We start from the raw sequence: 288,358 nt of genomic DNA on the forward strand, positions 1-288,358 counted from the left end.
ATGATTTTCATGAAGTTACGGTGAAATGACAGTATAATACAACGAGTGGATAAATTACTTCAGAAAATAATTTTTTCAAATTAAATTTATGGTTTTTATGAAGCTATGATGAAATGACAGTATAATAAAATATATTCTGACAGGATTTGGTCTCAGAGGATGGGTTCTGACTCAAATAAGTGGATAAATTACTTCAGAAATTTTTTTTTTTCAAATAAAATGTATGTTTTTATGAAATTACGATGAAATTACAGTATAATAAAATATATTCTGACAGGATTTGGTCTCAGATACCCCTTTTCCACTAGGCGCTAGTTCAGAGCTATTGCCGGTTCGCCTTTCCACAGGCTAGAGTCAGATCTTACGTCACTGTATACATCTAATGTTGCCCAGCAACGCTAGCGCGGAGGCGCCGCCAAACACAAACACACCAGGCTTGTTCGAGATGGTTCGGCCGGCGGATGACATCAACGTAATACTTCACAGATTTTTTTTGGGGAAATATATATATATATATAATTGTAGTTGTATATAATATTTACTCAATGCTAAAATAACTATAATATTATTTACATTTATTTTTACATACATTTAATTCTAAAATATATCATTTTATAATTTTTAATTTAATTGGAATTTAATAATATTAAAAGATTTGAAAACAGAGCTCTTCTTCTCAGACTTCTGTTAAATTTCTGATCATCATACAATCACACAATACTAGACAATTAAATGTCCTGGCCAATATTATTTAGCCTGACTACGTCAGACTTCCTACTTCCGCTAATTTCATTTCGCTCCTGTAGTCAGTCTGAGATAGCAGCCTATCTTTCAGTTTTCCACCGGCCTGAAAACAGCCGGGCCAATCGACGAACAGAGGGCGGGCTGAGAGCCGTGACGTAGACGCTAAGCGCCGAGTTTAAGATTAGGTCAGGGAAAAAAGGAGGCGTTGAAAGATCCTGAGATCAACATCAGAGTTCAGTTGAGTAAAGCAGAAATTAAGGGGCTAATTGGGACTGAAGTAAAAAAGAGGTGGCAGAGGATATGGGACAATGAATTAAGAGGAAGACATTTGTATAGTATACAAAGTAGTGTGGGGGTGGAAAGGACAAATGTTAATAACAGGAAAAAGGATGTAATTATGACAAGATTGCGTATTTGACATACAGCAATGAATCAAAGTTTACATAGAATAGGAAAACATGAAAGTGGTAATTGTGATAAATGTGGATATCCAGAAACAGTAAAACATATATTACTAGATTGTGTAGCATACAGTAGAGAAAGACTGGAATTAATTCAGTCTTTAAAGGATAGGGGTGTAAGAAATTATACACTTAAGGAATTATTAGAAGGAACAAATTATACAATACACGAAAAAGTTTTCAAATTTTTAAATGACACAGAACTGGTAAGAAAGATATAATTTTTTTTTTTTTTCTCTCTCCATCAAGTGTTTTCTATCAAGTAGTGCTCCATACTCCAATCCAGTAGGTGGCGGACAATGCACCTTAAAGTTGGTTTGCCAACCGCCATTTAAACAACAGAAGAAGAAGAAGAAGAAGAAGAAGGTCAGGTTAATCGCCATTAAACAGGAAGAAGAAGAAGAAGGTCAGGGAAATCGAAAACGACCGCGGATATGGAGACGCGAATGCATTTCGCTCTGTTGTGGAGAATATTACCGGCATTAGCAAACTGAAGCAATAACAAGAAGAGTGTGTATTAAACATTTTGAATGGAGGTGATGTTGTGGCCCTACTCCCTTTGGGAAAAGTTTAATTTATCAACTATTACCGATCGTCAGCGAGAAACTGGGGAGCCTTTTGACAGGTCAGTGTCTCCTTTCTTTTCCAGGTCTTAAATACCGTAAAACTTCAAATAATAGCCCGGGCTTTTATTTGCCCAAATCGTCGAACTGCACCGGCTTGTACTTGAGACAGGCGTCTGAGACAGGGCTTTATAGTTGAGATGTTCATTGAGATGTTGTTCCTAGAGTCTCTAATCTCTAAAAATCTCCAAATGCTCCACGTGAAACCGCGGTCTTCCGACCTTTTACTAGCGCGGCCGGGGGCTCTCTCTCTCTCTCTCTCTCTCTCTCTCTCTCTCTCTCTCTCTCTCTCTCTCTCTCTCTCTCTCTCTCTCTCTCTCTCTCTCTCTCTCTCTCTCTCTCTCTCTCTCTCTCTCTTCTCTCTCTCTCTCTCTCTCTCTCTCTCTCTCTCTCTCTCTCTCTCTCTCTCTCTCTCAATTCAATTCAATTCAATTTTCAATTCAATCATAGGTATCATTTACTCTGGGGACGCTGGGGACATGTCCCCACCACTTTTTGAAATGGCTGATTTTGTCCCCACCACTTTTTGAAAGCATTTGGTTAAAATGTTCTGAAAAATCAAGCGAACCAAGAAATGTTAAAGGTTTATTTGAACAAAATAAAACATGCAATGCAGTTTAGATACAGAAAGAAACAATGTACATTGTCCAAAAAAGTAACTTAAACAAAATAAACTATTATTGATTCTAAAATGACCCAAAAACATGCATGCGCCGATCAGTAAAGTTCACACGGCAGGATAATTAGGCCGATTTTAGCCCCGATTTACCCCTTCCGACAATCTTAAGGATGCTCCGATTATCGTAAAATAATCTGATCAGATATTCCTGCCGTGTGTGGTGTGTTAAGACTCCTCTCGTCTGCTCGGAAGGACGCCGGGACCGCTCAGATCTCTAATCGGGGATATCCAACATGTTGGATTTTTTTGGCTCCATTTCTCCTCGTGTGTGGTGTCCCCCGGGGACAAACGAGCACGCAGCCTGTGGAGGCTACTTGTCCGGTTGGGCAAGTAAAATTCTCTTTTACTTGTCCCTTCAAAAAATCCACTTGTCCCAGACAAGCGGACAAGCATTATGTCGAGCCCTGTAGTATGGTGCTTTGGCACTGTTCGGTTGAGCTGGTGTTGCAGGGACTGTTAAGGCCTGTTCACACCGGGACGAATTTCTCGCGCGATATTCGCCGACGTTTAACGCCTCGTGACTAAACAAAGGGCGCCAATGTGAGTGTGCACACCGACGCGAAAAACACCACGCGTAATGATGTTAACCACGGGTTGGTTTTTTTAGTTTGACGCACTGCGTCAAAAACTATCCGACCAATGAGATTGGCGCTTTTGCTCACGAGTCTGGAGCTTCTGAAGTTACAGTAAAACACAACTTGGGGGCGCTGAAACACAAAACGGTCTTGACGAGCACACATACGTAATGGCGAAGAAGAGAACGCCAAGTAGCATCTACACTGCCGGGAAGAAATAAGACGAGGAAGATGCAAGGCAAGATGAATGTAGAGCTGCTGGTCTCGTTGGTGTAGGAACATAAAGATCTATATGACAAACGCGACAGCGACTACAAAAATCTTGATAAAAGAGAATGTTATGGAGTGGTATTGCAGAGCAAATGGGCGCCATCTAATGTCAGGGAATGAATTTGCATGTTCACTCGGCTCATCGTCAGCGAAAATCGATTGGGTGTGAACACAAAAAAACACTTTGAAAAACGCTGACGAATAACGCGCGCCGATATTCGTCCCGGTGTGTACGAGCCTTTATGCTGAGTATTTTCGTGTTGTTGACTGGCCTACGCTATGCTCATTTTTGATGCGCCGTTATTCAATATTTTTTTATAAAAAAATTTCACCTGATCTTTTGTCCCCACCACTTTTCAACACAAACTGACGCCCCTGAATTCAATAGCTTTATTGGCATGGTGAAAGAAATCTTTACATTGCCAAAGCACTCATAACACTATACAATACAAACAAATAAATAAATAATTATAAATAAAAATTAAAATAAATTAATAATAATAATAATAATAATAATAAAATTCTTCAATCTTCTAGTATTTAACTCAGTGTCTCTAGGCGTACAGTTGGTAGCTCTGTCCTGCCGGAGGCTCTTTCTTCGTGACAGGACCTCACATATCTGGCAGCCAGGTTTGAGCTTGCTGGGCTTTCTCCTAGCAGGAGTGGGAGTTTGTCCATATTCGATTTTTGGGGGAAGTCCTTCTGGTAGGTTGTGAAAAGGGGATAGAAAGTGTCCCTAATGTTTTTATATTTGGGGCAGGATGTCAAGAAGTGTAGTTCTGTTTCCACCTGATTCTCTGTGCAGTGAGGGCACAGTCGCTCTTCCCTCGGCAGCCAGGTCTGCCTGTGTCGGCCTGTCTCGATGCTCAGACTGTGTTCACTGAGTCTGTACATGCTCAGGACTTTCCTCAGTTTAGGGTCGCTCACTGTACTCAGGTATCCTGCCAATTCATATGTTCTGTTTAGGGCCAAATAGCATTCCAATTTACTCTGTTTGGCTGTCGCGTCTGTCCAATGTTTGACGTATTTTTCTTTTTGTGTTTTAATAATTTGGTTTGGTCTGGCTATGTTTTTATTGTCAGTTTGTGACGTCAGCTCTGAGACCAATCGGCCGAGGGCGTTCTTCTCTGGCTTCAGCTCTTGGTAGGCCAGGGCTTTGTGATGGAGGGTCTGTTCATCACTATTTTTTAAGTGGGCATGGAATTTAATGGCTCTTTTTTGAATAGTTATTAAAAGGGGGTATAAACCTAATTCTGCTCTACAGGCATTATTTGGGGTTTTGCGCTGAACTCGTAGCAGGATTTTGCACAGCTCGGTCTGCAGAGTCTCCATTGGGTGTTTGTCCCATCTAGTGAATTCTTGGTCTGTGAGTGGACCCCAGACTTCACACCCGTACAGCGCGATGGGCTCTATTACTGTTTTTATTATTTTTAGCCAGATTCTTATTGGGATGTCAATTAGGATATTTCTCTTAATAGCATAAAAAGCTCTCCGTGCCTTGTCTCTCAAGTCGTTTACAGCTTTTTATAAATTTCCTGTGTTGCTGATATTTATGCCAAGGTAAGTGTAGTCCTGCGTGTGTTCGAGGAGCATGTTGTTCAATTTAAAACTATGATGTTGGTCTTGGCGGCTGGGTCTTTTTTGGAAAATCATTATTTTTGTCTTTTTGGGGTTAACTGACAGGGCCCATGACTGACAGAAGCTGTGCAGGAGGTCTAGATGCTGCTGTAGACCCTCTTTAGTGGGAGACAGCAGCACCAGATCATCAGCGAACAGAAGGCATCTGACTTCAATGTCCAGTAGAGTAAGGCCAGGTGCTGCAGACTGATCCAGAGCCCTCGCTAGCTCATTTATGTAGATGTTGAAGAGCGTGGGACTTAAGCTGCAGCCCTGTCTCACTCCACGACTCTGAGGGAGGAATTCTGTGTGCTTGTTACCAATTTTAACTGCAAATTTGTTGTTTGTGTACATAGATTTGATGATGTCATATGCTTTTCCTCCAATGCCGCACTGGATTAATTGAAGAAAAAGACCTTCATGCCAAATGGAGTCAAATGCTTTTTTGAAGTCAACAAAGCATGAGAAAATTTTACTTTTGTTTTGGTTGATTTGCTTATCGACTAAGGTATGGAGAGTGTATATGTGGTCTGATGTGCGATATTTTGGTTGGAAGCCAATTTGACACTTGTTTAGAACATTTCTGTCTCTGAGAAAATGGGCTAGTCTGCCGTTTAGGATGTTGCAGAAAAGTTTTCCTAGGTTGCTGTTTACACATATACCACGGTAGTTATTAGGGTCAAATCTGTCTCCGTTTTTATGGATTGGGGTAATAAGACCTTTGTTCCAAATGCTGGGGAATATACCTAAACTCAGGATGATATTGAAGAGCTTTAGAATGGCTAATTTGAATTTGTGGTCTGTGTATTTAATCATTTCATTTAGGATGCCATCGATACCACAGGCTTTTTGCAATTTCAGGGTTTGTATTTTGTCTAATAGTTCGGTTAGTGTAATTGGGGAGTCTAATGGGTTCTGGTAGTCTTTGATGGTTGATTCTAAAACCCTTAGTTTGTCATATAGGGCATTTTGTTCCTGATTTCTGTTTATATCACTAAAGAGGTTGGAGAAATGGTTTACCCAAACATCTCCATTCTGGATAGCTAGTTCTGGATGGTAGGGTTTGTTTAGTGTGTTCCAATGTTTCCAGAACTGGTCGGATTCTAAGGATTCTTCAATTTCCCTGAGTTGACTTTTTGTGTTTTGTTCTTTTTTCTTTCTTAAAGTATTCCTATATTGTTTCAGTGTTTCGTGATAGAGATGACGGATGTTCTCATTGTCAGCATCTCTGTGTTTCTGGTTGGATAGGATTCTTAATTCTTTCCTAAGTTTTTTGCAGTCATTGTCAAACCATTTCTCAGTGGCACTGGCATGTGGTCTTTTTGGGTTTCTTTTTGTGATTTTTAAGTTGGATAATGTTGCTGATACCTCAAATATTCTGTTCAGCTTGTCTACTGCTAGGTTTGTACCTTCACTATTGTGCGGGAAAGGAGTGGCAAGGAATTGATCTAATAGGGCTTGAATTTTCGGTTGACTAATTGTACTTAGATATGTATCTTTACTGGTTTGTTTCCATCTATACATGTTTCTAAGTGAGTGGAGCTGGGTTTGTTTAGATGCTTCTTGGTTGGGCATTGCTCTGTTTAAGTAGAGGGTTATTTTACTGTGGTCTGACAGGGGGTTTAGTGGGCTGACTGTGAACGCTCTGAGGGAGTTTGGGTTAAGGTCTGTCAGAAAATAGTCGACTGTACTGCTACCGAAAGATGAGCTGTAGGTGTATCTACCGTAGGAGTCTCCTCGAAGCCTGCCATTGACTAGGAACAGGCCTAGTGTGCGACACAGATGAAGAAGATGTGTTCCGCTTTTGTTTGTTGTTTTATCATAGTTGTGTCTCTGTGCTTGTATCGGTGTGGGGAGGACGTCTCCTCCAGGCAGGTGTTTGTCCCCCTGAGAGTTCAGTGTGTCCAGTTCTTCACCTGTTTTGGCATTCAGGTCTCCACAGAGCAGCACACTTCCCTGTGACTGGAAGTAATTAATGTCTACTTTAAGAATGGAGAAACTGTCTTCATTAAAATATGGAGACTCTGATGGAGGGATATAAGTGGCACACAGCAGGATGTTTTTCTCTGTTGCGGTGACTGTCTTATTAATTTCTAACCATGTGTAGAATTGTCCTGTTTTAGCTACTTTGATGGCATGGGCAAGATTTGATCTGTACCAGATAAGCATTCCTCCTGAGTCTCTTCCTTGTGTCACTCCAGGCAGTTTAATGGATGGGATGATGAGTTCTCTGTAGCCTTTGGGGCAGCCGGTGGGTCCATCTCCTCTGCTCCATGTCTCCTGCAGGATGATGATGTCTGAGTTTTTGATTTCTGAGTTGAAATCTGGGTTTCTGCTTTTGAGGCCAAAGGTGGATGATCGCAGGCCTTGAATGTTCCAACATGAAATGATAAAGGCTTTGTTATCCATGGGGAAATACTTTTGGTGATAAGTTTTGACCTATGACAGTAGGTGTGAGCAGATGAGGTTGAGCATCTGACGGATGTCTCTTAGCTCTGTTGATGTGGCCTGCACTGGTGCTGTTGTGGATGTTCTGCTCACTATCTGAGCGTAGCTGTGTCTGCCCGGGGCCTGCGGAGTATGAGGAGGGCAGGGGGTCGGCAGGAGGGGCTTTGGCCTGGCCTGATGCACTGAATGTGAGGGTGTGAGGGCTGGAAGAAGATGCAGTGTTGGTTGTGATGGTCTCAGCATGTGAGAGTGCTGTTGTCTTGATGGAAGTCTTCTGGATGTTCTCTCTGGGGGTACACTGTGCTTTCTTACAGGTCTGGGTGGATGCTGTTGGACTCTGTTGCTCCTGGGGGTGCTGTTGTGATACCGACTCAGGGCCACATCTTTTAGCGTCCTGGCGAAGACAGGAACAGCTGTCTTGTACAGATGGACATGGTCGTAGAGGCATGTGGGGTCCAGGGTGGGGTGGTGTGCCAGGTGCACATTGGGTTTAAGTGCACAGGAGCGGGAGAGGTGGGCATTCACCCGCTGGATGGTGTCAGGGTGGAAGTCTTTTCGGGGCAGCAGTGTGGAGATGGTAATTTTAGCATTTGGGAAGGTGGTTGAGGCCTTTTCAATCACTGTTTGTAGTGATATAGCCACCCTCTCCTGTTGGGCTCTCAGATCGTTTGTAGTGCTGCCGCGATTAGTCGACTTAGTCGACGTAATCGACCATGCAAATTAGTCGACGGCAATTTTTTTAGTCGACGTGTCGTTTTACTATTGACCGCTATTTATTTTTGGTCTCCCGTCACAAACGGCTCACTGTAATTCACCTCCACACACCAGTCTGTGCGCCGTGCGCGCCCTGCTGGTTTATCTGCTATCATTTTCCTTCACGTTCCCGCCCGCCTTCACTGCTTTGATATGAAAAATTGCGGAGGCAGGTGACGGAGCTTTCACAGTGGGCTCGTTTGCTGCAGTCCGAGCGCGAGCGCGATTGTTCCCGGCGCCCCCCGCAGCGTTGGTCTGGTTTCACACTCAATTCTATCGAACCCTGTTGAGTTTGCGTGCATCTTATGCCATCGCAAACGTGCACGGCGCATGATAGAAAACAGAACGCGGGTCAATATATTGTGTTTTTCAAACGGACTCTTTTGAGGAGACAGTGGATTTCCAAATGTGTTGCCCTGATTGCAGACTCAACTCTCGCGTATCCGAGGTAAATCATCAACACTATCATCCCTTACATGTGTTTTATTTAACTAAATGCATCATAATCAGCTAAAACGCATGGGCAGGTTACTTAACTTCCTGAACAAGCGCTCCCGAGTCCGTGTTGCTTTCACATTCACGCGAACCGCGGCACGGGCCAGCCATGCACGCAAGTGTAAACGCGAGCTACATAACTGCGTGCCTGCCTGCTTTCAGCGCGACTCATAGTGTATAGCGCTTTTCACAGAAAATGCATTGCATCTACTTTACTATTCAGAGTATGCTTTTCAGAAATGTACATAAACTAATCATTATTAGCTTACTGTACATTTTTTAGGGCAGAACAAAGAGCTAATTTAACTTAAGTAATACATACATGTTTGTTATTAGAGGATTAGATTAGGACTCTGACTAATATGGTATAGCCTAATGGAAATGCAGATACTTAATGCTTAGATTGTTAATACATAATGTTTTTGAACAGGTGACATTTTATGTTTTGGCCCTTCAGTTGAGTTCAAAATAAAATGGACACAACGAAATAAACACTTGATTTTTTTTTAATTAGTCGTTTAGATTAGTCGACTAATCGAAAAATTAGTCGAAAGATTAGTCGTTAGAAAATTAGTCGTTAGTGGCAGCACTAATTGCCGGTGTGGATTATTACATGGCTTGGGGATCCCAGTTTGTCAACACTTAGCCATTTGAGTGCGCTCTGAGTGTTCGGACACCAGAGTTTGGCCACTCTGTGTTTGGGAAAAAGCTTCTTTTCATCAATAAATTTCCCGTTTGAATCAATTAAAAGAGCGACTTCCGGTCGCATTGTTCCTTCTATCGGTGTGGACGGGTCGTCTGAGTGTGAGGCTGGTTGTGAGGTGAGGGAAGGGTCTGATGGGAGAGGAGGATTCTGGCTGTGCTGAAGCTCTGTTGTTTGGGAGCTGTGATCAGGGTGAAGAGTGTCCTGCTTCACCGGTTCCTCTGATGAGCTGAACTCGCTGTGCTGTGCTCCTCTGTCCTGCCTCAGTTCACTTATTTCCATCCTCATTGCTGTTAGTTGTGCCTTGTGTAACTCAGTCTGTTGTAAGAACTGTGTTTCCAGTGTCTCCAGCTGAGCCCTTAACCCCTCTCTCTCCTGCTGGAGTCCCTTCACCTCAGTCTGCAGTGTACACAGCTCTCTCCTGAGGCTGTCCCTATCTCTGTGCTTGGCTGTGGGGCTGTTGCTGGTCTGGTCTGTTGTCTGAACTGTTTGCAGGGAGAAGATCATCTCCTTGAGCTGGACCATTTCTCCCTCTAGCTCTGTGAATCTCTCCCTCATGTCAGTGCAATAGCAGTGTGGATGGGGGTCTTTGGTCTGTTCTGTGCTCGAAGGGTCTCTGTGTTCTGTCTGATCCTCGTCTGTGTGGAAGGTGTGGAAGACTGACTCCTCAGGAGGGATAAGTTGGTCGCTGGTAGAGGTCTCTTTCTGTGCTCTGTCTTTGATGCAGAGGAAGTCTTGTTCGAAGAGCCCATTGATGCTTTTTACCACCACTATACCCGTTGTTTTGTAGATATTTACGTTGGTGGTTGTTGTGTCTTCCTCATTTCTTATTTTTAGCTGGAAACCCCCGCAGATGCCTTTTCTTTCAGCTGAGGGGTAGTGTGCAATGATGGCCTTGTGCCATCCATAGGGCTTGTTGGTATGGAATATTAGGTTACTTATGCTGCCATCTTTATGTAGGTCTGCAAAAAGTGTTTCTGGGTTGTCTGTCAGTCTTTTGTTTTTGTAGACTTTCCGTGCCGATTCATTTGTGACATCTTTAGGATAGTGCAGTGGGATGGCATCCACATACGGGGGTTGTTTAGGCCTGACGCTGTGGCTGGAGTGTTCAGAACTCTTCTGGGGGCGGGGCCAGGATGATGCACTGGCCATAGTTGATTTAGAATGTAAACATCCAACTGAAAATAACTGCCAGTTTTATGTTTATTTTCTCCCAGTGATGATATAAAGGGATAAAATTAATAAAAAAAGCCAAAAAAGCAGGCAAAAAATATAACTTTCACTGATTTTGTGAGGAAAAATATATATATATATATATTTCTTTAAAGTTCAAGTTTCAGTTTTGTCCAAAATGTCTCTTTGTGCTGTGCTGAGCAAAAACTCAGAGAGATGTGAAATTGCACTCTCTGTTCAAGATGTCTTTACCTCTCTTCTTTCTTGAAAGTTTCCTTCTTAGATGTTATGTTGATTATGTTGCTTGATGTCATCCTTTTCATTATAAATATCCTCTTCTGTAGAGGGTAGAGGGTAATCCTGTGCTGATCTTCTCTTGAACTTTCCTCAGATTCAGGTGTAAAAAATAAAATAAAAAATAAAAATAAATAAAAACTGTCCCAATTCAACAAAAACTTCGTCTAGATGTTGTTTTATGTTAAATCTTATACTTTTCTCTTATTTTGTTGTAAAATAATTCCTATTTTTTATCATTTATCTGGAGCTCAACTCAAGTGTGACCATCTCTCATGGAATTCTCTCTCTCTCTCTCTCTCTCTCTCTCTCTGCTCGTTTGTGCCCTGTCAAGCGCAGCAGTCATTCTATTACATCACACACCGATCGAAAAAGTCGTTTACAGCCATGTTCACTCCGGTATTTCGCTCGCATCATCAAGTGTTTACAGTGGAAGTTCGATCATAGATTTGAGTTCGATGCATGATGTCTGTGGTTCGATGCGGCTGTGTCGGCGCATAACATACGTCATAAATAAACTTATCTGATTGGCTTACGTGTAACCAATGATTTTAAACTTCAGTACGCGCCCCCTTGCGGGAGAGAAAATACTTCTCTATTATGCTATCCCAGACTCTGTGTACGAAGCAAAGTGAAGTAGCAGAGTCTGGTATTACCAGGCTAAATATTATTTGGTTTATCCATTAATTACCTTAATCTTGTTCTTGCTGTACACATCAGGCCACAAGAAAGGAACTGAAATTTAATGGCCTGCCATTAAAACAGTTTTACCCACTCCACAGTTCACCAAAAGCACATAAATTATAACGCCAGACTGTCGATGTAAATGTCTGTTGAGAGAGTAATGTTAGAAATCAAACTACCCTTTCATCGCATTGCAATAGTTATACTTTGTTCCCTGTATTTATCAGCATAGTCTACAGCAGCGGCGGAGTGATATTAAGTTACTTAGGCAACCGAGGCTACTACTAGCTAACTTGACGTACTGTAACGTAGTGCGATTCTGTTGTGTTTACTTTCCGGCGCAGTACTATTCCCGGAGCAAAGTAAAATTCCGCCGCTGCTGAGAAACTAGTTCCTGTAAATGTAATGCGATCATTGAAATATATTTTGATATGTCAAACTACATTGAGTAGTTTGATTTCTAACATTATTCTCTCAACAGACATTTACATCGATAGTCTGGCGTTATAATTGATGTGCTTTTGGTGAACTGTGGAGTGGGTAAAACTGTTTTAATGGCAGGCTAACCGATACCATTGACTCGCGCTAGCCTAGTACCGGCGAACTATGCAACTGGAAGGACTGGGTGAAAATTTTCGAAAACTGACTCCACTGGTAAATAACACTAAGGCTCACTTGTAAATGAGGCCCGATGTCCAAAATTCCAAACCACCCCTTTAATGCTCATTGGTTTAAACAACCGTGATGTATTGTTCTTTTTTAAAATGTTTGATTTTAAAACTCTGATATCATGTTTAATGTGTATACGTTATGCAATCTCTATGGGTTATGCAATGTGATTTTTAAAAAAAAGTCTGTATTAAAGAAAATATGATTGATAAACATGTATTTGGAATGGAATTAAATAAGTGGGCCTACTTTGGGTGTCTTGTTCATATTTTCATATAAAAGCAACAGAACTGAAATTACATCGAGGCTGTGTTCGAAACCGCATACTTCCCTATTATTTAGTATGGGAAAAAGAGTAGGTGAGTGAAAAAGCCTATGAACAAATCCAAAAGAGTAGGCGAGAATTACCTGGGTGACGTACTAAATATCGCGAGATTCGGACTTAAGTGCGAATATGCCTACTTTCCTAGTAGGCGAAAACAGTACGTGAAGGAAGCAGTATAGGCCTATACATACATACATACACACACACACACACACACACACACACACACACACACACACACACATATAAATAAATTATAAATATGACAACAATCCAATAACCCACATAGAGATCACTGCCAGAGAGTTTGGGAATACTCACACATAATTTATCCACATAAAAACATGATATCAGAGTTTTAAATTCAAACATTTAAAAAAAATATATACATCCCGGTTGTTTAAACCAATCAGCATTATGCTGTGTCGTCAGCAAGTCGTTTCCCATCATGCTTTTGATCAGCGCAGTCAGTGGAGAGCAACTGCCCGACTGCAGAATCCGAAACGTCCGCCTTTTTTATTTATTTATTTTTATTGCTGAGAACGGCAACATACAAAAGAGAAAGTATAGATCACATAATATCAACCAAAACATCCTATAGTATCCAGCTGCAGACCCGCAGCACCACCAGTTTCAGAACACCAGCGCCAGAACCGGAAGTGGGGGCGGAGCTTACGTTCTAACACCAGTGCCAGAACCGGAAGTGAGGGGCGGAGCTTACGTTCTAAACCGAGTAGCGCCACCTAACGTTTTGCTTTTATTAGTCACGAAATGGCATGCTTTTATTACACACGAAACGTCATACTTTATATGTTATAATGATATATTAAGGTACAGTAGCCTACAATAAGCATTTAAAAACATTGATCTTGTGTAATATAATTAGTTATCCGTTTCATTGTATTATGAGTTACTTCCTGATCATGATGATGAAAAATAATGCTTGAAACTTATGGGCATTTTATATAAAATATACTTTATTTCACAAGAACATGTGCAGCATGCATTTTTCTTTATGTAAAATAAAACGTGTCAAAAATCTATAAAAGAGAGAGAAAATTCAGCATCGTTTTAAAAGAAACAATAAAAATGTATACAGGTGAAACTCGAAAAATTAGAATATAGTGCAAAAGTTATAATTTTGATGATTATGGCTTACAGCTTATGAAAACCCCAAATTCAAAATCTCAGAAAATTAGAACATTACATGCAATCAATAAAAAAAGGATTTTTAATATAGTGTCGGCCCTCTGAAAAGTATAATCATGCATAATTATGTATATTAGCCTATATATTCTGAACATGACTTTTTAATTTTACTAGTTTGGCTTGCTTAAATACACTGGCAGAGCAAAAAGGGCAGTGGTAGGAGCAGCTCGGGTAATGACGAGTCACCTCTCTGAATCGATATGTCTCAACAAGAGATGAAAAGCACCACACAATAATCTCAACGTAAAAAAAAAACCTCAACTATAAAGTAACATTAATTCACAAACAATGCATATAACAGAGGAACGTGGAACAAACACCTTCACAAGATAAACGTCTTCAATAACTCCGCCCCTCACTTCCGGTTCTGGCGCTGGGGTTCTGAAACTGGTGGTGCTGCGGGTCTGCAGCTGGATATACACTACCGGTCAAAAGTTTAGGGTCACTCATTCTTTCTTTCTTTTATTTTTTTTTCACATTTTAGAATAAAAATAAAGTCATCAAAACTATGGAATAACATAAATGGAACTATGGGAATTATGTTGTGACTAAACAAAATCCAAAATATATCGAAACTGTGTTATATTTTAGCATCTTCAAAGTAGTCACCCTTTGCCTGGAATTTGCAGACATGTACAGTTGACATTTTCTCAACTAACTTCTTGTGGTATCACCTTTGGATGCTTTTTAAACAGTATTAAAGGAGTTCCCATCTATGTTGGGCACTTATTGGCTGATTTTCTTTATTATTTGGTCTAAGTCATCAATTAAAAAAACTTTTTTTTTTTTTTAATTAAATTTGAGTTTTATAATGAAATAAATTAATATGTTGGCACAAATATACTTTTGTCTACAAAACTCATTTAAAACATTTAAGCATACTTCTTCCGATCAAAAGGTTTTTAAGATCATGAGAAACATTTCAGGCAAGTGACCCCAAACTTTTGACCGGTAGTGTATCTCAAAACAATAATAAAGGAGATAACAGCAAATAGGGGGGAAAAAATATATATATATATATGTAATGGGGTAGAAGATGGACTACAAACTAGATGGACTACAAATCCCATGATTTGAGATGCTATAAAGGGAAACCAAACTGTTTAGACTTCCTCTTTGTGGTACCATGTGGCAAGCAGGAAAAGCTGTTTTGTGTCTTTCAAGACTGTGTAATAGCAGATGAAAAACTAAGTTGATTAATGAGCAGCATAACTGAATTGGGAAGGTAAGGGTTGTGATTTATGATGACTAGAGTGAGTTTGTCTAGTTTTAACATGTTTGTATTTGTCTTCTGTTTTAGTATTCTGATGGAAATGGTGTTGATTGGTGCCTCAGAGAATTAAGCAGATATATTTGAGAATACAGGTACTGATCTTCATTGAATTATTGAATAAGGGGATTTGTTTTTAAGCTTCATTTTATAATGGTAATTTGTGTGTTATGTTTTAAGTTTTTTAATCTTTGTAAATATTTTATTGGGCAATCATCAATTTGTATTCTTTGTTTTATTTACAGATGATGCATGATTGCCGTTTACTTTAGTGAAAGCATGGTGGCTTAATGGGTGTCTGAAGAGATCATTTTAATGTTGAATTGAGTCTGGTGTATGGAAGTGGCAAAGTGATTAATTTAATTTATGAAATTGTTTTTGTTTTGTTTTGTTGTTTTGTTTGTTTTGGACCTACAACTGACGGTGGGGTTCCCATTTTCTTGTATATGGTTTACTCCGTTAAGGTTTGGGGAATAGAGTGTAGTGGTTTGATTTAATTTACAATTGTGGAAGTTGGAGTGAATTTGTGTTTGGTGAACTTGTGAGTGTGCACACAGTTTCAGAGCAATTTCCATTGGATAGGATTGGGAACCCTGTTGTCTGGAACGGTTACAATTTTGTTTGTTTTTCTCTTTGCCAGTTCTGATTACCCCCATGTGATCCTTGTGAATATTGTACAATAAACTTTGTTATCTTTGCAACGAAACACACTGTGGTTGTGGCCCTTTTGAGTTCTCCTCCTCTCTTGCGAGATGACGGGGTTGCATATATATAGTCCGGCCTATATATGTTAGCTCAATGTCAGACTTGAATCTTTGTATAAACTTCTTAACAGGATAGACCTGTGTATGAGCTTAAATGTGATTTCTTTCACTTTGTGAGAAATAATTTCTGCTGTAAAGACCAGATTTTGACCAGACCAGACACATCTGCGTTGCGATCGCGATAGTTTTTTGACATACGTCAGCATGACATCATAGTAAGGCGGACCACACTCGGACGGACACATTTCTTCCGGCATGCATCTCGCGCTGATCACCGGTGATCGGTTCTGCGGTGAGTCACATGTGTGGCTATCCTTAATCTAAACCATCGATGTCAATATTTTCCCAAATTGACGTCTGAACTGTTTTATTGCATTAGTTTGGATTGTTTCAACGCTCCGTGATCGTGTTGGATTCGCGCAGGGGAGAACCGCGCTGGATTCCACTGTCTGGTACTCTGCCTTCACGAGGAAGAAAACAAAGATTCGTTCATCGTTCATTCACTAACGTTAGCACTAGCGTCCCGAGATAACAACAGAACAGCAGTTGAGGAATAATAACCCAGCTGGCATTTTAACGTTGATTCACCGGTGAATCAATGTCAGGGACCAAGGTTGAATCAACATTGAATTATGTTTCGATTTTGCAAATCGAATCAACGTTGATTTTGCGACGTTGTTTCACCGTTGACATGATGATGTTGTTTCACCGTTGATGTCGCGACGTTGCTTGTTTCACGGTCTCTTCTTTCAATATGGGTGAATAAAGGTTGTATGTCGAAGTTGAACCAACGTTGAATTATACTTCGGTTTTGCAAATGGAATCAACGTTGCTATTGAGAATGAGAATGTGACGTCACGCGTCTCACTCCGCGTTGCATTGTGGGAAGGCGTCGCCATCTTGGGAGGATACGCTATCCGTTGTCATGGTTACTTCGACAGTGAGACCGAGAGAAAAAGCGACACAGAGAGAGAGCAGCTTGATATTTGTTTGCATTTTTGCGATAAGGCACAGTTTCTTAGGAATAAATGAAGAAGGGGGAAGCAGGGGCTCTATCGGGAGAGACTAAATAACAACACCAAGCAGCGTTATTTAGAGAAACTACTTGACATCAACAACATGATGTAGGTCTACGACCCGCTACCGAATGGACGAAAGACCCAAAGCACTAACTTACCAGCTTTCACATACCCTGACATAGTCAATTACCTGGTTTATGGTATCAGTGCCTTAACGTTACTGCATACACGATGCAAGAGTTCAGAAGCTTTAAGTCATTAGAAGCTTATGAACAATTCTGCTGCGGCTGGGTGCAAGACAAAAAAAAAAACTGTAACGTTAAACTGCGAGAGTTCAGTCATGTTTCAGGCCTCATTCATATGTGGAAATAAATCTGATATGAATCAGATAAGTTACGTGCATTTGCACCTGCCGTGCAACGTTAAGCGAACCGATCGGACATTCTGTCAATGCGAGTCGTACGTCATTAAAAAAGTGTCTTTTTAAAACATTTCGTGGTACAGATATATCTATAACAAATTAAACAATTCTAGTTGAATAACAGAGTATTAATTTCGTTCGTTTGTGTTAAATAAAAGGCGAACTGTGCTGAAATGTGTTGCTTTTGATCAAATCATGCTTTGCTCGCTGTTGCTGCTGTCAGTTTATTGACAAGTAGTTTCTCTAAATAAAGCTGGCTAGCATTGTTATTTAGTCTCTCCCGAAAATCCTCTTTCATTTCTCTTCCTTCTCCATATTATCTTCCAAAGAAACTGCGGCGTATCGCTAAAATGTAAACAAATACTAAGCTATTTCTGGAATGTTTAGTCGCGCCTCTGTGAAGTTCTGAAGGCGTTGCCCCTGGCAACCGATAGCGTCTCCTACCATCATGGCCGACTGACTCAGACCCCGCCCAATTCAACCCAAATCGGCACGTGACTCCTCACTCTCAATCGTGACGTTGTTTCACTGTCTTACCTTTCAACAAGGGAGAATACAATTGTGCATTCAATTACAACGTAGTTTGAATTTGGAACACGAGTCATGACAATGCTAACTGATTTAGTGATTAACTGTACATACTGTAGCCTACACTAAAAATGTTTTAATGTCAAATGACTGGCAGCAATGGCTTAATTACAAACACATTTAATAAAGAGTTAGCACATGCTCAAGATTGTAAAACAAGTTTTATTTTGGAAAACAAAACAAAAAAAAAGTCTAAAAATACTTTCTACATCTCAAACTTTAACTTGCAGTGTTTTCAACGTAATGTTAAAGTAAAGTACAAATCTGAATGGAATATTTAAAAGACAGTTTTTGTTCAATTACAGTAAAACTAAGATGAAATCCATTTAATATTTAAAATGTACAGTAACAGTAGAAAAAGCTTAGTATCTCAAAAAAATGCAACAGCCTTTATGTACTGCTCTACCAGAGTCCCAGCTCAAGGTCCGTGTCCGCTCTCTGTACGATCCTCTATAAATAAAAGCAAAAACAGCTAAAACAGATTTTCACTTTACTGTTCAATTACAGTCGAATTGAAAACAAAGTATACAACACTAGGCCTATCCATTCTAAAACACATATCTTATGTTTAGGGATGCACGATGATATCGGCACGACATCGGTATCGGCTGATATAAGCTTAAAATTATCATCATCGGTGTAGGAGCCAAATGTGTGTATCTTTTATTTTGGGCCACTAGATGGTGCTGTAGGCTCATGTATATATGTGAGGGGTCAACAGGTAGTAGGGAGGTGTTGACCCGGAAGGGCAAACAAGTTTTTGACCGCTACGGCGGAGTTTGATGAATGCTGTTGTCGTGTGAAGTTCTGGGAATCTTCGTGCTTGTGGACCTTGTGTGTTGTGCAGTTATGTGGAGGACAATAAAGATGGTAATATTGCAACGAAGACGATGCCTATGGAGTTACTTTGCACGTAACAACAAGTTCAATATTAGCTGCCTGGCGTGTCATAACAAGTAGCTACGGGACAACAACTCTAGCACAGTATTAGACTGGCTATTATACTGTCAAAAACTTGTTTGCCCTTCCGGGTCAACACCTCCCTACTACCTGTTGACCCCTCACATATATACATGAGCCTACAGTTTGGAGCCGTTTCATCTCCAAGCTGTGCGGCCTATGCCTTAAAGAGAACTGCCAAAGACAATCAGAATGAATTTCCAGCAGAGGTCACAGAAACTGTTAGACACAACTTTTATGTTGATGATTGCCTAAAGAGTTCAGCTACAGACAAGGAAGCAATCAAGATGATAAATGATCTCGTTGCGCTGTGTGAAAGGGGAGGCTTCACGTTGGAAAAATGGATAAGCAATAGTCGCGTTGTTCTGCAAGCCATCTCAGAAGAGCAAAGAGCTAAGGATTTAAAGACGTTAGATCTGGATATTGATAAGCTTCCAATGGAAAGAGCTCTGGGTCTCCAGTGGTGTGTGGAAAGTGATGCTTTCAAGTTTAAGATGGATCTGAAACATCAGGCCCTGACCAGGCGTGGAATGTTGTCCGTCAACAGTTCTGTTTTTGACCCGTTGGGGTTCCTGGCGCCAGTGACATTGCAGGCAAAAATGATGCAGCAGGAACTGTGTAAAAGAGGCTACAGCTGGGATGATGCATTACCTCAGGACGTTTTACACCAATGGAAAAGGTGGCTGGAGGGGCTGACTCTGCTGGCTGCATTTAGTGTGGACCGGTGCATAAAACCTGTCGGATTTGGAGCTATAAAGCATGCACAATTACACAATTTTTCAGACGCCAGTGAAGCAGGCTATGGCACTGCTACGTACATTCGTATGACAAATCATGAAAACATCATCCATGTTGCCTTTCTCCTTGGCAAGGCCAGAGTAACACCACTGAAGACCCTAACCATCCCACGGCTTGAGCTGTCTGCAGCCGTTCTAGCTGTAAAAATCGATGCTATGGTCAAGGCAGAGCTGAACATACGACTGGAAAATTCTGTGTTCTGGACTGATAGCACATCTGTGTTGAAGTATATTAATAATGAGGACAGCGCTTTCACACATTTGTGGCTAACAGAGTTGCAACCATCAGAGAATTGTCTGAGCCCGCTCAATGGAAACACATCAGCACAAAGGAAAACCCAGCTGATTATGTGTCTAGAGGACTGAAGGTATCAGACTTCCTGAAAACCAGTGCGTGGTTAGAAGGACCAGCATTTTTGCGGAAAGAAGAGGAAAAGTGGCCTGAAATTGTGTTGGAGGTGGCTTTGGATGTTGGAGACAAGGAGGTTAGGAAGGAGGCTGCAGTTTACGCAATCAGCATTGACACTCCTACTCCCTCAGACCAGCTTATTGCGCACTTTTCGGACTGGAGGAGACTTAAAAGGGCAGTGGCCTGGTACTTGAGGTTGAGGAGTGTGTTGAAAGAGAAGTGTAGGTGTAGAAAACAGTTGGACATTCCAGTGAGAAAAAAATACAGTGGTGCACAAAATGAACACAAGAGGGCGCCAGAGGACCACTAATGACCCAAAGAGCAGCAGTCTGTCCACGGCAGAGTTACAGAGTGCAGAGTTCTTCATCATTTTGTACTGCCAGCAACAAAGGTTCAAGTTTGAGATTGAAGCTCTCTCGCAGAACACCAGAGTGAGCCGTCAGAGTTCCATCTATGTGTTAGATCCTGTTTTGGAGGATGGGCTTTTGAGAGTTGGAGGCAGACTTCACAGAAGTGCAATGCCAGAGGAATCTAAGCATCCAATAATCCTGGCCAAGGAGCAACACATCTCTGAATTAATCATCAAATGCTTTCATCAAACTCTTGGACATTCTGGACGAGCTCACACTCTGTCGGCTGTAAGAAGAAAGTTTTGGATTACAAAGGGAAATTCTGCTGTGAGAAGGATTATTGGACAGTGCAGTATCTGCAGGCGATACAATGGGCGTCTCTTAATGCAAAAAATGGCTGACTTACCTGCTGCAAGGATTCTCCCAGACCTTCCCCCCTTTACCAACACAGGGGTTGATTACTTTGGACCAATTGAGATTAAAAGAGGAAGAACATATTGCAGAAGATATGGTGTTATATTTACCTGCCTGGCGAGTCGAGCCATTCATTTGGAGGTAGCAGCTACTCTTGACACTGATTCCTGCATAAATGCGTTAAGACGATTCATCAGCCGAAGAGGACAAGTGAAACATCTGTGGTCCGACAATGGAACAAACTTTGTTGGAGCTGAGAGAGAACTGAAAGAAGCTCTTGTCAAACTGGACCAGGACACAATAAATTCATTCTTGGCACAGGTAGAAATTAATTGGACTTTTAATACACCTACTGCCTCCCATTTTGGTGGTGTTTGGGAGAGAATGATCCGATTGGTGAGAAGGGTGCTGAACTCAGTACTGCGTCAACAAACCCTGGATGATGATGGGTTAAATACAGTGTTGTGTGAAGCTGAAGCCATTTTGAATGATCGTCCTATTACAAAACTCTCGGACGATCCAAATGACTTGGAGCCTTTAACACCAAACCATCTGCTCCTGCTTAGAGGAAAGCCATCATTTCCTCCTGGGATTTTCAAGCCAGAGGATCAGTATGGAAGGAGGCGATGGAAACAGATTCAATACCTGGCTGACCTTTTCTGGAAGAGATGGGTTCGAGAATATTTACCCTTGCTTCAAGAAAGACAGAAATGGAACGGGAAGATGAAAAATCTTGCTGTTGGAGATGTTGTGGCCATTATGGATCCATCTGCCCCTCGAGGATCTTGGCCTCTTGGAAAAGTTGTGGAAGTTTTTCCAGATAGTCACGGCCTTGTGAGATCTGTGAAGTTGAAAACTAAATCCAATATTATTGAGAGACCAATTTCTAAGCTTTGCATGGTATATGGAGTCTAATTACTGTGTATAAGCCACATGTGAGGAACTCATTTGATCTCCTTTATGGTTATTGTTTAAAAAAAAAAAAAAAAAAAAATTGTCATGTTTGTTTATCATGTCAATTAGGGGCCGGTGTGTAGGAGCCAAATGTGTGTATCTTTTATTTTGGGCCACTAGATGGTGCTGTAGGCTCATGTATATATGTGAGGGGTCAACAGGTAGTAGGGAGGTGTTGACCCGGAAGGGCAAACAAGTTTTTGACCGCTACGGCGGAGTTTGATGAATGCTGTTGTCGTGTGAAGTTCTGGGAATCTTCGTGCTTGTGGACCTTGTGTGTTGTGCAGTTATGTGGAGGACAATAAAGATGGTAATATTGCAACGAAGACGATGCCTATGGAGTTACTTTGCACGTAACAACAAGTTCAACATTAGCTGCCTGGCGTGTCATAACAAGTAGCTACGGGACAACAACTCTAGCACAGTATTAGACTGGCTATTATAATCGGCATCGGCCGATATTAATATTTCTGCCGATGAGCCTTGCCGATATGTGGCGGATTTACTATGCGCACGTGACGACCGTGAACGTAGTATGAGTGCCAGCAACTTAAACTTCCAGCTGTGTGGAAGAAAAGACGCGCGTCAGTATCGAGTCCTCTTTCGGGCTTGAACAAACCATAACACACACAAATTATGCCAAAATGTCCGTTTTGTCGAGTGTCTTACTAAGAGCAGTCTTAAATTATTTAAATAAAGTCTTAAATTAACGTATTGATTTGTGAGAAAATGGGACGCGTGTCAGATCGCGTATCTGTCAGCAGCGGCTGGTCTTAAAGTGTCATTAATGTTAATCAATAAAAGGTAAGAGAGTAAATTACTCACTCAGACTCGGAGCCAGGAGGATTATTATAGCCTACCGGTAGCCTAATAATCATGAGTGCACTCAGCTATCTTTAACACATCTCCGGCGAACGGCTTCTTCACGCAAAAGAAAAACTTTTCATGAAGCGCAGTGAAATTCAGCAACCTATATGGCGTTTCCTGATGAATCGTGTTTGTTCCTTAACTTCATTTTATACGTGCAACTCACGTAGCCTATAAGTACACTGACAACGCGCTGACAGACAGGACTGAACAGGTAGCCTAATATTTAAAGGGTCACTTCACCCATTTCAACATTAATCTTTATTGAAAGTGGGTTATATATGTAGTCGAAATGTAAAAGAATTTTTGAATTTGGTGCCCTCTTGACCGAGAAAAGACAGAAAATAACTTTAGGGCGCATTTGAATGTAAGACAACAACTCCCACAATGCACCACGTTGCACAGCTCCGCAAGCCACTCCCACTAATCCAGAACAGCGCAAACATCAGAGAAATGACTCTTCCGTCTACAAGGCTAGCTGCCAAATGAGTTTGAAATTCATTTCACATAAAATGTCTAGTTAGTTGGCTGTGGCGAGCAGGACGAGGGCGAGGGACGTGAGAGGACGGCGCGAGTGATAATGAATGATACCTGTGCAGCTTTCTCATATCTCTCACGGAGGAGCGGAAGCACAAAAGGAAACAGGCCTGATTTTATGTTTTGTTTCTGTTGTGTGTGGCCAGCTGGCTTATACTTTTGTTTTGTATCTGCTTATTTTACTATTAAAATGTTTAAATGTTCGCCGGTTCCCGCCTCCTTCTTCCCACAACAACGAACCCCGTTAAGTTACATTGGCAAACTCATTAGCGAATTACTCCTCGTTTGTATTTCTTTCTATATGGTGAATTATTGCATGATACCTGGATGTTCAGTCAGAATGCGGTGCGACACTAGGATGGTTCATATCACAACACAAACGTCCGTGTGCTCGTCTGATTCAGAGATTTCGTCCAGGAGAAATTGCGATCGTTGAAATTCTCTGCAGCAGACTATCTGTGTCCGTAGCGCACAGCGAGAGCACAGGCACCAGCAGTCCGCCCAGCTCGAGCCAGTCCGGGCTCCTCGTCCGCGACAGGCAGCCGCCTCCTGTTCCTCCTTCAGCCTCAGCTGCTCTTCACTATATTGCGGCTCGTAAAAATAGCCACGAACAGTGGATTCGAGCAGCAGAATTTCAAAATCCTCTACTTCCATATCATGTTTAGTTTCTTCCGTCATTGTCGTAACTTCCTATCTCCACAGCGCTTGTTATCTTAGCTTATAAACAAGATGGCTGATATTGATTTCAGTATCTGCAAGTGAAGTCCCACCCGCTGATCTGTGATAGCTCTGTTAGCGCATTAGGTACAACCCCCTATGGGCGGGTTTGAAAGGGTGGGAATTTGTGCTTGTAGTCTTTACAGAAATCCCCCCCTCTTACACTTCCTCCTACAATGACGTCAAATGACGATTTTTGCGTAATTGTAGGAGGAAGTGAAAAAGGTAAATAGTGGATTTCTCTCGTCTCAGGGAAAAATGAAAGAATGTTGCATGACCATTCAATAGTATGACTGGTTGTCTAACAATGGACCTCTTAATGCAAATGGGTGAAGTGACCCTTTAATATGAAACAAAGTCTCAACTTTCAAATTTGGTTAGTCAAAGAAAATTAAACAATAAATAGGCCTACCGTTTTGTGGCTCTTTAATGTGTCGTGAAAGATTGCCTCAGTTAAAGCCAAGTTCAAATCCACCGACGTTAATCCACTAACTCTCCTGACTGCTTTGTCGGACAAAAATGGTGGATTTTGATTTGTGAGATCGTATCACGGATCGTATCAAACTCCCTGCGAAGGATGAATTGGCACACTGCCGCACCAGCTTAAGCGATGTAAAAAAATAGTTTCGTTTTCAAATTAGCGCCAAATCAAGGCACAACAACAAAACAGCTGCTCCGCACGACCGCACCATTATGCATGCCCGTGCAAACGCGCGCATTTTTTACGTTTGCCTTTAAATGAGTGATTTAAAAGCCCCGCCGGTGATACTGGTATTACCGGAATACCGGTGCTGTCACACGTCGATTAACCAGTGGGAAAATAATATCCTCACCGTCACATCCCTACTCCTAAGGACTGAAGTTTGAAGTCTGAACTTAAAAATAAAATGTGGCAAAGGCATATCATTTATTCTCCTCATTTATTCTAAGTGAAATAATTTTACAATTTTTCAGTTGTGAAGGTCTGTCTACATTTGTAAAAATGATATTTGTGGTAGAATCAAATGTTGCTTGTCTTTTGTATTGCCTTATCTACAACATATGAGTGTAATAATGTAAAGGTAGTACAGGAGAGAGACTTTATTTGATTTCTCTTCAGTAAAATCAAAATGTGTGTGAATATATATATGTGAATATATATATATATATATATATATATATATATATATATATATATATATATATATATATATATATATATATATATATATATATATAATATATATAAGGGGGAAAATGTGTATATCGGTATCGGCCAAAATGAGTTTGAAAATATCGGTATATTGAATATCGGCCAAAATCCAATATCGTGCATCCCTACTTAATATGTTAATGCAAAAACTGCCTTGTGTTCAGTTTACATGTTTTCATACAATGTGTTGATTATTATATCTAAAAAATAAATAGCATCTGAATTTAGGTTAAAAGTCTAGGCTACAACCTTTTATGTTATAGTAATGTGCGGCTCCCTATATAGTTTACAGCATTAGCAGATTTTTTTTAATCCTTGTGAAACGTTTAATTGTAATTTAATTAATTTAAAGACAAAGACAATTTTTTCATTAAACCACTGTTTTAAACCTATATAGTTTACAGCATTAGCAGATTTTTTTTAATCCTTGTGAAACGTTTATTGTAATTTAATTAATTTAAAAACAAAGACCATTTTTTCATTAAACGGTTAACCACTGTTTAAAAATAAAAAAAAGCAATTTTAGCTTTCTAAACCGAACCGAGACGTCAAAACCGTGCCGAACCGTCAATATTGTGTATCGTTACACCTCTAATATATATTATTTTTTATTTGTCCAGTTAGTACTGTAGACAACCATTTAAACAAGTGCAGACACACATTTAAGATTATTCAATCTTTTTTTTTTTTTTTTTTTTGCAAGGTGTGAGACCCCAAACCCGGAAGTCCAGATATTAAAGGTGCTCTAAGCGATGTCACGCGTTTTTTAGGCCAAAACATGTTTTGTCACATACAGCAAACATCTCCTCACTATCCGCTGGCTGTCTGTCCCCTGAACACACTGTAAAGAAACGCGATCTCTGTAGACAGCCCAGGCTCCACAAACAGCAACAAAAACAAACTGCAGCGACCCGCTCCCCGAAACATAACAAACTGTTCCAGCCAATGACCGACAAGAAGGGTTTGGGGGGTTAGTGTGCGGATAGTCTCGCGTAGCCAGACCTTCAGACTGATGGCTGAAGGTCTGGAATTCATAGCAGCTTTCTTTGGCCAAGGCCCGCCCATAAGGCCGTTTGACCGACATGTCAAACAACCAATTACAGTTCGTTTCGTTCAGCGTCACGTTTCGGTGCGTGGAAATGTCCCCACAACAACAGACCAGCGTGCAACAAGTCAGTCAGCATAGAAAATCAAAGAAGGAGAAGAAAACTTCAAGAGTCTATGCCGTGAACCTCGCATACTTTTGAGAATCCTACGTTTAGCTGATCTTGATAAATGCTCATTGTCACTCATGTAAACACAACGTTAGTTTTTCTTCCGCAATCACACGTCTGCGCTTTGTTTCCCTGCGGACCGAAAATAAACGCGACACTCGCACCCCCCGGAAATCCGATAAAATTCAACCAATCAGATGACGACTTCGACATTGCTGAAGTGTTTCCAGTTAAGTGTACCATATGCATCAGACGTTTAGCCAACGTTCCGTGGGCGTGACGTCTGAGGCTGAGACTAGTGTGCGGATGAGGAGGAGGGAGGGTCTAGCTAGCCTCCATTTTGTTTGACAATAGTTCGAACGTCAACAAGAAGTGACATCACCCAGGATCGCTTAGAGCACCTTTAATATAGGTTGTGATTTATCTCTATTTGGTGAGCTCGGATTCAGTAGATTATTTTTCCTACTTTATTTATTTTTTGGTGTTAAATCCTTTTAATGGGTTACATCCACACTGGAGAAAAACCTTACAAGTGTTCACACTGTGACGAGTTTCAGTCAGTTAGAAAACATGAATGATCCACACTAAAGAAAAACAGTAACACTTTTATTTGTAATACTTTCCTTCACTGCTGTGTATAAAAACTAAAAAAGGCTCAGAAAAATGCAGATGATAAGAGACATTGGTGATTTATTAGAAGAGGAATGAAAAGACTCCTTATACAATTTTTTTTTCAAGCTGCCATGGCAGAACAATCGCTCTGGTATATAATATAGTGCTATACTCTGCTATAGTGCTTGTGTCACAGCACTTTGAAATCCAGATTTAACAATCTAAGCGTAGGCTAGTCGGGCTGAAACTAGCAAACAACACTGAGCACGCATGGATTTGTTTTGTGAAAAGTTGTAAGAGTTTTATGTTTACTGAAGTTGTCTATAATCTGCACCGCATTGACTCACTCTTCTGAAATAAGATTGGGAGTTTACAGTGCTTTTTATATTTACACAATCATAAAATATGCTTTAGTTACCCTACTTTGCATCATTAAAATTAAATTGAATACCCATTTCACATTTTATGTTACTTCTAAATATTTCATACAGAGTTTGTAAGAAATGAATTATCTAATTTCCTTATTGCTAATGTAGTTATTGGAAAATCTAATTAAATTTATGTTCAAATACATATCTTATCCCGCTGTTGGGGTAGGCTAGTTATTTATAAAAGAAGCAGAAAAAAACTACTGCAAAGATGGGTGTCATTTGTATTTTTGTAATTAATTTTTTATTACTGATGTTTTATTTGATTTGATCAGTTTTTTTTTAGTTCAGCATAGTTTATCTCTGCTGAACATTTAGTTAATCTCTGCTGTTGATCTGTAAAGCTTGTTTCAGGAGTGTCACTATTAACAGCTGCTAAAAAGCCTCTATTTTGAATGTCTATAGTTTAATGGTTTTCAGCTCATTCATTATGCTGATGTCTTCAATCACCTGTAAACTGACACTTAAAGCTCATTTCACTGTCAACAGACTGAGACAAACTGCATAATCACCACTTGTGAAATCTACAATTTATTTTGTTATAGTCTGTAATAAACCATGTTTTATGTAAAAACGACTACAAACTAAAAAAACAATTAATAAAAAATTATCTAAATATGTTATTTATTGTTTATTAATCTGTTAGTTTTAGTTTAGTTTATCCTACTGTATTTATATTCTTACATTTTCTTACATTTACATCAAAATTATTTTTGATTATTGATATTTGATTATTTTAATTCTGGTATTTATTCATGTTTTTCTACATGTCTTGTACAAATGTGCATTTTGATCGATGAACATAAATGCATACAGTGTGTAAAATTGTGAAAACAAATGTGATTATTTTTGATTTTGTCAGACCTGCTCCTCCTACCACACACTGATTCCCCTTCAGTGAAGCTCCTCCCACTGCAGTTCACCAATAAATGCTGAAGAAGAATTGAGGACAGTGAGAACATGAATGATCCAGAGTACTGCAGGATAAAAGATGAAGAAACTGAAGAACAAAGAGGTTGGTGTTTATTTTTGATTCTTTATTTATGATGCAGAACCAAAATGATTGTGAAAAAAGGCATGACCCTCCCCGATAATTTATTGATTACTTCTGTACTGGTTTGCGCTTGGCAAAGATGTTTAGATAGCCATTGTTTTTTTTACAACCATGACAAACGACTAAACTCCTGCTTTCTCATCTTACTAGGGCTGTAACGATAGACCAAAATTCGGTTCGTATCACGATTTTTGATAAAAAAAAAAAAATCATGTTTTCGGTGCTGATGCAGTGGTGACGCGTTCATGTAGCCTAACATGTAAGGGTGGCGATGCCAATAAAGTATCTTAAAGCTGCCACAAAGAACCGGCAAAAGTAATGATTATGAATATGTCAAATATAGCAAGGAGACATTTTAATTGTTTATTAATAGGGCTGTCACTTTTGTGAAAAAATCCTGTTCGATTTTTGAGACATAAGTGTTCATTGAATCGATTGTAAAATCGATTTCACATGTCTAAAGACGTTTCCATTTTCCAACCAAATATAGGCAAATCCACGAACAACTAACAGGCGGACGAACGTAAAGAGGGCGCTTGAGACGCACAAGTCAGCAATATTTCCGATGATTTATTGGCGTGAAGTTTCATGCACAATGACAAACAGGAGTGCAGCATTCAGGGATTGAAATTAACACCCTCCAACCCGCCAAATGCGGGTAAAAATGAACTTTGGTGGGTAACGCTGTCAAATCACGAGCCAATTTGGCGTGTTTCTATTTACTCGCATTGCTGGGGAAGTTCGTGTAGCCAAATCTGCGCGGATTTAGCGCAAATATTTTACTCGTGAGTCATCATGATATATTAAATACAGTATATTGCGCAGAATCTGCGCATTTCTGGCTTACTTGAACACCCGCGTCACTAAGCAACAAACAACGGTGCGCTTGTTCACTTGCATTGAAGTAATAGCGAATATTAAAAAGCATTTGGTTAACAGAAAAGACATTGTTATTTTCCAACATCCTACATGTTCTGTGTATTGTATTGATCTGTCCACCTAAAATAATCTTTTTGGTAAAAAAAAAAAAAAAAAAAGAGCTTTTAAATCGATTCCCTATTTTCATTTTCGAATCTTGTGTTGGTTGGTCCGATCGATTGTGCAATCGATTTTCGAACGTAAAGTGACAGCCCTATTTATTAATAAACAAGTCTTTGTCATTGTCGGCTGCAAATATAAAGGTGACGATGCTGACTCGCGATCTTCGCAGTAGTGAACGCGCCAGAGAGAAATGCACATTTCATACGGATTACATAAGCAGAGAGCAGTCTGTAGTCTGTTTTCTTTCGTTTTGAATTGTTCTGTTAAAAAGTTGAAATTTCAAGCTTTCTCACCTTAGGCTATACGCTGAGTTTCGGTTGATTTATTAGACGAGAGTCCAGTTCACGCGCCGGTGCCTCCGTGTCATAACGATCTATTTTCTACTATATTTACTTCTTATTTATTAAATCCAGGCAATTGGTTGATGAAACATTGATTAAAATTAAGATACAATTAATAAAAAACGAAATTCACTTTAAAGAAAGGCTTGTGCTTTCTGTTTGAGGTCTCTGTGAAAGTTTTAAAGTCGCTTTCAGAGCCGTCATGTCCGGACCGTAACGGAGAACTGTCACGTCCGTAACATTTTTCCCCCCCTCATAAATGCGAACACTAAAAATAAAATAAAAAGAATATTTTATGTTATGTAGAGGCCGACCCTTCTTCATCCGGTGGGTAGTATTACTTTTGTTTTGCGCAGCGTAGTTCATAGAATTACTAAAAAATATTTTGCCACCTAAAAGTTAAGGATTTTTTGTCACATCACATCACATGTGTATTTCCCTCATATTAAATATAAAACGTGTATAAATGTGTAGACTGATATTTTGACTGATATTTTTCTAATGTCTGGACTCCTTTATTAAGGGAGTATGAATATAAACAGATGTTTCAGTATTAAATGCATTTTCTGATAATTTATATTTCAAGTTTTGACTGCAAATGTCACGTCCATAACGTTGGAATTGCCCAATTTTAAAGAATTTATCCTCAACTAGTTTTTTTTAGTGTAGGTCCAGGCCTACGTATTTTATTATGTTAACTTCAAATAATACTAATAGTAATTTACAAATGTGGTAGCCCTACGTCTAACACATCACACTCCACTGTTATGGTGGCAATTTCAGTAGATTTACTCACTAACATTGTTGTGGAAACACAATAAGAATGGAAACTAAATATGGTAGTATCGTGCTGCAGTTCTGGCGCCTCAGTCCCAATACTGTAAAACTCGTGCTTTAAAGCTTTGCCGGGTAAACATTTCATTGGCGTTCTGTAATGCACTTTTTCTGAGCGCGTACTGAAGTGCGCGCCGCGCGCACTGTCAAACAGTGCCAAACTGGATTTTTGTTGGGTCAGACCCATCTGATAGCGATGGGGGGCCGAGACCGAGAGAGCTACATGGCAAAAATATGCATCAAACAAGCCACTTTGAAATTTAGCTGTTTTCATGAATACAAAAGTTGGGTGACCCTCCCCCTAGACTAAAAAAAGTTAACAAACGTTTTAAACTTCACATGAGAATTCACACCGGAGAGAAACCTTTCACATGTGATCAGTGTGGGAAGAGTTTCAGACAAGCAAGCGCTTTTAAAACACATCTGCGTTCTCATTCAGGAGAAAGACCATATAACTGTGATCAGTGTGGTAAAACCTTTCTTAGGACAGATGGCCTGAAGTGCCACCTGAGAGTTCATACAAAGGAGAAGCCTTACATGTGTTCTTTGTGTGGAAAGAGTTTTAGTCATCTGAGTCATTTAAATGTACACCAGAAAATACACATTGGTGTGAAGAATTATATGTGCTTTGATTGTGGAAAGACCTTTATTACAAATGTTGAACTGAAACTGCACCAGAAAATTCACACTAGAGAAAAACCTTATAAGTGTTCACACTGTGACAAGAGATTCACTCAGTTAACTTCTCTGAAACAACATGAGCGGATCCACACTGGAGAAAAACGACTCGGTTACTAACGTAACCTCGGTTCCCTGAGAGGAGGGAACGAGTATTGCGTAAGCTTACGCTATGGGAAAACTCCTTTTCTCGAGAAATATTGAAGTCTTTATGTAAAACACATTGCAGCTGCACAGCATACAGCAATGAGCGAGGCAGCTCGGTCATTGGCTGTGCTGCGGCAACTTGCACGAACCAATGACGGGGCGACTCTGAACCCGCTTCCAATGAGCGTGCTTCGCGCCCACGCGCGTCAGAGCCCGCCGAGATGGGCGTGGCCAAGGGCTATATATTGGGCGCCCCGTCGTCTGAGTTCTTTAGGTTCAATTCGACTGAAGCAAACTGACCAAGCACAAGCACGGCAGATTACGCAATACTCGTTCCCTCCTCTCAGGGAACCGAGGTTACGTTAGTAACCGAGTCGTTCCCTTTCGAGAGGTTCCTCCTATTGCGTAAGCTTACGCTATGGGAACGCCATGTAAAACGCCGTGCGTGCTGACTTCGCTTCTATTAAGCCGGAGGCCGGAGCCTGAGCCTTTGAGCAAAGTAATTATCCAACGAGCCAGCCGAAGGCGGGTTTTATAAAGGACAACGTGGAACGGCCCGAAGGGCGTCCAGAGACACACACAAGCACATTTTCATGTACTATCATGTATGAAAAATCCTCCACATCAGTTTCAAGATGTGATTCAATGAGGGAGGAGACAATGCTCAGCATGTACACACCCCAGCCTATGATGGTTAGACCGACAGTATGTTAGAATGCAATGAGGGGACCTGTAGGTTATAAAACCTGATAAATGTGGACGGTGAGGCCCAGCCTGCAGCCGCACAAATATCTTGAATGGGTATCCCACTCGACCACGCCCACGAGGAGGCCATGCCTCTCGTAGAGTGAGCTCTGATGCCCAAGGGGCACTGAAGGCCCTTGGCTTCATAAGCCAGCGCTATAGCATCAACTATCCAGCGCGATATTCTTTGCTTTGACACAGCCAGACCTTTAGTGCGGCCGCCAAAGCATACGAACAACTGCTCTGTCTGTCTGAACAGGGCAGAGCGTTCCAAATATACTCTGAGTGCCCTGACCGGGCAGAGTAAATTAGCGTCACTTTCGTCTGCTGGGGACGATAGCGCGGCCAAAGATATCACCTGTGCCCTGAAAGGAGTAGAGAGCACCTTAGGAATATACCCGTGTTTTGGCCTGAGGACAACCCTGCTGTCGTTAGGTCCAAACTCCAGGCAGTTAGCGCTTGAAGACAGCGCGTGCAGATCGCCCACTCTCTTGACCGAGGCGAGAGCCAGCAAGAGAGCAGTTTTGAGCGAGAGCTGTTTAAGGTGCACAGTTCGGAGGGGTTCGAACGGGGCACGCTTAAGTGCGTCCAGGACCGTGGCCAGGTCCCAAATCGGCACCGAGGGGGGGCGTGGGGGATTCATCCTCCTGGCGCCCCTCAGGAAACGAACAACTAGGTAGTTTTTCCCTAGTGTGCGTCCTTCGACCGGTTCATGTGATGCCGCTATGGCAGCCACATATACTTTGAGCGTGGAGGGGGTGCGGCCTGCCTCCAACAGCTCTTGTAAGAAAACGAGCACACTCGGTACTTCACATGTCTCAGGGTTCAGGTTCCTGGGTTTACACCAGTCACTGAACACCTTCCATTTCTGGGGATATAAGCGCCTCGTAGAGGGCGCTCGCGCCTCAGTGATGGTTCTCAACACTCCACTGGGGAGGTTCCCGGGAATCCGTTGAGGGGCCACGCATGGAGGGCCCACAGATCGGGGCGGGGATGGAGGATCATCCCGTTGGCCTGCCTGAGGAGATCTAGCCTCAGTGGAATCGGCCATGGGGCAGATTGCATCATCTGCATCAGTTCTGGAAACCACGTCTGGTTCTTCCAGAGTGGGGCTACCAGGAGCACTGCACATTTCTCCTCCCTGATCCGACTGATGACCTGAGGTAGCATCGCGACCGGAGGGAAGGCATACAGCGGGCGGCTCGGCCAGACTTGGGCGAGCGCGTCTGTGCTCTTTGAAAAGAAGAGAGGGCAGTGCGCATTTTCCTTGGAGGCAAAGAGGTCGACCTCTGCTCTGCCAAAGGTTTGCCATAACCACTGAATCGTCAGGGGGTGGAGAGACCATTCTCCTGGGAGAACTTTGTCTCTGGACAGCATGTCCGCTCCCTGGTTCAGAACGCCTGGCACATGCGCTGCTCTCAGTGAGCGCAGGTTGCGCTGGGACCATAGGAGGAGCTCCCTGGCCATCGAGTGCAGGGAGCTCGATCTGAGTCCACCCTGACGATTTATGTGCGAGACTACCGTCATGTTGTCCGTTCGGACTAGAACGTGCTCGTCCTTCAGGTACGGGAGCAGGGCTCTGAGAGCCAAAGCGACCGCTTTCAATTCCAGACAGTTTATATGTAGGCGCTTCTCCGGGTTTGACCACAAGCCGGAGACAGGCCTGCCCTCGTAAAGGGCCCCCCAGCCTATTTTGGAGGCATCTGTCGTGATCATTTTTCTCCTTGTGTTCACGCCCAAACCCACACCGGACTGATACCAGTCGACAGCTTTCCAGGGCGTCAGGGCTTTTATGCAGCCGTGATTTGCTCTGATTAAAAAGTGGCCTGAGCGCCACGCGTGAGTGGGGACACGGCTTTTGAGCCAGCGTTGGAGAGGACGCATGTGCAACAATCCTAGCTGGAGTACAGCTGATGCTGAGGCCATGAGACCGAGCATCCTCTGAAATCGCTTGACGGGGGCGCGCGCACCCGCTCTGAACGATGTTGCAAGGCGCCGGATAGTGAGCGCGCGCTCTGATGAGAGGCGCGCCGTCATCTGCATTGAGTCTAGCACTATTCCCAGAAAAGAAATATTCTGGCTGGGGGATAGCATGCTCTTTGCAAAATTGATTTTTAGACCCAGGCACTCTAGATGACTGATAATCCAAGACCTGTGTGTCACTAACTGGCTCTCTGATTGTGCTAGGATTAGCCAATCGTCGAGATAATTCAGTATTCGCACTCCCCGCTGTCTCAGGGGGGAAAGTGCTGCATCCATACATTTCGTAAATGTACGGGGTGCCAGTGACAGGCCGAATGGTAGTACTGTGTACTGGTATGACTGTCCCTCGAAAGCGAATCTCAGAAATGGCCTGTGATGAGGCGCTATTGGAATGTGAAAGTAAGCGTCTTTCAGATCCACTGACAGAAACCAATCCTCCGGGCGAACTTGCGCGAGGATATGCTTGGTTGTTAACATTCTGAACGAGCGAATCATTAAAGCTTTGTTCAGATGTCTGAGATCTAGGATGGGGCGGAGACCGCCATCCTTTTTCGGGACGAGAAAATAGCGGCTGTAAAAACCTGCCTCGCTCATAGAGGGGGGCACTGTTTCTATAGCGCCTTTCTCTATCAGTTTGAGCATCTCGGTGCGTAGAACATGTGAAACATCTTTTCTCACTTTCGTCTCTACCACTGCTGTGAAGCGGGGCGGTCTGCGAGCGAATTGGAGCGAGTAACCGTGTTTTATTATGTTCAAAACCCATTTCGGCATGTCGGGGATATTTTCCCAAGCTTTCGCTCGCACAGATATGGGCTGAATGCTGGCCGGGGGCGTGTCGCAGTGACGTATGGCTCCCGCCAGCGAATCGTTCTGTGTAAATACCGAGCTCACAGCTGTCAGCGGCGCGGGCGCGCGCTGAGCAGCTTTGTTGAATGCCGAGTGCAGGGGTGCGTGTGAGATTACAGGCACGCTCGCTGTAACACTCACAGAGTGAGATGGGGAAATGTTTAACACTGTGTGTATAGTGCTTATGGGTGGGGGTGCATAGACTGTGGTAGGCACGCGCGCCACTTTCATAAAACTTCCCGCTCGTGGCGGGAGGTTTTTGGCCATATAAACAGTGTTTGTGAGATGGGGTGCGTGCATAACAGCGGGCACACGCGCTACTCTTATACAACTTCCCGCTTTTACTGGGGAAGTGTTTATAACTGTGGGAACAGTGCTTGTGTGTAGTGGTGCATACGTAACAGTTGGCACACAATCTACATTTATGGGGCGTCCAGCCTGAGCTGGGAAAACATTTGGCACTGAGTTTACAGTTATGATACGTGGGAATGCGCACCTTGGTGTGGACACGTGACCCTTTAATGACACAGGCAGAAAATAGCTCTTTATCTGATTTCTGTGTGTCGCCGTAAAAACGGCGTTTGTTTGCAGGTGGGCGAGCTGTGTGGCTGGCACATTGGCTGCTGTATAGACATTTCCAGCCGCCTGTAAGGGGACTGGGTAATGCTTTAAACGTTTTGGAGAGAACGGTCCGGCTCTTGCGAGACACGCGCTCTCCCTTTTTCTCCCTGTAGCTAGGAGGACTTACGAGGCTCTGGGTTCAGCACAATCCTGGGCCGAGGTCCCCGTCGCTCGGGCGGCTGTTTCCTGTTGGCGGAGCGCGAGCGGCGTCGAAAATCCGTTTCAGGTTTGGGCTGAGAAACGGGGGGCGCCGTCTTAGCTCGCTGCTGCTGAGGCGGCCGTTGGCGGCTCTGCGATGAGCTAGATCGCTTGGGCAGGAAGTGACGCATAGCCTGTGAGTCCTTACGGGCTTCGGTGAAGCGCTCGGCGAACTCCTTCACCGCTGGTCCAAACAGGCCGCTTTGGGAGATAGGCGCGTCGAGAAATGACGCCTTATCTGCATCCTTCATTTCTGTTAGCGTCAGCCACAGATGGCGCTCAAGGACAGTCAGGTTAGCCATAGCACGGCCGATGGATTGGGCGGTGGCTTTTGTAGCTCGCAGCGCTATGTCAGTGGCGCTGCGTAGGTCCTTAAATGCCTCAGGATCGGGTCCAGACTCGTCCATACTGCGGAGAAGTTTGGCTTGAAATACCTGGAGGACAGCCATAGAGTGAAGCGCTGATGCAGCTTGGCCGGCGGCGGCGTATGCGCGACCGGCGAGAGCTGAAGTAGATCGGCAAGGCTTCGAGGGATGAGAAGCTTTAGCTTTCCATCCAGCGTTGGAGGGTGGACACAGATGATTGGCCACAGCTTCCTCGAGGGGCGGAGTCCCCTCATAACCTCTTTCTTTTGCGCCGTCCACAGAGGAGAGCGACAAAGAAAAAGAAGGCTTCAGGCGAGCGGAGTGCGGGGCTTTCCACGACTTCGTGAGTTCGTCGTGAACTTCCGTGAAGAAGGGGGAGGGTCTTTGTCGAGGGGCCTGTCGGCGCCCCTGCAGGAACCACTCGTCCAGTCGGCTGCGGGCGGGTTCTTCCGGGGAAGACCAATCGAGCCCGAGGTCTTCCACGGCCTTAGAGAGAATGCGGACGATCTCAGAGTCCATGCTGGAGCCCGCGCTCGTGCCCGCTAATGTCGATGGCGCGGGGTCGAAGGACGAGCCCGGCCAATCGTCGGATGCAGCATCACAGGAAAAACTGTCATCCTTATCATCGTCATCCCCTGACGCGCCAAACGAGACGAGCCCCATCGCTCCGCTGGAGGGGTGCTGGTCCGCCTGTGTGAACTGGACTGGCGGCGGGGAGTCTTCGGGTGGTGGTGAAGCACGCGGGGATTGGCCCGGCGTGACATCACTGCAAACCGCGTGCTCCGGCGGCCTCTGTGAGCGGCGTTTTTTCTTTCGCGGCTCGACTAGAGGAGATGGCAGCACGGAAGAGGTGGGCTCTTTCGCGGTGAAAACGGCGAAGCGAGCGCGCAGCTCGGTGAGGCCCAGGGCGTCACACTCGGGACATCCGCCTCGAGTAAGGGCAGCCTCTGCGTGGTCCGGTCCCAAGCAGCGGGCGCAGATGATGTGACGATCCCCGTCCTGAAGAGGGCCTCGACACGAGGCGCAGGAAGGCATTTGAAACAACGCCTTGAGAAATTTGACTCTTTTAGAAAAAGTGTCGCGGGGGCGAACACTGATAGCTTTGAAAAAGGATATAGATGGTGCGCGCCGGATGGCTTAGCAGAAGGGCGATCGAAGGCGGCTGAAGGCGCCGGCGTCCTCGAAGCAGTCCTGCTGTAGGCTTGTCGACGGCGGCGGCGAAAAGACTCCAACAAATCCGGAGGATCCAGCGAAGAGAAGGTTCTTTGCTGAAGGAGATTAAATCTGAAGAACTCAGACGACGGGGCGCCCATTATATAGCCCTTGGCCACGCCCATCTCGGCGGGCTCTGACGCGCGTGGGCGCGAAGCACGCTCATTGGAAGCGGGTTCAGAGTCGCCCCGTCATTGGTTCGTGCAAGTTGCCGCAGCACAGCCAATGACCGAGCTGCCTCGCTCATTGCTGTATGCTGTGCAGCTGCAATGCGTTTTACATAAAGACTTCAATATTTCTCGAGAAAAGGAGTTTTCCCATAGCGTAAGCTTACGCAATAGGAGGAACCTCTCGAAAGGGAACCTTATGAGTGTTCACACTGTAACGAGATTCACTCAGTTATCAACTCTGAAAACACATGATAGGATCCACACTGGAGAAAAACCTTATAAGTGTTCAAACTGTGAGAAGAGATTCAGTCAGTTATCATCTCTGAAATCACATGATAGGATCCACACTGGAGAAAAACCTTATAAGTGTTCAAACTGTGAGAAGAGATTCAGTCAGTTATCATCTCTGAAATCACATGAGCGGAATCACACCGGAGAGAAACCGTATCACTGCTCTCCATGTGGCAAGAGTTTCACTCATTCAGCTTCTCTACTCTATCATACAAAAAACAAATGTCTGAAATCATGATAAAATGTTTGAATTCATCTTCAGATCCAGCTTTTTCAAATGCAATGTTGCGTCCTCATCAAACGTGACTCAATAACATGTTGAGCAATAACATTACATATAAATCAGGACCAAATCAAACCAAAATACTACACTTTGGGCCTATTATTAGGCTAAAACCCACCGTATGTTAACATGTAGCATTTAAATGAATATTCACACATCATCATTCATCCTTATAACTCACCCTCATTATTCTTATGACTCCTAAAAGGTACTGTAGCAGGCACAATTTTAAAGGTCCAGTTTGTAACGTTTTTAGTTCATTATAAAAATCTGTGTTGCCCGTTCACAAACGTGTCCTTTTTCATGAATATTTACCACCACCATCAATTCCAAGTATTCCTGTAGGAAAAATTGTACATTTACACATGCATAAACGGTGGAAGATGCTCCATATTCAGGTGCCATCATGAAATACGTTAGCCAGTAAGGGACATACAGGATATACTGCCTACTGCTCCGCATTTCCCATCCAAACCGGTTATAAAACCAAAGAATCGAAATTAACAAAACAATCTGCAGGCAGAGTTGGCGCACAGCCCACGTCTGACTCAGAAAGAACCAACGAGCCGGTTTAACTGCAGTTAAAGCTTTCTGAAAACGTGTTATGTATTGTGGCATTAATGGCAGTAAATGAATAAAACATTTATAAACCAACATATCTTTGTTTCTGTTATTCATGAATGAAACCATTAACAAAGGTCTTGAGATGAACAGAAATAGGCATTTTACACAATATCATTGTCAATGTATTAGTAACATTTGTTTTCCAGTTGTGATTTTTCTTCCCATTTGGCTTAATTGATTTAGTGATTCACATTTTTTGATTGACATTGAAGACATTTTCATTAATGCAACGATGAGCCTAGGTATTTCAGGTATCTTAGAGAAAATTAACCTTACAGATAGTCAAAAGTCAGCTTTTCAGTAAAGTCTTAATGAAAAAGTCCAGAATGAGCAAACTGTAAAGATCGCAGTCATCTGACGAGTAAGACTTAGATATATGTACAAGACTATTATTAAATAACATTAAAACTTGAAAATGGCTATTTTTGTTTGGTTTTTATGCAATATCCCAAATTTTGATAAAAAAGTGGATGAAAAAAACAATCTAATGACAACATGAAGAACTGTACAGAACATACAGACCTGTAGAATATATATGGTAATTTTAAGTTTTCTTATGAGAGGTTCTCTCGTATTGCGTAAATTGCTTATGCTACGGGTAAAGTCATCTTTTCTCGAGATATGAAGCCAAAAAATTATCCTTAATTTTTGTATTTATTGTCAACGCAGTGCAGCACCAAGCAGACCTAGAGCGGCTGTCTAGCGCCCTCACGCGTCAGAGCCCGCCAGAATGGGCGTAGCTTAGCGTATATAAGGAAGGGCTCGAGGGCTGCTCCCCTGATTTTTCATCTCTTCAGCGAAACTCTATGCATCCTGAATCCTGAGAGAAGCCGCCGCCGTGGAAACAAGCGATTAGCAAGCAGAGGAAAGCACCTGAAGAAGCCGGTCGTCTTTGCCGCCTTCAGCTACGCTTCCCTGCCACGCTATCCGGCGACAAAGTATCCTTTTTCACTGCTCTAAGCTGTGTGTGTTTGCCGCCGCAACACTCTTCTCTAAAAGAGCGCAAGCGTTTTTATAAAAATGCTTCGCAGTTCCTGTGGCTTGTAAGACTGAAAATACTGGTCGAGGCCCGGTAAACACTTGTGTAGGTCCCAGGTGAGATTATTGGTGATGTTGATCCCAAGAAATTTAAAACTGCTCACCCTTTCCACAGCATTCCCCTGAATCATCAAAGGAGTCAGTTCCGCTCTCTTCTTCTTCCTGAAGTCCACCACCAGCTCTTTCGTTTTTTGCCACATTTAGTGACAATGTTGGATATTGGATCAGGTTTTCACGTAAAGTTAGTTTTTGCGAAGAAACAATGACTACATTTACACGCACCTTCATAATGCGAATATAAAGCAAAACTGTTATTAAACTTTACCTCATGCAAACACAATGCTTTGATCAAAGTGATACTATTAAGCTCATAATTGTAGTAACCATAACTGTGGCAATATATTTTTTGTGTGTGCTGATTTTAAATGCAATAAACAGGCATGTAAACACTTTAATAGCATATATTCCACTCAAGGGCCAGATTTACTAAACAGGACAAATTAGTGTGAGAGCCCATTTCCACATAAAAAGTGCCAATGGGAGTGAGCGCCAATTCTGAGCTTATGATCTACTGACGACACACAAATTAAAGAACACAGACGCAGCCGGATCATTTCCATTATGGCCAACACAATCTATTAAAAAGCAAGTACGAGGTGGTCAATATCACAACAAAATATTGGTAATAAAAAGCAGTATTACATTCCCATTCAGCATGTCTACCTTGGGTTGTTTCGCCAAGTGTATTGTGTAAATGCATATATCGGATATGGGATCCTTTTAAAAGATGTAAGGTCGTCAAAAAATCCGATTTAGTCAACAAATTGAAATTGGGCGTCAAGACCTAAATTATCATTCTGTGTGTGTATGGAGCTCCTAAATATTCTCATGACTTACTCCAGGAACCACTGCTATATGGAGTGATTTTAGTAAGTGATTAAAATAAAATAATTCTTTACCAAGAATGATGAATAATAAGAAGAATATTGTTCATACTTTGAATTGTGAATTGAAAGTCTTTCTTTGACTCTACTGTTTTGGGGAAAATACACTTCACTTTGAGGAAGCGTTGTGTGTGTTTCTTCTATCTCCCTCTTTTTCTGTCCTTAAATATGGGATCTGGACTGGCACCAGCAAGGTGGGAGATGAAACAACTATGGAGTGGTTGAAAGTCCCATATAAGAAGACTGATCGTTGAGTGTCATTCCTGGCTTTTACCTGTTTTCAGACTGTTTCCACTTCAAGCTTAATTTTTTGCATTTATTACTCGCATTTGCACTTCTAACTGACCGCTGCGACTGCAACACAACGGCATTTTAACTACTTTTGCTACAGATTTGTAAATATTAAACTTTTTGTAGTTGTAAAAATGTAATATTGCTACTGTATCTTTACATTTTGTAAAAAAAACTAAAATAAAACATTGTAAAATCACCTTTATTTATATAGCACTTTTTCAATAGAGATTGTTTCAAAGCAGCTTTACAGTGATAACAGGAAAATAATGCAACACAGTTTGTTTTGGCTGTACAGCAGCTCTAAGAAAATAGTGTTATTGTCCAGTTGAAGTAAGTTCGGTGTTGATTCATTACTATATAGGCTGGCCTATACTGACTTTTATACTCTCAAAGATTAGCTCTTTTAAACACTATAACGTTGAGGTGGAAGGATCCAAACTATCTGTTCTGCACATTTCACTGATTGACTGCTTCGCCAATCAGGCACAGTTCAATGGCGGTTTTTCAAAGAATCTACTCATCAAATATTAAAAAAAGATGCTGCAATCTCTACATTGTTGTGTAACAGTATTAGCTGTTACTGTGATATCATACTCACCACTAGGGGGGCTCATGAGCGTTAGAACCTCTGGTATTTAAAAGGATGGGAGTATAGAAGAAGTCAGTTGTTTGGAAGAGGGAAGCATGGTTTTATTCAAGCACCTCCTGCAACACTTATTGGAGTCCTGATTGAGAAACATTGTTTCCAGTTCAATCATGTAAGTTTTGTTCCTCCTAATGTTGTGTAATTGTTTTTCATTTTGATTTATATAATATACTGTGGAAATTGCAGTAACTAGCAAGAGACAACTTCTCACTTTGAGCACACAAATACGTGTGTCGTTTATTTCGTATGACAAAACTAACAGCCAACCAATGGCGCTGACAAGCGTCCTACGTCATCACCCATACAGAACATTTAAAGGGACCACGATCCCTGAACAGTTATGAGGAAAAAACGCTAAGAACAAAGTACTGCATTTATCACCAACAATGTATAGAACTACATTTAACCCAAAGGTGAATTATGTATGTCACAGTCACTACACACGTCCCCCCAGAATTCACTGTATCCGAAGAACCAAACTGTCAACGGGGAGGTGGGCGTATCAACCGACCACAACGGCTGCGCTGTACTGGAGGTTGAGGAAACCTCACTGCAGCCGGTGTCCCGTCAAGACCCGGGTGTGGGGCATGGAGTGTAGGAGGTTTAGGAGCAAGGGGTGGAGGCAGAGCAGGAGGCCGTCCGCGGCGTGGGGGCTGGGCCAGGTTGATGGGCCTGGCTACGTCCAAATGAGCCGGTTTGAGGCGGTCGATAGAAAGTCGCTCCGGTTTGCCGCCTCTGTCCACCACAAAATGTTTGTCCCCCGTCTCCAGGACCCGGAATGGGCCCTCATAGGGCGGACGTAGCGGTCCCCTGTGAGCATCGTGGCGAATGAAAACGTAGTCAGCCGTCTGAAGTCCAGAGGGGATGTGTGACTGAGGGAGGCCGTGACGTGAAGTAGGGACAGGTGCGAAAAGCCTTGCATTGTCCAGTAGAGTAGACCGCTGGAAAGTAGCAGACCAGGGAACCGTGGCACTAGGGACAAACTCCCCCGGTACCCGCAGTGGCTGTCCATAAACAAGCTCCGCGGATGAGGACTGAAGGTCCTCCTTTGGCGCAGTCCTGATGCCCAGCAACACCCATGGGAGCTTGTCGACCCAGTTGCTGTCTTTGAGGCTGGCACGCAGGGCAGCCTTCATTGACCTATGAAAACGTTCACAGAGTCCGTTAGCCTGCGGGTGATATGCGGTCGTGCGGTGGAGTTTCACTCCGAGGCTCTGTGCGACAGCGTCCCACAGCTCAGACGTGAACTGCGCGCCTCGGTCAGAGGAAATGTCCGAAGGAGTGCCGAAACGGGCAACCCAGGTGCTAATAAATGCCCGTGTCATCTCGACAGATGCCATTGACGTCAAAGGCACAACCTCGGGCCAGCGGGTGGTCCTGTCAACCATGGTGAACAGATATGTGAAACCGTGAGAGGAGGGCAGAGGACCGACCAGGTCCACGTTTACATGGTCAAAACGTCCGGAACCGGGAACAAACCTAACGGGGCTTTAGTGTGGCGGTGGACTTTGGCCCGTTGGCACTCAACACAGATGTTAGCCCAATCCCTAACGTCCTTCTTGAGGCCGTGCCAAACAAACTTAGCTGCAACCAGTCTCTGTGACGCTTTCGAACCTGGGTGGGAGAGACCATGGATGGCGTCAAAAACTTGTCGTCTCCATCCCGAGGGAACGACTGGCCGAGGACTACCTGTGGAGATGTCACACAGGAGCGTGGTGCCGGCATCGCCAAAAACTACATCCTCGATCTGCAGACCTGTAGTCGAGGTCCTCAGGAGTTGCACGTCCGGGTCTGTGGCCTGAGCGGCCGCCATGCGGTTGTAATCTAAGCCCAGGTGGACTGCCCCCACCACAGCCCGTGATAAGCAGTCAGCCACGTGGTTGGTCTTACCAGCAACGTGCTGCAAGTCCGTGGTGAACTCTGAAATGTAGGACAGATGACGTTGCTGGCGGGCGGACCACGGTTCAGCCACCTTGGCCATGGCAAAAGTCAACGGCTTGTGATCCACAAACGCAGTGAAGTGTCGGCCTTCCAGCAGGGAACGGAAATGTCGGATGGCGAGGTAGAGACCCAGCAGCTCCCGGTCGAAAGTGCTGTACTTCCGCTCACAGGGGCGCAGCTGACGGCTAAAGAAAGCCAGCGGCTGCCAGGCACCGCCTACCCACTGCTCGTAGACAGCACCGACAGCATAGTCTGAGGCATCCGAGGTGATGGCGATGGGGGCTGTTGGAGAAGGATGTGCCAACATGGTGGCGTTCGCTAGGGCTGCCTTAGTGGCGGCAAAAGCCCTGTCTCTACTCTCAGTCCAGTCCACAACGTGCTGTGGTTTACCTTTCAAGGCCTCGTGCAAAGGCCGCATGAGCAGAGCAGCTCGAGGAATGAAGCGGTGGTAAAAATTCACCATGCCGAGGAACTCCTGCAGGGATTTGACAGTGAGCGGGCGTGGGAACTGTGTGACTGCCTCCACCTTCGATGGGAGAGGGACCGCCCCGTCCTTAGTGACTCTGTGTCCAAGGAAGTCAATGGTGGAGAGGCCGAACTGGCACTTGGCGGGGTTGACAATCAATCCATGTTGGCTAAGCCGCTCAAAAAGGGTTTGGAGGTGCGCCAGGTGCTGAGACTTGGACGTGCTCGCTACTAGAATGTCATCCAAGTACACAAAAAGAAAAGGCAGGTCCCGCAAAACAGAGTCCATGAGGCGTTGAAAAGTTTGGGCGGCGTTTTTAAGGCCGAACGGCATACGCAGGAACTCAAACAGACCAAACGGCGTGATCACTGCCGTTTTGGGGATGTCCAGTGGATGTACCGGCACCTGATGATATCCACGAACGAGGTCGACCTTGGAAAAAATCACCTTGCCAGACAGGTGTGCTGAAAAATCCTGTATGTTCGGGACTGGGTATCGGTCAGGCGCCGTTGCCTCATTAAGCCGTCGGTAGTCGCCACACGGGCGCCAGCCGCCACCAGGTTTGGGGACGATGTGGAGGGGCGATGCCCATGGACTGTCGGATCGGCGAACTATTCCCAGGCGTTCCATGTTCGCAAACTCAGCCTTTGCAACGGCAAGCTTGGTTGGGTCGAGGCGCCGAGCGCGGGCGTAGACGGGTGGACCAGTGGTGGCGAGATGGTGCTCCACACCATGCTTCACGGCTGATGCAGAGAAAGTCGGCTGAGTGAGGGCTGGGAAACTGGCAAGCAGACGGTGGAAATCATCAGAAGCTGAAAGCATGCTAGACAGCCGTATGGAGTCAGTCCCGCTGAGCGTGCATGTATAAGAGCAAAACGTGACAGCGTCAATCAGACGGCGATTCTTTACATCCACCAACAGTCCATGTGCACACAAAAAATCAGCGCCGAGGAGGGGAACGGCAACCTTTGCGGTAACAAAGTTCCAGCCGAAGTGCTGTCCTCCTAAACACAGTTCGATGTACCTCGTTCCATATGTGCGGATGGGGCTACCATTTGCAGCTTCCATAGGAGGGCCGTGGCTGTCGGTCACCATGTCCAAACGGGATGCAGGCAGGACGCTCCTCTGTGCTCCTGTGTCGCACAGAAAACGCCGTCCAGAGATGCTGTCGTGGATGAAAAGCAGCATGCCTACACGGCCGACGCTCATGGCCACTACTGAGCGCCGGCCCCGGCGTTTCCCGACCCGCTGAAACTGCATGGTGAGCGACATTTGTTAGCCTTGGTTCCAAACTTAGCATGGTAGAAACATAAGCCTGGAAGTTGTTGGGGGCCAGAAGACAACTGCCGCCGAGAAGTGGTTGCCGCGACGAAGGTGGAGTCGTCACGTGTCACCGAAGCGATGTGCGCGGGAAAAAGCGCGTCCGCACAATGTCCGTGACTCGCCAGGAAAAAATTTTCAGCTTCCTCAGCCAGTCTCCGACAGTCAGTGATTGTGGTGTTGGCTAATGCAGCTCTCACTTGTGAAGGCAGCTGACGCAGGAAAAGCTGGATGAACAGAAAATCGGGTCTGTGCTCTCCCAAAAGATCCAGCATGCGGTCCATGAGCTCGGACGGTTTGCTGTCACCCAGTCCTTGAAGGGAGAAAAGCCTGCCGGCTCTCTCAGCGTCCGACAGTCTGAACGTTTTCAACAGGTGGGCTTTGAGTGCTGCATATTTCTCGTTTTCCGGAGGATTTGTTAGAAGGCTCACGACTCTGGATGCTGTTGAATTACCGAGAGCCGACACTACGTAGTAGTATTTTGTTGTATCCGTGGTGATCTCACGCAGCGCGAACTGCGCTTCAGTCTGTGCGAACCATGCAGATGCCGACGATTCCCAGAATTCGGGGAGTTTGAGGGTGACAGCGTTCGCGGTCATGGTCGTGTCGTGTCTCTGGATACGTCCAGCAGACTAATGTCGGGGTCACCAGTGTGGAAATTGCAGTAACTAGCAAGAGACAACTTCTCACTTTGAGCACACAAATACGTGTCGTTTATTTCGTATGACAAAACTAACAGCCAACCAATGGCGCTGACAAGCGTCCTACGTCATCACCCATACAGAACATTTAAAGGGACCACGATCCCTGAACAGTTATGAGGAAAAAACGCTAAGAACAAAGTACTGCATTTATCACCAACAATGTATAGAACTACATTTAACCCAAAGGTGAATTATGTATGTCACAGTCACTACAATACTATAGATATCTTTTTCTTTTTTTTTTGTAGATGGACTCTTTATACGTTATTTTGAGACGGTTGAGTCCATATGAATTGCTAAGGCTCAAATGAAATGGACATCAAGTGGTTTCTAAACCAATGGATTGATATCACTGCATTACCATGTGGATTATCAAATATCCTAAGTACAAGACTGTGACTTTGTGGGCTATCTAGTTTTTTTTATGGATTTCCTTGGACTACTGGAAGAGCACTTGAAGGTTGTTTTTTTTTTGCTTTGGACTGCATCCTGAAAATAGACTATTTCAATTTTCTTTGTAGTGATTCCATTAATTACTCAAAGAATCCTTCAATTACAAGATTTCATTTGTACTTTTCTTTTCTATTGATTAAGTCTTTCTTTATAGACCATGCGGGTGGATATTGTTTTCATTTGTTGAACTGGTTTCATTTCAATTTATTTTCATATAAATGCATTGTTTTGTTTATGTTTTTTTTGTTTCCTAAATTGATATAAATGTATAAAAAGTTCATTTCTGTCTTTATTGTTTGTGGCTTTACAACTGGGTAACATATTAAGATTTTGCAACAATACGTTCTTAGTTGGTGGGCCCCTCCTATTATTCAGATATATGGCTGCATGCCACTAAAGTGGACAGTGGTTATATAAATGGCGCCCGAACAGGGACCCACAGACTTCATAAAGGTTGTTGAAAATATACCAGTGTTTGTCACAATATAAATCCTTACACGTTAATAAATAAATAAATAAAATGGCTAGTCTAGAAGTGTTGGATGAGGATGAGTCCGTACCCAATACAGATTTCTCATCTGCACCATTTAGCACCCACAGAGAACCACTACGAGAGTTGATTAATACGTTCAGTGATCTGTACCTTGATTCAGAGGAGGAAGAAATTGTGGATGACGGCCAAAATGAAGTCCAATTTCTACCTCCACCACCACCTGAAATTTACGCGGAACCGACACACCATCCTTCCACGGCTGTTTCAGATATGTTAGAACAATTCACAGAACGTTTCACCAAACTCTAGGAGCGGATTACCGACATAAATCAACGTGTGCGTGAACAAGTTTCCTTCATTGATGTTGAATTGCAACGCAAAGCTACAGAAGATAAATTGTTATACCAAATAGACCGTGAGTGCAGCTGAGTGAAAAAACATCTAGAACTGAGCATTTAAGATCTTGGACAGTCAGTGCTAGACTGTTTGAAGAGAAGAGACCAACAATTGGAACAAAGATTACAAGCTTTCCAGCCTTTTATATCCACCCCAATTCAGCCTAAGAATACCAGTACTGTTCACAGATCACTGAGAGATCAAACCTACAGTCTTCAGTCAAATAATCAATCTGTCATGGACAGTTCAAACCAGTACAACCCACCAGTCAAACTTGAGTTCCCTAGTTTCAGCAATAGCCTGGATGAAGATCCTATCTTATTCATCGAACGATGTGAGGAGTATTTCGCTGTTCGACCTTTGAAGAATAGTGAAATTTTGGCTTCTTTAACTGCTGTACTTAAACATACTGCAAAAGATTGGTGGATGGCAGAGAAAGGGAATGTCCGTGACTGGAAACAGTTTAAAAAATTATTTCTGCAATCTTTTCTCAGTGAGGATTATGAAGAGTTGGCAGTAAGGAAGCTGATGGAGAGGAGACAAGGTGCAAGAGAAAGTTTCAGAGACTTTGCTTTTCACAATCGAGCTCTTTGCTTGAGATGGAAGAAGGACATGGTAGAAAGAGAGGTAGTGCAAGCTATTTTACGTAACTGTAACCCACGGCTTGCTAGTTTGCTACGTGGCAATATAAAAGATGTAGGAGAACTTGTAAAAGTAGGTACACAGATAGAACGAGATTTTTTTGAGTCTGGAGTCATATTGGAGAGTCCAGTGGAGAATACTGGAGTCAAGTTAATGGAGATGAGCAAAAGAAGAGAAATCCTCCAGATCACGATTCACAACGCAAATCAGCAGCAGCCAATACCAGAGTTGTCCAGACTTGCCAAAATTCTATGCAACACGACATCAGAAACCTTATCATTCCTATAACTCTACAAGACACGCATGTAACTGCTATGGTGGACACTGGCAGTACTTTGTCATTAATTCAAAAGTCATGCTGGAAACAGTTAAGCCGTCAAGAAATATACCTACCTGGTGGGGGACAAACTTTCCTTTTAGCCAACGGACAACGCCAAACCGCTGTTGGAAAGGTGGTGTGGAAGAGTGAAGTGCAGAATCGTCCAATAGAGCTTATCCTGTATATAATGAATGACACTGACTTAACAGTACCCATCATACTGGGCATGGATTTTCTGTTGAAATCAGGAATGGTCTTGGATTTCAATACTGCTCAGTATGGTTTTTTTCCAATAGAAGGCTCTGAACCACCAATTTTCTTTCCATTCCTTCATCAGGACATTCATTCTACCATTAACTTTTACCTTGCCATCCTTTACAGCCTTACAGTGATGAAGTACTCCATTCTATACATCAACTATCGGAGAAAGCAGACACTGACATGCAGACACAGCAAGAGCTGGAAAATCTCATGTTAAGCTGGCCCACTGTTTGCAACCAGGAGATTGGATATACCAATTTGATCAAGCACCGCATCATCACCACAGATGAAGTACCTGTTAGAAAGAGAGCATACAAGGTTTCCGTTGAAAAACAGAGTTTTATTGAAGATCAAGTCAAGGAGCTGCTTGATAAGAAAATCATTCGACCATCTTGCTCTCCATGGGCATCACCAGTGGTGGTGGTTCAGAAAAAAGATGGAGGATCAAGACTCTGCGTTGACTACCGTGGGTTGAATGCCAAAACTCATCTGGATGCATATCCAATGCCACAAATACAAGACATCTTCGAGTCATTACATGGGGCAACTGTATTCTCTACACTGGACTTAAAGAGTGGCTATTGGCAACTGGAAATGGAGTCTCATAGCATTCAAAAAACGGGTTTCATCACATCCTCAGGGTTATATGAATTTCTACGTCTTCCTTTTGGACTGAAAAATGCAGCAGCGTCTTTCCAGAGACTTATGGAACATGTATTGCGGGAGTTGAAAGGTAAATGTTGTATGGTTTACATTGATGATGTCGTGGTGTATTCCAAAAATAAGCAAGACCATCTCCAACATCTCCAACAAGTTTTCAATTGTTTCCACAAAGCAGGTCTCACACTCAACCTGAAAAAGTGCAATTTCATTCAAAAATCTCTCACTTTCTTAGGCCATGTTGTTTCAAGTGAGGGAATCAAAACCGATCCCACCAAGGTGTCAGCAGTTAGTTCATTTCCCATCCCACGGTCTCTCAAAGACGTTCAACGATTTTTGGGGATGGCCGGTTGGTACCATCGGTTTATTCCTAGTTTCTCAGAGAAGGCTGCTCCACTTCATGCTTTGAAACAGAAAAACTCCACCTGGACTTGGACAGATCAATGCCAACAGGCACTCGATCTCATCAAGCAAGACTTAATGCAAGCTCCCGTTTTAACCTCCCCTGACTTCACCCAACCATTTCGAGTTCAAACGGACGCCAGTGACGTTGGTTTGGGAGCCGTTCTTACACAAGAATGTGCAGGGAAAGAACATGTTATTGCATATGCATCCAGACTACTGAGGGGGGCAGAAAGGTCATACTCGGTATCTGAGAAAGAGTGTCTAGCAGTGGTGTGGGCAGTGGAGAAATGGAGGCCATATCTCGAAGGACGACTATTTGAAGTATTAACTGACCATGCTGCATTGACATGGGCATTTCAACATCCCAAACCATCATCACGCCTCATCAGATGGACCATAAGACTACAAGGATTTCATTTCACTGTTAAGTACAGAAAAGGTCAGTGTAATGTGGTACCTGATGCATTATCCAGAGCTCCAAGCCTCACCATTTCACCTGACATTATTGCTGTAGCTCAAGCATCTAATTTAATATCATCACCAGTCAGTATGCCAGTAGATTTATCTCAGATAGCTATAGCTCAAAACAATGATCCAGAAATCCAAGAATTGATTACCAAAGTACCATCTCAGATCCCACAAGACTCATCACGAGTTCATTATGTAACAGAAAATGGATTCTTGTTCCGTAGTGTTCCAGATGGACGGAAAGGTCAAAAACTTCAACTTGTCATTCCCTCCATTCATCATCAAACTTTTGTTCAGTATGCTCATGACAATCCTCTCAGTGGTCATCTAGGTAAACTCAAGACCTTGCTCAGACTACTGGAAACTGTATACTGGCCAACTATCAGAGCTGATGTTTGGAAACATTGTAAAGAATGCCAAGTCTGTCAAAAATACAAACCATCCATGTCAAAATTATCTGGTTACCTACAGTCTACACCCATTGTTGAACCTGGCTACATGATGGGCATCGATCTCATGGGGCCTTTTCCAAAAAGTTTCAAACAAAACGAGTATCTTCTTGTTATCGTGGATTATTGTTCTAAGTGGGTGGAGATGTTTCCCCTGAGGTCTGCTAAAACCCCTCAGATAGCCCGAGTTCTGGTAGAGGAGATATTTACCAGATGGGGAACACCAGCCTACCTGGTATCAGATCGTGGTGCCCAATTCACCTCTCAACTCCTTGGTCAGGTGTGCAAGCAGTGGGGAGTCATTCAAAAACTGACCACAGCCTACCATCCCCAAACAAATCTGACGGAGAGAGTCAATCGAAACTTGAAGACCATGATTGCCTCTTACGTCGGAGACCACCATAAGTTTTGGGATAGATGGATTGCCGAATTCAGGTTTGCTATTAACACAGCCTACCACGAAAGCGGTTTTACACCTGCTGAAGTAGCGCTTGGACGTAAATTAAAAGGTCCAATGGAGAGAGCTTTACCTAAACCGCCTGATCCTAATAACCCTGCATATCCCATCCTTGACAGACAACAAGAACTCCTTGCTATTGTGAAAGAGAATGTGAACCGAGCTCAAGCCAAGCAAAAGCGATACTATGATCAGCATCGTAAGTCAGTGCATTTCCAAGAGGGAGATGTGGTTTGGGTACGGACACATCCTTTATCTAGAGCCGATGAAGGATTCATGGCTAAGCTGTCGGCTAAGTGGAAAGGGCCTGCAAAAGTTAACAAAAAGTTAGGGCCAGTTAATTATTCTGTTTCTTTTATTTCTGATCCAGACAGTACTGAAACGTATCACGTGCAAAATCTTAAGATTTGTCATGGTTATGGCAAATCTCTTTCTGAGGAGAGGGGTATGTAACAGTATTAGCTGTTACTGTGATATCATACTCACCACTAGGGGGGCTCATGAGCGTTAGAACCTCTGGTATTTAAAAGGATGGGAGTATAGAAGAAGTCAGTTGTTTGGAAGAGGGAAGCATGGTTTTATTCAAGCACCTCCTGCAACACTTATTGGAGTCCTGATTGAGAAACATTGTTTCCAGTTCAATCATGTAAGTTTTGTTCCTACTAATGTTGTGTAATTGTTTTTTTGTTTTTTTTTGTAGATGGACTCTTTATACGTTATTTTGAGACGGTTGAGTCCATATGAATTGCTAAGGCTCAAATGAAATGGACATCAACTGGTTTCTAAACCAATGGATTGATATCACTGCATTACCATGTGGATTATCAAATATCCTAAGTACAAGACTGTGACTTTGTGGGCTATCTAGTTTTTTTTATGGATTTCCTTGGACTACTGGAAGAGCACTTGAAGGTTGTTTTTTTTTTTGCTTTGGACTGCATCCTGAAAATAGACTATTTCAATTTTCTTTGTAGTGATTCCATTAATTACTCAAAGAATCCTTCAATTACAAGATTTCATTTGTACTTTTCTTTTCTATTGATTAAGTCTTTCTTTATAGACCATGCGGGTGGATATTGTTTTCATTTGTTGAACTGGTTTCATTTCAATTTATTTTCATATAAATGCATTGTTTTGTTTATGTTTTTTTTTGTTTCCTAAATTGATATAAACTAGTGCAAAATGCCCGTGCAAAAGAATTTTTTTGTGTGTGTTTTTAGCAATTGTTGGTTTGGTGTGTTTGAGTGCTCATTGTAGGGGTGGGCGATATCTCGATATTTAAAATATATCGAGATATTTTTTAAACACGATATGGATTTTGACATATCGTATATTTCGATATATTGTTTATATTTAATCCTGATTTCGCCACTTTGCTTGTTTGCCTTCTCTGTGCTGTGCTCGCCCCCGCCTCCTTGCTTTTGTTCCCCCTCACCTCGCGTGTTGTCTCATTCAACAATTGTCTCTTCCTCAACCAGCCCGAAGGCTACAGAACTCCGAGTGTGTCTGCGCGCGAGCGACAGAGCACGAGAGAATTGGTAGCCTACATACTACAATATATAATTACTATATAAGAGGCATGGAAGTTCGATTAATGGACTCCAGTAATCAGAAGGCTACTACAAACGTCTTGTTTTAAACTATTACAGGGCTCGAATTTCGGCGCGGGTACTGCGCATAATTCTAATCATTCCCCCAGGTCTCCCATTTATAATGCTGGAAATTCCCGCAATCGTAATCCACACAGATTATAAAATCAAATCATTCTTTTAACAACTATCTGCCAGACGCAATTTCACAAACAGCGTGAGTGTTCAGCGGTGCCGCGTCTTCTTTCTCTTCTCTCATAATGTGTTGCGCAAGGCAAGCATCAAGAGCTGCGGCCATAACACACACTCGCGTTTAGGAGTCGGGACATGATGGATATTCACTCGCACAATCGGGCCAGCAGTGCATCGTGACTGAAGTTTACCATTTGCACGTCTTTTTAAGTCTTACCCGTTTAAACATTCAAGCAATTTTAAACTAATCCGTGCTCGCGCGCTCTCTGAGAGATTATTTTCTTTGCGCACATTCATAGAAAATCCGCCTTAAGAACAGCTGGCCAGTAACAAAAGTTATTTTTCGCGGATTATATTGCTTTAACACGCACAATTGTCAATTTCGGTCGTCGTGAGTATACTCTAAACATAGTCGGTTTTGTCTTTAATAAGCATAAAACGCATGCCAGTATAATGAATACAGGATCCGTGCACTAGCTCTTAAAGTGACGGCAGCCATATGTGTGTCATTCAATACAACAAAAGATAGCTTTAAGTTAAAGGAATCAGGATTTATAACCTATGTATTTAATTTATTCAGGACTAAAATACTACTGTGTTATTTTCCATTTGATTACTTTATTCAGTTTCTGTATATGAATCACGTGATTAATAATGATGACGAAATTCAGGCCCTGTGTTTCATTTTTCTCATTTGGTTACATTCTGTTATGGAAAATTAATTTTCTATTGATTGTAGGCCTATATTTTGAGTTGTATTCACATCCATTTTCCTGTAAAGATATCGAGATATATATCGAATATCGAGATTTAGCAAAATATATCGAGATATATTTTTTGCTCCATATCGCCCAGCCCTAGCTCATTGTTACAATTACACAGCAAAAGTTCAGTGACATTTTTATTTGTGCATGGTAGAAAGCATACTGATACTGACATAATGATGCATTGGAGGATATATTTAGAGTGGATACAGATACATGCCCGTGGAAGATAGCGATAATGTTAAGCATGACAGTAATATACACTCACCGGCCACTTTATTAGGTACACCTGTCCAACTGCTCGTTAACACTTAATTTCTAAGCAGCCAATCACATGGCGGCAACTCGGTGCATTTAGGCATGTAGACATGGTCAAGACAATCTCCTGCAGTTCAAACCGAGCATCAGTATGGGGAAGAAAGGTGATTTGAGTGACTTTGAACGTGGCATGATTGTTGGTGCCAGAAGGGCTGGTCTGAGTATTTCAGAAACTGCTAATCTACTGGGATTTTCACGCACAACCATCTCTAGGGTTTACAGAGAATGGTCCGAAAAAGAAAAAACATCAAGTGAGCGGCAGTTCTGTGGGCGGAAATGCCTTGTTGATGCCAGAGGTCAGAGGAGAATGGCCAGACTGGTTCGAGCTGATAGAAGGGCAACAGTGACTCAAATAACCACCCGTTACAACCAAGGTGGGCAGAAGAGCATCTCTGAACGCACAGTACGTCGAACTTTGAGGCAGATGGGCTACAACAGCAGAAGACCCCACCGGGTACCACTCATCTCCACTACAAATAGGAAAAAGAGGCTACAATTTGCAAGAGCTCACCAAAATTGGACAGTTGAAGACTGGAAAAATGTTGCCTGGTCTGATGAGTCTCGATTTCTGTTGAGACATTGAGATGGTAGAGTCAGAATTTGGCGTAAACAGAATGAGAACATGGATCCATCATGCCTTGTTACCACTGAGCAGGCTGGTGGTGGTGGTGTAATGGTGTGGGGGATGTTTTTTTGGCACACTTTAGGCCCCTTAGTGCCAATTGGGCATCGTTTAAATGCCACGGCCTACCTGAGCATTGTTTCTGACCATGTCCATCCCTTTATGGCCACCATGTACCCATCCTCTGATGGCTACTTCCACCATGTCACAAAGCTCTAATCATTTCAAATTGGTTTCTTGAACATGACAATGAGTTCACTGTACTAAAATGGCCTCCACAGTCACCAGATCTCAACCCAATAGAGCATCTTTGGGATGTGGTGGAACGGGAGATTCGCATCATGGATGTGCAGCCGACAAATCTGCGGCAACTGTGTGATGCCATCATGTCAATATGGACCAAACTCCCTGAGGAATGCTTCCAGCACCTTGTTGAATCTATGCCACGAAGAATTGAGGCAGTTCTGAAGGCAAAAGGGGGTCCAACCCGTTACTAGCATGGGGTACCTAATAAAGTGGCCGGTGAGTGTATTTACATGGCCGTGAAAGATAGCGATAATGTTAAGCGCACCATAATTAAATAATATATTAAGAAGTAAAAACAGCTACGCTGTTTACTTCTTAATATCTATTAGATAGATATTAAGAAGTAAACAGCGTAGCTTTAAATAAACATATTAAACTTTTACGCAGTTAATCTGTTTTGCAGTTCGTGCCTCTGTTGTTTTCGGTTGCAAATTGCTGTTCACAGGCTTGCAGTGCTTTTGGCCGCATTTGTGCGCAAAAACCGTGGCAAAAGTATAAGCGCGGAAAAATGAAAGTTTGAAGAATACAGATCCTATTTATTTTGCATTAGCATGAAGCTGCAGCTCAAAAATGCATGAATTACACTTACGAATAACAGTTAAATGCTGCAAATATTTATTTCTTACACTTGAAGGGCGATTTACACCTTTACAAATCTAATTTACGCTTGCAATCTTATGTACGCTTTCACAAATCTTAAGGCCATTGCACACAGAGTCCGACATTTTCGTATGCGTTTTTTCGTATTCGTGATTAGGTGGGTCTGAATTGTCAAAACACCATTCAAACTCCATTCAAACTGCTTGCTACGGATGCGAAAAACGCAGAAAATCGAACCCGATTCGATTTTTTTTATGACGGACGAAAGTTTCGGAGGCAGTGTGCAAGCGTGATTGACATAACGTGAGGTCGTATTTATTTTCAGTGTGGAATGGCCTTACCGTGTGCAATGGCCTTACCTGTGCATGCGATTCTTTATGTCATAATTTTACCTTCATAGATTTGCTGTCACACGATCGGTAAGAGGATTACTATACTCGTTAAAGCCTGTTATATACTGTTGAATAGGCAGGGCAACTATTTACCATAGCATATTAAACATCACATAGTTAACATAGCACATTAAACATCACATAGTTAACATATACATGCTATAGCACATTAAACATCACATAGTTAACATATACATGCTAACTTCAGCGTGCATGACACATAACGTTAATAGCATTTACTACAAATGATGGCCGTGAAAGAGACTGCGAACGCATTAAATATAATATTAAGAAGTAAACAGCGTAGCTGGCTTACAGATTCAGTTAACAATATAATATTAAGAAGTAAACAGCATAGCTGGCTTACAGATTCAGTTAACAAATGAATAAGCGCGACGATTCAGGGAGCAAATCTGCTTTCTTCGTCCCTCTGTCTCTGGTCCTGCGATGTGCTCACTCAGTATGCAGTGTGAGAGGGGGAGTGGCCAGCGGCTAGAGCGGCAAAAACCAATGTGTGCTTCTTTTAGCGATATATTTAGCGATATATTTTGCATTTCTAATCCAAACAACGTCAAACTCGGCACTGCACTTACTCGTGCCTGTAGCAAGACACCTGTCAAGTTTGAGATCAATCGGACTAATGGTTCGAGAGATATGCGATTAACAGACAGACAGACACACACACAGACAGACAGACATTCCTGTAATTTATAGATATAGATGTGTAAAAAGTTCATTTCTGTCTTTATTGTTTGTGGCTTTACAACTGGGTAACATATTAAGATTTTGCAACACTACGTTCTTAGTTGGTGGGCCCCTCCTATTATTCAGATATATATATGGCTGCATGCCACTAAAGTGGACAGTGGTTATAGTTGGGTCCGACCTCACATTTACAACCCGTAAATAAACTTCTAACACATTTTATGTTACACTATAGATCCAGCATAATCTGAAATTAATGTTTGTAAATGGATATGCAGACCTCCTGAGAATGGAGCTGTAAACATGATGTTGTTTTGGTACTTATACCGCAAATATATATTCTTAAGGACATCAAACCCTGAAATAAAACTCCAGAAAGGTGTACAATATGGGATCTTTAATATAAAAAGTCTAGATTTTGCGGGACTAGTTGATGTGACTTTTATTTTGACAACAGAAACTGGGTTTAAACGTCTGCACCATATCAACACGCAATAACGCGTCTTCTCGTTGTATCGTCTGTACACGTTAGGTGTAAAGAAATAGCTGTCTGTATGGCCTTCCATTCGTCTAAAGAAATATTGGTATTTTCCATATGTAAAATAAATGTCTTTTCAGCTCTCCATAACATGTACATTTCGTCTCGGAGTGATGACGTGTCCACCGGCGCGTTCTCACTCAGTCAAAGAAGTCTTCTGAGGTGAGTTACTCACAGCTTTGTATATATATATATATATAAAAACTCACAGCTTTGTATATTAACAAAAGCATGACAAAAAGTTTGTATAAGCGACGTTTTTGCTGTCCTTTCTGTCTTGTTTTCATTTGATTCTGCGCTATTTTTTGCATTTTTTCTGGCGTCTGCCTACTGGAATACACATTTAGCGTAGCTGGCAATTTGACGGTTTCTTTGTGCGATTTTTTTTGTGTTTTTGTTTGTTTGTGTGTATGAGTGTTTCGATGTTACTCTAAGTTGTACGTTTGATGCATTATTAATTATTTTCTCGTTTAGGTTGTGAGAAATAATACTATTATAGTGCAGTGTATCGTCTTTTTCAGAATACTGACTCATATAATCTGATTATTAATATAAATTGATTATCTCTTTATTTAATGTCAACAGCTTATGTTTTCTCATCATTTGTTAGATCTCTCGTAAATTGTATTTAATCATAAATAATAATCTGTTCCTTAAAGTAATAATTTCATTGTGTTAACAGACTGAAGTGAATTCTTTTGAGATCTTAAAGATAAACCTCTCTTAACTTCATTAATTTTGTTATAGTATGTGGGATGGAAAACATGTTTAAAACATTAAACAAATAAATAATAACCAGCTAACAAAATACGGGTAGTTGAAAAGTTGAGTCAAATATAAAACAATTTAATTTATTTACATTTTGATAGATTGTTAGTGGATAGTTAAACGTAACACATAAATGCTTAATGTGTAATTGTATAACTGATTTATTTTTTATTTTTGCAGATCTGATTATCCCATTATACAGCAACTAGCTTTCAGCGAAGTTCCTCCCACAGGAATTCACCAATAGGCCGTGGAATGCTGGAATATTTTCATCAACTTACAAGTGAAGAAATAGTTTAGAGAACATGAATGATCCAGAACCCTGCAGAATAAAACATGAAGATACTGAAAATCTAATAGGTTGGTGTTTATTCTTGATTCTTTATAAATGATGCTGAAGAACATTTAGGGTGACCAGATGAGATTGGCTGAAATTTGGGATGGAGGGGTTGCTTTGGTAGGCTAGGCCTACTATGATATAAGACTACATAGCCTATAATAAAAGATAATGAATTTTAAACCTGAACCAAAACATATTTTTATTCAAAGATCAACAGTCTAGTCATTCTGCCACAAAAAACAACAACATTAAAATCATGAACTCAAATGTCATTGTGAAAAAATAAATAAAAAAAATACAATGACTGTTGTAACAGTGCGTCAATCAGACCTCTCAGGCTATAGCCTAACGCTAATAAGCCTTATGCCAAAAGTATTATTACGACTAAATTGTCGGTCATTAAGAAAACTAAATAATTGTTATAACTCTTTACGACTGGCTGCCTGCACTTTCATTATCCTCGCGGCTGCTGCAACTTGCGCTCGCTTATCAATGCATATTAATTTGTGCCTACGGTATCTTTGTAGAACATCAAAAAAAGAAAAAAATATATAGATGTTATGTAAATGATAGCCTTTTAATGATTGCTTTGCTATCAACATGGATAGACATGTGCAAGGTTTTAATATAACATTAATATTCAAATAACACTGGAATTACTTGTCCGTTACTCGTACACTGTCCTTATAATGCAAGCAATCCCGCGAACTTTCCAGTCAGAACGGCTGATGCAACTCTATAGCACTACGCTTATACTCTACTCTATAGTCTACTAAATAAGCGCAGGCTCCGCAACTGCGCTGATTGCGCTCTATTCAGTGACGTACAGCGCTGATTCTGTGCCCGTTATTATGTTAAACATGAAGAATTCAGAACAATGTGCACCCTTGGTTATGGGAGTATAACCATGATGATTGTATCAAATTTATAAAAGTTGTTGTTAACTCTCTTCTGGTTTATCTCTACTGGTAAATCAACTATTACTGGCATAATTATACATTAGGTGACAAAACAGGACATACATAACTGAAATAGTGTTCACCTCTAATGGCATGTTATGTCACATGCTGAGATAGTCTCCAGGATTATTGTGACCCTAAAAAGGACAAGTGATTTGGGAATGGATAGATATCAGATTAAGAAAGAACTTAAATATATCAGATTTTGTTTTGTTGGTAAAGGTAGTTATTGGTTTCTTTCTGATAAAATATCAGGGTTAAATTCATGTTCTTTCCCTTCTCATTTCTCCAGTTCTTTATGATTTACTGAAAATTAAACCTTGTTTCCTTTTAGATCTGATGGATGACAAGGAGAGTGAAGAACTTAGAAAAGCAAAGGAGAAACATCATGTCAAAGCTGGTAAAAAATCAAGTCGCTCACAGACTGAAAGTAATTTATTGAGAAAATCTTTCACCTCGCCTCAGTGTGGGAAGAGTTTCACAGAAAATGTAATCCTGAAGAGACACATGATAATCCACACTGGAAAGAAGCCACACACATGTGATCAGTGTGGGAAGAGTTTCACGAAAAAAAGAGGCCTTAATGTACACATGAAAATCCACACTGGAGAGAATCTGCACACATGTGATCAGTGTGGGAAAAGTTTCTTAATAAAAAGAGGCCTTAATGTACACATGAAAATCCACACTGGAGAGAATCTGCACACATGTGATCAGTGTGGGAAAAGTTTCTTAATAAAAAGAGGCCTTAATGTACACATGAAAATCCACACTGGAGAGAATCTGCACACATGTGATCAGTGTGGGAAAAGTTTCTTAATAAAAAGAGGCCTTAATAAACACATGAAAATCCACACTGGAAAGAATCTGCACACATGTGATCAGTGTGGGAAAAGTTTCTTAATAAAAAGAGGCCTTAATGTACACATGAAAATCCACACTGGAGAGAATCTGCACACGTGTGATCAGTGCGGGACGAGTTTTATGTATCAAGAGAGCCTGAAGAGTCACATGAGAATCCACACTGGAGAGAAGCCGTACACGTGTGATCAGTGCGGGAAGAGATTTGCACATGTACGCAGTTTTAAATCACATCTGCTTTCTCATTCTGGAGAAAGACCATATAGCTGTGATCAATGTGGTAAATCATATTTTTCAGCATCATCCCTGAAGATCCACCTGAACGTGCATTCAAAGGAGAAGCCTTACATGTGTTCTTTGTGTGGAAAGAGTTTTAGTCTGCTGAGAGCTTTGAAATTACACCAGAAAAGACACAGTGGTGTGAGGAATCATGTGTGCTTTGATTGTGGAAAGACCTTTATTACAGATCATGAAGTGAAACAGCATCAGATGATCCACACTGGAGAAAAACCTTACAAGTGTTCACATTGTGACAAGAGATTCAGTCAGTCAAGCATCCTGAAAACACATCTGAGGGTCCACACCAGAGAGAAAGCTTACAAGTGTTCTCACTGCGACAAGAGATTCAAATGGTCAGAAACCATGAAAAAACATGAGAGGACCCACACTGGAGAAACACCTTATAAGTGTTCACACTGTGACAAGAGTTTCATACAGTCAGGAAACCTGAAATCACACATGAGGATCCACACTGAAGAAAAACCTTACAAGTGTTCACATTGTGACAAGAGATTCAAATGGTCAGAAGCCATGAAAAAAACATGAGATGATGCACACTGGAGAAAAAACATTCAAGTGTTCACACTGCGACAAGAGTTTCATTCAGTCAGGAAACCTGAAGGCACACGAGAGGAATCACACTGGAGAAAAACCTTACAAGTGTTCACTCTGTGGCAAGTGTTTCAATCAGTCAGCACATCTGAAATCACACGAGAGGATCCACACTGGAGAAAAACCTTACAAGTGTTCTCACTGTGACAAGAGTTTCAGTCAGTCAGCACATCTGAAAAAACATGAGAGGATCCACACTGGAGAAAAACTTTACAAGTGTTCACACTGTGAGAACAGTTTCAGTCAGTCAGTAAACCTGAAAAGACATGAGAGAGTGATCCACACTGGAGAGAAGCCGGACCACTGCCCTCCTCGAGGGAAGAGTTTCACTCATTTATCTTCTTTACAACAAGCGACAGGACAATGAAACATCATCTGAAGTTTTTATAGTAAACAGAGTTCATCTTCAAGACCAGCGGTTTCAAGTGTGATTTCAAATCAACTCAAAAGCTCTCTCGATTCAGTGGCTGCAGAAGATCTTCAGATCTTTACTCAACTCCACTTAATCTCAGAGGCAAATATTGTACTTTTTTGACTTTAAGTTTAACTGACTTTACATAAGGAAATTAGATTTTGATATTAGATATTGTATAAAAAAATTAATAGAAACACTAAAAATATATCTTATAGATCAAGGATAGGTAAAGAGTCATAGGTTGGTAAAAATATAAACAATTAAAATCATTACAAATTTAAAATCATTAGTCATTAACTCAGGGGCCGCTTACATGACACTGTTTTCTACTGAAAAAAGAAAAAAAACGTTCAATGTGTTCTTGCGATTCATTTACATGATAGCAGCTTTTTGGTGACCTGAGAACACAATCTGGTTTCAAAGTGCAATTATCATTTGTTCATCTGTATTATATCTGTTTTTTTATTTCTTGACCAGCAATTAAATTTTTGCTCTTAAAGTTGTTTGAGTGTTTTTGTATTTACTAATTCTGGAAACAGACACAGTCTCTATATGACGATTTCTATGTGAAAGAGTCTCTATATGTGATGGGTTTATCTGACTTCTGTGACGTGATACGTCTTTCTGCTAGATGAGCCCCAGTTAGTCAATTTTTAACACTCAGACTATGTGCCATATAACTAGAGAAGAGCGGCACCATCCCAGGAGGGATGTCTGTTTGCTCCAAAAAACTTTTCTAATTATCAATGAAGAGGCTGGTTTGTAAGAGACAAATCTTTATTCTTGTTCATTTTTGTGTTCAATTTATAGTTATATCTGTTTAATTGTTCATGTAAATAGGAACAGGTGCAAAAGTGCATTACAGAAAAGAAAAATAAATTATTAAATGAATAAATAAAAGAAAAAAAAGGAAAAGGGACCTAGGTTATACTTAGTCATTCTTCTATTGTCCCTATACACTTAAATAGGGTAGTTCTTTGAACTGTGGGGATTGAAAGGATGCTGTTTAAAGAAAGCCAATTTTTGTTTTGGTTTGCAAAAACCAAAGTAACAAGTTTTTATTTTTTTTATTTTTTTACAAGTAACAGATGAATTGTCGGCCTTTTGGGAGGTTGATATGGTATTTAATCATGGTTCAAATCAGTCTGCTGGTGTCACTATATATATGAACAAATGCCCAGGCAAAATCATTACTCACAAGGCTGATATAGTTTGCAGCAGTCCTATACTTAAAAAAAAAATATATATATATATATATGTGTATATATATATTTAGATGTATGCTCAAAGCTAACTACCCTACAGAATATATTTTATTCAAGGAGATTTTAGTCGGCCTTACAGCAGTTCGACTTAGCGTGCCATCCTCACTGTTAATTTTATTTGATCTGTCATTTTATAGATATTTGTCATTATGAACAACATTTGGCACAGTTTTCATAATCTTCTGTTGATTTCGCCTATCAGTGTTGATGTTACCAATATAGTGCCCTCACTCACTCAGTGTTTAGTCTTCTGAGCCAGTTCACAATGTTCACAGTTATACAATCATGAAGACAATTTGCTTAACCAACAGTGATTGTTGTATTGTTTTTATTTGTTATACGTTATTTGTGCATCTTTGTATATTTTGGTATATGAATCCTAGAAGTTTTGATAGTAAATACTTCATATTGAGCCTGGGTGTGAGGAGTAACATGGGACCTTTTACATCCCATAAATCGCTAAATTAAGTACCCATTAAATTGCTAAATTCTTGATACTGAATCTGCAATGAGCCACGTTGGACCTTTTAAATGGCATTTGATCATTTATGCATTTATTATCTTTGTTACAATATACGGTGACCGGGAGGGGACATGTTTGGTTCACATGTGTGACACTTATTTCAATTGTTACTCAGTTACTAAAGTAACTATTTATTTGGACTAGCATTGTTAGGTTCGGCCAAGGAGATGGAGTGTAAAAAAAAAAAAAAAGATTCACAGAAATGAGATGATTAAAGAAAATAAGCTGGCTTTACTGACAAAACACAATAAAATCAATCAAACAATCACCATGCAGTTGTCAAAACAGATAATTACCACTTCCTTTAAGATAAATGTCCACCAAAGTTGGTTATATTCTCAATTTTTTCAGTCCTGTTGTGTGTGGAATGTCTTTAAAGACTTATTTCCCTTTCGTTGAGGATAGCCTACACGTTTGTACAATTTATTCTTCAAATTAATTTTAAAATTGTAAAATGTTATTTTTCTAATACTTCTAAATATTGTTTAATTTCTTATTTGTGCTTTATGTGAAAAAAGAATGGTAGTGAATTAGTTATTTTCATTTGGCATATCGGCGTAATGACGTCATTTCACGCTTCACTTGGGCGCGCGCCTGTGATGTGCTTCATTATACAGCAACAGGAAGCGTGGCCAGCATTTACCCGCTATATCTCTATAAACGTCGCAGCTTTTAAAAAAACAATCATCATTCCTAATGCCGATACCTGACAGCCAATCCGAGTCAGAGTAGGGCAGAAAAGCATTTTACACAGCGAGTCTGACAACTGGAGGACTCACTGCCGCAGAAAGAACTGCACGTCGGAATTAAAGCAAGCCTGAGGTAAGTTATGCTGCGTTCCAGGCAGGTTTTTGAGCACGTAAATCACGACTCACGACTTTGTAGCATTTCAGGCCAGTCACGCCAAACTACCTGAGCGCAAGGAATTGTGGTAGCTAGATGTAAACAAACCAGCATGGCGGACCTTACGGGGCTTATGCGCATTTGTAATAATTTCTGTCGCCAAAGGTGCTTACTCCTTGTTTATTTGAGGGAAACGGAGGAGGAAAAACGGCGCATAAGCTGTTATACCTTTTACTTTACTTTATTTGTTGGAAATGTATTTGGTATTAATTTATCCTTGCACTCAATGGACTGAAAACTAGTTAACGTTATATTGTCCTAAAGTGTATTCTCACCGTGTACCGCCTACAGAAACACTGCATCCGTGGGGGCTGCCATTGTTGTTTTGGATGGTTTCGCGGGCTATGTGACGTCAGAGCTCGTAACTGGGAGTACATCGATTTTCTACATGTAGCTGCTGTTTTTTCTAATCATTTCTGCATTTCCTCAATGTTATAAAACGAGCGGTATATATATTCAGAGGTGGAAAGAGTAATAAAATATTCTACTCAAGTAAAAGTACTATTACTTCAATTAAATTTTACTTAAGTACAAGTAAAATTACCGGTCTAAAAATTTACTCAAGTAAAAGTAAAAAGTAGCTCATTTAAAAAATTTACTCAGAGTAAAAGTTGCTGAGTTACTTTTTTAACAGCGGGGGTGGGGGACTCTCCCATGTAGGGTTGTAATGGTATGAGATTTTCACAGTATGATAACGTCTCAGAAAATATCATGGTTTACAGTATTAATCAATTATTAAATAAATAAACGGTATTATTAAATTATGATTATTATTATCATCCTTTAAAATGACAGTTAAATTGGTTGAACAAATGCTTTTATTATAACAAACTTGAAACCCTTTGTTTGTTTTTATTAAAATTTCAATAAAACATGTCTCAATTAAATTCAATAATTGATAATGAATTAGATTAACAACTTATTTTTAACATTAATAATTGATTGAACTCTCAAAGTGGACCAAATTGATGAATTTAACATTAAAGTGGGACAGAGGTACACTAACCACAGTTTTACCAAACATCCTGTGAGAAACGCTGGTATTGCTATGCCAATCCAGCTTACAGTTTTTTTGGGGATCCCCCTCATCTGTTAACTCTGAGGGGATCCCCACAGATTGTATTACTAGATTGACAGAAAAGGAGATGCAAACATTTATTTATCAACACTATAATACTTGTTTCGATAGTGATTAGTTTTGTAACTAGTAACACATTTAATTTCTTTGGAAATCTGTCATTCAGACAATATCACCTATTCAGCTTTAGGGACAAAAGTGGGTACACTCCTTCATGCTTACACCACCACTTAAGTGGATCTTATTTGCCAACTTATTTGCCAATTTGCCAACTTCTTCCCGTGCCCTGTCTGCAGCAGTGGCACAGACTACTGTAGCCACTGGTGCATAGGCTGCCCCAAGCAGATCCAACAGCGCACAGGATTCTTTTGACCTCATTGGTTGGGCTGGGGATGGGTCACCTTCACCAAGGGATTTTTGCTTCTGTACAGGTGCACTGCCTCCATAACCACCACTATCAGATCCTTGCTGCTGATAGTTAGAAACAAGGAAAGTTGTTCAACCTGGTCACCACGTCAATTTTAAGTTTGCAACAGGGCAAGTTCAGTAGCATCTGTTTTTCTTTGTAAACTTTGTTAGCGTTCGTGTTCCTGTGAAAGAATGTCACTACACGCTTAACTCGACCTAGCAACTGAGAGATGGCCGGAAGTTTCAACGCTGCTTGCATGTGTTTTGACCTACTTTTTGTTTAATTATATCTCTAGATAATGAAGATATAGCCTATTAACAAAAATAAATCTTATATATAATATATTATATTTTAAAAACTGCCTATATAAAATATATATTTTTAAAAGGGCCTCATTGATTAATTTTGCCTGGGGCCCCCATCAGTGTTCGTCTCTGATTGGGGGCTGCTACTATTTGCTTGTGACTTGTGTCACCGGATTTACAAATGCACATCTTGCTTGTTGCACGCACACATAGTTATGTCGAAATAACGAGATATTATGTTGAAATAATATTATTAATAATAAATCTTTAAGAATATTTAATTGAATGCTGAATGTTGTGCTTGTTCAATTTAATAAAATTAAAACTGTAATTGTGATAATTAAAATAATTGAATATTAAATATTGAGTTGAGCTGAGGCATGGAAGCTCATCCTTGTGCTGGGTTGGATTAATGTGGTCTGTTCTTGTTCTTTACTGATTGGGTGATAACAGTTCAAATTGATTGGCTTTGGAAAAGACAGGGTGGAGGTCATTATCATTTAACACTACGCGTCTTGTGACACCGTGTCCTAACTACACGCGACGCGACACGCGATAAAAGGTATCTTTTCCATGTTAATCAGAGTTTTTGTCCTAACCAGACGCGACGGCGACACGCGAAGTTTCTAATTTAGAAACGGTTCCTATTTCTGCGATGTCGCGGCTGACAGATCCGCCCACACAGAGATCTCATTGGATGGAAGTTCTGCCTGTCATGAATATTTAATCATCAAACATGGACGACGAGGAACTGATTGTCGAAGTTCAAAGGTATTCAATTCTCTACGATAAATCCCACATACCTCAGAAACAAGCCCTCATTGTGCAGAAAGTGGTTCAGGTCATTGATTATGTCCTTACCCATTTCCAATGCGAGTGCGGGCCAGCAGTGCGCTTTCACAGAGAGACTCCGCCCACACGCTGTTCTGAATGGCTGTGATTTTTGATTGACGTGTGGCGTCTCACAATCGCGTCGCGTCTAGTGTGGACAGACACACTTGCTGTCGCTGGAATTTTATCGCGTCGCGTGTAGTTAGGACACGGTGTGACGCGTTATGATACGCGTCATTGGGGACACCTTGTCCCGTAAAAAGTGGCGTTACATGAGCATATAGAGCGTAATTTTTTTCGCCGCTTCCAGACCGACGAAAAATATGCCGTAGTTTACACAATCCCACGGCGCTTTTTGGTGGCGTAAAAAGCGGCGCCCTGGCCGTTCAAACTGCGCTTTTTACGCCGCTTTTTTAACAAAACGTGGTAGGAAAGTGGCGCATTGTGAGCCTTTTAGCGTTCCATACTCAACAACTTGAACACTCCTGATTTCACAGAGAGCAAGTCATGTAGTGTGAACCGCACAGTTCAGCCCGACGTTTTAAAATCATGTAGTGTGAACTAGGCTTTACTAGCAGAACACACTAGCCAGGTTTAAATCCCAGTTGTGCAGGTGGAGGCACGTTGTAACACTGTTAATGTGCCCCTATTAGAACTGTGCTATTCTATACTTTTATGAATTCTATTGAGGAAACATGAGAAAAGTTTAAAGACTGAGAGTCAATGTTCAGAAATTATGAATTATTATTATGTTTTGAACTGTATAGCTGTGTTTTCTGGTGTGTTTGTTCACAAAGTCAAACATTTGTTTATTTTTAATTATAAAAAAAAAAATCATTATTTTATATGAAAAAGTTCATAATTGTATTTTATTGAGAAAATATTTTAGTTTGTCTTGTATATGTTTTTATTAGATCAGATAACATTTTAAGTTGTCATATGGTCATGTTACATTTTGCCCCTCACGTGTTACAATGTACCTCAATTATGGGGCATGTTGTCACATTTCACTTCCATTCTTTCGGGGGGTATATCAAGAAAAAACTATACACTGTATTAATAAAACAAAACCACATAATTGTAGCCTACTAGATATGTGGGAAATTAATGTGGGGAAAAAGAAATTCTCTAAATCCTCAGTAGATTTATACAAACTAAGAAAGTCAAAGTGTTAAGGGCCTTACACACCGTGACGAATATCGGCGCAAGTTATTCGCCAGCGTTTTTCAACGCGTTTTTTGTTCACACCCATGCGATTTTTGCTGACGATGAGCAGAGTGAACATGCGAATTCATTCCCTGACATTAGATGGCGCTTAATGTAAAACAGAAATAGCCATATTTTGTAGTCACTGTCGCGTTTGTCATATAGTTCTTTATGTTCCAACACCAACGAGACCAGCAGCTCTACATTCATCTTGCCTTGCATCTTCCTCGTCTTATTTCTTCCCGGCAGTGTAGACTCTATCTTCTTCGCCGTTACGTATGTTGTGGACGAAGTACACATACCATGTAAAAGTAAAGATACTCAAGGTAAAATATTACTCAAGTAAAAGTAGAAATCCTACCTTTAAACATTCACTTGAGTAAAAGTACAAAAGTATTTGCCTTCAAATGTACTTGAGTATTCAAGTACTTTGATTTTTTTTATGGCTATAATGTCCTAATTTGTCACAAGACTCTTGCTTAACTCAGTCTAAGTGAAGACTAATGTCACTCTTGGCACACCAATCTATTAATGAAATGACATTAATTAGTCTGATATATATATATATATATATATATATATATATATATATATATATATATATATATATATATATATATATATATATATATATATATATATTGAATTGAATACATTTTTTTGTGTTTAATTTTGGAGGGAAGGGGACTGTTCCCATAAGGTATACAACATTTACTGTATATATTTTTCTCGAGCGCCTATGGTCATAATTATTAACATCTTCTTAATGTTATGATACATTCACATAAACCTGCACAACGCCTATATATATATATATATATATATATTTATACCACGGGCTGTTTAAATACTCGATTCTGATTGGCTGGAAGGTGTGCAGTAAAACCGTTTAATGCACAGGTAGTTCCAGTCAGTTTGATTACAGTTCGAAATTAATCCGCTACTATAAACATTGGTAACCATAGTAACACAGTTACGGCCGTTTCACACAGCAAGCATGAGCAGCACATCAGCGCAACTACATCGTCACTGCAGCTGCAGACGTATTCCTTATTCCGCCCCGCCCACTTTTAATACTTCGCACTTCCGCATTTTGTCATCCGACTTCCGCTAAACTGGCACGGCACATCCGGTAGCTATTTCAGTTGTTAGAAGATTGTTTTTTAGTTAGCCAAAACTTTAGCAAAATGTCAAATAACGTTAATACCATAAATGTTTTAAACTGGGAGCACGGAGAAAACTTCGTAGGACGATCAGTTGGTCTCACATTGTCTCACTCTCATCCATCGTCATTGTTAACGTGGCCAGAGGTAACAGTTAACATGTGGACATATTTAACTACTTCGTCCTGTAAGGAGTTGATGGAGCAGCAATGAAAAATTATGTGTAAATAAGAAGGAATGAGAATATTTAGTTAAGGATAGGAGATGAGGTAATTGGTTAAATATAAATGATTAAATAAGTTGTATAAAATCAGTTGTAAGAAGTGTTTGATGTTTTCAGGAAGCTAGAGACACCTTTTACTGACCTTCATGTAGATACATTTCACCATTTAAATGTCTTAAGTAATAAACCAAGATGGTCTTCATTTGCAAACGTGACGTGACTTATTCCTTCTAACTAGAAGACTTAATTCATTTAAGTTTTAAAGGGAATCTACAGAGCTCACATATGGTTTAATAATAAATGACTGACAGGTGAAATCTGGTCACATTGTAAAGGTTTATAAAAATAACTTCATAACAGGTAAAATCTGGTCACATTGTAAAGGTTTATAAAAATAACTTCATAACAGGTAAAATCTGGTCACATTGTAAAGGTTTATAAAAATAACTTCATAACAGTTAAAATCTGGTCATATTGTAAAGGTTTATAAAAATAACTTCATAACAGGTCAAATCTGGTCATATTGTAAAGGTTTACAGGAAGGACAAGTTTCACCTTCCTTTCATAGAGGAGATCGGTAATGGTGAAGCCTCTGTCTGCCATTACTTCATCGCCTGGACGAAGTTATTAAGTGCACGATATTGAAGAAAAAATTCGATAACTCATTAAACAATGCGATATGCGATACGATTGTGCTTAATTTATAAAATTAACTTAAATTAGATTTAAACTTAAATAACCTACATACGTGTTTCAAATTTTTTTGTGACAAGAAAACATCCCTTCAACTTGTTAAAGTGAACAGCAGTGTTTTACTGTAGCATAAGAAGTGTTATTTTAACATCAGTGTAAACCACGGGGTTAAGGGGTTCAGGTTATCCTACATTAGGTCTATTTAACAACAGAAACTGAATAATCAAATGTAAAAATAAAACACTGCTTAGTTTTCACTGTATGAATTAAATATATATATATATATATACACTGATTCTTATTAAAGCTAAAAAAGTTATGCATATTGCGATTATTTTGCTATATTGTGCAGCCCTACATGTTGTGTTTGGAAATTGCTCTCTGAAACACTTCTCCTCCATGATGTCAAGCCAACGCGAAATCACCTTGCTTACAATGGACTGAGAAACACCAAACCTTACAGCAAGATCACCCTGCAATAAATTAAGACGCAGCTTCATCAGAGTCATCAGGAGCTAATCTCAAGTGTGTAGCTGAAAGCTGTCGGTGTATGAACTGGTAAGGTGCTCGTGAAAGCTGTCGGTGTATGAACTGGTAAGGTGCTCGTGAAAGCTGTCGGTGTATGAACTGGTAAGGTGCTCGTGAAAGCTGTCGGTGTATGAACTGGTAAGGTGCTCGTGAAAGCTGTCGGTGTATGAACTGGTAAGGTGCTCGTGAAAGCTGTCGGTGTATGAACTGGTAAGGTGCTCGTGAAAGCTGTCGGTGTATGAACTGGTAAGGTGCTCGTGAAAGCTGTCGGTGTATGAACTGGTAAGGTGCTCGTGAAAGCTGTCGGTGTATGAACTGGTAAGGTGCTCGTGAAAGCTGTCGGTGTATGAACTGGTAAGGTGCTCGTGAAAGCTGTCGGTGTATGAACTGGTAAGGTGCTCGTGAAAGCTGTCGGTGTATGAACTGGTAAGGTGCTCGTGAAAGCTGTCGGTGTATGAACTGGTAAGGTGCTCGTGAAAGCTGTCGGTGTATGAACTGGTAAGGTGCTCGGCTACTGAATGGAATGCATCCAATGTCGACCCTGTGTAGAGCTGACAAAGGTGGTCGTTTCTCAGCAGAGTTATGTACTATAGCACTGGCTCAACGCATTGTGTTCCCATTTCAGATGTAGGTGGCTTCAGGTTGAGTTGAGATATTGTAGCGTAGTTGTGGTCAGATACAGATGGATCCTCCCATTGTGTTTCTGCATCACAGGTCTGGGGCATGTGGCTGAGATCCTCCTCACAGTCATTGATGATCTAAGGAAATAATATAACCATAAACATTTTTACATTAGTAGCCTAACAGTTACTTAAAATAGATCATGAGAATTAATTTATGATGGCATTCATACTTAGAACAGTGTGAAAAAGAGAGATGCATTAAAAACGAGACAGTATACACACAATCTCTACGTAGGTCAATATCAATATCTGAAAGAGAGATGTAGCTAGCTTGCCTCCTTACAGGAATAATGTGAGCTATTGTAAGACTGTAATGTACCACAATATATTGTACTATCGTGAATATTCATTCATTCATTCTTTATTTCAGACCCTTAGGTCCATATCACAAAGTAAACGAAATATAAGAAATATGACATAGGTGGCCAATGGTATCATGCAAGATTCGTTGTATTTTGTTAACGGCTCGTTACTTATCTTAAATGTATTCATAGAACGGACTTCACGAATCTAACGTTAGGCTAACAAGCAAGCACATTATGGCAAGCCGTTTTAACTTTTATTCATTTCCAGGATATGTATTGTTGATATCAAGAATGCAATTGTTGATATCAACAATTACATTTTTTGATATCAACAATTGAATTCTTGATATCAACAATTGAATTCTTTTTCGTAGAGTGAGACAAATGAAAACGTTCATTTATTTAAATAAAGATTGCCTTGTCACTGTCAGTGTTGCCTGTCATTCATAAATTATTTTAATAAATAAACGTTTTCATTAAAATTGAAACTTGTATCACATAAATGATCACATTTATTTAAATTCATTATTAAAAGAGAGTGACAGAGAACTGAAAGAGACGCACACAGGTAACTCGCGCACGCAACTTTTACGTGTAACTTTTACACGTCTGTTAAAAAATTACACTGTAAACATCAGTTACAGCTTTAACTTCTTTTTAACTTGGCAAATAACCATGGTATAAGCGGGATAATCCACGGCTAGCCATGCATTAAAGAATTTTAATGCACGTGTAGAGGCTCCGCTTCGCGTCGGGTGGTTCTTCGCCTCTACGCCGTGCATTAAAATCCTTTAATGCATGGCTAGCCGTGGATTATCCCTTACATATACACACACACACATATATTTACACACACACACATACATAGAATATATATATATATATATATATATATATATATATATTCTATGATATGGGAGCAGCCAATTTCCCTCCAAAATTAAACACAAAAACGTATTAATGCAGTGTTTCTGCTAGGCTACGCCCCAGAAAAAAATGATATGCAAGTCATTTTAGTGTCAACGTAAAAAGCAATGTACATTATGTGTCAATATTTACAGATAATTGCTGCCAGACGCTATTGGCAATAATAGCATGGCTGCTGCTCTCTGCCCCGCTAAAAAAACATTGGCAACGCGATTTGTTTGGAACTATTGAGAGCTACACGAATAACGTGACCGCACGGCGGCGAGATCACTGTCACAACCATCTATGTTCGCAACTCTCATATTTAACGGCTCTGGTTCACGCTTGGTAGATACCGCCAAGGCAAGTTCAAAACAAAGTGCGTGCGCTGTACTGTGATTGGTGGCTCATTTGACCAGTTACGTTTTTATCCACTCATAAATAAAAAGGAACGACTGATTTTGAAAATGTAGTAGAGTAAAAAGTAAGATATTTGACTTTGAAATGTAGTGTAGTTAAAGTAAAAGTCTCCCAAAATTGAAATACTTGAGTAAAGTACAGATACGCAAAAAAGCTACTTAAGTACAGTAACGAATTACATTTTCTTCGTTACTGTCCACCACTGGTGCTCGGCAATACCGTTTTGTGTTTAAGCACCCCCAAGTTGTGTTTTACTGTAACTTCAGAAGCTCCAGACACGTGAGCAAAAGCGCCAATCTCATTGGGCGGATAGCTTTTGACGTGACGCGTCAAACCAAAAAAAAAACGAATCCGAGGCGTTTTAAAAAAAATTACGTTTTTACGCGTGACGTTTTTCGCGTCGGTGTGCACACTCACATTGGCGCCCTTTGTTTAGTCATGAGGCGTTAAACGTCGGCGAATATCGCACGCGAAATTCGTCCCGGTGTGAACAGGCCTTTACGTTGTATCCCGCTCTCCCCTACTCAATCTTGCTAGAGTTTATTTATGTTTCTCAATCATGCTCTTCACGCACACAGTAACTGAAATTTAAAACTGTTATAAGAAAAGGCTAAATAAACTGTTGCATAGATATGATACACAAAGCATCAATATCTCTTCCTCTTGTTTTCTGAGCTTTTCAATGCGAAGTGCTGTGCGCTGTGAGCCAATGTTGCCTCAAGCGCATCATTCTGCGCGCGGGATGCGCATAGGCGCTTTGCCGCTCTGTATTCGCGCCTTAATAATTCAAATAATAATAATAATTCATTACATTTATATAGCGCTTTTCTCTGCACTCAAAGCGCTTTACATAGAAGGGGGAATCTCCTCTACCACCACCAGTGTGCAGCATCCACCTGGATGATGCGACGGCAGCCATATTGCGCCAGAACACCCACCACACACCAGCTTACTGGTGGAGAGGAGACAGAGTGATGAAGCCAATTGGTATATATATATATATGGGTATGATTAGGAGGCCATGATGGACAGAGGCCACTGGGCAAATTTGGCCAGGATGCCGGGGTTACACCCCTACTCTTTCGAAAGACATCCTGGGATTTTTTGTGACCACAGAGAGTCAGGACCTCGGTTTAACGTCTCATCCGAAGGACGGTGCTCTTTGACAGTATAGTGTCCCCATTACTATACTGGGGCGTTAGGACCCACACAGACCACAGGATGAGCACCCCCTGCTGGCCTCACTAACACCTCTTCCAGCAGCAACCTGGTTTTCTCAGAAGGTCTCCCATCCAGGTACTAACCAGGCTCAGCCCTGCTTAGCTTCAGTGGGCAACCAGTCTTGGGCTACAGGGTGATATGGCTGCTGGCTATCTCTTCCGCGCAATGGAATACTTTTGCGCAATGAAAATTAAGATTATTAATGGTCTTTCTTACTTTGTCCTATCTATCAAATGATGTTGCCTCATGAAAAAGCTGCTCTATACATTTAAAATGAATGTATTTTCATTTTATAGTATATGTAAATACATTTATTTGTTTTTCATCAATGTATTTTTATAATAATAGAAAAAGCAATGTTTAGCATTTTACCTTTCATTTGTTCCAAACTAATTTGTTTTCCACTATAATAACATTTGCTACTGAATTATCCACTAACCTTATTTATAAATGAATTTTAATAAAACGAGAGAACGTTCTGAACATTTTCATCTCATTTTAACAAAACCGTGATAATATTGATAATCGTGATAATTTTGGTCACTAAAATCGTGATATGTTTTCATCACATAAACATTATATCCCTAGTGTGAATCAATCCAGGGTGTTTTCCAGCCTATGGCGTGAGACACTGATAGTCTCCAGGATCACTGTGATTTGGAGAGGGATGTCAGATAAAAAAAAAAACCTTAAATAGACCATCTGAAAAAATAATGTAATGGCATTTATTGGCCGATCTCAAACATTAATGCATCGAAATAATAATTGTATAGCAGTTACATTCTTTCTGATATTACATCATGTTTCACCTTTGTGTCTTTCCCTTTACATTTCTCAATTTTTTTTTGTTTTACTGAAAATGAACCTTTCCTTACTTTCATTTTAGACCTGATGGAAGACCATGAGGAGAGGGAAGAACTGAGTGAAGCGGAGGAGAAACAACATCATGTCAAAACCGGTGAAAAATCTTTGAGTCACTCACAGACTGAAAGTAATTTATTGAAAAGAAGAGCCAAAAAAAAATCTGTCACCTGCCCTCAGTGTGGGAAGAGTTACGCAGTAAAAGGAACCCTTAGGGATCACATGAAAATCCACACTGGAAAGAAGCCGTACAAATGTGATCAGTGTGGAAAGAGTTTCACATTAAAAGGAACCCTTAGGGATCACATGAAAATCCACACTGGAGAGAAGCCGTACTCATGTGATCAGTGTGGAAAGAGTTTCACATTAAAAGGAACCCTTAGGGATCACATGAAAATCCACACTGGAGAGAAGCCGTACTCATGTGATCAGTGTGGAAAGAGTTTCACATTAAAAGGAACCCTTAGTGATCACATGAAAATCCACACTGGAGAGAAGCCGTACTCATGTGATCAGTGTGGGATGAGTTTCACATTTAAAGGATCCCTTAAGGAACACATGACAATCCACACTGGAGAGAAGCCGCACACGTGTGATCAATGTGGGAGGAGTTTCAGAAAAGCATGCACTTTGAAAATACACCTGCGTTGTCATTCTGGAGAAAGACCGTTTACCTGTGATCAGTGTGGTAAAAGATTTTTTAGGAGAGATGCGCTGAAGGACCACATGAAAGTTCACACACAGGAGAAGCCTTACACATGTCCTTTGTGTGGAAAGAGTTTTAGTCAGATGAGTTCTCTAAATGTACACCAGAAAAGACACAATGGTGTGAAGAATCACATGTGCTTTGATTGTGGGAAGACTTTTGTTAGAGATGCTGAACTGAAAAAGCACCAGAGAATTCACACTGGAGAAAAACCTTACAAGTGTTCATACTGTGACAAGAGATTCACATGTTCAGTATATCTGAAAACACATGAGAGGATCCACACTGGAGTGAAACCTTACAAGTGTTCATACTGTGACAAGAGATTCAAATGTTCAGGATCTCTGAAATCACATGAGAGGGTCCACACTGGAGAGAAACCGTATCACTGCCCTCCGTGTGGGAAGAGTTTCGCTCATTCATCTTCTCTTCTCAATCATACAAAAAAATGTTTGAAATCAAGAAATCATGTCTGAATTCATCTTCAGATCCATCACATTCAAAATGCGACATTGTGTCCTCACCAAACAATAAAACTAAGCAGTCAAATCTATCTCTTCTAAATAAATCTTCCCAAACCAGCCACAACAAGTGACAGGACAATGAAACATTCAAAGTTATTACAGTGAACAGAGTCCCTCTTTACCGAGATCAACATGAGTTTCTCCCAAATCAACAATATCTAAGAAGTTCTTGTATAAATGTTTACTTCATGATATAATACCAAATCATGCTTTATTATGATTATTGTATTTTGATCTATTTATATTTAAACATTTTATAAAAGTGAACGGGAGTGGATTCTTAAGGTGCGTTCCATTCGACAGGGTGTGTTCCCTACTCCCTGAACACGGTACATGAGTTGAAGTGGACTTCGCTGACAATAATCACTCATTTGGAATGCCCTGCAACGTCATCAAAAAAAGGCAACAACAGGGTCGCGCAGATTATGATATAACTTAATTCAATTTTGTAATTTACTTTCCTTTCTAATTTAAAATCATATAGGCCTATAGATACATTCATCACCCCAACCGTTCATAAATACTCTAGTTTGTATAATAATAACAATATTTAAGAATACTCAATGCATACGTAAAATCAGAGCCGTTAGAAATTTAAATTTAAAATCTCTTCCAACGGCTCTGCTCTATGGTTAGTTCCGACTGGTGACGCGGTGCACAATGACAGTTGGTTGATTTTCGCTCTCCACTTCCTGTGAAGTGATGTATCGATATTCCCTACGCCGTTTGCAGTGCCCTTTGAACTGAACATGTTCGTTCCCTTCGGATTGGAATCTCACTTAAGATGGCGAAATACCCTGTGAAGTCCACTTCGCAGTCCACTTACGGTCGAATGGAACGCACCTTTATGCTCCATCGCCTTCCCTTTGGCTTCTTATTATATCCTTTTACTCCATGTTTAATTAGCATTTATTAATCAGTATTATCTTTTATGCAGTGATTCAATAGACTGCAATGTTTGTAGAATGTGCTTCGCCGAGCTGTAAAAAACGCGAATTGCTTGTTAACTGCAGGCCGAGGGCCGGGAGAGAGCGGCGCGAGGCCGAGGGCGGTGAGAGAGCGGCGCGAGGCCGAGGGCGGTGAGAGAGCGGCGCGAGGCCGATGGCCGTGAGAGAGCGGCGCGAGGCCGATGGCCGTGAGAGAGCGGCGCGAGGCCGATGGCCGTGAGAGAGCGGCGCGAGGCCGATGGCCGTGAGAGAGCGGCGCGAGGCCGATGGCCGTGAGAGAGCGGCGCGAGGCCGATGGCCGTGAGAGAGCGGCGCGAGGCAGAGGGCCGTGAGAGAGCGGCGCGAGGCCGATGACGGGATTACTGATGATCGACACCAGTGAGGTGCACCAGTCTCGTATCTCTCACGGAGGAGTGGAAGCTTAAAAGGAGGAGCGACGCCAGTGAAGGATGAGAGAGGCCAGGACTGGATTTTATTTTATGTTTTGTTTTTGTCTTTACTTAAATTTTTGTATTTGTTTATTTTTTTTTTTATTAAAATTGTTGATTGTTCGCCGTTTCCCGCCTCCTTCTTGCCATAACATCTAAGCTTGTTAGAGAACCACATTTGAGATTAGATTTGGATCTTCATTTAAGACAGCTTTATTGGGTATACATATGATACACTGATGCAAGTCAGTAAAAAAATGTACATATTTAATTGTAGAAGTCTGAAAGCCATAAAAAGAATACATTTATTACAAGCTTAATATTTTGTTTACCTTCATTCACTTAAAAAGTATTATCATTGTTAGGCATTCACAGCAGTCATATATCATTAAAATTAATGTCTAATTGTTGAAACCTGGAAGCCACAGAGATCACACATCATTACTTTATACATTTTGTAATTAAAGACTATATATATAATTAAATGATTAATTTTCTCTTTATTCATTAAGTTGCATTATATCAGCATAGTGCATGGCAGTCACAGTCATTTAAGTTCTATTATAATTGGTCAAACTTGAAAGCCAACATCAATATTGTTTACTTTCTTTAGACATTATACAATATCACTCAATACACAATGCCTACTATTAAATACTATTACACATTTGCTGTTGCGGTAATGCCGTTGGAGTCCTACCTGTTGTGACATTCTCTACTCTGCCTTCTCTTAAAAATAGCATTTTATCAAGGTAAAATCTACATATAGTTCCCAACGAAAGTATTGCCTCTCCTTCATTGATATCCATTTTTTATATCTAAAGGCTAAAGGTTGCAGGCAGGCTTTGCCTTCAAATGGCTCTGGTATGGCTGTGTTCTCGTTGCATTTACAATTTTGACCAGCAGGTGTCGCTAGTGTACAGTGTTTCGGGCTCTTTCAATCAACTCCTTTTCTGGGTGTTTTTATTGTTCTGAATGATGGATTGGTTTTGCTATGACATTCACTGGTGTGTAACTCATTTGTCCTGTGGCTACAACAATGCATCTCTGTGAAATAGTGATTCTACTCTAAACTAGACCGAAAAAAAACACAAAAACATATATAGGCCTATGTAAATCATAATCCTGTGAGTTTCACAAATATTATTCAGTACAGTTCTCCAGCATGAAAAGCAGGGAATGCCAAGAATATACTGTATCGCTGAAGCCCAGACACTTCAAGTGGGAGGAGCCTGTGCCTCAAGTAGGCGGAGCCTTACGTTAGTGGGGTTAAAGGGTTAGTTCGCCCATTAAGACATGAAGTTGTATGCAATCCTTACCAGCACTATAGTGGATACACACTGACCCACTCTGTGGTCACCTCCCTGGTCTGAGTTCTGGCCGCTGGAAGTTTTTCAAGAAAGTACTCCCGGTTAGTTTCCGGGGCCACAAAACTGTGCGTTTTTACGTGAAAAAAATTATTTGCGTTTCAAAGCTTGATTAATTTACCACACAAAAAACACGCCGGGCAAAATTCATACCTCAGTTTTAATGGGCACTATTTTTGTTATGTCTAAGTCCTGGTAATCATGAAGACAAGTAACCCACAAGCAATGCCAAAGTGCCACACGGCTACATAATTAGACAGCAGGTGCAACAACTATACGATTCTTACTCTACACCTTTTATAGGTAACATCATGTGAACTACAGCGCCATCTCCTGACAAGTAGGCCTACATAAACACAACAATTTTCTTTCCATTTCTATCAATCCGCGCTGCTGTCAACGTCAACATTGCGCACGTTCCGATCAGCTGTTCCATAGTGTTTACACAATCGATTGACAACGACGTAAAAAGTAGAAAATGAACAATGGTGCAAACTTGTAAATTCCCAGGCTGTGACCACAAGAATGTGCCGGGATCACCGTTCAGATTCCATTGTTTTCCTGTTTCGGATATAGCTACGAGACAGCTTTGGCTGGTTGCCATCGGCTACTCTAAATGTTATTGATTGCAACACAAAACCTCAATTGTGTGTTTGTTAAATCAAATAGTTTTCTCAGCAAATTGTACCTATATCCCTATATACTGTTTTTATATTAGACATCTTTTCACGTGTTTTCCACTGGAGTCTAAACAGCTTGTTTACCGTACAGTTTAGACATGGGATCATAAAGTTAGTAAATGCTTACCCGTGGTACTGGTACAGCAAAACTATTTAAAATCTGTTTTTTTCTTTTTCCTCCTTGGTTGGGGATGTGATCGTTTTCGCTGAAGTGAGCACTGCACACACGGTAATCCTAGATATTTTAGCTCCCGCAGAGTAGCCGATGGCAACCAGCCAAAGCTGTCTTTTTTTTCTTTCTTTTTTTAAAAATTTTTTTTAGGGTTTGTTATGTTAAAAGCTATCAGGGACTAGATTGTTTTAGGTTTGAGAAAATAGTATAAGAAAAGTGATTTAATAATGAAAGCTTCTTAAAGTGAAATGAAATAGTTTATTCGGTTGCATTCCATTCAGTACAATATTCATGAAATAATGCTGAAATATGGTAAAATACACAAATGCTGACAGTTGTTTTTAAGGCAGCTGTAGCACAAGTCTGTTTCAGGTCTAGACAGGTTTTAAACATTCATAGGCAGATGTGGGATTATTAAGCTGTTATTGAATACTCTTTTTTTACAGGTCATCCTTTACAAAAAAATACTGCAGTTTTTTTAAAGTAATACTGCAGTTTTTGCTACATGTAGAAAAATGCAGTTTTTTGGACACGAAAAAACTGCAATATTGCAGTATAGCTGGAGTACAACTGCAGTTACGGCAATACAACTGAAGTAGCACTACATATCAGAAATACTGCAGTATTATTGAAGTAGTACTACAATAATACTGCAATATAACTGCGGTATTACTACACTGAATACTACAATAATACTGCAATATAACTGCAGTAGTACTGCACTGAATACTACAATAATACTGCAATATAACTGCAGTAGTACTGCACTGAATACTACAATAATACTGCAATATAACTGCAGTAGTACTGCACTGAATACTACAATAATACTGCAATATAACTGCAGTAGTACCGCACTGAATACTACAATAATACTGCAATATAACTGCGGTATTACTGCACTGAATACTACAATAATACTGCAATATAACTGCAGTAGTACCGCACTGAATACTACAATAATACTGCAATATAACTGCAGTAGTACTGCACTGAATACTACAATAATACTGCAATATAACTGCGGTAGTACTGCACTGAATACTACAATAATACTGCAATATAACTGCGGTATTACTGCACTGAATACTACAATAATACTGCAATATAACTGCGGTATTACTGCACTGAATACTACTATAATACTGCAATATAACTGCAGTAGTACTGCACTGAATACTACAATAATACTGCAATATAACTGCAGTAGTACTGCACTGAATACTACAATAATACTGCAATATAACTGCAGTAGTACTGCAATACATAATACAGCTAAAGTATAATTACAATACTACTACAATACTACTGAAATGCAATACTAATAAAATGCTGTACAATACCATTGAAATACAACCAGAATATCCTAAATAAGTTTTATTTTCACACATCTGCAATATAATGAATTAAGATACAAAACAGTGAATGTCTCAAACTGCAATGCAACAAATAATGTGATTTTACTTTTTTTTTTACTTCAAATAACAGGCTGAGAGTTAGACAATGTATTTAAAGTGTTTATTTACAAATCATGCATATATCTTCCTCCACATTATTCAGAGAAGTTGTGTTTTTTGAAGAGCTTATTCTCATTATTCCACTTTGTTCTTTTAACTGCCTTCATCTCAGATGTGGAAACACGATTGTGGATGTAGTCTGTAAAAAACAAACAAACAAAAAGAATCAGAGACACTCTTTTCAGTTAGGCCGGTGACACACTGGCTGCGTGGCGTAAGAGTCTCAGCTGCGTGGCGTGTCCGTTTTTATTTCAGCTCCCATGTTAACAGGTTAGAGCTTGCAGACTGCCTGCATGACACGCATGTCTCAGGCACGAGGAAAACGCGTGCATGCTAGAAATAGAACCGACGCCTATTTTTCACGGGACACGCAAGCGCATTGGAAGCTTTCCAGGCAAAATAGAATAGGAAAAGATGTTTATATGTTATTTTGTACACGAATACATATTAATAAATTACATTTTGATGGTTGAATATGGGATGATTATAGTATCAAAATGATTAACACGTGCAAGCACACTTATCAATGAACTTGATACATGTGGCAGAAATGTTTTATCCATGCCTTTCAACTTGTGTGTGCAAAATTCAAAATTGAATGAATGTGAAGCAATTTGTACAAATAGAGACATTTTTGTGAATACAAATGGTTTCCTTTGTATTAGTGTATCATAATTTGCGCATGCAACACAGAAGATGTGCATGTGTGGATCAGGTGACGCGCGTGCATTCATTGACGTCTTTTCTTTGTCGATCTCATTTGATTCATTTGGATTTTGAGACTTTCTTTTCGCGGTTTTTAAGCATTTCACAACCCACACACAAACAACTACAAATGAATAGGCCTGGTGCTAATTATTAATATGTGCACAACTACCCATCTATTTGACAAATTCACAAATGTGCGTCACTACATTTTAACTAATACAATACAACTTGTGTGTGCAAAATCCAAAATCACATGAATGTGCAGCATTTTGTACAAATAGAGACATAGTTGTTAATACAAAACCTCGATTTTGTATTAATGTAGGCCAGAATTTGTGCATGCAACAAGTAAGATGTGCAGTTGTGGATCAGGTGACACGCGTGCATTCATTGACTCGTTTCTGAGTCGATCCTATTTGATTCATTTAAATTTTGAGACTTTCATTTCGCGGGTTTCGCCTTCCACGATCCACACACAGCTGTCTGAGAAAACCTGCTACCACTAGATGGCAGTATTCTGCTAAAACAGACAACGGCCGCGTAATCAAGCGTTCTTCCGCATTTAAGACGCTTAATGAGAGTGATATTGAAGCACCAAATTTAGTACACAATAATATAGGCCTACCCTATTAATAAAGCATACTTTATAGAGGTAAACAGATAACATCAGATTATGAACAACACCCATAGAAAACCATTAGTTGCATGTAGCCTACAGTATATTGGCTACGAGTTTAAATATCACCGTCTTACTGCATTGACGTTAAGCTTTTTCTTTATAATATGCTCTATGGGAGGAAAACTATATAGCCTACAGACAAGAGACTACATGAACGCAACGCACGGCGTTTCAATTAATGGCATTTTCCTTCCTGTTAAAAAAAGGTGAAATTTCGCAGTTGCGTTCATATTATATGCTTATTTTTATCTGACTACACATTGTGTACATAGTATACAAGCTTTGGAATTTGAAAATGTCTGTTTTTAAACATTAAAGACGATTTTCGCAGTACATTTGTTTTCCCTTGACCCTTAAGCCACTGTTATAGGCTATAGTCTTACTATAGCACGATGAGTTTTAACAATATGCAACCATTGTATGTCGACATGAAATATTAATTGAAAATCAACTGGCGTAGCGGGCCTGTAGCTGCATATTTCTACATGAGAATGCTTCGACGCGCTAACCACAGCTCATGATGCACAAGAGAACGTCTGCCAATTCCACTAACTGCGTTAAAACCACTGGTCTATATAATGTCATTCTATATAGATCAGTGGTTAAAACGTATAATTTGTTTTAATGCAATTACTTTTAAAATTTAATAACAGACATTTTCAAATTCCAAAGCTCGTAGAAGGTTTCTGTAAGACTGACTTACAAGTAAAATTTGGACAATACTTCCCTTCATGTAGCCTGTAGCCTATTCTGCAGAAAAATACTGTAATTCACCAAAAGGGTTTTTTCATGTTCAAAATAGTTGTAGTAGTGACTAGGCTTGCTTACTACGGGTGTAATTGTCCCAATACCTCCCTTCATGTAGCCTATTTACAGTAAACTATTATTATTTTATATACAAATTACTGTAATTAACCAAACGGGTTTTTGGTGACTTGCAGGTGAATAATGTAAAATTTCACCTGACTTATCACTAGGAACGTACTACAACCTTTGGAACATGAATAGAAAAACAATTTACAGTAATGTAAAAAATTGTACTGTTCAATCGAGATATTGGCTGGACATACAGTAGGCAAGTCAGTCTGCCCACTAGACTTCCAATGTTATAATATAACATTTGAATGAATGACTGGACGTTTATATTTTTTTGACTGTGAGTGGAGTTTGTAGATGTTCCCTTTATAAAATGTGGCGAATATCAAACCTAAAACTTACTTCACTGCGCTCTCGGACCGGTTGCTCTCCCATTCACATGCGAAGTTAAACGCAACTGCAGAATTTCGTGTTAAGCTTTTTCTTTTTAGCAGGCTCGAAGGAAAATGCCATTAATTGAAACGCCGTGCGTTGCGTTCATGTAGTCTCTTGTCTGTAGGCTATATAGTTTTCCTCCCATAGAGCATATTATAAAGAAAAAGCTTAACGTCAATGCAGTAAGACGGTGATATTTAAACTCGTAGCCAATATACTGTAGGCTACATGCAACTAATGGTTTTCTATGGGTGTTGTTCATAATCTGATGTTATCTGTTTACCTCTATAAAGTATGCTTTATTAATAGGGTAGGCCTATATTATTGTGTACTAAATTTGGTGCTTCAATATCACTCTCATTAAGCGTCTTAAATGCGGAAGAACGCTTGATTACGCGGCCGTTGTCTGTTTTAGCAGAATACTGCCATCTAGTGGTAGCAGGTTTTCTCAGACAGCTGTGTGTGGATCGTGGAAGGCGAAACCCGCGAAATGAAAGTCTCAAAATTCAAATGAATCAAATAGGATCGACTCAGAAACGAGTCAATGAATGCACGCGTGTCACCTGATCCACAACTGCACATCTTACTTGTTGCATGCACAAATTCTGAGATGGTCCTCACTGCAGAACATGAAATCCACGGGGAGGAGTCGGATCCAGATCCAACTCCTCCCACCTTACATATACCTAAACCTACCCATCTCCGCCCCCTGATCCCTAAACACACCCCTAATCCCTAAACCCACCCCTAATCCTACCCATCTCCACCCCTCGGATCTTGATCCGACTCCTCCCTGTGGATCTTATGTACTGCATTGAGGTGCTACTGCAAATTCTGGCCTACATTAATACAAAATCGAGGTTTTGTATTAACAACTATGTCTCTATTTGTACAAAATGCTGCACATTCATGTGATTTTGGATTTTGCACACACAAGTTGTATTGTATTAGTTAAAATGTATAGTGACGGGTCCGTGTATGGTCCGTGTATCTTTTGGTCATTTGATTTCCTGTTTGGAATGGAATAACGAGAAATGAAATCCAGCTCGTTTATTCGTTTTTTTGTTTAGTTTAAAAAACGAAAAATTAGATTTTGGCTCGATTTTTCATTTTTCGTTTGTGGTTTACAAATCGGTTTATGGGTTCGATATTTCATTTGCACACGTGGGCGGCGCTGAAACGCCCCTTTCATCTGATTGATCAAACCGCTCCGCCTTCAGTACAAGCTTTTCTTTCTGTCGGGCAGAATAAGAGTATTAATAAATGCACTTTAATAAAACAATGTCTGAAACCACCACTCACTGTTAACTACGCACAATATTTGAAGCAGAAATGTTGCTGGTAATGGGGGCTCTGCGACCCCAGTAATGTGAGCCACAGTAGACCTATGACAGATTATTTTAGCATTTCCCATTGATAAATACAGTGCAAATAGTTCCGTCTCTTTGGATAAAAGGGAAGTGGAAATAAAAATCAATAATAGGCTGAACTGTAACATGATAATATGTTCATAACATTTACCACTCTCGTCTTTTATTTACATCAAAAGGTGTGTGTGTGACATGCACAGTATATGCCTAAATAATTTTGAAAATTGAATAGAAATAAAGTTTATATTTATAAATGTAAGCATAGGCTATAGCCTACTCGGTTCACATGAAAAGAAAGAGACAGAAAAGAGAGAAGCTAGAATCAGTGAACGTACAGAACGTAGGCTAGGCTACTTTCAAAATTAGCAGGGTTTGGGATTAATTAAAATCATGACAGTTGAAGAGCACGGCATACCTTTAAAATGTTATTAGTTTTATTATAAAACTAATACAATTTTATTACATACTGAATTGGTCGATGTTTCTCTGAGTTCTGTTTATTATGTTGGCTTGAGAAAGCATATATTTAAACGTTATTATTATTATTATGAGAAATTGACTCCGCCTAGAACTTTAATGCTTCACCAAACTCAGCTCAGACCTTCAGACTGGTCTGACTCGCTTATATCTTTTTCTAACTGGTCAGACTTACTTTCCCAAAAGAATCCATTGACTTGCGTTATCTGAGCAATGGGCGTAATACTTAATGCTGTCCACTAGAGGGGGCGACAGGATAATACGTCTTTCTACTCTTTTCCTGTTTGCATCAGTTTAAATGACAAATAAAAGCATGAATTTCATTCATAAATAGGCCATATCTGTGTATGAGAACAAGCTTTACATTTCAAGCTGTAAAACTAATTAAAACTTGAACCCTACTTCAAAGTTTGCCACTCTATAGTTTCTTTTAAGATATTGTTAGTTTTTGCATTTAATATTAGTCCATCTTTTATTTGTCATGAGCTCTATATTTTAAGATGTACTAGAAAAAATATGATTCAACAACAAAAACTCTGTTTTAACTCGGCAAATGTGTTTTCCTTTCAAGGCTATAGCCTACAAGTTAGCCTGCTTTTTGCCATGGCTTGCCATACTGCCCAGAATAAACTATATTTTCTCCACACGAGATGTTTAAAAACCCTGCATGTAGTTTTTGTGAAGACGAGCGCATATCTTACAATATCTTACAAAGGTTCTATCTATCTATCTATCTATCTATCTATCTATCTATCTATCTATCTATCTATCTATCTATCTATCTATCTATCTATCTATCTATCTATCTATCTATCTATCTATCTATCTATCTATCTATCTATCTGTCGGACTGACTATATGAAAAACTTGAATGCAAACATTTATGCACAAATATATCTTAAATAACAGTTTTAAAAAAGGTGGTCTGCTATATTTCACAAAGGAAGCCCATTTGTGTGTTATACGAGAAGGATAGCCTACTGTAAAATTAGCTGGTTTACGTAAAAATGCGGATTGATCATTGCACAGTTATTCCAGACGCCTCCCGGTGCTATTCGTATTGGAATTGTGTAATCACAGATTATGAACGGATGTTTTACACAACAACAAGGATATATTCCCATTGGGTTTTCATGTTTTATGGGAACTTTAGACATCATGATTTTTATACTGTACAAACTGTGTTATCCCCTAACTCTAATGTAACCGTTATGGGTAGGTCATCTACGGACAACTAATGTTACGGACATATTTTATCATGGTACAGTTCAGTTATTGATTTTTATTTCCACTTCCCTTTTATGGTAAATGGACTGCATTTATATAGCGCTTTCACAGACCCAATGGCCACCAAAGCGCTTTACAATTTGCCTCACATTCACCCATTCATACACCGACGGGCGACGGCAGCCATGCAAGGCGCCATCCAGCTCGTCGGGAGCAGCTGGGGTTAGGTGTCTTGCTCATGGACACCTCGACACTTGGTCAAGTGGAACCGAGGATTGAACCACCAACCTTCCGGTTTGTAGAAAACCAACATGAACCACCGAGCCACTGCCGCCCCTTTATCCAAAGAGACGGAACTATTTGCACTGTATTTATCAATGGGAAATGCTAAAATAATCTGTCATAGGTCTACTGTGGCTCACATTACTGGGGTCGCAGAGCCCCCATTACCAGCAACATTTCTGCTTCAAATATTGTGCGTAGTTAACAGTGAGTGGTGGTTTCAGACATTGTTTTATTAAAGTGCATTTATTAATACTCTTATTCTGCCCGACAGAAAGAAAAGCTTGTACTGAAGGCGGGGCGGTTTGACCAATCAGATGAAAGGGGCGTTTCAGCGCCGCCCACGTGTGCAAATGAAATATCGAACCCATAAACCGATTTGTAAACCACAAACGAAAAATGAAAAATCGAGCCAAAATCTAATTTTTCGTTTTTTAAACTAAACAAAAAAACGAATAAACGAGCTGGATTTCATTTCTCGTTATTCCATTCCAAACAGGAAATCAAATGACCAAAAGATACACGGACCGTGTACGTTTTGATAGTTTGTTTTTTTCGTTTGAACCGCGAGAAACCACCTTTTTTTCGTTTGTCGTTTTAAACCAAAAACAAAGAAACGGTAAAAAAAAAAGAGCCGTTCTCCCGTTTTTGGTTCTGAATACAAAAACGAAAAATGACAAAACAAAAATCAAATAACGGTCCGATTTTTTTTTTTTTTTTAAATTCCTTTTTCCATTTTTCCGTTTGAAGATCTACATTAAAACATACCGGTAGACAGGTTGGCCACGTGACCCGGAAGTAATAGTAAATATACCATATGAAAATAAAAGCCAAGCTTTTAGAACGGTCATAATATGCAGCACATAATGTTATACCAGAGTAACGTTAGAAGAAGAAAAATCAATTAATAAATGGGCTTTATAGTTTATTTAATTTAATATCGTGCCTATCCAGACATCACCAGTCAGTTGGTAATATAGGTTAACCTAAGAACTTATTGTGTGTGCAGAGTTGTTACTGTTAGCGCTATATTATGTAATTAGGTGTTCAAGCACAAAGTGCTGAAAACCTATTGTAATTGTAAGGATTTTTATTATTATTATTATTATTTTCCCCTAAAACGCATCGTGCAGCCCAAACTGTAAGAGCTGGAGCTCTGAAACTTTGCCAGATGGTAGTACAAAAATCGAGGAGAGGTTATCAAAGTATGAGCCCGATTGGCCCATAGGTGGCGCTACAGCAAGCAAAAGTACTAAAATGGCCATAACTCCTCAACCGTTTGTCCTAGAATCAAGGTTTTTACATCACCGTGATCCCTGGCTCAAGGCGAACAAGATGTATATCTCGGATTGTCGATTTGAGCCCAGGAAAAAATTTTATGGCCGATTTTGTCCAAAACCTACTTTTGCAAACTAGTCCCTGGTTTTTGGCTTGATCTGAACCAAACTGGTGCAGAAATGTTCTGTGGAGTCTGACTATCAATAATTATTGAGAAAAAGTTGAAAAATTGCATTTGGTTGGCCATAACAGAGTCATGTAGGAAATGGTTCATGGCAAAATGCAGTCAAAAGCCTATAAATCCTGAAGAAAAAGGCAAAACTTCACCAAAATTGATGAGCATATGTGTCATGACATGCTGAGGAAGCATGCAAAGTTTAATGGAGATTGGACCAAAGGTGGCGCTATAACCGCCAAAAAGGTTGCTTATTATTAGGTGTTCAAGCACAAAGTGCTGAAAACCTATTGTAATTGTAAGGATTTTTATTAGGTGTTCAAGCACGAAGTGCTGAAAACCTATTGTATTCGTTCCGATTTTTATTAGGTGTTCAAGCACGAAGTGCTGAAAACCTATTGTATTTGTACTGATTTTTATTAGGTGTTCAAGCACGAAGTGCTGAAAACCTATTGTATTTGTACTGATTTTTAGGTGTTCAAGCACGAAGTGCTGAAAACCTATTGTAATTGTCCTGATTTTTAGGTGTTCAAGCACGAAGTGCTGAAAACCTATTGTAATTGTAAGGATTTTTAGGTGTTCAAGCACGAAGTGCTGAAAACCTATTGTATTTGTACTGATTTTTATTATTAGGTGTTCAAGCACGAAGTGCTGAAAACCTATTGTAATTGTAAGGATTTTTATTAGGTGTTCAAGCACGAAGTGCTGAAAACCTATTGTATTTGTACTGATTTTTATTATTATTAGGTGTTCAAGCACGAAGTGCTGAAAACCTATTGTATTTGTAAGGATTTTTATTAGGTGTTCAAGCACGAAGTGCTGAAAACCTATTGTATTTGTACAGATTTTTATTATTAGGTGTTCAAGCACGAAGTGCTGAAAACCTATTGTAATTGTGCTGATTTTTAGGTGTTCAAGCACGAAGTGCTGAAAACCTATTGTATTCGTTCCGATTTTTATTATTATTATTATTATTATTCTCCTGTAAAACGCATCGTGCAGCCCAAACCGTAAGTGCTGGAGAGTTGAAACTTTGTCAGATGGTAGTACAAAAATCGAGGAGAGGTTATCAAAGTATGAGCCCGATTGGCCTATAGGTGGCGCTACAGCGATCAATTGCGCAAAACTGCTTATAACTCCTAAACCGTATGTCGTAGACTCAAGTGTCTTATATCATTGGAAAGCTGGAGGCCTGAAGTAAAAAATGTATATCTCCGATTTCATTTCCGGTATGCAAATTTTTCCGCCATTTTGAATTTTGTCAAAAACCTAATTTTGCGAACTAGTCCCTGGTTTTTCGCCCGATCAAAACCAAACAAATGCATACATGTTCTCTGGAGTCTGATTATCAATCGTTATTGAAAAAAAGTTGATTTTTCGATTTCCGGTCGCTAGGGGGAGTAAAATGATCGTTGTGGGAGGAGCCTATTTTACTAAAAGGGCTATAATTCGAAAAGTAAATGAGATATCTTCACCAAACTCAAGAGACATGTGTATGAGGACAGTTTGAGGTCACAGTAAAAATATCGCGACGATCGAACACTAGGTGGCGCTATAACATAAAAAAACCCATAAAAGGGCTATGACCACCTGACCGTTAGTCCGATTGACTTGAAAATTGGTATGCAGTGTCTTGGTCCAAGGCCCCATGTATGTGTATGAGGAAATTGGCGTAACTCAAAAAACATGGCCGCCATTGGCCAATGAATTTGAGCACCTATTAGACGAGGTTAACGAAGGCCGATCGGAACGAAACTCGATGGGCATGTTCAACTCATGGCCCAAGAGGTCTGTAAGAGTTTTGAAAGAAATCGGCCACTAGTTGGAGCTAACGAGTTTTACGGCTCTGTAATCACGTGGTGTTTTACACATCCCCACAATATGCATATCATTTGATAGATCTCCTCATGCTAAACAACTTTGCCTCTAGAACCATTGCTGTCAATTAAATCGTTCATTAAATATTCACGAATATGTTAAAAACCTACTTTTGCGAACTAGTCCCTGGTTTTTCGCCCGATTGGAACCAGACCAGTCTAGGTCAATTCTCTGGACTCTCTAGATCAATAATTATCGAAAAAAAGTTGAACTTTTGCATTTTTCGTATGGCTATAATAGGGTCATTTAGAAAAGGGGCGTGTCCAAATACACTCAAAAGCCTATAAATCATAAATAAAAACTCAGAACTTGACAAAAATTGAGGAGCATATGTGTCATACCATGGTGAAGAAGCATGCAAAGTTTCATGGAGATCGGACAATAGGTGGCGCTATAACTGTTGAAAAGCTTTAAAACCATGCATTTCCTATGGTAAATTGCCTGTATTGGCTGTAAATGGCCTTTTCCATCTATGATTGTAAAATTTTCATATCTTAATGTTTAAAACCAGTGCAGTACAATTATCTGGACTCTCTAGATCAATAATTATCAGAAAAGGTATAATTTTTTCATTTGAATGGCTATAATAGTGTAAATTGGATGGCTAAAAGATTTTGGATGGCTATAACAGCCAATAAGTGGTATTTTACTGCCCCCTGCTGTCATTTCATCATACTACTCCCTAATATTGTTATATATAATTGAAATGTAGACTTTATTAAATCATTATTTTCACATTTACAATCACATTTTGTCCAAATTCATCTATTGGAGTATTATGGACTGCATTTATTTATTTTATTTATTACTATTTACAATTGTGTCACAGGAAGGCTGAAAACGAAAGTATAACGTTGGGCCACGCCCCCCAAGTACAAATTCACTCATAACTCGAAAACAGAAAGTCTCTGCACGCTCAAATTTTGATAGTAAGGTTCTCTCGGGGTTCTTGATCCAAATCTATCGTCGTGGGGCTCGGGAACGCCCCCCGCGACGAATTCTTAGTTAATGTTAACTAATGTAGTTAACATTAACTAAGAATGAACAATACTCCTTCAGCATTTGTTAATCTTTGTTAATGTTAATTTCAACATTTACAAATACTTTATTAAAATCTTGTTAACATTAGTTAATGCACTGTGAACTAACATAAACTAACAATGAACAGCTGGATTTGTATTAACTAATGTTAACAAAGATGAACAAAAACAGTAACAAATGTATTGCTCATGGTTCATGTTAATTAATACATTAACTACTGTTTAATAAATGAACCTTATTGTAAAGTGTTACCGACATTTTTAATCTTTTTTATCTGCTTTCAGCATTGGCTAACAAACAAACGCTTAAAGCTATTTTTTTATTAGTTTTAATATAGTTTTATATTATTACATCACAAAGAAATATGTTAAATGCATGCTTATACACCATTAAAAGAGATTTTCACAATAACATATCCCGTGTGTGTGTGTGTAAGCATATGTCTACATATGAAGCACTTGTGTGACCAGCAGAGGGCAGTAGAAGACCACTTATTGGCTCACTTTCATTTTGACACACTTGATTAGGGATGGGAATTGATAAGAATTTAACGATTCCGATTCCATTATCGATATTGCTTATCGATTCGATTCCTTATCGATTCTCATTGGGTGAGGGAATAAGTACAAATTTGTTTGTTTGTATTAACTTATTGAACTTATAACTTATTTTGTTTGTTAATTATTATTAACTCGCTGACACAGCACAGAGTATTAGGGGTGTGAACCTACAATGGTCTCACGGTTCGGTTTGATTCCGATTATCATGTCATCGATTCAGTTCAATTTGCGCGTGTTCACCCGTTCGTGAAGTCGTAGTGACAGAAACAGTGACATTCCAGTTTAAGTTTCATGGGACTAAAGTCTGTTCATGATGTGTGGCCAAATGTTTCTGCATATTTAATGCCACCTTGAAGTGAAATTTAATACCAAACCTGTGATGGAAATACACATTATTTTACATACGTATATGTAATATTTAATGTTTAACCTAAGCAATTGAAGTAATTTAATATTAACTACTTGTTTATTGAACTAAAATCAATGTAATATTTGCAATCGTGAGAATATTCAGCAAAATAGCTCCTGTCACTTAACTATATCTTATAATAAAAAATAAAATAAAAAACTATATCATATGTTATAAATAAAAAAACTCAACATGTTTTATTTTTACCTCAGTATGTTTCTTCTTTGAGTTTTTTTATGTGCTGTTATGCACATTAGTTTTGATTTCTCACTTTAAAATCTCTCACACAGACAGGCAGCGTGAGTCTCAACAGCGCTGCAGAAATACATTACAGGGCTCGACAAAGGGCTGATCAAATTAAATCATTTACACTGAAAAATTACAATTGCATAAAATAATGTTATGAAATTGATTTAAATATACAAATAAGAAACGTTGGAAAGAATGATACTACTTTTAAACATAACACTAAACCGCCAGTAGGTGGCGGCAGGCGACCGTCTTAATGAGTGAGTCATTGAGTCATTGAGTCATTGATTCATTCATACAAACGATTCGTTTTAACGGTTGATTCATTCAAGAATGAGACAGATGTTAACGTATGGGTCATTGAATCTTTGACTCAACCGATTCGATCAAAATGCTGAATCATTCAGTAATGAAAACAGGTCGAGTGTTCCTGTGAGATGCGCCGTGGTTCTGCTGTGATTTTTGTTTGGAACTATTTTCGCTGCTGAAACAGAACAAAAACAGCCAATATTGCATCTAAAATGTAAGTGACTTAATTTTAACTGTTTATTGAACTGTTGTAGGAAATCAATGTCACATTTTCAATCGTGATGGTATTCAGGAAAAATAATTCAGTTTGCTTAAAATATGTTAAACATATAAAACTCCACATTTAGATTTATTATTGGCAGTATGTTGTTAAATGAGTGTGTGTGTTGCGCTCATTTGTGTAGATTTCTCCTCGAGAGGCTGCGCGAGCGTCAACAGCGCAACCTTACCGTCAGTAATACATTTATTATCCACAATCGATCGCAACTTACAATAAAAGTAATAAAATCAGAATCATTCTCTCGGTTTAGTCATTCCCTAGTTATTTTTGTTTTTGTTGATGTTCTCATCAGGCGGACAAGCGTTAATGTCGAGTCCTGCATTATCATTATCAATCACTGTTTATGTAATAAAATCAGAATCATTCTCACGATTCGATGCTTCACTGGTTATTAGACGGACATTGGGTCCGTCAGACTGGAGAAATTTTAGCGGTAATGTGACCAGAAATATTTAAGACCCATAGAATCTGAATTTAAGACATTTTAATACTTTTTAAGGCCTTTTATTAGGAAAACTTTATTTAAGACATTTTAAGACTTTTTAAGGACCCGCGGCCACCCTGGAAAAGCAACAATGGAATGCACTAATGGTAGTTGTGTGGGGAATAAGATACATTTATGCAGTTAGCCTTTTTTTGGCTTTTTGAAAAAACTGTGTCCCTCACTGACATTGTACAAGCTGTGCCACTGACAGACTGAGCTCATTACAGCCACTTTGTAACATGGTGCTTTTGAATTAAGTTTTTTTTAATGAATAATAAATCGATTACATAGTTAATGTAATCAATGCTTGATGGGTATTTAAACATGACAGCAAGTGTAGGACACGTGGTATGTACACATGGTGTTCATACCAGGGGATTTGATGAGGTAATTATATATGTCTGGATACTCGAGCCTGGGTCATGCTTTTGGGTTGTTCTCCCAGGACTCAGCAGGATGCCGATAGGGACAAGATTGTAAACCTACAAGCGACAGCTTTCTGTGGTACCTGGTCAATGCAGGCGCTAGGAGACTGTCTATATATTGATAAGACATTCTGTAAAGAAGATCTGTATTCATATAGCTGCTAGCGCCTTTCACAGACATGTAACGTTAGCTAGTCACAAAGCGCTTTACATGAGTGTTTTATTAACGTTACATTCAGTTCTCACCACCGACATACATTCGCATACACAAATATCATTCATCATTAATACAAAGTAGTCCGTTAGTATCCATAACTGACATAATCCACAGCAAAACTTCTGTGAATAGATACCTTTTTGATTTGCCTCGGGCTTTGCCTTCGGTTTGTTTTACCCTTCGCGGCTGGTTGCTATGCAGGTCACATGATTTGTGACGTAACGCCGACCAAGAAAATACTCTCATTGAGTATGTGCGCGAGTTTGAGTGTGTGTATGCTCGCGTCTCATATGAGTATGTGCGTGGAGAGTTTGTGTGTGCGCGCGCGTCTCATATGAGTATGTGCCTGGAGAGTTTCGCGCATCTCGTGTGTGTAGAGTTTGCATGTATGCGTGAGCGACTTCAGGTGTGTCGTTGTGCATTTCATATGTATTTGTTTGAGCATTCAGCAGTATACATGTATGTTTGACTACTTAGTATATGTGTATATGCAAGTGTTTCATACAGGGATGGAAATTAGCACCCGCCACCAGCCAAATGCGGGTGATTTTGTGTTGTGGCGGGTAAACTCGCTTCACCTACCGGCCACCGTGGCGGGTAAATAAAAATAGCATACTGTTTCACCCGGACGGCGGACACTTTTAGAGGAGGCACACCTTCAAACAAAATGTGGCGTTACATCCTCTTTTACTGTCTATGGTTACATCGCAGGTGTAGAGGTCTGCAGAGAAAACATCATGGTGCGTTCACACCAGACGAGAATAGAGCGTCTGGCGCGAGTGATTTCAATGCAAAGACACGTTATGCGCGTAAAAAATTCCTGCGGCGCGAATGAGGTTTAGAACGCGCCGTGGTAGATGCGAATACGCCTCATTCGCGCGGCAAGTTCGAGCGTCTGACGCGTTCCGCGCGCATGATTTTATTGAGTGCTTTTGTGCATTCACGCGTTTGACGCGAATTCGCGTCTGCCGCCCGAGTTGAAAAATCTGAACTTTAGCGTCAATTCGCGTCGCGTTAACCAATCAGGAGCCTAGATGCTGTCACGTAGTGAAGTATCTGGATGCTTCAATAAATTATTTTGTACTAAATGCCTGATGTGGTTCTAATGCACAACAAAGCAAATATTTTATCACATAAAACTTGATTTCAATATATGAGACATATTCATTTTGTATTGAATGCTATTTATTCCATTTCATATCTAGATTATATTAAATATTATTCTAATGTAAAGGCAAACAACATACTATAGCTCATAAATCCGTGTCTGGAGAGTGTTGTGTGAGAGAAAAAAAAATCACAGGACAGGTTAATTACTTTTGGAGGCTGGCTCAATTTATCATCAAAACAAAAATAAATGACAGATTAGGTGGATGAGGCCGAGGGTGAGAGAAAGAGAAAATGTCAGTATTTCATTGAGACTTGAGATTAAATGAACTGCTTAAGTATTCTTGTAGTATTAATTTTCACATGCAGTTACACATTGTCGGTTAAAAACAAGAAAGTGGCTGGTAAAAACATTGAGTGGCTGGTAGATTTTGAAATCCACCAGCCACAGTGGCCGGTGGACAAAAAAGTTAATTTCCATCCCTGGTTTCATATATGTGTGCGTGAATGAAGTTTGATTTAAGCCCTAGACGGCACCTCATATATTGTCGTCTTTTCGCGTGAAATATAACCAAACGAGCGCTTCTGCCTCGATGTTATGTTTGATGCGTTCTGAATCAAAATAACGCAGCGCGTGTGTGACGTCATGACACATTTGCAACGAGCGGAACCGATAAGCGGAATCGTTAAGCAAGCAGGCATACTAACGGTTCCAGGGAATTGGTTAACTGGGCACCGTTTCTGAAGAAGAAACATGGTAAATCATTGTAAACAATACTATTACATGGTGTATCATGGCAAATCATGCTATAATCCTGCGGTAAATCATTCTAGAATGTGGTATATCATGGTAAATCATCCTATAACATGGTAAATCATGCTAGAATCATATTAAATCATACTAGAATATGTTCAATTGTGGTAAATCATGCTAGAACAGGGTAAATAATGGTGAATCATACTAGAACTTGGTATATCATGGTAAACAATTTTAAATCATGTTAGATTCATGGTAAATCATACTGGAACATTGTAAATAATGAAAAATAACACTGAAATGTAATATATCATGGTAAATCATGCTAAAACATGGTATATTCCATCTATGATCTCAGTGGTTAGATGCTTGCTATATAAAACTTAATGTATTTTGATGCTTTTGTGCTTAACGGCCTTAAAGGCCTTAACTGCTTGAACACCGCTAAATGCTGCTTGCAGCTTTAATTATTATTATTATTATTATTCCGCCCTAAAACGCATCGTGCAGACCAAACCGTAAGAGCTAGAGACTTGATATTTGGGATTAAGGTAGCACAGAAATCGAGGAGAGGTTATCAAAATATGAGCCCGATTGGCCCATAGGTGGCGCTATAGCACAAAAAAACAAAAAAATGGCACTATTTTCCTTAAATCTCAATAACCCTGTGTCCCAGCATCAAGTGTCTCATATCATTGGAATCCTTGGCTCAAGCAGAACAAAAAAGGCCTCAAGGATTTTATTTCCGGTATGCAAATTTTTCCGCTATTTCCGGTTTTGTCTAAAACCTACTTTTGCGAACTAGTCCCTGGTTTTTTGCCCGATTGGAACCAAACCAGTGCAGAAAGATTCTCTGGACACTGAATATCAATAATTATCGAAAAAAAGTTGAAATTTCGATTCACGGTTGCTAGGGTGTGCCCAAACGTTCGAAGGAGGCGGAGCTTATTTTACTAAAATGGATATAACTCGTGAACAAAATGAAATATTTTCACCAAACTTGGTACAAATGTGTATGAGCTCAATTCGAGGTCACAGTAAAAAAAACGCGGTGATTGGCCTCATGGTGGCGCTATAACATTAAAAAAACATAAAAGGGGGTGTGGCCATCTGACCGTTAGTCCGATTGACTTGAAAATTGGTATGCAGTGTCTTGGTCCAAGGTGCCATGTATGTGTAAAAGGATATTGGCGTATCTCAAAAAACATGGCCGCCATTGGCCAATGAAGTTTGAGCACCTGTGAGACGAGGTTAACGGAGGCCGATCGGAACGAAACTCTATGGGCATGTTCGACTCATGGCCCAAGAGGTCTGTAAGAGTTTTGAAAGAAATCGGCCACTAGTTGGCGCTAACGAGTTTTACGGCTCTGTAATCACGTGGTGTTGCACACATCCCCACAATATGCATATCATTTGATAGATCTCCTCATGTTGAACAACTTTGCCTCTAGAACCATTGCTGTCAATCAAACCGTTCATTAAATATTCACAAATATGTTAAAAACCTACTTTTGCGAACTAGTCCCTGGTTTTTCGCCCGATCGGAACCAGACCAGTCTAGGACAATTCTATGGACTCTCTAGATCAATAATTATCGAAAAAAAGTTGAACTTTGCCCTTTGCTTCGCTATAACAGGGTCATTTATAAAAGGGGTGTGTCAAAACACACTCAAAAGCCTATAAATCATAAATAAAAACTCAGAACTTCACAAAAATGGATGAGCATATGTGTCATACCATGGTGAAGAAGCATGCGAAGTTTCATGGAGATCGGACAATAGGTGGCGCTATAACTGTTGAAAAGCTTTAAAACCATACATTTCCTATGGTAAATTGCCTGTATTGGCTGTAAATGGTCTTTTCCATCTATGATCGTATAATTTTTAAATCTTAATGTTTAAAACCAGTGCAGTACAATTATCTGGACTATCTAGATCAATAATTATCAGAAAAGGTATAATTACTTAATTTGGATGGCTATAATAGAGTGTAAATTGGATGGCTATAACAGCTATAACAGCTTGGATGGCTATAACAGCCAATAAGTGGTATTTTACTGCCCCCTGCTGTCATTTCATCATACTACTCTCTAATATTTTTATATATAATTGATATTTAGACTTTATTAAATCATTATTTTAACATTTACAATCACATTTTGTCAAAATTCATCTATTTCTCTGTACTCTCTAGAACAATAATTATAGGAAAATGTATAACTTCTTCATTTGGATGACTATAATAGGGTCACTTCAATATGTAGCCTTGACCGAAAGCCAATATCTTTTCAATAAATGCTCATAGCTTCTTAAAAAAAGGTCAAGAACAGCTATAACAGCTTGAAAAAAGGCTAACAGCCAATAAGTGGTATTTTACTGCCCCCTGCTGTTTAAAAAAAGTCATTTTGTCACACTACTCAACTATAATTAATATTTAGACTTTATGAATTCACTATTTTAACATTTACAATAACATTTAGTCAAAAATCGTCTATTGAAGTGACAATTGAGTCACATTGGCTCCTGAAGTTCCAAATGTCTCTATCTACATCAGAATGAGCGTGTGTAGATTAAATGATATGAAAAACGTGGCCTATTGTATAAGTAGGCTGTAATAGCACTGTTGTCCACTAGATGGAGCAGCAGCATTAGACATTTTTAATCTTTTTTTGCTATCAACGTGGTAAATCATGGTAAATAACGCCAGAAACATGGTAAATCATAGTAAAAAATGTAAATCATGCTAGAATCCTGGTAAATTATTCTAGAATGTGCTATATCATGGTAAATCATCATATAACATGGTATATCAAGGTAAACTATGGAAAATCATGTTAGATTCATGGTAAATCATACTGGAACATGGTAAATCATGAAAAATCACACTGAAATGTAGTATATCATGGTAAATCATGATTGCTACATAAAACAATGTCTTTTCATGCTTTTGTGCTTAACGGCCTGAAAGGCCTTAACTGCTTGAACACCGCTAAAATGCTGCTTGCAGCTTTAATTATTATTAGGTGTTCAAGCACGAAGTGCTGAAAACCTATTGTAATTGCTATTTGAAAAAAAAAAAAAACCCTAAAACGCATCGTGCAGCCCAAACCGTAAGGCCTAGAGACTTGAAACCTGGCCAGGTGCTAGGGCCTCAGTTTGGGGAGAACCTATCAGAGTATGACCCTGATTGGCCCATAGGTGGCGCTACAGCAACCAAAAGTACTAAATTGCCCATAACTCATCGACCGTTTGACCTAGAATCTAGATTTGTACACCACTGTGTTCCTTGGCTCAAGACGGACAAGATGTATATCTCGGATTCTCGATTTGAGCAAAAAAAAAATTGTTATGGCCAATTTTGTCCAAAACCTACTTTTGCGAACTAGTCCCTGGTTTTTTCCCTGATCGGAACCAGACCAGTCTAGGACAATTCTATGGACTCTCTAGATCAATAATTATCAAAAAAAAGTTGAACTTTGCCCTTTGGTTCACTGTAACAGGGTCGTTTAGAAAAGGGGGCGTGTCAAAATACACTCAAAAGCCTATAAATCATAAATAAAAACTCAGAACTTCACAAAAATTGATGAGCACATGTGTCATAACATGGTGAAGAAGCATGCAGAGTTTCATGGAGATCGGACCATAGGTGGCGCTATAACTGTCAAAAAGGTCCCCTATTATTAGGTGTTCAAGCACGAAGTGCTGAAAACCTATTGTAATTGCTATTTGAAAAAAAAAAAAAACCTAAAACGCATCGTGCAGCCCAAACCGTAAGGCCTAGAGACTTGAAACCTGGCCAGGTGCTAGGGCCTCAGTTTGGGGAGAACCTATCAGAGTATGACCCTGATTGGCCCATAGGTGGCGCTACAGCAACCAAAAGTACTAAATTGCCCATAACTCATCGACCGTTTGACCTAGAATCTAGATTTGTACACCACTGTGTTCCTTGGCTCAAGACGGACAAGATGTATATCTCGGATTCTCGATTTGAGCAAAAAAAAAATTGTTATGGCCAATTTTGTCCAAAACCTACTTTTGCGAACTAGTCCCTGGTTTTTTCCCTGATCGGAACCAGACCAGTCTAGGACAATTCTATGGACTCTCTAGATCAATAATTATCAAAAAAAAGTTGAACTTTGCCCTTTGGTTCACTGTAACAGGGTCGTTTAGAAAAGGGGGCGTGTCAAAATACACTCAAAAGCCTATAAATCATAAATAAAAACTCAGAACTTGACAAAAATTGATGAGCATATGTGTCATACCATGGTGAAGAAGCATGCGAAGTTTCATGGAGATCGGACAATAGGTGGCGCTATAACTGTTGAAAAGCTTTAAAACCATACATTTCCTATGGTAAATTGCCTGTATTGGCTGTAAATGGTCTTTTCCATCTATGATCGTATAATTTTTAAATCTTAATGTTTAAAACCAGTGCAGTACAATTATCTGGACTATCTAGATCAATAATTATCAGAAAAGGTATAATTACTTAATTTGGATGGCTATAATAGAGTGTAAATTGGATGGCTATAACAGCTATAACAGCTTGGATGGCTATAACAGCCAATAAGTGGTATTTTACTGCCCCTTGCTGTCATTTCATCATACTACTCTCTAATATTTTTATATATAATTGATATTTAGACTTTATTAAATCATTATTTTAACATTTACAATCACATTTTGTCAAAATTCATCTATTGCTCTGTACTCTCTAGAACAATAATTATAGGAAAATGTATAACTTCTTCATTTGGATGACTATAATAGGGTCACTTCAATATGTAGCCTTGACCGAAAGCCAATATCTTTTCAATAAATGCTCATAGCTTCTTAAAAAAAGGTCAAGAACAGCTATAACAGCTTGAAAAAAGGCTAACAGCCAATAAGTGGTATTTTACTGCCCCCTGCTGTTTAAAAAAAGTCATTTTGTCACACTACTCAACTATAATTAATATTTAGACTTTATAAATTCACTATTTTAACATTTACAATAACATTTAGTCAAAAATCGTCTATTGAAGTGACAATTGAGTCACATTGGCTCCTGAAGTTCCAAATGTCTCTATCTACATCAGAATGAGCGTGTGTAGATTAAATGATATGAAAAACATGGCCTATTGTATAAGTAGGCTGTAATAGCACTGTTGTCCACTAGATGGAGCAGCAGCATTAGACATTTTTAATCTTTTTTTGCTATCAACGTGGTAAATCATGGTAAATAACGCCAGAAACATGGTAAATCATAGTAAAAAATGTAAATCATGCTAGAATCCTGGTAAATTATTCTAGAATGTGCTATATCATGGTAAATCATCATATAACATGGTATATCAAGGTAAACTATGGAAAATCATGTTAGATTCATGGTAAATCATACTGGAACATGGTAAATCATGAAAAATCACACTGAAATGTAGTATATCATGGTAAATCATGATTGCTACATAAAACAATGTCTTTTCATGCTTTTGTGCTTAACGGCCTGAAAGGCCTTAACTGCTTGAACACCGCTAAAATGCTGCTTGCAGCTTTAATTAGGTGTTCAAGCACGAAGTGCTGAAAACCTATTGTAATTGTAAGGATTTTTATTATTATTATTAGGGGTTCAAGCACGAAGTGCTGAAACCCTATTGTAATTGTAAGGATTTTTATTATTAGGGGTTCAAGCACGAAGTGCTGAAACCCTATTGTAATTGTAAGGATTTTTATTATTAGGTGTTCAAGCACGAAGTGCTGAAAACCTATTGTAATTGTAAGGATTTTTATTATTATTATTATTCCGCCCTAAAACGCGTCGTGCAGACCAAACCGTAAGAGCTAGAGACTTGATATTTGGGATTAAGGTAGCACAGAAATCGAGGAGAGGTTGAGAGAGTATGAGCCCGATTGGCCCATAGGTGGCGCTATAGCAACAAAAACGCGAAAGTGATCATAACTCCTAGACCCTATGTCGTAGACTCAAGTGTCTTATATCATTGGAAAGCTGGACTCTTGACTTAAAAAACGTATATCTCCGATTTCATTTCCGGTATGCAAATTTTTCCGCTATTTCCGGTTTTAGCCAAAACCTACTTTTGCGAACTAGTCCCTGGTTTTTTACCCGATCGGAACCAAACCAGTGCTTAAATGTTCTCTGGAGTCTGAATATCAATAATTATCAAAAAAAAGTTGAAATTTCGATTTCCGGTTGCTAGGGGGTGCACAAACATTCGAAGGAGGCGGAGCTAATTTTACTAAAATGGGTATAACTCGTGAACGAAATGAAATATTTTCACCAAACTTGGTACACATATGTATGAGCTTAATCTGAGGTCACAGTAAAAAAACCGCGTCGATCTAACACTAGGTGGCGCTATAACATTAAAAAAACATAAAAGGGGGTGTGGCCACCTGACCGTTTGTCCGATTGACTTGAAAATTGGTATGCAGTGTCTTGGACCAAGGTACCATGTATGTGTAAAAGTATATTGGAGTATCTCAAAAAACATGGCCGCCATCGGCCAATGAAGTTTGAGCACCTATTAAACAAGGTTACCGGAGGCCGATCGGAACGAAACTCGATGGGCATGTTCGACTCATGGCCCAAGAGGTCTGTAAGAGTTTTGAAAGAAATCGGCCACTAGTTGGCGCTAACGAGTTTTATGGCTCTGTAATCACGTGGTGTTGCACACATCCCCCCAAAATGCATATCAATTGATAGATCTCCTCATGGTGAACAACTTTGTCTCTAGAACCATTGCTGTCAATCAAATCGTTCATTAAATATTCACGAATATGTTAAAAACCTACTTTTGCGAACTAGTCCCTGGTTTTTCGCCCGATCAAAACCAGACCAGTCTAGGACAATTCTCTGGACTCTCTAGATCAATAATTATCGAAAAAAAGTTGAACTTTTGCATTTTTCATATGGCTATAATAGGGTCATTAAGAAAAGGTGCTTAGCAAAATACACTCAAAAGCCTATAAATCATAAATAAAAAGTCAGAACTTCATAAAAATTGGTGTGGATATGTGTCATAACATGCTGAAGAAGCATGCACAGTTTCATGGAGATCGGACAATTGGTGGCGCTATAACTGTTGAAAAGCTTTAAAACCATGTATTTCCTATGGTAAATTGCCTGTATTGGCTGTAAAAGGTGTTTCCCATCTATTATCATATAATCTTTATATCATAATGTTCAAAATCAGTGCAGTACAATTCTCTGGACTCTCTAGATCAATAATTATCAAAAAAAGTTGAACTTTGCCCTTTGCTTCGCTATAACAGGGTCATTTATAAAAGGTGTGTGTCAAAACACACTCAAAAGCCTATAAATCATAAATAAAAACTCAGAACTTCACAAAAATTGATGAGCATATGTGTCATACCATGGTGAAGAAGCATGCAAAGTTTCATGGAGATCGGACAATAGGTGGCGCTATAACTGTTGAAAAGCTTTAAACCCATGTATTTCCTATTGTAAATTGCCTTTATTGGCTGTAAATGGTCTTTTCCATCTATGATCATATAATTTTCATATATTAATGTTTAAAACCAGTGCAGTACAATTATCTGGACTCTCTAGATCAATAATTATCAGAAAAGGTATAATTACTTCATTTGGATGGCTATAATAGAGTGTAAATCGGATGGCTATAACAGCTATAACAGCTTGGATGGCTATAACAGCCAATAAGTGGTATTTTACTGCCCCCTGCTGTCATTTCATCATACTGCTCTCTAATATTTTTATATATAATTGATATTTAGACTTTATTAAATCATTATTTTAACATTTACAATCACATTTTACAACAATAATAATAGGAAAATGTATAACTTCTTCATTTGGATGACTATAATAGGATCACTTCAATATGTAGCCTTGACCGAAAGCCAATATCTTTTCAATAAATGCTCATAGCTTCTTAAAAAAAGGTCAAGAACAGCTATAACAGCTTGAAAAAAGGCTAACAGCCAATAAGTGGTATTTTACTGCCCCCTGCTGTTTAAAAAAAGTCATTTTGTCACACTACTCAACTATAATTAATATTTAGACTTTATAAATTCACTATTTTAACATTTACAATAACATTTAGTCAAAAATCGTCTATTGAAGTGACAATTGAGTCACATTGGCTCCTGAAGTTCCAAATGTCTCTATCTACATCAGAATGAGCGTGTGTAGATTAAATTATATGAAAAACATGGCCTATTGTATAAGTAGGCTGTAATAGCACTGTTGTCCACTAGATGGAGCAGCAGCATTAGATATTTTTAATCTTTTTTTATATGATTTTCACAATAACATATCCCAAAAATGTGTGTGTGTGTGTGTGTAAGCAGGCATTATGGAGTTAACATGAAAAAAATGGTTTGCTTCAGTGGAGAATACTGGAGAAACAAAGTAGTTGAAAATGAAAGTGAGCCAATAAGTGGTCTTCTACTGCCCTCTGCTGGCCACTCTTCTTATTAATAGTCTTTTTTTGTATATAGACACTATAAAATCACTTATATAACAATTACTATTATAACACATTCATATTTTGTCAGCGTTTATCACTTCAATTGTTCTTATGCTTCACATAATTGCTATCAACGTGGTAAATCACGGTAAATAACGCCAGAAACATGGTAAATCATAGTAAAAAAAGGTAAATCATGCTAGAATCCTGGTAAATTATTCTAGAATGTGCTATATCATGGTAAATCATCATATAACATGGTATATCAAGGTAAACTATGGAAAATCATGTTACATTCATGGTAAATCATACTGGAACATGGTAAATCATGAAAAATCACACTGAAATGTAGTATATCATGGTAAATCATGCTTGCTACATAAAACTTAATGTATTTTGATGCTTTTGTGCTTAACGGCCTTAAAGGCCTTAACTGCTTGAACACCGCTAAAATGCTGCTTGCAGCTTTAATTATTATTATTATTATTATTCTCCCCTAAAACGCATCGTGCAGCCCAAACCGTAAATGCTGGAGCTCTGAAACTTTGTCAGATGGTAGTACAAAAATCGAGGAGAGGTTATCAAATTATGAGCCCGATTGGCCCATAGGTGGCGCTATAACAATCAATTGCGCGAAATGGCTCATAACTCCTAGGCCGTATGTCGTAGACTCAAGTGTCTTATATCATTGGAAAGCTGAATGGATACTGAAAAAAATGTATATTTCCGATTTCATTTCCGGTATGCAAATTTTTCCGCCATTTTGAATTTTGTTGAAAAACGACTTTTGCGAACTAGTCCCTGGTTTTTCGCCCGATCGGAACCAAACCAGTGCAGAAATGTTCTCTGGAGTCTGAATATCAATAATTATCAAAAAAAAGTTGACATTTCGATTTCCGGTTGCTAGGGGGCGCAAAATGATCGTTGTGGGAGGAGCCTATTTTACTAAAATGGCTATAACTCAAGAAGTAAATGAGATATCTTCACCAAACTTGACACACATGTGTATGAGGACAGTCTGGGGTCACAGTAAAAAAAACGCGTCGATCTAACACTAGGTGGCGCTATAACATTAAAAAAACATAAAAGGGGGTGTGGCCACCTGACCGTTAGTCCGATTGACTTGAAATTTGGTATGCAGTGTCTTGGACCAAGGCCCCATGTACGTGTATGAGGACATTGGCGTATCTCAAAAAACATGGCCGCCATCGGCCAATGAAGTTTGAGCACCTATGAGACGAGGTTAACGAAGGCTGATCGGAACGAAACTCGATGGGCATGTTTTACTCATGGCCCAAGAGGTCTGTAAGAGTTTTGAAAAAAATCGGCCACTAGTTGGCGCTAACGAGTTCTACGGCTCTGTAATCACGTGGTGTTGCACACATCCCCAAAATATGCATATCAGTTGATAGATCCCCTCATGTTGAACAACTTTGCCTCTAGATTCATTGCTGTCAATCAAATCGTTCATTAAATATTCACGAAAATGTTAAAAACCTACTTTTGCGAACTAGTCCTAGGTTTTTCGCCCGATCGGAACCAGACCAGTCTAGGACAATTCTCTGGACTCTCTAGATTAATAATTATCAAAAAAAAGTTGAACTTTGCCCTTTGGTTCACTATAACAGGGTCATTTAGAAAATGGGCGTGGCAAAATACACTTAAAAGCCTATAAATCATAAATAAAAACTCAGAACTTTACAAAAATTGGTGAGCATATGTGGCATAACATCATTAACAAGCATGCAAAGTTTCATGGAGATCGGACAATAGCTGGCGCTATAACTGTTAAAAATCTTAAAAACCATGTATTCCCTATGGTAAATTGCCAGTATTGACTGTAAATGGTTTGTTCCATCTAAGATCATATAAATTTAATATAATAACGTTCAAAACTAGTGCAGTACAATTCTCTGGACTCTCTAGAGCAATAATTATCAGAAAAGGTTGAACTTCTGCATTTTGATGGCTATAATAGGGTCACTTCAATGTATAGCCTTGACTGAGCGTCCCCGAAAGCCTATATCTCTTCAATGAATGCTCAGATGTTATTAAAAACAAGTCTGAACATGTGGGCCATGACTCTAAATAATCATGAAAATTTTCGGACAGATTGGACAAAATATGCCTGTATAACAGTTAAAAAGGTGAACATTATATGAACATAATGGGCTATTAAGCCAATAAGTGGTATTTTACTGCCCCCTGCTGTTTAAAAAAAGTCATTTTGTCACACTACTCAACTATAATTAATATTTAGACTTTAAAAATTCACTATTTTAACATTTACAAAAACATTTAGTCAAAAATCATCTATTGAAGTGACAATTGAGTCACATTGGATCCTGAAGTTCCAAATGTCTCTATCTACAACAGAATGAGTGTGTGTAGATTAAATGATATGAAAAACATGGCATATTGTATAAGTAGGCTGTAATAGCACTGTTGTCCACTAGATGGAGCAGCAGCATTACACATTTCTAATCTTTTTATCAGCTTTCAGCATTGGCTAGAAACATGGTAAATCATAGTAGAAAAGGTAAATCATGCTAGAATCCTGGTAAATTATTCTAGAATGTGCTATATCATGGTAAATCATCCTATAACATGGTATATCGAGGTAAACTATGGAAAATCATACTGGAACATGGTAAATCATACTGGAACATGGTAAATCATGAAAAATCACACTGAAATGTAGTATATCATGGTAAATCATGCTTACTACATAAAACTTAATGTCTTTTGATGCTTTTGTGCTTAACGGCCTTAAAGGCCTTAACTGCTTGAACCCCGCTAAATGCTGCTATGCAGCTTTAATTAGGTGTTCAAGCACGAAGTGCTGAAAACCTATTGTAATTGTAAGGATTTTTATTATTATTATTATTATTTTCCCCTAAAACGCATCGTGCAGCCCAAACCGTAAGTGCTGGAGCTCTGAAACTTTGCCAGTAGGTAGTACAAAAATCGAGGAGAGGTTATCAAATTATGAGCCCGATTGGCCCATAGGTGGCGCTATAGCGCAAAAAACAAAAAAATGGCACTATTTTCCTTAAATCTCAATAACCCTTTGTCCCAGCCTCAAGTGTCTTATATCATTGGAATCCTTGGCTCAAGCCGAACAAAAAAGGCCTCAAGGATTTCATTTCCGGTATGCAAATTTTTTCGCTATTTCCGGTTTTGTCCAAAACCTACTTTTGCGAACTAGTCCTAGGTTTTTTGCCCGATCAGAACCAAACCAGTGCAGAAATGTTCTCTGGAGTCTGAATATCAATAATTATTGAAAAAAAGTTGAAATTTCGATTCACTGTCACTAAGGGGCGTCAAAACGTTCGCAGGAGGCGGAGCCTCTTTTACTAAAATGGCTATAACTCGTGAACGAAATGAGATATTTTTACCAAACTCGGTACAGCTATGTATGAGCTCAATTTGAGGTGACAGTAAAAAAATCGCGACGATCGAACACTAGGTGGCGCTATAACATTAAAAAAACATAAAAGGGGGTGTGGCCACCTGACCGTTAGTCCGATTGACTCGAAATTTGGTATGCAGTGTCTTGGTCCAAGGTACCATGTATGTATAAAAGGATATTGGCGTATCTCAAAAAACATGGCCACCATCGACCAATGAAGTTTAAGCACCTATGAGACAAGGTTAACGAAGGCCAATCGGAACGAAACTCGATGGGCATGTTCATCTCATGGCCCAAGAGGTCTGTAAGAGTTTTGAAAGAAATCGGCCACTAGTTGGCGCTAACGAGTTTTACGGCTCTGTAATCACGTGGTGTTGCACACATCCCCCCAAAATGCATATCATTTGATAGATCTCCTCATGGTGAACGACTTTGCCTCTAGAACCATTGCTGTCAATCAAATCGTTCATTAAATATTCACGAATATGTTAAAAACCTACTTTTGCGAACTAGTCCCTGGTTTTTTGCCCGATCGGAACCAGACCAGTGTAGGACAATTCTCTGGACTCTCTAGATCAATAATTATTGAAAAAAAGTTGAAATTTGCCATTTGGTTTATTATAACAGGATCATTTATAAAAAGGGGCGTGTCAAAACACACTCAAAAGCCTATAAATCATAAATAAAAACTCAGAACTTCACAAAAATTGATGAGCATATGTGTCATACCATGGTGAGGAAGCATGCAAAGTTTCATGGAGATCGGACCATAGGTGGCGCTATAACTGTTAAAAAGCTTTAAAACCATATATTTCCTATGGTAAATTACCTGTATTGGCTGTAAATGGTGTTTTCCATCTATTATGTCAGTGGTTAAATGTATGCTAAATAAAATTAATGTCTTAAATGCTTATGTGTTTAACGGCCTTAAAGGCCTTAACTGCTTGAACACCGCTAAATGCTGCTTGCAGCTTTAATTAGGGGTTCAAGCACGAAGTGCTGAAACCCTATTGTAATTGTAAGGATTTTTATTATTATTATTATTATTATTATTCTCCCCTAAAACGCATCGTGCAGCCCAAACCGTAAATGCTGGAGCTCTGAAACTTTGTCAGATGGTAGTACAAAAATCGAGGAGAGGTTATCAAGTTATGAGCCCGATTGGCCCATAGGTGGCGCTATAACAATCAATTGCGCGAAATGGCTCATAACTCCTAGGCCATATGTCGTAGACTCAAGTGTCTTATATCATTGGAAAGCTGAATGGATACTGAAAAAAATGTATATTTCCGATTTCATTTCCGGTATGCAAATTTTTCCGCCATTTTGAATTTTGTTGAAAAACGACTTTTGCGAACTAGTCCCTGGTTTTTCGCCCGATCGGAACCAAACCAGTGCAGAAATGTTCTCTGGAGTCTGAATATCAATAATTATCAAAAAAAAGTTGACATTTCGATTTCCGGTTGCTAGGGGGCGCAAAATGATCGTTGTGGGAGGAGCCTATTTTACTAAAATGGCTATAACTCAAGAAGTAAATGAGATATCTTCACCAAACTTGACACACATGTGTATGAGGACAGTTTGGGGTCACAGTAAAAAAACCGCGTCGATCTAACACTAGGTGGCGCTATAACATTAAAAAAACATAAAAGGGGGTGTGGCCACCTGACCGTTAGTCCGATTGACTTGAAATTTGGTATGCAGTGTCTTGGACCAAGGCCCCATGTACGTGTATGAGGACATTGGCGTATCTAAAAAAACATGGCCGCCATCGGCCAATGAAGTTTGAGCACCTATGAGACGAGGTTAACGAAGGCTGATCGGAACGAAACTCGATGGGCATGTTCGACTCATGGCCCAAGAGGTCTGTAAGAGTTTTGAAAAAAATCGGCCACTAGTTGGCGCTAACGAGTTCTACGGCTCTGTAATCACGTGGTGTTGCACACATCCCCAAAATATGCATATCAGTTGATAGATCTCCTCATGTTGAACAACTTTGCCTCTAGAACCATTGCTGTCAATCAAATCGTTCATTAAATATTCACGAAAATGTTAAAAACCTACTTTTGCGAACTAGTCCTAGGTTTTTCGCCCGATCGGAACCAGACCAGTCTAGGACAATTCTCTGGACTCTCTAGATTAATAATTATCAAAAAAAAGTTGAACTTTGCCCTTTGGTTTACTATAACAGGGTCATTTAGAAAATGGGCGTGGCAAAATACACTCAAAAGCCTATAAATCATAAATAAAAACTCAGAACTTTACAAAAATTGGTGAGCATATGTGGCATAACATCATTAACAAGCATGCAAAGTTTCATGGAGATCGGACAATAGCTGGCGCTATAACTGTTAAAAATCTTAAAAACCATGTATTCCCTATGGTAAATTGCCAGTATTGACTGTAAATGGTTTGTTCCATCTAAGATCATATAAATTTAATATAATAACGTTCAAAACTAGTGCAGTACAATTCTCTGGACTCTCTAGAGCAATAATTATCAGAAAAGGTTGAACTTCTGCATTTTGATGGCTATAATAGGGTCACTTCAATGTATAGCCTTGACTGAGCGTCCCCGAAAGCCTATATCTCTTCAATGAATGCTCAGATGTTATTAAAAACAAGTCTGAACATGTGGGCCATGACTCTAAATAATCATGAAAATTTTCGGACAGATTGGACAAAATATGCCTGTATAACAGTTAAAAAGGTGAACATTATATGAACATAATGGGCTATTAAGCCAATAAGTGGTATTTTACTGCCCCCTGCTGTTTAAAAAAAGTCATTTTGTCACACTACTCAACTATAATTAATATTTAGACTTTATAAATTCACTATTTTAACATTTACAAAAACATTTAGTCAAAAATCATCTATTGAAGTGACAATTGAGTCACATTGGATCCTGAAGTTCCAAATGTCTCTATCTACAACAGAATGAGTGTGTGTAGATTAAATGATATGAAAAACATGGCATATTGTATAAGTAGGCTGTAATAGCACTGTTGTCCACTAGATGGAGCAGCAGCATTACACATTTCTAATCTTTTTATCAGCTTTCAGCATTGGCTAGAAACATGGTAAATCATAGTAAAAAAGGTAAATCATGCTAGAAACCTGGTAAATTATTCTAGAATGTGCTATATCATGGTAAATCATCCTAGAACATGGTATATCAAGGTAAACTATGGAAAATCATACTGGAACATGGTAAATCATACTGGAACATGGTAAATCATGAAAAATCACACTGAAATGTAGTATGTCATGGTAAATCATGCTTACTACATAAAACTTAATGTCTTTTGATGCTTTTGTGCTTAACGGCCTTAAAAGGCCTTAACTGCTTGAACCCCGCTAAATGCTGCTATGCAGCTTTAATTAGGTGTTCAAGCACGAAGTGCTGAAAACCTATTGTAATTGTAAGGATTTTTATTATTATTATTATTATTTTCCCCTAAAACGCATCGTGCAGCCCAAACCGTAAGTGCTGGAGCTCTGAAACTTTGCCAGTAGGTAGTACAAAAATCGAGGAGAGGTTATCAAATTATGAGCCCGATTGGCCCATAGGTGGCGCTATAGCGCAAAAAACAAAAAAATGGCACTATTTTCCTTAAATCTCAGTAACCCTTTGTCCCAGCCTCAAGTGTCTTATATCATTGGAATCCTTGGCTCAAGCCGAACAAAAAAGGCCTCAAGGATTTCATTTCCGGTATGCAAATTTTTTCGCTATTTCCGGTTTTGTCCAAAACCTACTTTTGCGAACTAGTCCTAGGTTTTTTGCCCGATCAGAACCAAACCAGTGCAGCAATGTTCTCTGGAGTCTGAATATCAATAATTATTGAAAAAAAGTTGAAATTTCGATTCACTGTCACTAAGGGGCGTCAAAACGTTCGCAGGAGGCGGAGCCTCTTTTACTAAAATGGCTATAACTCGTGAACGAAATGAGATATTTTTACCAAACTCGGTACAGCTATGTATGAGCTCAATTTGAGGTGACAGTAAAAAAATCGCGACGATCGAACACTAGGTGGCGCTATAACATTAAAAAAACATAAAAGGGGGTGTGGCCACCTGACCGTTAGTCCGATTGACTCGAAATTTGGTATGCAGTGTCTTGGTCCAAGGTACCATGTATGTATAAAAGGATATTGGCGTATCTCAAAAAACATGGCCACCATCGACCAATGAAGTTTAAGCACCTATGAGACAAGGTTAACGAAGGCCAATCGGAACGAAACTCGATGGGCATGTTCATCTCATGGCCCAAGAGGTCTGTAAGAGTTTTGAAAGAAATCGGCCACTAGTTGGCGCTAACGAGTTTTACGGCTCTGTAATCACGTGGTGTTGCACACATCCCCCCAAAATGCATATCATTTGATAGATCTCCTCATGCTGAACAACTTTGCCTCTAGAACCATTGCTGTCAATCAAATCGTTCATTAAATATTCACGAATATGTTAAAAACCTACTTTTGCGAACTAGTCCCTGGTTTTTTGCCCGATCGGAACCAGACCAGTGTAGGACAATTCTCTGGACTCTCTAGATCAATAATTATTGAAAAAAAGTTGAAATTTGCCATTTGGTTTATTATAACAGGATCATTTATAAAAAGGGGCGTGTCAAAACACACTCAAAAGCCTATAAATCATAAATAAAAACTCAGAACTTCACAAAAATTGATGAGCATATGTGTCATACCATGGTGAGGAAGCATGCAAAGTTTCATGGAGATCGGACCATAGGTGGCGCTATAACTGTTAAAAAGCTTTAAAACCATATATTTCCTATGGTAAATTGCCTGTATTGGCTGTAAATGGTGTTTTCCATCTATTATGTCAGTGGTTAAATGTATGCTAAATAAAATTAATGTCTTAAATGCTTATGTGTTTAACCGCCTTAAAGGCCTTAACTGCTTGAACACCGCTAAATGCTGCTTGCAGCTTTAATTAGGTGTTCAAGCACGAAGTGCTGAAAACCTATTGTAATTGTAAGGATTTTTATTATTATTATTTTTCTTCCGCCGTAAAACGCATCGTGCAGCCCAAACCGTAAGTGCTAGAGACTTGAAACTTGGCCAGTAGGTAGTACAAAAATCGAGGAGAGGTTATCAAAGTATGAGCCCAATTGGCCCATAGGTGGCGCTATAGCACAAAAAACAAAAAAAAATTCACTATTTTGCTTAAATCTCAGTAACCCTTTGTCCCAGACTCAAGTGTCTTATATCATTGGAATCCTTGGCTCAAGGCGAACAAAAAATGCCCCAAGTATTTTTTTGTAGGTATGCAAATTTTCCCGCCATTTCCGGTTTAATCCAAAACCTACTTTTGCAAACTAGTCCCTGGTTTTTTGCCCGATCGGAACCAAACCAGTGCGGAAATGTTCTCTGGAGTCTGAATATCAATAATTATCGAAAAAAAGTTGAAATTTTGATTTGAGGTCGCTAGGGGGCACAAAATTAACGTTGTGGGAGGAGCCTATTTTACTAAAATGGCTATAACTCGAGAAGTAAATAAGATATCTTCACCAAACTTGACACACATGTGTAAGAGGACAGTTTGGGGTCACAGTAAAAAAACCGCGACGATCGAACACTAGGTGGCGCTATAACATTAAAAAAACATGAAAGCGGGTGTGGCCACCTGACCGTTAGTCCGATTGACTTGAAATTTGGTATGCAGTGTCTTGGACCAAGGCCCCATGTATTTGTATGAGGACATTGGCGTATCTCAAAAAACATGGCCGCCATCTGCCAATGAAGTTTGAGCACCTATTAAACAAGGTTAACGGAGGCCGATTGGAACGAAACTCGATCGGCATGTTTGACTCATGGCCCAAGAGGTCTGTAAGAGTTTTGAAAGAAATCGGCCACTAGTTGGCGCTAACGAGTTTTACGGCTCTGTAATCACGTGGTGTTGCACACATCCCCAAAATATCTATATCATTTGATAGATCTCCTCATGTTGAACAACTTTGCCTCTAGAATCATTGCTGTCAATCAAACCGTTCATTAAATATTCACGAATATGTTAAAAACCTACTTTTGCGAACTAGTCCCTGGTTTTTTGCCCGATCGGAACTAGACTAGTCTAGGACAATTCTCTGGACTCTCTAGATCAATAATTATCAAAAAAAGTTGCCCTTTGGTTTGCTATAACAGGGTCATTTAGAAAATGGGCGTGGCAAAATACACTCAAAAGCCTATAAATCCTAAATAAAAACTCAGAACTTCACAATAATTGGTGAGCATATGTGACATACCATCGTTAACAAGCATGCAAAATTTTATGGAGATCGGACCATAGGTGGCGCTATAACTGTTAAAAAGCTTTAAAAACATATATTTCCTATGGTAAATTGCCTGTTTTGGCTGTAAATGGTCTTTTCCATCTATTATGTCAGTGGTTAAATGTATGCTAAATAAAACTTAATGTCTTTTGATGCTTTAAGTACTTAACGGCCTTAAAGGCCTTAACTGCTTGAACACCGCTAAATGCTGCTTGCAGCTTTAATTATTATTATTATTATTATTCTTCTGCCGTAAAACGCATCGTGCAGACCAAACCGTAAGTGCTAGAGACTTGAAACTTTGTCAGATGGTAGTACAAAAATCGAGGAGAGCTTATCAAATTATGAGCCCGATTGGCCCATAGGTGGCGCTATAGCAACCAATTGCGCAAAACTGCTCATAACTCCTAGACCGTAAATCGTAGACTCAAGTGTCTTATATCGTTGGAAAGCTGGACTCCTGACTTAAAGAACGTATATCTCCGATTTCATTTCCGTCATGATAGATTTTCCGCCATTTTGAATTTTGTCAAAAAACGACTTTTGCGAACTAGTCCCTGATTTTTTGCCCGATTGGAACCAAACCAGTGCACAAATGTTCTGTGGAGTCTGAATATAAATTATAATCGTAAAAAAGTTGAAATTTCGATTTCCGGTCGCTAGGGGGCGCAAAAAGAACGTTGTGGGAGGAGCCTATTTTACTAAAACGACTATAACTCCAGAAGTAAATTAGGTAGGTTCACCAAACTTGGTACAGTTGTGCATGAGTTCAATCTGAGGTCACAGTAAAAAAATCGCGACGATCGAACACTAGGTGGCGCTATAACATGAAAAAAACATATAAAGGACTGACCGTTAGTCCGATTGACTTGAAAATTGGTATGCAGTGTCTTGGTCCAAGGCCCCATGTATGTCTATGAGGACATTGGCGTATCTCAAAAAACATGGCCGCCATTGACCAATGAAATTTGACCCCCTATGAGACGAGGTTAACGGAGGCCAATCGGAACGAAACTCGATGGGCATGTTCGACTCATGGCCTAAGAGGTCTGTAAGAGTTTTGAAAGAAATCGGCCACTAGTTGGCGCTAACGAGTTTTACGGCTCTGTAATCACGTGGTGTTGCACACATCCCCCCAAAATGCATATCATTTGATAGATCTTCTCATGGTGAACAACTTTGCCTCTAGAACCATTGCTGTCAATCAAATCGTTCATTAAATATTCACGAATGTTAAAAACCTACTTTTGCGAACTAGTCCCTGGTTTTTCGCCCGATCAAAACCAGACCAGTCTAGGACAATTCTCTGGACTCTCTAGATCAATAATTATCAAAAAAAAGTTGAACTTTGCCCTTTGGTTCACTGTAACAGGGTCATTTAGAAAAGGGGCGTGTCAAAATACACTCAAAAGCCTATAAATCATAAATGAAAACTCAGAACTTGACAAAAATTGATGAGCATATGTGACATAACATCATGAACACGCATGCAAAGTTTCATGGAGATCGGACAATAGGTGGCGCTATAACAGTTGAAAAGGTTTAAAACCATGTATTTCCTATGGTAAATTGCCTGTATTGGCTGTAAATGGTCTTTTCCATCTATGATCATATAATTTTCATATCTTAATGTTTAAAACCAGTGCAGTACAATTATCTGCACTCTCTAGATAAATAATTATCAGAAAAGGTATAATTACTTCATTTGGATGGCTATAATAGGGTCACTTCAATATGTAGCCTTGACCAAATGTCCCCAAAAACCTATATCTCTTCAATGAATGCTCAGATCTTCTTAAAAAAAGGTCAGGACATATCACTCTAAACAAGCTTGACAAATTTAAGACAGATCGGACAAAATTTGCCTCTATAACAGTTAAAAAGGTGAAAATGATATGAATATAGTGGCATATTAAGCCAATAAGTGGTGTTTTACTGCCCCCTGCTGTTTAAAATAGTAATTTTGTCATAATGCTGACTATCATTGTTCTATAATTCATGTTTAGAATTAACATAATCACTATTTTAACATTTACAATCACATTTAGTCAAAATTCATTGTCACATTGACAAATGTGAACCCTGAATGAGACAGTTTAATCTACAATAGAATGTGTGTGTGTGTGTAGTCCCATGTTTCTGAATAAATTCTGAATAATCTGATTAATAGCTTGCAAAGACATTAAATGCTTATAGACCATTAAAATATATTTTCATAATGACTTTGTGTGTGTGTGTGTGTGTGTGTGTGTGAGCAAATGTCTACATATGAGTGCAAAAGCACCTGTGAAATTAATAAAGTGTTAAGTAGAATGGCCAGCAGAGGGCAGTAGAAGACCACTTATTGGCTCACTCTCATTTTGACACACTTGATTTTCAACAGTAAATCAAAGCACTAAAGCAAACCAGTTTTTCCATGTTAACTATTATAACACAATCATTTTTTGTCAGAGTTTATCACTTCATTTTTATTGGCACTTCACATCAATGCAGCAATGTGGTAAATCATGGTAAATCACCATAGAATCATGGTAAATCATAGTAAAAAATACTATTACATGGTGTATCATGGCAAATCATGCTAGCAATGTGATGAATCATGGTAAATCATGCTACAATCCTGGTAAATCATTCTAGAATGTGGTATATCATGGTAAATCATCCTATAACATGGTAAATCATGGTAAACTATGTTAAATCATGCTAGATTCATGGTAAATCATACTGGAACATGGTAGATCATGAAAAATCACACTAAATTTGGTATATCATGGTAAATCATGCTAAAACATGGTCTATTCCATCTATGATGTCAATGGTTAAATGCTTGCTACATAAAACTTAATGTCTTTTGATGCTTTTGTGCTTAACGGCCTTAAAGGCCTTAACTGCTTGAACACCGCTAAATGCTGCTAGCAGCTTTAATTATTATTATTATTATTTTCCCCTAAAACGCATCGTGCAGCCCAAACCGTAAGTGCTGGAGCTCTGAAACTTTGTCAGATGGTAGTACAAAAATCGAGGAGAGGTTCAGAGAGTATGACCCCGATTGGCCTATAGGTGGCGCTACAGCAATCAATTGCGCGTAACGGCTCATAACTCCTAAACCGTAAGGCGTAGACTCAAGTGTCTTATATCATTGGAAAGCTGGACTCTTAACTTAAAAAACGTATATCTCCGATTTCATTTCCGCCATGATAGATTTTCCGCCATTTTGAATTTTGTTGAAAAACTACTTTTGCGAACTAGTCCCTGGTTTTTTGCCCGATCGGAACCAAACCAGTGTAGAAATGTTCTCTGGAGTCTGAATATCAATAATTATTAAAAAAAAGTTGAAATTTCGATTTCTGGTTGCTAGGGGGCGCAAAATGAACGTTGTGGGAGGAGCCTATTTTACAAAAATGGCTATAACTCAAGAACGAAATGAGATATCTTCACCAAACTTGACACACATGTGTATGAGGACAGTGTGGGGTCACAGTAAAAAAACCGCGTCGATCTAACACTAGGTGGCGCTATAACATTAAAAAAACATAAAAGGGGGTGTGGCCACCTGACCGTTAGTCCGATTTACCTGAAAATTGGTATGCAGTGTCTTGGTCCAAGGCCCCATGATTGTCTATGAGGACATTGGCGTATCTCAAAAAACATGGCCGCCATCGGCCAATGAAGTTTGAGCACCTGTGAGACGAGGTTAACGGAGGCCAATCGGAACGAAACTCAATGGGCATGTTCGACTCATGGCCCAAGAGGTCTGTAAGAGTTTTGAAAGAAATCGGCCACTAGTTGGCGCTAACGAGTTTTACGGCTCTGTAATCACGTGGTGTTGCACACATCCCCACAAAATGCATATCATTTGATAGATCTCCTCATGATGAACAACTTTGCCTCTAGAACCATTGCTGTCAATCAAACCGTTCATTAAATATTCACGAATATGTTAAAAACCTACTTTTGCGAACTAGTCCCTGGTTTTTCGCCCGATTGGAACCAGACCAGTCTAGGACAATTCTCTGGACTCTCTAGATCAATAATTATTGAAAAAAAGTTGAAATTTGCCATTTGGTTCATTATAACAGGATCATTTATAAAAAGGGGCGTGTCAAAACACACTCAAAAGCCTATAAATCATAAATAAAAACTCAGAACTTCACAAAAATTGATGAGCATATGTGTCATACCATGGTGAAGAAGCATGCAAAGTTTCATGGAGATCGGACAATAGGTGGCGCTATAACTGTTGAAAAGCTTTAAAACCATACATTTCCTATGGTAAATTGCCTGTATTGGCTGTAAATGGTCTTTTCCATCTATGATCGTATAATTTTCATATCTTAATGTTTAAAACCAGTGCAGTACAATTATCTGGACTCTCTAGATCAATAATTATCAGAAAAGGTATAATTACTTCATTTGGATGGCTATAATAGAGTGTAAATCGGATGGCTATAACAGCTATAACAGCTTGGATGGCTATAACAGCCAAAAAGTGGTATTTTACTGCCCCCTGCTGTCATTTCATCATACTACTCTCTAATATTTTTATATATAATTGATATTTAGACTTTATTAAATCATTATTTTAACATTTACAATCACATTTTGTCAAAATTCATCTATTGCTCTGTACTCTCTAGAACAATAATTATAGGAAAATGTATAACTTCTTCATTTGGATGACTATAATAGGGTCACTTCAATATGTAGCCTTGAGCGAAAGCCAATATCTTTTCAATAAATGCTCATAGCTTCTTAAAAAAAGGTCAAGAACAGCTATAACAGCTTGAAAAAGGCTAACAGCCAATAAGTGGTATTTTACTGCCCCCTGCTGTTTAAAAAAAGTCATTTTGTCACACTACTCAACTATAATTAATATTTAGACTTTATAAATTCACTATTTTAACATTTACAATAACATTTAGTCAAAAATCATCTATTGAAGTGACAATTGAGTCACATTGGATCCTGAAGTTCCAAATGTCTCTATCTACATCAGAATGAGCGTGTGTAGATTAAATGATATGAAAAACATGGCCTATTGTATAAGTAGGCTGTAATAGCACTGTTGTCCACTAGATGGAGCAGCAGCATTAGACATTTTTAATCTTTTTTTATCAGCTTTCAGCATTGGCTAACAAACAAATGCTTAAAGCATTTTCTTTAATTAGTTTTATATTATTACATTGCAAAGAAATATGTGAAATGCTCATATACCATTAAAACTGATTTTCACAATAACATATCCCAAAAATGTGTGTGTGTGTGTGTGTGTGTGTGTGTGTGTGTGTGTGTGTGTGTGTGTGTGTGTGTGTGTGTGTGTGTGTGTGTGTGTGTGTGTGTGTGTGTGTGTGTGTGTAAGCATGCATTATGGAGTTAACATGAAAAAAATGGTTTGCTTCAGTGGAGAATACTGGAGAAACAAAGTAGTTGAAAATGAAAGTGAGCCAATAAGTGGTCTTCTACTGCCCTCTGCTGGCCACTCTTCTTATTAATAGTCTTTTTTTGTATATAGACACTATAAAATCACTTATATAACAATTACTATTATAACACATTCATATTTTGTCAGAGTTTATCACTTCAATTGTTCTTATGCTTCATATAATTGCTATCAACGTGGTAAATCATGGTAAATAATGCCAGAAACATGGTAAATCATAGTAAAAAAGGTAAATCATGCTAGAATCCTGGTAAATTATTCTAGAATGTGCTATATCATGGTAAATCATCATATAACATGGTATATCAAGGTAAACTATGGAAAATCATGTTAGATTCATGGTAAATCATACTGGAACATGGTAAATCATGAAAAATCACACTGAAATGTAGTATATCATGGTAAATCATGCTTGCTACATAAAACTTAATGTCTTTTGATGCTTTTGTGCTTAACGGCCTTAAAGGCCTTAACTGCTTGAACACCGCTAAATGCTGCTAGCAGCTTTAATTAAATTTATATTTAATGTGGTTTCCACCGTAATGGACAGCGAACTGACAGCGATTGAATGAATACTTGTCAACGTGAATTCCCACGTGACGTCATGCGTAGGCCTAATAACGTTACTAATAATGAGGGAGAATGTTTCACTGTAAAAAAAGGAAGAAATTATAAAGTAAGAGTTATATTCCTTGAGAACATTATTTCTGCCCCTCCTGCAATCTCATATTGGAATGGACTTTTTGATCATTTAAATTGGAAAAATATATGGTCCATACAACAAAGGTTTCTCCTCACAAACAAAGTAAAAGAAATATCTTTTAAATTAATTCATAATATTTACCCAGTCAAAAATTTCCTTAGGGAAAAATTCAGATCTGATTTTGACACTAATTGCTCTTTCTGTCAGAATGACACTGAAACTCTTCTTCACTTGTTTTGGTCGTGCAGTTTTACTCAGCAACTTTGGAAAGATGTTAGTTTACCTCAAGCATTATCTTGCAAAATTTCTCTATGAATCCTAAAAGTGTTATTTAATTTTTTTTAAAGCGGATTCAAATACCTGCTTTATAATAAATCTAATTATTTTCCTATGTAGATTTTATATTCACAAATATAAGTTTTCAAATTGTAAACCAATTTTTTTGGTGCTCTTACATGAGATAAAACATTACTTGATTACAATTTCATCCTCTCTTAACCCAAAAGCACTAAGAACATGTAAAATTTGCAAGACCTACAAACTTTTTACTTTATTAAATGTTTAGACTCATTTCATTTAAGTAATGCCCTCTTTCTTCTTTTTTTTTCTTTTCCCCATTCTTGTTTATATCGCTGTCTAACTGTTTTCTGTTTTGTGATATGATGTTGTTAGTGTTTTCTTTCACTATTCTTCATATTTTTGTTATTCTTAATAATTAGTTTTGCTATTATTCTGTTGTTTCACACTGTGCAAACTGAATGTTCAAATAAAGCATTAAAAAATATATATAGTAAAATAAAATAATGAGGGAGATTGGGATTCCGCTATTCCGCCATCAAAATATCAGTCCCTATCTCGTCTTTGCCATTCGATTGAAACCCTCATAAAACTTGTGTTGGTCCTCAAATATAATTTTATCCTAACGCATCATATCTATTTTCAAAAAGCCCAAGGACACGCTGTTACCTCGCTCACGTTATACAGTGTTAGAAATGTATTGAACAGGCTAGTTAGGTAATAGACTAATAGTGATAGTAGTTTGTTAATAATACAATCAAAAACGACATGTGAAGGTTCTCAGTCCTCTAATAATCCAACGAAGTTTAAAATCAAGGGCAGTTCAAAACGATTACAAAAACATACCAGTAGGTGTCGCACTGTGTCTGCTGTGTGCGAGCTACTGTCATTGAGATATTGATTTATGTTCTGTAATTAAAACACTTTCCATTATTTTCACTATAACTGCTTTCACAAATCACGTTTCTTAGCACTGCTGCTTAAGGCATTAGCCTACTCACCAAAATGAGCTCTTTCTCCTCATGTTTGATTGTCTGATTTACATGTGTGCTATTATACTGCGTGAACAGTTTTAGGAGTTGACTGTAACACTCACAAATTAAAAAACATGTCTCACATATAGGCCTACAGTACAGTGGGGTGTGTGGTTCTAGTGTATAATAGACAACAAGCAGTATGTCATGCAAGTGAACATAATTTATTTTATTAAAATGTTTATATTAATTTATTATTTGCATAAAATAACATAAAATGATTACAACAAAAGGAGTTCTGCAAGTGAACATAATAGAAAAAAATGGAACAATTTATTAATTGCATAAAATAACATAACAGATGACCATTTGACCAAACTTAACCATTCAACTTAACTTAAAACCTAAACTAAAAACTAACTAAAACAATCCCCTAACTTATAGTGTCCTTCAAAACATTGACAATCTTCCCATCCCTGTAATTTCATTTTTATTTTATTTTTTTGGAACATCTCATCCCTGCACTTTGGGCAGTGCGGCGAGGTAGTTGCCCACTGCTCAACGCAGGTTTATATAAGCCTATTAATGAATTGATTTTTCTTCTTCTAACGTTACTCTGGTATAACATTATGTGCTGCATATTATGACCGTTCTAAAAGCTTGGCTTTTATTTTGATAGGCCATGTTTACTATTACTTCCGGGTCACGTGGCCAACCTGTCTATTTTTTAATCTAGTGCCCTGTCCCAAATGGAACCCTAAGCACTCGCGGTCTTCCTCTGAGTCCGCACTTTCGCGACGTAACGCCGCTTTGAATGTCGGGAAGAAGTCTGCTGTGGAGTCCGCATCAGCGCGGGCTCGGCAAAAGTGCGCATCAAGGGCGCAAATCGACCGCAGAGGGGGCGTTCGCGAGCACCCTTCTGAGATCTAAAAATTACACATGGGACACACTGCGGTCTCACGGACTTAACGGACACGCGCACGCGGCAGCCATTGTAAGTCCACAAGACCGAAAGTGCACATGAAGTGTGCCATTTGGGACAGGCCCTCGATCTTCAAACGGAAAAAGGAATTTCAAAAAACCAAAATCGGACCGTTATTTGATTTTGGTTTTGTCATAGTAGTTATACCGTTTGGGAACTAAGTCACTAAGTTTCAGTCCAAAGCGATAACATTAACTAGTATTTTCGGGAAAAAGAAAATCTTCTCCGGGTCAAATTGACCCGAACACCACATGAGGTTTAGATAAGATAGCATTTTAAGCTGTCATGGCCATGTATGTATCCCACCTATGGGGCATGTTGTCACATTTCACTTCTATTCTTTCAGGGTAAATCAAGAAACAAGTATACACTGTGTTAATAAAACAAAACCACATAATAGTACTAGACGTGTGAAATTAATGGGATAAAATAAATACTCTGAACCCTCAGTAGATTTACACAAACTGAGAAAGTCAAAAAGCGTTACATTGTGCCCCGCTCTCCCCATTTAGTGTAGTACTTTTATGTACAACTTCAAGTAACACTTACGAGAGGAAAGTTTTATTTATTTATTTATTTATTATTGTTTTTTGTTTTTGTTTTGTTTTTACACAGCGATATTGTTTGTATGAGTGTTTTAATTTGTGGAAAGGCAGAATAAATGTTAATATATGTTAAATTGTGGGTAAGAGTCCGGCTTAACGATCTATGGAGTAGGACGCAACTTTCGGAGCTCCTGCAATTAGCTGTAAAATTAAGTTCACTGGCGCATTTTCGTGATATTTTTCTTAGTGTTAGTTATATTTAACGCTTCTTATTTGACTATTGCCGACCAAAATGCCTGCTAAACCCAAAACTGGCAGTGCTACATCCGCGGCTCCTCAGCGGCCTGCTGCGCAAGTCACATCCTCGCCTGGTAGTGATTCCTCCTCCCCCCGCGACGGTGCTGCAATGCCTGCTATTCCACCCGATTTCAGGGAGGAACTACTCTCTTCACTTCGCAAGGAGATGGCGGCTATTTTCAAAACTGAGCTCCAGTCTGCCCTAAGCGAAAACCTTACGTCTATCAAGACGGAGCTACAGGCAGTTAAATCCGAATTGACTTGTACTATTACAAACATCCAGGCTAAAGTGAACGCCATGGAGAGCACTGTAGTTGAAATGGAAACTTCGCTCTCCACCTGCAGTGATAACATTACTTCGCTACAGTCTAAAGTGGAACACCTATCTGCTGAGCTGCTAAGAGTGGACAATAAATGTGAAGATCTCGAGGCCAGATCGCGTCGCAACAACATACGGATCATTGGCGTGCCTGAAGACTCAACCAACCCTTCCATTTTGTTGGCTGTTTCTACTCTGCTTAAAGAGGCCTTTCAGCTGGATAAGGAGCCCATTTTGGACCGCGCTCACCGTACCCTGCAGGCCAAGCCCAAACCCGGGGAACGTCCTCGCCCCATAATCGCCCGACTGCATTATCATACAGACTGTGCAGACATTCTGCGGCGAGCTAGAGCACAACAAAGAATAAAGGTCGGCGACATGACGATACATATCTTTCCGGACCATACCGCGAAGACTTCCCGTGCTCGTGCCGCCTTCAATGACATCCGCCGCCAGCTCCGTGAGATACCGGGGATACGATATGGCCTTCTCTACCCGGCTCGCCTCCGTGTCACTTATGATGGTACCGAGAGGGAGTTCGTATCACCGGATGATGCCAGTGCATACATTAAGACATTAATCAAGTAAGAAATCTGACATCTTTTCAGGCAGTACTACCACCGTGGAAGTAGAATGGACAATTATGATCTTTTTACTTAACGCACTAAGTTCTATGTTACAGCTGATATGTTAATCTGTGCCTTTTTCTCTATTGTTGTAAGTTGCAGGAGCCCGGCCCGCCTTAAGCTTAACCGTTATTATTAGGCTAAAGCCGGTAGCCTTGTCCTTAGGGATTTTACTCCTATTGGAGTTAGCATTGGTTTCTCCATCGTTTGGGGATGGGGTCGTTGTAAGTGCTTGGGGGAGGGTGGGAGGGATGTGGTTAGCGTTCGGCCTGTTTGGCCATCCAGTTTATGTGTGTGCATGGCGTGCGTGTTTTTTTTTTTTTTTTTTTTTTTCTTCTTCGGGGCGGTGTTTTACATTCATCTATGATACTCCATAAATGGCTGCTATTACTGGGAATTCAGGACCCACTCTTAGAGGTTCACATATTAGACTTGTGAGTTGGAACATCAAAGGTTTGGGAAGTCCCATTAAAAGAACTAGGGTATTTACTCACTTGAAAAGGCTAAACGCGGACATAGTGTTTCTACAAGAAACCCACATGCGCACCACAGACCAGGTTAGGCTAAAATGCCCGTGGGTCTCCGAGGTGTTTCATTCCAATTTTAACTCTAAAGCCAGAGGGGTTGCTATTCTAATTGGTAAATCAGTTAAATTTTTAACGTCTAAATTGATTGCTGACGAAAATGGCAGATATTTAATCGTCTCAGGTACACTGTTACAAGTTCCTGTGTTACTAGTTAATATTTATGCCCCAAATTTTGATGACCCAGATTTTATGAACAAAGTATTCGAACGTCTTCCCTCTCTACATGACAACCTCCTTATCGTCGGAGGGGACATGAACTGCGTTATTGATCCTAGGCTAGACCGCTCCTCTTCCAAAAGCATGACCCCTTCGTTAATGTCCAGAACGCTTTCTGACTTCATGACTAAGAATGGTTGCATTGATCCCTGGAGATTCTACAACCCTGCCGTTAAGGAGTATTCATTTTTTTCACATATGCATAAATCCTTCTCTCGAATTGATTATTTTTTCATTGATGCCAAACTTATATCCAAGGTGTCAACGACTAAATATCATCCTATAGTTATTTCTGATCACGCCCCGCTCTCTTTGGATATTCAGCTCTCTTCGCAACACCGATACTCCGCACCATGGCGGCTAAACACTCTGCTCTTATCCGATGATAAATTTAACTCTTTTATTGCATCTTCGATTGATGATTTTATCATGATCAATCAAAATGATGCTGATCCTATTTCTTGTTCACTACTATGGGAATCACTCAAAGCATATTTACGGGGTCAAATAATTTCCTACTCTGCGCATTTAAATAAAACTCGGACAGCCAAACTTCAAGAGCTTTCAACAAATCTCGACAAGTTAGATCAACAATTAGCCGCTTGCCCCTCCCCTAGCTTGCTCAAAGATCGTGTTAATTTACAAACTGAACTTGACCTCATTACGACAACGGAGGCAGAGCGCCTTCTTTTGCGCTCGCGTTCCACATATTATGAGCATGGCGATAAGGCAAGCCGACTCCTAGCCCACCAGCTGTGTCGCCAGGCTGCCTCACGTATGATTCTTCAAATCAAGGATCCCTCGGGCACACTGCATACTGACCCTAATATCATTAACTCTGTATTCTGCTCATTCTATTCCTCTCTGTATAAGTCAGAGTGCTCGTCTGATGTCTCTGAAATGGGTGCTTTTTTAGATAGCCTAGACTTTCCTACTGTTAGCTCACATGTTGCCAATGATCTTGATCTGCCGCTAACAGTTGATGAAATCAACGCTGCTATAAAAAACATGCAAAATTACAAAGCTCCTGGCCCTGACGGATTCCCAGTCGAATTTTTAAAAAAAATTCAATCCAGATTGGCCCCGATATTGCTTTCTGTATACGAGGAATCTCTACAGGCTGGCTCTCTCCCTCTTACTTTAAGGCAAGCCTCCATAAGTCTGCTGTTAAAGAAGGACAAGGATCCCAACCTCTAAGGCTCTGGCCAGCCGTTTGGAAAAACTTCTCCCGGCCATGATTTCAGAAGAGCAAACTGGCTTTATAAAGGGGCGTCAGTTATTTTACAACGTCCGCACCCTTTTAAATATAATATACTCAAAAAATTCCACTATAACCCCTGAGGTGGTCATCTCAGTTGATGCGGAAAAAGCATTCGACAGGGTCGAATGGGATTTCCTACTTGCAGTACTAAATAAATTTGGGTTGGGTGATGCATTCATTTCATGGATACGTCTTCTCTATACATCCCCACTAGCTAGTATCTCCACCAATGGCATTCAATCTGCTTTTTTCCTTTATCTCGAGGCACCAGACAGGGTTGCCCTTTATCGCCTTTACTCTTTGCGCTGGCCATAGAACCTCTGTCTATATATCTGAGATCCTCTTCCATTTTTTCTGGTATATCACGTTTTGGAATGGAATTTAAACTTTCCCTTTACGCGGACGATTTGTTGTTATATGTTTCCGACCCCGGCCGCTCTATACCAGTATTTTTGTCCTTTATTCAGAAATTTGGCTCATTTTCAGGTTACAAAGTTAATGTATCCAAAAGCGAATGCTATCCTGTTAATGCTCTGGCGTGTCATCTTAGTCAGTCCGATATCCCCTTCAAATTGAGCCCCTTAGGTTTTAAGTATTTAGGAGTAAATGTAACCAGAAAGCTTACCTCCCTTTTTTCTGCCAATTTCTCCCCTTTAATGTCTAAAATTAAGTCTGATTTTCAAAGATGGAGGGGCTTGCCTCTGTCGCTTATAGGTAGGATCAACACAGTTAAAATGAACATCTTACCTAAGTTTTTGTTTTTATTCCAATGTCTCCCCCTATTCTTACCTAAGTGCTTTTTTAAAACGCTTGATCAGGATATATCTTGCTTTTTATGGTGTGGAAAGACATCCAGAATAAGTAAATCAATTCTTCAGAGATGTAAACTAAATGCCGGACTTTCCCTCCCTAATATCCAGTTATACTACTGGGCGACACATGTTCATAAAATTTCATTTTGGTCCAAATCTGCGCTTCCCCCATGGTGCCAGTTAGAGTTACATTCATGCCGCTCATCCTCTTTGTCTGCTTTGCTTGCCTCCTCTATCTCTACCAACATCTCTGGCTTTACAGATAACCCAGTGGTAAATTCCACTCTTAAAATATGGTTCCAACTTAAAAGGTTTCTTAAATGCACTTCCCCATCTACTTCAGCTCCTTTGCTAAAAAACCATTTGTTTCAACCTGCACTGTCTGATCCCACATTTTCTACATGGTATGACAAAGGCCTGAAAACTTTTAAAGATTTCTATAAAGATGGTACTTTCTGTAGCTTTGCAGATTTGTCAAGTGAATTTCAACTCCCCCCATCTCACCTCTTCCGTTATTTCCAAATCAGACACTGCGCCAAATCCTTGTTCCCAACCTTTCCTTCAGCCCCCCCACTCCAATTGTGGGAAGAGTTTCTCTCTCCAGACCCCCCTCAGAAGTCTTTCATTTCAGAAATTTATAACAAACTCCTGAATCATGACACCTCATCCACCACTAAAGTTAGGGCTGCCTGGGAGGGTGAACTTGGGTTGGAATTGCACGACACTTGGTGGGATGTTGCCCTTAGCAAAATTCATTCCAGCTCAACCTGTGCCCGTTTAACTTTGATACAGTTCAAAGTTTTGTATAGGATCCATTTCTCCAAGGCACGCCTATCACAAATTTTTCCCGCTGTCACCGACAGCTGTGACAAATGCCATACCTCTCCCTGCAATCTGACCCATATGTTTTTTTCTTGCCCGCTAGTTTTTTCCTTCTGGCAGAGGTACTTTGATATTATTTCTGAAATATTTAAGATGAACGTAACTATTTCTCCTCATATTGCCATATTCGGATGCCCAGAGGATTACAAAAGATTCACATCGAAACAATTAGATATCCTTGCTTTCACATCTCTATTGGCGAGACGACAGCTCCTTCTACACTGGAAATCTACAAAAGCCCCTTCCACCGCTCAATGGCTAAGGGATGTTATGTTTTTTCTGAAATTAGAAAAGATTAAATATTCTCTGAGAGGTGTTTCCAACAAGTTTTACAGTAAATGGCAGCCCTTTTTATCCTTTTTTACATCTCTCTCTTCACTACCCCCTGATTGATCGTCCACCCCCCCCCCCCCCCCCCCTTTTTTTTATTGTTACTTATTATTTATTGGTTTTATTTGATTTATTTTTTGTTTGTGCATATTTGTGATAATCTAAGTGTTTCAAATTTTATAATGTGTTTGTCTTGTATACCTGTTTGTTTTCTTACTGTGTGTTAAAAAAAAAAAAAAAACAGCTAAATATGGCTTTATTTTCTACGTGACATTTCTACCATTGTATCTTTCATTGTGCCATGTTTCTCAATAAAAATATAAAAAAAAAAAAAAAAAAAAAAAAAATTGTGGGTAAGATATTAGTCCTACTAATCTTCACAGCTAGGTGGCAGTACATACCAAAAAATAAACAAATAAACTTTTTTTTTGCACAAACAGCTCCAAGTCTGTGACCACAAAAGCTACATGCTACAAGTTCTACAAGTTTGTCTTGTTTAGATGGAAGACATTGGCCTTAGATTACACCTTATTTTAACCGTCTGATGCATGATGCATATATCACTTTCCAATAGTTCTTAATTTTGGGAATAAAACGAGATTTTGGTCTTATTATTATTATTGTTGTTGTTATTACATTATTGCCACACTATAATATGTGAATTATATTATAAGTAAACGGAACACATTTAGCTGCCTTTGTCAGGCTTTTATTTGTACTCAGCTCAATGGATAAAACAGGAGATGCGCACTCGGGTTTATGACTAACTTTGACCTGACACAAGATGGCGCTGTTATCCACACTCCTGATGTTTTGTGTTCAAAGCTTTTTCCCATCCCTGATCCAGTGATTGTGATTGATATACAAGTTTTGTATTTCCAGTTTAACTAAATGTCTTTGTTGGCGACAGAAATGACGAGCGGGTTTGTTGGGTCTGCTGTTACAGAGTAGCCTAAACAGAATGATGGAGATTTACAATCAACTTGGATGTTTAAGTCATTTCAACTTCAATCTCCTAGAGACATACTCTGGACTAGTATTGATGTGGTTATTTTGAAATAAATGATGGAGGTGAGTAATTCCTTTTTGTTGCCATGGAACGTGTACAGGTTTATAAACGTTATTTGTTAGTTGCTGACTATAAAGAAAAAATTCATGACTCGTGCATCTCATTACACAAAAAAGGGGATAGGGATTCATTTCTGTTTCAAAAATGAGGGAAACTTTGATGCATCTTAAATATGATTATATGACAATTAGAAGGACTGAACGGTATCATGGGACCGTATAGTGAATAAAGACTGGTTGAACCATTTTCAGCTGTTACTTTTGATGATCTTGCAAAAGTATATTTAGAAAACCTTTGTAGGTGTAATACAGTAAAAGCCAGCTTACATGAGCGCTCCAAAACAAAGCATGGTAAAATATGTAGTACATTAGTGGTAAACTGCAGTTATCAGGGACAGGGAAGAAAAGTGGAAGAATATTAACCCTTTCAGACACAGTGGTCATGTGTTTCTTTTCTCATTATAGTTTAGACACCCCCTCCCTGGAATGATTGTGATATTCTGTGTAAAAACAAGTCTTTGTTTTCCCATGATGGGTCAATAATAATGTTGTTTTAGTTAATGCTGATGGACACTTATATTCCTATTCAGAGTTTTTGAACAGGTATAACATATCTGTCACTCTACAAGAGTTTGCTATTTATTATGGGGCAATAACTCTTCTCAAAGACTATCCCAGATTTTCTTTGTCAGTAGCTCATCATTTTGATACTAATGATTGGTAATATTTGTTTTTGTTAGCCATCTCTGGTTGTTACAAGAGAATTAGACGTTCTACTGGAATGACCAGTTTGTCTAAATAATGACTAACCAATAATGTGAGATGTATTTTACAAATTACTTTTTATCATGCGAAGCTCTATTCAAAAAAGCTGTTTCCAGATGTTGGCTGTGACGGAAGTGCAGCAGTGCACACACACATACACACACACACACACACACACACACACACACACACACACACACACACACACACACACACACACACACACACACGTAATCTGATAGCCCAGGCTTATAGCTCATGTAACAGTAAGCTCTTGTTGTTGCATCATAATCAGGTATTTATATACAGTTCTTATCTGAATCCTCTGCCATGTCATATTATTGGGGCGGCAGTGGCTCAGTGGTTCATGTTGGTTTTCTACAAACCGGAAGGTTGGTGGTTCAATTCTCGGTTCCACCTGACCAAGTGTCGAGGTGTCCATGAGCAAGACACCTAACCCCAGCTGCTCCCGACGAGCTGGATGGCGCCTTGCATGGCTGCCGTCGCCCGTCGGTGTATGAATGAGTGAGTGAATGGGTGAATGTGAGGCAAATTGTAAAGCGCTTTGGTGGCCATTGGGTCTGTGAAAGCGCTATATAAATGCAGTCCATTTACCATTATCATATATCATTGTATTTTGTGTTTAAGTTTGTGTTATTTTCCCCCTTGTTTAACTTAGTGGGGTTTTGTTTTTAGTTTAGAAAATGTAAGCTTTGCTCTTTACGACTCTTCCATGTACTTCGACTCTTACACAGTTTAGTGTACTACTACAGTAAAATGTGAATTTAAAGTAAAGTCTTATGTTTTTTGTTTGTTTTTGTTTTAATTCAAAGACAAAGTAGCTTCTGTTGATGACCTGCCTGATCTTGGAGAACAGTGTAGTCAGAGAGATGCTGATTTCCGGAGTTCACTGGCAGATTGGGCAATTGAATTAGGAGTTTCTCTAATGGCTCTGTCAGCGCTTCTCAGCGTCTTCAAAGTCTATCATCCCTCTCTTCTAAAGGATGGAAGAACATTGCTGAAAAAAAAAACAAGCAGCATTAGCAGTGTAGCTGGTGTGTTTCATTATTGTGGGATTCTGATAAAGTTTGGTCTACTGTCCCAGACAGAGTTCTGTACGTACACCGTTTTGGATACTTCTGGTTTGTTGCAAGGATACATTAAGAAACCAGTGTTGATTGGATTGTTTTGTGGTATAAGCCAAATTCATCGGCTGAGTATCTTCATAATCTGGTTCAAGAAGCTGAAAATGTTGAGAGATGGGTTTCTGTTCAAGCAGAAAACTTTATTTTTGAATGTTGTTTCTGTTGTGTGTGATACTCCAGCCCGAGCCTTCATCAGAGGTGTGAAGACACACACTGCATGTCGAACAGAATGGCATTTGTCAATGCATGGCGCAGAACTGATGACAGTTTTAGGCAAGCAATAGATGAAGAACACCACATCCAACCCGGTATGACAATTACAAAAAGTGTGCAGATCCTCAACCCAAGTTAGTCACAGGTGCAGGACAAGAAATAGTCCGACGTCCTCACTGTCTTAGGCACGTTAGTATTTTATACTTTTAAAGAATCACCTTCTTTTAAAGAATTTATAGCTTCAGGGTAGTAGAAGAAGAAACATGGAAAAGAGGAAGAAAAGACAAATACGTTGGGCCTCAATTTAGTTTACTTAGAGAAACACAATTTGGGAAGTGCAAAGTGCTGAATGGTGCCTTTAAAAGACAGTTCTGCTAAAACTGAACCAAGGCCTTATTGAGGGACATTCAGATGTGATATCTACATGCATCAGTTTAAAGTGTTATTTCACCCAGAAATGAAAATTCTGTCATCAATTACTCACCCTTGTCATTCCAAACCCAAAATATTTTCTTTCATCTTTGGAGTACAAATGAAGATCTTTTTTATTTAATCTGAGATATTTCTGTCCCTCCATTGACAGTCTCTAAAAACATAATTAAAGTAATCCATGTATCTTCAGTGGTTTAATCTCAATTTTATGAAGTGATGCGAATCACATTACTTTAAAGATGTGATTGTGCTAGTTGCGTTGACTGTCATAGGAGAGAAACATCTCTCAATACATCAAAAATATCTGCAGTTGTGTTTCAAAGATGAATGAAAGTCTTTCATGAAATGAAAAAAGTCTTTCATGAAAAATCATTTTTGCATGAACTATCCCTTTGAGTAGAAAGTGTGTAAGAAACCATGAGTGGTTCAGCAGTGTGTCCTATTAGATAAACACTGATTTCAGATCATTTCCATAAAACACACACACAGTCATGTTTGAAAAAACATAATACAGTAAATAGGATAGCAAATGGTGTGATTATGCATTATTGTGATTCAATATAAATGAAGTTAACATCTGTCTCTCATTAAGTCATGCAAACCTTTACAGGATCAGTATTTAGTTCACAAAAATTGACAAATGTGAATCTTTGAATTGCATCTGTCAATTGCAATTTTTCAAAGTGTTTTTATTTTGTTACCTCATCCAATCTTCTGGATTCTCTCATTTTCACCCTCCGTGTCCCGAGCTTTATCATTGTTCATAGTGCCGAAGAGCTTCTAAAGCAGTCTGAAGATGTTTGGACTTTGGAGGTTTATAAACCGTGTTCATGTGCTGCTGGATGACATCTGAAATAACGGCAATATAAACTTACAGTGGAGAAAACAGATAGAGGAACTATGAAATTGTCTGTTCAAACGAACACTCAGTTTTGTCCTTTGAGTGGCAGTAAAAGCACATTTTACTTTCTTGAACGCAGTGGTTAAAAGCCAAAAAGGTCTTAATAATGTTCAATTGGCTTCACATAATTCAATGTGTTCACCATCATATCAAATAGTTCAAATTTGCAGGTCATTTAATAGGCTGCAACACTTATAGAACAGACATCTCATATGGTTGCCTTTATATTTATTTATCGGTTCAAATGGCATGTTCAGAAAAACAAGCATGAAGTTTACATTGACAAATTGCTGTCTGGAGACAGAGGCAGAAAAGAGAAAATCGTTCTGATAGATGCTTCGTTACACCCTATTTTTTCTCATTAAAATGGCCTTTATACACCTACCAGCAGATTAAACTGCATGTCTTAGTTCAGACCCCAGTTTAAATAACCTGCTATTGTTAAATTATGGCGTTAAATGATGGACCAAACAGCGCATGCGCTTGAACAGTGCGTGGCAAGTGAATATTCATTTTAATAAAGACATTGCATTGTCCTACTATTCTAAATATCTTAAGTCATACCTCTTCTGGGATCATAATAAATTCACGTATGGTTCAATAAAGGCCATTGCCAGTAATCGCTTTACTTGTAAGGAGTTCCTAGTTTTTTTTTTTTTTTTGTTCTTTGTCTCTGGTATGGTATGTCTGTATAAATGTTTGATTGTATATTGATGGTTTTACACGTTTGTACCCAATGTTGCCTTCAATAAAAAAAAAAAAAAAAAAAAAAGGAGTTCCTCGGTTGCTGAAGATCATTAATGTGTTGTGACGTCATCACCGACACCTGGCGAAACCAATTTCTTTTCTACACACATTCGCAAAGCTCTGCTCAGCGTGCAACCTTTGCTGTTTATTTTGTTGTTGTGTTATTGTTTTTGTCGTTATGATTCAGCAACTCCAGCCCCCTCGCGAGTCTTCTGAGGTGAGTTGTGCAGTTTACAGAGATTCGTACATTTACTATTTAAACACGGTAGGAATGCCACGGGTCATTTCTGCATTGTTTTCATTGCGTCGTTTCTGATGTTGCAAGCTGAATAATCATTTAGTGGCAGGTTTGCATTTAGTATTAGTTCAGTAGTTTTGTATACTTTAAAATTATGACTCAAATAATCGGTTTATACCAAAATAGGCCTAACAAAGTCAGATCTGTGCTGTTTATTGTGTTTGGCTTGTTTCAGGAGTGTCACTATTGAGCTGCTGATTTCATGTCATCAGTTCCTGTTTTTTTCACCTCGTTCATTATGTTGATGTCTTAAATCACATGAAAACTGCAACTTAAAGCTCATTTCATCAGTGCTGACAGACTGACACAAACTACACCATTATCACTTTTATAAATCGACAAGATAAGATAGGCTATATCTCATCATTTCATTTCAGTCTGTGATAAACCATATTTCATGCAAAAACCACACAAATCTAAAAACTAAGCTATAAATGAAGTTGAACTGAATTGGGATGTTATTTGTTGCTTACAACTCTATCTATCCATTGTTTTATTTTAATGTAGCTATTATTGGTAGGCTATATTTTTATATTTGAAAATGAAATATTTCAATTATGGTATTTATTTCCAATTATCTATTTCTTTGTCCATTTGTTCATATGACAGATAAAATAACTTTATTTGTAACTTTAATCTATATGTGAAAATGTAAACAAAACATTGAATGAATAAAATATGTGCAATAATGGAAACATCCGTTTGCTAACTGGTTATTTTTGATTTGAGCAGATCTGCTGTTTCTACCACAGAATGTGAAGCTCCTCCCACAGCAGTTCACCTATAAATGCTGGATTATTCCCATCAAGTGAAGAAGACACTTGGACATTGAGAACATGAGTGAGCCAGAACAAAGAGGTTGGTGTTTATTCTTGATTCGTCATCATTAATGCATATTAAATTCATAAAACTGAATTTACTGACCTAAAAGAGCTGTGAAATAACATGGTTAAAGTATCAAATAATTTACAGGACACTGGAGCCTGAAACTGAAATGCTCTTTTCTATATTTTTTCCCCCAACAAACTAAAGTTTTTAAATGTCATAAATTAAAAGTTACTGATACACTTCTCCAGTTTGTGTAAAAGCTGAGACTGGATTCAATTGGCCAATGCTTATAATGGGAGGCCTAATAAAAAATAAAAAAAATAAATAAAAAAAGAAATCCATTAATTAAGAGAGATTGTGTCAGAAACATGAGATTTGTGCCTATATATATAATATTATATTGCAGTTGTAGGCTATATACCTAAAGGATTATTAGGAACACCATACTAATACTGTGTTTGACCCCCCTTTCGCCTTCAGAACTGCCTTAATTCTATGTGGCATTGATTCAACAAGGTGCTGAAAGCATTCTTTAGAAATGTTGACCCATATTGATAGGATAGCATCTTGCAGTTGATGGAGATTTGTGGGATGCACATCCAGGGCACGAAGCTCCCATTCCACCACATCCCAAAGATGCTCTATTGGGTTGAGATCTGGTGACTGTGGGGGCCATTTTAGTACAGTGAACTCATTGTCATGTTCAAGAAACCAATTTGAAATGATTCAAGCTTTGTGACATGGTGCATTGTCCTGCTGGAAGTAGCCATCAGAGGATGGGTACATGGTGGCCATAAAGGGATGGACATGGTCAGAAACAATGCTCAGGTAGGCCGTGGCATTTAAACGATGCCCAATTGGCACTAAGGGGCCTAAAGTGTGCCAAGAAAACATCCCCCACACCATTACACCACCACCACCAGCCTGCACAGTGGTAACAAGGCATGATGGATCCATGTTCTCATTCTGTTTACGCCAAATTCTGACTCTACCATCTGAATGTCTCAACAGAAATCGAGACTCATCAGACCAGGCAACATTTTTCCAGATTTCAACTGTCCAATTTTGGTGAGCTCTTGCAAATTGTAGCCTCTTTTTCCTATTTGTAGTGGAGATGAGTGGTACCCGGTGGGGTCTTCTGCTGTTGTAGCCCATCTGCCTCAAGGTTGTGCGTGTTGTGGCTTCACAAATGCTTTGCTGCATACCTCGGTTGTAACGAGTGGTTATTTCAGTCAAAGTTGCTCTTCTATCAGCTTGAATCAGTCGGCCCATTCTCCTCTGTCTTCTAGCATCAACAAGGCATTTTCGCCCACAGGACTGCCGCATACTGGATGTTTTTCCCTTTTCACACCATTCTTTGTAAACCCTAGAAATCTTTGTGCGTGAAAATCCCAGTAACTGAGCAGATTGTGAAATACTCAGACCAGCCCGTCTGGCACCAACAACCATGCCACGCTCAAAATTGCTTAAATCACCTTTCTTTCCCATTCTGACATTCAGTTTGGAGTTCAGGAGATTGTCTTGACCAGGACCACACCCCTAAATGCATTGAAGCAACTGCCATGTCATTGGTTGATTGGATAATTGCATTAATGAGAAATTGAACAGGTGTTCCTAATAATCCTTTAGTTCAGTGTACGTTCTGGTGTTACATTAGTGTCAACTTTGACATTTCCTTTTCATTTTTTAAGGATATACAGAAAATAAACTCCCTTGTGACTCTACATAGGATAACTGCTTTGGAGAACAGATGAATGCAAATAAAGCTTTGTTCTGATTAATTTTAGGCTTAATTGAACAGAATGAGGAGAGTGAAGAACTGAGTGAAGGAGATGAGAAACATCATCATGTCAAAATTGGAGAAAAATCTTTGAACAGAGACAAAAATTCTTGCCCTCAGTGTGGAAAGAGATTCCTACACAAAACAAGTCTTAAACTTCACATGACAGTCCATAGTGGGGAGAAGCCACACACATGTGATCAATGTGGAAAGAGTTTCAGACTAAAAAAAAACCTTAATAATCACATGAAGATCCACACTGAAGAGAAGCCGCACACATGTGATCAATGTGGGAAGAGTTTCAGACTAAAAAAAACCCTTAATGTACACATGATGATCCACACTGGAGAGAAGCTGCACACATGTGAACAGTGTGGGAAGAGTTTCACACTAAAATCAACCCTTAATAATCACATGAAGATCCACACTGAAGAGAAGCCGCACACATGTGATCAATGTGGAAAGAGTTTCAGACTAAAAAAAACCCTTAATGTACACATGATGATCCACACTGGAGAGAAGCCGCACACATGTGATCAATGTGGGAAGAGTTTCACACGAAAAGAAACCCTTAATGATCACATGAAAATCCACACTGGAGAGAAGCCGTACACTTGTGATCAGTGTTGGAAGAGTTTTGCTCTTAAAGGAACCCTTAATGATCACATGAAAATCCACACTGGAGAGAAGCCGCACACTTGTGATCAGTGTGGGAAGAGTTTTGCTCTTAAAGGAACCCTTAATGATCACATGAAAATCCACACTGGAGAGAAGCCGCACACATGTGAACAGTGTGGGAAGAGTTTTGCTTTTAAAGGAACCCTTAATGGTCACATGAGAATCCACACTGGAGAGAAGCCGCACACATGTGAACAGTGTGGGAAGAGTTTCACACGAAAAGAAACCCTTAATAATCACATGAAGATCCACACTGAAGAGAAGCCGCACACATGTGATCAGTGTGGGAAGAGTTTTTCACGTGCATTCAGTCTTAAATCACATCTACGTTTTCATTCCGGAGACAGATCGTTTTACTGTGATCAGTGTGAGAAAATGTATTTTTCAGCATCATCCCTAAAGAGCCACATGAAAGTTCACACAAAGGAGAAGCCTCACATGTGTTATTTGTGTGGAAAGAGTTTTAGTCAACTGAGTGCTTTAAAATCACACCAGAAAAGTCACAGTGGTGTGAAGAATTATATGTGCTTTGATTGTGGGAAGACCTTTATTAGAGATGCTGAACTGAAGCAGCACGAGAGAATTCACACTGCAGGAAAACCGTGTTGACAATGTGACGAGAGATTCAAACCTGAAAAAACAGAATAGGATCCACACTGGAGAGAAACCGTGCATGTGATCAGTGCGGGAAGAGTTTCACATTAAGAAGAAGCCCTTAATGATCACATTAGGCCATGAGTAGATGGGTATTCGAAAGAGACAACAGTGATCAATTGTGAAAACACTATGAGAACACTGTTGTAAATTCCTTGTGCTTTTAGCTGCCGGTAATATTCTCATAATTTCAATGAAGTGTTTTTTTAATATTTTTATTAATATCTTTTAATAACTGTTATGTTGACTTTTCAATGTTTTAGTCTTAGCTAATAAAATTTGGTATGTTTTTGATCGTCTCGTGAGTATTATGTTACTACTAACACCCTCACTCACTCGAGCTGTCATTTCTTTGTTTTATCGAGTACACAGATAAAAATGATTTTGTGGTGAAGTAAATGCTACAGAAAAAACGAATGTAATTTCTACATGAAAAGGGTAGCTCAGGCAAGTTAAATCCTATAATAGAACTCAATTCAATATTGAGCTATTTTGTGCATTTTCTGACTGGAATACATTTAGCACAGCAGGCAATATATGAGGAACTAATGTTAAATGCATTATGTTAAGGTCTGACCGAATTTGTGTTTTATTGTGTATGTTGGTGTGGGTGATTATTTCAGTGTTTGGAGTGATAATTTTACAGTCAGAATGGGAATTGGGAATCGATCACAAACAGCGGTGAAGCGATTGTATTGCAGTATTTCTCTTGACATTTACATTTGCAAATCGAATTTTAGTTACTTAAAGCTTCAGTCCGTAACTTTTTTAAGTTAAAAATAATCCAAAATAATTATATATAAAAAAAAAACATATTCTGCCAGTGGTCAAAACTATCTGCTTGCCATAGCTAGATTCAAAACGGTTAGCTTGTAATAATGATTTTAATTCCAGTGGTACTGGTGGGTTTCCGCGGGAAATTCGAGCATGTCTTTGCGTCATTACGTCACACCCGTACACATAAAGAAGGAGTTTCGGCTAGCTATACTGCGCGTGAGGATGTTGACGTTGGGGAGAGTAGAGATGCCTTTTCTCGCAGCACTTTACATAATTGAACTTATGGCGGATCCAGAAAGATCCAAACGACAATCATCAGTGTCAACTGGAGATTCAGCAGTTATAAAACCCAAAAGACTTCGTACTTCGGATTTAAGGTGGCTAGAGAAAGAAACCGTCTCATGCGAACACAAGGATTTAAACATCGGCGGGGCTTTTGAAAAGTGCGTGAACTCCGTGTTTTGAAGGGGTTCAAAACGGAAGAAGAGACGGCTTTTTTCTGCTGAACAAGTAAGGCATTTCAATAGTTCAATCGTGTAACAGTACGTTTTCTTAATTCACACAGTTATGGAGTTTCCTTTGTTGTGCCTTTCTCGTTTTGCTATTATGGAGAATATGAATTCTGAACTACACAGGTAACCATAAAACACAACCATAGTCACGCAATGCTGATGTTGTTAACATGAACAATTTGAGAACAAAGTAGGCTATAATTTGCACGGTTGCTGTAAATCGCGTTGATTAAATCTAACGAAGCTTATCATGTCGAATGCTTTTTCCCCCTTAGTTGGTCAGAACAAAATGGATGTTACTTGTTCAGAAGACATTTTCTGGTGAAAATTATTATGTTGGTCAAACTTTCAAAACGTGATTCTGTGATTCTGTATGACAGTAACGTTATCCACACAGCGCGGTGACTGACAGCAGCACTCGCCTCAAAACACTGTGTTCATCCGCGCTGTTTCATGCCGATTTACAACCCACGTAAAGATGATAATTCCGCGAATCACTGCAGTTACAGATTTCGAACAGAGAGATGGCGACAAAGAGGAAAAGCTACGGACTGCAGCTTTAAGTTTTGAGAGTTTCACTAGCAACGATGTCTTTAAATCACTTTTAAACTGCCACTCCATTCAAAATGCTCATTTCATTGGTATCAAAAGACAACAAACTATAATTCTCTTAACAGCATTTCATTATAATCTGTGATAAATCATGTTCAATGTAAAAACAACAAAAAACTAAATGACAAGTAAACTCAGTTGGGATGTTATTTATTACTTACAGTGCATTTTTTAAAATTAATTTGTTTATACTTCTGTTTTTCTATTTTGATTATTTTAATTGTCCTGTCATACTGTGTGGGAACGATGGGAAATGTTTGGCAGCTGTGGTAAATAGCTGTTGTTAGTACAGGTTTACCATTGACCTATGTTGGTTTGCTTGATTAATTTTAGCATATACCACAAATTCTGTAATGTGACCAGCAATATTAACTTTTAACTTATACTGTACCTATGATATTAGGGCCTTAATATTGACATGATAAAAATGTACTGAGACCAAGCTAAAAAAAAAGTCCAGTTTCTTCCTCTACTCGTTGAGGTGATGGCGCACTTTCTGGTATATCGCTGACATGGTTTTCATGTTGCTTTTCCTCCATTGCCGCCCCAGATACTTCATCTGGACTTTGAGCAGCTTGAGCACATAGAGCTGCATCATGGCCTGCTTGACCTTCAGCGCCCTCTTCAGGATGGGAGCTGATTTAAACACTACCAACATCTAGAAATTAGAGACACATTGAATTGATCACTAATGGATGTCTCTCCAGCTACAAAATGTTGGGGGAAAAAATGCATCATTCATTCATAGATGTTCTTGGTTTGCATGCTTGGCCCAAAATGTTGAAACTAGTTAAAACTATCCTCACTTATATTGTGCAATTTAAGACATAAAATAACTTTTACAGTTCGCACACATCTATTTTGGTCACAAATGCGAGTTAAATCCTCACACTGTTGAGCCCTTTGTTCAAGTTAAGAGAATAACTAATTGATTGAATCAGTTGTCTGACTCAAAACAAATCACTAGATCATTGAACTCCATAGATTTCCATTACACGAGATTAGATGTTAAAACTTCATGCTGATTTGTACTCGGCTTTCGCCAAGATAAGCAACACTAAGACGTAGCTTTACAGTAAACTATGCTTCATCCATTTACGCTTCTTTCCATATGGTGGTGTGACTCCCCTTCTATCCGGCGTTAACGGCTGCATTGTACTTGGCGCGTCAGCACACACGACGGCTGCAACTACAGTGTGGTCTCCCTAGTGGACCAGCATGACAACCGTCTGGATTGAGCCGAGTAGGGGACATCTCTAGGGTCTTCAAGTGGGCACCTTCCGTCCTCAGTGTTTCGCCGACTAGCCCACGACACCTCAAGAGGGCTCGACAGTGACTCTGGCGTCCCAGAGTCACCCCCCTCCGTCCTCCACTCAACTCAGCCCAGCTTACTGACCTCTACATCCCCCCTGCTGCTGAGACCTAACCACAATCTCTCCGCAACCCAACCATACGTGCCAACCTGTTTGACTAAGGCTGTCGAGCCCCACTGGTGCGTTAATATGCAGTTTCAGTGGCAACGGTTCCGTATGGCATACCACCTACCGCAAAACACAATATTTGCCCAACCACCCGTTATTCACGCAATATACACAGGAACGTAATGACTGTAAATACTACACAACACATACAAATAAACCAACAGACTCTTCAAGTTTTCAAGAATTCTACGAAACCGTAGCGTGGCGGCCTGTACACAGCCAGCCAGAATCTTTCCGTCTCAACCACAGCCAGTTGCAGCTCCTTTCTGCTGCTTCAGATAAGTTCTTTACTGTGCGACGCAACTCTTGGCCGCTGAATCCGACTTCTCTGAGGAACCGGGTTGTAGAGTGTGCCACAAAGCCTCGACAACCCACTTCCACTGGATAAACCTGGACTCTCCATCCTCGCTGTTCTGCTTCAGTGGCCAGATGAGCATACCGCAGTTTCTTCCTCTCATATGCCTCATCTACCGCATCCTCCCATGGCACTGTTAACTCTATCAGTTGAACAATGCGTGCTGATCCAGACCACAAAACAATATCTGGTCGTAGGTTAGTGGTGGCAATCTCAGGTGGAAAAATAAGCCGTTGATCAAGATCAGCCAGCATCTTCCAGTCCCTAGCAGCTTCCAGTTGTCCTGGGCGAGAATTGGTGTTAGCACCTTTTCTTGGTGGTTGCTCGCCTGGGCGGAGGAATATTGTCTTCTGCGTGTAATGTTTTGCTAGAACAGGTGGCAACTTATTGGTCATACTACGCTTGCCTTCCAATGCTAAAGCCAAACATCGCAATACTTGGTCATGGCGCCAAGTAAACCGACCTTGGCTAAGAGCCACCTTACATCCTGTCAAAATGTGCCTTAATGTGGCAGGTGATGAACACAAAGGACAAGAGGGATCCTCTCCTACCCAGAGGTTTAGGTTCTGCGGTGATGGGAGAACATCATATGTTGACCTAATAAGGAAACTGATCCTGCTCTCTTCCATTGACAAAAGGTCTTGCCAGCCCATCTTGCGTTGTTCCACACTCTCCCATCTCATCCACTCTCCCTGCTTGGCCTGGGAAATGGCCTTTATACACCTCATCCTCTCCTCCTGCTTTCGCACCTCGTTGACTACCAGCTTCCTCCTTTGAGCTGGGCCTGCCTCAGGAGGAGCTAAACTGAGCCCAAAACCCCCTCTTCCATGCTGTACCTGTCCCACGATATCCCCAATTTGAAGGTCAACCTTTGCCTCTACTACAGATTTCTTTGCTGACCACTTTCTACCAGTTTTTAACACAGGGGCTGCCTCCCTTACACATTTGTCGCGTGACTCTACTAAGGTCATTTCCAGTCTGACCTTGGCACACTTAAACTCCTCGGTTAAAGCAGAGACTGGCAGCTGCAATATTCCTTTATTATAAAGTCCCACTCTGCTGAGGCAGCGTGGAACTCCCAACCATTTCCTGATGTATGGACTTATTAACGCTTCCAGCTTATTCACTGTTGTCAAAGAAACCTCGTACACAGTCAGTGGCCACAGCAACCTCGGCAGTAGACCAAACTGAAAGCACCAGACTTTTAGTTTGCCAGGTAGAGCACAGCTGTTTATGCTCTTCAACCCTTCCACTGCTTGTCGTCTAACTTCTCCCACTCGAACTGTGTCCTTTAGATCCCCATCGTACCATCTCCCAAGACTCTTCACTGGCTTCTCAGAAACTGTTGGTATTGCTTCACCATTAATGAAGAATGTTTTATCTACTACCTTTCCTTTAACTATCGAGATGCTCCTTGATTTGGAGGGCTCAAATTGCATTCGTGCCCATTCGATATTATCTGTTAACTTCCCCAATAAGCGATTAGTGCAGGCTACTGTTGTAGTCATGGTTGTCATGTCATCCATGTATGCTCTGATTGGTGGTAGTCGCATCCCAGAAGCCAAGCGCTTGCCTCCTACTACCCATCTTGATGCCCTAATGATTACTTCCATTGCCATGGTAAAAGCCAGTGGAGAAATGGTGCATCCTGCCATTATTCCAACCTCTAAGCATTGCCATGCAGTGCTGAATTTTGGAGTTGAGAAACTAAATTGCAAATCTCCAAAATAGGCTTTCACTAAATTTGTTATTGACATTGGTACTCTGAAAAAATCAAATGCTGCCCAAAGAAGCTCATGTGGCACTGAACCATATGCATTAGCCAAATCCAGGAATGTCACATGGAGCTCCTTCCTCTCCTTTTTAGCTGACTGAATTCGTTGCCAGATAACATTGATGTGTTATCTGGCAACGAAAGTCACCTTGGAAACCACAATGAGGAGGAAGATATGCTTTAATAAAGAATAAGACATTTTTAACACAATAGACATTTCTCCATACAGCACAAAAAAACAACCACCAATACTTCAAAATATAGAAGTGTTTTAAACTTTATTGATATGATGATTTGTAAATTGACATTGATTTGCAAAGTATACAGAAGAACTGTAACACCTACTCACAGTGTATCATTGGTGAGGGTTTTTTAAGTTCACCATCTATTGACCACATGGGAGAATCTAGGATTAATCATTGAGGAACTGATGGTGATTGACTGTTTTCTGTCTGTTTCCTCATTTTCTGTTCAACTTTCATGGATCTGAAATGATCAACCAATACAGCAACAGCAGCCACGCCCACCAGAACAGAGAGGACCAATCGGATCACAGCTTCAGTAAAACTACAACACTGGACAGAGTCTGAGAGAAGAAAAATAAAAAAACACAACCATTACTGCGCTCAATACCTCATAAACGGTCGTAATATACTTGCACCAATATATTAAAATATTATTCGAAAATGTATTTTTATGGTGTTTTCCTAACTGCCTGGAAATTACCTATTACATGCATTGATATACCTTCACATGGTTGACAAAGTTGCGTGATGTTGAGATGTGTGGTCTGGTTTCTGACAGGATTGTAGATCACACAGCTGTATGTGTTGTTATCCTGATAGTCCACCTCCAGAGGTAGAGAGAGACTGATGCTGAGATCACACACACTGATGCTGGACAATACACTGATTCCTGCGTACCAGGAGAGAGTCACATGACTCACATTCAACACTGAACACACCAGTGAACATCTGGACTCTGATGATCCAGATGATGAACATTGTGAAGAGTTACTGATAATCTCAGGTACAGGCAGAGGAGCTGGAAAAGATGTGGAAGATGAAGGAAGCTCGATGAGGTGAGAATCGTCTCGATCACTCGGAGTTTGACTCTCTTCGTTTTGTGTGATTATAGTGATGATGACAGGTGTTGAAACAGCTGCTTTCAAGCAAAAATCAACAATTGAAAGAGACACAACAGAATGTATAAGTAAAGGCCAATTTATACTTCTGCGTCGAGTGTACGCCGTAGTGTACGGCGTACGCTACGCACGTAGGCGACGCCGTCATGAGCATTTATACTTCTGCGTTTAGGTCTGCGTTGCTCTGCAGTACAGCGCCGAAATGCTAGTTGGCGGCGGAGGGTTTTAATGTTCCACTGTGTTTAGATTCCTCGCGGCAAGAAGAAGAAGATTCCTCGCGGCTGTTTTGAGTTTAGGTTACTACAAGCAATGTCGACTGAAAGAGAGCAGATCATGTTGGAGTTGGAGCTTATCGAGGTGGAAAAGGTAATTTTTTTTTTTTTTTTTTTTTTTTTTACAGTTTCGCTGTAGCCTACTTAGAATTTAAAAATGGCGGGCGGTGCAGAAGAACACGCCGGAAATACATAGGAGGAAACGCGATGCTCCCAAGCCGACCAATCACAGATCTTGCGGTCCGCGTCGTCGCGACGTGTAGTTACATTTTTGAGGAGGTGCGCGTCAGGTTACGGCGAAGGGTACGGCGTATGGTACGCGTCTGTGCGTATGCTACGCCGTACCTACTGCGCGCACCCGACGCAGAAGTATAAATTGGCCTTAAGAGAAATAAAGGGTAAAAGGCAATGTGACAGTGATATTTATCTCACCATCTACAATAACCATGAATATCTCCCGCAAGGTTCTTCTGGAGCTGCTGATAGACACTGTATAATATCCAGCGTCACTGAATCTGGTGTTTGTGATGGTCAGAGATCCAGTCGGATGCAGTTTCAGTCTGTCTCTGAATCTCCCATCAGCACCAGGATACATATGAATACTGTGTTTATAGACTTTAGCAATACATAATTTTTCAGTTCCAAACTCCCATGTTATGTGATCATTTCTCTGAATGTTAGTAACATCAGTGTGTAGGGTGACAGAATCTCCCTCCATCACCAATATTATCTTAACTCCATCCGCTTCCACATCTGCAATATATTTATATATTATGTTGATGGGGAAAAAACTTTTAAAATGTTTAAAAAAGGAAATGTCTGTCACCATAACTTTTTTCTGCATATTCATAGGTCTGAGAACACAAATTCTAGATAGCATGGAAGCAAAGAGAGATTCCAGATAGCCAAGAGATTCATCAACTAAATTAAATTAATTTATTAGAAGCAGAATAACTAATAATAATAATTTAAAAATACACTCACCATGAACAGATATAAAACAAGTCAACAAGGTCCACAGAAACATTTTTGAAAGACTGACTGGTGGAGTTTAGTGGATTCAGAAGAGCACATAAATATATCTGATAACCTTCTGTTATGAGAGGGTTTCCACTGAAAATGACAAGATTAGAAGAATTGGGTTCGCAACAGTCTCTGATTTGCAGAATATAATCAGACTGAAGGTTTAATCTCAGGTTATCATCATCACTCACACTGCAACTGAAACTAAAGTAACCACTTCTTGTTCTGAGCAACTTTCAAAAACAACAATGAAAGGTCTTGCGTTACTATTAATATTACTGTGCTACTATTACTATTGGCTCATTTCACCATGGTGAAATGAACCAATGTTGCACTACATTTTATTTGATAATTTGAAAGATACAGAGATTGAAAAAGAAGAAAGTTGGCACACTTTATGTTTATGTGGTTGAGAGATATGTAAATGTACTCCTCATCCTCATTCATTTTATCAATGGCCACCTCCCCAGAAATGGTATATTTAAGTATCCTACATTATAAATGGGAATAATATAGTATATTGTTTTCTTTGTAGAATTACGTTAGCAAAAAATGCTGCCACAGCTTTGTCTTCATAGTGACAGGTGTTGCAATATATTTAGTTCCTGAAATATTCATGATATTTCAGAGGGCGTGTCCTTGAGACAAGATGGACATTCACATTCACCAAGGGGGTAATCCATCACCTGGGCTGCGTTCCAGTCCAAAATTGTCATGCCCTTCACTCGCTAACTTCCCACCGTCTTGTTCACTCGGATGTACGTCATTGCTTACGTTGCACGAGTGCCCACTACTGGCGGAAACTGCAATTTGCTGAATTGGAACGTCCTAAGCCCTTGATCACTTGGAATCAGCCATGGAGTTGATTTATTATTTAATTTTTTGTTTTCATTTAAAAATTTGTTTAATGCAGCATCCAAATGTATATAGGTGTGTTTGGGTTGTTTTAAATTAAAAAAATATATAATTAATATATCAGAGTTGTTTGTGCTGGTGGTGATTAGACGAGATCTGCGGTGACGTCACAATTGTGTTGCATTGTGGTATATGGAGCTGCCTGAAGTGTACATATGAAGTAGACTCGCTCCCTCGGTCAAAATCGAGGGAACAAGTGTCTGTCCATATAAACTTCCCTCGTCCACTTCACGAAGTGGAACGCACTTCAAAATGGCGGCAGGGATTCCCCCGAGGGGAAGTGCTTAGGGAAGTTCGCAAGTGCGTGTCTAAAAGTGGACTGGAACGCAGCCCTGGAAACTGAAGCTTCCCTTGGTAGCCGCCATTGTAGCAGACCATCACCTGCTGTTAGCATTCCCATTCATTTTGGCGTCACTTTGATAGCGAATAAGTTTACATCTGAGGCGTTTAAAGACTCAATTTGTCCATTATTTATTTCTAAAGAAACCCGACAATGTATAAAAGGCTCCATTACCTTGTATCTTACATTATGGCCCCGTAGAAGCAGTTTTTGTAAAAATAGGCTAACGATTGCGTCATAACACGACTCTCCGTCGCACAGTAGAGAAATTACCGTATAGACAGGAGGAGAAGCTCGCAGGCAATCGGGGGGACGTGGAGGCATAAAGTCCGATAAAGTAAAGGGAGAAGCCCATAGAGAGTCATAAAGTGTCTCCTGCTGCTAGCTTATGGACAGCTAATACTCACGCTCTCCGTCTCTGCGAGATTCGGAAGGGAATGATTCAGATTTCTCTCGGCACAGCTACTAGAGGACTTACAACTGTCAGACAGGTTGCTTTCGTCACAGTTTGAGCCTGCGCAGTACGCTCAGCCATCAGGAAGTGAGTGCTTCACTTTTCTCCGTTGAAATCTATGGGGTCGCTGTGTCCATTTCTTTTACTGTCTATGACATTCACACGGTTCTGAGAAAACGACTAAAAGCTTTGTATTATGCTGCCAGGCCGTTAGATGGCGTTAGACTGAACACGTAACACGCATGTACATGATGTCATTGTCTTCAGAGATTCACGTTTTTGTTGTTTACACAGAGACCATTTTCTAAAACTTTCACTTTGAAGCCTGTTTTCAAAAGTTCGCTTTTTCAGGCACCCAAAACGCTGTTGCCGTGTAAAGGAAAGGCCAAAATGCACACAAAGTTTTACATTTTTAGTTGTAAAAGGGTAAAAAGCCCCTAGATGTGGTTGCAATAAACTCTGTAATAATGTATTCGGTACAACGGATATTATTATTCTGTTGCGCTAAGAACTGATGACAGCACGGCTTGATCTTTGTTTGACCAATTAGCGCAAAGGGGTGTTTTATTTCCGCCCATGTAGAGATTGAATATTCAAACTGTTTCTCCAATTTGGTTTTATTGTCTTTCCATTTGGTGGATTAGAACAAAATATGAAGAAAACAAAAATAAAAATGTGAAAAAAAAATGACACGAGATATCTTTATAGCCTAAATAAATTAACTAACCGTTTATTCTTTTTTCTGTTTAGAAATAAAAAACACTGGTCGTTTTGAGGATTTTTACCCACAAGTAAACAATTTCATTCCTTTTTTGCCCAGTGCAATAATTAGATAATCAAATTTACAATGACTGGTAGTAAAACTGTAATTTATATATTACTAGGCCTATATCTTAACTCAAATAATCTGTTTCTACAAAATCTAATAATAAAGTGAAATGTCTGCTGATGATCCTATAAGGCTTGTGTTGTTAGGAGTGTCACTATTAACAACTACTAATGCCTCACAATTTCATATCAATACATAGCCTACATTATGCTGATGTTTTCAGAACGCCTGTGAATTGCTATTTAAAGGAGCCGTATGTAAGATTGTGGCCAAAACTGGTACTGCAATCACTTTCAAATTACTGTATCTCTCCCCCTCCCCCTGACTCGAGGTTGCCAGATAGGCTGCAGGATCCAGCAGGAACGTAGGCTGCTACAAGAAGTGGTAACTAGAGCAGAGCTGGCAACCCGGATGCCGCAACACTACTGACTTCGTGATTGGTAGATAGGTGGAGGGTGGAGCATCAGACCAAAACACAACATGACAACATCAACATCAGTTGAGGGCTGCAACTTCACTTTTTAAATGACAATATCCTGGCCGGACTACTGTTGTCAGTGATATAAGTATTTGAAATGAACATGATTTCTTAACCCTTTCACGCGTACGATCACACCGGTGTGATCAGTCTTGGCTGGTCCCTGGAGCGTACGATCACACCGGTGTGATTAGAACGGTCAGTGCATCACGTGATCAACTGCTAAATTCAAACGTGCTTTCGCGCGTTGGCTGGCGCGCGAAAGTGCTGTCATATATCACAACTATTGAGTATTTTAAACCACCTAATGTTTATTTTTATGTTTCAGACATTTAAATACACATAAGAACTAGCAAAACAATGATTTTGAGTTTGAAAATACACACTGATGTCTATGGAAGCGTCAATAATAATCCTTTCCATTATAATAAGATGAAAAGTTTTATTCATATCAGATACACATTGTGTAAGTAGCTTTACATTTTACCCTATTCTTCTCCCAGTTCAGTGGCCACTTACTTTCATGTATTTCGTGAGAAGCAACAGATCCGATTCTCTGAACTGTGAAACAAACTAACATGGCGCCGCCCATCGCGCATACAGCTCAACTAACGCGGTCGTTTTAAAGGTGTTTAAACAACAAAACACATCCACTTGCACATATTTGAAAATCGGAATATCAGTGCTTCATGCTATAGCGAATACATTTGTGAATATTTTGAATAGAAAAGGAAGAAAGACATAAAATCAGATCATCACTCATTCAGCTCAGTGTTGTGATTGCGCTGTGTCACGTGACAAGCAATGACGCGTCACCATGGAAACATTAAAGTGGCAGGTTCTAAATAACGGTCGCCTTGAAAAACTCACGCTGGGGGGTCAGTTAGAATATTTTAAACTTACGTGTGAAAGGGTTCATGTCTAGTGACATATCAGGGCCATTTTATGATTAATTGAAATACATTTGAAGAGGTCTTTTCCAAAACGCGATAAACGCCATTTAAAAAAAAAATGAGTTTGTCATGTCATTTTGCTGTGCACTGAACCTATTCACTGCTCCATCAACATTTCATGCCAAATCGCTATATTTCCTTGTTTAAAATGTACTACAAGATGCAGTTTCTTTCCAAAACGCGATAAGCGCCAAACCTATTTTTAGCCTAAACGCGATAAATCCTCTCGACTAATCAGAATTCGGTGAACGTTCTACCAATCCAACAGGGTGGCGCTCTGAACAGAGGTTTGTTTATGTTCATTTATTCCTCAAAATGAGTGAGTTTTCTAGTCGACTAGTAGTAGTTCATTTAAGTTTAATCACATATTTATATTGATTTAATTATTTAAATATGGGAGAGAAACCATAATGAGCATTTTTTTATTGCCTATTCCGCATCTCACGCATAAAGCTTGCCACAAAGAACCGACAAAAGTAATGATTAGGCCTATGCATGAAACATTTGAATTGTTTATTTTTTAATTAGTGTTTTCTGTCAGATATAGCTGCAAGGATAAAGTTGACTATGCTGACTCGCCATCTTCGCAGTAGTGAACGCGTCTATAGAGAGAAATGCACACTTTGTATTAGCCTACATACGCAGAGAGTAGCCAATTTCTTTTCGTTTTTATTGTTTTGTTTAAATGTAGACATCGCTGTGTTTCGGTCAATTTATGTGATGCTCTCCAGATCACGCGCGGGCGCTTCCGTGTCCTGATTATATGTCTGCTATATTCGCTTCTTATTTATTTATTATTAATCCAGTCAATTTGTTGATGAAACATTGATTAAAATGAAGATACAATTTATACAAAACGAAATTCACTTTAAAGAAAGGCTTTCTACTAAACAAAACTTAATAAGTGGTCAAAATCATGTCTGACCCATTCCAAATGTTTTCCGATATATTGGTCATCTTATGATCCTATCATACTCATCTCATGCGGTTCCCTTTTCATATAATCAACATATATGAAATAAAAAAAATAACAATAGCATATATTATTAAACATAAATATGAAACGTATGTTTAAGTTTTTTTTTTTTACTTAGCCTATATGTAAGCGTCACGCCGCTCCGCTTTGTTCACATGCTGTGTAGCCTATACAAGCATGTGTGTGTGTGGTGGAGGGGTGCCCATCACTACTTTTGAATATCGTTATCATTGTTAAATATTTTTAATAATTCTTTTTTTTTACGCATATGTAGTAGACAAATTGGTCCTACTTGTTACAGGTTTGACACTTTACTAAAAATTACTCTGAATCTATTACTAAATAACTTATTGAATAGCCATTGATATCATTACTATTTTCAGGTTCTGCACCAAATGACTTCTAGCCTAAATGTGTTACTAAATTTAATTTATAGTAATTTATAGTATGAGCCCCTGATTATATGTTACATGCTCTCGTTTTTTTTTTTTTTAAAGACAAACCATACAGTTTTGGAAAAAAATTATGGATTTATAGCGTTTTGGGAAAAAAAAAATTTAACTTTTAATTTATCATAAACAATATTGTTGTTTGATTTAATAATCATTGTTCAACATGTTCAGACTGAGCCAATAAAACATTTTAACAGGATAAATTGAATATTCACAAAATGTGTGGGTCTAGGTAAAAAATGTAATTTTCCTGAAAACTATTGGAATGGATTTATAGCGTTTTGGAAAAGAACTCCTCATTTACAGTAGGCATAATTGTCATTGCGTATGTATGCAGCATGAGTCCAATACAATCTTCTATTCGTGAAGAGTTGTATTTCATTCATTAATCTGACTAACGTTATGCATCCGTGCATTTAATTGCCATTGGCTCGTGTGATAGTAATTTGGATCTTAGTAGTATTTAAATGATATAATTGATTCTATAAATTGATTCTTGTTGGGTGCTCAACAAAATAATATATAAAAAAGGGAAAAAAGGTCAGCACACCTTGGCTCCAAAAGTTAAACGCACCCCTGCCTTTATACTCACACAGGGCTGGACTGGCCATAATATTATAACTATTATTATATAGTAGTGTAATGTAGACAGACACTATATCACAACTAAAAAGAGTTTTGAGTTTTTCTTTGTTCAATTTGCACACTGAATATGGGTTGTAGCTCTTTATTTTGAACTCTCAAAGTGCCCCAGATTGATGAATTTAACATTAAAAAGCACAAAATTTTCTTACGGGGGACCATGCCCCCGAACCCCCCTAGAGGGACAGAGGTTACTCACCACAGATTTATCAAAATCCTATGGGAAAAACCGGTATTGCTATCCCAATGCAGCTTATAGCTTGTTTTAGGATTCATCACTGTGGAGTATAGTTCAACTTAGTAGTTATTTCATCTGTTAACTCTTACTCACTCCTATTCACTTATGGCATTAGTGGTTTTTATAGGAGTTGGTATACATATTCAAGGGAGTGCAAAGTTCGGTTGTGTTTATGATCATATGTAGTGGGCCAGTCTGGGCCAAAATGCTCGGGACGATTTTTTGTCCCAGCCCAGCCCTGTACTCACAGGTGACCCCAAACCCCCCCACAAAAAAAGATACAAATAATGCCCTTTTGTAGTGTGTATACATACGATTTCTCATCAAACGGTGTTAACTGTGATTAAATTCAGTATATATACGTCTGCCATGTTGCCACCCCTCAAAAATTCCTGCCCCCCCCATAAATATTTTTCTAGATCCGCCCCTGGGTATCGGCCACAATTTTCACATCGGTGCATCACTAACTCAAAGTAATGTTTCTAACTCAAACACTAAAGTGAGATATGTGCTGATGTTTCAGGAGTGCCACTGTTAACAGTTGCTGATTTCATGACAATAGTTCCTGTTTTCACCTCATTCATTATGCTGATGTCTTTATTCATCTGCATAATGCCACTGGAAACCGCCACTTTATGCTTGTTTCATAGGTTTCAATGGATGAAACAAACTACACCATTGCCATTTTTGAAATCTACATGATGTAAATCTCTTAACAGCATTTTTCATTATAGTTTCTGATCAACTGTTTCATGCAAAACTGAATTTTTTTATGCTTCTGTTTAATTATTTTATATTATTATTTTTTATTACATAATTTTTATAATTGGAAATGAAATATTTTAACTAATTTGAATACTTGGTTCTTCTATTTCTTTTATCTGTTCATATGACACATAACAGTATAAAAAGTTTATATTAAATCGACCAACAAACAAAATAAAAGTATATAGAATGAATTTGTAACTAACAATCCATCTATGAAAATAGAAACAAAAAATGTAATGCTGTTTTAAAAATATTAGCAGATCTGCTGTTCCTACCACAGAACTCGAAGCTTCTCCCACGGCAATTCAACAGTGAAGCTCCTCCCACATGCAGTTCGCCTATAAATGCTGGAATGTTCCCATCAAGTGAAGAAGACAGTTGAACATTGAGAACATGAGTGATCCAGAGCCCTGCAAGATGGAAGATGAAGATACAAAAGAACAAAGAGGTTAGTGTTAATTCTTGATCCATCATTAATGATTAGGGGATAGTTCATCCAAAAATTTAAATTAGTCCATGATTTACTCACCCTAAAGCCATCCTAGGTGTACATGACATTCCTCTTTCAGACGAATACAATCAAAGTTATATATATATATATATTTTTAAATGTCCTGGCTCTTCCAAGCGTGATAACCTGAACTGGGTAAAATCTAGAGCCTGAAACTGAAAATTTCCATGCAATCTTTTGTAAAAAAAAAAAAAAAGATCAGTGGAAAGACTTTTTTCTAAATATTATCTGAGCTATTTTATTTACATTTATATCTGAATTTTTGCAACTGTGTTACTAAAGTTTTGAATGTGTAAATTAAGCAAAACCTTTAACTGGTAAATGTTTTTCTATTGTTTCAATTTACAAGTTATAAGTAACCAGAAGTTATTTTTCTGAAATTTTGGTAACAGGTTTGATAAATGCATTTAAAAAAAAAAAAAACTACAGTTTCTTTTTTGTTAAAACTAAATCTGAGATTGTGTTGGAAACATGGGATGTGTGCCAATAATTTATGTTTTAAAATAAGAACTTGAAAATCAATGTGCCCAATTCATGGACAGTTCCAATGACATATAATTGATTTCATTTCGATATTCAAAATTCATCGTACCATTGTATTGTAGTTGTGTTCTGGTGTTATGTTAGTCTTCACTTCCTCATTATTTTTTTTTACGGATATTGTTGAAGATTTTATTCAGATAATAAGTAATTTAGCTATGTATTTGTATACTATCATTTCCTCTGTGAGGGACTTTGGTCTGACTTTTGGGGGCTTAAAGGAAGGCAGATGCAACAGAGAATGCTATTTTAGTAAAGTTACATGGTACAAACTATTTCTCAAAATAATCTATAGAATGGATTACCAGGCCAGCTGACAGTCTTGCCTGGGCCCGGGACAAGATAATCTTAGATGGGCCCCCCCACGCCCAGATCTCTCCTTTTCCCTTGCTCTTCCTCTCCTGTTCCTCTCCTCTTCCTCTCCTCTGCTCTTCCTCTCCTGTTCCTCTCCTCTGCTCTTACTCTCCTGTTCCTCTCCTCTGCTCTTACTCTCCAGTTCCTCTACCAATTACAATTTTCTAGGCCAATTCTGATTTTAGCCGATTCCGTTTTTCTAACCACTTTAAAGCAGACTTCCATTTTTTATTTATTTTTATAAAACACCATATACTTTTACCCAAACGGAATAATAAAAACACGTTTAAATGGGTACATTTTCTATAAATGTCTTCATTTTCTTTTCTTGACCACTATTTCAAGGACAATTAGGAAGAAAACAAATAAAAAGCTTTTATGTAACTCAAATATTAGATATTTTTTCCACAAATATGCCTATTTTTATTATTTTTTTTACAATTATTCCATAATTTAACCCTTTATAGGGCACTCATTGAAATACTTGTAAATTCTAAATTTCAACCATAGAGTGTTATTGGAGGATATTATAAGACTCCTAAACGTTTGTGAGTTAAAAAAAAATAATATATTTTTAGGTTGGAAATCAAGGGCAATGAAGTTACCATATATGGTTCCTCGCCAGTCTAGGGTAATTTTTTTCCCCTTAAAAAGTGTATATATAAAAATATAATAAAAACACATAAACTTGTTACAAACATAAAAATATTTATTTAGGAACATTTTAAATTATTATTAGGAACATTTTAAATTAAATTACACCTCTTGGCAGAGGGGCCTATATTACTCTGGCCTGGAGTGTCTAGGTTGTGGGTGGGTGGGAGGAAGTCAGGGTCTGCCAGTTCATCATCTTCCTCCTCAGAGCCCTCATCATCACTGATGCTGGGGTGGGCTGGCACAACTGTCTCCCTCTTGCCGTAAAAGATTTGTGTAGATAGCTGCAAAGAACAGAGAGTACATTTTTGAGTCAATATCAAGCCCAGTTTGAGTTATTTGTTGAGTAACAGTGAAGTGCAGATCTACTGAAATATAAATAATAAGAAAAATAAGTGAGTAACATTGGACTGGTCTGTCATAATATATGTAAATATATAATAAGAAGTGCAAAATATCATTTTAAGTATTAAAAACTGTTATAAAGGTCATAAAACTGACCAAAACCACACATATTTCAATATCTAATATGGCTTGAAAATGTCTATAAATGTGTTACGTTTCCCACTGGATCACTTTAAAATGTAATTCAAACCTGTGATAACATCCAATGCACTAGTATATACTATTGTCCTACATTATAATCATAGACTTTGGTTATAATGCATTATTTGTAGAAAAAATAACCTAGTACGGCTTTTCTATACGCATAGGGCGTATGTCTAAATATGGTCTTCCTATCACTTGCGCTAATCTTACGTGAACAGGGCGTATGATCAAATATGGTCTCACCATTTTTCATGCTACAAATGTCACTACTTTCAAGAAATCTATGCAAACAACACCTATCTCAACATGTTGCACAACTATTCAACCATAGAATGTGTGAGTTTCATCAACTTACCATTTTTTGTTTTGAAGTTATTAGCGCTGATGTGGGAGTAGGTAGTAGCGCATAACCTCACTTTCCAATATCCGGAACGACACTGAAGTTTGAAATGCTCCGCGCAACTTCTGATTGGTCAGATGCCATGGTGTGACTATCAGTGACGTAGCCTGATCTTCGCTGATTGGCTAGGAGAAATATATGCGCTCATACGACAACGCAAACAGGCAGGGGAGAGTCAGTTTGAATGCGCGATTAAGTTACCAAATATGGTTCCTCGCCCGATAAAGGGTTAATGAGGGCCCATTTCTGCCACCCCCCCCCCCACCCTACCCTGGGCCCGGGACAACAGACCCGTTTGTCCCCCCCTGTCGGCGGGCCTGTGGATTACCATATTTGGTACAAGGAAGTGTGTATATATGTTAGCTGGACACTTTTTCTGGAGGCGTCGTTCTGCAGAAGGGCACTCGGCTTTGTTTGATTAATAAACTCTTTAACCACAAACACCATAACCATAAAGAATTTAACCACAACAATATACATGTCAAACTTTTTTATTATTATTTCAGACTTAATGGAACAGAACAAGGAGATTGAAAAACTGAGCAAAGGAGAGGAGAAACATCATCATGTCAAAACTGGCGAAAAATCTTTGAGTAGAGCCAACAATTCTTGCCTACATTGTGGAAAGAGATTCCAAAACAACAAAAGTCTTCAAATTCACATGAAGATCCACACTGGAGAGAAGTTGTACACATGTGATCAGTGTGGGAAGAGTTTCACACGAAAACAGCACCTTAATGATCACATTAAAATCCTCACTGGAGAGAAGCCGCACACATGTGATCAGTGTGGGAAGAGTTTCACACGAAAAGAGAACCTTAATAATCACATTAAAATCCACACTGGAGAGAAACCACACACATGTGATCAGTGCGGGAAGAGTTACTTACACAAAAGAAACCTTGAGTATCATATGAGAATCCACACTGGAGAGAAGCCGTACACATGTGATCAGTGTGGGAAGAGTTTCACAAACGCCATCAATTTTAAATCACATCTGTTTTCTCACTCTGGAGAAAGACCATTTTACTGTGATCAGTGTGGAAAAACATATTTTTCATCATTTTCCCTGAAGAACCACTTGAAAGTTCACACAAAGGAGAAGCCTCACGTGTGTTCTTTGTGTGGAAAGAGTTTTAGTCAGTCGAGTGCTTTAAAATATCATCAGAAAATACACAGTGGTGTGAAGAATCATGTGTGCTTTGATTGTGGGAAGACTTTTATTACAGATCATGCAGTGAAACTGCACCAGAGAACTCACACTGGAGAAAAACCTTACAAGTGTTCACATTGTGATAAGAGATTCAGTTTTTCACAAAATCTGCAAGAACACACGATGATCCACACTGGAGAGAAACCACACACGTGTGATCAGTGTGGGAAAGGTTTCAGACAAAACCGACACCTTAATATTCACAGGAAAAAACACAATAGAGACATGCCACACATGTAAGAACTCACATTGTCATTCTGGACTAAGACAGTACTTTTTGCATTACCCCAGAAGAACCACATAAAAAATCATGTAAGAATTGAGAAATTAGGAAATGCTTGAAGTGCGACCAGACCCTGAGAGAACAAAAGGACCTCTCTGGAAATAAGCATTTAAACTCACCATTTGTGAGACAAAGTCTCACCTCAGAACACATCTCTCCCCCTCTTCCTCACTCCCCCTCTCACATGCTGAAACCACATGTAAATCACCCAAGAAAATGTATAGTTTAATGTGAATGATTACCACATAGTATCTTTCATGTTTGGTATCATTTAAAATGTCACAGTGCGACTGGTACAAATGTCTCATTTCAGAATAAGTAAAACAAAAGGTAATAAGGTTTTTAAGAGTTTATGGATAACTGACTTACAAAGGAAGGTGGTCTCTCAAGCAAATGGTCACACAACCCCAAAAGGTGCAACCTCTGAATGCAAATTTCTTTTGTTAGTACATGTTTCCATGTGAAAGGTTTGTCTAATGAAATGCAGCAGGAAGTTCGGGGCCCTTTTCTGTATTTCAGATTGGCCCGTGAGGCTGAGAGTGAGAGCTCTCAGCCTCATGTATTTCTTACTGTTGGGTTTGCATCTGCTCTCTATTTCAGAGTATTTGATGTTTTGTATTGATTATCTTTGAATCGATTATGAAATTGGCATTATACATATACCTGACATAATAAATTGTTACATTTGATTATTCTAACTGACGTTGACATTATTTTCATTGAAGAGTTAAACGGAATAGTCAAACATTTGCTCATAATTAATGATCCACATATATCATTAAAAACCTTGGCAGTAAAAATCTGATTAAAACTGCCGCAAGGATATTTCAGTGGCTGGCAGTGACTGTGATTTAAAAAAAAAACATAATTCTCTCTTCTGACTATAGTTTATTTCTCTATATTTTTTCCTCCTTTTAGAATGTCATCAAAAATCTTTCATGGATTTGACCTTTTCTGTTCGTGGAGTGAGTAGTTATACATTGAATGCTGTCATCTGACGACTATCGCTTATGAGATTCTCTGAAATGTGAAAAAGGTCTATTGATCTTCCATTGAAGGTAAAACACTAGTGATGGTAATGCATGGTTTTCAATATGAAATAATGTTAGCACTTCTTTAGACTTTCTCCCTATTGAAAAAAGAAATAAAACAATCAGCTTAGGTACAAAATTATCCACAGGCAAACCTCCAAACAATCTACCTCCAAACCTATTTCCAACTTTAAAATGAGAGCAGATATTCCTTAACTTTGACTTTTAAAAATGACTGACAAAAACAACAATGGTTCACAGAGAAGATTGTTGTATTGCATTGAGTATTGTATACAGAGCCAATGAAAAACACATCAAAACACTCTAGGATAAATACAGTCTTTCACAATAAGATGAGATTTAATATTCAGTTATAGAGAATCAATAATCAAAAGCAGCAAAAACAAACAGAAAAATTAACTCTTAGCACATCTGTCAAAGCTAAGAGTAAAAATAATAACAATTATTCGCAAGTTTACTACAGGCGAGCCGTTATGTTACACAAACAGACACACAGGAAATGGTCCGTGTTGTTGAACTCTATGAAGCATAGTGTTGTTTTACTCTGGTAATGGTCATTTTCACAATTGCTGTAGGGAAGAGGTGCTGAAACACTGCAGGGGTTCACTGCAGGAGCTCTTCCCAGGAAATGGGTTTGGAAAAGACCTCACGCTCTAGCCAGAGGTCATAGTTCATTTGGAAGTCTTCTGGAAGGTCGATCCGCTGTCCCAGCACACTTTGCAGGCAGTTGTCCACCGGGAGGAATTCTGGGTTGCTCTGGTTCTTGTCATAGCGTCGGCTGTTGAACCGCTCAATGTTGGCACGTAAGGCGCATTCTTCTGCTTGGAAATCCCACGGGCGAGCGTCCAGGTCTGCTGTCGGAGAAACAGAGAGCACGTTTAATTCTGACACCCAAGTGCTACTAAAATTTCAGGTTTAATGATGACGCATCAAATTGTTTAGTGAAGACCCCCGTCCAGTTTCTTCCCCCTACTCACCGTTTCCATAGGCCCAGTCGTCGTTGAGGCGATGGCGCACTTTCTGATATATCGCTGACATGGTTTTCATGTTGCTTTTCCTCCATTGCCGCCCCAGATACTTCGTCTGGACTTTGAGCAGCTTGAGCACATAGAGCTGCATCATGGCCTGCTTGACCTTCAGCGCCCTCTTCAGGATGGGAGCTGATTTGAACACCACCAACATCTAGAAATAAACAAAATTTGAATTGACCACTAATGGATGGCTCTCTCCAGCAACATTAAATGTTCGTGGTTTGCATGCTTGATTTGTGTGGTGTCTCACCATGGTCCTGGAGTGCTTCCATTTGGTGAGTTTATTGAGGATGCGCAACAGATTAATACAGGAGAACAAGTTCCTCCAGCAGAACTGATTATTATCACCAGCTTCCTGTAATCAAAACACATCAAACTGATCAAAGAATAGCTCAGAGGAGCATTAGACACATTCAGGTGTGTTTTTCTCACCAGACTCTCAGCGGTGAGCTCTGGAAGCTCGTGAACGACACAGTGCGGGAAATCCAGAGCCGAGATACTGCCGAAGAGATATGATATGACAGATATCATTACCCATAAAGCATCATGAAAAATTAACTTCTTAAAGCTAGTGCAAAGTAGTAATGCAATCTTCATACTCCAAGTCATTTTGACGCATGAACAGATGTTTTGTGAGCCTGAAATGAACAAAGGTTGACTTGAAGTTTTACCTGTTTTTAGCGGTGATGTAGGACATGATGTTCTGGTTGAAGAACTTCAGGATCAGCGGGATGCAGTTGGCAAACACCAGATGCTGCGCCATGTATTCAAACTGCAGGAGAAAACTTGCGTCAACATTCTCTTTTTACTTGCAGCTGTTTTACTATAATTATGAAGCCCAAAATGGTGTCACTAGTCAAAAATATCGTCTTTACTATGGTGCAAGCTAACAAAAAGTGAGCCGGACCTCAATATTTAAAAGGCTTACAAACACCTCAAATCACATTTTGTATAATAAAATAATAATGTCAAATGGTTTGTGTGAGTTGGATGTAGGTTATGGTTAGGGTAAAACCAACATCTAGAAAAGCTCGTCACGAACAGCTTCAAGTACAATGTGTTTGTGTACCTGATAGACGTGGTTGAGTTTGAAGTGTTTCAGTAGCAGCAGCAGTATGGCTGAAATGGCTTTGACAATGATTTCTTTATGGCGATTCACATCTACGCCCAACTTCATACTCTGAAGAACCGTAGTGCTAGAAAGAGATACCAGACAGGCCGTGTCAAACCATGCACAAGTAAGGTACGATCATCACATTAGTGAAATTGCGGCAAAAAAGTCCATCGTCTATTGTCAATAGCGTAGTTGTAAGAACCATCAGCTTTCTGTTGTTCTGCGTATAGAATTCATGTGACCTTGAAACATTCGGATGAAATGGAACTTTTCGGATCACATGGATTCCTTTTGGAATGTCTAGATTTCACCCACGAAAATTCACTGAGCAACGGTAAATGTGACAACACCTTTAGTAAAGTAAGTAAGTCTATGGAAAGTGTTAAAAATACAATTATACAGCTTAGTGACATTTTAGTTTCTGCCCTCGTGTGAAACTCCCAATCAAAAACTAGATATCAATATCAATCAAAATATATCAATATTTCAATCAAATCAAAGATATCAATCAAATATATATAAATGTATAAATATACCAATCAAAAAGCCATCTATATTAGAGATGCATTGATGTATCGGCCAATAATCCGTATCGGTTGATAACAGCAATTATTTACTATCGGCCAACTGTTTAACAGCCAATGATTAGGGCCAATTAAATCCTGTCAATCAAAAGGCGGAAAAACGTGTTAAGAGTAAAAAAAAAATAGTGACAAACGTCTAACATTATAGTAATATTATAGTGACCTTAAGAAAATCAAACTATTGGTATCAGTAGATATCATTCTAAATAATCTGCAATCGGTATCAGCGGAAATGTTTTGTATCAGTCTCATCTCTAAAAAAAAAAAAAAAAAAAACGACAACAAAATTACTAAAACATTTAAATGTAAAAAGAACATCTACGTATATGAGAATTTAATATATTAATAAATGCTACAATAGTATCTAAAATTATCCTAAAATAGCTCTTATTTTAGGTACAATAATTTCAGAGTGAATGTCATGAATATTTATTACCCAGGAGTTATTTTTTACAGCATCTGATGCCATGAACTCACTGTTGCCATGTCAACCAAGTTGAGCTATTCAACTTTAAACACACACACACACAGTTTGTAGAATCACTTTGATTCAGTTCATCAGTGGTATGATTCATTCACATCATAAGCTTACAAGCTCCAGTGAAGAATCATTCAGTTTGATTCACGGAATTCCAAGCACAACTACATCTGCAACTGTGCCGTTTAACAGTGTCTTACGGCATTTCCTCGGGCAGCACGTCCGCCAGGATGTTGATGGAGTCAGTCTTGGCTTTGGATGTGGGAGCAGCAGCCAACAGTATCTTGAGCAGAGCGATCTGAACACACACAAACAAGGTCTGTCAGTATGAGAACGGCTCAAATTCAGTGCGACTGGTGTGTGAACTGAACAGACTCTCACCATATACTGTGGTAAACTGGGTAAAATACCCTGGTACAAGAGCTCTGTGGAACACAACTCCAGCTCCTCCTCACCCTGAATACACAAACACACACAGAGGGTTATTAAACTCATCATCAGATGGCATTTTGCAGTTCTATCAGTGTACGGTCACTTACGCCAGAGAGAGGGGTCTTCTGATACTCCTCTTCTTTAGCGATCTGGACCTCAGCGATTGACACATACTTGTGCTGAAACAAACACACAAACTAAATGTTACAATGAATTTACATATGCATCTCAGAGCATTTAGCCACAAGAGTGATTTTTACTACAGTTAAGATGTGTAAAATCAAACAACAGATAGTTGAAATGGTTTAGGCTACTGTTTTTATAAAATAGTAACAACAATGATGACATAATGTAACAAAATGATGTTCAATAAAGTTACATAATAATTAATATAATCATTAAATCACAGTAAACAATTCTTCCACCAAATAATACTATTTGTTAATCTTACAATTTTAACTAATACAAAATGTAAATTGATTTATGATCAATACAAATGTTCACTTTATTAATTCTTTTACAACTTACGAACAGTTACAAATATTGTATTAATTAAATTTAGTTGATAATTGTATTAATGCTGATAACAACAACAACAATACTACAACTTATAATAATATTCACAATAAACAATTCTTCATTGCGTTTGATTTTACGACCAAAATGTTGATTTTTTTTTTGTCATCACAAGAACACCTTGCAGTAAAAAAAATATGGGTTGCAAATATTTTATTATTAATTTAATACTTTTACTATTGTTTGAAGGAATCAATGATCAATTTATTTATTTTTTAAAAATTTAAATTTGAATAAAATCACAAATGACATAAGACATTTACAACCATTTTAACTGAAACATTGAAACCATGTAAAAAAAAAAAAAAAAAAAAAAAAAGTATAATAATTTAAAAAAATTGTTAAAATGTAACAAAAAGACACATTTTAAATTGGTCAAACTGAATATTAGTCTTGCCTAATTCAATCAGAATTAATAAAACTATTAATTTCATAATCACACTTTTTCAGTTCAAAGCTAGTATTGATGCGTGAAGAAAGGGTGGAGTTAAGTTAAGTCATGGATGATATTAATTACCTGTTTGAGAGTTTTGATGCTTTCATGTATCGGTCTGGGCAATCCGACCACTGTATCCGTGTCACTGCAACACAAACACAAACACAAACATGCATCACTAAGGCTCACAGGAAATGAGCAATTGAGTGGCATACAACAGACTCACTTTCCCAGTGTGTAACCGATGAATTTACTCCTGCTGGAGTCCAGGAAGTTCTCAATATCTTTTTCCCTGTTAAAATGAACAGACACCAACTTACATTTGAGAAAACCATCAGATAAACCATATCAAACGGATGAAGTCGAGTTTCTACCTGACTTTCGGAGCCCACGGCAGGCCCTTGGGAAAACAGACCCTCTCAGAGGGAGGGTGCGGGATGGGCGGCGGCATGACCTCGTCGCGCTCCAGCGGGAAAGCCTCCGCCTCTAGAGAGTTATCGTTGTCGTCGTTTTCCTCTTCGTCTTCGCGGGTGTCATCGGCTTTATATGGGTCCTTCTCGTTAAACGCATCCAGATTGTCCTGCTTTATAAGAGCCTGAAGAAACAGATTTAAAGGGTTCACTTTATCGTTTTATTTTCCACTCCACAGGTTTCCGTCAAATACTGTATATATGTGTTAGTGACCTTGTGTTCTCTCCGGGCACGTCTCTGTTGTTGCTCGATGAGGTCAGAGGCGGACGCCGGCGGGGACGCGGCTCTCATGCTCCGCACCACACGGATACTGTCCTCCGGCAGCGGCGGGAGATCCAATGACACCCGTCTACTGACCTTACAGCCCTGCAGCTGCTCGAACCCTCCCAGAGTGAACTGGGATGAGACCGGAAACACACAGACCACAAACACTAGGGCAGTTAGGTTTCAAAAAATCTTTGGAATTGACTTCAATTCCATGTTCTGGAATTGTCAGTGGTTCTGGAGTCAATTCCAAGAATCGATTCCTCACTTTTTAAAGAGATTTTAAGAGAGATGTTGACATAAGATCATTGACCAGACCAAAGTGATCTGTGTGTTTTGTCGTTGTGAACTGAGCTATAATCATCGCAGCACGTCCAGTCTGAAATACCACTTGATGGCCAAGCACACACACACACAGCTGATGCCAATTCTCCGCCCCCTCGTCAATATCAGGACCTCGTCAGTATTTCTTTCACCCTTTACAGTGTTACATTGTGTGAGAGATTATTTGCTCCAAGTGAGAATGTTAGTGTGAAATTGAACACAGTATTGTCAATGTTGTTTTCAATAAAAAAACATTTGCACAAAGCAAGCCGATCCACTTTTCCATGTTGAAAAGAGCATTAAAATGAGAAAAAAAAGAATGGGAAAAAAAGAAATCAAGAGACATTTAGAATAGATAAAAATGTGCGATTAATTGTGATTAATCGCGAGTTAACTATGACATTAATGCGATTAATCGCGATTAAATATTTTAATCGTTTGACAGCACTACAAAAAACTAAAAGTGTAGTAAAAGTATAATGTTCATTTTTTTTTGTTAAATGTACCAAACAGACACAATTTAAATTGGTCAAACTGAATATTGGTCTCGCCTAATTCAATCAGAAATATCACAACTATTTATTTCATAATCCCACTTTTTCAGTTCAAAGCTGGTATTGATGTGTGCAGAAAGGGTTGGGTTATGTTAATGAGTCATTAGTCTGCTCGAACCCTCCCAGAGTGAACTGGGATGCGACGGGAAACACACAGACCATAAACACTAGGGCTGTTAAGTTCCAAAATGCTCAAAGAATACTTTAAAATGTAGGCCTTTTATTATCAGGATCTATTATCTCTTAATGTCAACGGCTGCAATAGTTTTTGAACAGATTCAACCATCCAAAAGTAGTGGTTTGCGGAAATGAATCAGACTTTGCATCACTATTAGCGAGTGACCGAAAGGCAAATTAATAATTAGCTTTATTGAACTGAAAAAAGGCTGTTAAAGAGGAACAGATTCCCTTTCTGTTCCTCTTTAGGAGGGAATTGATCCTTTCGAAACGATTCATGACTTGAAATTCTTTTTGGAATCAATTCCCAGCTTTAACAAACACAAGAATCTGTCTTAACCCAAAATTAAAGTTATGAAGTCCGTCCTTCTCACCAGGATGGTCTTCCAGAGCAGCAGCAGGACTTTCTTCATGGGGAAATGGGGCGCGTGGCCACTGCAGAACTTGGTCACCATCCCAAACAGCATGACGGAGACAGGCTCATGGTTATAGAGAGGAGAACCTGCCAGGAGGCGTTACAGGGACATTCATAACATTTCTACTCTTCCATACTCAACACGCATCTTCAAATAAACAGTCATTTTTCAGATAATCTTAGTCTAACGAACACTGACCAAGCTCAGATTTGAAGGTTTCTCTAATGGTTCTCCATTCTGGACTGTCTGTGGGTTCTTCACGCTGGATGGTCTCCACTATCAGGTACATGATGTTCAGCAACACCCTGAAAACACAAGCATGCACAGGGTTATGGAGGACTGTGAGTACGTCTTAAAGGTGCAGTATGTAATATTGACAGCTAGCCGATAAAATGGGTACTGGAGTCCAAAATATTGGAGAGATCTGCTCCCCATGCTGCCTCGACACTCACGCAGGTTGCCAGATTGAGGACACGCAACAAGAACGAGCGCGATTGACAATGGAAAGTTGATGTTCCTTACACAAAGTTGATCAGTTAATGCATTTGCAATGTTTTTATTGGTGAGGCTATTTAGGGAAAGTAGAAACTGCGATCCCTGACCCAGTTTGTTTGTTGGCTTCAATGGGTGTGTTTCTGCTAACTGGCAACCCGGTGTGTCGAAATACTATTGGGTATATTTATAGTGGGCGGGATCACACAGAGCAAAACAAAAAAGACATTCCAACACATAACACACATTTTTACAGAGCGCCTAAGGGGACATGGTTTTGCGTCCTCTCGTAAATATCACATGGAAAGTGCGTGGATGGCCAAAGTATACTAAATGCATGTAACGTGTGGTGTTGTACCTGAGGTCAGTGCTGTCGGCCAGTGAGATGGCGGGTTTCCTGACCGCACTGCTGCACGCAGCACTGTTACTGAGAGACATTTAACAAGAGTTATTTTAGTTTTCACATGTGTAATATGAATGTTTGCATGTGCAGTTCATCTCACTCGATCTCCATGTTGAGCAGCTCCATTAGCGCAGTGAACGCTCCCACATCCAACAGCAAGAAGACGTTATACCTCATCCAGTGCTGCACCTCCAGTTCTGAAGAACACTCACCAAATGTACCTGAAAAAAACACACACCATCAATCCGAGTCAGAGCTTATTAACACGAGACTCAGGGGTATTTCCAATCCAATCAATGCATATATAATGCATAGTTTACCTTGAGCCATGTACAAGATGGCTCTGGCAACTTTTAATCTGCGTTCTCGGCCGATCACGTCCAGTCCGTCCAGCAGACGCATGGCATGAGTTTTGTGGTGAACCAAATCCAGTTCGGTCCATTTCTGTTCGGGCACTGCAAAAGCACATGAACATTTGCTCTTTTGTGACTTACTCATCATCTTGCAAAAGCCAAAAATGTGCATCTTAGATGCACAAATAAAAATAAAAATTTCAATAATGAAATGCGAGTTTGTATAACTTTGAAACAATCGAGTGAAAAATAATTAGATCAGTACTTACTATGAGTGTGGAAATCTTCTTCGAAGCACTTTCTGTTGAGTAGAAACTCTGGTCCCTCTGTGTAACTGTACAACTCTACAAACAGTTTAAAAGAGGAAAATGCATCATTGTAGTCACATTTGGTTAATGAAGGCTGAAAGTTTAATATAATATTAGTACAGAAGAAATGAGCAGAAAATCAAATGAACGAACTCTTACCTGACAGTTCGATTGTCCATTTATCTGCATCTGAATATTCAAACTCCAAATCAGGAGTTTCTGATAAACCCTGAGACACAAACACGGAGTCAGTGTAACTGTCCAATAGGAGCTGACAATTCAGTCACAACATTTAAGGACAGACAGAACAGGCCACATTCACATTACATGGATCAAGTGACCCAATTCCTAATTTTTTCCCTCCCATGTGACACAGATTGGATATGACCCACAAACGTGTAAGCAGGAAAAAAGCACATGGTATTCTCAGATTGGTTTCAGTCCTATAAATCGGATATGTGCATTTGCGTCTTCCCTGTAAGCAGACAGATCGGATATTCCTGTCCACGTCACCAATGTCGGATATTCCATCCTGTCCAATGTCATACGTCATTAAAACCAAAAGCTACGGTGGCGAATGATGTCTACTCAGGTGCTCATGACTCTTATCAATGGCGCAATGGAGGACGAATGATCAAACCACTTAAGAGACCAAATGTTTTGCTGACCTTTAAAGATGGTGCGGAAAACAAAAGCTTGTATTATCATTTCATCTGCGTCCATTGCAAATCGCACCATTTTTTTAACTCGCTTTTCGGCCTAATATTTTCCGGGTCAGAACCTTGGGTTGTTTTCCCAAGTGTATAGTGTAAATTCAGATATTATCGGATATTATATGGGTCAACTTTATGCAAGTTGCAAGTCTGTTTGTCGTCAAAAAAAAAAAAAACGAAATAAACAAACAAATCGGATATAGTCAACAAATCAGAATTGGGCATCAAGACCTGCAATGTAAATGCAGCCTTGTTTGAAATGAGTTATCCTTGTGAAAAAGAAGTGCACATAACTTTATGGAATATGCACTTGTAGTGCATTTCAAATCTTAAAAGTATATTTAAAAATGTTTTACTTCTTGCAGATAATATAATATTAATGAAACAATACGCAAGTAAACTTAAGGTACACTTTCATCACTAATACTTTAAGCAGAGCCGGACAGTAACGGAGTACATTTACTTGAGTACAGTACTTAAGTACAATTTTGAGGGATCTGTACTTTACTCGAGTATCATTTTTGGGGAGTACTTATGACTTTACTCAAGTACATTTGAGAGGCAAATATTGTACTCTTTACTCCAATACATTTCTATCCATAACCGTGAGTACCCGAGTAAAAAAAAAAAAAAAGTAAAAAGAAAAAGAAAAATCTCGGAAACCCTCAATTTGTTGTTTCCCTCTCAAACGTGATTGGATTGTGCAGGCGCCACTGATTGGGACAGCCTATCAGCAATCACTTCCAGCTTTCCGCCAAAGTCAACTCCATGGTCAGATTTTATATTACACATTAATGTAAGCCAAGCATTTGGTTTGATGTTCTTGAGTATGTGGTGTGTTTAACACAGTCAGGTTCAAATGTGGCAGTGGCGTAGCCACGAGGGATTTCTGATTTCTTAAAAAAAAAACTTTAGGAGGCAAAATATATTTTTACTGATTATGTGAATTACACTGCGCAAACCAAAGTAGGCTACTACCCAGCGAATGAAGAAGGGTTGGCGCTCAGTCTCCACAGTACATAAAATATTAATTTTGTTTTATTTTATTTTTCGGGTTTGCATTTATGAGGAAAAAACAATGTTATGGACGTGTTCTCCGTTAAGGACGTGAGCGCTCTGAAAGCGGCATACAAAATGCTTTAAAACTTTCACAGAGACATCAAACAGAAAACACAAAACCTTTCTTTAACCTGAATTTCGTTTTGCATTAATTGTATCTTAATTTTAATCAATGTTTCATCAACCAATTGCCTGGGTTTAATAAATAAGAAGTAAATAGCAGACGATAGATAAGAAACGGAGGCGCCGGCACGTGAACTGGATCTCGTCTCATAAATGAACCGAAACTCAGTGTATAAGGTAGCCTACTTGCCTCTCACAGACATGTCTACTTTTAAACAGAAAAATTCAAAACGAAAGAAAACAGACTACAGACTGCTCTCTGCTTATGTAATCCGTATGAAATGTGCATTTCTCTCTGGCGCGTTCACTACTGAAGATCGCGAGTCAGCATCGTCAACTTCATCTTAGCCGACACTGACAAAGAAAACACTTGTTTATTAACAAGTGTTTATTAATAAACAATTAAAATATCTCCTTGCTATATTTTACATATTCATAATCATTCCTTTTGCCGGTTCTTTGTGACAGCTTTTAGGTGCTTTATTGGCAGCGCCACCCTTACATGTGGTGTGTGTGTGTGTGTGTGTGTGTGTGTGTTGTCCCCGCATTTAAGATGGGACCCCCCATAAATTTAATTTAATTAAATAAAGCAACATGGTAAAAAGATGAAAATGACTTGATTTTACTTTCAATTCCTTTTACATTCTCCAAGGTATTAACATTAACATTTTTCATAACTCCATGTAGGACGTTTCTGTGCATAAATGTAAGCACTGTGGCAGTAGATTAGTAATGCAATATTTAGAAAATTTACTCTTGTACTCTTGATACTCAAGTACTTTTAAAAACAAGTACTTTAGTACTTTTACTTAAGTAGACATCTGAATGTAGTACTTTTACTTGTACTTGAGTAAAATTTAGCAAGGGGTATCTGTACTTTTACTCAAGTAACAAAGCTCTGTACTCTGTCCGCCTCTGACTTTAAGGACATTTTAAATAATTGTTTTAATAGTCTTTTGTTGTGCTTTCAAGTAAACTTATTTTGATGTATTGACTAACACAATGTTATTTGATATTGCATTTAAAGTTAATATATTTTAAATGCACTAAATTGCAACTTCATTATTAGAAACTTGTAATTTCTAATATATTTAAATTCACGACATGCAACTTTCAATGGAAATTACATTAAAGTATATTTTAGTATACTAAAATATATACATGTATGTATACATACATATACATGGTATATGCATATACATACATATACATGGTATTTGCATATACATATATATACATGATACCATAAATGCTGCAAAATGCGAGGCGAAATGGCAAGAAGAGATAGACTTCACAAAGAATCATTTATGGGCAATGTTAACATTCAGCAGTACACCTAACTTTAATATTTCAAAGACAACAGAATTACGAAATTGCACATAAAGATGTACTTAATTAAGCATGATAAAACAAACTCTTACACGATAATACATTTTAATCTAATTGCAAATAACATGCACTGAAGTGTCAAAAAACATTAAAAAATGTCATGAGTGTGTGAAATAAATGTAAAGTAAGTTATGCAAAAGTCTACTTTTTCACAAGGGCAGACAGAGCGATCATCAGACAGAGCGATCATCAGACCGTTCATCAGTCAATCAGCTGATTATATAACGTTAGTGTCAGAATCAACACGAGAAGAGATAGACTTCACAAAGAATCATTTATGGGCAATGTTAATTACATTACGCAATCATTTCATTGTGTTTTTCATTAACGTGTTTGTGCATTAATGAATAATAAAAGTGGTTTAATGAATATTCAAAAATAACTGTTTTATTAACGAGATAATTACTAACCATTGTTCATGAATACTTACATTTTTATATTTGGTTAATGATGCACTTTTCATTTTTAACTGTTGTTTATTTAATTAGCGTTGTTTAATCACTTTATACATTTTATTCTTGGAATTTCTGCTGTTTATGCTAACATTGCTGTCAAAACAAACATTAAACTGCAAAAATACAAATCATAGGGATTTAAACAGCTTCGTTTGACTCTTACCTCAGAGTCTTTCCTCTGGTTTCTGGTGAACTCGCCTCGCATTTTGTTCGGTAACATTTGATTTTGTTTCTGTTTGTTGTTAGCACATAATCCGACACCCTCCATCTTCACTGCACTTCCTGCTCCCGCTCACCTCTCGCGCTACTTGCACACATCTCGCGATGCTACAGCCTGGGCGTAAGTGACCACTGACGTGATGTTTCAGACGGTAACAGTACGACTTTAGTAAACACACACTAACACATTTCCTTGATTTAAAAGAATTTATAGTTAAACATGTTTTATTCTATAAATATTAAACATTATTAAATATTTATTCTGTTAAACATAGGCTATAGTTAATTTTAAAAATATTTCAGGGGACAGGATATTCCTTCAAGTTCAAGGTAAAACATTTGATGCGTGAAATCGGTGCTCACAAAATTCCAGCCATATTGAGTAAGAGCTCAAGAGCTGAGGAAAATACTGTCAGGATCTATTCTACATGAATAAACTTTTTATCCCCACCAGGGCTCGCTAGAGGATCAAACCATTGCTGCCAATCCACTGCTGGAGGCTTATGGTAATGCGAAGACTGCGAGGCATTGTTTTGTAAGTCTATGAGGTCCTATGAAATACACTTTTGCATTTCATTAAACCTCTGCAAAAAAAGTTCTGAATCATTTCCTTCTCCTTAGGGTAAATTGAATTCATTAGGATTCACTTTGGATCCACTGGAAAACTGGCTTCAGCTGATATTGAAACTTGTGAGTCATGCTGGTTTGAGACAAATATGTTTTTTTTTAGTTGGGGCTGACATTAACTGCGTCAATCTTCTATGCCAAAGACCTGCTGGAAAAGCCAAGAGTAACATTCCAGTTATCTGCTGAGACTGAGAGGAGCTACCATATTTTACCAGCTCATGGCTGGACACAGGTCAGAGCTGATTGGTGAGAAATCTCCAGTATTTTGGTGTAAAAACCCCATGAAATGTCTGATGAGTCTTATTGTCAATAGCCTTTAGCTTTACCTAAATAAGCTCTAAATAAGCTCTGCTTATCACCACCACCAACCCTTATGACAATACAGATGCATCTCTAATGTGTGTTTGTTTTTGGTATAAAAACAGACGGCTATTGATATTCTGGGCTTTAGCGCTGAAGCTAATCAAGGTCTTTAGGATTACTAGAAATTTCTACGCAGGTGAGTTGCTGCTGGTTGGAGCTAAACTCTGCAGTTTGAGACCACTGCAGTAAAGTTGGACCATCACTGTAGTTTCCTCTTTCAAGGAACTTGACATCTTAGGTTACTCTGCACTATTATTGTGGTGAGTGTACTGTAAGTTACTTTGCCTAACAATATCTGCTTACATAATTATTTTTCCTCAGTGGCTTATAAAATCACCTTCCTCATGGGCCTGAACTCTGCGTTAGTCTGATTAATGCCAAGAAGAATATTGAAGCTGGTTTGGTTGAAGCTATTTTACAACTTGTTCTATTCTACTTCCAATATAACAGATCTTCAAAGAGGTTGACTTATAGTTCAGTTAATCTTGTATGGCTCTTTATTTGAAGGCTGCTATGATGGCTGAGGAGCTGAAGAAGGAACAGGACACCAGTGTCCATCTGCAGAGGATGAAGAAGAACCTAGAAGTGACTGTCAAAGACTTACAGCACCGTCTGAATGAAGCTGAGAAACTAGCCATGAAGGGTGGAAAGAAACAGCTCCAGAAACTGGAGTCCAGGGTAACTTCACACAAAGCGAAGTAAAATGACCCAGCGCAGTTACCACGATATCCATTCAATTAGTAAAGTGGACTAAGGTGTGTAAATTGGAGGCTGAAGTTGAAGAGTGAAGGAGCTCACCTACCAGGTACTTCCAATCTGTGCAGTGTAATCCAAAGATTGAACAATTTACAGTGCTGGATGGGGTTTTATACCATTTCCACTTTACAGACAGAGCAAGACAAGGAGAACGTGACCAGACATCTGATCGACAAGCTCCAGCTGAAAGTGAAGGCCTACAAGCGTCAGGCTGAGGAAGCTGTGAGTAATGATTCTGTGTTTTCCTTTCAAAGCTTTATAGGGGAAAAAAATGTTCATAGCCAATCAGAAACTCTTTCGGCTTGTGAATCATTTTGAGCATTCTGGTTTGCATGTTGTTAACAAAATGGCATAAGTTAGCGAAGTGGATAAAATCACTTAATGGCAGCTTAACTTCAAAGACAACATTACACATTTTTACATAAAAATGAATTCGCCAGATCACTGAAATATTGAAGTGAACCACAACTGTCAAAGAACTGAAAATATACACTTAGCTAATCTTTTGGAGGGAAGAGCATTTTAGTTGTCAAGCACTTAGCAAACAGTTAGGGAGATAGTTAGCACATATTCTAATACCAAATGAACTTAGCAAGGAGTTATTCATGTAAACCAAACCTTTCTTAACAAGGGCTCATAAATGATTGAAAAGTGTGAGCGCCACCTACCTCTAATATGAGACAAATACTTTACTGAATAAATTAAAAAAAATAAAAATGTAAGAAAAAATATATAAAGAACATAAACTAAATACTTTAAAATAAATTAAATATAGAAATATCTAAAATCTAAATAAATAAAAAACCTAATATGTTAATGTACAAATAAGTACAAATATGAAAATAAATATATTAATAACTAAAAAAAAGTATTCTTTACAGGGCAAGGAAGCAGCTGAGTAAAGCCTGAAGCCTATAACACCACAGGAAGTAATCATAAAATATGATTACTTGCGATTGTTTTACTGCTGTAATAAAAACCTGCTGTTCTCTTTCATTATCAAATACATAACTCTGGAGTAAAAAATAAAAATCCATACCAAGTTGACGTGAAAAATATGAATGTCTTTATCTCACCAATTCTCTTATAAACATCTCCCAGAAGTGAATGACACAATATGATACAAAGTTAGCCTTTCTTGATAGATTTGTGCCATCTGTACAAAATGAAGTGATATGGAAGACCGCAGAAAGGGAGGAAAAACCCTTTCACAAAGTGTACAAACATCTGCAGAACAACGAAATAAAAAACGGACAAAAAAATACTTAAAACATTCCTATTCACATAATTAAATTCAATGTAACACTGAGAGAATTTTACATAAAGACAATAGTATAAACACTCTTATTGGCATTAAATAATTCTGTTAGAACACTCATAGCTCACATACAAACATTAAGCCGATATTCAAAGACAAGCCTGAATCAAAGTCATCCAAAGAAAGCGGCTCAATACTGATTTCATGCTCTCCTTACACTAATTCAGTAGCGCTCACTTGCATTTCAGCGTTGTTGACATAATTCAAAGTATTGCTCAAGCCATTACGATACAAAACACGTCAAGCGAAACCCTTTCAGAATCTCGGCCCAGTCTGATTCATTTGGAAGTACAGGTGTTTTGGAAGTGTGGCCACATTAAAAGATGAAGTACCACCAACTAATTTTTTTTTGTCTAGATCGACCTTTGTTATAGATAATCAATGAAAAGCAACAAAACATTTGCGATAAAAACCGAAACATCTCAATAAAAGCACGAAAGCGTCTCAAAATTCACACTCGATACATTTCGCAAGCAATATACATAACGTATCTTTTAAACTAAATCAAAATAAATACATATCGACCCTTCGATAGCATCTGTGAACTCAATGAGAACATAAAATTGGTCCATCGAATGGCTGTAAGGGTCGAGTGTCTTTCCAGTAAATGTCCTGAAATCATTATTAAGTTTAATAGCAGTTATCATTTTTCCCCCCAGCATGCAGCAGGACAGCGAGACATCAGCTTGCATTCTATTTCATTAAAACACACTAGATCAACTCAGTGTGGAATAACCATATTTACATCAAAGAATTTAAGAGTGCCTTTCTAAAGACAGAATCAGTAGAACATGTATAGTAAAACCCATACTGAATGCTAAAGGACGTGCGCGGGCGAGTCTCACGAGAAATCCCCCCAAATTCAACAGAAAAAAAATTAAAAGAAGAAAATGAAAGGTATTTGTATGAACACTGTGGATATTTCGCATTGTTACATTATTTTCAATTTGAATTTCAGTAAAAAAAAAATATTTAAATAATCACAAATTAAGGTAGTATAACAATTGCTAAAATTAGGATTTTTTCCACATTACAGTAATGAGAAAGTTTTTTTTCAATGAAGGATATTTGTAGGAACACTTGATTTTTTTGCGTTACGTTATTTTCATGTATTTTTACTGAATTACAGTAAAATACATTTAAATAATCACAAATTAAGGCAGTATAACTTGCTAAAATTTGAATTTTCCACATTACGGTAATGAGAATAAAGGTTTGGTTTTTTTTTTCATTATGGTAATGAGAGTTGTAAGGAAAATTCACTTTATTATTTTTTAAATCTTAATGGTCCTCAAAATAGGCTTCATTTTCTTTGTGCATTTTTTGGTTTGTTTTGATTTAGGGTGAAAAACGTATGTTTGCCAGGTTTCATGACATTCACCCTTATGCTGTAAACCAAAGTCAAGTTAACATTCAATACCGTGACTTTCTTCAGCATTCATTCAGGGTCACTCAAATCCACGTCCAGTGCTATTATTGGTCCATTCGGACAAGTGCGCCAAGGCACTGTTGGGTAACAAACCAGGCAGCAGTTTTATACACAATATATGCCCTTAAAACATTCGACTAAGCTGTAAATAAACACGAAGCGAAATCAAAATCTTTTTCTTTTTTCCTAAACAAAGCAGTTTGCGATAATACGGCATTCTCTTTTGGCAAGAAAGCCTTGGAACAAAATATTTAAATGAAAGCTGCGTGTCCCCCGCGTTTGAGCATCCACATACATCAGGGTTTGGCACTAAATCCAGAACAAAGCAAGACTCAAATAAACACTCAATGCGAGATTGTGATAATAACCGTCAAAACTTGTGTCGTGTTTCAGTCTTTCGAAAACAAACCAGGTCCTTTCCTGTTTTTGGATTTGGCAAGCAAAAATACTTCACGGCAGCAGAAAGGTTGTTGTTGTTTTTTTGTACGTTTTCCGAATATAAAGGTGAACGATTTAAGACATTTGTTGTTTTTTTGGATCTGCACAATGTCAGGGGTTACTAAGACATGTTTTCCCATCATGCTCTGCTGTAATGGCACACAGCTGGAATGCACCTCACGATGAGAAAGAGAGCTGGATAATCAGAAGGATGTCAGGAGAGGACCCGGAGTGTTGTACGGATGAGGGACAGGGAACACCAAAGCCAGTGGGACTCAGATTACGATCGTAGAATGAGGTAAAGCGACAATAACTGAATCCAGAGCAGAACTCCCATGGGACAGTGTAAAGAGTGAGCGCTGCCACACTCAGATGTGTTCTCCTGTGGGAAACGAGACATTTCGGTTAACATTCACAAACTCACTATCACAATGTCAGGCTGTTGCTAGTTTCTAGTGTGTTACTATGCAGTTTTAAAGTGTTCCAAGTGGTTTTAGTGCATTGCTATGTGGTTGCTTGAATGTCCTTGGCAGTCGGTAGCCCATTGTTATAAGGTTGCTAGGTTGTTATGAATGGTTTCCAGGATGTTGCTATATTGTTTCTTTGGTATTCTGGATAGTTGACAGGACATTATTATGTGATTACTTGAGAGTTCTGGGTGGGTGGTTGCTAGTTCGTTGCTAGGCAGTTGCTTTAGTGTTCTTGGTTGTTGCTAGAAGAATGTTATGAGGTTGTTTAGGTGTTCTGGGTGGTTGCCAGGATGTTGCTATGTGGTTGCTTAATTGTTCTTGGTGGTTGCTAGGATAATGTTATGAGGTTGCTAGGGTGTTCTGGGTGGTTGCCAGTATGTTGCTACGTGGTGGCTTGAGAATTCTTGGTGGTTGTTAGGAGAATGTTATAAGGGTGCTAGGGAGTTCTGGGTGGTTGCCAGGATGCTGCTATGTGGTTGTTTGAGTGTTCTTGGTGGTTGCTAGGATAATGTTATGAGGTTGTTAAGGTGTTCTGGGTGGTTGCCAAGATGCTGCTATGTGGTTGCTCAATTGTTTTTGATGGTTACTAGGACAATGTTATGAGGTTGCCAGGATGCTGCTATATGGTTGTTTGAGTGTTCTTGGTGGTTGCTAGGAGAATGTTATGAGGTTGTTAAGGTGTTCTGGGTGGTTGCTGCTATGTGGTTGCTCAATTGTTCTTGGTGGTTACTAGGACAATGTCATGAGGTTGCCAGGATGTTGCTATTTGTTTGCTTGAGAGTTATTGGTGGTTGCTAGGAGAATGTTATGAGGTTGCTAGGTTGTTCTGGGTGGTTGCCAGGATGTTGCTATGTGGTTGCTTGAGTGTTTTTGGTAGTTGCTAGGACAATGTTATGAGGTTTTTATGGTGTTGTGTGGTTGCCAGGATGTTGCTATGTGGTTGTTCAAGTGTTCCTGGTAGTCGCTAGGACATTGCTGTGAGGTTGTTAAGGTGTTCCGTGTGGTTGCCAGGATGTTGCTATGTGGTTGCTCAAGTTTTCCTGGTAGTTGCTAGGATGTTCTGGGTTGCTATGTAGTTTCTAGGGTGTTCTGGGTTCTTGGCAAGATGTTGCTATGTGGTTGCTAGAGCGTTCTGGGTGGTTGCCAGGGTATTGCTATGTGGTTTCTAGGGTGCAGTTACATTATACAATTCATCTTTACAAAATATCAACTAAAGAAGCAAAACAAACAGTGTTTGATAAGAGCAACAGACAGCAATTCACCTCTGAGTTGTAGTCGAAGCATTTGTCAGGTCCTTTCCGATAGCGGGCAGAATTTAACACATCACACGGGTTCTCTTCTTGAGCTGGAGAAGAAAACATTAAGGAAACGCCACAAGCTCTGTCTGTCATCCATCCATCAATCAAGCAGAAAACAGAGTATTTGAAGGTTAAAAGCAGATCTGTTAGTGTTGCTCTGTGAGCAGGGGATCATGGGAAGGAAGGATACACTTTGTTCTGACAGGCAGGAGTTTCTCGATCTCGCAAGAGCTGCAGGGCAGTGTCTCAGCCACCACAAACAACAGGTTCGTGTTTTCTATACGTTTGGCGTGGAACAACCTGACAGAAAGAATGTTTGTGTTCAGAAAAGTGTGTTCAAATGCACATAGGACTGTTGGCACACAAACACACACCTGGAGCAGTTCCCACAGTCCTGCAGCACATTGAAGGAGTTGGTGGTGTTGGTGAAGTAGAACTGACTGTGAACCGTCACGCAGCTGCTGCTCCCTTTAGTGTCTGAACCCTCAACCCAGGCGTCTGCTAGAAAACGGGTATAATGCAATCCAAGAATGATCAAAGCTCATTTAAAAATATATTCTATGAAGTATCAAGAGCAAATGTCTATTTAAAATCTGTGTGCTGTGTATTTATTGTGTTTGGAGTATTGCTTCATTACTTTAGAAACATGTTAATGCTATTTGTACGATACACCTTGTTGCTTTCTATGAGCGTTTCAGATGTTGAATTATAGAATGCGGCTTTAAGCCTCGTGCACACCAGGACAATTATCGCTCGTGCTTATCGACGACATTTAACGCCTCGTGACTAAGGGCGCCAATGTGAGTATGCACACCAACACGCAAAACGGCAGGCGGCCGCGTTAAAAACTGTCCGACCAATGAGAGCTGCTGAAGTTACAATATCGGCGTCTTTTCCGTCGTCTTTCCTCATTCAATAGAACAATAATTTCTTCATCGCTGGAGCTGCTGCTGCTGCTTGAAATATCCATGTTCTGTTTGCCAGTTAGCAAAAAGTGCGTGAATGGTTTTGGGAAGCACGGAAATACTGGCTCTCTTCTTCTTCTATGTGACAAGCGAGTGTCAGATGCGTAAAGTTGCACAGCGCCACCTTGTGTACTGTTTTTCAATAAGCGCCATCTACTGTCAGGGAGTGAATTTGCACATTCACTCTGCGTATCACCAGTGAAAATCGCTTGGGTATGAACACAAAGACACGTTGAAAAAGGCTGACGATAAGCGCGAGCGATAATAGTCCGGGTTTGCACGAGGCTTTAGAAGGTCCTGCTGAGAAAAACTTCTCCAACCAGCCTAAACAGCTAAAATGTGCCCTATAAAACAAGCCAACAGACCAGCCTGACCTGTTGTAGATGTTTTTTTTTTTTTTACAATGTGACAAAATCTGAGAAAAACAAACCTGTGGTGAACCAGCTGCTGTAGATAAGTCCATACAGGGACTGCTGGAGAACAGACCTGAAAGAGACCAGCGACATTAACGCATGAGTATCTGAAATGTTATCAAGACATGAACGGATATACCAAAACAGAATTTCACTTTCTTATATTTGATGTATATCTACTGAATGACAGGGACTGTTTTATCAACGTTCTCCAGTTGTACTCACCACGCTGCTGCTGACGTCCACCAGGCCAGACTGAGGAAATCAGCAATGGAGGGCTAATGACAAAAAAATTCTTTTAACACCTAAACACTGCGGCATTTCATCAGTTTCCCTACATGAGATTCAAATGGACTGCAGCACCATAAATGAATCAATGGAACATGAACAAATGAGTTTCTCACCACATAGAATCCTCTGTGTGCGGCTCCCGTGTGGCTGCTGGCCGTCGGCTCACAGGCCGACTGAAACTGGAAGGTCTGATGGCGGGCGTAGATTGAGTTGTTGTAGAGGGCGAACATCAGGTAGGGGTCAACCTCGCCGAAGAACAGCCCCACCTGAGACAGACGTGGACATAAAGACATGCTTATTAATATATTAAAGGGGACATATCATGAAAATCTGACTTTTTCTGTGTTTAAGTGCTATAATCGGGTCTCCGGTGCCTCTACCAACCCAGAAAACGTGAAAAGTGACAACCCAGTAACTTTGTTTTGGTAAGCCTTTCTCTGCAAGCATGTCAAAAAATATGCCGATCAGATTCTGATGTAGGAAAAGGATCTTATTATAATATTACCGCCCCTTAATATGCACGTTTACACCCATAGCGCTGCCATTTGATTTTCGCAAGCGACAACAGTGTAACCAGTTCTAACGCAATGGCAAAAGTTTGAGCAAAGCCTGCCATATAATGAATCATGATTAATGTGTAGCTAACACAAATGTGAATTTAATTTGAGTATACTACAATCTAAATGTATTATATTCTAAATATATATATATTTCGCCTCTCCATCCCATCCCAATTTTAAAGCATAATTTTTTTCCAAACCGAATTAATTAAATTAACATTAAATTGACAGCCCTAAATATAATATAATATAATGTAATATAATATAATATAATATAATATAATTGTGTTAAACATTTTTATAAGATTTTTATATATAGATAGATTTCATGTGACTATATAAATATTATTTTTGGTGTTGTGGAGCATCTACCTTTTTCCAGTGATCTCTCTGATTGGACATAACCAGGAAACCGCCATCATCAATCAGGTAACACAGCAGATCCTGAAACACACATTCAAAACCAGATCAACCAAAACGTGTACAGCCAAGAAGATCTGTTATCATGTAGAGTTTGAGTGTGCAGGTTTTCTCACATCGCTGTTCACTTCACAGTCCATCTCACAGGATCTGGACGGGCCACACTGCACAACACAAACATGAAGTTACAACATCTCACCACACTCATGCCAGTACAGATGAACATAATGTGAGAGGGGTGATGTTTTTCTTCCATAATTCCCCTTTTCCAAAGAAATCTGACCTTATGTGCGGACTGTCTGCTGTCTGATACGTTGCTGGCGAGGATCTTGAACTTGTCGACCCAGGCCTCAAAATCCAGCTTAACGCCGACCACTAATAACAGGAACACACGATGAGGATTGTCAGAGTACAATGTGATTTTAAACCTCCACCGTAATGATTTATCAGCTTTGTGTCAAATCGTTTTTTTCTGAGAAACACACCAGCAGGCCTCATGGTTTTGCCTCCGATCACGACCTCCACAGCGGTGGTGACCAGAATCCCCACAGTGCCGTTCTCTGAGATTAACAGATCATCCATCGCTAGACACAAACATCACAGTCATTCAAACGGTGAAAATTTTACATAAAGGGATGAATATCACCCATTCTTAATGTATAAATTCAACAGGAAATCAAAATGGACTTGATTTAGTGTCTTAACAAATGTTCGGTTTTATTGCACAAAAATGTCTTCATAATCTTTTGTAATTACTTGCAACTTCTAAAACCGGTATGAAATGTATGAACCATCTAATCAATCTGTAAAAGACAAGACCCTCCCAGTCCCAACTTTTATTTTCTCATTGAATATCCTAACGATTGTCACATTATGAAAGTTAAATGGGTTCAGTTTTACAGTTGATAATTGTGATTTTATTTAGCGGTTGAGCAATATGGCCTCATATCTACAGAACATGGTGGCTAATAGCTGATTTAATGATGCTAAAATTTAAATGCAATTTAATGAACAAAAAATAACATTTACTCCAAAAATTAGAAATATAAAAATACACTATACTAATATTATTTTAATTGATTCAATAAAATTCTATAAATATTATAAAATAAATATATATATTTTTTAAATATAGTTTTGTTATAAAAATGTATATAATGTAGATACCAGTACATTTTGCAGCAGAGACAGTTATTGTTATAAAAAAAAAAAAAACATTATTATCCATTGGTTGATTTATTGGTCTGCCACTTTTTGCTTAGTGTTTGTAATTTATTGGGCTCACAGTCTCGTGTTGGCGCTCTGAAGATGTAGCCTTTGTTGTCCAGACTGCGACGGAAGAAGTTTGAGTTCAGAGGCTCGGGGTCCTCTTCCCATGATTCAGCAGCCCTGAAACACACACACACATATTATAACGAAGCCTCTAGTAATTGTAATGTCATTACAGTACCAGCAGTGTCGTCACTCACATGTTGGGGTAAACGCGTGTGACGCCTCCATTGGTGGACGCGAACAGCGCCAAGAAGCCGTACCTGCAGAAATCAGATTGTATTGAACAGCTGAAAGTTCAACTGAAAATTCAACTGACTCTGACGGGTCTGATCTTACGTGTTGAGGTCTTTGTTCTGCCAAACGCGTGTGGCGAGCTGCCAGAGGATCATAGAATCCAAGATCAGGTTATGAATGAGTCCCTGATCACCTGTGACCACGGTTAAAAACATGCAATTATGAGATTCTCACAGTTAATAAATAAAGTCTTCACATTTCAGATGGCGAGAAAATATTGAATTGTGCATTATGATTTAGTCTTAGTTCGTGAGGATTTTGTAGTTATTAGTTATTAGGACTGTGCCCTCTGTTCCATGCCAGCCAACCTCAGGCATATTCTCACAGGGTGTAAAACAAGCCTCACCCAAGGACGCTATACTTGGCGTCACAACCAAGTCCTAAAAAACCTTGCGTCCGCCCTGGAGGACAAGCGAGCTGCCACCAACTCCCTACCACCCCCAGCAGCATCACACCCCTTACGGACGACGTTTGTCCGTGAAGGGGCAAAACCACCGAAGAGCAGCTCTACACCATCAGAGCGAGACCAGCTGCGCTTGGCCCGCGACTGGAAAATGCTGGCTGACATTGGTCGGCAACTTGTGTTTCCTCCCGAGATCGTAACCACCACCCTAAGACCTGACATGGTGCTCTGGTCCAGTTCACTCAAGAAGGTCTTCATTATTGAGCTCACAGTACCCTGGGAGGACTCGGTAGGTGAGGCTTATGAGCGAAAACATCTGCGCTATGGCGATCTAGCTACCGAAGCACGGCATCATGGTTGGAACACAGAAGTCCGACCAGTGGAGGTGGGCTGCAGAGGTTTTGTGGCAACATCTACGACCAGACTGCTTAAAGACCTGGGAATTAAGGGCCAGAGTCAGCGTTCGGCAATCAGAGCTGTATCGGAGGCGGCAGAAGGTAGCAGTCAGTGGCTCTGGATGAAGAGGAAAGACCCCAGCTGGGCCCCGAAGTGAGAGGGCCAGGAGGTATGCGGTCAACAATGCTTGACTCAGGGAGGAGGACGCCCCTGCCATGCATAGTCCCACGGGATGTTGGCTATCAACAACAAGGCAACTCCTATGACTAATTGGGAATGGGACGCAAGCGTAGGATTGATCACCCTGTCGCTGGCCGCCTGTGGGGAGGGTGTATAGTGTGAAAGGCCGAAACACCCTAGGAACCAAAGGTACACTACTGACGATGCGCTCCCAAATTTTATCAGACTCACTGTTCATGAACTCTTGGAAGTGCTTGCACAAAGGATAGTAACATCTTATCCTGTGTTCTTGGAATCTGAATATCTGGACTTGTCCAGTGACTACTGAGAAAGATCAGCTGACAACAGGGGAAAGTCCTTGTGGCAGCACGGAGAGACGGCTGACAGGAGGGAATAGACCCCACTGGGACAGTCACGGGTTAGCTTCCCATTTCTGTAGTTTCCCATGCTTCGCAGTATGTTGGAAACACCCGCTTTAGCTACAGAAAGGCAAAATACGAGAATACCCCTAGAGTCTGCGAGAGCGGGGGCGGAAGATGACTCATTAACTGACAACATGATAACGACAGGACTGGAAATGACTACGAGTAATAAGAGCACAGCACAAGAGAACACCACAGCAACTCTCACAAGTTCCGCTGTAACGGCGGGCCACAAACAGATGCAGGTATGTGTCTGTGGTTGGAGGAAAGTTACATCACATCATGGGTTGAGGATCCACCAGGGGAAGAAGGGGTGTTTGGGTATAGAGAGACAGAGGCCTCGCATTGATCACTTTCTGCGAAAGCGATCAAATCAGTCGAATGAAGCACAGCAACTGGACGCAAACCATAGCTTGCAGTGCATCAGTACCACTGTCATGGAGGATGTAAACTCAAGCACCGAAGTAACAACTGAGGTGGAACCAACAACAGGTGTGGAACTCACCCAGCCTCCCAGACCTGCAGTCGAGAGGAGACTGCCAGGGCACAGATCGTATGTGAAGTGGCCTGGCGCCAGTGACAAGAAGTTGTGGGAAACAGTGAATACTGACCTTACCTTGATCCTCCGAAAACTTCGAGGCACAGTGGAGAAGAAGTTGGAAAGGATGGGGGACATCATTTATGAGTACGGGGTAGAACGTTTTGGAGTGCAAGAGGCAAAAGGCGGGAGAAAGGTTCCAACCCCACCAGTTTCCAGGAGGCAACAAGAACTCAAGCGCCTCGTTCAAGAAAGGAGACAGCTTAAGAAACAGTGGAAGAAGGGCTCGGAGGTGGAAAAGGCGGGCATAGAGGCGCTTCAGGCTGACATTAAAACCCGGTTGGCATCCCTCCGTAGAGCAGAGAACCTACGGAAACGCAGAAGGAAGAAAGAGCAAACTAGAACTCGATTCTATAAAGATCCCTTCAAGTTCCTTAAAAGTCTCTTCACGAAGGAAAAAAGTGGAGCTCTAAAAACAACAAAGAAAGACCTAGAGGAGCACCTGAGAATAACAAACTTTGACTCAAAGCGACATGAACATCTGGCTATCCCATCAGATATCCCACCCATTGAACCCCCGGAACATCATATTGAGACCAGCCCTCCGACATGGAAAGAGGTGGAAAACATAGTTCGACGGGCAAGATCAGCATCAGCCCCGGGGCCAAATGGAGTCCCGTACAAAGTGTATAAGAACTCACCAGACGTCCTGAGGTTCCTCTGGAGGCTTATGAGAACGGCTTGGCAGAAGAAGATAATACCCAAAGTGTGGCGTAGGGCAGGCGGGGTCCTGATCCCTAAGGAGAAGAATGCAGTGAACATCAGCCAATTCCGCCCAATTTCCTTACTGAATGCCGAGGGTAAAATCTTCTTTAGGGTCATTGCCCAGAGGATGGCCGTGTTCCTGCAAAGGAATGCGTACGTCGATACATCTGTACAGAAGGCAGGAATATCAGGGTTCTCTGGCTGCTTGGAACATTCCAGCATGATCTGGCACCAGATCCAAATGGCCAAAGTGGAGAAAAGGGACCTCCATGTAGTTTTCCTCGACCTCGCCAATGCATTTGGTTCTGTGCCCCATGAACTCCTGTGGTCTGCCTTCAGATTTTTCCACATACCGGACACCATCACAACCCTGGTGAAGGCGTACTTCCAGGATCTGCAGTTCTGTTTCACCACCTCAGAGTTCACCACCTCATGGCAATGCCTGAATGTAGGTATAATGGCGGGATGTACAATTTCTCCGTTAGCATTTATAATGGCAATGGAGGTTATCATCAGATCCTCAAAATGGGTTGCTGGTGGACAGCGAGTCGACTCTGGCGTCCGTCTCCCTCCACTTAGAGCCTACATGGATGACATTACAACACTGACCACCACTGTTCCATGCACCAGGAGACTGCTCAGAAAACTCGAGGAGAACATCAGCTGGGCTCGTATGAAGATAAAACCATCTAAATCACGCAGCATCTCGATTGTGAAGGGAGTACTGTCTGACCTGAAATTCTTCATCGGAGATGACCAAATCCCAACAGTGTCTGAGCAGCCAGTAAAAAGCCTTGGAAGGTGGTATGATGCAAACCTGAAGGACAAAGACCAGGTGCAACAGCTGCGCAAAGACATCAGTAGTAGCCTACAGTCCATCGACAACACCCAGCTACCTGGAAAGTTAAAGGCCTGGTGTCTGCAGTTTGGTCTCCTACCCCGGGTGTTGTGGCCCCTAGTAGTGTATGAGGTCCCAATCACAATAGTTGAGAAGATGGAAAGAGGAGTCACAGGCTACTTAAAGAAGTGGCTCGGAGTTCCAAGCTGCCTTACCTCCATAGGCCTCTATGGAGATGGTGTCCTCAAGCTGCCCCTCACCAGTCTAACAGAGGAATTCAAGTGTGCAAAAACCAGGCTCCAGATGACACTGAATGAATCTCGAGACCCAGTGGTGAGTAACAACGCACCGACCTTGGCAACTGGGCGTAAATGGAGGCCAGGAAAAGCAGTCCAGGAGGCAACTGCAGCCCTCAGACATGCTGATATTGTGGGTCATGTTCAGCAAGGGAGAGGAGGCCTTGGGTTAACTAGCCGTGCTGTTTGGAGTAAGGCCACTGCAACAGAGCGGCGGCAGATGGTAGTGCAGGAGGTACGCCATCAGGAGGAGGCTGCAAGGTGGGCCAAGGCAGTCTCTCTTGCCAAACAGGGACAGTGGACTCGATGGGACAGTGTGGAGAAGAGGAAGATTAGCTGGAAGGATCTGTGGGCCATGGAAGCGAGGCGGTTGAGCTTTTCCATCAGAGCAACGTATGACGTCCTTCCAACACCAGTTAATCTTCACCAATGGTATGGTGAAGATCCGGACTGTGCCCTCTGTTCCATGCCAGCCAACCTCAGGCATATTCTCACAGGGTGTAAAACAAGCCTCACCCAAGGACGCTATACTTGGCGTCACAACCAAGTCCTAAAAAACCTTGCGTCCGCCCTGGAGGACAAGCGAGCTGCCACCAACTCCCTACCACCCCCAGCAGCATCACACCCCTTACGGACGACGTTTGTCCGTGAAGGGGCAAAACCTCCGAAGAGCAGCTCTACACCATCAGAGCGAGACCAGCTGCGCTTGGCCCGCGACTGGAAAATGCTGGCTGACATTGGTCGGCAACTTGTGTTTCCTCCCGAGATCGTAACCACCACCCTAAGACCTGACATGGTGCTCTGGTCCAGTTCACTCAAGAAGGTCTTCATTATTGAGCTCACAGTACCCTGGGAGGACTCGGTAGGTGAGGCTTATGAGCGAAAACATCTGCGCTATGGCGATCTAGCTACCGAAGCACGGCATCATGGTTGGAACACAGAAGTCCGACCAGTGGAGGTGGGCTGCAGAGGTTTTGTGGCAACATCTACGACCAGACTGCTTAAAGACCTGGGAATTAAGGGCCAGAGTCAGCGTTCGGCAATCAGAGCTGTATCGGAGGCGGCAGAAGGTAGCAGTCAGTGGCTCTGGATGAAGAGGAAAGACCCCAGCTGGGCCCCGAAGTGAGAGGGCCAGGAGGTATGCGGTCAACAATGCTTGACTCAGGGAGGAGGACGCCCCTGCCATGCATAGTCCCACGGGATGTTGGCTATCAACAACAAGGCAACTCCTATGACTAATTGGGAATGGGACGCAAGCGTAGGATTGATCACCCTGTCGCTGGCCGCCTGTGGGGAGGGTGTATAGTGTGAAAGGCCGAAACACCCTAGGAACCAAAGGTACACTACTGACGATGCGCTCCCAAATTTTATCAGACTCACTGTTCATGAACTCTTGGAAGTGCTTGCACAAAGGATAGTAACATCTTATCCTGTGTTCTTGGAATCTTTGCAAATATATTACTTTTATTTAATTATGAGTCCTGTAATATAATAATGTCATATTTAGTATCAATACTAGCTGTACTATTAAGTACTCAATGCTGTAATATGTAGCCATTAGCTGTAATATTTAGAAATCAACATGTATTAATTAATATAATTATATTTAATAAGAGCTGTAATATTATTTAATAGTGTACTATATAATTAGATCTGCAATATTTAGTAATAATTGCTGAAATATTTAGTGATTGATACTGTACTATTTAATTAGAGCTGTAATATTTAGAAATGAATGCTGAAATTGTTATTAATAAATAGTGTAATATTTATTAATCAATGCTTTAATATTTAATTAGAGCTGCATATTTAGTTATCTAATATTTAGTAATCAATACTGTAAAATGTAGTGATCAATACTGAAATATTTAATAACGCTGTAATATTTAATTATTACTGTAAATAGAGCTGTATATGCAGTAATAAATGCTGCTATATTTAATTAGAGATGTAATATTTTTTGATCTATAGTGTAATATTTCATTAAAGCTGTATATTTTATAATAAATGCTGTTATATTCAATTAGAGCTGTAATATTTAGTAATCAATACTGTAATATTTAGTAATCAATAGTGTAATATATAATTAAAGCTGTATATTTAATAATAAACACTGTAATACTTAATAATCATTACAGTAATATTTAGAGCTGTTTATTTAGTAATAAATGCTGCTATATTTAATTAGAGCTGTCATATTTAGTAATCAATATTATATTTATCAGAACTGTATATTTAGTAATCGATGCTGTAATATTTATTAATCAATTTTGTAATATTTAATTACAGCTGTAATATTTAATAATGAATGCTGTAATATTTTAATTATCAGAGGAAAAAATCAGTCATAATCAGTGCTGGTGTTGTTCTCCGGTTTACTCACAGTCTTCAGATTCAGGTGAAATCTCCACCATCAGAGACAGGAAGTTCGCCAGGAACTGTGTGTTATTCTCAGCCAACTGCAGACGCTTGCAGTATTCTCTACAGATAGAGAGAGTCTGTAAGCTCACATACATATACACAATTATATTTAACAGAGGAAGTATCATATTAAATCTATGTGCACAAACCTGGGGGCCAGAAACACATGACCAGCGGACTCAAAAGAGTTCGGCAGCAGAGACTGTAAATCTGAGAGAAGGGCAGGAGAGATTAGTGAGGATGAAACAGCAGGATCACTAATCTTACACAAGACAGCATCCGTATTAAAGGAAACACTCACACTGCAGCTGTAGCATGACATCGCTGAGATCAGCCTGGATGTAATACTCATTGTACGGAGGAAGTACCAGACCCAGACTGCAGGGGGCGACACATGGAAACAACCAATGAGTTCAGAATGTTTGACGTCAAACTGTACGATCAGAACAGCCCAATCGACTCATACCTGTAATCAGTGTCGTTAATTGGTGTCCAGGAGTAAATGCGTATGACATCATCAATGTAGCGCTGCAGGAAAAACATTTCAATTTCAGACATTTTTACGCAAGGTTTTTAACGGTGTATTGATGGCGCGTTCACTAAGATGTAGCAGAAAAGTGCACAGATCTCTTCCAATCTGTGGTATTCTTGTAAGATTTCAAAACTAAACGTCTCTCTAGCCATTTTATGTGTGTCTCAAATAGAAGAGCACTAAAAATTTTTATTTAGTGCACTTAAATAATGTAGTGCACACTATTTCCGATGGATTTTTGAAGTAAGCATCCATGTTTTGCACTCTTGAGAAACTTGTCATTCGCTCTAAAAATGTTTGCGTTTCACTGAGAAACTTTGCGTTCGGTTGAAAAACCTTCGAGTTTTTGAGAGCGAACAAAAAGGTTTTTTGAGCGAACGCAAAGTTTATCCGGGGGGAATGCAAAACTTTTGCGAGAGAAAGCAAAAGCATTGAAAAGGTTTTAAGATGTAATTTTCTGTAAAAACTGGAGTACTCTTACAAAATGCTCAATGTACTTTAACATTAGTAGTGAATTATATACTTCTATTGCATATTTGGGTCATAACGCAATTATGCAAATTGGGATGCAGCTAATTAATGACATCGTTTAGGGCATCATAGACATGTATATCTGAAATTTGAAACTGTAATTTTGAGCCATATATAGAAAGTCATGTCCCAGATATCACACATGTCCTAGTTTCATCTGACACATTAATTGCACACACTTGCCTCGTCCACTGATTTAATTAGAGTTTTGATCGTCATTTCTCCTGATCGCCCATCAATCATTTGCCGACGAATCTGAAAAGGATCAAAAGCAGGCGTTCGAACGTTATCCATGAGCTCCTGCTGATTTAACATACATTATCAGACAAATGATTCGCCCAAATGTCATATTTAACTCATGAAGTGAGTGTGCCGGTGCCGCCCACTCCGAAAACAATGATTCATTTATTATGAACAACAGAGAAAGATGCGAGTTCATTGGAGGATAATGAGAACTGTTGATCAGTAAAGACGGCACCTCCTGTTTACTACTGTCTTCTACTTCTGCGTCCAGGAAGTCCAGTGTCACCGGCTCTGGCAAATCCTCTTCCTGCAATGAGACAAACATCAGCACAAACCAGGGTTATTATCGCTAACTAAAACTAAAACATTTTCGTTACTTGAAATAAAATAAACGGTAACTGAAATTTATATATTTTTTTATTTCAGCTACTTGCCAAGGCAACAAATCTATTTTTATTTAGTTTAACTTTAAGTACTAAAATAAAAAATAAAAAATAAACTATATGGATATATTTAAAAAAACACAAAAAAATGACAAAAAATGCACAACACAATTACTAAACCTATAACTCAAATTAAAATGGAAATATAAATAAAAATATATCAATTATACTGAAATAACACTGAGACAAACACACAATCATGAGCATGATGAATCTTACGAAACCCGTCAAGAACATATTGCATTCCCCAAAATAATACAAAATACAAAAATGGGCTGTTGGTGCATTTTGTTCATGAAAATGAAATTATTAAAAGACAAATGAGCGGGATTGTTTAGTCCTTTCGGTTTGCACACAGACGATCAGAGTCTCACTCGAGGCTGCAGGTTCGGATGCATGAGCACGTATCCATTTGGGTCGATGGCGAAGATGTATCCGTTTGCTCCCAGCTACACACAGAGAACGAGAAAAACAGTCTGTGATGATGTTTCCTGATTCTCATAGTGGAGGGATTAAAGACTAGTTTTTATACAATAAATAATAATACTATTACAATATACTGTATGATATAAATCAACAATTGCAACTGAGACATACACAAAATTGCTCAAATTAAATGCCATGATAAAATTGTTATCATGCTTTAACCTTTAACATGAAGGTGTAAAACCTCCTTAACCATATTTAGAAAAACACACTAATAATATGTTTACAATATAATAAAAATTACGTTTACAATGTAACATAATAAAATATTGTTATATCAGTAACATACATTTGAAAAAAACCTTGTTAACCACATTTACAAAAAAGAATAATGTACATTAATATATTTATAATATAATATAAACTAATAAATGTCTATACTGTAATATAATATATATTTAATCAGTAACACAATTAGTGATTAAAAAACATATATTAATAATATGCATTATGTTTACAATAAAATATAAATGAAAATGTTTATAAAATGTTTATAATGTGATATAATAAATGAATACACATTTTTATTAAAATATGTATTTTCACAAATATAAAAAAAACGTAACCATTTTAGTTAACCATCAGTGTATATTAATATATTATTAATATGATAAAATATGAATGTTTTATCATCACACACATTTTTAAACACCTCATCAACCACATTTAGAAAAACATTAACAACATAATATTATATAATATAAAATAACATCATATAAAATAACAATATAATATAATATAAAAGTGTTAATATGTTAACTTTTTAATGTGGTAACACCTAACCTTTTTAGAGAAAAACATAAATAAATCGACCTAAAGAGGTTACACCAACAAAACTAGAAGGAAAAAGTAGCTCTAGATAACAATTGCAGGTTGTGCGTGTAGAAGACTTCACCTTGTACTGTGGCGTGAGTCTCTTCAGCTCATCCAGATGAACGTCGACCCCCATCACCCCTAACAGCAGCTGATTCTGAACACACAAACACTGCCATCAATGCTCTGCACACAGCAGAGTCCAGCGTGATGATGATCCATCAGTAATCGAGCGTCACCTGAGAGTTTCCGTCTATGGTGAGGTTGAAGACCGGCATCGTCCCCGTCACCACCAGCCCCAAACCCTGTGAGCGAAACAGAAACTCATGTTTCAGTACGACGGACCCAAAGCGGCCCATATGTTTCAGAGACAGCAGGAGGGTGGAAGCGACTCTCACCAGAGCATCCTGATAGACGTTGGTCCATTGCACCTGCTTGGCACTTCTACCTGCCAGAACCATGGGGCGGCCCAGTACGTCCAGATACTCCTGTGACACACATTCATTCAAGCATTTTACCTTCCTGAAAATACCACTATTTGTGTTTAAGTTAAGGCTGAGTGATTTGGCCAAATAAATAAAATAAAAATTCTAAGATTATGAAAATAACAATACATCTTGATATTTTTGACTATATTGAATATCTCAATGTTATGTATTTTTTTCCATTCAGAGGAACAATAATAATTGTATGCACCACTATAACGAAACATACCAATACTTACTTGACCCACACAAATTGCATAAAACAAATAACACTATTAAAATAACTTGTTGCTCTCATACTTGCAAATTGGTAAACAAAGAAGCACAGATGTTGTATAAAATCAGTTAAAAAATGAACTGAAATAAGTTGTTTGCTACTGAATTTTGAATCAATTTGAATCACACTATTAAAGAGTCGCTGATTTGAGAGTTGCAAGACAACATTTTTGAGTGAAGCACATATGTCGTGTAAAACAAATCAATAACGAATCGATTTGTTGAAATGGACACTTTGAACTGATTCACAGAATTATTTGAGTTAAGCACGTCAAATTAACAAATTAGTTAAGAATTGATTAAATGAAACTAGTGCTGTCAAACGATTAAAATATTTAATCGTAATTAATCGCATTAATGGTGTAGTTAACTCGCGATGAATCACAATTAATCGCACATTTTTATCTATTCTAAATGTCTCTTGATTTCTTTTTGTCCCATTCTTTTTTTCTAATTTTAATGCTCTTATCAACATGGAAAAGTGGATCGGCTTGCTTTGTGCAAATGTTTTTTTTTAATTGAAAACAACATTGAAAATACTGTGTTCAATTTCACACTAACATTCTCACTTGGAGCAAATAATCTCTCACACAATATAACACTGTCCATCAATAAAAGGGTCAAAGAAATACTGACGAGGTCCTGATATTGACGAGGGGGCGGAGAATTCGCATCAGCTGTGTGTGTGTGTGTGTGTGTGCTTGGCCATCAAGTGGTATTTCAGACTGGACTTGCTGCGATGATGATACCTCAGTTCACAACGAAAAAACACACAGATCACTTTGGTCTTGTCAATGGAACCATTTGGCAACTTTTTAAAAGTAAACTTTCCATTCAGAATCTTATTGGCATCCATTTCGGCGTCTCGCGCTCGTCATCCACTCAAAACGTAACGTTAACCTATTTGGCCGGCTCGCAAGCCTAAACAAGTGTGTGCGGCGTCGTCCCTATTGTTTTGTTTCCGTCTAGTTAGATCCGCTTGCGCTTTCAAAACGTCCTCGCGCGGCGCAAGCCATTTAAATGAATGGGTTTCATAGCGCAGCGCAGCGCCACGCATGCCGCGTCCTGTTGCAAAAGCATGTGAAAAAAACTACAAAGTTTGCTAGGCCAAAAAGACCGTTAATCGTGCGATAAAAAAATGAACGCCGTTAAAATGGGTTTGCGTTAACGCCGTTAATAACGCGTTTAACTGACAGCCCTAAATGAAACTTTTTCACTGAAACAAATCAAATGTATAAATCAACTCACTGACTGAATTGTGAATCAGTTTGAATCATACCATTAAAGTGTTTTGTTTCCCATATACTCGCGAGACAACAAATATTTTTGAGTGAAGCACGTCATATAAACAAATCAGTCACAAGTCGATTAATCGAATCAAATGTACCAACTAAATTGCGAATCAGTTTGAATCATACGAAGTGTTTTGTTTATAACATACTGTACTTGTGGGCTGCGAGATTGTGGGCGGAATTGATTCGTAACAAATCAGTTATGAATTAATTCATTAAAAATGAACACAGAAACTAATCAGATTTACCAGATCTAACATTGATTTTGCTACTGAATTTTTAATCAGTTTTCAATTACACTACTAAAGTATCTCATATTTGCGAGTTTCAACGGAATGAATAATTGTGAAAGCAACCTCGTCTTTAGTAACCTTAACTAAATAAACCAAGGCGCATTAAAATCATAAAATCATTTACAATGTTGCTTAATTTGATATTGCCAGCCATAACAGGAAAAAACTTGCACACATTAATATGTGTGTAACTCACCTGGGTGTTAATCCTTATAGCACAGATGGAGCGGATCTCAAAATAGTATCCTGCGGAGACAGAGAGACACTTAGTGAGATGTCACATGTCATTTCTGTATATTTCAACATGCATCAGCATATAAATCTACTTAAATTATCATAGTAAGGGCAGACATTTGTTTTTTTTAGGAAGAAGTCGCATTTTTACAAGGAAAAATCTCCACCAGCGTCTCCTCCAATTGAGCATGTGTCTCACCCTTATTAGCACATGCGATCCACTGCAGCGGAGTGACATCATAATTGTGCTGCCCCACCGAGAACGTGAACACACGGACCTGCAGATGCCATCACATATCCCACAATTACCCCGGCAAATTAGACAGGAAACAAGCTGTTTCACTGGAGGAAAGGGCTAATTATGAGGAACACACACTTCCAGAAGACAACAGCAGAGCAGAAACACAAGACGCTCAACACACAATGAAGATATAAATCATATCATGTCAGGAAAGTGATGATCAGACCGTCTTATTGGGCCAGTTGTACTGCTCGAAGATGTCCTGAGCTCGGTCCTCCCCTCCGTCAGTAAATAACATGATGATTTTATTGCAGTTGGCTCGAGGAACATTCGTCTTCTGTGTGAGAACGAGAAACGGAGAGAGAGATTATAACACTGTGTCCGAACCAAAAAAGCAAGCAACAAATCATCACATCTAGGTCGAGGTCTGGTTTCTTCTATTGCGTCGAGGTGGGTAGCTCCGCCCACGGTGAAATCTCATTGGTCCAAAACTCACGAAATGCAGGTGTGTGTTAAAGAAATATTCTGGGTCCTGTACTAGTTCAGCTCAATCTGCAGAATTTGTGGAGTGAATTTTTACAAACTTAAATTCCAAAACTGACCCAGGAAGTCAAAAGGTGTAAGCAGATTTTAAAGCCAATATGAGAGTAAATCATTATTTTTTATAGTCATATTAGGGTTTATGGCATCGCATTATAGCAATGAAGTTGTGAAATGGATATAACAAAGGTGAGTAAGTGATTTTCTGCACTAAAATCATGTTAACACTCATATTGTTCACGTCTTTTGGTTGTACTGTTGACACATTGAGTATTTATATAGGCCTAAGCCATATATTCCGCCACAAATGCTGTCGATGAACTTCGCATGTAAATTGTGTTCAGACTCACGTTGAGCAGCTGGTTGAAGGCGAAGTGAAAGCCGGATTTGTAATCGGTGGTTCCTTTGGCCTGCATCTGCTGCACGGCCTCTTTAAAGATCTTTTTGTTGCGTACATTGGCCTGAACCAGGTGCCTAAAGCAGGGCACCACTGCCTCGGCCTTCTCGTTGAACTACCACAGAACGAGAGAGGAAATACAGCTCAAGTAAATGTACAGGTTCATGAATTATATATAAAAAAGAATAAACAGTGAATATTTAACACATGACTAACTTAGTAGCTTTTAGGGGTGTAACGATACACAAACCTGACGGTTCGGTTCGTCCCACGGTTTTGAGGTCTCGGTTCGGTTCGGTTCTTTTCGGTGGGGTGGGGGGGTTTAGAAAGCTAAAATTGCTTTTATTTTTTATTAAACAGTGCTTTAATGAACAAATTGAGTCCTTGTCTTTAAATTAATTCAATTACAAGTAAACGTTTCTCGAAGGATAACAAAATTATCTGCTAATGCTGTAAACTACAGCCCTTACTTGCACATTACTATAACATTAAAGCTTAACAAGCCTAGACTTTTAGCCTAAATGATATAATAATAATCAACACTCAAATAACAAATTGTATGAAAACATGTAAACTGCACATAAGGTAATTTTTGCATTAACATGTTTTTACTCTAATTTGTTATTGTTATATAATAATTTACACAGTTGCTGTTATTTTCATGACAACTATTTTAAACAAACATCATAAACAGGTTAAGTAAAATATAATATATAGGCTAATATATAGCATTTATTTAGTGAAAGAGTTAGCAAACCAGCAAGCTGTGGACACTGAATGACTTGCCTGAGGTAAATATAAAGCTATGTGAAAAACTAAGCGTTTTATTGACGTATTTCCGCTGTTGAAACACTGATTGAGTGTTTACACGAGTTATGATGCCTTTCAGTAAGTATACTGTATCTTTCAACTTACCTTCGGGTGTCCATTCATGTTTATTCTGTAACTGAGGAAGAGATGATCGCGCTCCGCGCTGCCGCATGCATACAGTGATATCTGTCACGCCACATCTAAGAGCGCCAAAACGGCATTTATTGTTTGCATTTCGTGATCAAATAGACATAATTTGAAAGATTACACCTTGCTTATTATCAAAAGTAACAAAACACTGAGCTTATTGCGATTATATGTGGTTAATGGTGGTTAGGCAACAACCCTGTATTCGTTGTGTACACATAACACATGAGGTGCAATGAGCTTATTATTCTGGGCGGGGCAGCAGGGGGCGGGGCGTGTTCGGTTCGCCATGAGAGTATCGCGATACGTATCGTGGGTGGTGTATCGCGGTTTTTCGGTTCGGTTCAAATATCGTTACACCCCTAGTAGCTTTACATAACAGCTTTTGTATTCTATTATATCTGCAAAAATTTCAAGAACATTTTATCAGTCGATTAACAAAAGTGTCAGTGCGCAGCTAAAAAAAAACAGCCTGGTTTGAGCTGGAAGTAGCTAGTTTAAGCAGATCTCCTAGGCTGGCCAAGCTGGTGTTCAGCTTGTTTTAGCTGGTCTTTTAGCAGGTTTCCCAGCTTGACCAGCTAAGACAAACCTGGTCAGCTAAAAAGTGTCCAAAACCCCTTCTAAAACCAGTCTGGGAGACCAGAAGCTACTTTCACAATCCAAAAAACATCATGTTCAAAATAGCGCACTGACCCTAGCCACATTGACATAATCGTCGTCGGAGAGCGTGTCGAGCATCTCTGTGACTGAAGCTTTGATCAGTTTGAGAGTGAGTCCACTGACGCTGCCGCTCCTGTGGACGGAAAAGACGTCAATGTTGAACAAACAACACAAACGCACAGCAAAAAAAGAACGCCTACTCACACGTCTACGAGGATGACCATGTCTTTCGGCGAAGACGCTCCTTGAATGTACCTGAGGAAAACAGCGACACAAGTTTGAGTATCAACATGCCATAGGCCACGCCCACAAACTGACCAATCAAAGCCAGCCAACTGTTTCTATGTCTAGATGATTATGGATTTACAAACAAATCTGATTTAGTTTTATTTGACAGTTTGACATATGATTTCATGTCAGTCCTTCCAGAAAAACGCTGAGTTTTTTTGTGATTGTTGCGGGCAAAAATCCTTGATTACGCGGCCTGTTTTCTTTAAAAATGCGATGGAATATGCGGGATATTTATGCAATTTTTTGCGATGAAATTGCGGGAACTTGCAAAATTTGCGGGAACTTGCAAAAACTGCGGTTTGATGAAAAAGAGGAAAAAAAAGTGATTCCCCCAACACCCTGTTCTCACCAGGCTACTACCTTAATGTAAAGAGTCCTTTCTTATTACTTCCTATGATAAGCAAGCATACTACATCACAGAAAGTGCTGGAAATATTTAATTTCTCATCTTGTTTTATTTCAGACTGTAACGAGTGGAAATAAGGTGTGGCCCCTTTAAGAGCTGCGCGCTCCCTGTCTAACTGTCTGCAGTATTATATGTGCCAAGCGCCTCGAACACCCCATTTGTGCGGGTAATTTCTGTTTGATGCTACTTCTTTTATCTTATTTTGTTTATTAAGTAACGACGTGGACGGTAGAACGTGTGACAGACAGTTACGAGTTCGATTTGCGAATAAAGTGCGAGTTGTGAGATGCCAATCGCCTCCGTGAGTCTGTCTGGCCTCTGCAATCACTTCAGCTGTGAGCTATCCCTATTTTTCTTCCCGACACAACGCGTTACAAGACCTTAATAAACACATCAAACTTACAAAACATTGCTGAGTCAAACAAGTTATGTAGCTTTACTAGAGGAATATGCTACAACTTCAGTAAAAATGAATAAATGAAATATTTTAAAATAAAGTGTGCTCCTGTTTTACAGCTTTTCAATGATGTTCACGTCGCGTAATTACGTCACTTCATAGCGTTCCCATGGCAACAGGGGGAAGTGGCTGCTCTTGTGTGAAGCAAACGCAACATTTTCCAACTTTCTGCTAAGATATATGTGACTTTTTTTGCGACGAAAATGCGGGGATTATGACATCATGCAAGCCCCGCATATTTTGCGCGGAAATCAGCAATTTATGCGGCGAAATTGCGGAGTATTTGAAAAAATGCGACCCCCGCATAAATATGCGGACTTTGTATGGAAGTAAAATAATCCCAAATGTTTTTGAAACAAAAAGCCTGTTGAATTGTACTACTTGAAAAAAATATGCATTGCATTAACCCTGCTTGTATTTTAATGCATTGTATTTTTAGGGCTTGTATTTTTATAGGCTGAAATTTAGCATGGTTGAATATTTAAGCTGTGAATATTTCAAATCAAATCATTTCAAACACATTTTCATTAGTAAAATTTCAATAATCCATATTCACCTTTCATATTTCATTTCCCAAATATTCAAACTGATTAAAAATACAACCTATAATATTCAACAGGCGGTTTTCGGTCCATTTTATTTCGCTTTGCAAATTCGCTTCCACAAATTCAGTGGTTCAAATTCGACAGTAATGCCGCGTTCCAGGCAACCTGTAACCCGTGTTTTTCCAACCTTATACCCGTGAAAGTGCACTGGAACGGCAGTCAAACCCGTGACTTCCCACCCGTGAACTCGTACTAGATCGATGTACTCCCAGTTACGAGTTCTGACGTCACGTAGCCCGCAAAACCATACAAAACAACATTGGCAGCCCCTACGGATGCAGTGTTTCTGCAGGCGGTACACAGTTAGAATACACTTTAGGACAATATAACGTTGCAGTCAAATTAATAATAATATAATAATAATGATAATAATAAACACACGATTATGTATTACAATGTTATGTGTCTGAAACAATAAGTATGTATATACACACACGATTATGTAATACAATGTTATGTGTCTGAAAAAATAAGTATGTATATTGCGCTCAGGTAGTTTGTCGTGACTGGCCTGGAATGCTACAAAGTCGTGAGTCGTGGTTTGAAGTCGTGATTTACGTGCTCAAAAACCTGCCTGGAACGCAGCATAAATTCAACGTTGACATCCAGGAGCTGCAGGAAAAGCAGTAGATTACCGAGCATAATCTCCATCTGCTGTTAGTCGACCTCACCAGCAGGGGGTGCAAGCGCGTGTTGTTGACGAAGACCAGAGCAACAGTTAGCGCAAGCCATTCATTCATAAAAACTCAGCATGCATTATGTTTTTTGTGACGATTATCTGGGTCAGTAATCAGTATATATTATGCGGAAAAGATGATAAAGGCACAAAAGCTGTTTTTATGTTTCATTCATTGTTACTTTCCCTGTGTAGCCTTATGTTTTCAGCCTTTTCTACAGTGAATGGGATTATAACACCCCCTGCTGGTGTGGTCGACTAACAGCAGATGGAGATTATGCTCGGTAATCTACTACTTTTCCTGCAGCTCCTGGATGTCAATGTTAAATTTACTGTCGAATTTGAACCACTGAATTTGTGGAAGCGAATTTGCAAAGCGAAATAAAATGGACCGAAAACCGCCTGTTGAATATTATAGGTTGTATTTTTAATCAGTTTGAATATTTGGGATATGAAATATGAAAGGTGAATATGGATTATTGAAATTTTACTAATGAAAATGTGTTTGAAATGATTTGATTTGAAATATTCACAGCTTAAATATTCAACCATGCTAAATTTCAGCCTATAAAATTCAAGCCCTAAAAATACAATGCATTAAAATACAAGCAGGGTTAATGCAATGCATATTTTTTTCAAGTAGTACAATTCAACAGGCTTTTTGTTTCAAAAACATTTGGGATTATTTTACTTCCATAACTTTGGCTGATTTTGCATTGAATTCAGCGATCGTATAATCGCGTTTTTCTGGAGGGACTGTCATGTCTCCAAATGAATATTACCACTAATTTAAATGCATAATTCAATTATTTCTTTGAAGAAAGCCGCAGATGTGAATAATATATACAACATTTACTATTTTATGAGCACATTTTACTGGAAAATCAAGTTTTTCATCAAAAACATCACTTCAACTATATAACAAAGTGTTGTAAGAAAAGTCTGGCTAGACAATCAAGGGGGAAGGAGCTTAGCGAAGGGTCAATCAAGTGAATGAGTGCTTATTACATAAATAATATACTTTAATTGCAAACTGAATGTAATGTTTCGGACACTCAATAGCATACTAATTGCACTTAAATGAAATAAATGTATATAGTAGTATTCTTATATCGTCTTGCTGAATGTATTGACAAGCATGGTAAATTAAAATATGCCATGATGTCATTTCTATTGAATGACATGCATTTAAATATATTTATAATGAATTTGCAATTTAGTACATTTATATATATGAAGTTTATAGAATAAAAATAACTACAGTTAAATTACAATCAAGTACTTTACATGTGCTCTAATTTGTTAGTCAAAAAATCAGTGTACTTTATACATGACAAAAGATTATTAATGATTTAAAATTTCATGTAAAACTTTGACATTATCACAAAGTGCACTTTGTGAAAGTGTATTTAAGTGCCATAAAATTGTACTCTCTTTAAGTACATTTAAGTGGCCTTTTATTTCATCAATATTATATTATTTGCAAATACAGTTATTTAAATATACTTTTAAGATTTGAAGTACACTACAAGTGCACATTTAATACAATTAACCACTTATTTTTTTCACAAGGCAACTTATTGTCTGATTCCTGCATATACTGTAAACACTCTAAAGATACAGAAAGTGTTTACCAGGGTCTCCGTCGTACATCGTAAAGGTCGATCTTATCCGGTGCTCTCCAGGGAGCAGCTAAAATGTGAAATGTTAAAAAGAATTTTTTGGGTAATAATATATTTATGCAAAACATACTGAAACCTTCAGTCAGACACATAAATGAATGCACAGATAAGCATGTTACCTGGGTAATATCTCGTGACCCCCGTGGCGCTCCCAAACGCTTGCCAGAGTAACGACGGGTCGTCTCTGCTGTTCTCCATGAAGACTCGCTCTAAAGCTTGTGTCCAGTTCAACTCATTCAGAATCACTGGAGCTACAGACATACAGACAGACACATTACAACTAAGACTGTCAGTCACTAACAATTATTTTGGCAATCGAGTAATCAGACGTTTATTCTGGTGATTAATCGAGTAAACTGATCATTTTTTTGTCGTAATAAAACAACAACAGCGAACAACAGGCTTTAAATGACTTAAAATACATGTATAATAACAATAAGGCAATAATAATTGGTTCAAATAAAGTATAAAAAGCAAGTTTTATTGAACAACACTTAAAATACATAATGTAATATACATAATATAAACAATGTCAGCAGAATGCGCCAACGCACGGTGATTGTTGTTGTTACACTTTACAGCAGGATCAAATCCTTATTGGCCAAACATGTTAGTTCAAATGTCCACTTAATCTTTAATATTTGGGCCAAATATAAATGCTACAGCTAATTTCTTGAACAAGAACATGTCGACATAAAAACATGCAAACTCAGAGCGGGGGTTCAGACTTTTATTTTGAAATCGCGATGAACAACTTTGCACATTAAGAAAGATATTGATGTATTCTCCTGTGTTGGCATAGGTTTATAAACAATTTTCGTTATAAATCTGGTGTAATGGCGCACTTTTGGCGTTTCCAGATAAACGTTATAAGCAACTCAAACTCAAACTCCACTCATGTAAATTATAACAGTGCAAAACTTTGCTATGAAACACAAAGCACGTCAAACTTTATATGTGTTCCCAAATGCATGTTAATGGAAACCAAAACAAACAGCACATGCGGAGACTGAGTTCATGCGAAGCAGCATTTAAAGAAACACGTAACCTGCATGTAAATAATTAAAGTGCCCCGCTTCACTCTGAAACCTGCAGCGCATATATTTATTTAATGCAATTGCAGCTATTGTGATTTCACAATAGCATAATGCTATATTATGATTTTTAAATGGTTTTAAGATATTGTTCAACTTTAGAAAATGGTCTAATAATGCAGTGTTTGGATTATTGTCCGTGTAATGTGCCACTTCCGATATTTTGCCGATTAATCAACACAGATAAATTGCAATTTTTTGCATAAAAATTCTGCATAAAAATAGGTGGATAGAAACATTGCTAATAAGAGTTCATGATGTTGTATATTGCATAAAAAATGCTGGATGAAAACGCCAAGTTACGCATAAATTCAGAAAATGTGCAGCAAAATGTGTTCATCTTTTTTTCTGGCGGATATTTTTTTTATCCAAATAAGAAGTGTATAATCTATTTTAGAAAAAAAACGTTTGCCGAATAAATCCCTCAATGTGCAACAAAAACACTCAGACAATTGACTTTGCCTCAACAGAGGATGTGATTGGATAACTGGACTAACCAGCGGACCAATCAAATTGCGCAGCATCTCAAATGTTGGTTCGTTCTTTCTGAAAAGTCTGTCCTCAAAATGATTTGGTATAATCACTTCCCACAACCGTCTCACACGATTACATTCACAAACATCAGGCATCTGTCTCAGAATGCAAGATAACATGATAGCGTTTATTACATTTCAAAAAGTCACAAGCCATTTATGATGTACGAAAAAAGAGCTTTGGGGAAGCCTCTGATTGCAGGAACTTTCATTTTCTATTAGAGATATTTTGCGCTAATTTCTCAGGAAGTGATTTTGATAATGGTGCTTTATTCGCAAACGTTTTATGCGACATTCCAAATTTTGCGCATATGTTAAATTCGCAACTTTAGATGGAAACATAGCTATTGGCTCTTAGAGATATAATAGCATCAGACTGGTTCCTCACCGCCTTTGTAGATGTCTGTAGGGATCTGGACGGCGGTGTGTGAGAAATTCACATGGTTCTTAAAGATCGGGTCGTACACGAACTCCAGTTTCAGCGACATCTGAGAATCGATGTCTTCACCATCCTGATGAGAATAAACAATATAATCAGATACATTCACACACACACATTACATATGAGGCCATCGTTTCAGCTTGAGTTTGATTGTCAAAATCATAGTCATATGGTGATAAATGAATATGCAAAATAGTAGTTTTGAAGTTAGAAGTTTGAGCAACTAGCTTCTAAAAAGAAATTGTGTATGAATGCATGAATATTTCCTATATACATACCAAGAAAGCGTCATTTTCATTAACATTACATGTGCTTTTTTCTCAAATAGTTCAAAATGTTTCATACAGGCCCACTTTCTTAAGCATGTAAATCTACATATTAAAAACTTTTACATGTTTTTCACATCGGCGATGGATAGAGATGTACTCAGTACTTACATAGTCCATCTCTGCTTTAGAGTTATAATATTCAATATTTTCCTCCTGAAATAAACACACAGAACAAAAATACAAAAATCTGCTGTTTAAAATCGGCTTGAGTATTTGAAGAACCAAATACAGATGTCCTCCGCATGACAAACGCTCATTTAAGCACAATTCACTCATATGAGCATGTGTGTTGTCAGTCGAGATGAACATCTCTAATAAATCAAATCAGTCAGTAAAACGAGACGTCACAAACTATTGGGCTTAAACAGACCCTCCAGCTACAGACTCACAGAAATCATGACTCACAGCGAGTGTGTGTAAAGCTCGTATCTGGATCAGAGAAATACGTATGTGAATATGAGAGGGCGAAGTGCATCAAGGTACACAGATGAAAGAAATGTAAAAAAGAGAGAATGAATCCGCTCTATTTGTGCGGTTCATTTGAATGAATCAGTTGAAGCAACGTAGGAATAATTGGTCTGAATCCACTTGGATCATACATGCAAAAGCAATTTTAAAAGTGAAATGTCGAAGTGCATGAAGAGTCTGGAAAAAGCTTGCAAAATTATTGTGGAATGCACAAAAGTGAGCATAAAAACGATTGGCGCCGTTAAAACCATCTGACCTTGATTCCATCTTGCCAGTGATGATCTTTCTGAAGACGCTCCGCTTCACTCGCCAGTTTCTGACCCAAAACACAGACGAGAACCGTCAAGAGTAATCCTGAAGGAAGTGTGTGTGATTGTGTGGATGTTTTATTACCTCAAGCGCTTTGCGTTTCTTGGCCAGCAGTCTCTCAATGTCAGTCGCCACTTTTTCTACGATGTCTCGAGGGTTATTTCTGACCAGACTGAACTGTCTTCTCTTCTCACTGTAGATCTGAAACAAAATTAACATCCATATGTATATGTTATTGAATATGGTAATGTTTATGTACTTGGTATTGGTGTTGAATATATGCTGTTGACTTGCTACTGCTAATAGATACACAGACGTAATGCTGTGAGCATGTAAGATATGCTACTGCAGCTGAAAATATAGACATACATAAGGCTAAATCATGTAGCGGATTTAGGCAGGTGGAGTTGGGGGAGGTGGAGGGGTTCAGAGGAACTCTAATAGTGAGCCGCAGGACTACTTTACAGCAAACAATGAACCAGGCTATTTAAATGTTGAGCAAGCAATCTTATTGGCTGCAGAATCAACAGAGGCCAACCAGCTTGTGCAAAGCGATAATGATGAGATTGCTTGCAGATTGCATGTAAAGGACCTATCAGCCCGGGCAGTGCCGGTCCTCCCTATACACAAACTACACAAGGTGCATAGGGCCCCTGAACCACTAGGGGGCCACCTTGTTCTCAAAGATTATTTAAGTAGCATAATACTATATGTAAACATATTTTTTATAACATGCAAATATAAATGCATATTCAGCTTTAGCAGAGTCGTGTTTACTTAAGCTGTCTTGGGTAAACTATATATATATATATATCATGCTTTAGTTTCGTTAGTAAATCACGCATTTGGACAATCATTTCAGCTGTGTGTTATAGCCTAGTTTTTCTGATAGCTACATGGTGCCAGATCATTACTTTCATAGAGCATTTATCTGTCAATGAACATTTGGTTGACAGGTTGATTTTACTTGTTCTTACTGGCAGTTTATTGTGTTTTAAAGGGTTTTCCTTTATATATTTATATACTTATTTTCTCTAAGTGTACTAATGTTTATTGAAATTCAAATCACTGTACGTTGTTTGTTGACAGTGAAACTGCTATGAAAGAACAGATGGGGGTGGAGGTCATTTCGAGGCTTCTTGAAACCTTCTTAAAGATTTGCTTAGGGCCCTCAGAAGTGTTGCGTCGGCACTGAGCCCGCGCCCTATAGAGTTTCATGATTTAACTATATATATATATATATATATATATATATATATATATATATACATACAGTATAGATACACCATCAAGAGGATATTCATCAGCTGGAGGAAACAGCGAGCGAGCTGCATGTTTGTGTTTAAAATTATTAATGCTCATCACTGGGAAACCCGTGTAACTTCCTTTCAGATGTGACGCACTAAAAATAAACTCATTTTACAGTGATTTCTCCACGTGTAAATGAGTGTTTGCGCTCCAGCATGAGATGTGAGACAACAGCTGCTGTAATCCAGCGGCGTGACTGAAGAAGACGAGCCTCATTAAGCCAGTAAATAACCTCTGAGTCCAGAACAAGAGCTGTTTAGAGCTCAGATCAATACAAGAACATCAAGCACACGCTCACTTACACACTGACAACTTGAACTTTCAGACGCTGCATTTAAAACAAGACAGTGAGTCAGGATGAAGCCCATGAACTTGTTATTCCAAAGAAAAAATTAAGATAAATCAATAACATCGTAGCCTAACTTTACACAATCCATTGTAGTCCTGCTAAATAAAATGAGACTCAGCATGTTTATCTGCTTGCGTTTTTTTGGCTCCTGGTTTTAAAATATGCAAAAATGACAATAGCACAAATTAAAGCCAAATGCAATTAGCAATAATAAAAACAAAATTTTAAAATGTGTTTTTTTTATGTTAAGTTCAATTTGTCCTTTTCATTCATTTAGCTTTTTCAAGGTTAGTTTTATTTACAGTAATTAAGTGTTTTCTAGATTCAGGTTAGTTTTTAGTCAACAATGTTTACAATGTTAGTCCTGGTTTAACAAACGGCATAGATTTGTTTTAGATTTTTAAACATTACTGACGTCCATCTTGAGACAAAACAATGGCACTGACATATTTTAAGATATGTCAGAGCAAGTTGCTTTCAGTTAAAACAACTCAAATATGCATTTTGGTCTGGAACTAGACTTAAGCCATGTCTGTGAAACCAGGGGTTCATGTGCTAACTGGTATCATCAAACATGTTTACATTTCAGCATTTTTATGTTTATGAAGGTGGGTTTTAAAGTCACTATGAAATCAAAATTAAGACAATTCTTATTTTTGTATGGAATATTGCAGTATTTATTATAGATGATTTATCTATGCATGTTACTTTTATGTTTATATATATATATACGTATTCACATGCCCTTGTAATATTTAATCTAATTGAAGACATCTATTCTCTTCTCTGATGATGTGTTTACTAGCGTGAGGGCGGGACAACCTGTCACTCACATGAGATCGACCAATAGTAAACCACAACCGTTTCGAGAAGCCGTTTCACTCGGATATACAGGTATGTCAGAATAGGGAAGAAAAAACTATTGCAACTTCAGTTTCATGCCGACTTAGAAGTTGAACCTTTTATATGCTGTGTATCAAAAAATCAACTTATCCTTAATTTGTACTTTATTTAGTTTTATAGTCATGAAAATGTATGCATTTTATTTTACTTTCAGTTTTATGATAGGTACTTACAGTAATTATGATGCTAGTCCTGATTACTCTGAAATGCATTCCCATCATAAAAATGTAATGCATTTTGAGTGATATTTCATGCTGAAAATGGTAAAAATATAAAAAATGCAAGATGCTGAAAAATAAATATTTCTGAGAAAAGCATAAACGCAAACTCTGACAGTGTACGGATGGAGATACAATCAAACACTCATCTCACACAGACTGATGAAAGTCGAGGTCAGAGGTCAAGTGTTAGGGTCAAGAGCATTAGCTCAGGGTCAGGATAGATCAAAAGACATGGCGATTACATGGAGTGTATTTCGGCTTTATTTTTAAATCTCAGCTCTACAGGTTTTTCAGAAGATCATTAGCCATCATTAGAAACATGTTTATCTCAAAAATTAATAATATGATGATGATGACCGGACAAAAAAATACAACTATAAAGGAGCTGTCATACGCCTGTATTGATCATCAGCAGTGAAGCGTTCTGTCTACAGCCCTGTGGCATTCTGGGTAAATGAATGACTTTAGCATCAGAGCAGTGGCGGATCTAGAAAATTTTACATGGGGGGGCAAAGGGGTGGCAAGAGGTCTTGGCAGGGTGGCAGGGGTAGACGGTACATGGGAATCCCTATATGTGAATTGCTTTAACAAAACAAACACAAAAACACTTTTAATCATTATTAAATGATTAACATTATTGTTTAATCATGCCCTTACACACTACAAAGGTTTTTAGGAATGATTTATTAACAAATCCCTCTGAAAATATCTTCAGAATAGAGAATACTGCTAAATGAATAACTGGAAAGTTTGGTGTACATAGGTCGGTGCTACACAGGCTGAGATGTTTGTACTGGAGATTGACAAAAAACTAATTTTGAGAAAACAGCATTTAAAGATTTGTAATGTAAAAATTCATACTTTTTTTTAGTGGAAACAACTATTTACAGACACAATATCTTATCAAATCATTAGCAACAACAATACAAACCACCTAAATCACAGCATTTATGGCCTTCAACTGAACAGAAAAACAGTCAAAAACGCATATCTAAATGTCAGAGCACGTCACGTGATGCATCTCTGAACGAATCACGTTGTCAGAAATTGACATCAGCCAATGAGATTTCGGTTTTAGAGTTAAATGCCCATTGTACTTTCACGATTGGTTGCTGATTAAAAGGAAATGACCATATTTGGATACGACAACAATGTACAGGAGAGAGAGCTTTCCAACGGAGATGTATGTGATGACATTGACATGCAGCGATCGCGGAGCAGCATGTTGATTTAGAACGACAACTTTTGTTGAATTTAGGAGAAATCTACTGACGCAAATAGACAAAGTGTAGTAAAATAAAGTCCTAAAAGTGTTTTTTTTTGGAATTTTTTTCACCACAAGTCTGAAAGAAGACATGTTATTGAAGACAAATAGCCCAAAATCTTAAAATTAACCAGTGAAAAAAACCCCGATGTTTTTGTGTCTCACCTTAAGCTGTTCTTGTCTTTACTAAAATCAAAATTAGGCTAATCAAAGGGAAGAGTGCTCTTACAAATCACGAGGGAGCGAATTGACCGCTGATTTTGGCTAACATAATAGACGCGCTGTTTTTGCTGATGCTGAATCGTCTTTAGTATACAATACATTCATTACAAATGTAACTTTAAGTTAAACGTGTGTGTTTAAACTACACCTGAGGAAACTCACTTCACCTTCAGAGGCTCTGGGGAAGCTCACTCTAGCTCCAGTCGGGTTGCAGGGCCACCTCACCGCAGCAGACTCGCTGTGTACAGTGTGTGAGCCGCCAACAACAACGCCGTCCGCTCTGCACGTTTGAATCAGGGACGCAGGGGGGAGGGGCTAATAATATATTTAAAATTAAAAATTAAATTGTTCACTTTTGGTAAATGTATTGTTTAGCTCACTGTTTTGAGAAGCTTGTGGACATAGTGGCAGGTTGTTTTTACAAGTACAGTTTTTGGATCATCAAAGTTAGGGGGGCAGCTGGGGGGGCAAGGCTCTAGAGTGGGGGGGGCACCTGCCCCCCCTTGCCCCCCTGTAGATCCGCCCCTGCATCAGAGGGGTGAACCATCTGTTCTCTCAGTGATGTGAGCAGACACACACACACACACACACACACACACAGAGAGAGAGGATGCATTCAGACGCTGCAGCCTCTCAGTTCTATGGGATGATTTTAGTCTCATTATGATTAACACGTACAAGCACACTATCAATGAACTTGATGCATGTTGCAGAAATGTTTTATCCATGCCTTTCAATTTGCGTGTGGAAAATTAAAAATTGAATGAATGTGTAGCAATTTGTACAAATAGAGGCATTTTTGTGAATACAAATGTTTTCTTTTGTATTAGTATATCATAATTTGTGCATGCAATAAAGAAGATGTGCATGTGTGGATCAGGTGACACGCGTGCATTCATTTAGTTCTTTACTGAGTCGATCTCATTTGATTCATTTTGATTTTGAGACTTTCATTTCGCGGTTTTTAAGCATTTCACAACCCACACACAAACAACTACAAATGAATAGGCCTGGTGCTAATTATTAATGTGTGCACAGCTACCCATTTATTTGACAAATTCACAAATGTGCGTCGCTACATTTAAATTAATACAATACAACTTGTGTGTGCACAATCCAGAATCACATGAATGTGCAGCATTTTGTACAAATAGAGACATAGTTGTAATACAAAACCTCAATTTTGTATTTATCTAGGCCAGAATTTGTGCATCCAACAAGTAAGATGTGCATTTGTGGATGAGGTGACACGCATGCATTCATTGACTCGTTTCTGAGTCGATCCTATTTGATTCATTTGGATTTTGAGACTTTCATTTCGCAGGTTTCGCCTTGCACGATCCACACACAGCTGTCTGAGAAAAGCTGCTACCACTAGATGGCAGTATTCTGCTAAAACCGACAACGGCAGCGTAATCAAGCGTGATCCCCATTTAAAACGCTTAATGTGAGTGATATTGAAGCACCAAATTTAGTACACAATATAGGCCTACTACCTTATTAATAAAGAATACTTTATAAAGGCAATAAGATTATGATCAAATTCAACACCCATAGAAAACCATTATAAAACGCTTCACGTGCAATAGCGCATTGCATGTTCAATAAGGTGTAGCCTATCGGCTACTGAGTTTAATATCACCGTGTTACTGCATTGACGTTAAGCTTTTTCGTAATAATAGGCTCTATGTGAGGAAAACTATAGCCTACATACAAGAGGCTATATGAACGTGACGCGCAACGTTTCACGATCCTGAGCCTGTTAAAAAGAAAAAGCTTAATATGAAATTTCGCAGTTGCGTTCATATTATAGGTTTATTTTTTTATGACTACACATTGTAGGCTATACAAGCTTTGGAATTTGAAAATGTCTGTTTTTACAAGACGATTTTCGCAGGACATTTGTTTTCCCTTGACCCTTGCCACTGTTATATAGTCTTACTATAGCACGATGAGTTTTAACAATATGCAACCATGTATATCGACATTAAATATGAATTGAAAATCACCTACGTGTGTGTGTAGCTGCATACATGAGAATGTTTTGACGCGCTACCACAGCTCATGATGCACAAGGGAACGTCTCCAATTCCACTAACTGCGTTAAAACGTATAATTTGTTTAATTAAAATAACTTTTAATATTTAAAAACAGACATTTTCAAATTCCAAAGCTCGTAGGTTCCTGTAAGACTGACTTACAAGTAAAATTTGAACAATACTTCCCTTCATGTAGCCTGTATTCTGCAGAAAAATAATGTAATTCACCAAAAGCGTTTTTTCATGTTCAAAATGTTCCTAGTGACTAGACTGGCTTACTACAGGTGAAATTGTCCCAATATATCCCTTCATGTAGCCTATTTACAGTAAACAATTACTTTTTTATAAAAAAATAAAAAAAATACTGTAATTCACCAAAAGGGTTTTTGGTACTACAGGTCAATAATGCAAAATCTCACCTGACTATCACTAGGAATGTACTACAACCTTTGGAACATGAATAGAAAAACAATTTACAGTAATTATTTTTTTGTTACAGTTCAATCGAGATATTGGCTGGACATACAGTAGGCTAAGTCCGTCTGTCCACTAGGCATTTACTATAACCTTGGTATCGTTCATTTGAATTAATGACTGGACGTTTATATATTTTTGTTTGACTGTGAGTGGAATTTGCAGATGGTCCCTTTAGAAAATGCGGCGAATATCAAACCTAAAACTTACTTTACTGCGCTCTCGGAGCAATTGCTCTCCCCTACACATGCAAAGTTAAACGCAACTGCAGAATTTCATGTTAAGCTTTTTCTTTTTAACAGGCTCAGGAAGGAAAACACATAGAGCCTATTATTACGAAAAAGCTTAACGTCAATGCAGTAACACAGTTATATTAAACTCAGTAGCCGATAGGCTACACCTTATTGAACATGCAATGCGCTATTGCACGTGAAGCGTTTTATAATGGTTTTCTATGGGTGTTGATCATAATCTTATTGCCTCTATAAAGTATTCTTTATTAATAAGGTAGTAGGCCTATATTGTGTACTAAATTTGGTGCTTCAATATCACTCACATTAAGCGTTTTAAATGGGGATCACGCTTGATTACGCTGCCGTTGTCGGTTTTAGCAGAATACTGCCATCTAGTGGTAGCAGCTTTTCTCAGACAGCTGTGTGTGGATCGTGCAAGGCGAAACCCGCGAAATGAAAGTCTCAAAATCCAAATGAATCAAATAGGATCGACTCAGAAACGAGTCAATGAATGCATGCGTGTCACCTCATCCACAAATGCACATCTTACTTGTTGGATGCACAAATTCTGGCCTAGATTAATACAAAATTGAGGTTTTGTATTAACAACTATGTCTCTATTTGTACAAAATGCTGCACATTCATGTGATTCTGGATTTTGCACACACAAGTTGTATTGTATTAGTTTAAATGTAGCGACGCACATTTGTGAATTTGTCAAATAAATGGGTAGCTGTGCACACATTAATAATTAGCACCAGGCCTATTCATTTGTAGTTGTTTGTGTGTGGGTTGTGAAATGCTTAAAAACCGCGAAATGAAAGTCTCAAAATCAAAATGAATCAAATGAGATCGACTCAGTAAAGAACTCAATGAATGCACGCGTGTCACCTGATCCACACATGCACATCTTCTTTATTGCATGCACAAATTATGATATACTAATACAAAAGAAAACATTTGTATTCACAAAAATGTCTCTATTTGTACAAATTGCTACACATTCATTCAATTTTTAATTTTGCACACGCAAATTGAAAGGCATGGATAAAACATGTCTGCAACATGCATCAAGTTCATTGATAGTGTGCTTGTACATGTTAATCATAATGAGACTAAAATCATCCCATACAGTTCTGGAATGGCAGGATCATTATATTCTCCAGCACGGATTTTGCAGGAGTGTCTCAGTTCCTCATTGTTTGTGGGTGTTTGACATGTGGGCCAGACCCACAGTGATGAGCACACGCTTGACAGAGATACTGGAAAAGCCACACACACACACACACACACACACACACACACACACACACACACACACACACAGCCTTACCCCCTTCAGTTGTTGAGCGCCGCTGATGTGCTGCAAGACTCTGTCAATCTCCTGTTCAATGCGACGAGCCCAGTGCATGATCCTACACAACACACACAACACAACCGTTACTCAACGGGGGGGGGAAAGAAGGTTTGCTGTAGGTTTTATGACAGGCTTCAGAGATTTATATCACTGTAGCTGAAATATATCATGATTTTTTAATGTTATTTTTACTGGAAATTCAAAGAAATGGACTTGTCTATGTCGCTCAGCAATTCGCGCTGTGAATTAAGGGAGCAACAAGTTTTGAAAATTGTGAAGTTCTGAATTTCAAGTAAATCATTAAGGCAAAACAATAAAAATTATATTAACAATCGCAGCCCAGACCTCTATTTTGAGCGGGAGCACAATTGGTGCCATCTTGTGTCTCAGTTTATAGAGTGTCGTGAAAATGACCGGCTCATAGGACTGGGAAGATTGTAATAATGGGTTTGTCATCTAGCAGAAGCTAATATCTAGGTAAGATTATAAACTTACACCTTAAATCAATATTTGGGTCACAGTGTGGTACAGTCTAATAAATCTCTTCAGGATGATACAATATGAGCGCTCCGCGATATTAAATGGCTGACTTTACATCAGGGCTTTTAAATTCTGTCAATTTTATTAGAAAATATCAAACAATAAATACCGTTTTGGCCCTCTTTAATGTGGCTCGTGAACCGATCTGTGTTCCTCGTTCTTATTAGTTATAGCACCAAATAAACATGAATGAACATCAGAAGGGGTTGAAAGATACAGTACAGCTCACTAAAATGTCTCATGCAATCGTTCAATGAATGTTTCAACTGCGGAAAGGCATCAATAAAACAGCTTGTAAAAAATATGTCACATAAAGTCATTCAATGACTATATAGCTAGAAAAAGTAACTCTAGAGAGGAGCATTTTGCTAAATATATGTACTAGCTTATATTACATATTTACTATATTTGTACTCTTATTATTTCATTAAAAATATTCTAAATTTTTTATAAATAACACTTTTTAATTTGATAAGAATGAGTTGTTCATTTTAATTATTTAATAATACGAGCAGCTGACAGGTTTCCTTGTATTAGTTGAGAGGGATTTGTTTCTTTGAGAATTAATATTTAGGCCCTTCTGTACCTGAATTTTAACCAAATGAATCAATATTGAAACAAGATCAGAATCGAATCGAATCGCAAGCTCATGAATCGAAACTCTGTACTGCAGCCCTGCAGTACATGGTACATTATCAACATTATGATGATGATAATCTGAAAACATTAACATGTCGTCTTTCTCTCCAATACTTGAATGAACAGTTTTTACAGTATAATTTCACATCTTTTGTGTAAACTGCTAAAATCACTAAGTTAAACAATTCATTTTCAGTGACCTCATCAGAACTGTCCTCGTTCGTACTACACACAGTATCAGTGACAGAATATGATATAATATCCTCACAGTCGGCTAAACCGATCAATATAATCAATGTACAGAATGTGATGTTTATTCTGTCCACAAACACACAGGCTACAAACAAACCGTGCAGCTCAACGAAACTGCCCTGATCTACAGATGCAGATGAATTATTGAACACCTGCGAGGTCTCGTTCAGCTTCATTAAACCGCCCTGTTACAGAACAGCATGTACGGTTAAATCATAACCCTGCAGTCTGATCATAAATATCACCTGTTTCCACGACAACAGAACAGATCTGCAAGTGATTACAACCCGACTGCAGTTATGTTATATTACGTAAGTTCAGGTTGTTTAGATTAGCATTCATAGCTCGAACATTATTAAATTGGAACTGTCAATAAACACGAGGAGATCATAATGAGCGAACGCTTAGAGAAATCTCTGAGGGTCCAGCATTTAATAATCAGTGTTAATTGAGATGATAAGAGGAGTTTGGGGTGCACATTATATCAGTAAATGTGAACAATTGTTTATTATTGTTTATTTTTGGAAAAACTTAAAATAGTAAAAACACTTAAAATAGTATTTATAATATCAGACAGCTTATTGGTTACTTATTGGCCATAATAACACTAACTAGGCCTGGAATTTTGCATGTCTGATAGAAATGCGAGGGGCATCTTTGTTTGGGTATGAGAGTTATTAAACAGCATCAATGATTACAAAATTATTTGCATAATTATTGGCATACTAGTGCATTCTTATAGGTTATAGATGAAATGTTGACTTTACTGAAAAAGGGATAAATTCTTTGTTAAAGTGAGGTTGGAAAATGAATAGGCCTTGCTATCATAGATGAGATTTAATTATTCTATCTAGAGGAACTCAGCCTGCACTTTCCATTAAAGATGCTATAAACACACACACACACACGTGCTGGTTCACTGCATGTTTAGCATCATGTGTTACACAATATGTAAAGGTGAGAGTGTATCAGGGTGTGTGTCAGTGATTCAGGCGATCTGATGCACTCTCAGCAGCTGATCTGAGCATGCCCAGAAACACACACACACACAAACACATCTTAGATCTTCCCCGCTGCCTATTACCTGACACACACTCCCTAGAGACACGGACAGAGAAACAGGGAAATGAGGGGCTGTTGTGAGTGACCCATATTCACATTACAGAGAAAGATCAGCTTTAAACCTCAGAAGACGAACTGTGAGCATAGATAGATAGATAGATAGATAGATAGATAGATAGATAGATAGATAGATAGATAGATAGATAGATAGATAGATAGATAGATAGATAGATAGATAGATAGATAGATAGATAGATAGATAGATTAGTTGTGACAGTAATTACTTTGTGATGCTCTGAGGATTGTTGAACCAACCAGTTCATAAATCTCAAATCACTGCTGTCTGTCTGCCAGAAGACACATAACTTACTGACCTTATATACGATTCCATCTATCTAAACGAGATAATAGATTGTTATATAAAAAAAGAAAAATTCGAATGGATTCAAACTAACCCTACAAGAAATTATTTTAGGATTAGAATAGTCACCAAAAGTAGGTGTTTGTCATATTTAGCTCACTTCTAGGGGATACATTTGTCCCCAAACTATGACTTATTAAAACTCGCATTTACCCTAAACTATGAACATAAAGATAATGTCATCATATTAACATTTTAAAGTGTAACGCTGAGAAAATGTCCATTTGTTGTAATGTTGTGGAAATTAGTATTTCTTAGACTGTGGAAATTAGCTTTTCAATGTTATGGAAATCAGTATCTTAAATGAAACGTTGTGGAATGAGCCTATGTGTAATGCTGTGGAAAAGAGTAGGCTATGTCTTTCATATAAGGTTGTGGAAATTAGCTTTTCTTATCAGTAACGTTGTGGAAATTAACATTCTTACGTGCAATGCTTTGGAAATGAGGGTTTGTTACACTAATGATTTGGAAATGAGCGTGTTTACGTGTATTAGTGTAGGAATGAGTTATTATTTCATGTAATGCTGTGGAATTGTTAATGTTTCTTACGTGTAATGCTGTGGGAATGTGAGCGCGTCCACTGCGGTCCACGATCCGCTGAAAATCACCATAATCAGCAGCAGACACGCGTGAGCCCATCTCGCCATTTTCCATGAAAACACTTCAATCCCGCGGCGCAAATATCCTCACGGTTATCCAGAAGAGCAGAATATAAAGATATGACGCAGTAGTAGACGCTCTTTTTGTCTGAGAAGTAAAAATTAAGTGAAACGCAGAGATGTCTGTGGGCGAAAGATGCTGCGCGTGATGATGCTGCCGTGCACGCGCGCCCGAGACACCCCACAGATCTGCGCGCGACCCCATTTATTTCCCAAACACACTGAAACACAAACCTCGTTATCAGAGAAGACATATTCACATAATATGCATAACATACAATAAAAAAATACAACATACACCTCACATCGAAGGTGGAAAAAGAATGGCTGAGTGTGAATGAGCAATTTAATTTGTTGAACAATTTATTACAATTAATGAGGAAATATCTTACATCAAGTCGCTATGTTAATCATTTCTTTTTAAACAAATTAAACTACTGACTCCCGGCCTCCTCCTGGTCTAAGAAACGATCCAATAAATTAATAAGTATATTAAATAATATTTGTAGGGTGAATTCAGGTTGATTGGGAAACTTTTTCCAAGTCATTTCAATGGCAAAAAGATTGTCTAATTCATCTGCATAATTAGTGATTACTGTCTAATAAAGATAATTTATTCATTCATTACATAATCTGTACACTTGCCGGGGAAAGTCTCAGCAGTGGTGAGGATCAGGGAGTATAGTGGAGTACAGAGTGGAATAATGGATCACAGCAGGAAAAGCAATCACGCATAGAGCTGTACAACACTTAGTTCTGCTGAAGATTTGTATGTCAGTTAAGAGAGATAACTGTCAGTGAGATGAGAATGGGTTATATAACTTATGTCTTCATATAGTTTAATATTTAGGCCAGAAATGTTATTGTGAAATTTTAAGTTCAAGCCTACAACTTTTAACAGGAGAATCTCTCAGAAGCACTAATTATACTTAAAGGTGGCTAGTGAACTAGTGAACAAAATAAAATAATCAGGGTTTCAACTTTATATTTTCAATATGCCTTACAATACAAAACAATGGCAAAAGTTACGATTATAATCACTAAATGAAATGCATTATATAGACTATCTAGACTGCTGGGAGAGGAAACAATAACTTCAGATGAGGAGGAGGAGGAGGAGGAGGAGGATGGGTACATAAATGCTGTGAACTGGTAAATACTGAACCTTAATTAGATGGAAGAAGAGACTCCTCAAAGCATTATTGTCTCATGAACAGAACAACAAACATAATGAAATTCTTACTTGGATGCTTCTTTGCAGGATTTGTTTTGCTTATGTGTGCATTAGTAATATAGACATATAAGTAACTTAATACAAATGAATATAGCTGTGGGTTTTGAACAGTTTTTGCATTTATGAAATGCGGTTTGGCATCATCTCACCAAAAATCCCAGTTCTGACATAGTTCAGTTTTTCTTTGTGTGTGTGTGCTGATATTCATAGTTGACAACAGAGTTTATATTTGAATATAATGTATATTTTAGATTTTAGTATACAGACATCACATCATCACACATATTAATTTATACTCATAGACACAGTATAGTAAAGCTCTTCCTATGATCCCTCACCTGATGTTCACTGGTCTTGTTCTGTTGATTTAACAGGTTCCTGAGGTTTAGAAAAGGATGTAATCCATCCACCAATGCTACCAATTAGGTTTAAACCAGCTCTCCAGCTAAACCAATGATCTCTCTCTAGGCTGTAAGAGAAAATGATCAATGTTAGGTGGAACAAGTTTCAAATTCTAATGACTTTTTTGGTGTAAAGTTAAATTAACAAAATTCCTGTCAGATTAGTTACTGACTTTACTGACATTAAAATCCATTATTTGGAGCATGTTTCTAAAAAAATATTTATTTTAAATATGAGTTAAAACACAAATTATGTTAATTTGTTTGTTGGTGTTAGCATGACTGTAACAAAAATATGTTTACTCACCTCAGTTTACAGTTTGGGTCTCGTAGCACGTCAATGAGCTGCTCCTTTGAGTCTTCTATGTTATTTTTACTCAGATCAATCTCTTTTAAAAACTGCAGTGCTTTTGTGTTTGTCAAAGACTGGGTTAAAGAAGAAACGTCTGTGATTCCACAGTCATTTAGGCTGGGAAGAAAGAAACGAACAGAAAAAGAGAGAGTTCACCCAGAGTTTGAAATTAACTTTTTAAGGCATGGTCATCTTTACCATGAAAAATAAAAGCACAATCAAAGTGTCAGGGGTATGGTTCTGCAGGTACACATACATTCTGCAACTTATTAATGATATTTTTCTGCAAATATTATTCTCGTTATCTCATTACTCTGATTTCATTACAGTTACTGTTATTTATAATCATTTTAGAAAAAGGTAAATGACAAATATTTAGTCAAAATGTTATGTTTTGCTCTCATTTTGATTCTTATATGTGAATGTTACTAACCTTAATCTCTCCAGTTTACAGTGTGAATCCTTCAGTACGTCACAAAAGTGCTACACTCCTGTATTTTCTAGTTTATTTCCACTGAGGTCCAGCTCTCTCAGGTGTGATGGGTTTGATTTCAGAGCTGAAGTCAGGATGAGACACTGTTTCTCTGTAATAATGCATCCACACAGACTGAAGACAAAAAGGACAATGGCTCAGATCCGTGTTACATACATGCAAGTTATCATGATTAAATGCCATGCAGTACACTAAAACAGCACCAAACAATAAACCAACAAAGAAGCATTAACTAGGATTTGGGAATATTAGTTACAACCCATGTCTGAAGCCATCTTCACTCAAAAAAAGTTTGTGCACTATCAATGTATCTTCAGATGTTAAAATGAAAGAAAGTGCAGTGCTATAAATTATGCAACTTCAGCCTTGTTGTCTTAAAATATAAAAAGTGAACTTTAACCACACTGTAATTGCTGTACAGAGCAATATTAACTCTAGTATTTCTAGCTTGCACTGTGAATTTATCAGTAGATCACATATGTTTTCAACTCCAGAGTCTCCAAGTTTATTCCCACTCAGGTTCAGCTCTCTCAGGTGTGATGGGTTTGATTTCAGACAACACTCATTTGTCATATCACAGTATCTTAACCTATATTGAGAAAAATTAGACAAACATTTAAGTTCTACCAGAAAGACTCGGGAGAATAAATACTGTAACAATAAATGAAAGCGTAAGCGTAAGTTTTACCAGAAAGACCTCACTGCCACGTCATTGATTTATAATTCCACGCTACCAATCACAGCTTGACATTGAATATAAAAGACTGATCTTACCGTCCCATGTTGTTGCCTGCAGGTGTCGTAGCAAAGTTTTATCCCATCATCCCCACCACCACCAGAATGGCTCCCGTCCACTCGTCGGGGGGTAGGCTCCGCCCCTGCCTCTAACATCAGGCAGGACCTACAAGCTAACCTTCAGACCCGGACGGAGGACGGGGCCTACGCCAAAGAACTCTGAGACGGAGCTTGTCGAGCATCTACTTTTATTTTTTGTCTGTAAACTCCTTTCACAAATTAAATTCTATTTTATTCGAGAATCCTTCTGAGTCTTTATGGTAGAAATACATTTATTGATAGCCCAGCAAGCAATAAAGTTCTTTGGCGTAGGCCCTGTCCATAGCTCGCAATCCGAGGGTCCGGACTCTGCATTTCCTGCCTGAAGACGAAGGCAGTGGCGCAGCCGACCCCCTGTGAGGTATAGGAAGGGACCATCCTGGTGGTGGTGGGGAGGATGGAGGTGAATGAAAGCGTCAGCATCTACAAACTCAAACATGTGTAAGTACTGGTCTTTTATACCGCAAGTATTAGACACGATTGGATAGAGGAGAAGGTAATAAGTGACGTAGCAATTGAGTCTTCCTGGCAGAACTTCACGCTAAAGCTTCCATTTTCATTCAAATATCATATTTTTTCCAGCCCGTTCTCATCCTTTAGCATCAATATGAGACGCAGAACCCAAGGCGTCATACAGGTGACGCTCGTCTAAATCCGACGCACATGGCAATGTTTAGCGTCAATTTGAGACGCAGATCCCAAGGCGTCATAACCGTACCCTACCCAAGACCTAAACCTACCCATACCAGTGCATGTTATATTGACGCTAAAGGATGCCATGTGCGTAAGATTTCGACGAAATGTCATATGGCGTCACCTATGTGACGCCAAAGGATGAGAATGCGTTGATTTTTTCATGTACACTCCTTGGCAAAAACTATGGGCTAAGCCTCAAAATAGTTGAACACTAAGCTTTCAATAGTCTTAACCGCAAATTATTGGTCAGGAAATTAGCTAAATTTAAGCAAAAAACAAAGATTCGAAGATCTGGTGAGAAAATTAATGAGAAATGCATCTCTACCACAGAGAAGCATGGAGGAAGATGTGTCATTGTGTGGAAAGCCTAATTAGTTGCCGGTATAGGTGAGCTGCTTCACTGTAAAAAGTCAATTCATGTGTTGGAGTACAGGTGATTATTTCAGAATTACTTGCTTCTCACAATTGAAAAGTTTTTTTCCAAAGTTGTTATTTTTCAACAAGACCCTAGTTCCAGCCTAAATAGCAAAGACAATCAAGAAGTAGCTTGAGAATAAGTCCATCAGGGTCATGTTTTGACCTGGTCAGAATCCAGTTCTCTTACGAGAGTATCTCTCATACTGCGTAATATCTTACGCTATGGGGAAAACCTCTTTCCTCGAGATATTGAAGCCAAAAATTATCCTTAATTTTTAATCAATGCAAAACGCTTTGCGGCAGCAAGCAGACATAGGCGAGGCGGCTCGCGCGCCTATTGGCTGCTCTGCGGCAAAAGCAGTGACGTGACGTCTTGACGTCTTTCGTCACGTCCCGCCAGAAAGGGCGTGGTCTCGCCCTATAAAATAGCTCGATAAGGCTGGTACACTGATTTTCATCTCTTCAGCGAAGCCTCACGCATCGCTGGATCCGGAGTGAGAAGCTGCGCCGTCGACGCAAGCCTTCAGCGGGACGAGCCCTCGAGCCTGAAGTCGCTGGCCTTCACCTCGCCGCCTTCAGCCGCCGTACTTGCTGCGCTTTCCGGCGTACTATATATCCTTTACTCTGCTCTGTGTGTATGTGTGTGTGTGTGTGTGTGTGTGTGCTCGCCCCGCGACTCACACGTCTATCATCTAAAAGAGCCGCGTCTTTTTAAAGATGCCTTCCTCCTGTGGCTCGTGGCGAGCCACACTCAGCGACGGGGACCGCCATGTGATGCGTTTCCTGCCTGTGAGAGGATCATGCAGCTCTCGCGCTCACGGACGGCGGCTGCCCTCACTGCGAGCTATTGCCTACGGTGACTCTGAGGACTCGCCTGGCATCCTTCAGCGAGACTGCACTTCCACCCGCTACAGTGTCGCGCCGTAAAAAAGCGCCGTACTCAGCGGGTCCCTGAGCCTTCTCCAGCGCTCGCCGGTTCGCCCGCCAGCTTCACCAGCTTCACTCGAGTCGCTCACTGACGGATAACGGCCGCCGCGCGCCGCCGCGCGCCGCCGCTTCCGCCATTAATGACGACGAGATAGCTGCATCTGTAGAGGAGACCTGCTGCTCTATCCTGGCGTCGGACAGTGAGGACTGGGCGAGCTCTGTGGACCTCCCCCCTTCTGTCCGTGTGTCGTCAGGGAAACGGGCCAGCATCAAGACCGCGAGCCCTAAAACCGCGACTAGCTTTCTTTAAGTTATAAGAAATCTACCCCGCCCCCCCATGGGCGTGCGTCACCGGCAAAATGAGAAAAGAGTGTGTTTTAGTCCCGCCGAGGCCGGACTAATCTCCATTTCTCAAACATTTCTCAGCTCCTAGTTTGAGCGGCTGAAAATGTCAATATTGCAGCAATGAGCCTGTTGTATAACACGCACACCTGCAAACAAATGCCGACACACACAAAACTGTGATGACGCTCTCTTATCTGCTTGCGCTAATGTAGTTCTCCCCTGTGGCTCAGTGGCGGAACACGAAGCCTTCGCGCGAGAGATCCGTATTCGATCCCGGCTCTCGCAGCAGATAGAAATTTAGTCACGCCGCGGCCAGACTTCCACCGAAACTTTTTGCTCGTTCAGTTCCAGAAAATGCGACTGTTCCAGTGTATTTTGCAGTAAACAAGCCGGTTCCATGGCCCGCTTGCCTGCACATAAATGCCGTTTCCACGGCGACCCAGAAAAATCATATAAGCATTGTATTTTCTGGTTTTCCGGCCACAGCCGATGGTGTTATGAGTGTAATAAAATGCCCACAGCCCAGGGTTCATTTCTACACACAAACACAGCCCGCCACGGTACAGGGCTCGCACAAATGAAATCGACGCATGTCAATTGTGCATTAAATGTAGTGAATGTGCCCACAACCCAGTGCCCACAAACACTACCACGGTTTCTGTAAAACGAAACCAACACAAGTCTTCCTAGCCTCCTAGGAAATCGACGGTGTTTCAGTCTCGCCACGGCCAGACTTCCACAGAATTTTTTTCGCTCGTTCAGTTCCAGAAAATGCGACTGTTCCAGTGTATTTTGCAGTAAGCAAGCCGGTGCCACGGCCCGCTTGCCTGCACACAAATGCTGTTTCCACGGCGACCCAGATAAATCACATAGCAGTGTATTTTCTGGTGTTCCGGCCACAGCCGTTGGTGTTATGAGTGTAATAAAAATGCCCACAACCCAGTCCTCATTTCTACACACAAACACAGCCCGCAAAAATGCAGGGCTCGCACAAACAAAATCGCCTCATGTCGATTGTGCACTAAACGTAGTGAATGTGCCCACGTCTCAGTGCCCACAAACACTACACACCACATGTCCCACGGGTTCTGTAAAAACGAAACCAACTCACATTCAGTCAGCTCAGGCCGACGGTGTTTTCAGTGCAGAAATGTGCCCGCTGTTCCGCGCCCACATTCACTCACAGACATGTTGAGCCCCACGGGGCTCGCCCCGCTCTCTCTCCCTCAGCAAACTGCTATAAGGGATTTGAGCGTGGCCAGGCTGCCCGCCGCGATCGGCGCGCCCCCGCCTCACAAACTGTAAACACAGTGTCTGCGCTACAGCACGCCGGAGCTCCCTTGCCGTCACTATGTCACGGCCAGAGCCCAGATCTCATTCTACCCTTAGCTATTCACGCGAAAGTGTGGGCACAGCTTCCTGGGGTATCAGAATGGGTGCTGAACACTGTAAACACAGTGTCTGCGTTACAGCACGCCGGAGCTCCCTTGCCGTCACTATGTCACGGCCAGAGCCCAGATCTCATTCTACCCCTAGCTCTTCATGCGAAAGTGTGGGCACAGCTTCCTGGGGTAACAGAATGGGTGCTGAACACTATAAAAAGAGGCTATTCGCTACAGTTCGCTCGACGCCCCCGCCGTTACACGGCGCGTGTCAAATCCACGGTGAAAACAGAAGTAGCACATCTACTTCGAGCCGAGATAGCGAAACTACTGAGCAAAGGTGCTATAGAACCTTTATCTCAGGCTCAGAGTGAAGGGGGCCTATACAGCAGATATTTTCTGGTACCGAAAAAAGATGGAGGTCTCAGACCCATTTTAAATCTGCAACAGCTGAACAGAGCACTTGTGACGCGCCAGTTCAAAATGCTTACAACCAGGAAAATCCTCGCACAATTTCGCCAAGAGGACTGGTTTATGTCAATAGATCTGAAAGACGCCTATTTCCGAATACAAATAGCGTCCCATCACAGGCGATTCTTGAGATTCACCTTCGAGGACCAGGCATATCAATACACAGTCCTGCCGTTCGGCCTGTTCCTAGCACCCCGTACATTCACAAAGGGCATGGACGTGGCTCTCGCACCCCTGAGACTTCGGGGCATGCGAGTTTTGAACTACTTGGACGATTGGCTGATTCTAGCTCGATCACACTCAGAGCTCATAGAACACAGGGCCACATTACTCGAACACGTCGAGAATCTGGGCCTCACAGTCAATTGGGCGAAAAGCTCGCTGTCTCCCAGTCAGAAAATTTATTTTCTGGGAACAGTGCTGGACTCGTTATCCATGACAGCACGCCTGTCACCGGAGCGCGGACTAGACATTCAGCGCGTCGCGAACTCCTTCCAGCACGGCTCTATAGTCCCGCTCAAAAGGTTTCAGAAAATACTGGGCCTGATGGCCTCAGTAGCCTCTGTACTCCATCTGGGCCTGCTTCGCATGCGCCCACTGCAGATGTGGCTGAAAGCGCAAGTTCCGCCCCAGGCACGAACCACTGGTCTGTTTCGCCTCAGGGTCGATCTAAAGTGCGTTTCAGCTCTGAAACCTTGGAAAGTAACCGACTGGTATCAGTCAGGTGTGAGTCTGGGGACCGCCTCGAGTGTGCAGGTGGTGTCTACGGACGCCTCCACCTCGGGATGGGGAGCGCTGCTCAAGGGCAGACCGTTCGCTGGCCTGTGGTCAGAACGGGAAAAGCTCCTTCACATAAACTGCTTGGAAATGATAGCAGTCGACAAAGCGCTACGGTGCTTCTGTCCCCAGATAAAAGGTCACCACGTCCTGGTCCGGTCGGACAACATGTCAGTGGTGGCACACATAAATCGCCAGGGCGGCGTCAGGTCCCGAAACCTTTACAGGTTGACGGAACGCCTTCTGGTCTGGGCTCAGCACAACCTGCTCTCGCTGAGAGCAGCGCATGTGCCTGGTCACCTGAATGTGGGACCAAACAGACTGTCCAGAAACAATGTCCCAGCAGGGGAATGGTCGCTGCACCCGCAGACGATCCAACTGCTGTGGGAAACGTCCAGCAGAGCGCAGGTGGCCCTGTTCGCGTCCCACGAAAACGCTCAGTGTCCGAACTTCTGCTTGAAGAGCAGGGATGCGCTGGCCCATGTCTGGCCCCGCGTTCCCCTATATGCTTTTCCCCCGTCTCGCTCCTGCCTCAAGTGTTGGAACGAATCAGGGAAAACGGATGCCCAGTGCTGCTCGTGGCCCCGCTCTGGACAAACCAGACCTGGTTCCCAGTCCTGATGCAGCTGGCCAGCACTGCCCCGTGGCCTGTACCACTGAGGAGAGACCTCCTCTCTCAGGCAGGGGGCTCGATTTGGCATCCTCGCCCGGATCTGTGGTCCCTGCACGCATGGGCCATCAACGGGTACCCGCTAACCTCCCGGAGGGAGTGTTAAACACGATCACGCAGGCTAGAGCTCCGTCTACTCGACGGCTCTATTCCTCGAAATGGTCTGTGTTCTCTGCTTGGTGTCAAGCTCAGGGCTTTTCACCCGTAGACTGCGGGGTTACGGAAGTGCTTTCCTTCCTTCAAGAGCTGCTGGATAAGGGCAGAACCCCATCCACGCTCAAAGTGTACGTGGCGGCCATAGCAACGTTTGCAAAACCGGCGTCTGGCCAGCCACTGGGGAAGAACGACTTAGTCGTGCGTTTCCTCAGGGGAGCTCAGAGATTGAACCCTCCCAGGCCCCCTTCAGTCCCGATGTGGGACCTTTCCACGGTGTTGGAAGCCATGAAAGGTGCCCCATTCGAGCCAATCCATTTGTCAGACATGAAACATCTGTCTTTCAAAACGGTGTTTCTCATGGCTCTCGCTTCAGCTTTCGGTAAGCGCGTCATGTATGGAGTTTGGGCCTAATGACTCAAAGGTCATACTCAAACCTAGGCACGGTACGTGCTGAAATCCCTCAACACACCGTTCAGGGCCCAGATGCTGAGTTTGGCCTGCGTATCGCTCACTGACTGATACAGCAGCTCCACGAGTGTCAACACATGTATGGCCACCCAGTTTAGGCTGAAAGTGTTTTTCACCCTGACTACGTGGTATAATATCTATATGATTAGCTCCTCTGGATGCTATTTTATAAGGAATGACGCTTCTAGCCCCTCTTCCTTCACTCTTTGTGAGTCTATGGTGATTATGCACTACATGCGCCCCGGGCCTCTGCCCTTGGGATTTTGGTGTTGGAGCCCTGTATGCATGGCGTGTTACACTGTGTTCCCTATAGCGTAAGATATTACGCAGTACGAGAGATACTCTCGTAAGAGAACGTACTCGGTTACTAACGTAACCTCTGTTCTCTCTAGAGAGGGAACGAGTACTGCGTATCTTGCCGTGCTTACAACACGCTCTGGTTCGCTTCGGCGATGAAAACCAGTGTACCAGCCTTATCGAGCTATATTTATAGGGTGAGACCACGCCCTTTCTGGCGGGACGTGACGAAATGGGCGCGAAGTGCCCCCATTGGTCAAGAAGTCACGCAGAGCCGCTCTCAATAGGCTGCCGCTTTTGCCGCAGAGCAGCCAATAGGCGCGCCTATGTCTGCTTGCTGCCGCAAAGCGTTTTGCATTGATTAAAAATTAAGGATAATTTTTGGCTTCAATATCTCGAGGAAAGAGGTTTTCCCCATAGCGTAAGATATTACGCAGTACTCGTTCCCTCTCTAAAGAGAACAGAGGTTACATTAGTAACCGAGTACGATTTAACAGATTAAACCTTATCGTGAATATTTGGTCTTAAATAAAACATTTTTCAACTATATGAACTGTTTGGAGCCATCAACATTGAGTGGAATAACACTGACTCTTCTCCCTGTAAAAAGCTGTCTGCAAGTTGGCTTTAACACTTAATGAAGTCACTGTCTCCACCAATGCAGCATCCACCTGGATGATGTGACGTCAGCCATATTGCGCCAGAACGCCCACCACACACCAGCTTATTGGTGGAGAGGAGACAGTGATGAAGCCAATCAGTATATATGGGGATGATTAGGAGGCCATGATGGACAGAGGCCAAGGGGCAAATTTGGCCAGAATGCCGGGGTTACACCCCTACTCTTTTTCGAAGGATTTTTAATGAAAACAGAGAGTCAGGACCTCGTCCCCTTGGAATTATAAGGTTCTATCTGACATTTTTGTCAAAATTGAGTTATTCCCATATTCTTATTCTCTGACAACTTATTTACATTATGTGATGTGTTTTTTTAAGTTGTGTACATTGTGGGACTTTTTATTGAAAAAACAAAAAGGTTCTATCTACAAAATCAAACTCTAACTTGGCTCTATAAGGTTCTATCTGCGTGAGCCAATCAGCACTTCGAATGCACAGAAGAAGACCAATCAGAATCAACTTTATGTCATGTCGCCGGTTTTTCCTTGAAGACAAGAAGAAACCCCATAAAGGCATAATGCTATACATTTACAGTAAATTAAATATTCACTAAATTGTGTAGTGTTATGAAGTGGCTTCAATTTGCCCCTTTTCTTTATAGTGTATTGGTTATTATTATTAATGATCAATGAGGTTATTATTAATAACTATTATTATTATAGTTATTACAGTTTTTTTATTCGCTTTGGTACTATTTTCAGATGTAAGGTGTACATTTTCAAAACTCTTAGTACAAAAATCCAAACTGATCACACTTGTAACGCAGCTAGTCATTCTTTCAAAACCTGATGTCATGCTTTCAGTCAGTTGCACATGTTTTCAGTCCACATAATCATTGTTTCAAACACAATATTGTTGTAATATGTAATGAGAACATTTGGTTTAATCACCGAAACACAACAGTATGATCTTCTTTCAGTTTAGTACTTTTAACAATCAGTTCATACAACAGCAAACAATGCAAGATACATGTTTCAAATCAGCCTTAGAAGTGCTGAAATTAATATGCTACAGTAGCTATAAAAGACAGATTACACAGTTTTCACATAAGGCAATACACTTACATTACCCAACATTTACATAATCTATAATTTCCAAAATATCCATCATATGTGTAATCAAGTGAAGGATCAATGAAGACATCCTCTACAATCATTTGGGCAAATTAGTTTTTATTTTTCAGATATAAGGTAGGCCTTTACTTTCTATAATGAAATGTAACTAAATAGGAACAAAACAATAACATTTAGTGCACACATTACATTACTGTAATTTGGATCAAGCCTGTCTTGAGCATTTGGCCATAGATTCTCGTCCACATCACAATGAATGTTATCATTGTTCATGCACCTTGGAAAAAACCTTTTGGCGTGACGAATCCATGCTTGACATTGGTCTACAGTACACTGATGTCATCACATGCATCATCCATGGCCTGAAGGAGGGTGGCACGCTCCAGGGGTTGGCGATCATAGACCTTCCACCTCCATGCTGAAAGAAATTCCTCAATAGGGTTGAGGAAAGGAGAGTATGGAGGCAGGTAGAGGGTCATGAATCGGGGATGGGCCTGAAACCATGCTTGAACTACCTCTGATTGGTGGAACCTGACATTGTCCCACACAATTACATAGGTGACCCCTTCACCTTGACAGGCCGGCTCAATTTACTGTAATTGAGAAACTCAATAAGATGTGCAGCATTATAGAAGCCAAGTATCGTCCTACAACACCATCTTCAGAGATAGCTGCGCACATGGAGATGTTTCCTCCACATTGTCCAGGCACTTGTACTGTGGCCTGTTGGCCGATGATGTTCCGTCAAGCACCATAACCCTCTAAAAAATATATTTTGGTTAGTTCTTTTAACAGTGTTGTTCCAATATACATATGACGTAAGTGATGCATCAAATAGTAACAGTAATACAATATATAGTGCTGTACCTGAACATACTCAGCCCTTAGTTGAACATAGAATTGACAGTTGATCTTTTTAGATTTGCATCAACTAATCTGGCAGCCTCTGCCATAGTAAGGCCTCTGTTCACCACATGATCAACGATGATGGCCCGGACTTCATTAGAGACAACAGTTCTGCCTCCCTCTCTCTGATGACCAACCCTTTGACGGGCCCCATGCCCACCTCTCTGTTAGTGCCCATGCCCACCTCTCTGACCCCTGTTAGTGCCCATGCCCACCTCTCTGACCTCTGTTGGTGCCCATGCCCACCTCTCTGACCTCTCTGACCTCTGTTGGTGCCCATGCCCACCTCTCTGACGGATCCCTTGTCCACGAGCTCTTCCTATTCATTGCTGTCTATCCTGCTCCATGTTGAAAGAAATGGCCAGTGTTTACACCCGCACTTTTATATATAGTAACCAATTGTGGTTACCACTATGGGAAATCAATTAGCAATAACGAGTATTCATCATGTGTGGTTACACGTAATTTATATGTTCGTACAAACGCACATTTTATTTCTGTAGTTCTCAAAATTCCATATACTGTATATTGCTGAAATGAAAATCTATAGGTTTACCAAATGATTAATTGATTAACCATTAAGATCAGTTGGATTAAATAATAGACAACTGTATTAAACTGAACAAAAAGAGATGCAAATCAAAAGTTTGATAGTAAAAGCTTTATGAAAGGCAGTTACTATGAATGAAACAATAATGTAGATGAAACACTTATTTTTGTGTTGTGAAAAGGATACTTTGTGATTTTGTGAATTGTACTAACACAATTGAAAACATGATGAAATGTTTGAAAAAAGTGCACTTTTGATGATCTGTTGTGATATTAGCACCAAGAGTTTTGAAAATGTACACCTTACTTGTGAAAATAGTACCAAAGCGAATAAAAAAAACTGTATTATCTGAATTATACAAATATGCAGTGAGTAAATTTAATATTTAAAAAAAACATTTAACATGCAAGTGTGTGTGTGTGTGTGTGTGTGTGTGTGTACGCGAGTGTAAGGACTGGGCGAGGGTGAATCTGAATAACTAAATACATCCTGCTAAAGACCCAAAATCTCTGAATGTAAATTAACCCAAACACACACACACACACACATTCCCCCACCAGTAAAGACCACGCTCAGGACAGAGCGTGGTGTCCAGTTACGAGACATTTTTATGACTGACTGGAATGTCCCAAAGAAGGTGATTCTAAAGAGAAAGAAACTTCTCTTTTTAAAAGACATTTAACCAGATATATTCGATGTGTTTTTATGTGTGTCCATTTGCCCATGTCACATTGGAATGACTATGATTTTATCGTAGCTTAAAGTGAATTATAAATACCTTCATTATGCATTTTAAATATAACTGTCTATTGCCATAACTTGTACATATAGTTCTGGACACCTCCAGAATGCTTTCGGTGTGATCAATCAGAATACGTACAGTAATATCCAGTAAAATATAGTTTACTATGTTCCCTTTCGAGAGGTTCCTCCTATTGCGTAAGCTTACGCTATGGGAAAACTCCTTTTCTCGAGAAATATTGAAGTCTTTATGTAAAACGCATTGCAGCTGCACAGCATACAGCAATGAGCGAGGCAGCTCGGTCATTGGCTGTGCTGCGGCAACTGCACGAACCAATGACGGGCCGACTCTGAACCCGCTTCCAATGAGCGTGCTTCGCGCCCACGCGCGTCAGAGCCCGCCAAGATGGCCGTGGCCAAGGGCTATATATTGGGCGCCCCGTCGTCTGAGTTCTTTAGATTTAATCTCCTTCAGCAAAGAACCTTCTCTTCGCTGGATCCTCCGGATTTGTTGGAGTCTTTTCGCCCCCTGCCGTCGACAAGCCTACAGCAGGACTGCTTCGAGGACGCCGGCGCCTTCAGCCGCCTTCGATCGCCCTTCTGCTAAGCCATCCGGCGCGCATCATCTAATATCCTTTCAAAAGCTTCAGTGTTCGCCCCCGCGACACTTTCTAAAAGAGCAAATTTAACAAGGCGTTGTTTCAAATGCCTTCCTGCGCCTCGTGTCGAGGCCCTCTTCAAGACGGGGATCGTCACATCATTTGCGCCCGCTGCCTGGGACCGGACCACGCAGAGGCTGCCCTTACTCGAGGCGGATGTCCCGAGTGTGACGCCCTGGGCCTCACCGAGCTGCGCGCTCGCTTCGCCGTTTTCACCGCGAAAGAGCCCACCTCTTCCGTGCTGCCATCTCCTCTGGTCGAGCCGCGCAAGAAAAAGCGCCGCTCACAGAGGCCGCCGGAGCACGCGGTTTGCAGTGATGTCACGCCGGGCCAATCCCCGCATGCTTCACCACCACCCGAAGACTCCCCGCCGCCAGTCCAGTTCACACAGGCGGACCAGCACCCCTCCAGCGGAGCGATGGGGCTCATCTCGTTTGGCGCGTCAGGGGATGACGATGACAAGGATGACAGTTTTTCCGCTGACGCTGCATCTGACGACTGGCCGGGTTCGTCGTTCGACCCCGCGCCATCGACATTAGCGGGCACGAGCGCGGGCTCCAGCATGGACTCGGAGATCGTCCGCATCCTGTCTAAGGCCGTGGAAGACGTCGGGCTCGATTGGTCTTCCCCGGAAGAACCCGCCCGCAGCCGACTGGACGAGTGGTTCCTGCAGGGGCGCCGACAGGCCCCTCGGCAAAGGCCCTCCCCCTTCTTCCCCGGAAGTTCACGACGAACTCACGAAGTCGTGGAAAGCCCCGCACTCCGCTCGTCTGAAGCCTTCTTTTTCTTTGTCGCTCTCCTCTGTGGACGGCGCGAAAGAAAGAGGCTATGAGGGGACTCCGCCCCTCGAGGAGGCTGTGGCCAATCATCTGTGTCCACCCTCCAACGCTGGATGGAAAGCTAAAGCTTCTCATCCCTCGAAGCCTTGCCGGTCTACGTCAGCTCTCGCTGGTTGCGCATACGCCGCCGCCGGCCAAGCTGCATCAGCGCTTCACTCTATGGCTGTCCTCCAGGTGTTTCAAGCTAAACTTCTCCGCAGTATGGACGAGTCTGGACCCGATCCTGAGGCATTTAAGGACCTACGCAGCGCCACTGACATAGCGCTGCGAGCTACAAAAGCCACCGCCCAATCCATCGGCCGTGCTATGGCTAACCTGACTGTCCTTGAGCGCCATCTGTGGCTGATGCTAACAGAGATGAAGGATGCAGATAAGGCGCCATTTCTCGACGCGCCTATCTCACAAAGCGGCCTGTTTGGACCAGCGGTGAAGGAGTTCGCCGAGCGCTTCACCGAAGCCCGTAAGGACTCGCAGGCTATGCGTCACTTCCTGCCCAAGCGATCTAGCTCATCGCAGAGCCGCCAACGGCCGCCTCAGCAGCAGCGAGCTAAGACGGCGCCTCCTGTCTCTCAGCCCAGACCTGAAACGGATTTTCGACGCCGCTCGCGCTCTGCCAACAGGAAGCAACCGCCCGAGCGATGGGGACCTCGGCCCAAGATTGTGTTGAACCCGGAGCCTCGTAAGTCCTCCTAGCTACAGGGAGAAAAAGGGGGAGCGCGTGTCTCGCAAGAGCCGGACCGTTCTCTCCAAAACGTTTAAAGCATTACCCAGTCCCCTTACAGGCGGCTGGAAATGTCTATACAGCAGCCAATGTGCCAGCCACACAGCTCGCCCACCTGCAAACAAACGCCGTTTTTACGGCGACACACAGAAATCACATAAAGAGCTATTTTCTGCCTGTGTCATTAAAGGGTCACGTGTCCACACCAAAGTGCGCATTCCCACATATCAAAACTGTCAACGCAGTGCCAAATGTTTTCCCAGTTCAAGCTGGACGCCCCATAAAAGTAGATTGTGTGCCAACTGTCACGTATGCACCACTACACATAAGCACTGTTCCCACAGTTATAAACACTTCCCCAGTAAAAGCGGGAAGTTTTATAAGAGTGGCGCGTGTGCCCGCTGTTATGCATGCACCCCAACACACAAACACTGTTTATATGACCAAAAACCTCCCGCCACGAGCGGGAAGCTTTATGAAAGTGGCGCGCGTGCCTACCACAGTTTATGCACCCCCACCCATAAGCACTGCCCATACAGTGTTAAATATTTCCCCATCTCACTCTGTGAGTATTACGGCGAGCGTGCCTGTAATCTCACACGCACCCCTGCACTCGGCATTCAACAAAGCTGCTCAGCGCGCGCCCGCGCCGCTGAGAGCTGTAAGCTCGACATTAGCACAGAGCGATTCGCTGGCGGGAGCCATACGTCACTGCGACACGCCCCCAGCCAGCATTCAGCCCATATCTATGCGAGCGAAAGCTTGGGAAAATGTCCCCGACATGCCGAAATGGGTTTTGAACATAATAAAACACGGTTACTCGCTTCAATTCGCTCGCAGACCGCCCCGCTTCACAGCAGTGGTCGAGACGAAAGTGAGAAAAGATGTTTCACATGTTCTACGCACAGAGATGCTCAAACTGATAAAGAAAGGCGCTATAGAGACAGTCCCTCCCTCTATGAGCGAGGCAGGTTTTTACAGCCGCTATTTTCTCGTCCCGAAAAAGGATGGCGGTCTCCGCCCCATTCTAGATCTCAGACATCTGAACAAAGCTTTAATGATTCGCTCGTTCAGAATGTTAACAACCAAGCATATCCTCGCGCAAGTTCGCCCAGGGGATTGGTTTCTATCAGTGGATCTGAAAGACGCTTACTTTCACATTCCGATAGCGCCTCATCACAGGCCCTTTCTGAGATTCGCTTTCGAGGGACAGTCATACCAGTACACAGTACTACCATTCGGCCTGTCACTGGCACCCCGTACATTTACGAAATGTATGGATGCAGCACTTTCCCCCCTGAGACAGCGGGGAGTGCGAATACTAAATTATCTCGACGATTGGCTAATCCTAGCACAATCAGAGAGCCAGTTAGTGACACACAGGTCTTGGATTATCAGTCATCTAGATCGCCTGGGTCTAAGAATCAATTTTGCAAAGAGCATGCCATCCCCCAGCCAGAATATCTCTTTTCTGGGAATAGTGCTAGACTCAGTGCAGATGACGGCGCGCCTCTCGTCAGAGCGATTTCAAAGGATGCTCGGTCTCATGGCCTCAGCATCAGCTGTACTCCAGCTAGGATTGTTGCACATGCTTCCTCTCCAACGCTGGCTCAAAAGCCGTGTCCCCACTCACGCGTGGCGCTCGGGCCACTTTTTAATCAGAGCGAATCACGGCTGCATAAAAGCCCTGACGCCCTGGAAAGCTGTCGACTGGTATCAGTCAGGCGTGAGTTTGGGCGTGAACACAAGGAGAAAAATGATCACGACAGATGCCTCCAAAATAGGCTGGGGGGCCCTTTACGAGGGCAGGCCTGTCTCCGGCTTGTGGTCAAACCCGGAGAAGCGCCTACATATAAACTGTCTGGAATTGAAAGCGGTCGCTTTGGCTCTCAGAGCCCTGCTCCCGTACCTGAAGGACGAGCACGTCCTAGTCCGAACGGACAACATGACGGTAGTCTCGCTTATAAATCGTCAGGGTGGACTCAGATCGAGCTCCCTGCACTCCTATGGTCCCAGCGCAACCTGCGCTCGCTGAGAGCAGCGCATGTGCCAGGTGTTCTGAACCAGGGAGCGGACATGCTGTCCAGAGACAAGGTTCTCCCAGGAGAATGGTCTCTCCACCCCCTGACGATTCAGTGGTTATGGCAAACCTTTGGCAGAGCAGAGGTCGACCTCTTTGCCTCCAAGGAAAATGCGCACTGCCCTCTCTTCTTTTCAAAGAGCACAGACGCGCTCGCCCAAGTCTGGCCGAGCCGCCCGCTGTATGCCTTCCCTCCGGTCGCGATGCTACCTCAGGTCATCAGTCGGATCAGGGAGGAGAAATGTGCAGTGCTCCTGGTAGCCCCACTCTGGAAGAACCAGACGTGGTTTCCAGAACTGATGCAGATGATGCAATCTGCCCCATGGCCGATTCCACTGAGGCTAGATCTCCTCAGGCAGGCCAACGGGATGATCCTCCATCCCCGCCCCGATCTGTGGGCCCTCCATGCGTGGCCCCTCAACGGATTCCCGGGAACCTCCCCAGTGGAGTGTTGAGAACCATCACTGAGGCACGAGCGCCCTCTACGAGGCGCTTATATGCCCAGAAATGGAAGGTGTTCAGTGACTGGTGTAAATCCAGGAACCTGAATCCTGAGACATGCGAAGTACCGAGTGTGCTCGTTTTCTTACAAGAGCTGTTGGAGGCAGGCCGCACCCCCTCCACGCTCAAAGTATATGTGGCTGCCATAGCGGCATCACATGACCCTGTGGAAGGCCGCACACTAGGGAAAAACTACCTAGTTGTTCGTTTCCTGAGGGGCGCCAGGAGGATAAATCCCCCACGCCCCCCCTCGGTGCCGATTTGGGACCTGGCCACGGTCCTGGACGCACTTAAACATGCCCCGTTCGAACCCCTCCGAACTGTGCACCTTAAACAGCTCTCGCTCAAAACTGCTCTCTTGCTGGCTCTCGCCTCGGTCAAGAGAGTGGGCGACCTGCACGCGCTGTCATCAAGCGCTACCTGCCTGGAGTTTGGACCTAACGACAGCAGGGTTGTCCTCAGGCCAAAACACGGGTATATTCCTAAGGTGCTCTCTACTCCTTTCAGAGCACAGGTGATATCTTTGGCCGCGCTATCGTCTCCAGCAGACGAAAGCGACGCTAATTTACTCTGCCCGGTCAGGGCGCTCAGAGTATATTTGGAACGTTCTGCCCTGTTTAGACAGACAGAGCAATTGTTCGTATGCTTTGGCGGCCGCACTAAAGGTCTGGCTGTTTCAAAGCAAAGAATATCGCGCTGGATAGCTGATGCTATAGCGCTGGCTTATGAAGCCAAGGGCCTTCAGTGCCCCTTGGGCATCAGAGCTCACTCTACGAGAGGCATGGCCTCCTCGTGGGTGTGGTCGAGTGGGATACCCATTCAAGATATTTGTGCGGCAGCAGGCTGGGCCTCACCGTCCACATTTATCAGGTTTTATAACCTACGGGTCCCCTCATTGCACTCTAACATACTGTCGGTCTAACTATGCATAGGCTGGGGTGTGTACATGCTGAGCATTGTCTCCTCCCTCATAGAATCCGTCTTTGACTGATGTAGAGGATTCTTCATACATGACAGTACATAAAAATGTGCTTGTGTGTGTCTCTGGACGGCCATCGGGCCGTTCCACGTTGTCCTTTTATAAAGCCCGCCTTCGGCTGGCTCGTTGGGTAATTACTTTGCTCGAAGGCTCAGGCATCTGCCTCCGGCTTAATAGAGCGAAGTCAGCACGCACGGCGTTTTACATGCCGTTCCCATAGCGTAAGCTTACGCAATAGTAGGAACCTCTCGAAAGGGAACGACTCGGTTACTAACGTAACCTCGGTTCCCTGAGAGGAGGGAACGAGTATTGCGTAATCTGCCGTGCTTGTGCTTGGTCAGTTTGCTTCAGTCGATTGAACCTAAAGAACTCAGACGACGGGGCGCCCAATATATAGCCCTTGGCCACGCCCATCTTGGCGGGCTCTGACGCGCGTGGGCGCGAAGCACGCTCATTGGAAGCGGGTTCAGAGTCGCCCCGTCATTGGTTCGTTCAGTTGCCGCAGCACAGCCAATGACCGAGCTGCCTCGCTCATTGCTGTATGCTGTGCAGCTGCAATGCGTTTTACATAAAGACTTCAATATTTCTCGAGAAAAGGAGTTTTCCCATAGCGTAAGCTTACGCAATACTCCTTCCCTCCTTTCAGTGAACCGAGGATACGTTATTAACCGAGTCGTTTTCCATCTTTGGAGTGAAAAGAGACCAAAACTAACATCACTGGTGTTCTTAGATAACAGCGTTTATGACCCAAAGGAATGTTCACAGAACTGTGGCTCTCTCTGAATTCTAACCAAGGAGGAGAAATGAATCCTGTATTCATATATATATATGCTATTATATATCCACTTGAGAATTGTATGAACAATGTATCTAAGTTCCCTATTTCATGAGTTGCCTTTCTGTGGTTTGGTCTATGTTTCTCGACAACTCTAATGGGATAATGTTTCAAACTTTGCCAACTAAGGATTAACCAAATCCATTTGTGGCAAGTTTGGTCTCGATAAACTCCAATCTTCGTTCCCCATTTGTTAATTGACATTACATTTTGCTAAACTTTGTGACACATTAGTATTATAAGAATTGTGAAGATTCTTCTCTTAAACACCCAATGAAACTAAAGATTTAAATGCCTGGTTATAACACAAAGGGTCATAAAATCTCCCTCCAAAGGGACAGCCCTGATTGGACCCTCTTCCAAAAGAAGGCGGAAACGTCAGGTCTTCAAAAGGACAAACCGCAGGCTTAAGTCTCTCGCTTACTCTTGTCCTCGTGTCATAATGTAAAGTCTCGCCTCCGGGCGAGCTCTTCGCCTTTCTTTTTATTTGTTTCTAGTTTCGTTTGTGTTTTTCAGTTTCAGATAAGTCTCCGTGTTTAATTCCAATCGACGAGTGAAAAGCAAACCGCGTGACATATCTCTTCAGCAAAATCTACAAGGGACCTTTAAAGGAAAAACACGCGCACGTGACCACGTGACGCGACGGACCGAGAGATGCACACGCGCTTCTTCACCAGCCATGCAAAGATGTAACGTTAACTCCGCGTGATTTCCCCGTAGAGATCTTTATTTCTTTTTTGTTAGTCAAAGTTTTGTTTTCCGTAGTTGACTCAGTTCACTTCCACGAAGTGAAACGAACTTAGCCGAACTATTTCCCTTTGGTAATGTTACCCCAAAGACTTTGAACCTCCGTTCAACACGCGCGCCAAGCAGCCCACGTGACGCTTCCTCACACACAAAGGACTCAGCTCACGCGGCCAGACAGGGCCGTACATGAATGCCTCGACACAGAGAGACCATAACATAACTTGTGCAAGTATAATCTCTTTATAGAGCTTCTAAGAAGCTTTAAGATGATGTTTCGTGTTGTAATCGGAGAGGTGAATGTCTTAGGAGGAATTCTGCCAATGTTCTCTCTCTCTCCCCCTCCCTCTCTCTCTCTCTCTTACTCGCTCACGCGTGTAAGTTATCCATTGTCCAAACTTTACGCATTTCTCGTTCATTGATGTCTTATTGTATTGTTCATTGATGTCTATGTGTTTGTAAATACATCCCGTGTAACCGTAGTAAATACATAAGTAGTCATGCCTCTATTAAATTAATTATATATTCATTTGATTGATGTACTGTCTCTTTGCTCAGTTTCAAGTCCCTTAAGTGCCAAAGATCTTATGCTACAAGCTTACTAAAATTAAATATACCTTAAAGAGTATGTGTTTATAGGGCGGGAAACCCAATTCTTCTGGCCAGAGAATTGCGTTTCCTGAAATCCTATAAAGTAAGATGATATTGTGGATCCCCACAAATATTATCCTGACAATTGAGCTAATTAATTTTGCCTGTTTTGTGGGACGTGGTCCGTGTAATTAATTGCAATCAACTTGTGGTTAATTGCAGGGATACACGTGCAGGTATGCAGGTAAAATGACATATCATCCCTTATCGGGAGATTTATTAACATGTAAGACTGATCTAATCCAAACATGTATGAATAATTATTAATTACCAATTATTAATTATGATATGCAAATTCCCCACGGATTAGATCCGCCCATGAGTCCTTACACGAGTGTGTGTGTGTGCGTGTGTGTGTGCGAGTGTGTGAAAGTGCGTGCGTGTGTGTGTGTGCGCGCGAGTGTGTGTGTGTGTGTGTGTGTGTGTGTGTGTGAAAGTGTGTGACAATGTGTGTGTGTGTGTGTGTGTGTGTGTGTGACAGTGTGTGTGTGTGTGTGAGTGAGGGAGAGAGTGTGTGTGTGTGTGTGTGTGATTAAAAAATTAGTCTGACATTTTTTGTGATCATATAGTCAGTGAATCATTTTTCAATGATTATTAAACTTTATGAATTCATTTGCTGAAGCATGTCGATTTTCTTGTAGTTTTTAAAGTCTTAAAATGTCTTAATTTTTTACAATATTAAGGCTTAAAGGTCAAATAGTCAACAATTTCATTGATGGGGTCTTAATTACAACAATAAACGTTAGCATGTTATTTCAGCCATACTGTTGTCTAGAGAGAAAGCCATTTCACCTGGCCCACTTTAGCTGGAATAAAGTCTTGCTCTTGCTGTATTACAGTAGCTGCTTTCTGTCTAAACAAAATAAAGATTAAAGTAACAATTTCTGCAATAATGTGTCACCTTGCTTAATTTGAAATGTCCTAAATACATGGAAGTGCTAAAAAATATTAAATAAATGTCATAGAAAGGATACAATTTTACTTTCTAACACATGTTGAGACATTGTTACAACATTAATTTTATATTTAATGTTCAAATAATGTTTTGGCAAATAGAACCTTATAATTCTAAGCGATAAGTGTTTTTTTAGCATTAGAAGGTTCTATCTGCGTTTGACCCATTCCAAAAAAAAAACATTTACAAATTTGAGAGGATTTTGATATTGTATATTTAGAATACATTTAGGGTCCCTGTTATTTTCATGTTTGAAAGAAACTTGTTCCCCATATAGATTTTCCTATATGTAATGCAAAAACTTTGAAGCTCAATATCTCAAAACTGCTCAAAACGTAGATAGAACCTTATAATTCCAAGGGGACGACCTCGGTTTAACGTCTCATCCGAAGGACGGTGCTCTTTGACAGGATAGTGTCCCCATTACACTGGGGCGTTAGGACCCACACAGACCACAGGGTGAGCACCCCCTGCAGGCCTCACTAACACCTCTTCCAGCAGCTACCTGGTTTTCTCAGGAGGTCTCCCATCTAGGTGCTAACCAGGCTCAGCCCTGCTAAGCTTCAGTGGGCAACCAGTCTTAGGCTACACAGTGATATGGCTGCTTGCTTTAAGCATTTTTCATACTGCCCGTGTGATGGAAAAAATGAGAATTCATCATTTGTCAATTTAATGTCCATTCAAAAAATGCAATCTCATATACAAATGTTCTAAATCATATCTAAAAGCAATCACACTTTCAGTTTACCTTGAGCTCATTTTTTTGTCTGTCACACTTACCTCAGTATCTCCAATTTACACTTTATATTCTTCTGTCTAGTGCAGAGCAGCTTCACTCAGTTTGGTATCTGATCCGAGAACTGTAGCCAGAGCTGAACAGCTTTTGTCAGTTAAATTACAATCATTTAGTCTATAAAGAAAATAATTTACATAACAGAATTATATTGAATATAATACATTTGCTAAATACAAATATTAAATATATTTTCCACCTATTAAAAAGATAGTATAGATCAAAATTGATAGATATAACAAAACATAATGTTTGAATAAAAATTATATGGTTTGTAGCTTTAATAGTTATACAGCTGTGGTCAGAATTATTAGCACCCTTGGTAAATATAAACAAAAAAAGCCTGTAAACATAAATATGCATTGTTAATCCTTTTGATCTTTTATATAAAAAAAAAATATCTAGGGGTGCCAATTATTGTGGCCAACGTGTTTTGGAGAAAAACATTTAATTCATAAAGAGATTTTCCTCACATTTTCAATTATTTTACTTCAATCAAAGGTTAGAATTTTGTGATTTATTTGAATAAAATATCAAAAGGATAAACAATGCAATTTTATTTTTTACAAGCTTCTTTGTTCATATTTACCAATGGTGCTAATAATGACCACAACTGTACATTTGAAAGTGCTAGCTTTATCGTGACTTGAGGTGTAGAATCTGGGGGTTAATAATTTGAGCATTGGGGGTTAGTAAGAGTGTCCTCCATAGTAAAGGTTGAAGAGAACTACATTACTGGAGTGGAAATAATTATGGACGATTGTCTTGTATAATAACGTGAGTCTTATTTCTCTGTTAACTTGTGCATGTTTTGCTGAAGTACAGAATTTTCTACATAATACATTAATATAAATACAATCAAATAAAAGCATTGCACTTTAATAACAATGTACTAATAAAAAGATAAAGACAAAAATTATCATTGATCCGTGTAGATAAATATGTTTATCAGATGAGTGCAAAAACGTGACTTTATTAATTGACTTACAGAGCTCTTTTGGAGGTTTTGATGCCTGCACATAGTCTAATGAGAAACTCATCTGATTTCTTGAATTTCTGAAGCTCAAACTCCTCCAGCTCCTCCTCTGATGTCAACAACACAAAGGCCACAGCAGACCACTGGGCAGGTGAAAGATCGGCAGATGAGAGACTTCCTTTGCTAAGGTGGGTCTGTATCTCTTTGACCAGAGTTTGGTCATTCAGTTCATTCAGACAGTAGAACAGATTGATGGATCTCTCTGGAGACATATCATTATCTTCAAATTTCTGCTTGATGTACCGAACTATTTCCTTGTCATCTTGCTGTGTCAACAGTCCACCTAAGAGTCGCCGATTAGACTGGAGTGACAAACCGAGAAGGAAGCGAAGGAAAAGGTCCATGTGTCCATTGTCACTCTCAAGTGCCTTGTCCACTGCAGTCTTGAGCAAATCAATCATGGCTTCATTTTTGTTTGTTTTCCTGTTCTGGAAACTCTTGATCAAATGCACTTTTCTTGTTGATGTCTTGAAACAGATGAGCATAAAGGCCTGCAATAAACTCTTGAATGCTCAAGTGAACAAAGCAGTATGTGGTACCAAAAATGATCCCTGTTTCCTCCTTAAATATCTGGGTACACATGCCTGAATACACTGATGCTTTGTCAATACCACATGCTTCAAGGTCTGTGTCAGGTTGTTTTTCTCCAGCTCTTGAAATGCCAGTTTCCCCAATGAAAGGATGGCGTCTTGCAGGAAACATCTGGTGTGTATTCTCCATCATACTTTCTGTGGCTCTGCTGGATCTGAAAGCGGAGAAAGTGTGTGTACGTTTGTGTCGTCTTGGGAGTGTCTTCAGTATTTGATTCCTGCAGTGTTTTAGAGGCATCATCAGCCTGATTGTTTTTTACCTCATTACTTCTTTTCTCCTCCAAAATGTTCTGGAGAACAGTGGCTGAAATCCAGCAGAAGACTGGGATGTGGCACATGATAAAGAGACTCTTTGATTGTTTAACATGATCAAATAGTTCACTGGCCACATTTTTATCCTTGAATCTTCTTTTGAAGTACTCTTCGTTTTGTGCGTCATTGAATCCTCGTATCTCTGTCACACGGTCGATACAGTCAGGAGGAATCTTACTGGCAGCTGCTGGTCTGGTGGTGATCCAGATGAGAGCAGAAGGAAACAGATTTCCCTTGATGAGGTTCGTCAGGAGAACATCCAGAGAGGCTGGTGACGATACGTCACGCCACGTCTCATTGTCCTTAAAGTTTAGAGGAAGGCGACATTCATCCAATCCATCAAAGACGAACAGGACTTTGAATTGATTCCTTCTTGTAATGTTCAGTCCTTTTGTCTCTGGGAAAAACTGACTTATAAGATCCATACAACTTTGTGTTTCTTTCTCCTTTAAGTTCATCTCTCTGAATGGAAGAGGAAATATGAAGCTGATATCTTGATTTTCTTTTCCTTCGGCCCAATCCAGAACAAACTTTTGCACAGAGACGGATTTTCCGATGCCAGCAACTCCTTTTGTCAGTACAGTTCTGATCTCTTTGTCTTGTTCAGGTGCTTCAAACTAATTTTTGCATTCAATCGGGATCTCTTGTTGTTCATGACGCCTGGAAAAGGACTCAAATCTGTCTGACCTCATGTTCAGTATTGACCTGTTTACTACAACCCTGAGTGATATAGAGATCTGTGTAGATGTTATTCAGAAGTGTGGAGTCACCGTGCTTTGCAATTCCTTCAAACACACATTGATACTTCTTCTTTAGGCTACATTTTAGTGGATGAATGAAGGCCAGCTCATCTGAACACCAGAATAAAAATACAGATATTTTTATCCTGATTTTCTCTCCTACATTTATAAGTGTTAATCTAACAGATGGTCATGAGTCTCTTACCTTCTAGAGTATCAGCAGCTTCATCTTGGTTCATCTCTCTCAGGTAGTGTAGTATGAGATCAAGAGCTGCTTCTTTAATACTGCTGTTCTCATCTGTTCTCATTAAAGTCCTTCACAAAGTATTGAGTGTTCTCCTTTTGTAATATTTTCTTAAACTTTCCCAGCTCATTCTTCAGAAACTTGATTATTTTGCTCTCAAGATCCTACAAACAAAGCAAGATAAAAGAGACAGAACAACAAAATGTAACCAAATGTTTCACCAATATTTGATCAAAACTATTTATTCAGTAATTAACCATTTATATAAAAATACAGCCAAAAGACAAAAATATTAATTAGCTTTCATTTTTAACAAAAAAAAAATGTCATTCTTATTTTTTTGGCTAATGGTAAAATGGACTGCATTTATATAGCGCTTTCACAGACCCAATGGCCACCAAAGCGCTTTACATTTGCCTCACATTCACCCATTCATACACCGACGGAGGTGTCAGCCATGCAAGGCACCATCCAGCTCGTCTGGAGCAGTTGGGGTTAGGTGTCTTGCTCATGGACACCTCGACACTTGGTCAGGTGGAACCAGGGATTGAACCACCAACCTTCCGGTTTGTAGACAACCTACATGAACCACTGAGCCTGGAAGATCCACAGGAGATCACCTTTGAAATCCTTGTTGTTCCTGTGAGTCTGGAAATCTGAATCTAATGACCCATACTGGATGCTATAAATAAATAAAATAAAATTCAATAAAATACTGCATTTTCAGGAAAAATGTAAGAGAAATCATTTTTTTTAACCAAGAGAAAAAGAAAGCATTAGCTCTTTAAGTTATTGTTAAAGGGTAGGATCTGGGTACCTATTTTTTGTTAGAGTAGTTCACTTTAAAATGAAAATTACCCCAAGATTAACTCACCCTCAAGCCATCCTAGGAGTATATGACATTCTTCTTTCAGACGAATACAATCAGAGTTATATTAATAAACACCTGATGCTTCTGAGCTTTATTATTGCAGTGGATTGCAACCATCAGTTTGAAGCTCAAAAAAGTGCATCTATCCATCATAAAATAACTCCACACGGCTCCAGCCCATTAATAAAGGCCCAGACCACCCACTCTATAAATATTTTATCCCCCTGCCCTCTGGCCGTAGGTATAGGTTACCGATGTGTAGAAAAGCAAGGTATAATAAGAGTTTTGTTCCTGTATCTATACAAGCGCTAAATACATAGGAAATCGGCATCACTTATGCTCTCTTTGTTGTTGTGTTGTGACTATTTTTGGTTTTATTGTGATATGTTTGTGTTATGTACGCATCTACAGTGAAAACTAAAATTTCCTCTCGAGGACAAAAAAAAAAAAATATATATATATATATATAAATAGCTTCAGTGTTTAGATCTTTTTCGCTGATGCCCCCTTTAGGTTTTTAAATCACTGCTCTTTGCATATCTTCTTTGTGAGAATAAGTAGAGTTAAACATCTTAATAAAAATATAAAATGAATACTCTGGTAAATATTTGAACTATAATGTTTCATAATACATGTTCACCAAAATATGTTCTAACACATTCTATGTGTGACCAAAAATAAGAAACAAAGTACCCTTTGGTAAACATTTAAGCCATTTTAAACATAAATTTGGCAAACATATCTTTCACTAATGACACAAAGAGCAGAGAGGAAAAAACACTTTACTAAAGGAGATTCTTCACTTCGTCTCATTTAAACTGAAGAGCTTTGGTGTAATTGAATGCAGTTTATAGCCATACATTTGTCCTTCTCATGGCAATAGACAGTTTTTTGTTTGATTACCTTGTGTCTTTCCATGGTGATTTTATGCCCCCTAGTGACTACCTGTGTAATTGTGTTAATGGAAAGAAACTCTAAAATTCATAAGAGAAGCAGCTTCCCAGAAATCTTGTTCTGAGATTAATTGTTTTACTCAGTCAAGTTCTATCACATGCACCACAGTGGAGACATTAGCTAATGTATGGCTATATGAAGAATGACATACCTTTTGGTAGATGATGGTGTTTTCTCACTTAAGTTCGGTGGTTCATCTTTTGAATGGTCACTCTTTACAAACACAGAGCGGGACACATGTGAGCCTGATATTTCACTAATGACACAAAGAGAAAAACACTTTACTACAGTAGATACTTAAGTCTCATTTGAATACATTTAGTGTGGAAAATTGTGGTCAAATCCAAAGACACCAACAGGCAATTTTTGCACAACACTTTGGCACCTTGCACAAATAATTTCTTGTTACTTTTTGTTCTGCCACAATATAAAAGGACCCTTTGTCATCTGTGCAAGCAGAACAAGGACAAAAGGCACAGCTATTTCCTGAATTTCACTCTAGTACCCGCCTACATTATTTCTGAGTGTTTATCTTTGCCTTCCCTAAACTCTTCTAAACTGAATTTATCTAGACTGAGTTTCAAGGTTTTTTGTGTTCCCAATCACCCACATCACATACTTAAGTCTCACATTAAGAGATTTATCATCCAGATGGATATCGTAGAAAAAAAGTATGACCTAATATAATAAATACTTATAATACTGAGTGTGTACTTTGTGTAACTGTGTAGTAGTGAATGAAAGGGTGAGAAAAAGAGAAAAACCTCAGTACATTAGTTAGTTATTAACTTAGACATTGTCTATAAAGTGCAGTCTTACCTCTGTTTCTCTGAGAGCCTTGTCCTAGTTCCTCTGAAATTACTGCGCGGGTGCAATGTCAGAAGAGATGACCTAGAGTCATCTCAATACCACAGTATTTACTAAGACAAACTGAGATATGTTACATATTCAAAAAGAAAATGACCAATGATGAGTTAGCCGAATACATTGTCAGTTTGGCTTTCATCTCCACACAACAGGGCTCTAGCCATAAGTTGGCTACATTGCAATGGAGGGAATAAATATTATAAACACTGAACCCGTATTTGTTACTTTCTGTATCATTTCACATGATTTTCCCTCATATTTGCTCAACCTTTAATTACCTGGATAAATTAGTTATTTTTATGTGTCAATTGATCTTTGCTTCAAGTTCACAATCTATTCTATTATTTTTGAATGACCTTAAAATAATTGATTATTGTGAAACTGTGGACATATAGCCTGGTTAAAACCAGACCATTCTCTGTTGTAACTGAGTTATGGTCTGGCAAAGCGTCATGGACAAATCATTTCCAGAGGGGCGTCACCAAAGGACGTTGCGGATAGACCTAAAACCAATCAGAGCGATGAAGGAGATGACGTATGCAGGCAGCGGCATCCATCTTTGTAATGTAGGCTACAATCTGCTTCAAAATCCCAGCGCTGTCGTCATCGTGTAAAGCCCGCCCCAACGTTTCTGATTGGTGCCTCGATTTCGACGGATTGGAAATGGGCTTAAATGAGCTCTTTGCCAGACTAACTTTCAGAGCAAATCTAAATTTGCCGGAAGTTGTCTGGGTTTTCCCAGGCTAGTGGACATATAGAATATATAATGAATTAGTCTACTGTATGTGAACCAAATATTGTATTTAGTCCCAGTTAGTATTCAACAAGCTTCATGTCTGTTGCCGTTTAAAACCAACTCTTCTGAACAAGAATACAAATAGGCGTAGGCTACTATAACTTCGAATTTAAATCAAGCGTATATATCACAATCTGTTTCACCAAAGAACTGCAATCGAAGAAGTATTAAAACTTACGTCCAGTCTGGCGCACTAATAAAATAATTTCGATGTATTTGAAACACTGCTTCTGTATTTTCTGTTTGTCACGTGGTACGATTCCAAAACAAGAAGCCCATTCTGCCCTCGATGTTCCTATTTGAAAATATAATGAACATTTTAAAAGTTTGGATTTTTTTTTTAGATTTCAAATATTTTGAATGATACCAATCCACAGTCTACTTAAAAATTCTAACCTTGATAGTCATAGGTCACAGGGATGCACTCTGTGTGGTCATTCTCTTTTTCCCCCCATCAAATGGCAACAGATTGGCTTTGTGCATGTTAATAACAACGCACTGACTTTGATTTGACAATGATTATTTGACAACTGAGAGTGAGATGAGAATGGGTTACATACAGGGCTTGACACTGAACTTTTTTGCTCACCAGCCACAGTGGCTGGTGGTTTTCCAAAGTTACTAGCCACTCAGCATTTTCACTGGGTACAATTTTAACACTGATACCATTGGGGAAAACTGCCATATGATATTATGGCACCTGAGACTCCATTCTGACCTCTTTGGTCAAAGCATTATTGTCTTAGTAGGCTATAGTTTACAAAACACAATGAAACTTGTACCTTAATTTTTCTTCACATAACTAAGAGAATATATATTTAGACAGACACAACTTACAAAGTAACGAAAATAAATATATTCTCATTATTCTGTAGCCTACATAAAATAAATGAGATAGGCCTACTGTATAATGGCTAAGTCTCTGAAAAGTTTTTTTTTTTTTTGAGTAATATATACGTTTCTCATCGTCGAGTGATGAGTCCGATGACGGCAACGTGTTAGATTAGAAAGAGTTAGATTAACCACTTCAGCACGGCATAACTCTGACCCCCCCCCCGGACCCACCGGTGGGTCCAATATTGCATCATCATAATCATTTAAAAAAATCTCTAAGTTGTACAGCACAAAACTAGACATATATAGTATTGTTTGAAAGCTTAGAACCTCAGCTTTCATGACAATCCCATCACTTTTGTATTTATGTTACATAGAATAAGATAATATGGTCTAAATCCGACCCCCCCGCAACGACCCCGCCTTGAGAAAATCATATTTATGATATAAAATTTCATATTTATATCACACAAACTCACCAAAAATAGACAAGTCATACATCAAATGAAAGCTCTCACTCTCAAGAATATCACTGTGCAGTTTATTTTACCGATCCAACACTTTACAGTAACATTATTATCCAAACTATCACGAAAACGGAACCGAGTTTTTTGAACAAGCAAACACATGAGTCATATTCCTGTTCGGATCACTTCCTCCGTGTGGAGCTACTAGTAGTGATGGCAAGATGAGGCTTCCTGAACCACTGAGACCTCGCAGCCCATTGCTTCAACCAAAGGTTCATTACTCGAAGCTTCATTCAGCATTGCTCACTAGTGACACCTAGCTACTGTACAAAGAAATTGCAGGCAAATTAATTCATTCTGAACCAATGACCCGCCCCCCTCCCGCAATGTTTTATTTATTTATCTTCTTCTAAATATGTGTTAATGTCTCTGTAACCTTTCATTTGCAATAATAAAGTGATCTGTGCAGACATTTGTCCATTGCCTGGGTATGAAATAAAACGTGTATATTTCTCTGTCTGCATTTACTTGTACAGAGACAACTGTCACACACACAGTTAATTAATTATTCCAAAAAATATTGGATAGGGACAGTATGAACAACAAAAGTGACTGTGTTGAGTGCAGTGCTTATGGTGGAGGGACTCGAGGAAGTGTAATAAAGTAAACTGCAGTAAACACCACAGTTTGGGGTGGATGAAGGAAGGATTGCAATAGATTTTTATTGAGAAAATGAATTTTTTGAAGTGTGTTGGGGTTTACACAATTCCTCTTCTTGGACGAAACCTCACCAGCCTTGGAAAAATATCCTTTCACAAGGAACAGAGGATGCAGGGAAACATAAAATGTCAGTGCCAGCGGGTATAAATGAAGATACTGATGCTTCTGTTGAGCCCAGACGGGGGAGGATTTCCTCTTTCTTGCTGGCTCCATTACCATGAAAAAGGAAGATGTCATAAAAAGCAAACAAATCCAAAAGGGCAATCCAAATTAAAAAGCAGTCCAGTCCAGATCCAAAAATCTAAGCTACCAAAAATCCAAAGCAATCCAAATAATCTTATCTAATTAATATAACAAGACTATAATATAGCTACTATAATTAATAATAACAATTATTCATTATTATTAATAACTATTCTAACCTGATATAATGTAATAATATACAGCCCTAACACATATATGACAAAATAACGACAATGAGAGTTCTCTAACTCTGACTCTCTGACACGCTACAAGTGCTTACTACTCCTGAAACACCCACAAGGTGGCGCGAGTTTCGAACCCCCTTTATCCAGAAGCGACACTCAGACCGAACCGATGACGTATCCACACAAACCGAGGCCTCGTTTGTCATCAGTCACGTGATTTTCACGTTAACAACCACTAGGTGTGTTCGACATCGGCTGCGGCTGGATGTAAGCGATCGGCGAGAGTTGCCGCGTGCAGGCGGGGAGGAGCTGCAAATGGAGACGTGAAGTCGGACACTTTCTGGTTCCCGTAGTGACCGCTCACATGGTGTTTGCATACTTTACCACAGCTGAAGTGAAATAAATGCAATATTTGCCAAATACACAGATATTTCAGACACATTTTCATTCAATACTTTATGTACTGCTTCATACTGCATCTGTTTGAACAAGAATAAAGTTCAAAATAGCCACTATCAATGAAGTGCAGTCGACGTTTTTTAATCACTTTTATTTTGATAAACATAACACAATATAGCCTAACATCACGACATGAAAAGAGTGTTTACTGTTATAAAAAACTGATTTGTGAGCTTTAGTGGAACTAAAGGTGTGAGAATAAACACGAAACGCACGTGATCGTTGTCATGCGGTGAATCCGGCCAATCGTGGAACAGCTGTGTCGTCATCAGAGCTCGTGCAGCCCCGAACAGCCGCTCTTCAGAAGCTGCGCTGGCTGAGTTCTCCGGCTGCTCTCGAATCGCTCTCGCGGTATTTTGATGGCATACGTCACAGTCACGTGGCGTCGGCGCTGTATCAAGTCGGACAACATTTCTAACCGGCATGCACTGCTTCAAGTCAGCCGCCGATCGGTCTGCGCAGAGCTGCATGAAGTCGAACAAGCCTATAGACTGTAAAAAAATATGGACGTAGTATCCGTGACGTCACCCGTAGGTTTCTGAAGAGCGTTTTTGAAGCCCAAAGTGGGCGTCGCCGACCGTCGCCATCTTGGCAGCGCGTCACCTCTCGTCACTCCCGGATAACAGAAAATGGGCAAAGAGGCGGGACGTGGGTGGAGCTGAGGTGCTAATGCTATATGCTACTGGCCTCGCGCTAAAGTGACAGGTGTTTGAAGAAGTACAAGCCAATAGTTAAAGTTCATGTTTTTGCCCTTCGAAATACTACAATAGTTAAAAGACATAACTAAAAGTGAGACTATACTTTACTTTTTTATCAACTTTATTAATCCCACAAGGGGCAATTATTTAAGAGCAGCATGTATACAACAGTACATACAGAGGCGGACAGAGTACAGAGCTTTGTTACTTGAGTAAAAGTACAGATACCCCTTGCTAAATTTTACTCAAGTACAAGTAAAAGTACTACATTCAGATGTCTACTTAAGTAAAAGTACTAAAGTACTTGTTTTTAAAAGTACTTGAGTATCAAGAGTACAAGAGTAGATTTTCTAAATATTGCATTACTAATCTACTGCCACAGTGCTTACATTTATGCACAGAAACGTCCTACATGGAGTTATGAAAAATGTTAATGTTAATACCTTGGAGAATGTAAAAGGAATTGAAAGTAAAATCAAGTCATTTTCATCTTTTTACCATGTTGCTTTATTTAATTTAATTAAATTTTTGTGGGGTCCCATCTTTAAATACGGGGACAACACACACACACACACACCACATGCAAGGGTGGCGCTGCCAATAAAGCACCTAAAAGCTGTCACAAAGAACCGGCAAAAGGAATGATTATGAATATGTAAAATATAGCAAGGAGATAACAAGTGTTTTCTTTGTCAGTGTCGGCTAAGATGAAGTTGACGATGCTGACTCGCGATCTTCAGTAGTGAATGCGCCAGAGAGAAATGCACATTTCATACGGATTACATAAGCAGTCTGTAGTCTGTTTTCTTTCGTTTTGATTTTTTCTGTTTAAAAGTAGACATGTCTGTGAGAGGCAAGTAGGCTACCTTATACACTGAGTTTCGGTTCATTTATGAGACGAGATCCAGTTCACAGGCCGGCGCCTCCGTTTCTTATCTATCGTCTGCTATTTACTTCTTATTTATTAAACCCAGGCAATTGGTTGATGAAACATTGATTAAAATTAAGATACAATTAATGCAAAACGAAATTCAGGTTAAAGAAAGGTTTTGTGTTTTCTGTTTGAGGTCTCTGTGAAAGTTTTAAAGCATTTTTTATGCCGCTTTCAGAGCGCTCACGTCCGTAACGGAGAACACGTCCATAACATTGTTTTTTCCGCATAAATGCAAACCGGAAAAATAAAATAAAACAAAATTAATATTTGATGTACTGTGGAGACTGAGCGCCAACCCTTCATCATTCGCTGGGTAGTAGCCTACTTTGGTTTGCGCAGTGTAATTCACATAATCAGTAAAAATATATTTTGCCTCCTAAAGTTTTTTTTTTTAAGAAATCAGAAATCCCTCGTGGCTACGCTACTGCCACATTTGAACCTGACTGTGTTAAACACACCACATACTCAAGAACATCAAACCAAATGCTTGGCTTACATTAATGTGTAATATAAAATCTGACCATGGAGTTGACTTTGGCGGAAAGCTGAAAGTGATTGCTGATAGGCTGTCCCAATCAGTGGCGCCTGCACAATCCAATCACGTTTGAGAGGGAAACAACAAATTGAGGGTTTCCGAGATTTTGCTTTTTTGTAATTTTTTTTTTTTTTTTACTCGGGTACTCACGGTTATGGATAGAAATGTATTGGAGTAAAGAGTACAATATTTGCCTCTCAAATGTACTTGAGTAAAGTCATGAGTACTCCCCAAAAATGATACTCGAGTAAAGTACAGATCCCTCAAAATTTTACTTAAGTACTGTACTCAAGTAAATGTACTCCGTTACTGTCCGGCTCTGAGTACATAACACCACACACATTTCTCACAACATACAAGCAGTCAACTATGTGTATCGTGATGCATTATTATTCTGCTAGTTAAAAATGTATTATGCAGTAACTTACAATATTGCTCTGAGCTTGTGCGTGTGACGGTGATTCATTCGCATACATGTCAGTCAGCATGGCATCGCACGTCAAGTTCGTAAAGAGCTTTATTCAGTCCATTTTAAAATATGATTTTGGCCGCCTCAATTTCTTAGATGGGTTGAACCAAAGATATTACCTCAGAAGTTCAAGTAAATGCACTAGAAATCCGCGCTCATACAAGTGTGTGCATCTATTGCATGGACGGAGAGAAAGCACTGACACCTGCAGGATTTCATCTGACGGTACTTTTTATTTTACACTAAAAAGTTAAATAAGCATATCTGTTCCGTGAGAGCAACAGTACCGCATAACGAGTGTGGTCTCTATATCTACAGACGTTTTTAAATCTAAACTCCAAAAAGCAATTCAATTGTCAGACATCCATTAGTGCATGCGAGGGAAACAACTGGAAATACAGCGCTGGTTGTTCTCTCCATACTCGACAACGACGGAATCCAACGGCGTGCATGGGCGAAGGTATAATACGTGTATTAAAATGTATGAAAAATTTCCGAAAAAAGCACAAACACAGCTGAGGGTGACGCTAACAGACAGCAGACAAACAACTAGCTGTGACAGCAGCGGCAATCCATCTGTCACTCAAGTGGCCACGCCCTTAATTATGCAGAACTTTAAGGCTTAATATAATTTAAACGGATGAGTTGTAAAAAAATTCACCCCCCTCACAGTTGTCATGAAGGGCAAAATTAGCTATATAGACCAAAACAACTATTTGCCAGCAGGCTGTAAACATATTTTTTTCTGCTGTGAAGTTGGCCATTTTAACATGGGGGAGATGCAGATTTTACTCCCTTTTGCAGTCTGCCTCAAGCGGCCAGTCGATGAATTGCAGTTTAATTCACTTCCGTGTTGGTTTCAAGCAGGGGCGTCAGTTTGTGTTGAAAAGTGGTGGGGACAAAAGATCAGATGAAAAAAACATTACAGCAGGACGGGAAAAATAAATGGCGCATCAAAAATGGGCATAGCGTAAGCCAGTCAACAACACGAAAATACTCCGCATAAAACCCTCAACAATGTCGACTGCACATGTAACAGTCCCTGCAACACCAGCTCAACCGAACAGTGCCAAAGCACCATACTGTAGGCTTAGAAAACAGCAGCGCGTTAAGTCAATAATTACAATGAAATTCATTACATATGAGAAAACACACACCATGAGCATACAACGCAACATATCTGCATCAAATAACACCAGATAACATTAAAACAATGTGGGATTTGCAACCCACATAGAATGCAGTGCCTGTTTGTCATGTTCACAGAGAGAGAATGGATAACTTGGACAAGAATAATCTGTGTCAAGAATTTGTTCAAGTTACTGATCGGCGCATGCATGTTTTTGGTTTTTGGGTAATTTTAGAATCAGTAATAGTTTATTTTGTTTAAGTTACTTTTTTTGGACAATGTACATTGTTTCTTTCTGTATCTAAACTGCATTGTATGTTTTATTTTGTGCAAATAAACCTTTAACATTTCTTGGTTCGCTTGATTTTTCAGAACATTTTAACCAAATGCTTTCAAAAAGTGGTGGGGACAAAATCAGCCATTTCAAAAAGTGGTGGGGACATGTCCCCAGCGTCCCCAGTGTAAATGACACCTATGGTTTCAAGAGAGAGACGGGGAGGTTGCCGCTTGTTAACAACACAAGCCTCGAATCGCGGCTTCATCTGGCACGCCCATTTTTTCTCGACACAAGCTCCGATGCCTCGGTTCAAATGTCACATCACTACTACTTCTTAATGCCATTATCGTGATTGCTGTGTCTGGGACTGACAAACAGCGCGTGCTTCCTCTGTGGACCATTCAGCACGGCTGAGTTCCTTCCCGAGACCTCTGGGTGGGGTCTTGTTTCCAGGAAAACGGGGAAGTGTTTTACATTTTAATCCTGTCATTTATGTGTATGCGTGAGTGTGTATGTTGTAGTTGTGCGTTTTAGAGGGTGTATGCGCATTGCTTTGTGTACGCGGGACCGAGGGCGCGATGATACTTCCACTTGATAAACCGATTGCAGTTTGATCACGAGTTCTAGTGTGCTGTGTTGGGCTGGGGGTAATCATTGGAGTGTAGTGACGTTTGGAGTGTTCACTTGGGGATCGCCGGTTGTCCGAGTGCGCGCGTGCTGAGTTAATGTGTGGTAGAACCTCTTTCAATGTGTATTTATATGCAGTAATATCTTTCTAAATCAATTGTTAATAAAAATATATTTTCCCTAAAGTCCTGTGTGGTGACGTGCCCTCTGTCCTCCATAAATTGTTAAACCTCTTTAAGATTAAGCAAGGTTTACTACAATATCACTTCAAATACTTCAATTCATTTTTTATATTATATTATGCCTATATTTTATTATATTATAAGCCTAAATAAAGAATCTCACAAGGGTATTGTTTAGGGCTCATTGCCATTAAAACGTTTGACACTGCTAAAGAAAATATTGGAAATTCATAAGCAATAAACAATAATTTAACTTTGATGGTTTAATGCTTCCTGTACACAATTAATTGACTGTACAAAAACACTTTATGGTTTTCCCAAACCATCTCAAGTGTAACAGCTTACTTTTCTTTCATACTATATTCTATTATTGTAAAGAATTGAACTGTCCTGCAGAAGATTTTGTAAATTATTTTTCATAGGATTTCTTGGTAAAGACTGTACAGTTAACAGCACTGTCAAAAAAATATCAGGTAACCTAAAATGTGCTTCATTTAGTGACTTCTTAATTAACTGCTTGTTTTTCGAAAATATTTAATACCAATAAGTTACATCAAGGGTCAAATAAAATAGAAATGGCACATTCAAGTTAAAAGTTACAACTGAATGTTGAAACCATTGTGTTTATATGTATGGTGTACAGGTCAGGTATAAAGAAAATTTTTGCTCAGGTGGCGAAAAATGTCCGCCCAATAGAAAAAAGTTTTGCTCAGCAAGAAAAAAAATTAGAGGGAACTTTGCCCCCCACTCCGTCTTCCTCATGCGAAGATCAACAAAAACTCACCCAAGAATCGAAATGGTTTAATGTGAATGGTTATCATCGAGTTGTATATATATTTGGTATCATTTGAAATGTCTCAGTGCGACTGTTACAAATGTCTCATTTCCAAGTAAGTCAAACATTTTTTTTTTTTTTTTTTTTTTGCGATTGACAATTAGGATTACAGTTAGGATTGACGGTATAGTTCTGTTCTGGGCAAGAACCACACAAAAAGAAGAAAATCATATCAAAATGTATAGGTTCACAGTTGTCATTTTCATTTGGCCAAACCATTGTCAAACCAGCAGCTTACTACTACCCACTTCATCAGTACAGAAAGGAGGTTGATTGGAAAAGCAGTTTTATAAAGAACACAAGAAATACGTTTTGGTAGATGATGGTGTTTTCTCACAGAAGTTCAGTCCATCACCTTTTGAATGGTCACTCTTCATAGACACTGAGCTGGATACACGTGAGAACGATCTTTCACTAATTACACAAAGAGCTTTACTAAAGGATACTACAGGTTCATTTAAAGAGGTTTGACGTTGCAAATGGTACTTATATGTAATATTGCCCCTGTGTGTGATGTATTTATACTTGACTGCCTGTTCTGTATTTCCACTGTAGAATGTAGCGCCCTAGTGGCTACCTGTGTAATTGAATGGCCATGTTCATTAACAAGTACAGCCGTTTACAATTTTCTTTCAAAATACTTTGAGTTTATTCTTATATTTAATCAAGTTCTAGTACATACACCAAGTTAAAATCACTGCATGTTTGTGTAACGTTGTTCTGTTTTGGTTTGGTTCTGTCAGTTTCTCCTGTGATTTTCTGTGTGTTTGTTTTGCTGAACATGTATAAAATCAATGTTTGTTTTGGATTCTAATTCGCTTTATATAGACACACTCCCCGTGACAGTTATATGTGATGACAGATTTTACTTATTTAATACTAATTAATCAATGGATCGCCTGTAAGACGCTTGGAGAAACAGATGAAATACCTTTTGTTACATGGTGTTTTCTCACTGAAATTTGCTCCATCATCTTTTGAATGGTCACTCTTCACAGACACAGAGGACAAATGTGAGCCTGATCTTACTCTAATAACAAAGAGACAAAAGAAGAAAAAAAACACTTTACTATAGGATATACTTCAGTCTCATTTGAAAAAGGTTTAATGTTGCATATGGTAATTAGATGGGTAGATGGAAAAAACTAGAGCAAAGGAGACTTTCTTTGAACTCTCCTCCTGCTCTTACACGGCCAAGGTCATTAACAATGCTTTAAGAAAAAAAGAAATCTGAAAAGTTTTTCAGTCTATGTGTAGCAACAATAAGAAACGTACTCGGTTACTAACGTAACCTCGGTTCTCTCTAGAGAGGGAACGAGTACTGCGTAATATCTTACGCTAGGGGAAAAACTCTTTTCCACGAGATATTGAAGCCAAAAATTATCCTTAATTTTTAATTAATGTAAAACGCTTTGCAGCAGCAAGCAGACATAGGCGAGACAGCTCGCGCGCCTATTGGCTGCCCTGCGGCAAAAGCAGCAGCCTATCGAGAGGGGCCCTGCGCGACGTCATGACCAATGGGGGCATTTCGCGCCCTTATCGTCACGTCTCACCAGAAAGGGCGTGGTCTCGCCCTATATATTGGCCCGTCAGGCTGCCTCAAGCTGTTTTTCGTCTCTTCAGCGAAGCTACACGCACCGCTGGATCCAGAGTGAGAAGCCGCGCCGTCGAAGCAAGCCTTTCAGCGGGACGAGCCCTTGAATCTGGAGTCGCTGGCCTCGCCGCCTTCAGCTGCCGTACCTGCTGCGCTTTCCGGCGTTCTATATCCTTTACTCTGCTGAGAGTGTTTGTTCGCTTACTTGACGCGACTCACACTTCTCTACCACCTCTAAAAGAGCTGCGTCTTTTTAAAGATGCCATCCTGTGGCTCGTGCCGCGCCCCACTCAGCGAAGGGGACCGACATGTCATCTGCGTCTCCTGTCTGGGTGAAGATCACGCGGCTCTCGCGCTCGCCGACGGCGAATGCCCTCACTGCGAGCTTTTGCCCATGGTGACTCTGAGGACTCGCCTGGCATCATTCTCCGAGCCTGCATTCCAGCCCGCTGTCGTGCCGCGCCGCAAGAATAGCTAAAAGCAGACTCTCCATGCTTAGAGTGAACCCTTGGTATTTCTAGCTGATGTGATCCTAATGATCTGAGTAATCTGTTATTTTTAAGTGAGCATATCTGCAATCAGTGCTTGAATTGAGGGGGATCCGGGACCCCCCATAAGGTATTAGGGACCCCCCATAAGAAGTAAAAAATAGAATTAAGGGGGTCCCTCAGATATTTTTATTTTAGTAAAAAATAATAATAACAAATCTGATTAAATGCATGCAATGGATACGGTAAATTTCGTGAATTGATTATTTACAATAATTTTTTTTAAAGTTGGCTAGTTGCCATGTCTCCGCCCCACATCTAAAGAGTGCTGTGCGCATGACATCGTTGACTGACAGGACTGTTTGATTGGCGCCGCTCCGTTGAAGCTAATTTTGACTTTTAAAAAATGGAGAAAAATAAACCTCCACTCGAGGTCGGGAAGAGAAAGCTTCTTACCGACTTGTTTGAGGGGTAATTGTCTCTCTATATATATCTTTCTACTTTATATCTACCCACACCATATCGGGGCTGTATTCCTTGCGTAAATTGGAAACATTTAGGCTTAAGTTACTATTTTTTCATTATTAATAGTCCTGGTTCTACGGGAGTGCTAGAGATCTCGACGGAGATGGATAACAGCTTTTTAGTAAAGGGAGCGATCGTTATGTGCTTTCTAATTTCCATTCAGAATTTGTATAAAACTTGTTTTTCATGCTGCCAGCCAGGACCAATGGCCACGTAACGTTAAACACAAAGTTTTGGGAATTACATACGCATTTATGCGGGATTCACTCTTGAAATAGCAATAATTGACACTGATTTCCATGGCATTGTTTGTTTCTGAATAAAGCAGCCTTTTTCACTGAAATGGTCGTTGAATAGTTGCTGACTTACTCACTCATAACAGTGCTTTTCCGCCACCTACTGGACGTAACTATGTAAAAATCGCATGTGCTGAAATAGTTGAAAAATCCCCACCAACACACATACTAACAGCCTGTTTTGTCACAATCTATATGTTTAATATCGAATAAACAAGTTTCATCCATTTAATCAAGTCTTTTGGAACAAACATTATTATCACAGTGTCACATAATCCACATTAATCATCCAGTTGTTTTTAGGATAAAAACTACATTGGTAAAAAAAAGCTAGAATCATTCTGTTGGATGTACACTACTGTTCAAAAGTTCAAGAGTCTCTTCTGCTCACCAAGCCTGCATTGATTTGATGCAAAATACAGTAAAAACAGTAATTTTATGAAATATTATTACAATTTAAAATAATAAAACAATGAAATATAATTTATTTTTGTGATCAAAGCTGAATTTTCACCATCGTTTCTCCAGTCTTCATCACATGATCCTTCAGATCTGAAATATAAACTTTTGTAGCATTATACACTACCATTTAAAAGCTTGTGGTCAGTAAGAATGTATTTTTAAAAAATGTTGGTAAAGAAATTAATACTTTTATTCAGTATGGTTGAATTAAATTGATCAAAAGTGACAGTAAAGACATTTATAATGTAACAAAAGATTCTATATTCTATAAGACTGTTCTTTTGAACTTTCTATTGATAAAAAAATCCTGAAAAATAAAATAAATGTTTATTACATAAATGTTTGTTGATCATCAGATCATCATAATAAGAGTGATTTCTGACGGATCATGTGACACTGAAGACTGGAGTAATGATGCTGAAAATTCAGCGTTGATCACACATTTTACTATATATTCACATAGAAAACAATATTTCACAATATTACTGTTTTTTTTATCAAATCAATGCAGCTTTGAGCCAAAGAGACTTTTAAAAACATTTAAAAAATTGTATCGATCTCAACTTCTGAATGGTAGTGTATATTTTATTTCATTATGTGTATTTATTTAAAAGTAAAAATATTGAAACCAAAACATGGCATTGTCTAGTGTGCAGGTAAAGAGGGGCTCCAAGGCAAGCACAGTCCAGTTTAGCAGAGGGCAGTGGCAGGAGCTCAGCACAGGTTAGCAGCGACAAGATCTCAGAAGAGGACAAATGCCAACAGCTTTATATGGGTCTGTACCTCCAGCAGCTCAGCACAGATCAACAAAAGCTAAGAGCAGGTCAGCAACAGCTCAGAACAGCTAACTCCCACCAACAGCTCTATCACTGCTTTCGGAGACATTATGAAATAATTATTCCTGTGCCACTGTTGGATTTGACAGTGATACCATCCAGTGAGTCTGGAAGCCATCTGATTATTTTCTACTGTTTTTGATACATTTAAATGTATTTTGAAGTTACTTGCTTTTACGGGTCTTCAAGAGCCTTATATAGTGCCCTGGTATATTTGCCATAGTTGCTGTTTTGGGTCTGCTGCCCTCTAAATCCAGCATTACTTTAGTAAGTAATTTAAAAGAATAATATATATATATATATATATATATATATATATATATATACATAGCCTATATAATTCTTTATCAAGCGTTTTTAATAAATAAGATATATTTATGCATATTATGATCAAATATATCGTATGTTTTGTATATAGTGTATATTGCAAGACTAAACCTACATCCACCCGCCCCCCCCCCCCCCCCCCCCCCCGACGGTATGGTTCTGTTCTGCGCGAGAACTCCCTGTGCATCCATGCAGCCTATCATGGATAAGAGCAGGGAGAGCAGCAATAACCCCCCTTAGGGTAAACAGAACAGAACCAACATGAATGTTTTGCAGATAACATTCATTCAAGATTTTAAAGAACAACATAATTCGAGGATTTATTCTGATTTAAAGGGCAATCAATCCTGACTGACAAGAGGAGGAGCTGGGGATGGAGGAGGGTAATTAGATCCTGATAAACGCGATAGCTGCTAATAATATTAAAGGAGCTTATTTATATATATATATATATATATATATATATATATATATATATATATATATATATATATATATATATATATATATATATACATAGGCAAGCCGTTTTAGCTTAAATTGTACCCAGCCTTACTCGTCGTAATTACATTTTTACTAGTAAGAATTCGATTAGAGAGCTCTGCAATTCAATTCTTACTAGTAACAATTACAATTAGAGAGCTCTACAAGTGAATTCTTACTAGTCATATGTCTCCATTGACTTCCATTCATTTTTAATTACAGAGCTCTCTAATTGAATTGTTACTAGTAAGAATTACAATTAAAGAGCTCTCTAATCCAATTATGACTAGTAACAATTACAATTATAGAGAGCTCTCTAATTCAATTTTTACTAGTAACAATTCAATTGTAGAGCTCTCTAATTGAATTGTTACTAGTAAAAACACGAATTAAAGATATGTATAATTGCAGAGCTCTGTAATTGAATTAAAGAGCTCTGCAAATGCATTCTTACTAGTAACAACTGAATTAGAGAGCTCTCTAATTGTAATTCTTAATAGTAATAATTGCATTAGAGAGCTCTCTAATTGTAATTCTTAATAGTAATAATTGCATTAGAGAGCTCTCTAATTGGAATTCTTACTAGTAAGAATGCATTTGCAGAGCTCTTTAATTGCATTCTTATTAGTAACAATTGAAATAGAGAGCTCTCTAATTGAATTAAAGAGCTCTGCAATTGAGTTGTTACTAGTAACAATTGAATTAGAGAGCTCTCTAATTGTTATTCTTACTAGTAACAATTGCATTAGAGAGCTCTACAATTAAATTGTTACTAGTAAGAATTGAATTAGAGAGCTCTCTAATTGTAATTGTTACTAGTCATAATTGGATTAGAGAGCTCTCTAATTGAATTGTTACTAGTAACATTTGAATTAGAGAGCTCTCTAACGGTAATTCTTACTAGTAACAATTCAATTAGAGAGCTCTGTAATTAAAAATGAATGGAAGTCAATGGAGACATATGACTAGTAAAAATTCATTTGTAGAGCTCTCTAATTGTAATTGTTACTAGTAAGAATTGAATTAGAGAGCTCTGCAATTGTAATTGTTACTAGTAAGATCGAATGAATATAATCAAATCATTTTTAAAAGGACTGTCTGAAAACAGACGCGGTCTTACCTCTGTTTCTCTGAGAGACTCATCTTAGAGAGAGAGAGAGAGAGAGAGAGAGAGAGAGTGTGATTTCCTCGCTCCTCTGTCATACTGCAGCTAAACTGCCATTGAAAACAGATCAGCACTGGGATCGATGTGTTGAAGACCTTCAGCTGCTCAGCACGACCTGGACATGACCAAAATGTAAACAGAACAGAACCAAGATGAATGTTTTGCAGATATCATTAATTTAGGATTTTAAAGAACAACATAATTCGAGGATTTATTCTGATTCAAGGGACATTTTTAATATAGCCTAGGTTATTGTACAACGTGAACGAAAATGTTCTAATCTATTTAATTATAGCTGACATTTGTTACATTTGATTTGACACATACAAAAATACATTAAAGCATCATACGCCACGCGCTTGAGGTTTCCTGAGTGCTTTCCATTTTGATTTCATCACAAAACAACAGCCAAAATAAAAGGAAGGAATTTTAAAAAAGGTCATATTAAATACGTATTGAAAAAAACATTACCTGTTTTTTAACGTAATTCTCAATCACTGTAATTGAGGATGTTTTAAAAAAAAACTTACTTATGTTGCACGCATGGGTTGCACGTTGGTCTGGAGCATCAGAAACGATTTGCAAAATGGTTTCTCTTTCTCACTTTTACTATTAGTCACATGATAGGATTACACCCATAAGTGACCTTTGCCAACAACCACTAGGGCCTGTTCTGCTACATTTACGATTTTTAAAGCCTAGATTTGTTCACGGTTAAGCATTGACTGGTCGTTCTAACATCATCATATTTATGCCTTAATAAAGCTTAAGTCACTTCTGTGTCTTGAATTTTCAGTCAGCTTTGAATTAATTTGTGTTATGTCAGATCTTTATCAAGTGCAAATCATGATGTCAGCAAACCAATTGTGAGTGAGACGTATAAAAGGTGACAGAATATTCCCTCACCAGTAGCCTAATTCATATATATTAATATTATATATATATATATATATATATATATATATATATATATATATATATATATATATATATATATATATATATATATATATAATTGAATTGTTTAGTTGGTCTCACGTCCCGTTGACTAACACCGGGAGGCGGGGTTTATGACCTATAATATTTGACCTATACTTTTCAGGGCTTGTGCGGCACGCTTGGTTTTTCCTTGTTACTTTCATTTTCGTCTTCTTCTTGGGTTTTACTGACGGGTTTTGAACCAGCTGAACATGTGCTTACCGCCACCTGCTGGAGCTTGAATATTCTACAACATATCGTAATAAATCCTGCAAGACTAACAAATAAATAAATACTTATAAGTCTATACCATACTACAAACTATTTAGTAAACAAATTATAATATATCGAAAGCTTCCCGTCCACCGGGTTTCGGTTCCATCATTACTGTGCCCGGCTGATGGTCATAAATACACTTCACATGTGATGAATTCAAACTGCAGATCAATTTTACATTGTATTAGAAGACTGATACAGCATTGCATCCTAAATCAATAAACACTATAATTATATGAGATTTGATTTCCTTGTGCTAATGTTTTTATGATTAAATCAAATGTGCACATCGAACATGTGTTCAAAGCTGTCTTGAATCAAATCCCAGTCTCATCACTCATTTCCGTCTCCACATTTTCCTATAAAAATAAAGATAAAAAGCACACATATAAAGTTATAAAAGTGAAGTAATATTTGTATTCAATTTGGTTGCAGATTTTAAACATGCTTTTCTATAAAGAGGACAAATATTTTACTTTTAAAAAAAAAGTCTAACCCTGATAAATTAGAACAGTTACAAACTGGTAACCCTCAGCAATTCTGGAGGGAATTACTTAAGTTAGGTCCAAAAAAGAAAACATTAATTCCTATGGAGGTTTTATTTGAAACTGGCGAATCTTCTTTTGAATGTGGACAAATATTAAAAAAGTGGGAAAAGGATTATCGTGAATTATATTCCTATAGTAGTTTCTCTTTATTTGATGATCATTTCTTAGAAGAAACTTGTAAAGTAAAATTGGAGTTGGAAACCGGGATGAACACAATATACTATCAAAATGATATACTGAACAGTGATATTACGTTAGAGGAAGTACTTAAAGTACTAGATAGAGCCAAGGTAAATAAAGCTGTGGGCATTGAAGATCTCCCTAACGAGGTACTTAGGAACCCTAGCTTGTGTAATGTTCTACATTGTTTATGTCGTATATGTTTTCAGAATGGTATTATACCATCTGTGTGGAATCGATCAATTATCAAACCTATCCCGAAATCCATAAAAGATGACCATAGGGTCCCGCTGAATTATAGAGGGATTAGTTTGATTAGTACAGTCTATAAAATTTACTCAGGAGTCCTTAACAACAGACTTAATGCTTTTTTGGAGGCTTATGGGGGATTAGTAGATGAACAGAATGGTTTTAGGAAAAACAGGTCCTGTATTGATCATATTTATGTGCTATCCTCGGTGGTGAGAGCGCGTTTGGATAGGGGTAAAAGTACTTTTGCCTGCTTTGTTGATTTCAAAAAGGCGTTTGATTGTGTTAATCGAGACCTTTTACTGTTTAAATTACTTTCATTTGGTATTAATGGGGAATTTTATAATGCTATAAAACTCCTTTACAGAGACCCCATTGCTTGTGTACAGAATAATAATTTGAGAACAGACTGGTTTCCGACACCTTTTGGGGTGAAGCAGGGTGACTTACTTTCCCCTTCCCTGTTTGCTTTCTACATAAATGATTTAGCCCAAGAAATTAAGCAGGGAAATCTGGGTGTACAAATTGAGGACATGAATCTAAGTATTCTGCTTTACGCAGATGACATTGTTTTGATAGCTGAAAATGAAGTAAGTTTACAAAATATGTTGAATATTATGAGTTCCTGGTGTAGGAAATGGCGTCTTACTATTAATAATGAAAAAACACAAGTTGTTCAATTTAGGAAAAAAAGTGAATTACAGAGTACTTATATATTTCAGTTTGGGCCCGTGTCCTTAAAATATACCAGTCATTATAAATACCTTGGTTTTGTTTTTGATGAAAATATGAAGTTTACAGAGGGAAGAAAAATACTAGCAGAGTCTGCTGGAAGGGCATTGGGTTCTGTGTTGAGTAAAATGAAACTATGTACAGATCTTGGTTTTTTGACATTTACACAACTATATAAATCTTTGGTTGACTCAGTTTTGTTTTATGCTGCAGGAGTTTGGGGATTTGAAGAGGTTTTTGATTGTAATTCTGTTCAAAATCGTGCTTTGAGATGTTTTCTTGGGGTACATAAATATGCAGCGAAGGTAGCTGTGAATGGAGATGCAGGATGGGATCCATGTATTGTAAAACAAAGGTGTGAAATGGTGCGATTGTGGAACCGTCTTGTTAGTCTGCCAGAGGAAAGGCTAACTAAGAAATTTTTTAACTGGGACAGAGCAAATCATCACCCCTGGTGTGGAGAAGTTTTGTCAATATTTTCTGTGTCTGACTTGCATATAAGGTACTACAATAAGCTTCAATGTAATATAAAGGATGTCAGACAAAGACTGTTAAGTAAATATGAAAATCACTGGAAACAAGATATATGGAAGAAGCCAAAACTCAGAAATTATGTTCAGTTTAAGAATGATTTTGTAACAGAACCTTATATTTTCCTTAATTTAAAGAGAAGGCAGAGGTCTCTCTGTGCGCAATTGAGAACTAGTACCTTACCTCTGGCAGTGGAAGTGGGTCGATTTAAGGGTATACCTGAACATTTACGTTTATGTGAATTCTGTGATCTCAAGGTTGTGGAAGATGAATTTCACTTTGTTTTTTATTGCCCTTTATACTATGATTTAAGGAACTCTCTTTTTGAATTAGTTCAGTTAAAAAATCCTGATATATTTTGGAAATATGAAGGGGAGATTTTGTGCTGGCTGTTTGATAATCATGTTTTTGCTTTGGCAAAATTTATCGAAAAAGCCTGGTGTTTACGGCAAAGTATTCTGTATCCTGTATGATATCCCGTATGTCATCTCTATTTGTATGTGTATTTATCTTTGTGGTTTAGTTATACTATGTTGGAGATTTTGTCTTATATCACGTGGCTATTTTGGTGATATGTGTGAAGCTGTTGTGTCTAATAAGCCCATGAGGGCTGGGCACCATAAAAGGTGTTTGACACTCAAATAAACAATAACTAACTAACTAACTAACCCTGATAGTGTGGTCATTCCCATTTTTTCTCTCCATCATTTGACAAAAGGCTGGCTTTGTCCATGTAAATAACAACACACTGACTTTGATTTGACAATGATTACACACAGTGATATGAGAATGGGTTATTTAACACTTGTCTGTATATTGCCCAGAATAACATGTTTCTTAAACAGTTCTTCTAAAAAACGCTTGTATGACTTTTTAAGCTTCAAGTCTACATGGCTAGTGACTAATGAATCTTTCAAACAAATAAAAAAATCTTGTTTTTAAGCTGTATATTGTCACAGGTGTGGTGCGGGCAGAAGAAGACTCGAAGTCTAAAGGCTCCAATTCAAACAGTTTACTAATATATTACTCACAGGTACAGGCTGACAGGCAGGATGACACACACGCTAAACACAACTAACAACCGACAAAGACTGAATGAACTGAGGGAAACTAAATACAGAGACTGATTAACATGATGACAGGTGACACAGATGATGATTATAAACTAAACAGACGAGACAACTGAAGACAAACGAGGAGAGGGAAAACTGAACAAGGAAGACATGTGACAGATACAGGACAGATGAACTTGACTGTGACATATATAATTTTTTTTTTAAAGTTATTGTAAGAAACAATGATTTAACTCACAATTTAGACAGAGTATACAGTATATAGTTTGTATAGTTTATTATATTTGTGTGGTAAATTTTGATTTGCTAAATCAGATTTAAGATCAGCAACATATACTTTATATACTTCATTATGTTTGTTTAATCTCAATATCATCAGTATCGTTTGCAGGCTTTTTATGAAAGAGACAGATTTCTGCTAACAGGACCCATTTATGATCTGACCAGCCTCTTCTTCTTCCTTTATACCACCTGTAAAAAAAAAAAAAAAAAAAAAATCATCATTTGCACGTTTCTGTTAATGCCGAATGGTCACTGAACAAAATAAACCTTTAAAAAACTCTTTTCGCCCTGTCATTTCTCAATATACACCGTGTTACCGGTAGTTCTTTATCATGATAATATTAATGCTTCCCCTTGGTTATTGAAAAAGTTTGTGAACCAGTTTAACATTTGTGAATTGTATTTTACTGAGTTTAAAATTCAAGTACTTATAGGCTAAGATTTACATATTGAAATGTAGTAATTTTTGACTGTGAGAAGGTTATGTTAAGACTTACGTTCACTCATCCCTGCTTTAAACAATGAGGTGTGAGTGGTTTAGGAAGTAGCTGATGACCATTTTAGAAGTACAAATAAATAAATAAAATAAAATAGGGTCCACGATCCCCCTCCTCTGGGAATAGCATGGCATATCAGCAGTAAAAAGGGAAAAATAGATGTTTTCATGTTTAGTCACTAGGGGGCGCTCACTAACAGAGTCTTATCTGTTAGAAGAGAGTACAATCTGAGTTATGGAGTTAAAAAACAATGTGTTTGAATGCAATGTACTTAATATTATTTAACATAACATAATATAATAATAAGGCACATCGAAAATAAAAATGCACAAAAGTATTGTTCAAAACAGTCACAAGCCATGTTCAGTTTGCTTGAAATATAAAGTATTCTTAGAAGAAGAAAAAAACAGTAGGCTATAGTGCAGAGTGCAGAATATCATGCCAAAGTGATGAATTAAATACTACTAGCAGGGAGTGAATACACACTCTGAACTTTAGATTCTCTCTAAATACACATTTACGTTAAATTGTGCACATACATGAAGGGTCAGTTTGTGTCTGCTGAGATACTGTCAAACATCTACAGGATGTGGTCTGCTGGAACTCAGTGACAACAAATAAAGTTCAGTCGCTATGAAATGAGAAATTAAAATAACAACACAAAGCTCTTTTTGTGAGATCTGATATATCCACATACTAATTTACCACTAATAAAGTGATTTGGTTGTATAGGTTTGGAAATAAGGGAACGGTTAATGCTGTTGTTCTCTAGACAGGGTCTGTAACCACAGAGAAGAGAAGATGCTGAAAATAAACCACAAGAACTGAGACCATCTGCAAACATTAGCTTCAGATCAGAGAACCGATATCGGTTTAAGACGACTTACATTCAATGAGTACAAAATCTTTATCATAGAACATGAACTCCAAACATGACTGCTGGACTGTTTTCTTTGAACTATTGGAATTAAAAGTGATAAAAAGTGAGAAGCGAAACAAAGAACTGAAAATATAGTGACCAATCACAAACAAAAAGTGATCTGTTTTCTGATGTCTGAGCTTGTATGTTTAGTGCTTATAAAGGCCCTTTTCTGCGAACACAGATCTGACGGTGACTTCCCCTCAAAAATGCCTTACTGTGGAATAAAAACAGTTAAATAAAGTTTCTCTTGCAAGATATATAATGTTTCCACTGAATACTTTAGACACTCTCAGCTCAGTTTCTGAGTTAAAGTGAAACCTGCTGCGGTCGAGTGTATTTAGAGGAAGACTGACCCAAATTAATGTGGTTTCTGTTGAGTGGACAAACGTCTCGCTCCTGTTTACTATTGTGTGTGCGGTTGACTGATGGGTAAACAAGCAAAGACATTATTTTCCTTTAAGTCAGATTTCCACGCTACACAAAAGATTCACTGTACAATAAAGTAAAATGAATTCCTCAACAGTGGTATTTGTGAAACCCATCATCCATCATTCAAGAACCTCTCTATTTTCTCTAAAACAGACTGACAGATGATCATCTCAGCACTATAAGACAGCAGTAGATTAAACCAAACGTCGACTGCAAGTTTTTTGAGACAATCACTTAAACCATTGAATTGGTCAATACTGACTGACTCATTCATATAATAATATGACTCATTTACAAACAACTTTCATTTCAAATGACCAACTTTAATTATTTTACAGCTGTTTAATTGATTGTGTTCCCATACAAACAGTGTGGATAAATAGAATATAATATTACAAATCTAAATTGAATAATCCACATTAAGAAAAATACATCAGGCCAATAATTGGGTTCAGCACATTTAAAAGACAACTTTAGAGTGTTTTGAACATTACAGAATTTGTATACACATGCTTGTGTTCATTCTTAAAAACAATAGACAGGCTTTTGGTTAATATGATTCTGTTTATGATTTATTTAGAAAATGTCAGAAATCTATCTTTCTAGTAGACTATACAATAATGAAATTGGCATTTTTTTTTTGTAAATGAGACACAGGCACATAATACACAATTACAGTTGAATGCAAACTTTATTTATCATATTAATTATATTATCCGACTTGTTAACCATGAGCTCAATGATAGGATTGTCCAGGTCTGTGCAAAACCAGCCCAAACATCAATCAATAGCCAATAAAAAGTCAATAAAATTCCACTGGCCCTATCCATCAAAACTCAACATATGCCACTCCCATAACTAAAATACATATTTTACAGTCACGTGATTGTAAAGTTCAACTTGAATCACTAGTAATCATAAACATTCAGTTTTTTTATAAATAAGCTTATAAATATTACTTCCCAATTGACTGGATTTCCGAAAGCACAACCGGACTAACCTCTCTAAAACTCTCATTGGTTGAACAGATGCATACGTCACCACGTGTTGCAGCCAGGACTAGTTCACGACCACAGGCGCGTGCTCAATAATGTGGGTTTGCAGACTGTCGACTCGGAGTTCTGACTGGTTTCATGTTAGGCTCTAAACATTAGCGCTTTACGGCAAATAAACTTATTAATTACCTTTTAATGTCACATTAGTTTCAGTTCTCAGAGGCTTTACGAAAATGATTCGCACATTTGTTTTGTTATTTTTGTTGTGTCTGGTTGGTAAGTTATAAATCTATATTTAAGGTAATAGTTTTATCTGACTTAAAGTAAGAAAATAAACTTTGTTTAAATATTTACGTCATTTGATTTTGTTCAGCAGGTGTGTTTGATGTTGAGTCACATGAAGTTTCAGTGATGATGGGAGATTCTGTCACTCTGGACTCGAGTGTTTCTGAAATGCAACCAAAGAATGAGATCGAGTGGAGGTTTGACGGCATTCGCATAGCTAAAGTAATGAAGGGCAATCCTACATATTATGATAATGCGAGATTCAGAGACAGACTGAAGCTGGAGAGAAATGGATCTCTCACCATCACAGACACCAGAATCACAGACACTGGAGTCTATGAATTAAGTATTATTATTAATAATGAGATAACCAAGACGTTCAGTGTTACAGTTTATGGTGAGTAGAGTATACTGTATGTCATATTTATATTGTAAATAGTATATCATCCTAATAATGATATCTATATTTCACGATGGTTTTAATATTTTAATTTACAGATACATTCTAGACTGTGGTCCCACTTTAGTTAAAACAGCATTTTGACTTTTTCATGAAGGCATCGCCTGTTGCACAATGTGCATTAGCATGATTTTTCTGTTTTGTTTTTTTCAGATACTTTTCAGACACTTTGTGATATACTTGTCAGATTTTATTCCTGTTATGTTATTTAATTGTGAACCAATGTAACTCAGTTCATTAGATCAGGGGGTTTCAAACCGTTGGAGCATTTCCACATTGTGAATGCCTCTATCTCGTTTGAACACCCAGTTCAGGTCACACACACAGAACTACTAACACTGCTTCTTCCCTTGAGGCTGCCTACACTTGATGCTTAAAAAGCGACCGCTGCAAATGCATTTGTTCTTCATGTCAGAAATAGCCTACGTCAGAGATAGAACGGGGCATCAGTTCACTGTGGGGAATTTGTTATAGCGTTGCCCCGCTCTGCATCGAGTGTAGACAGCATCAATTATTTTAATGGGTTCTATTTGCTTTTGTCGCATCGCATCCAGAGTAGACCCGTTGTGAGGGAGACTTAAAAAATGTGCAGTGCCTGATAGGTCACAGTAAACACTCAAGCAACACTTAAACACTAATAAATAAAACATTCCTCTTGTTACTCTTAATGTACCCAGGTTTCATCTTATTTCATGTTTTGCAGCTCCACTATCCATTCCTGTCATTACCAGTGACATTTCAAAATGTTCATCAAGCTCAAAATGTGCACTGCTGTGTTCAGTGATGAATGTGAGTCATGTGACTCTCTCCTGGTACAAAGGAATCAGTGTATTGTCCAGCATCAGTGCGTCTGATCTCAGCATCAGTCTCTCTCTTCCTCTGGAGGTGGAATATCAGGATAACAACACTTACAGCTGTGTGATCAACAATCCCATCAGCAACCAGACCACACACGTCTGCATTACCGATCTCTGTCGTTTGTGTACAGGTACGTTAGCTGTGAAGTTATAATTTTTTTTTATGAATCAGTCTTTTTTTTTTTATGAACATTTTGTTTCTGTGCTTAAGTTCTCTCTTCAGATGAAGTTCATAATTGTGAAAGCACTGAAGCTGTGATCCGATTGGTCGTCACTGCTCTGGTGGGCGTGTCCGCTGTGGCTGCTTTCATTGTGCTGGTTTATGACATCAGATCAAGAAGAGTTGAACTGGAGAGACATCAGACCTTCAATGATGGATCTAATATTCTAAAATAAGAATAAACAGTTTGCGTTTTGAAATCTTTCTCTTCTTTTTTCGTTAGGAAAATGTAATGAAATATATAAAATATATCCAACCCCCAATCATATATATGCACGTCTGCTCATAGAATCATTCACATGATCAGCACAATTTATTTGTTTAAATGCAAACAAAAGTAGAGCATATGTACAGTATGTGTTTCAATTCAAAATATTACCAAATTTGACATTAAATCACACAGGACAACATGAGGTAAGATACAGCAAAAAAGTATATGGACACCAACTTCTAATTAACAGGTTTGGTTATTCCAGTAATTCCAATGAAGACAGACCTAAATTCTACAGCATACAATTACATTCCAGAGAACTATTAAACCGAATCACAAATTAATTCAGATCATTTTGAAAAACCATTTGACCAATTAAACAGTGAATGATTAAAGGGATACTCCACCCAAAAATGAAAATTCTGTCATCATTTACTCACCCTCAAGTTGTTGCAAACCTGTATGAGTTTCTTTCTTCTGCTGAACACAAAGGAAGATATTTTGAAGAACGATTGGAACTTTGGCACCATTGACTTCCATAGTAGAAAAAAAAAAATACTATGGAAGTCAATGGTGCCAAAGTTCCAATCGTTCTTCAAAATATCTTCCTTTGTGTTCATCAGAAGAAAGAAACTCATACAGGTTTGCAACAACTTGAGGGTGAGTAAATGATGACAGAATTTTCATTTTTGGGTGGAGTATCCCTTTAAATATCATCACTAAGGGGTTATTTTACATGGCAATGTTTTCAACTAAAAAAAAAAAAAAAAAAACTTTTTCGGGATGTTTATTTCCGATAACAGTGTTTTAGGGGTCTGAAAACAGAAAACATGTTTCAAAGTGCAAGTTTTTGAAAACCTTATCGTCTGCATGTAAACTACAATTTTTTTTGAATTTGTTAAAACTGACATCATGCGCATGCCTATTATGGTTTCAGTCTATAGACGTAGTGTTTCTTTACAAGGTGACATTGCCAGCTACTGGTCTGGCAGCATGATACAGCTTTTTTATTTTTTTATCTGTGTGAACAGGGATTATTTTTGCTGCCAGTCCGCGTTTGCACAAATGAAAAAAACCCGTATTTAGTACATCATTGTCATGTAAACATACCCTTCTGAACAGCTGACATAAATACTGGACACACATCATATTGGCTGAAATATTCTCAGGTAAAATGTTTCTCAGGTCAGGAGTGTTAGGCCTACGTACAGCCATAGTTGCAGGCACTGAGGATAAGCATATAGGCTAGATTATGCATTTATTTATTTATAAAGAGAACAGATATGAAGCAGATTCATGTTTTCCCCCCTGTAGTGACAGTGTAGGGCACTAAAACACAACCTTTTGTGTCTGAACAGGCAAATATAAAGGCATCAAGGCACGTCCGAAGACAATGTTAGTTTCACTTCCCGTCTCCTGAGAAACCTTCATCTGATCATTTTTTGAAGGCAGCATAGATGTATCCTTCGCTGCCTTTGATATCCCACAATCCTGTGCTTTCCATTCTGTGACAGAAACTTCTGTAACTACAAAAATAAAGATGGCGTCTGACAGTTGCGGTTGGTCATCAGTTTGTGTGTAAATGTACATTTTTGATCAACATTTTCCACTTATGCTGTCATTTCTAGCAAGAAATTACTATTGTAGTCATTAAATATTCACTTAGTAATGGGAGAAAAAAATTCAATCCTTTGCGTTCTCTCACAAAAGTTTGTGTGTTGCCCAAAACCTTTCTGTTCCCACGAGAAACTTTGCATTCCCCCGTCTGTTCTTTGCAAAGTTTCTCGGGGGAATGCAACATGCTTGTCAGAGAACACAAATATATTGACGTAATTTTCTCTCCCATCTCATTTTTTTTTTTTTTTCCATCACCATGTTTCTTTAGGGGCTCCTTACTTTTGGGCCCCACAGTACACATAAAACAAAAATAATATACAAAATAATTAAAATTCTATACAAAGATTAGTCAAAATTACAAAAAACAACAAACGGTGAGTTAACTTACAGAGATTATAGCCCTCCACATTACACTGGCCATTCAAAGATATTTTTGAGTAAGAATACACTGATCAGTGTAAATGACAAACTATCACATCAACTTTATAATAAATGAAAGCATGTTTCTCTATTTATGCTAAACCAAATGGAAGTCTTTCATTTTACAGTGCAAAATGTTTGATTTTCAAACACTGTTAATGTGTTCTGATTATGATATACTGCTGCTGGGCATCTTCGTTCCAATTACAGCATTGCATCATGCTCTTTATCTGTACCACCATCTATAATAAAACACAAAACAATCACAGACGTTAAGAGAGAGAGAAATAGTGATCTACATGTAATGCTAATGCTAAATTTGGGTGTTTTTTTATGTATGCAAGATTATTAGTTATTTTTTACATTCTCTAACGGGTTAACTGAAATGGGAAAATTAGTACATAAGAGATTTTAAAAGAAATGTGTGCAATGTTTTTGATGCTAAAATCCTTTATCCTTTAAAATCCAGTTTAATATGCAGAAACATGTTAAATTATATTCTGTTTGATATCAAACTGAGATATCAAACTGATGGTGATCGGTTGAAACAAGAAGAGAAACACACAATGATATGTCAAAATCTAGGGCTTCTCTTTTTAATAAATAATACAATTACAAATAAAATGTTGAAATATATACCATATACTTGACACAGTAGCTCAGTGGTTAGCACTGTCGCCTTCTTTGAGTCCCTGAGTCAGGGGGTCTTTCTTTTTGTGGCCTTCTCCCCGTGTGTGTTCTCTGCTTTCCCCCTCTATCCAAAGACATACAGGACAGGTCAATTGGAGACAGTAAATTGCTCTTAGGTGTGAGTGTGAATGCATGTGTGAGCGCTGTGATGGACTGGCCATCCAACCAGGGTGATTCCCTGCCTACGGCCCAAGACACTGGGATAGGCTAAAGCATCCCTGTTACCCAACATACAGTAGGACAAGTGGTTTAGAAAATGGATGGATGGATACCCTGTACTCCAATTCACGTCAACACTGAGAAAAACTGGGTTCATAAAGTAAATTCACTGGGACTTTAATATTGTAATGGTGTTTCTTTGGAATAGTTTTTGATGTCTGAATGAAGTCATCACACACACAAACTATTCAGAGTGCATTTACTTACAATTACTACACAATTATTCAGAAACCAAACACGGATTAATCTGTCCTATCTGTTCTTACAGTTCAGATATCAGATGCAGATGTGCTCAAGTGAAAGGATCTTCCTCATCCAAAGGTATTTCAGTTTTCCATCAGTCAGTCTGGAGTATTGTTTAACACTGAGAAGAATCATTTATAATAAAGCAGGATAGTTTTACAAGAAACGTTCATGCCTGAATTGCACTTTTAAATTCATGTTACTTACTCTTCCCGCAGGGCCAGGATACTTTAATACAACCCTTCTTGATCCCAATACAGATTACGATCACGATCACGACTGCAACGACTGCAAACACTGCCAACACTGGACCAGTTGTTTCCCATTGTGAACTCTGGGGGAGCTCTGTAATAGTTCAGCAGAGACATTAATGATACACTCCTGCTATTCTGACCTTATATGTTGACAGACAGCCTGATTAGCATTGCATTTCATCCCAATGCCTAATACAGATATGCATGAACATTTACATGAGGCTTTTAATGAGACTGCAGTACCCTGTCTCACATCTGCCGGTGATCAACACCAGCAATCAGTTCTTCTCAAAACGTGTTCAGGACACTAATGTCACCATTGTCAAACTCAAAAGTTTCCACCCTCCAGAGGGTGACTGAACTGGGCAAAAGAATCCTTCATTGTGTCGCATTGAAATATCATGACATTTTTTTTTCGGTAATGCTTAAAAGGAATAGTTCACCAAAAATACAAACTTATGCAATAATTTTCTTAACCTCATGCAATTCCATACCTGTATGACTTTATTATATGGAAGAAAGAAGATATTTTGAAGCATGTTGGAAACCTAACAGTTTTGGTTACCATCCATTATTATGCACAAAAAACCTTTTTTTTTTTTTTTGGAATGACATGAAGGTGCATAGCTTAAATGATGACAGAGTTTTCATTTTAGGTTTCACTTAATTATAATTGCCAGTTAATGGAAATATAATGCTATACATTTTTGTCTACATTACTGCAAAATTAGGAGTGAATTTAAGCATAAAACATGATGATTTGGCCTGTAGAATTAGGCCTATAGAAACCAACAAAATCATTAAAAAAACTATAGATTATAGAAAAGTTTGAGCCACTCACCACTAACCGCAATATGGAATTTCCTGTGTAAGATCGTGCTGCTGTTGTTGATCTCCAGTTCATAGTCTCCAGAATGTTCAATTTGGATGTTTCTGATGATGAGGTCTCGGGTATGATCATTCAGTTTGACCACGTTTTTCCATCTCGCATCAATACTGCCATTTAATCCATTAACTTGCTCGAGACCATCGACGGTTCCAAAGTTTGCAAGTTTACATTTACTGAATAATATTACTATCAAAGTATTAATTCATATAGACTTACAATATGTCATTTGAAAGCTCAAAGGCTCAAGATTAGAAATCTACAGTCGTGATATTATACCGATATTATATCATAACCTCAATAACCTCTTTTTTGATACGTATCAACAGTTCGTATAAATACACGCAACACCAAAACGGGACTTCTGGACTGTTTTTGTCCAGTGACGATGACAGATAAATACACGCAACACCAAAACGGGACTTCTGGACTGTTTTTGTCCAGTGACGATGACAGATAAATACAGTCACGCAAACATCGGTGTAGTGTTCATGATAATTATCCGGAAGACAAAATCGGTTAGACTTTTAGTTTAAAAATTGGAAATTTCAGACGAATACTGAAACATTTGCTTTGTTTACGTAACATTCTCCTGAGAGGATCATGTTTTTTTTATTGTCCAGGAAATTATGCACTCCAAGGTTATTTTGGTGGTAAAACTCTATAACCATGTTTGTTAGAGTCTTATGGACACAATAACCCCGCCCCCTGAGTTCTTTTTGCAGCGCTGATTGGTCAGTGACTCAAAACATTCTAACAACGTGACCTAAAAAAAAACAACGTAATATTCACTCAGTCAGTGTAATGCTAGTAGTGGAAGTTTTTACGTAAAATCCATTAAAAAAATAATTACAGAGAATAAGAGAATATATGGATTTTTTGGATTCCTCATTCAGCCATATGTAAATGTTCAAGCATAGAATTTTTTACTAAGGAACCTTAATTTTTGTATTCTTACTGAAGTTTCCTTGTGTAATTCATGGGTCACTGGCATCACGCAACAGAATTGCAGAAATAGTAGGCTAACCTAACAGTATCGAACAGGTTTTTTTAAACACTCCCCTTATCTTCTGTTGGTTGCTCAAACAGGTAGTCCTGCCCCATTCTCACCCCATATGTTAATGTTGCTTTGTCAAGCTGGTTGAAACGGATCAAAGTTTGGAAAACAGCACAGAGTCACATTTTTCCCTTTTCATGGAAATCTGTGAATGGCTCACATATAGTTGATGCTGCAGAATAAATTGGGAGAGAAAACACATCACTTTTAGATCTTAAAATCAACATGAAACCAATGTAGCAACCCATTTTTAATGTAATTTGATGCGTTACTAAGTGAAATGGTATATTCAATGAGAAAAAAAATAGGGCAGGACTTTATTTTATACATCAGAATTGATTCGATGATAAAAAAAAGCAAGTGTTCTATATTAGAATGGAGCCAGACCTGAATGTGACTTCCACAATATCCTATAAAGAATTGCTGTTTAAAAAGAATCTGAGAAATCAACAGACGGAAGTAATAAGTGCAAAACTGTGAATGTATGTAGAGTGGATGGCAAAAGAACAGTTTGGAATCTCAGATTTGAACATATGAATCAAACTTCAGAAAGAACTGACATGAGAAGATCCATGTTTCTTACTTGATGTGCCACTGTGCTTTCAGACCAAACATGAATGTTTCAGACAAAACATGAATGTTTCAGACCAAACATGAATGTTTCAGACCAAACATGACTGTTTTAGACAAAATAAGACCGTTTTAGTGTTCATACAGCCACAACAATTATGCTTGGTGTCAGTCATGTTCTGTGTTTCACCTCATATTAATTACTGGTATTTTAAAATTACTTGTATCAAGAGCCCTTTTTAAAAGTTGTATTCTTCAAGAGGAAAACCTTAGGAACCTCATTTTTTAGTGGCTCTATCTTCAAATTTGATTTATAACTTGGTCAGAAGAATTGTGGCTTGGACTTCATTGCTTATTAAGTTGTTCTGGCACATTTTCATTTATTTACTCCTAAATATCTTTTATATAAATAAATGTACTATTACTTTTCAAAATATTTAAGCCTCAAAGCAGTCTTTGTGTACACTGAAATAATTCATTCGGATACTTGTGAAACAAACTCTCAACTCTCATCTTTCTAAAGAGCTGTCAGTTATGCCTGTAGTCCAGAGGGTTCATGAACTGTGACTGGTTTAGTCTGTGCATGTCAGGTTTGGGTTTAAGCTCAACTAGTGGGGGCGACAGTTAACAGGTTAAGTCAGCAATGAGGACGCCTCGATCTCTAAACTTCCAGAGTATCTGATCATCTTTTTCTATTTTAGTAACACCAGTCTGTAGAGTGACAGTATCTCCCTCCATCAATGACACTGACACCACATCATCTGTACAACAAACACAATTGAATTTAGACCATTAACTCTGTCATTCTGCAGTTGCTTTGCAAATATATATTGTGAAAATCTACACAATTACCTGAGTTGAAAATGGTTATAAAAGAAATTTTATTTTGAATGTACTTCTGGTGTAATAGTAAATTTGATACAGTTCCATTATGTCAGATAGTTATAATACATTTTGTGTGTTCTCTTCTCAGAATAAGCACACTGTACTCTGAATATCTTTGCTAGTTGCTGATTTTATTTTGAACTATTTATTTTACAGAAGAAAAAAAATCTAAATCCATCTATACAGGTGAAACATGATCATTTAGCAGCATAATCTCTTTTTTAAATTGTTCTCAGACAATTAAAGGTGCAGTAAGCGATTTCTGAGATACTGTTAATATTTGAATTCAGCCCAAACAAACACACCCTTTATTGTTCCACCCAAAAAATGCACAGACTCGTAACATAAGAGTGGATGTCTCTTTATCATAGGTAAAGCAAAGCAAAACAATGCTTTGAGAAAATAAAGAGAAAGATGTTGAATGAACTACAGGAAATAAAAAAAGTTCAGTACACAATAGTGTATATATATTAGGGGTGGCACGGTACATGAAAAAAAAACATCCGAAGCGTTCGGTATGCTTGTCTTGGTTCGCACGGTTCGACGCATGCGCAATGCAGCCTCATGCCCGTCTGACTCAGACAGTGCGTTTCCCTTTCGCGCGAAATAGGAGGTGTGTGGACATACTAGGGCTGACTTCTAATAGTCGAGGATTCGGAGAGGTCTGATTCGACTATGAACCTCATAGTCGAATAGTAGGGATGTGTTATGTAACCAATAGGGGTGTGACGGTTATTATATAACCGTGAGACCGACGGTTATAGTTGAACACTGTCATTAGAACTCTATAACCGCCAAAACCGTGCTATTAAAATATTTTTTACAAACATTTTTTATCATAGAGAATGTTTAAATACTAATATCATCTTACGAGGGAAATGGAGGCGGAGATAGTGGTGCTTCGGAGGCTGAGTGCTGGAGATGATTCAGGAGAGGTCTCTGCACCTTTACCGATCAGAGCGCGCGCTGACACGGAGTAAAGCCTTGTTTATACTCGACGCGTCCGCACGAGCGCGAAGGTGCGCACGGCAAAAAAATGACGCGTTGGGTGCGCAAGACCGGCAAGACCCCATTTCGCTTGGCTGTGTGCACAGCTTTTTTTGTAACAGCGCGCCCGACGCCGCATCCGAGGATGAACGACTTCAAGCCGAATCTGCCCGAGCATGTAGGCTACGTCTCACCGCCCCGGCACGCAGTTTGCGCGTCTAAATTGCAAAGTTCATTGCAAAGTTTTTTTGTTAAGGTTTTGTTTACTGTGTGTGATTTATTTAAAACAAAGCACGTTCATTGCAACGTTTATTTTATTTTTTTTTTTTTTTTTTTAAGGATTAATTTAATGGAAAGAACATTCACTTCTAGTTGTCTTGCTGTTCATTTTAAATAAACGTAGAGCGAGTTGTCCTATAGCAGACGAACAGTTATTCAACCGAACGTCTAGCTGTTATCTAAAAAAAAAAAAAAAAAAAAGTTTGACTATCAGTCGACTACGGCAAAATCTAACGAATCAGATTCGACTATGAAAATCCTTAGTCGAAAACAGCCCTAGGACATAAATATAGATAGTAAAAGTGGAGTACGGAGTGCTGCAGGTCACGTCACATGTAGAAATAGCAAGTGGGAGAGATAAGGAAGGCTGCCCGGAGTTGGAGGATGCGCCAGCGTCGTATAAGTCCGGTGTGTGGGAACATTTTGGATTACATGTTACTACCTATGATGCCAACGGAAATAAAACAATAGATAGAACTGCGACTGCGTGCAGCAAGCATTGTGCAAAATGCATTCAATATGCTAATGGAAACACTTCTAATGTGTCAGTTCATCTGAGAAGACATCACACCAATGTGTCGGTAGACAGCGTAAGCAGGAGAGAGCCAGTTAGGAAACAACTTCTACTGTCCACAGCATTTAAGCAACCTCTCAGTGATAAGTCGGACAGGGCAATAGCCATAACTAAAGCATTGGGGATGTTTATAGCAAAAGATATGCAACCGTACAGCATGATTGAGTGTGAAGGATTTCGTCAGCTGAAGAAAGTACTCGAGCCACGATATAATATTCCCTCCCGCCGACACTAATTCCAAAACTGTATGACAACACACAAAAATAGATTGACAAAGAATTGTCCGACACAGCCCACGTAGCTCTCACTACAGATGGATGGACCACTGAAAGTTTCCTCCCGGTGACCGCTCACTATATTACTTCGGAGTGGGAAATGAGAAGCTGCGTTTTGCAAACACACCCCATTTATAAAAGTCATACCAGTGTGCATCTCTCTGAAATGCTGGCAGACGCGGTGGCGGAATGGAAACTGGAGAGGGCCAATAGCACAATTCCTGTTACTACAGATAATGCTAAAATTATAGTGAATGCTATCGATTTAACAGCGGGACTTGGGCCACAGATCGGGTGCTTCGCACACACAGTTAACCTTGCAGCCAAGAGTGCAATCTCACTAAACCAAGTACCCCGACTCCTGGGGAAGGTTAGGAAGGTGGTTAGCTTCTTTCACCGAAGCACAACAGCTGTCCATGCTCTGAAAACCAAGCAGGATATGCTGGAATTGCCTGTTCACAAACTGATACATGACGTAACAATTCGTTGGAACTCCACATATGACATGTTAGAACATTATGTGGAGCAACAGGCTGCCATCTACTCTGCCCTGATGGACAAGGATATGAAGAAGAAAGTCAAGGACATTGCCTTGTTAACTGAAAGTGAGACAAAACTGGCAGAGGGCCTTGTTAATATTATTCTCAAACCTCTGAAGATAATCACCCTCATGAGCACAGAAACATCCCCCTCAGTTTCAATGATTATACCACTGCAGAAGAACTGAAGTCCATGACATCAAGTGCAGAGGACAGTACCACCATCAAAGAAGCTAAGGCTAATGACTAAAGACCTTAAAGGCAGATACAATGACCCTGGTGTTCAAGATTATCCGCACAGAGCCACAGCACTGGATCCAAGGTTTAAGTCCCTGCCTTACCTGGAACAAGCCTGTGTTCGGAAAATCCACGATGATCTCACCGCGGACATTGTGGACATTGAAAAGCAGGTATTGTTTTTTTTTTTTGTGTGTTTTTTTTGGTATATCTAACATAAATTTAATTTATCATCAATTATCCAATGATAATTGAGTTTTTTTTTTTTTTTGGGACTAAGCCAAGTATATTTCATCTATTTGTGCCTTTGTAATATTTTTTCTATTCCCCACTGCCCAGTAGAGGATAATTGTTTGCTGCCATGACTGAGAGCTATTTGTTGTTATTAACATTTCCAAAATGGCTATTTCTTCATATACTCATCAGGGTCAACGCAGTGAAGCCCAAGCGGCCAGTTCATCCTCAGGAGCAGAGCCAGGGCCATCAGAGACCTCTCCTCCCCAGAAAAAAATCTGCCACGGCAATGGTATTTGCAGAATTTTTTTACAACAGACGAAAGAAGCACAAAGCCTTTGTCAGACATCATTCATGAAGAGGTCACCTCATACAAGGCCACAGGCTGCATCTCTGTGGATGAAGACCCACTCATATGGTGGAAGAGCAATGAGCATAAGTATCCTCACATTGCTAAGTTGGCCCAACGTAACCTCGCTGTCCAAGATACATCAGTGCCAAGTAAACGTGTTTTCTCAACAGCAGGGGACATAGTCACTGCAAGTAGGTCTTTCTGTTGAGCTGGTTGAACTTATGCTTCACTTTATGATTATGGCCTTTGCAATTGTCATAGCCTCATTATTGGCAATTATGTTTAACATATTTTGACTTGTTTAAAAGCTTTAAGAGTTCTTCTCTTTTTCTTTTAAAATATACAAATATTGTAAGAGCTACACTGAAGTTGGCAGTTTGATAAAGGCAAGTTAATTTCAATTTTTTTGTGCTAAAAGGACACACAAGTTCCTGTAGAGTTAGCAATACACATTCTCCTTTTTTGCCAAATAAACGAAAAGCATGTCATCAATGTTTTCTCTCTTGCTGTATCGAAATCTCACCTATTTTTCCTCATAGATGGTCCCCAATAATGTGCTTAAAGTCAAGTCAAATTCAGTTTGTGCATGATTACATGATATAACAATTTTTTTAATATTGTATCCTAAATTGTGGAAAGTTAAGCTATATATCATATGCTGAATTTCTAAATTTCTGGAGTGTTAAAGATAAAAAAAAAAAAAAAAAAAAAAAAAAACAAGAACTGTACAGAACCGAAAACTGTGACCCTAAAACTGTGATACGAACCGAACCACCCCTAATATATATATATATATATATATAAATAAGCAAGAGTTTGTTGTTAGTCACCAGCAGCATACCTGCTCCAAACACAGTGACACTCAAAACTGTCCTGTTATAGCTAACATTACAACAACAGCATATCTGAGTGAAACACAGCAAATCCAGTGTTACTCACGTATAGAGCAGAAACAACACAACCTTGGCGTCTGTTTTCAAGCCTTCCCTCTTAGGTCTCTCCAGCACTGGAAAGCTTTTCCAATATTAACGCAGGCCCTAAAGCTCCTGCCTGATCATAACCCATCTTCTTTCCAGTGATATTCCTCTGAGCTTTTCTCTTGTGTAAAGTCTCTCAGCCATCTCTCTTTCTACAGTCTTTCTTCAAATCTCTAGGGCTGCCCTCGGCTAAGAATTTTCCTTGCCAACTCTTATGTATGCCATAAGTCGATTAGTCAGGGGAGAAATGCTAAACCATAATAATGAGCATTTAAAATATAAATTAAGCACTCAAGCGTGTGCTTAAAGCTTGTCACAGCGACACCGACATCCATCGCATGAACTTTTCTGAGATCACAACGCAAACAAAATAAGTAACCTATATTATAAATAACAGACTTAGAAAGAAACACTATTGTCAGTGTAGGAGCATTAACTATTTTATATTTATTATTGGTTATTCACTGTCACGTGGGTACAGGTGATCACTTCCGTTTTATTTACTATTTCCTTTGGCGGATTGTTTAATGCTGTGTTGCGGGAGCCAACTTTCTGTTGACTGTATTGCGTTCGTTGAATCATGCCTGCATATGTCAAGCTGAAATAAAGGTGAAATCAAGTAAGATCGTCAGTCTATTGTTTTTGGTAATGATATGACGACCGAGTGCAAGCGAGTCACAAGCCATCCCGCTACATAGCATCTATGTGGCTATTGGATGCCCTGAACAGTCAGGGAGAAGTGAGCTCTGTGTCTTGCTCACAATGAAGCCGGCCTTTGCACTCTGATGACGTGGATGTGGAATTTAAGTTAAACGTGCGGTACTAATTTAGCGTCCACACTCCGCATGAACACTGGATGTCCCCACACTGTGGATTTTCTGCCCAAAATATTACCGCGTGGACCAGCCGTGGTAATGATCTGTCACTCCGTGACTCTGTGGAGATTTTTTTTTTTGCGACTTACAATTAAAATTTAGATCGCCAACCCTCTTCTTATCGCTTAGTTTACTATTAGGGGGCCAGTCCTACAAGTCTCCCTCTTGCTCACTCTCTCTCCTCCCCCATTATGATTGGACACGTCCCCTACTGGTCTGATCCACTTTTAGCAGCGTTTCTCAGAAATCGCTTACAGCACCTTTAATTATCACATTGTAAGGCTTGAGTTACTCACCACGGACAGTAACACTGAATCTCTTTGTTGTCACAGTTGTGCTCTTGATCTTTAGTTGATAAAGTCCAGTGTGTTCAGTTCTGATGTTTCTGATGGTGAGAGATCCAGTTTGTTTGTCCAGCTCCAGTCTGTCTCCGAATCTCTCATCTTCCTTAGTAGAGAAGATCCCAGTTGCTTCATTCATGTTAGCTATGATAGAGTTATCATCTCCAAACATCCACAGTATCGTATCTTCTCCCTTTATTTCAGTAACATTAGTGTTTAAAGTGACAGAATCTTCCTCCATCACTATCACCGTCTTCACTCCGTCCGCCACAGCAACAAACACATCTGAAGAGAGATTGCAAAGTGTTCATTTATGTGCTGTTATTAATATTACTATTATTAATTCATTTATCTTTTTTATATAGCTAAAATTTCAACCGTAGTCCCTGGGTGGGGGTACTGCTGCAATACTTGGTGCAATCTATTATAAACAGTAAAAAATTAAAGGGAGGAGAAAACATACTCATGCCAGAATATTCCTCAATCCTCGCTGGGTTGGATTCGTCATTGGATTTGACATGACCAGATGGAGAAACTGGAAAACACAAGAGAATAAAAATAAACTACACAAAAAATGATTTGTATAAAAAAATTTATTTTCACAGCCTCAGATGTCAGCTTTTGGTCTTTTCTACATGTTTAGTAAATGTTAAATATGATTTATATTTATATTTAACAAGTATGATATTGCATTATTATAGATGCTTTTAGAAACTGATATTTATTTTTTATCTTTCTTTAGTATTTCTATCCTGCTAAAACAGTAAGAAATAAGTTTGTGTTGTACTCAGACATATTTTACAGGCTGTTAGAGACACTTGCCCTGAAAATATTATTTTTAACTAAATTGAAGAAAAAAAATCCCCCGATGTATTCTTTGGCTTATACAGTGACCTGATCTATAAAATCTTATTGAAATTAGTGAGAAATTAGTTCGTTAAGCAGACGCTTGTGTACACAAATGATGCGCAGAATATTATAGGCTGTCAGCGCCCTCTAGTGTATATATCACCAAACACACACACACACACACACACACACACACACAACCAACTTACCCCCCAAAATACACTTAAACTGGTGCTGTGTGATTTATCACAACGTCTATTTGACTAAAATTAACACAAGTTTGTATTTTATAAAACACTTGAAATATTAAAAACAGGAGATAGAAGCAAATGCGCATTTTCTGTGGCTTATATTGAAACCGAAAGTGTTGAATATCAATACAAATAAATGTCTTACCGTCCACGAGTAATAAAACCCCCAAAAGAAAGGAAAGGTTCCTCATAGTGATGCCGTTCCTGGCCGCATCTAAACTGAATGACAGCAGTGATTCAGTGTAGCCTACTGATGACGGGCTCGTGTCAAACCGACCAAATCACGTGGTTTCTGCGAAAGAGGATGTGTTACGTCATAATATTCGAAGTGAACCTGGACTAGGTCAAAAGGTCAACACTTTTGTTCATGGTATAAAATAGACACACTTGATCTGATATAAAATAGGTTTTTATTCGTAGTTAGTTCAGATTATTGATTAGAGTGTGACTTTTATAAATTGTCCAGCGGCCAGTTAATAAAATGACCCAATAGGAATAATAGTGTTTTTATTAATTTATTTATTTTTACAATATTTAGTCATTAGCAACAGTCATCGTTAGCTATCCTAGACCAGCCACGTGTTTATCAAAAGAGTAGCTATAGCCTACTTCAGAACCATGCAAGAACGTAAACAATGATTTAATAATAAAAAATAAAAACGCATCTCATTAAAATAGCCTAATAAGTAGCCAACTTACTTGATGCTTGAAAACTTGGTGACAAATGATGACGGCTAATGGGACACAAAATAGTCTCCCACAATCCACAGGATAAAATGCTACTTACCACCCGAAAAGCTCAGGTAAGCTATTCGCTTTCCGCAGACGAGAGCACGAATGAACATGTTCCACACATGCGCACTAGGCCTACCAAGTGAAGCCGCCTATCTGAAAAGACTGCAAACATGTCATTTTCAGAGGAGTAAATGAATGTTTTTAATTTCCAAGTGGTTTCATCATTGACTGAAGACATCGGTCTCTGTCCGACTGTCTGTTCTGTGTCTCGTTAAAAAAAAAAAAACACAAAAAAAAAAAAACACATTGAATATCAATTGACATTTTTGTATTTTGAATGTGTGCTCATCGACTAACGGGCTCCGTTAGAAGCGTTACAAGAGGGGAATTGTTAATTTTTATATTCTGAAATCTTGAATATTCACAGAAAATGGCAGAACAAAACATATAGGATATCAACAGATATCCAGTTTGATTGGATATTGTAGCCTACAACCGCGATAACATCAACAAGTAACAAATATGACCATGAGGTATTAAATGTGCGTTATTCAACACGCACATTCATTCATAAAGAAAATGGCGAAGCAAGCGGCTGGTGACGACTGTGGTGAGGTGAAAGTGAAAGTATAAAGTAAAAGGTCAACGCACAAGACGTTTCATAATAAAAGTCTCACTAGTATACACACAGCATAAAGGGAATTTAGAACAACTTCCAAAAAGTATATATATATACTTAAAATACTTAAAATATATATATATACACAATAAACAATGTAGGCTACATACACAGTAAGCCAATACCATACATTCAAACAAACTCACATCAAACACATCTAAAAATACTTAATGCAATGTGATATGATATTTGTCAAAAAGAGAGACATTTATTATGTTATGTTATTTATTATATTATGATGCGTGAGCGAGACACCCCAGAACCAGATGGGCAAGGGTCTGAGGTCAGAGGGTCATCTAGTTAAGGGGGGCTTAAAGGGTTAGTTAGTGAAAAATCAAAACACAGCAAATGGCTCTTTGTCTGTGGAAAACTACTGGGAAGCTCCAGGAAAGGACCTTGAAGGAGCAGTATAAAGATTTCCCATGTCTGTGTCTCAGTGTCTCACTCAACTGGTGTTTGGGCCTTCTTGCAAGAATAATTACTTCCCTTTTTATTAATTTGACTCTGAGTGTCTATTACACAATGATGATGTTTAACAGAATTTAACAGAAAGAGCCCCCCAAAAAAGTCTTAAAAATGCAAACAGTTAAAGAAAAGCTTAGCTAAAAGCGGTCGCTTTGAAGAAAACACACGGTGATACCTGACCTAAACGAACAATCAATCATTAACCTCTCTCTTTCAGCAAGGATCTGGAGGTCTTTCTTGTTAAGTTGTTAGTCTTTGTTGGAGATTCCCTTCAATGACATCCTTGCTGAAAGCAATTTCCCAGGTTTGTTGATTCGCTGACGGTCTCGTCTGTCTGAAGTGACATCTTTGGGAGGCAAATCATGTTGGTGTTTGAGAGTGAGAATGGAAGAGAGCGCTGTTCATTCACTCCCCTCACCTACATATTCTACCGGTGCTGAGACTCAAACCTACAACCTTTGAGTTACAAGTCAGACTCTCTAACCATTAGGCCACAACTGCCAAACATGTAAGAAAACATGTTAACACAGTGGCTATGTGGATTTTTATTTTATAATTTTTTTTTTTTTACTGAATTGTAAAGGATACATTAATCTGTAAATATAAACGTATCTCTGAGGTAAAAAAAACAACAACAACAACAACATGAAAAACTAGTAATTGTGTACAAAAATAATACGACCAACCCACTATGCTGGACTATGTAAATGAATAACCTAATTTGCTGGGTAAGGTTAGCCCAAACCTGTGACCGGGTCAAAAAACAACCCACATTGAACTTCAGAAGAAGATGATGCTGGGTACATGAATGCTGACTTGAAACAAGGTTTAGCTGGTCTGGGCTTGATGGAGGTGAAAAAGACTCAATTCATATCTCTTTAATCAGTCAAATCATTATTGTCTTATGTACAGAGTTGAATGTACCTTGGATGTTTCTGCTCAGGACTAAGACCATGTGTGTGTATGTGTGTGTATTATCAGACAGACTGTTACATGCTAGTATTATTGTTCCCTCCCCTTTTGTTATTGGTTGCTGTGTTTCTCCCCTCTGCTGTTGGGTTCTTCTTGTTTCCCGCTCTCTGCTATCTTTAAGTTTGTAGGTGCTGCTATTGGATTTAAGGCACTCTGAAGAACGAAAGAGGAGGAGTGATTCTTTGTGGAAGGAGGGATTGATGATTACATTTTTTGATTTGGTAGTTAGGGGAAGACTGATTAATTGGATAAAGGATTTATTAATGAAAAGAACAATTCAAGTAAAGGGTGGGGGAATGGGGGGATACAAAATCAAAATTTTGTCTTCGAAATCTCTGCTTCTAATATTAAATATATGGTATTTGGTTTTGGTTTTAAAAGAAAGTCACCTAATCTCGGGCTATATATGTATGGGTCTCCATTGGAGAAGGTAAAGGTTTAACAATTTTTGGGTGTTTGGTTTGAAGAGCGTATGACTTGGGCTGTGCATGTAGGTAAAATTGTGTTGAAGTGTGAAACAGTTTTGAATGTAATGAGAAGTCTGGCTGGGTGTGAGTGGGGGGCTAATAGGGAGACGATGCTGCTAATTTTTCAGGCCATGATAAGATCTGCTCTAGATTATGGGTGCTTTGTGTATGGATCTGCTTCCAAAACTGTTATGGCTAGGTTGGATGTGGTGCAGCCAAGGGCTTTGATGAATTCTTTATTTTCTGTTCTTTGTTTTTAGTTAGTTTAGAGGGTGGGGATTAGCTGATGTGTTTTGGTTTTGTTATTTTTGTTTCTTTAGCACAGCTCATTTTCTTGCTCTCTGTGGCTTATTTGAATTGTGCATAAGTTGTGTGTATATATAGCTTTAAATAAGTTGATCTGTTTATTTTCATTTATGTAAATTATAATGTTCGTATTGTAAATAAAGCGAACCACCTACTTACAGTAATTTGTTGTCTTTTCGTCATTCGCCCACAGTACTCCCCAGAGACCAAAACTATAGGAGTGTTTCATTTTTATTATGTACGTCTTCCTCATTCCTCTATGCCATCAGGGGACGTAACACAGACACATAACTGACTAAAACTGACTTTCTGTATATAAAAGATAATTTGTAAAATGTGTAAAAATGAAAGTTTAGTATTAATAATATTTTAATACTTGATTTTCCTGCTAAGAAAAAAGCTGAGATCAGAACACCCTACAATAAAACGTATCCCTGGAGAGAAGATAAAAAAAAAAAAAAAAGAGCACAGGACATTGTCTTATCCAAACTTTTCTCCTTCCTTATCTGCACATCCCCCTCTCCCTTCTCCCAGATTCAAATCACAGGTGGTGTCTATTCAAGATATCTGATAAACCTCCACTCTCCCTGGAAAACC

The 288,358-nt window shown here is 39.4% G+C and overlaps 10 protein-coding genes across 12 annotated transcripts; 7 read left to right on the plus strand and 3 right to left on the minus strand.

The window, feature by feature from the left end:
• Window positions 1-20,228: 20,228 nt before the first annotated feature.
• LOC130078198 (uncharacterized) lies at window positions 20,229-21,648 on the plus strand. The gene has a single exon (XM_056243721.1). It carries the CDS (start codon window positions 20,229-20,231, stop codon window positions 21,627-21,629), a length of 1,401 nt encoding a protein of 466 aa, XP_056099696.1. The 3' UTR covers window positions 21,630-21,648.
• A 6,547-nt stretch (window positions 21,649-28,195) lies between these two features.
• On the plus strand, window positions 28,196-138,198 carry LOC130078199 (gastrula zinc finger protein XlCGF57.1-like). Its single transcript, XM_056243722.1, has 2 exons — window positions 28,196-28,250; window positions 136,919-138,198. Exons 1-2 carry the CDS (start codon window positions 28,196-28,198, stop codon window positions 138,196-138,198), a joined length of 1,335 nt encoding a protein of 444 aa, XP_056099697.1.
• On the plus strand, window positions 28,242-75,988 carry LOC130078192 (gastrula zinc finger protein XlCGF8.2DB-like). The gene is made up of 2 exons (XM_056243716.1): window positions 28,242-28,250; window positions 74,832-75,988. Exon 2 carries the CDS (start codon window positions 74,837-74,839, stop codon window positions 75,986-75,988), a length of 1,152 nt encoding a protein of 383 aa, XP_056099691.1. The 5' UTR covers window positions 28,242-28,250; window positions 74,832-74,836.
• On the plus strand, window positions 30,845-37,998 carry LOC130078207 (zinc finger protein 664-like). Its single transcript, XM_056243732.1, has 2 exons — window positions 30,845-31,262; window positions 37,718-37,998. Exons 1-2 carry the CDS (start codon window positions 30,845-30,847, stop codon window positions 37,996-37,998), a joined length of 699 nt encoding a protein of 232 aa, XP_056099707.1.
• On the plus strand, window positions 59,531-61,235 carry si:dkey-253d23.2 (zinc finger protein 501). Its single transcript, XM_056243715.1, has 2 exons — window positions 59,531-60,784; window positions 60,864-61,235. Exons 1-2 carry the CDS (start codon window positions 59,624-59,626, stop codon window positions 61,233-61,235), a joined length of 1,533 nt encoding a protein of 510 aa, XP_056099690.1. The 5' UTR covers window positions 59,531-59,623.
• Window positions 138,199-144,131: 5,933 nt separating the features above from the next.
• Window positions 144,132-146,960, minus strand: LOC130078200 (uncharacterized). The gene is made up of 4 exons (XM_056243723.1): window positions 146,927-146,960; window positions 145,603-145,923; window positions 144,502-144,798; window positions 144,132-144,340 (listed from the first exon to the last, which is right to left on the minus strand). The coding sequence occupies exons 1-4, from the start codon at window positions 146,958-146,960 to the stop codon at window positions 144,171-144,173; spliced, it is 822 nt and encodes a 273-aa protein (XP_056099698.1). The 3' UTR covers window positions 144,132-144,170.
• Window positions 146,961-153,544: 6,584 nt separating this feature from the next.
• Window positions 153,545-157,933, plus strand: LOC130078204 (gastrula zinc finger protein XlCGF8.2DB-like). The gene is made up of 2 exons (XM_056243727.1): window positions 153,545-153,686; window positions 156,753-157,933. The coding sequence occupies exons 1-2, from the start codon at window positions 153,632-153,634 to the stop codon at window positions 157,697-157,699; spliced, it is 1,002 nt and encodes a 333-aa protein (XP_056099702.1). The 5' UTR covers window positions 153,545-153,631; the 3' UTR covers window positions 157,700-157,933.
• Window positions 157,934-159,335: 1,402 nt separating this feature from the next.
• On the minus strand, window positions 159,336-171,256 carry strip1 (striatin interacting protein 1). Of its 2 annotated transcripts, none has more exons than XM_056243726.1 (21): window positions 171,110-171,256; window positions 167,367-167,436; window positions 167,169-167,243; window positions 166,867-167,001; window positions 166,647-166,767; window positions 166,502-166,570; window positions 165,850-165,956; window positions 165,610-165,737; window positions 164,130-164,312; window positions 163,820-164,040; window positions 163,672-163,737; window positions 163,527-163,590; window positions 162,541-162,612; window positions 162,383-162,457; window positions 162,202-162,299; window positions 160,895-161,021; window positions 160,497-160,597; window positions 160,258-160,324; window positions 160,076-160,180; window positions 159,772-159,976; window positions 159,336-159,645 (listed from the first exon to the last, which is right to left on the minus strand). In XM_056243726.1, the coding sequence occupies exons 1-21, from the start codon at window positions 171,212-171,214 to the stop codon at window positions 159,398-159,400; spliced, it is 2,442 nt and encodes an 813-aa protein (XP_056099701.1). In that variant the 5' UTR covers window positions 171,215-171,256; the 3' UTR covers window positions 159,336-159,397. The 2 variants fall into 2 exon arrangements, with proteins under 2 accessions (XP_056099701.1, XP_056099700.1); XM_056243725.1 differs by having other exon boundaries at window positions 159,336-159,648.
• A 4,600-nt stretch (window positions 171,257-175,856) lies between these two features.
• cacna2d2b (calcium channel, voltage-dependent, alpha 2/delta subunit 2b) lies at window positions 175,857-216,186 on the minus strand. Its single transcript, XM_056243731.1, has 38 exons — window positions 215,887-216,186; window positions 212,400-212,481; window positions 204,138-204,254; window positions 204,001-204,060; window positions 203,385-203,429; window positions 202,894-203,017; window positions 200,998-201,129; window positions 200,831-200,888; window positions 196,966-197,016; window positions 196,795-196,894; window positions 195,098-195,259; window positions 194,434-194,544; window positions 194,166-194,244; window positions 193,929-193,978; window positions 191,785-191,874; window positions 191,626-191,691; window positions 191,469-191,543; window positions 190,462-190,536; window positions 189,880-189,951; window positions 189,585-189,656; window positions 188,805-188,866; window positions 188,640-188,716; window positions 188,488-188,548; window positions 188,301-188,398; window positions 182,122-182,212; window positions 181,983-182,045; window positions 181,799-181,902; window positions 180,999-181,097; window positions 180,797-180,888; window positions 180,630-180,677; window positions 180,466-180,537; window positions 179,647-179,799; window positions 179,468-179,520; window positions 179,260-179,315; window positions 178,239-178,365; window positions 178,055-178,164; window positions 177,829-177,911; window positions 175,857-176,478 (listed from the first exon to the last, which is right to left on the minus strand). Exons 1-38 carry the CDS (start codon window positions 215,982-215,984, stop codon window positions 176,377-176,379), a joined length of 3,270 nt encoding a protein of 1,089 aa, XP_056099706.1. The 5' UTR covers window positions 215,985-216,186; the 3' UTR covers window positions 175,857-176,376.
• Window positions 216,187-268,636: 52,450 nt separating this feature from the next.
• LOC130078205 (CD48 antigen-like) lies at window positions 268,637-270,498 on the plus strand. Of its 2 annotated transcripts, none has more exons than XM_056243728.1 (4): window positions 268,637-268,769; window positions 268,870-269,175; window positions 269,942-270,226; window positions 270,307-270,498. In XM_056243728.1, exons 1-4 carry the CDS (start codon window positions 268,727-268,729, stop codon window positions 270,489-270,491), a joined length of 819 nt encoding a protein of 272 aa, XP_056099703.1. In that variant the 5' UTR covers window positions 268,637-268,726; the 3' UTR covers window positions 270,492-270,498. The 2 variants fall into 2 exon arrangements, with proteins under 2 accessions (XP_056099703.1, XP_056099704.1); XM_056243729.1 differs by having other exon boundaries at window positions 270,319-270,498.
• The last annotated feature ends 17,860 nt before the right edge of the window (window positions 270,499-288,358 follow it).

Source organism: Rhinichthys klamathensis, unplaced genomic scaffold, assembly GCF_029890125.1.
Source record: "Rhinichthys klamathensis goyatoka isolate OS25496 unplaced genomic scaffold, OSU_Roscu_1.1 h1tg000830l_1, whole genome shotgun sequence".
In the NCBI taxonomy this organism is placed as follows: Eukaryota; Metazoa; Chordata; class Actinopteri; order Cypriniformes; family Leuciscidae; genus Rhinichthys; species Rhinichthys klamathensis.

Coding starts and splice junctions, on each gene's coding strand:
- LOC130078204 (XM_056243727.1), top strand. CDS start 153,632: ATGAGTGATCCAGAGCCCTGCAAGATGGAAGATGAAGATACAAAAGAA. Junction 153,687..156,752: donor AGATACAAAAGAACAAAGAG/GTTAGTGTTAAT, acceptor TTATTATTTCAG/ACTTAATGGAACAGAACAAG.
- LOC130078192 (XM_056243716.1), top strand. CDS start 74,837: ATGGAAGACCATGAGGAGAGGGAAGAACTGAGTGAAGCGGAGGAGAAA.
- cacna2d2b (XM_056243731.1), bottom strand. CDS start 215,984: ATGGCGAGATGGGCTCACGCGTGTCTGCTGCTGATTATGGTGATTTTC. Junction 200,889..200,997: donor GGTCACGAGATATTACCCAG/GTAACATGCTTA, acceptor TTCACATTTTAG/CTGCTCCCTGGAGAGCACCG. Junction 182,046..182,121: donor CAGAACAAAGACCTCAACAC/GTAAGATCAGAC, acceptor TGATTTCTGCAG/GTACGGCTTCTTGGCGCTGT.
- strip1 (XM_056243725.1), bottom strand. CDS start 171,214: ATGGAGGGTGTCGGATTATGTGCTAACAACAAACAGAAACAAAATCAA. Junction 164,313..165,609: donor TGCTCTGGAAGACCATCCTG/GTGAGAAGGACG, acceptor GTCTCATCCCAG/TTCACTCTGGGAGGGTTCGA. Junction 160,181..160,257: donor AGCTCACCGCTGAGAGTCTG/GTGAGAAAAACA, acceptor TTTTGATTACAG/GAAGCTGGTGATAATAATCA.
- LOC130078198 (XM_056243721.1), top strand. CDS start 20,229: ATGAACACAAGAGGGCGCCAGAGGACCACTAATGACCCAAAGAGCAGC.
- LOC130078205 (XM_056243728.1), top strand. CDS start 268,727: ATGATTCGCACATTTGTTTTGTTATTTTTGTTGTGTCTGGTTG. Junction 268,770..268,869: donor ATTTTTGTTGTGTCTGGTTG/GTAAGTTATAAA, acceptor TTTGTTCAGCAG/GTGTGTTTGATGTTGAGTCA. Junction 269,176..269,941: donor GTTCAGTGTTACAGTTTATG/GTGAGTAGAGTA, acceptor CATGTTTTGCAG/CTCCACTATCCATTCCTGTC.
- LOC130078207 (XM_056243732.1), top strand. CDS start 30,845: ATGAGAATTCACACCGGAGAGAAACCTTTCACATGTGATCAGTGTGGG. Junction 31,263..37,717: donor GTTAACTTCTCTGAAACAAC/ATGAGCGGATCC, acceptor CTCTGAAAACAC/ATGATAGGATCCACACTGGA.
- LOC130078199 (XM_056243722.1), top strand. CDS start 28,196: ATGAATGATCCAGAGTACTGCAGGATAAAAGATGAAGAAACTGAAGAA. Junction 28,251..136,918: donor AGAAACTGAAGAACAAAGAG/GTTGGTGTTTAT, acceptor GATTAATTTTAG/GCTTAATTGAACAGAATGAG.
- LOC130078200 (XM_056243723.1), bottom strand. CDS start 146,960: ATGACGTACATCCGAGTGAACAAGACGGTGGGAA. Junction 144,799..145,602: donor ATTCATGGTTATTGTAGATG/GTGAGATAAATA, acceptor CATCTTTTCCAG/CTCCTCTGCCTGTACCTGAG. Junction 144,341..144,501: donor ACTTTGTCAACCATGTGAAG/GTATATCAATGC, acceptor TTCTTCTCTCAG/ACTCTGTCCAGTGTTGTAGT.
- si:dkey-253d23.2 (XM_056243715.1), top strand. CDS start 59,624: ATGATAATCCACACTGGAAAGAAGCCACACACATGTGATCAGTGTGGG. Junction 60,785..60,863: donor AGAGATTCAAATGGTCAGAA/GCCATGAAAAAA, acceptor AGTTTCATTCAG/TCAGGAAACCTGAAGGCACA.